Raw genomic sequence first — 288,358 nt, 5'->3', positions numbered from 1 at the left:
TTTAACACCATAATAATAGAAAAAAGATAGGAAAGTTATTTACAATATTATATAACAGGAGAGGGAGCTATAAAATTAAAAAAGAAACAAAAGAGAAACCCTTAAACATAAATGACAAGTCCTACCATGAAAAACATAAAAATGTGCATCCTCACGAAGCTTAGAGAGAATGAATTTTTATATTTCATGTTTTTTATGATTTTGTGATATCATTATTCTTATGCTTCCTTTGTACTTGCTTCACATATGTACATACAAAAGTTGAAATTTTGGAAAAATTATTATATAAGTATTTATATTTTTCAACTTTTAATTTAACATCCATGTTTCGTTCTCTCTGCTAAATCCTTTAACTTAGCTTTATTAGCATTGTTAGCTCTTATAGAGGGGTTAAAGATGCTAATGAAGCTAATTAAATTAGAATGCTAGCAATATTAATAGAGTAAAATTAAAGAAGTAAATTAAAAGAGAAAATAATATATACATATTTAATTAAACGTTAATAATATATAAATGCTTGCAGAGTATTTTTTTTTAACGTATATATGTCCTAATAACTCATATCAATAACCTAGCTGCATTTTGTCATACTTCAACAATCTATTCTCAAGACTCAAATATCCATCATATTTATAGTGTACTCCTCCGGTCTTTAATATAGGACCTAATTGTTGAGTTGGTTTTGGTTCTAAATATAAGACTCATTTTTTATATTTATCAGTTTTCTCTAAATTACCCATATGTATACTTTCTCAACTATAATCAAATAGAGAGGGAGATGGGCATTAAAAAAGATGATTATGGTGTTTTAGAAAAATGTGTCGCATTTCTTATAATTAACTAACTTACCTAACTTTCTTAATCTAATCAAATTAGTTAAATAGATTTTATATTAAGGACCGGAGGAGTATTAACATATCTATTACTCACTTTAAGACTTAATTTGAGAGTTGGTATTGGTACTATATATGTAGATTTATTTCGTTATTTTATTAATTTTTTCAAATTAACCATATTGATATTCCCTTAAAAATAATCAAGTAGGGGAGAAAGAAAAAAAATTAAAAAAGATGATTAAAGTGTTTAAAAAAATATCATATTTAATAATTTAACTGACATCTCTAATATACTCAAATTAGTTAATTAGTTTTACATTAGAATCGAATTAGTAATTAATACTCCTCCCGTTAAGACTGGAGGAGTATATAATAAGGTTCTCAATAAATTATATTACCCATAAGTTATTAATAATGCACTCGTTAGTGTATTAATTTTTCTTTTTTTTTTTCCGGTGAACACTACACTCGTTAGTATATTATGTGCTACTCATAATCTTCATTCATTGCGTATATGTGCATATCAAATTATATATGTAATTATGATATTCAAGTTGATGAATATATACGGACGTGAAATCCCTTTTGAATTTCTCTTCCCTTGGTTTGTATAAATGAAAATATCAAAAAAAATTAAAGATGATACATTAGACTAAAAGAGAATTAAAAAAATAAATCAATGATTTTGTAGTTAATGCGTATTCTTCTCTTAACATAATTTTTTGTTATAGAAAAAATATTTTTTATTAAAAAAGCAACTTATAAAAAATATAAGCCTACATTAATGAATAAAATTGAGTTAGTTTTAGAATTCATTTAATATTTTCCCACTAAACAAAGTCTGTAAAATAAATAATATTATTTATAAACTATGAATAACTAAAATTTCAACCCATGGAAATAAAATTTAGGGTGACTTATATTTTAACATTCAAAAATAAAAAAATTACAAACACCTTATAGATTACAAAACAATAAAACACAAAGTATGATTGTAAGTCAATATCAAAATTATAACACTACTAATTTGTAAGTCAAAAGAATCACAGCATCAATTTTTATTAGATTTATACAAGATAATATATAGAGATGGTTTAGTTTAGATTATGTTTTATATATATATATATATGGGAAATTGCAATTGAGTCCACTCAAGGGAATTAAATACAAAAATATCTCTTGAAATCATAAAATTACTCTGAAGTCCCAAGGGATTTCTTTGCAATAAATTCTATCTGTTAATTACCAAATTACCTTTCTTTTTTTAAAGTTTATATGACAACTAAAAAAGCATTAACAACTTAAAGTGCAAGAATTGACAACTATCGCAGCTGGTATTGACAATTTATGCATTAAATTTGTGATGTGTTGAGAAAATGTGTTGTCAATACCAGTCGTCATAGTTGTCAATCTTGTACCTTAAGTTGTCAATAACTGCCTTTTCAGTTGTCAATGCAAACTTAAAAAAAAAAACAATTTAGAAATTAAACAAATAGAATTTATTACAATAAGATTTCTTAGAACTTCAGAATAATTTTATGATTTTAAGGAATTTTTTTACATTTAATTCTTTTGAGCGTGACCTAATTGCAATTCTCCCATATATATATATATCGATAAAATTTTAATATAAAAATTACAATTATAAATAGAATCTAAAAACGATGAGTTTAGGAGAAGGATATGAGACGCAGGTTTTTGTAGTGGAGATTTACTTCCTCCTCATTGATTCCCGGTCCTCTCACCAGTCTCAATGATGGAGAAAGATTAGAAATTTTAATCATACACCATTATTAGACTTAGCTTCTTGCTAGTCACTACGTATTCATTAATCATTGCCCGAGCCACCCTATTTGTCATCTCATACCGTCTAGCGCATATCTTATCATTTTCACCTTCACATTACTGTGCAAAAAGAAGAAATCAATCAGAGTGCCGACTCTGATTTCCTCTGTTCTTTGTGTAGGCTTTAACACCTATCCTTTCGAAGATGGGCCCTCCTCTGAGGCTGAATTGCATGTAAATCAGTGTTACCTTTATTAGTGTCGTATTTATTTCACCTTTCTTAAACAATATTAGAAAGCCAATGACTTTCGTAATCTAATGGTATGAGAGTGCTCTTGTAAGAAAAGCATCATCTTGCTCATAACTTTTTAATTCAAAAAATAAAACTTGGAATTTATATCCTAGCACCTGTTTCAAAGAATACCATATTACTATTTACTCTCATTTTTTCTCTGTTCTTGATCTCTGGCTTCATAATACTTTGTAATCTGATCAGCTGAGAGGATTTGAATCCAAAAAGCTGATGACCATTTGCATCAAGCCAGTCAAGATGCCTAGTAACAGGGAAAGTCTTGGTTTTTCCAAAGAAATTAAAAAAAAATGAACATGTTCAGTCACTGTCGGGACAAAGTGAGGGACCAATGGTGATTGATGAAATGCCTCAATGGGATATTTTTCATTATTTTGAGACGCTTATGCTCTGAGACTGATTCTCATGTCCTTTCTCATGTAAGCAAAGCACATGCCTCTCGTCTCAATCTCTCTCATCCTCACTCACTTTCAAAATTTAACCTCTACGCACTAATTAGCCTCACTTCTTCTCACGTCTGAGAGATTTGAATTCCAAACCAATTTAACGAACGAAAAATAAGGAGGAGGACATGCATGTGACCCCCAAGGTGGAGCCACGTTTCTGTGCCGACATGGACTCACAGATTACGCTTGAGTCACTGGTGCTTCTCAGTGTACTAAACATCCATGTACGTATTTCTCTTCCCATGTGATTTTAGTTTCACTCTGGGTTAACTCTGTTGAGTTTGCTGTCAAATTGAACAACACAATGTAAACCCAGCACTCATCATATTGTCATTGAATCAGATAGGACTCTTCTAGAAGTATGGTTCTCATTCCTCCAAGTCTCTCTTTCTCCATCCCTTCCTTTGTCGCCAAGCCCTTTTCTCACTGTCCCCTGTTATTTGTACTTGGGAAAAAAAAGAAAAATTAGATATCATTGATGCCGAAATTTTTTTGGCATAAATATAAAAATCAATCTGCAATATTTTTCTCTGATAGCACCATGAGCCGCGTGGTCCTTCTCTTGAGCAGAAGTTTTCAATCCTCAACTATTTCCTTAGGTACATCTGTGTGATGACAATAATTGATGGGCTTTTCTGCCTATAAATTATTGTTCTCCCAATGCTTTAGATTAACTCAATTTCTCACAATAAGCTGAAAGCCCACTTCATATCATTCTTCTTCTCTAGGTGAGTGCTATTAATATCTTCTGCATTTCTCATTAGAATTCCAACCATTCTGCATTTATGTACTTTTCATCTTCTGTATCTATCATTCTTCATTTCTCCATCAGCATATATATAATCTCCTTAAATCTAAAGTTCCTGCAAGAAGCTAAGAATATATGACATGGAAATGTCTTTTTCAGTTTCTAGTGAAAGAAACAAGTATAGTCAGATAAAGGACATCCAAAATAAATAGCATTAAATTCCATGATGTAAACAAGATTGTGTTTATCTATTGGTTTCAAATTTCAGTGAAGCTTTTTATACGCAGGACTGGTGAGTGCACTATGCAGACCATCTGTTCTCAAGTTAAAGGATGCACGACGATGGAGTCTCATAGCTCGTTGAGCAGTTTCAATCCGGTGAGTAATTAAGAAACTACAGTGAGTATATATTGGACACTTAGTTATATTATGCTTCGATTTGTCCCTGTGATGGAATTTTAGAGATCATTAATTAATTATATGTATAAGTCAACAGATCGAGTCAGTAGGTTTGACTATCTGATCTGATTCTAGGGATGTGACCATGTGAATGTCAGTCGCAGATTTATTTATTGTGCGTTTCAAATTTCAGTAATGCTTGCTGCCATATAATAACCCTTCTCAAATTCCAACATACATGTGGTTTCCTACCACATGATCAACCTAGAAAGAGAGAATACTAAACAAATCTTTTGTTTAAGAATCCATATTTTCAACTCTACTATATGATACCATCTGTCTTTTGCTTTGAGAACAGCAGAGTAATTTTTAATTAGACGACCAAGCTAATCATGAATAAATATGTAGATATGTACGCTATTAGATATACTCGTTACTGTCTATATATTTATATCTGGGTCTGGATTGAAATGAGGAGAAGATCCTAGGTTTGCATGTAACATGCCAAAGCTTTAATTTGTTTGAAATCCAGGTGGAGTGAGAAAATAAAATACTAAAAAGGATCAATGATCTAGACTCTTCCGAAACAGTCACAGTTTTTTTTTTCTGGGATGTCAAGATAGAAATGTCCGAATGACTCAGCCTCCAATATCAGCTTTAATGTTACCGTGCCTTGTCGAGGTTTCTTTGTACTGTTTTGCCACAACTTGATGAAGACAAATCTTCTCTCTTCCTTCATATCATCCACCATAGACCATCCTAAGTTGATTCATATCAAAAAGCATAAAGAATACTATCTCTTATAGGACAGTTTCAGATGATTAAGTCATTGAAAGACGTGGGGTTGCTTATGATTTCTGGTAAACTTTGATTTGTCAAAGGAAGTGCGTGTCTTGATCTATATGCACCGACATAACAAGGGGTATATGTATGTAGACTGAAAAGAGTCGCCAGTCTCAAATGGGTATCGTGTTTGAATTAAATAATACTGATGTTGGAATATAATACTAAAAGGGTTCTTTTCTCAGCAAATAATTGAAGTATTCTGCTTCCGTAAGTTTCGATTTTTTTTCCTTTTTCCTATGTACTAGGTCTTGTATGACAAAGAAATGGGCTCCACTTTTTCCCTTTTGTGGAGGTAACCCAACCGAGTTGAATTCCCAGATATCAACTAATCCCCAGAAGCCATATATGCACGATGAAGAAACATTATGCGAGTGTATGTGTTATGTATATAGTTAATTATTTAGATTCTTACTATTTTTTTATAATTATAATAATAAGCGTGTTCTTTTGAAAGTTATGTGATATACATTGAGTTGCAAAAAAAGTTCATACAATTATTATGTTTTTATGAGACAATCTGGAAATAAAGATACAAAAAATAGTTCATTGCTCAAAGATATTAAAAGTAGTTAGATTTGGATTTTTTTTTACTTCTTATTATAAATAATTACTTAAATTTATTTGACGTCGTGTATGTATTTATTTTATTTTCATATATGCTAATTATTTTTAAATAAGAATTCGAATTCAGGCCAAAAAGGAAGAACTTAAAATCAAAATCCTATCAGACACTGTTACCATTAATTTGAAATGAATGTTATTTCACTTTTGTTAGATTTTTTCTACTGGTGCACCCATTTTTAAGTTAGATTTTTCTTTTGGGGAAATACTTAAGTAAAATTTTTATCCATTTATTATAAAAATATCGCATGTGATCACATTTAAAAAACTTCCGCATAGTATATATAGAAAGACCAAATCACGGATCCTCAAGGTCTTAACAGCTTCCTGTATAACTTTTACACCAAATCCTTCGAAATGCGTGTGGATGTTACGCAATGGTGTGTAACTAAAAACAACTAAGCACAGTGCAGAAAAGATAACAGACGAAGAGAATCGATTGTCTCAACATATAAAGACGTGTTTACTGCCTTAGTCTCCAAAGTGTGAAACGTTTTCATCAAGGGCGAAATGAACAGAGGACACAAAGCAACCAAAAGTGCTTGTCCCTGTCTGCTATATTTTCTCTATACATCAATCCCTTGTTCACACTCGTTTATATAATCTCATCACCTTCTTCCCTCTTCTTTTTGCAGCCTCAAGCTAGCATGGAATCTAGTTCAGACCCACCCTTTTACGAGGCCTACAAGGTCCTCCTCGAGAAGAACCAAAGCCTTAATGACAGTTTTATTAGCTGTGCAGCTGAGCTTGGTGGAGGTGTTGTGGTGGAGGAGAGGGAGCTTCCGGTGATCGACCTGAGGCGGTTGGATGGGGAGGACGAGAGGGAGAGGGAGGAGTGCAAGACGGAGATAGCTAGGGCTTCAAAGGAGTGGGGGTTCTTTCAGGTGGTGAATCATGGGGTTTCCAGTGAGATTCTCAAGAAGATTAGGGTTGAGCAGGAGAAGGTGTTCAAGCAGCCATTTGCGCAGAAAGTGAAGGAAGACAAGTTCTTCAACTTCTCAGCGGGTACTTACCGTTGGGGAGCGCCTTCTGCTACCTGCATTCGACAGTTATCTTGGTCTGAAGCCTTTCATATTCCTCTTACTGATATACTGGGTTCAACTGGATCCAACAGTCTCAGGTATAACAACACCATGCTTAGCTCTTTTCCTTTCATTCTGGATATATATAAAAGCATGGCTTCATGATTAAAAATAGTCTCCAGTTTTAATTGCCTCTTTGTATTGTTTACTCAATATATAATATTTGTTTGTGTGTTTGTATGTGTATCACATTTTCAAAGTATAAGGATTTAAGCCAATCCAGTTTCGGTTACATGGTGTTGGTTATAATATTGGTCCCCCCTCTTGATAGGGAGGGGTTAAGATTTTGATATGTCTATTTTTTAAGTGGAAGTGGCCCCGGGAGGACATCAGTATAACAGCAGGAAGAAAAAGTAAAAAAACCTCATTTTCTTATTATGGGTTCTCTGCAAGTCCCATACCCTATGAGAAATGAGGATATACAGAAAGAATTAAAGTAGCTAGGGAATGGAGGTGGTTCGGGTGGCTTCTCCTCTCTTGTTTTCCTTTCTGGTCATCTCTATGTGAGTGACATTTCCCTAGACTCATTTTCTTGTATAGAAGAAAAATTTGGCATGTGGTTTTTCAAAATTCATTTGGCATCCAATGTTTCTAGAATTCTTTGACGGGAGAAAAGTCACTTTTACTCTTCGATGTAGGTTGTTAGATTTAATTACTTTGCTAATGAAATAATTATATTGGCCACAGGCTCTCAACTTGTCTGGGTGGTGTAGTTGGTTATCACGCTAGTCTCACACACTAGAGGTCCCCGGTTCGAACCCGGGCTCAGACATTAGACAAGACATTCCCACTTCAATTGGCTTTTTTGGTTATTTTTAATGTCCAACATTACCATATTTCGTCTTTTGCCATTACATATGGCTCAAGCATTCACACAGGCTAGAATGCAACGTAATCCTGTTCGGTTCAACTTGTTCACATGAATCACATCTGTGCTTTTCTTTCTTTAGACTTGGTTACATTATGCAGCTCAAGTGTGTCAGTCTCAAGACAGGAAAGTATGAGACCCTTTCTGCTTTCACAGGGCACTGTCTGGACTCAGTCTCTAGAAAAGTCGATTCTATGTATAGTCAATTTCTGGTGCCACCGTCAGCACAGCACTCAAGATATGCCATATCAGACTTTTTTGCTTCTGCAACTATTCACACCCACCAACCCCACATGCCACACAGATACTACACGTTTTTTGCTTTCCTCCAAGTCTCCATCCCCCAAAATTTGTTTACACAAATTCAGTATGCACACATGGCCTGCCATTTCCATCATTCCTTTTCGTCTACCCCATATTGTTCCTCACGTGAACGTCTCAAGCTGCTGAAGAACCTGACAGATTAATAGGCTGTAGTCATTCTGATGAATGATTCCCTAGCTTGTTAGTAAAGGACGGCGCTCGCTGATATGAACGGCACCTATTCCAATGATTAAACAAGGGACAATTGCTCATTAACGAAGAGAAAAGCATAGAATGATTACCTAATGTATAAGTTTTCAATTTGGATAATTATAGAGGCCTTTATTTATCAAGGATACTTGGTTTTACTGAGAAAATAACACATGGTTTATGTACATTAGCCTTTGCTACTTTCTTTGAAAGTTGTTGTGTGATGTGTGATCTACTCCAACTTACCCTCAGGCTATAAGTGAACAAAGATTATTTCATGGCAGTCCATTTACAAAATGCTTTTTTAGGTAATATTTGTAAATATGAAGCATAAATATAATATTTTTTGGGTGTATACATGCGCATACAGCTCAGCCATAGAACAGTTTGCTAGCACAGTGTCAAGTCTTGCGCAGAGATTAGCTGAAATTCTGGAAGAGAAGATGGGGCACAAGTCGAACTTCTTCCAGGAAAATTGTTTGCCCAGCACTTGCTATCTTCGATTGAACCGATATCCTCCATGTCCTTTGTTTTCAGAAATTCATGGTCTGATGCCTCACACTGATAGCGATTTCCTCACCATATTGCACCAAGATCAAGTCGGAGGGTTGCAGCTGGTGAAAGATGGCAAATGGATTGCAGTTAAACCAAATCTTGACGCCCTTATCATCAACATTGGTGACTTATTCCAGGTACCTACTTTCTTGGCCCTCACATTTCCAATTTACTTTGATATGAATTCCGTTGTTAGAAAAACTTGATTACTCGAGAGGTCTCTTTTATATAAATATATTTATATTGTGGTGCAGGCATGGAGCAATGGAGTATATAAGAGTGTTGAGCACCGAGTAATGACGAACATGCGAGTGGAGAGGTTCTCTACGGCTTATTTCTTTTGTCCTTCCAACGACACATTGATAGCGAGCTGCACAGAACCCGCTGTGTACAGGAAGTTCAGCTTCATGGAATATAGGCAACAAGTTCGAGAAGATGTTCAAAACTTGGGTTCTAAAATTGGCCTTCCAAGATTTCTCATGCAAACTAGGCATGATACTTAATTAGCTTAGTTAATTAATCATAGCAAATATATTATAGTCTTGTCAAGTTACAATTGGAGTAAAATCTCCATGATGCAATTTAAATATATATTTATATCTTAGTTTGAATATTAGTAGTTACCTAGCATATAGGTGCATATATAGTCGACTATATAGGTTATTTCTAAAAAAGATTGGAGCCAATGAAATCAGAAGGAAGGTATGGAAGCTGATTTCTGTCTGCATTTTTGGTCTGCTGAACATTGCAACAGAGGAGAAGAATTTCTGAAATGTAATTACATCGTCGGTAAAAGGGAAGCATTGTCTGATGCATGGGCCATGAGAATGAAGGGGCAAGAGCACGTGAGTGTTGCATGGGCAAAGAATAATCATCAATGTGTTCTTGGAGCTGATGAGCTATAAATATATGAATATATCTATATGATTGATTTCGTGTCATCGACTATTTATTTCTTAGTAGCTTTCCAGTGAATATATATTATGTTGGAGAAAATTGCTGTGCTATGCATTTGGAGTTTTTCCTAAATTCCAGTAGGAAAAGTGTATACAAAGTTGAAGTCCCTTCCTTTTTTCTTTTAAATTCCTTTGTAATCTCTGTTGTTAGAGGCTTGGAAAATGCATAGTTCCAACTATGATAATGTTTATGAGAAAATTTCTTGTGTGTTGTTGCTTGCAAGCCCGCTGGTTAAATTGCAGATTTTTTTTTTTGAAAAAGGAATTGCATAATGAAGAATACTACATTATTTTATTAGATGGACAAGTTTGTAGCATATATTGGGTAAAAAATAATATTTCTCCATATTATAAAATAAAAAGGCTGTCTGCTCTTCCTGCTATATGTATGTCATCAAAAGATTACAAAAAGATGTTTGCCGTTGAGTTGTATAGCTCAGACCAGTTTCTGGAAAAGTGAATAAAAATGTAGAGTACAGGATTTGTTTGAAATATAGTATGTACTAGCTAGTATTACATTTTGCAGAAGCATGCTTATGTTGGTTAATGATACATTTGAAATCTTTTGAATACAACAAGGTTTGACTAAAGATCTGGGCGAGTGATTTTGCCTGCTCTTAAGAGAAATTTTTTCATTCCGTTTATATTACTCTTCCTAATTTTATATCAGTTCATTATATCGAAATATGTTAAATTAAATTAGCGAAAAAATGTTAATAAGATTAAATGATAAAAGAATAAAAAAAATGAGATAAAAGAATAATAAAAAAAGAAGAATCAACTATACCACTTCTGCTTCCTTTATTTAGGGTGTGTTTGGGTGACACCCCAAACCATGGTTTGGGGAATAATCTACCCAAACACCCCCTCCAAAAACCAAAACCATGGTTTTGGAAAAAGCAAATTTTTTTTGCTTTTGGAGAAAAAAGGGAGAGTGTGAGGGCCTATATGATATGTATCTTGTTATTTTTTTTATAAACATATTTTTTTATAAATATATTTAATCTTATATTTTATAAATATATATACACATTAATTATTTATTAATTATATTATCTTATGTATTATTAATTATGTTGGTAAAAAACATATTATTAACAATTTTATTCCTTCAAATTAAAATATATCATAAAATCTATTTTTTCTGTAATTATCATATTAACTTATGTCTTTTTTTTAGTAATTTGTATATATAAAAAGTGCTTCTGATAACAACTATCCAAACACTCTTACTTCTCAGAATCACTTTTTTACAAAATCTATTCTTCATCCAGAATCTATTCTCCAGAATCACTTTTCCAAACCACGGTTTGGTTTCATCCAAACACACTCTAAAGATTGTTCCTGAAAGTAAATTTCAGAATTTTTTTTTTTGACCAGAGAGAAAAAAATTTCAATCAAGCCAAATTTCTCAAACATATGTTTTTGGATAAAAATTTCTTACAAAGTTAAGAACATACTACCTCCCTCCTTAATATAAGATCCCGTTTAACTTTTATGTTGATCCTAAATATAAAACTCCAATTCATTTTGTCTCTCATATTTATTCAATTTTTTCTAAGATAGTCATTCTAATAATTATAGTTTTAACCAACATTTTTTATTAGTAAGGATATTTTGAGAAATACAACACCTATTTATTATAAATAACTAATTTAACTTCTTTTCTTAATTTTTTTAGGAGGTGTTTGGATGAAACCAAACCATGGTTCGGAGAATAGCTTTTGGAAAATAGATTTCGAGGAGAATAGATTTTGTGAAAAAGTGATTCTGAGAAGTGAAAGTGTTTGGATAGCTGTAATCAGAAGCACTTTTTATATATATAAATTACTAAAAAAAAGCATAAGTTAATATGATAACTACATAAAAGATAGATTTTATGATATATTTTAATTTGAAAGAATAAAATTGTTAATAATATATTTTTAACCAACATAATTAATAATACATAAGATAATGTAATTAATAAATAATTAATATGTATATATATATTTATAAGATATAAGATTAAATATGTTTATAAAAAATAATTGAGGGATGTTAAAGTCATATTATTGTTGAGATCTACTCTGATAGGTACAATCATACTCTCTAATTTGAGCCAGAAGTAGAATGGATTTATTTTTCCTGAAACCATGGTTTCGGATTTCAAAACCATGATTTTAACCCAAACCATAGTTTCAGATTATTGGTCCAAAATTAATACTTTTTGAGTGACATTTCACCCAAACCATGGTTTTGGAAGGCACCCAAATAGGTTCTTAAATTAGATTTATAAAAACTAGTTTGTAAAAGTTAAATTAGATAAAATATTATTTGGATTGTGATTAAATAAAAGTAAGTTTAATTTGTAAAATTATCAGAGGAGCTTTTATCTGCTAATTAAATCCACCAGCGGAGCAGTCTTAGAGGATTACGTGTGTTTTGGGACATTCAATTCTCTGCACAGTACACTTTGCGTTGTTCTGGGGCTGAATGCCCCCAAACACACTCATAGAAATTAAACGGAGTTGTTTGGTGTTATTTAGAAATCGTCAAGTCAACTGAAAATCGTGTTCTTATTAAAGCGATATAAAACTAACTTTATATTGGAAATTACATATAAAGGCTCATGTTTCCAACCTAAAAGCAAATAAGTAGTTAGATAATAGAGACAGACTAATGGGATTTTTTTTTTTTTTCTGTGACCTATAATGAGATGGAAATTTGAACGTGTCATGTAAACTGTAATGGCGATGATGCTGCATTTGATACGCTTGGAAGTGGATTCATCAAAAGGAATATCTGATCTATATTTCAAAGTAGCATGTTGTCTCTCTTTGCGGGAGGAAGGCTTGTCTTCAGCTTTTCCGAAGAAGGAAGGTCTGCCTTTTCTGGCAAACAATACAATTTGAATGTTGTTATTTTGATAAACATTAACCATTTTCTCTTCAATTATGCCACGGCATCATTCTAACGAAGTGCTTTCTGCGTACTCATCTCCGCAAGGTGTTCAACATTTCGGTTTCCCGGTCCGTTATTGTCGTCTCGTGTTACTCTTCCGGTCCTTAATATAGAATCTAATTCTCAAGTTGATTTTGATCATAAATATAAGACCTCTTTCTTATATTTATCAATTTTCTCTAAATTACCCCTATGAATACTCCCTCAACCATAATCAAGTAAAAGAGGGAGATGGGGTATTAAGAAAGATGATTATGGTGTTTTAGGAAAAATGTGTCACTTTTTTTATAATTAACTAACTTACCTAACTTTCTTAATCTAATCAAATTAGTTAAATGGGTCATATATTAAGGACCGGAGGAGTATTTTCGTTTTCAATAACTCGTAAACAGGACGCTCTACTGACATTTCATGTTGCCCGTGTTAAACTCCAGTTGGCAATTGAACTAAGGCCTCTTTGGGGTGAACTAGGCCCGTTTTAAATAAGTCATAAACAGTTTTTTAATTATTATTTATGAAATATAACATAAATATGTGAAATTTTTTTTTATTTCAGCTTATGTAAAATGTGTTTATAGATGTTTTTACGAATGCATATTAAAAATCTCTCTCCATTTGTCGTCTTTCTTCCCCACTTCCTCGGCCATCTTTTGTTAGCTCCTGCTTTGCAACAGCCGGGCAACTCCTCCCTAAACAAACCGTTAGCATCATATCACTCTATCTTGTTTGTTTCTTCCTCTGTTTTTATGGGTCACATTAGAAGTTATTCTCAGAATTACTAAAAAAACGAACGAATGAAAAAGAAGGAATTACATATAGAGACAAGGAGAGCAGAGGAGGGGAGGGTGAAGCCTGCAATTTTGGTCGTGTCGGCACAATTGTGAGCGAGGCCCTTTGTGATGAGGGTGAAGGGAGCAAATGAGCCTGGGTGCGAAGAGTGATTTTGTGCAGGGAGAAGAAGAACAGGTTAGTAATTTTGTGCCAGGGCAAGAAGAGGATCTGAAAAATGTGTTGGGAGTGGCTACCGTGGAGGAGGGAGAGAGAGTTTGAGGAAATTAAAGACAAGGGCGGAAGAAGACTAGTGAGGCGAGAGGAGAGAGTGAAAAAATAGAACTACCTCAAAAAGTAAATGGACATTTGGACCACGTAATGAATGCGAGAAAATTGCACTGCTTTTTTAAAGCTTGTATATGCTTTTGCACCGTTCAAAACTTGATGGCGTAAGATATTATTAGTCTAAAACTTTATTACTCTTCCGGTCTTTAATATAGGACCTAATTATTGAGTTGGTTTTGGTCCTAAATATAAGACCCATTTATCATATTTATCAATTTTTTCTAAATTACCCCTGTAGATACTCCCCCAACCATAACCAAACAAAAAAGGGAGTTGAGGTATTAAAAAAGATGATTATGGTATTTTAGGAAAAATGTATCATATTTCTTATAATTAACTAACTTACCTAACTTCCTTAATTTAATCAAATTAGTTAAATGAGTCTTATATTAAGGACCGGAGGAGTATTAAAATTACATTTTAATCTTTTGTATTTAACACAATAAAATTGTTTCCCCTACTTTTTTCCTTCTCATCTTTATTTTCCCCGTATCAAATGCCACAGGTTAAAGAGCAAGCAATGGTTTAGGATACTTTTTTAGGACACAATTTTTTAACACTTATTATTAGATTTTTTTTTATTAATTGGGTGTCTTTAAAGGGAGAATGTCAATTGGTTCCTTGCAAAGAAAATCATGGACGACGCTTTAATCCTTTGAGCATTTTACTAGTTTAAAATTGACAAGATGATGTGTTGGCCAGAAAAATTAAGCAAATGATGTACTATATTAGTAATTCTTTCAAAAGCAGAGACAAAGTGTCGGTAGTTCTTTTTTTATTATTTAATTATCAATAAAAATTTTTTTATGTCATTTGTTGATCATTCTATTCAGATTGTATGATCAGAATAGTTTATCAATACAATTAAATAGCTACAAAAACTATGTCAATATCAATTATATGAAACAAGTAAACCAAACAATTTTTTCTTCTTCATCTTATAACCTACTATTTTGGGAGTAATTTTTTCAATCTAGTTTTTTTCAGAAAAATTATTCTTTTTTTTAATTTTCACCTAAAACTTGTTTTGTAAAATAAGCTTATAAAATTTGAGTAAAAAAAAAAAAGCTTATAAAATTGCCATTCTGAGAACAAGAAGAAGGACGAAACAAGCTCAGAACTAATGAATTAAGTTACCCCGTATTCAATGTGAGCGTCAGCACTAAGCAACCGCTCCCCGCGACAACAAAGGCAAGTGCCACACAAAGTAACAAAGGAAAAGCGAAACATGATCTGCCAGTGCGAACACTCATCTAAAACGAATTCTTTTAAGAAAAAATTACAAAAAAATCCCACTTAAGAAAACTAAATATCAAAAAACCTATTAAAACCATCAAATTAATATGAAGTCCCAATAAGCCTTATTACAAAAGATTCTACTTATTTATCTTTATCTTTTTTTAATATGGATTGATAACTGAAAGATTAGTCATTAACAATTTAATACATAACGATTAATAACTATTATAACAGGTATTAATAAAATATTTTCTCAATGTATCACAAAAATATAATATATGAGTTGTCAATATCTATTACAGTAATTGTTAATTGTTACTCATTAAATTGTTAACAACTGTGCTTTTAATTATTAATATATATTTAAAAAATAAGGATAATTTAGTAATTAAACCAGTAAAATCTTCTGTAAGGTTTCAGATTAATCTGATAATTTAAAAAAATTGTATTTAATTTTTTAGTAAGATTTATTGCAATTTTTCCTTCTTTTTCAAAGCTTTCTTTTGTTTTCCTACGTACGGTTCCAACAAACGGAAGACTAAAGGGTGTATCATCGAGACGCGAACTGAAGACTGAAGAGCCACATCTAGAATTCTAGATATTATTATCAGCCCAACCAATTGTTTGCCGCCAAATGAAGGACTTGGCAAGCTGCGTCACAATTTCCCTCTCTCTTCTTGTTAAATTAAAGCACCCGTGTTCCTCTGCTTTTCCCATCTTTATATAAACAGCATCGTCGCAGTTCGCTTAGTTTCAGTCACTCGGCAGCGAAGAGTTTGACAGAAGAAGATGGGCGTGCCTGCATTCTACAAATGGCTGGTTAGCAAATATGACAAGGTTATAGTGAAAGCCCGCCAAGACACAGGAGACACTGAAGATGCCACCTTGTCTAATTCCAATGCCCAAGTCTTTGATAACTTGTACCTTGACTTGAATGGAGTCATCCACCCCTGCCTCCGCCCAGATGACGATGATGTAACTCACTGCTCTCTCTTCCCCTCCTTTTTTTGTGTGTGTGAATAATGTATTATGATATTCGGAGCTTGTATAATAAAACCTGTAAGAGTACCGCAAAATTTGATATTATGATACGCAGAGCACTCCGACAACGATCGAAGAAGTATTCCACAATGTATTTGAACACATTGATCGGCTTTTCAACATAGTTAAGCCTCGCAAGCTCGTGTATGTGGCAATAGGTGAGGGACGTAATATTTCATCACCTTAACTAATTAAAAATACTAGCTGGAACAGCTTTGTCTCCTGGTTCTGTTGTCGATCTGTGAATAGTTTGAAAGACTAAAGATACTGTTTGCATGTTTCTCTCACAGACGGAGTAGCCCCTCGGGCCAAAATGAACCAACAGCGATCGAGGCGTTTTCGATCAGCAAAAGACGCGGAAATAAGGGTGAGTTTGAGGAATGTAATTCGAATATTGGCCCATTTCTGTTGATCATGGGGGCTTGATAAATGGTATATTTTCCCTCTTTCGTTTTTCATAGGAATGGGAGGAAAACAGGTTGAGAAGGCAGTTCGAAATGGATGGCAAACAAGTTCTTCCAAAACGAGAACCGGATGTTTCCGACTCCAATGTGATTACACCGGGCACCGAGTTCATGCACAGACTATCAAGAACCCTGCAAGACTATATCTTTGAGAAGATAACCCATGATCCATCTTGGAGGAATATTATGGTGCGTGTAGGGTTTATACACGTGGGCTTGGCATTACTTTTTCACTCATAGCGGCTATACAACACATTTAACTTGTATAATTCATTTGCACCTCAGGTGATTCTCTCTGACGCCAATGTCAGTGGAGAAGGAGAACATAAAATTACGTCTTTCATACGAAGGCAGAGGACTCTGCAAGATTATGATCCAAATACCACACACTGCTTATATGGGCTGGTACCAAAAATCAGTCAGAGCTTGACTAGTATTTTTGTATAGCTTCATTCTGCTGAGAGCTTCGAATACCTTCCTGGTTTATTTATTCATGTTGGAAACTTGTATTTCAGGATGCTGACTTGATAATGCTAGCCCTGGCAACACATGAACCACATTTTTCAATACTACGAGAGGTGGTTTTGAATTTTGATACCTAGAAGTGTATTTATTGATAGATGACTTAAGATCCATTGACGTTTATAGTTGATGTTATTTTCTAACTGGTGTATATGATAAACAGGTTGCGGTCACAGCAGAGCAGCAACCAAAAAGTGCGGCAATACCTTTCGAGGTATCATATATAAGTAATTATTGCTTTCACCAGTTAGTGGATATCGTTACTCTTTATTAGTTTCAACTGTCTATTTTTCCTTTCTGCAGTTTGTGGACATTAGGTTGTTGAGGGAATACCTTCAACATGACTTGAACATACAAGATCCACCCAAAGAATTCAACATCGAATTTGAGAGGATAATTGATGATTTCATCTTCATCTGCTTTTTGGCTGGAAATGATTTCCTGCCTCCCTTGCCTTCTTTGCAAATTCACGAGGTAATTTTACCAAAATTTATTTGCCGTGTATGTTATACGGCTTCAGCCTGCTGCTAATTATTTCTTATTGTCCTGTAGGATGCTGTGGATTTACTAATGACAGTTTACAAGAAAGAGTTCAAGAATATTGGAGGCTATCTTGTTGATATGAGTAAGGTAAACCTCCTCTTGTTCCTTGTATATATAATATAAATTATATTTTCCTGAGTCTGAACTTTCTTTTGCGAGCACTACGCTCTCCCCTATGATACTAACAGGTCGAGGACGGGAAAGCCGCTTTTGTGAAGTTATCAAGAGTTGAAAAATTCATCCTTTTGGTTGGAACATATGAAGAGAAAATTTTCACAAAAAGATCCGAAATAAGAGAGAAAGTATTGAGAAGATGTATGAGAGAATATGAACAGTCTGTAAGTTGAAATACCCGACTTTGAAACATCTATACGTTGACGTTAATCTTAGATCCTCGTAATTCACTCATTCTTGCCCAGAAACAGGAAGATGAGAATGCAAGTTCTGAACAATGCTACGAAAGTACTTCGACATCTGTTTTCCTCTGTGAGAATCCCACTGTTTCTGCTGATTCAGAAGTAAGTTGGCAAGTCCTCCCTGGAAGAACAATTTAGCTTGTATTTACAAATAATGACAAAAATAAATTACTGTGTCTCGTGTGAAATGATATTTTGATCCGTGATATGAAGGAGCAGCAGATTATGCAGAACACAAAGGAGTTAAAAGAACAATTAAATAATTGCATCAAACGCAAATTAGATCTCTATAGAAGTGGAGTGTTTCCAAATGATAAGGTATGGAGTATTGCACTGTGAAGGTTCCTAATTAGTTTCTTTGAATGATTCTTTTATTTACACCAGCATGCATGTTCTAGAAAGTAACGGATATCAATTAGCATGCGCTGTTCCAATTCATTGCAGGTAAAATTAGGAACACAGGGTTGGAAAGAAAGGTATTATAAAGTGAAATTCTCTGTGGAAAGTATCGAATCCAAGAGAAAAGAAATAGTAAGTGTACAATTATTTCTTCTCCAGACCATTGTCTCAAATGGTTGTATTATATTTTTATACTGACGTTGCATAGTGAATGTATTTGACTGATAATATTTTCCTGTAGGTCAATAAGTACACAGAGGGACTGTTATGGGTGCTTAAATACTATTATTTTGGTGTTCCTTCGTGGTCATGGTTAGCCCATCGATTTGGATATATATACTGAATTTTCGGTTTTGTATAATTTCTTTTACTGAATTGTGAATGTGAATTGTAAGACATAAGAACTGGATCATGCAGGTTTTACCCTTACAATTATGCTCCTTTTGCTTCGGATTTTAGGGGCATGACTCAGGTGAGATTAAACTTTCAGAAAGGGGTCCCATTAAAACCTTTTGATCAGCTCCTAGCTGTTCTGCCCCCCAGGAGGTAACCATTCGATATTTCATGTTCATTTTTCTTTCCTACGAAAATGAAACTGATTTTACTTCTGGGGCAGCGCTCATGCACTACCGAAGTCATATTCACAATTGATGGTCGATGAGCAATCAAACATAATTGACTTTTATCCACATAGTAAGTTTTATGTTAAGAATCCAAAGCATTCAAAATGTTAATGCTTTCTATTTTCTTCATCTTATTTATCTTGCTTTGAATTTGTAGATTTTGAAGTTGACACGGATGGAAAGCGGTTCATGTGGCAGGTTTTATTTATCTTTCGACTTTCACTTAATAGAATCATCAAAATCTTTTTTTCCCATGCAGTGCAGTATGCTAACAGAACCATCAATTGTGTCACAGGGCACGTTGAAACTTCCATTTATAGATGAAGCGCGGCTTTTGACTGAATCAAGAAAACTCGAGAAGGAGTTAACTGTATGGTTTACTTATAGGTTTTCAATAACAAGAATTCATTTTTTTTTTCAGATAAAAAAAATTGAACTTTTCTTTCGTAGATGCTAAAGGAATATCCTCGAACCTCGATTCCTCTGTTGTGTCTTTTTCAGGAAGAAGAAGCAATTAGGAATTCAGTAGGTTCAGACCTACTGTTTGTTGCAGGATCTACCAAGCTAGCGGCGAAGATTAGATCTTCCCGGCAAAATGTAGCAAATAAGATTGAAATAAGCATAAGGTTCGTTTGTGGATTGTTGTATTAATGCTATAATTGATGAGATCCCTTGAATCCCATGACTTGACCCTTCTCATCATTCTTGAATAGTGATGGAATCGGGGGTTTCGTAAGACTCTGCACTGAGGATGTTAAGGTAGATTTTGAGTCTCAGGAGGATTGTGCCATGTATGATCTCAAAACATGTCCTATTGTCCATTCCTTTCCTTAATTCAAATTCATGTTTCAACTTTTTCCAACTTGATGTTATTGTATTCTGCAGATGTGCTTATTATGAGCTGCCAGGTGGTGGTAAACGTATTCCTGGTTTACTTCATGGCCTGAACCTACCGGAAAAGGTAAGAAATAGCAGACGTTATCTGGTTTAACAGAAGTTGGCACTTTTGCGATTAATTTTTATGAAATTATGCAGACAATCTCTGGTGATGATATTATGGAAACCGCACTCTGGCATGAACGGTATTACCTCTTCTTTTGCCATCTTCCTCCCTTTCGTTTTAATCCTCTCGGAAGGGTAAGGAAATTAGGAATCGGGTAGGAAATAGTTGTATGTATATAATTTTGAGGAGCTTGAAAATGCAGGTCCCAATATGAAAGCAAGTTTAGAAATGCCAACAATTACCATAATACATGGAAAACTAACGAAGGTGGTAGCAGCAGAAACGCAAACAGCAATTACAATAATACATGGAAAACTAACGAACGAAGTAGAAGCAGCTTTGGATCCTCCTCATATGGTAGCGTCATTTACAAAGGTGGAGGTGTTGGATGGAGTTCAGGTTCAGGTAGGGGCACTCCCAGTGCTGACGTGGGACTTGATCGGAAAATGCAGTCACTGGTAGTATCACATCCCCAATCCAATCAAACCCCCAGTCGTAGTTCTGGAACAGTGTCGTTTCCGGCATCCAGCAGAAACAGTTCCGCGTATCAGTTCAGCAGTAATAGCAGTAATCATGGGTTTCAAGCTGACGCGAAACCTTTTGTTTGGGGTCGAGGCAGAGGCTCTCATGCCTCCGATCGTGTAAATTCCTGGAGGAAATCTTGAAATGGATTTCCTAATCAAACATGAAAATCTCGGGGGTAAAAGTTGAAATGTTGTTTCAGGTTTCTCTACGCAAATGACTGCCTTTTTGACTTAACTGTTGCTCTTATATGAAAACTTTGCTCTTGCTGGACTGAAAGCTGAAAAGAATGGTCCCCGCTTGATTTAAAGAAGCGTTCTGGTATATTTAAAAAGGAAGTTTAAACAAAGTTTAGATAAGACCCAGTTTAGATTCCATAAGTAGAACAAGTAGTTTATTCAGAACCACGAAGATTCATGGCCGATACAGACTTGTTAACTCACATACGAATGCGGGGACGATATGATCATCGAACTTGGCTCGGATTATAGCTATTGCGTCACCGGACTTTTTGGGGATCATGAACATTGTTCCTTCACATATTGATGTGAGTGTGACCTCAGTTTGAGTTCTTTAGTTTAATTCGGGGAAAAAAATCCACGACGGCAATACATGTATGGTATAACATATTAAGAAGCATTAATTAAACCTTAAAACTTAGTTTCTCCTATGAATTTTCTGAAGACCGAAGTTATTACTTCTGGTTTGGATATTTGAATATCTCTCTTAATCCCGACAGGTAAAATTTACATTTTTGAGTGACGTCAAGAAAACATATCAATATTTCGATTGGAGCTTACGTTGAAATGATAAGCGTACACTTGGGGGGGTGGGGAATTGATAATAGACAGGATGAAGACAGCGATTGGCAAAAGAAATAGAAAGAAAATGCATAAAAGGCACCTAGAAAATAATATGTTCCGTGGGTTAAACGTCAACTCTTCCAGGAGTCTTGTGATTGTTTCTATTCATTTAGAAGTTGTTATTCTGTTTTATGATTTAAAAGTCATCTGCACGGCATCCATTCATCCACGGCAGCATGCATTAATCTTTTAAATTTTGTTTATTCTGGGGTTAGGAAGATTTTTTTTAGCCGGTTTACAGAGAGAGATAAGCATTGACTCTAAAAGCCATAAATCATTAAAATATCAAACTCTTCCTTCATATGGGCGTAGGAGGAGGCACTATTACTTGAAATAAAAAAACAACATATCACATTATAATCAAACACTGAAAATCTTATAATACAGAATGCCTTCTCTGGAGGATTGCTCGTATAATGATGAATCCCTTGCGGAGCTTATAAGGTCAACACAAATGGCTTCATAAAACGCTTCCGACGCCTCTCTGAGTCTGCAACTCACAGCTTGCTATGTAAGTTTCATCTCAATTCTCACTCTATCTTCCTGCACACCTTCCCACATGTTAATATATATCTGAGACAAAAACACAAAGCCAGAGTGTCCAGTAATCTCAGTCATCTCAGTTAATGAGTAGGAATAATAAAAGGAACCTGCTGAGAAGCATTTTCAGAGCAAATGGAGGGTGTGGCAATTGTGGCAACCCGAAGCCCTTTGACATATACGACCCTACACCTAAGCCTAAAATCTGCTGCCATCCAAATCCAGATCCTCCGACCACCGTAACTTCATCGGCATCCATTCCCCAGTCGGTCTCGGCGGAGGATTCCATGAGCGGGAAACTGAGCGGCAGCGTCGTGGTGGAGATGAAGTCGGAAAACCCATATAATGACTTCAAGGACACCATCATCCAAATGATGATGGAGAGAGAGATTTACTCAGCGAGTGAGGTGAGAGAGCTTCTCCAGTGGTTTCTTAAGCTCAATTTGCCATGTCATCACCAACTCATCCTCAGGGCTTTCGCCGATATCTGCCAACAGGCTTCGCCTCCCTCATGACTCCGCCATGCTCCTGTCAACCAACAAGCTCCATCAAAACGTTCATCTGTCTCGTGAATCGCCTCCTCCACATCATCATCCCCTCTCCATCGATTATTTCAATATTATGTACTGTTGGATATATGTGTTGGGTGACAAAACAATAAAATCATTTTTACTTCTTTTTTTTCTTTTCCTGGAGATATCTACGCGAGTACCCCTTTTAAACTTTGATCATGCGCTATTCAACACTGACAGAGAAGCCACAACTTGAAATTAGGGCGACAATTAATGGAGTTTGTCTTCGCCAAAAGCAATGGGTGATGTTAAGAGAAATTAAAGAGCTTCCAATTAGTGTAAATAGATTTCTTATCTCAGAGCTTGTATCCTTGTACTTGACTTGTTCCGGCGGTGTGCTATGGATTTACGCCGAACATGGTTTGGTTTGTGCGTAAACCTTCAGCTTGTCAAAATAAATAAATAAATAAATAATCTGCATGACGAAAGATAACAGGAGCATTGCATATATAAAGATTTATAATTAAGCGAATCTGCCAGCTGTCAATATACTACGTCATTGTTGGTACTAAATCGTTTTTCCTACTTTGAATCGCTCACTTTATTTGTGCACACCATGCATTAATTTATTTACACGTCCATCCAATTTTTTATTATTTTTTAAATGAGAAAAAAAATCATTTTTAAGAGAGTTTTTCCTTCCCCATTGATGTTGACAACATTCAAACATAAAAGGGAGGCATGATTTCTCCAAAGTCGTTATTATGAACTTTTTTCGCATTAATTTTTGTTGCGAAACGACCATATGCTACCCTTATGCAAAAGAAGGGGAAAAAAACTGCATCCAAATGAAAATCTACTTGTAGATTATCAAAATCACTTCTCTCTCACTTTTTGGGTGTTTGGAAAATACAAAATTAGTTAAGCTGACACAAAATCATAAAATTCATAAGCCTCCAAGCTCATAAAATCCTGAAATTCTAAAATTTGAGACCTGAAATAATCATGAACCTTAAAATGCATAATCTCTAAAGCCTAGATCCTATAAAACTAAACATTTATTTTGAAAACTACTACCTCCAGTCATAATTATAAGAACTAGTTGACTAATTTGAGGAGATTAAAAAAAAAAGTTAAGTTAGTTATTTGTAATAAATATGTGTTATCTTTCCTAAAATATTCTTACTAATCAAGTATAGTGGCTAGAACTGTCATTGTTAGAAGGATTACGTTAAAAAAATACATAAATATGATAGAAAAAGTGGATTGTGGTCTTATATTTAGGATCAAAATAAAAGTCAAATATGATCTTATATTAAGGATAAAAAGTAGTATAATGATAACCTAATTAGGCCCTAACATGTTCAAATCTAAAAACAGTATGAAATCCTTTTTATCTTATGCCCCTCAGAGAGCAGATTTGTCTTCAAAGATCAGGATGACTGAAAGTTGTCTTCTGCCCTAAAAGGCTAAAACCAAATAAATAGGAAATTAGATATCTCTTCAAAAAGTAGTTGGGACGTCTTCCTCCATTCTCTCTATGCAAAATTCATAGCTTGTGCTGGGAAAATGGCGCTCGTGCTTGCTGGGAAAACACCGTTGATTCCACCGTCTCAGGAAGAGGATGACTTGCTGGTGCGAAGTTCGAAGAAGATCAAGAATGGGCCCAAAGATAGTAGTGACAATATCCTCAGGGGCCACTGGCCAAAGGCAGGGTCGAAGAGTTCTGAATATAATATTGGAGGGCCCTCGTTTGCAGAAAAGCTGAAAGGTGTAGATAGAAACAATGATCATTCTGATGATGACATTGAGAATGCGGACGAGGAAGATTCAGACGATTCTATGTCTGAAGGTTCTCAACAAGCTATGGAACAGGAGAAGGATGAACCATTATGCAGAACAATAGAGGATCCTAACAAGAACTTCCCTATGTTTTCTTTTTCTGGGAAAATGAAGAAAAAGTTGTATAGAGCTTGGAGGAAGGCAGTGATAGTTAAGCTCTTAGACAGGTCTATTGGTTATAAAGCTCTCCAGTCACGTCTGCAATCCTTGTGGGCAAAAAGAGGTGTCATTAACCTCATTAATATTGGTTATGGCTTCTTTGTTGTGAAGTTATCAAATCGAGAAGATTATTTTAATGCACTTACAGGAGGCCCTTGGATGATCTATGATCATTATCTAACTGTGAGACCATGGGAACCAAGGTTCCAACCAGCTAGAGCAACCATAGACAAGGTAGCAGTTTGGGTCAGGATGCCAAGGGTGTTCTTAGAATGCTATGATGAGGAGGCCTTAACAATTATTGGTAATCGAATTGGAGAAACTATTAAAGTGGATATGAATACCTCTTGTCAGCTAAGAGGTCATTATGCTCGTATTTGTGTTCTAGTTGATTTGGGGAAGCAGTTAATGTTGGGATTTTCATTAGATGGAGAGGAGTATTACCTTGAGTATGAGGGGCTCCATATGCTCTGCTCAAATTGTGGTATTTATGGGCATAAAAGTGAAGTTTGTCCAAAAAGAGAGAAAGAACAAAGAGCAGAAGGAAATCCAAATCCAAGGGCAACACAAATGAATCCAAAAGAGCAGGAAGGTGTGGTTATTCATGAAAGCAAAATTACTCAAGACCAGTGGCGGGTGGTTCATAAACCTCGCCGGCAAAGAAGAGTGAAAGAGAACAGGGGAGAAGCTAACCGGTCAGAAAAGGCCGGTTCTCGATTCGGGGTTCTAGCTGACGTGGAAGAGCAATGGCATGAGGCAAAGCATAACGAGAACGTACGGGATGAGGTTGTGTATTCCGTACCTGAGACACAGAAATGGGCACAACACACTAATGCTGTACGAGCTTCAAATGGAAAGAAAAAAAGCACAGGGAGAAGACAGCAGGAAAGAGAAAATGTTGAGGGAGCGGCAACATGGGAAGCAAACGAGAAGTTAAAGGAGCAAGTGATTTCGAGGGAGACAAATGAGAAATTAAAGGAGATGGAGGTAAGTAGAAAGTGTGAGAAGAGGACAAGGGAGATGTTAGGGCATGAAATGAGAAGCAATGAAATTCTGATGATCACTATGGAAGAATGTAACGAAAAGACAAATGAGGGGAAGAATATACCGGAGGGTGAATTAGTGGAACGTGAGGTTGTGAACATGATGGATTTGGGCCCAGGAGACAAAGCCCAACGTCCAAAGTCCTTCACTAATTTGGATGGGATTAGGATTGAGGAGGTGGATCCAGGTGATCCTAGTATTAGGCCTCCTTTTAACAATCCAACGAGCTTGATGCAAGAGGATGACTATGTCGAGAGTACGATGGTACCTGAGACCCAATTCTCTAATGGGTTTTAATTGAGCTGCTCTATTTCAAACTATTCATTTGTTTTATATGGATAGTCTCTTATATTGGAACACAAGGGGAGCCTGTAGTAAGGGGCTTCTCAGAAATCTTAAAGCTGTGTGTGAAGGGCCCAAGCCCATTTTAATAATTTTGGCAGAAACAAGGTGTGAAGATCAAACAAAATTTCGCCCCTTCATGCTCTTGGATTTGATTCGATCAAAGTGATTCCAAGTATTGGAAGATCTGGGGGAATTGTAGCAGCATGGAAGAGTAACAATATTCAGATTAATGTTTTGGTTGAGAATCAACAATTTTTCCATTTGGATTGTGAGATACCAGGTAAATCTTCTTTTTTCCTCACTGCCATCTATGCCATTCCTCATTCAAATAATAGACAGCTACTCTGGAATTCCTTGCGGCATTTTTCTTCGGCAATCTCAAAGCCTTGGGTGGTTTATGGTGACTTTAATGATATTTTGCATGCTTCAGAACGGATTGGAGGGAGTGGGTGCAACTTTAGTCGAATTAATTGGTTTCAAGATAGAGTTCGAGAATGTGGGTTATCTGATTTGGGGTTCAATGGACCGCGTTTTACTTGGAAAGGACTGAAGATTTCTGGGTGTTCTCGTCTATACGAACGTCTAGACAGAGCTTTTGTGAATGATGAGTTTCTGCTTCGAATTCCAGAAGGTAGTTTAAAGGTTCTTCCCAGAACTCTCTTCTCGGATCATAATCCTTTGGTTTTATATCTTCCTACTCAAAGTAATGTTAATAGAGGGATAAAGCCTTTCCGCTTTGAAGCAATGTGGCTTCAACACGAGAACTTTAAAGATTTTCTGTGTGAAGCCTGGAAAAATAATGGCATTATCTCTGAGTCGTTAGCTGATTTAAAGAATGATCTTTTGGATTGGAATAGAAGCACTTTTGGTTTTGTTGAACAGAAGAAGAGAACAATTTTGAGTAGGTTGAAAGGAATCCAGAACTCCTCGGCCTATCCTTTTTCTCTCTTTCTGCGTAACCTGGAAAAAGAGTTACAGTCTGATTTAGAACAATTATTGAAGTGGAAGAGATCAAATGGTTTCAAAAAGCCAGGACTGAGTGGATTACACGAGGTGATAGGAACACTAGATACTACCATCTCAGGACTAAGTTAAGAAGAAGGAGGAACAAGATCATGACATTGAAGGATGACCAGAATCGGTGGATTGAAGATGAAGTTGAAGTTAAGGCTCTGGTTCTTAATTATTTTAAAAATCTTTATATTTGTGAGGAGCAGTCTTCTTGTGTTCTATTTACGAGGACTAGTTTCCCCTTGATAGATAGATCCACCTTGTTTGATATGAGCAGAGCACCTTCCGTTGAGGAAGTCAAAAGTGCGTTATTTTCCATGGGCCCTTATAAAGCACCAGGAGTAGATGGTTTCTCTCCTATCTTTTATCAGTCCAACTGGAGTATTGTAGGAGCAAAGCTATGCGATTTTGTTAGAGAAGCTTTTCTTACCAAAAATGTGGAGGTGGAAGATAACAGAACGCTTATTTCTTTGATTCCTAAGAATGAGAATCCTCAGTTGGTGGGTCATTTCAGACCTATTTCCCTTTGTACGGTGCACTATAAATGCATAACAAAGATTATTGCTATTAGATTAAGGTCTGTCATGGATAACATTATTTCTCCTTATCAAACTAGTTTTATTAAAGGGAGAAATATTCAAGATAACATCATTGTGGGGTAAGAGATTATGCATATCATGAAGAAATCAAAGGGCAAAAAAGGTTTGATGGCTTTGAAGATTGATTTGGAGAAGGCGTATGATAGGATTAGATGGGATTTCTTGCAGCAAGTTTTATTAGAAGTAAGATTTGATGATGGGTTTGTTAATTTAATTAAAGCCTGTGTCTCTTCTATTACTTATAATGTGCTTTGGAATGGATCTCAAACTGAGTATTTTTCTCCAATGAGGGGACTCTGGCAAGGGGACCCTATTTCTCCCTTGCTGTTTGTTTTGTGCATAGATAAGCTCTCGCACTTGATCTGTGATGCAGTTAAAGATGGTAGTTGGAAACCAGTGAGAGTGGCAAAAGAAGGACCGTCTATTTCTCATTTAATGTTCGCCGATGATATTTTGCTTTTTGGAGCTGCAACGGAACAACAAGCTTTATGTATGATGAGTTGTTTGAATAAATTTTGTTTGGCTTATGGGGAGAAAATTAGCAAAAGTAAGTCTACTATTTTCTTCTCGCCAAGAGTTCCAGCTGGGACTAAGCAGAGAATTAAAGAGATTACTGGGATGAATATTTCTACAAAAATTGGAAAATATCTGGGGTTTCCAATCACTAGATTGAGGAAACCGACAGATACTTTTCAGTTTATTATTGATAGAGTGAAGTCAAAACTTGCTGGTTGGAAAGAAAATTGCCTTTCGATGGCTGGACGCATCACTCTTGCCAAGTCGGTACTCAGTGCTATTCCTTTATACCCTATGCAAGTGTCAAAAATTCCTATAGTTGTATGTCATGAAGTGGAAAGATTGCAAAAGAAGTTTATATGGGGACATAGTTAGAGTCTACATGGTTTTCATCCTATTAGATGGGATCAAATGGTGTTGCCAAAACTCTATGGAGGACTGGGTTTCAAGCGATTGACTACTGTTAATCAGGTTTGCGGGGCCAAATTAGCATGGAAGCTGGTGACCGGTGGAAAAGGTCTTTGGGCTGAGGTTTTGCTTCATAAGTACATGTTGCGCAGTGAGGATAATCTCTTAGAGGTTCATCCGAGTGACTCTTGTCTGTGGAAATTTATAGCACAGCAGCGTCATATTGTTGATATGGGTATGAAGTGGAGTATTCGAAATGGCCATTCTGTGAATTTCTTTAATGATTGCTGGCTTTTTCCTGACAGAAAAGTTAAGGATCTGTGCCTTCGTCCTTTAACGGAAGAAGAAAATAATAGCAAAGTTGCAGATTGGGTATCTTATGGAGCCTGGGATTTTCAGAGATTATCAAATCTAGTTCCAAACTGTGTGTTTCAACGCCTTATTACAACGTTACCTCCTTTGGAAGGGGCGGGGGATGATATTCTATCCTGGAATGCTACTGTTGATGGGGCATTTACTCTAAAAAGTGCTTATTACATGGTTGAAAAAAATCCTCCAAATACTTATAGTTCTGTTTACAAGGCTATATGGAAATGGAGGGGAGCTGAGCGCATACGCGTTTTTATGTGGATCGCCTTCAATAATAGACTACCCACAAACGCCTGGCGAAGCAAATGGTCTGCAACACAGGATATTTGTCCTTGCTGTAATTCTGGGTCAGAAGATGTGTTACACATCTTCAGAGATTGTGAATATGCTAGTGGCTTGTGGAAACATTTAGTTCATCCCAAGTATCACTCTGCTTTTTTTGCTGCACACCTGCGTGACTGGTTTGCTCTGAACCTTAAGAGGGACCTCGGTAATATTTCTAATGGTAACTGGAACTTATTATGGGGAGTGAGTATTTGGAAGCTGTGGTTGTGGAGAAACAATAGTATCTTTAATGATGATTTTATAAAACCTTCAAATCCAACAGCTGTAATTATGCAGACTTGGCGACACTTTGTGCAAATACAGGAGATGAATTCGGCCCTAAACCAATCACGGGGACAAGTGCCAGCTTGGCAACCACCTCCTATTGGGTGGTTTAAATTGAATGTAGACGGTGCAATGGCTATGTCAAAGAAAATGGCAGGGTGTGGTGGAGTGGTTAGAGATCACATGGGCAATTGGGTGGTTGGTTTTTCTCATTATCTTGGCACAAGTTCGGCACAAGAGGCTGAGGAGTGGGCTATCTATAGAGGTCTCCAACTTGCTTGGGACTGTGGATTCAAGAAAATAATCATTGAGTCAGATGCTAGAAATATTGTGGATCTCTTAAAGAACAGCACGATTAATTCAAGAGGTAGTCTTCTCACCATGCAGATTTCAAGTCTTATGAGACTGGATTGGAGTTTACAGTTGAAAGCTATTCCAAGGGAGCAAAACCAGCTTGCGGATGCACTTGCCAAAGAGGGTCTCTCTAGATCTTCATTTTTTGGTTCCTGTCCACCGAATTTACTAGATTTAGTGGCTAGCGAAAGAGTGGGATCTGATTCCCCCATGAGTTGATCTTTTTCGGTTTTGGACATTTTGTCATCTCTTGTACAAAAAAAAAAAATTAGTCAACTGGTTTTTATAATTAAGACTGGACGAAGTATAACGAAAACGAAGCAAAAAAAAGGTTTTATGTAAATAATACCCCTCCACATTTGTTATAGAAAATCATACAAACGTCAAAGGAGGATGAGATAATTTTGATATGTGACGCGACTCTCCCACCTTCACCAACATGGGAACGGTTGCGATGGCGGTTTCGCAATTATGGGCAAATGTGGGAGCCGTCGTGCTCGAAATTAGAGGGTGCGGCCACAACAACCAAATCGAACCAGAAGCGGCATCGGAGCCGCCGAGTCGGAAACTAAAAGGAAGCCCTCGGCTGAACCGCTGGTCGAGGGCTCGAGCGCTTCGCTCCGGTCGCAAATTAGACCGCCCTACTCCCCAAATTCAGACCGTCCAATCCGATGCTTCTCTACCTCCCATCACTCTGTCTCCTGATACAGATGCGTCTGATATCGACGTTGTGGAGGGCGTGGAGGTGAGGGTGTCCAAGTCCATTTATATAGTCTCCGACGGAACTGGTTGGACGGCCGAGCACTGCGTTAACGCTGCCTTGGGTCAGTTTGATTACTGCTTGGTCGATCATGGATGCCCTCTCAGTACCCACTTGTGTGCTGGTGCTTGCAAGCCTGCTGGTTAAATTGCTGATTTTTTTTAAAAAAGGAATTGCATAATGAAAGATAATATTTCTCCATATTATAAAATAAAAAGGCTGTAACCCCGAGGGGTTAGGTCAGCTGGCTGGAGCTGTCCTAGCTTAACCACGGGTATTGAGTTCGAGCCGTGAGAACGCAGCACCCTGAGGGGCCAGAGGGCGCCAACCGAAAGGTTCCTTGCAAGCCTTCGATCCGGATTAGTCTGGGACCGCTGTCACGGCTGAAAGATGCCTATTGCCCTGGGATACCGGATGGAAAAATCCAAAAAAAAAAAAAAGGCTGTATGCTCTTCCTGCTATATTTTCTGGAAAAGTGAATAAAAATGTAGAGTACAGGATTTGTTTGAAATATACTTCTTCAGTCCTTAATATAAGACCCATTTAATTAATTTGATTAGATTAAAAAAGTTAGGTAAGTTAGTTAATTATAAGAAATGTGACACATTTTTCTTAAAATAACATAATCATCTTTCTTAATACCCTCTCTCTCTCTTCTACTTAATTATGGTTGAGGGAGTATTTATAAGAGTAATTTAGAAAAAATTGATAAATATGAGAAATGGATATTATATTTAGGACCAAACTTAACTCAACTCAACAATTGGGTCTTACAATAAGGACTGGAGGAGTAGTATATACTAGTGTTACATTTTGCAGAAGCATGATTATGTTGGTTAATGATACATTTGAAATTTTTTGAATACAACAAGGTTTGACTAAAGATAATGGGCGAGTGATTTTGCCTGCTCTTAAGAGAAATTTTTTCATACCGTTTATGTTACTCTTCCTAATTTTATATCAGTTCATTATATCGAAATATGTTAAATTAAATTTGCGAAAAAATGTTAATAAGATTAAATGATAAAAGAATTAAAAAAATGAATCAACTATATCATTTCTGCTTCCTTTATTTAAAGATTGTTCCTCAAAGTAAATTTCAGAAAAAAATTTCAATCAAGCCAAATTTCTCAAACATCAGTTTTTGGATAAAAATTTCTTACAAAGTTATGTTAAGAACATATAACGAAAATGAAGCAAAAAGAGGTTTTATTTAAATAATACTGCTCCACATTTTGTTATCGAAAATCATACAAACGTCAAAGCAGGATGAGATAATTTTGATATATGACGCGGCTCTCCCACCTTCACCAACATGGGAACGGTTGCGATGGCGGTTTCGCAATTACGGGCAAATGCGGGAGCCGTCGTGCTCGAAATCAGAGGGTGCGGCCACAACAACCAAATCGAACCAGAAGCGGCATCGGAGCCGCCGAGTCGGAAACTAAAAGGCAGCCCTCGGCTGAACCGTTGGTCGAGGGCTCGAGCGCTTCGCTCCGGTCGCAAATTAGACCGCCCTACTCCCCAAATTCAGACCGTCCAATCCGGTGCTTCTCTACCTCCCATCACTCTGTCTCCTGATACAGATGCGTCTGATATCGACGTTGTGGAGGGCGTGGAGGTGAGGGTGTCCAAGTCCATTTATATAGTCTCCGACGGAACTGGTTGGACGGCCGAGCACTGCGTTAACGCTGCCTTGGGTCAGTTTGATTACTGCTTGGTCGATCATGGATGCCCTCTCAGTACCCACTTGTTTTCTGGGGTAATTTGTCCTGCACTTCTCCTTTGCTACGTATTTTCTTCAATCTTGAGTTCCAAACACGATTTAATTTCTGTTTGGGGTTTGTGGTAACATTTCATAGGCCGTACTAAATAGTTGGGAGTAAGCTAATTTACCCCCCTTTTGAGTTACGTGTTGCATTTCTAATATCACATTCTGTGAATGCGAAAGTGTGTCATCTAGTCAATGAGCAAGTCTCAAGTAAATCTTTTTGGCTTTGTTTTTTAAGTAGTTTTCTTGGGAGGGTGGGGGTGTGAATTTTGGTTTATAAAATGAAAGTTAGATCCCCCCCCCCCCGGGTCGCCGTCTCGTACGCAATTGCAATTGTTGTCCAACGGGCAACAGTAATGTGATTGGTGGTAGGTTGAGCGTGCCCTGCAAAGTGACAACCAAAAAAACTAGAAGTAAATTGGACACCTTCTAAGTTGGTTCCCTGTACCTTGCATTATATGTCTAACTTAGTGCACACCTAGACAAGAATTTAACTGCTAACGTGAGTTATTCAAGGCAGAGGAAGCGGGGGGAAATGAAAATAATACCATAACTAGGTAATATATGTTGACGCGTTGCGCTGATTTTACTCAATTATTGTCAGATTGATGATGCGGAGAAATTAGTGGAGATCTTAAAGCAGGCAGCCAAGGAAGATGCTTTGGTTGTGTATACTTTAGCTGACCCTTCGATGGCTGCATACGCTAAGCAGGCTTGCAAGTTATGGGGTGTACGATCCACTGACGTATTAGGTCCAATAATTGAGGAAATTTCTTCTCATCTTGGGGTCTCACCATCTGGGCTTCCCCGTGGGGCTTCTGGCCGGAACCTTCCACTTTCTGATGAATACTTTCGCCGTATTGAAGCTGTTGAATTCACCATCAAGCAAGATGATGGGGCATGTCCCCAGAATTTGGCCAAGGCTGACATTATTCTTACTGGTGTTTCGCGGACTGGCAAGACGCCATTATCAATTTATCTAGCACAAAAAGGTTACAAAGTGGCAAATGTACCCATTGTGATGGGTGTGGAAATGCCAAAGACTCTTTTTAAGGTAGATGTAAGCAAGGTTTTTGGCTTAACTATAAACCCCGTAGTCCTGCAGAACATAAGAAAAGCAAGGGCTAGAACTCTGGGATTCAGTCCAGAATCAAGGAGCAATTACTCAGAGATGGATTATGTTAGACAGGAACTGGAATTTGCGGGAAGACTCTTTGCTGAGAACCCTGTCTGGCCAGTGATTGGTAAGAAATCTAGTGCGATCATGTTCCCATTTCTGTGCCTTTTCACTCTTTATATGTTCCTATGAATTTTTATTTGTAAAATATCATAATTACACAATAGTAATTATTGTGATTTTTTTTCTTATTTCTTTCAATTAGCCTCTAACAGAACCGTAATCTGTTGCTCCAACTTCAGATGTGACGGGAAAAGCAATAGAAGAAACTGCAGCGGTTATATTGAGGCTCTACCATGACCGGAGGCAAAAGTTCATGATGCCAAGGATCTCAAAACGCTATTAAAGGTGACAATTTTGTTTGCCTGATGTTAAACCACTAGTTGTAAAGTCTCGAATTGTATATTGTGTAATGTAGTTATATAATGCGAATTTCATTATTCCATATCAGTGTATAGTAGAGGAGGGTAAAATGTTACCATCAATTTTAAAGTTTTGGTCCACAAATGCTTGCTCTTACAAAGAATGCTTATTAATCTGCCACGTCAAAAGTTGAATAGTATCTTAATAGGTCCAGAAACCGAGCATATACCTAAAAGGTGTTTGCTTTGATGACCCTGGTGGGAACTGTGAAACTGCAAATCCATACATTAGTGAATGTTGGTGGCATTTCTTCATCAGCGGAAATTCTCATGGATTTAATCGATAATGGGAAATGCGCTTTTGTTAACCTTCAAGCTGAAGGAAGTGCTATTATATCAAATCAATCAAAGATTTCTCGATGGCTTCATATACTAACTGTTAAAACATCAGCATAAGCAAGCTTCTAAGTGGATGAAATTTTGGACATCGATTGTCTTTATTATGGCCCATCTTATTGGCAGTACCTGTCAAATTATATCGTGAGGTTTTTGAATAACCTCTTACGAATTCTTGATCAGTAGTGTCTAGTGCACGCAGGGTTGGTAGTATTCCGTACCTAACACTTCGCATCTGAAATTGCTCAAAGTAACTCTGATCTTTCATACCTAACCTATGACAGTACTGAAAGCGTCCATAGACAAAAGAACATTGTTTGTCCCGGAAAAGGCAATCGTGGACTGCCCTACTTCTTACAAAAAGTTAATAGCTCTCGAACACGCGCGTTCATGCCTCCTGTCTACGCAAACACCTGATTATGGCTGTCACAAGCATAATTTTGTTCTCAACTTTTGTTTATTTGCTCACATGAAAGTTACAAGCTCAAAATTGCACCTACGATTAGGATTGCATGTAAGAACCAAATACAAAAGAACAGAACAGCATGATCCAAGGAAGGAAAAAGCAAGGCTAAATAAAGTGGCCAGGGAGAGGAGAACAGTGACACTCTAATCCTTCACTGAGCCGTGCAATACTAAAAAACACGACATATTTCTAAGTGGATTCTGTTTCACGTCTTCTGTTGTTTCCCATTCCTCTAAGTGGAAGTGAGTATGACTTTGCAATGACATCATGAATTCGCCAAAGAGTTGAATCCCTAGAGCTGAGTGTTAACTGATTTTGACGTCAAGAAGGTTGTAGAAATTTCATCGGCTTATAAACGCCAGCAGTTTTATCTTCGGTGAACTGATTTCCTCTTCTGCCTTAAGCTGCAATTCTTCTGCAAGAAAATTTTTAGATACACATAATGTATCATTTGGCTGTAGAATGAAGCAACGAAAACCTGTTAAACCGAGTGTTCAGGGAGGCAATGAGTTCCACTATCACTGAAGCACCCGTTTTGATTTGTTTTTATTGGCTCCTAGTACTGGCTGGTTGTTAACTAGGACTTCTGAGAATTTCTGTCCTTCCGTGAAACTTGTATTGTAAATGTTCAATCCTTGGTTTCTAACTTATATATCTTCACTTCAGATGCATGGTCCTCCGGTTATCTCATTGCTGCCAATCAACCCCATTTTCATCACTTTGCTTGCCCATTGCAAGGGTGAAGTATATCAACAACATAGTTCCCATGCTTGACCTGTGTTAAAAGCAGAACCAGACATTAGGAATTGAAGGGAATATAACAGACGAGGCCATGAATGGAGCTGTATCATATATATCTTACAAGGTGGCAAAGAACAGAAGAACCCTCCTAGGATCGAGGATCCGGAAAGAAGGCCTCTTGAAACTGTTTCGCCGGGATACTCCTTTGCTTTCAATGGCCGTGGCGGCTGCGGCGGTGGTACTGATATTGCTGGTTGTGATGGTAATCTGATGATGGACCTGTGAATTGGTGGAGTGATCAGTGGACCCTACGGTCACCATCCCGGGCTTTTCAGGCGTGCAAGACCCCATCAGAGTAGCTGCAGATCAATGATACCGTACCCCAACATTAATACAACAAATTTGTTGGTTCGCAAGCTTGTTCAAGTCTCTGCCATAGCCAATTCTCGTGGCCCCACTCAGGGGTATTATCATGGTACAAATACACCCTTATAATCTGTACCCCTACCAAACTAGGAGGATTTACTTGGTAATATTGGGGAAAAGTCTCCCATTAAAGTGGGAAGAACCTAAATGATACTACATGTATATAAAAGTTGCAAAGTATTAGGTTCTTTTCACCAATAAAATTTGAATCTAGTATAAGAGATTCATCAAGATTACAGCAAGACTCAAAGCGTTTGCAGAAGTATTTCCATATTATTCATTAATAAGATTCTTATTTCCAAAAAAACTTGTATCTTTACCAGACATGGGTCAACTTCTTGTTAACAGATCAGTTTTCAAATATACTTATCAAAGGATTTGTTGGCATTTCCTGTTTTGCTATGAGTGATTTTTCAAATAAATTTATTTATTAGAAAAGGGGTAATAAGATAGTTCCACTGTGAAAGGTAGGTTTCGTGTTAGTTGGACACTTCAACTAATTTTCCCATTACTTGAATACCGAGGTGGTTGGTTTTACATCAAATCAGTTTCTTCCACGCTATGGTAACAAGTAAATCTTACTTAATAAAGTGGTAAAAGGGGTTGATGCACAAATCATCTTTTAAGTACAAACAAGTTAATGAAAATTCTTATTTATGAATAGATGAGTATATGATTACCAACCATGTTTGAATGTCGTTTCCTAGAACCATGGTGGATCTGGGATTATGGCTTATAATAATAATGATTATAAGTATAATAATAAGATCAGAATCATTAACATTAACAACAAGATGAGACCTGACACTAAGGAGACACCACCATGGGCTGACACACAATTACAGGTTGGTGATGGAAAATATTAATATTAATATTTACTAATATTTAATTATTATTATTACACATCACCGTACACGGACCTAAGCTAAGGTATGGTGATATTATAATTTTATGGCCATCTACAAGATGCGATTTCGTCTTTAAAAAAAAAAAAAGGAAGAAAACAATAAATGATTTTGTATATATTTTTGTAAAGGGCAGTGGTACCTTTAGGTGAGCCTGTTGTAGGGACACTATCCCTATCATGAAGGGCAGCACTGCCATTGATCTTCTTGTCGCCCCCACGCTGAGATCCTTTCCTGGAAAGGTTCCTCTGCAACTATTTTTTGCTTTTTTAAAATAAAGACAAATTTTTTCTAAACTAATAGTGGCCCTGGCCAAAAAGATCTAAACTGGAACCAAGTTCAACCTATTAGGTGTCTGGTTAAATTATGAAACTTAAAGTAATTGCCTTTGTTATTTTTTTTTTCCCACAAGAACACAAGAGAATAACAATTAATTGCTTTGGATATTGAAAAATGCTACAGTGGCCGAAAAAGTACAGTAAGGGGCATGTTGGGGAGGGGTTAAGTAGGAGTTACACAAAGTGAAAGACGGTTTAATTAATTAAAAGGCTGCTCTAATTTCAACGTTTCATTAATTTTAAATTGAGAAAAGGGATAGAGTCTGAAGAGAGAGTAATAAAGCTTGAGAAAGACATTCTGTTGCAATGGCCGTAAACTTTAATGGAAGTTGATGGCAAGCTGAAAGCAACGCCGTGTTATCTGAGCCAAGTTTTAATTTCTGGTGAAGAATTAAGAAATTATTTTTTCATTAAAAAAAAAACTTGGGATTGACAGTTTCAAATTATAGATAGTAATGGATAGATTCGAAGGAAAAAGTGGTAAAGTATGAATTAAATTAATCGAAAGAAGAAAAAAGCTTACTGTAATTCTGGAATTGGGATTGTTATCTTTATTGATGGTGGAAGGGAAGGCGTCCATGTCAATCACAAAGTTATCAGATTTCTCGGGTGTGTATTGAAATGCGTCCATGTGATCTGAAACTGAGATTTTCTGGTTCGCCCTGTTCTGTTCTGAGGACGAAGAACCTGAGTCCTGAAAAAAGCAGAGTTATGAAGGATCTGTGAGTGGAAATTATGAGGATGATGAAGAATGACCAGAAATTCAATGGAACAGTTTTGGCGATGAAAATTGAGAGATAACCCAGAAAACGAATACTCACCAACTTTGGAATTTCCGCCATTTCCGTCGCTTTCAAAGGAGGAAACTGAAAAAACCGGAAGTCAGAACGGAGGAACAAATACCAAAAAGGATCAATCACAGACACTGAAAGATAATCCAGAAGATTCTTCCTTCTTCTCGAAAACCCTTCCCCACTTACAGAAGATAAGGTCTTCGTCTTCAAAAGTAGCTGGGTCTCCTCTGCTTTATGTTTAAGAAGCTGGCTTCAACGAGAAACACGGTGTGAAGCTTGTTTGTTTGTCGAGAAAATTGTACGAGTATAATCGAGGGCGAACTGACATATACCTACTCTGTTTCTGGTGGGATTAACCAGGATGATTTTTCTTGGGAGGATGAACCGATACGAAAAGAAATTATGAGCAAGTTGAAGGAGGAACAAGACGAAGAAAGAGCAGGAGTGAGGGTTGGAAATTTCAGCCGGTCGTCATATGGCCTATATATATACGCGCCCACACACATATATATACATACGTACATACTGTGTGTGTGTGCGTGAGAGAGAGAGAGAGAGAGGAAAAAAATTGATATTGATATGGTGGAATTGTTGAGGTTTGTCCCCGTGAAGTTAACGTTTAGCCGATGATCACGTCTCCGGAGTATGTTTTAAGGTGATTGACTGACGAAAGTCACCAGTTAATCCCTTCGTCGTTATCCTTAACCCCTACTTCCACCCGCCGTTTCTTTTTTCACAAATAGAATAAGATATAATAAAGTAATAAAGGAATAAATTAATAAAGTTGAAAAAAATGAAATTCATATTTGCAACTCTTAAATAAATATTTTATTTAATATTTTTTATCTTCTTTAAGAGTAATTTTAAAATTCATTTCTTATTGATGCCACTCTGACTATTTCAAATAACGGGTTCAGGCGTGGGTAAACGTCAATGATTTTGAAAAAAAAAAGAAAAACTAGTAAATTTAATCTAGAAAAATATATTCTTTCATTCCGAAAGCTTTCGGGTCAGCTTGGGTCAGCGTTTTTGTATAATTTTCATTATGAAATTAGTCATTATAATGATTATGAGCTTTGATAAAAATTCTTGACAATATTGTTGTTACTGATGTGATGCAGTAATAGTGTTTGGTAGTGGAAGTAATTTTAATTCAAGATAACCAAAAATTGATTTCTTGATTAAAAAATTACATAAGCTTGAACCAAATTGATAACGATTATGGGGACAAAAAATTATATTTTTCCCTTTAATCTAATTTAACATATTATCACAAAATTTGACAGAACAATAACAGCTATATGATAATTTATATATTATAATATTGAAATTTAGTTTACTTTTTACGCCATTTGATAATGATAATTCGATAACAAAAACAAGAAAAAGCAATTGAAATTTTCAGGAAAAAAATAAATAATACCACAAAGCCTTTTTTTTTTTGGTGATCTAGGGCAGATTGAGGCCTATGCCCTCCGCGATTCTCCCCGATATAGCGCCTTTTCCTGAGTTCCTGGCCTTCTAAACTGGACCATAACCCGGGGCAACTGACTAATCCGGAATGGGGTATTTTTTAGGCACGCCCATGTAAGGTGCTTTACACCAAAGGCAATAAATCCCTCCCAACAAGCACGGCTCCAGGTTCAAACTCTCGTCTGTCTGGGGTGTGTCAGTGACCACTGCACCCAACGCTTGGTAGTAATACCACAAAGCCTTTGCATCAACTGATAAGAAATCATTCCTGCTTAATTAATTAACAAGTAGTTTTGTGTGCAAGTTTTGAGTATGCAGCCACAATAATTATTTAGAGGTAGTAAGGCACCCCATTTGCTCGAATGCCTGATAATGGAATTCAAAATCAATATAATAAAAGTAATAATAACAACAGGTGTTTTTTCGAAAATCAAGTATCCTGATGGAAACATTGCGAATTGATAATATATGTCGTACCTAATAATTCAGCAATAATATAACATCACGCAAGGATGACAAAGAAGCAAGTTTTGGTCAACGATTTGACAGCAAAGGTGGGGATTATCCATTTCCATTAATCCTTTATTATTTTACACTAAATACGCCAATGATGGTGCCCATTAATAATATCAACTTATATAAAAAGCAGAAAATAGGAGAAATTACATATTAAACATCGTCAAAAATGGGAGGTTACATATTTATATGTGACGCCTCCTTTATTTATGGTACGTAAAATGAAATAAATAGCTAAGTATATTTAGTGAAGACGTCAAGTAAGTATCACGAGGAACTACAGACTTTTCCACCCAAATCTTAGTCGTTACTTCTATCCCTATTTTCCCTTTATTTCTGTGTTTTGATATGGAAAATCAGAAAATGACACCGCAATATATATATATATATATATATATATATATAAAACACACTTATGTAGCTTGTTGAATTCCATTTAATTATAAACAATAAATAACATAATTTCTGAATCCTATTATATAACTGCTAATCAAGTTTAAGAGATTATTCTTTTCTTGCCGCTTGCCCCTTAATTAAATCATTTTTTGAAATTATCTATGAGAACGATTCCTGAGAGAACAAAGGCACTCTGAGAATTGCCTATTTTTGGTCAATGCCATCAAAAAGAATTATATATATATATATATATATAATTGATGCACTTTTTGTTGGTATGGTACATAGGATAGCATTTGATAGATGTGCAGATCATAAAGAAATAATAGAAATGCGTAGGCTTAAGCTTTTCAGAAAATAACAGATTCACCAGCTTCTGAAATTTGCATGCTTTTAACAGTGTAAATGTATATAGCCGCGACTTGCAAATACTCCACTCGTTAATTACATTTAAATTGGGCAAAAAAAAAAACTAAATTGGAAAAATAGGAAAATGACAAAAAAATACACTTGTTGAATTTCAAAAAAATAAATAGATTATGCTGATCCTTCTTATAATAATTTTGAGATGTCAAAATCACCTATTTAACATTTTAAAATTTAACAGGTATTTTTTAATTATTTTTCCAAAAAACGTATTGTATAATTTATAATATAAATGAGAACTTTAAAGTTTCACACAGCAAATTATAAACAGCGTGTTTGCTAATAAAGCATAAAAGTTTATATATATATTGTTATTATTCAAGCAATAATAACGTTTCAGGTCTGTTAAATTCTGAATATCTATATATAGTAAGTATCTGTTACCTTAAAAATAGATGGTTATTCAGAAATAATTTCAAATAGATAATATGTTGGTTACACGGTACTCTTCATGATCTATTCAAATATAAGAAAGTAAAGCTTCATGCTTACTCCAAAAACCTGCCATCATTTTTTTTCATCTAACCAAAAGAAATTCAATGTTGACAGTTGAGTGGTCAGAGGAAAGGAAAGGCACAAAGGTTACCTAACTTGAGAAAATTTCAATTATAGAAACCTGAGAGATCAATATGATTCACTTAAAATTTCAAACTGCGAAAAAAAAAAAAAAAACCAAAAAACCTCCAACATCAAAGATTTTTGGCCTAGAAATATTCTTAACTGATGATTGGCTTATTTCCATCGGGACGTGAAACTTTTGGAAGAACCTTTCGCAATAAGGATTTAAATATATATATATATATATATATATATATATATAACACTACTTTTTCAAACTTATTTTACAAATTAAATACCACCTCCATTACTTAATATAAGAGCTAATTGACTAATTTAAGTAAAATAAAAAAATAGTTAAATTAGTTATTTCTAATAAATAAGTGTTGTTTTCCTTAAAATATCTTTACTAATAATATATTAGCTAGAATTACAATTTGATGAAATATTTAATATATGTAACTATTAAGGACTATTGGAAAAAAAAAATAAATATGAGAGACAAAGTGGATTGGGATAATATACTTAGAATCAAACTAAATATTAAACTAGCTCTTATATTAAAAACAGGAGGTAGTATATCATATGAGGATTTAATTCCTGTATGGATTTTGAGCTAGGGACGTGTAATTAAATAAAGAGAAGCACATCCTAGTAATTATGAAAACGTGAGCACGCATATGAGTTGGCGCAAGTGGTTAAAGAATCCGAACCCGGCTGACTCGCTTTGACCACCATTAATTAATTATGATCGATCTACAAATAAAATTATGGTTAATTACAATCATATATAGTTACAGATATATCATTTCTGGCTTGACAATATATATTAAACATATACAACAATCTCAAGTAAAATTAATTAGCCGACCGATGAGTAAAGCTCGTTAAATCATCACTTAGGTAAGCTCTTGAATATGATATGATTATTTGTTTCCCTCGTGAAACAAGGACGATATATTTATCCCAAGTCTCATTATTAAGTCAAAGGATGCTTCAGTAAGCAATCCTTGTGATCTTCAATTACAGCTACTTAAGACCTACTGATCAGGTAATTAATTATATTCAAAACAATAATATAATATAACATAATGTAATATAATATAATACTACCGGTTCTAAATATAAAACCCTTTTTCTAGTGTAAATTACACTCTAAAAAGAGTCTTATATTTAAGATCAGAGGAGTGTAATATAAAGGCGTATCATGCCAAAGCCATATGTGGAGGGACTAAGCTCCTCACTATCATAATTATACCAATTGATATTAAAAGTTCAAGATTTTTTATATCGGTTTACCCCTATTGTAGTGCTTTTTAATTGCTGTAAAGAAATGCTTTTTTTTTTTTGGTGCAGGTGAGCATTCAGTTAATCCCGAAAAAATTATTGAACCAGACAAGTAGAAATGAGAAGGCTCAATCATTTGATGAATTATTATAAATAGTAACTATGAAAGGACACTATATGATGGACACCCATATATAGTAATGCCTAGAATATAAACGCAGAATATAAAACCTAGAAAATTATGACAAATAGCATTACATGAAGGCAGTGTAGCTTTCAGATCTATGTAGAAATACAAGGGCAAGTTGCCAACTAAAGACTCTGAAAGCATATTCAAGGGTGTAGAGTCGTGGAACGAGGAGATATTTTATATATATATATATATATATATATATATATATATATGAAGGAGCTCATGATCTATCCATCACATACATGTGATGATGGTTCTGTGTGTTTTGTATGTTTGCTTCTAATAATATAAGTAAATCCAATGTTCATAGTTCACTTTATTCATCTTTCACATTGCTTTGTCCTTTTGTTCCTCACTTGTCAATTCTCTCTCCTTTTCATCACAACTCATTGTCCCGCGCTTTTAATTCTCACTTCACAACTTCATCATCTCCTCATCTTTCTATATATCTACTTCTTTTTAGTCGGAACGGTTTATTTATGAACTAGTTCGATATAATTGAAAAGTTAACCCGGAAAAATGACCTGATGTGTCTAGAGTATCCTAGAGTTGACTTCAGATGACTCACTGGGTTGAGTGGATTACCCAGATTATTTTTTCAAAAGAAGACTATTATAGGCACAAAATGACTGTTTTTTTTTTTTGGGAGGGGGAGGATGCTGCTTCAGTTCTTTCGTTCTTACTTTCACTCATTATCACTAATTTAATCTTGAGTTAATCCCAATATAACTCACTAACAACCGGTTTGTTGAGTGGTTCCATTTTCAGTACCCTGCAAAAAAGTCATATTAATATGTATTAACGATATTGAAAATTTGATGACCTTCTATTTATTATGATTTATATATACTTAAAATTTGTCACAAAAATTTTCATGTATAATTTAAAAAAAATGACATTTTAGAACGCTACCATAGTGTTTTCAGCTACACTTTGCATTTCAGATGTTACACTAACATAAATTATGTGGTGGCGATAACTTTTAGAATCCAGCTAGCTGATGATAGAGTTACGTGGGGGAGAATGTGGAAGAGTGTGGGTGTGAACACAGTAGCTTTATATGCACAATCTCATATTCCCATATTCCAAAATTTATTATTAGATGGAATATTAAGAAATATTTGTGCTATTTTTAAGATATATATTCAAGTCATGTTGAACTGATACTTCATTCATATTTATTCCCAAATAGAACTTAATAAAAATTAATATATGGCCGTTGAAGAAGGAGTCAAGAATTCACTTCTTTTTTTTCAAAAATTAAAATTCTGTCCATAAATCAAATCTAATTGAGCATAGTTTACCATCCGATATCAAATCAATGCTCGAGATTAATCTTTGCTGTCCACGAAAAATTCTCTTTAGTCATAAAAAAAAATCTTGTATCTTGTCTTAAATTTAGAAGCAAAACGTGTTTGTGGTCTATACATGAGAGAATAAACACACACACACATGTACACCATCCGTGGTTATATATGAAGACTGCCTAGCCCCACTCTTTTAATTGTAATTTTAGTTAGAGTTAATACAAACTTTAGTCCTTCAAATTTACTTTTATTTTGATTTTAGTCCTTAAAGTTTTAAATCATAGGTTTTGATCTATCAAGTTTTTTTTATTTAAAACATTGGTCCCAATAAAAATATGGATTATTTTGCTCTTTTGAGAGACTAAAATCTATAGTTTGAAATTGATGAACTAAAACCAAAATGAGAGCAAACTTGAAGGACCAAAAATTATATTAACCAAAATAAATATAAAAGGACACACCATTCCCCCCCCCCTTTTTTTTTTAAATGAAACACTGCACACTTTATATTAGAGATTAGAGGGGGTCCATACTTTAATAATCTCTGTTTTAGTGCGATCATGTGTATGTAGTTTAATTAATATGCCTTTCAGAAAAGTCCTGCAGGCCGGCCGTAATTATTAATATATAAAATTAGATTTTGTAATGGGAAGAAACAAAAAGAGCGAAGAAAGTACAATTTAATTATAATTAAGGAGGGAGAAGAAATAATGATGGTTCACACAAAATAATCCACTTCCTCTTGTCTTCTACTTCTCTATATTCACACCCACAACCTTCCATATGCATACACACATGCAAAAGTTTTCATCACATCTCAGCCTTATTATATATGCTCATGCATTTTATATATAAACAGTTAATAATTACCCCCTCCAGACGAAGAATTGAATTATATAGATAAAAAAATTGGTTAAAAATAATAAATATGTAAAAATACATTTTATTTTGAAAATTACCCTTATTTTATAGAGAAAGTGAAAAAGGTAGGTAATTAATGCAGTGATATACCATAACCTGTAGCTAATGGAAAATGAAAAAGATTGCTTAAAATTTCTGACATCATTTAAGTGTATCTTATAAATAGGATTGAGCCTATCTCGAAAATTTTATTTTATATATAGAATAAGAAGAAGTATTAAGAACCTAAAAAGGTACATTAATTTGTTCAGACCATCAAAGTATCAAGCATTATGGACAACAATATAAAATAAGATCATGCTTGCCTTATTATTGATTGGCGTGTAATTTGGCCGGTTCAAATTCCACCACAAATCTTCTTGACCACTTTCCGAACAACAAAAAAAAAAAAGAAGAAAGAAAGAAACTATGGCTTCCATTAAAATTCAAATTCCAGTATTACTTCAGTGCCATAGATAAATTTTGGTTAATAGTTATCGTCATGACGTGACCACATTCTTACCACTAAGAGTTTTGTCTCCCAACTTCAACGACACTTGATATAATAACAACCATAAATTATTTCTTAATAAAAGGTATATTATCTCATAACCAATAGCGCAGTAGAATCAACTTTTTTTTTTTTGGCTTTCGTTATTCTTAAATAACCACTTATATATATACCTTGTTAATAAAAAAATTGTCATTGTAAAGTTTTATACCATGAGATAATCTAACTTGTTTGATCTTAACCAATAATAAATATTTTATTCCACTAATAACATTTATTTTGAATGCACGAGAACAAACATACTCATCTGGTCGTATTTATAAGGTAGAAAGAGAAGAAAATTTTTAATCTTAATTTATAATTTTACCTTTCATTTATTATTGTGTTGACTTTATTCTCATATGATATAGTATATATTAAATAGAGACAAAATTAGAAAGTTATTGAATTTTAAATGAAAATTAATAAAGTTAGGAGAATTACAATGAGGTTCCAAAGAAAAAAAATTACAAAATAAGTTTTAGAGATTGACATTCTCTATTTTAGAACTTGTCATTATAGGTTGCTTAGATTGTTATTGGAACATTTTAGTAATTATTTTCCTTTCTTGAAACTTGATTGTAATTCTTCTAATAAAGTTTTAGGTTTTTATTGGTCTATATAAAATATGTTGGAAGTGACTTATAAGTAGCACCAGAAAAGTAATACGTATTGTTAATCACTTTATTAAAATTTGAGAAATTATTAAATTTGTAAATAGATATAAATTAATTGAACTAAACACGCACAATTTCTTTACTTTAATCATCAATTATAACTTACAAACATAAACCTAAAAAAAACACACACAATAACGACGACGCAACAACAACTAATCAAATTGGTGACAACTCAATAGAAAATAAATTAAAGTTATCTAGTTTGTGAAAACAGCTAAAAAAAGATGGTATCAAAACTAAGATACCGACCTAAATCCAGGGAGGTTTTGAGGTTAGGTGCTACTCATCGTCTTTTTATGGCCCTGGTCTTTTTACATTGAGTTAAACAATTTGTAAAAGAAGGTCCCAAGAGCAAGAGAAAACAAAAATGACAACATCTTCAATAGCTTTGGTGAATAGCACACAAAAGATACGCAAACCAAAGGGAAAAAGCGGTTGGTGGGGATGTAATCATAGCAAGCTTGCTTTTCTGCATCATTTAGCTTGCAATAGATTGACCACCACCCCACAAATTGTTGTTCCTATATTAAAATCAAAAGTTATATACATATATATAGCTAATTGTAAAAATATAAGAGGTATGTTTATTTATGTGTTTCTTATATTTTATTGTTCAACACACAGATATATATAAATATATATATATATATATATATATAGTTGAGGTGTCAAACTCTTAGTATATTATATTGAAAGGGCACTGTGCGCCATCATGAGCATGTTAGCCGAATTTAGATACACGCTTTGACGTTATTGGCCATATATATGAGGCCAAACACAAGAGTGCTTTAGAGAATATTCGCCTCATTATTGGGTGGGACGGCTTCAACCCTCAAAATTAAGATTATTACACACACACACACACCCCAACCAAAACCCAAACTTGGAAGCAAAAGCCACTTCATGATTTGTAATTACACTCCACCTTGTTTCATTATTCCTTATTTTATAATATCTTTAGGGTTATAACTAGCTAATTAAACATGCATGGGCCAGTATTAATTTATTGGTATTTTCTTGAAACAAGGAAAACAAAAGATAAATTAAATATCATGGATATTTTGTGTTTGCCACATAAATTCGTTTGCTTTCGTCATATTATAATTTGTCGCCCATATTGTCTTTACACCATACTATAAGAAAGAGCCAAAGCGGTTTTATGCGGCTTACATACGAACCATATCAGTTGGGAATAGAGGTTTCGTCTTTGCATTGTTGCACAGTGAAGTTGGAGCCAACCATTGGGGTTATCCTCATCAAAAACTGGGAACAACATCCTTATCACCCAAACCTTTCGCATTCAGTGTGATAGAGAAAAGAGAAATAAGCATAAATGGGCACTCTGCAATATTTCGTCACGAGCTCCTCACGTAGGGCACTGAAAACTATGTGTTTGGCTTCACCCGCACTTCATTCCAACCAACACGTTTATGGGGGACTATTACTTTTTGTATCCTTCTGCTGCTCATTAGTTAACTATATTTCACCCTCAACTCAGCATACAGGGATTTACATACCTTTCTTGTTATAATGCACTTTGAAGAGACTTCACGGAGTACTTGATGAGATATGACTTAAGTTTTTTTTAATATAATCTATTTTCAAAGTCATTAATTACAAGAGAGAGTGTAATGTAAATTTAAAAATTTTCTATTTAGATATCGGTGGGTAAAATCAAATAAATAATTTATTTCATTTTAAAACAAAGTTAAGAACTCAACCAGATGTTTTTGGTCCCAATAAGGTGATTAGAGATGCTTTATAATGAGGACAAGAAAGAGTATATTTAATTGATGATGCGGACCACGTCTTTCTGATACGTGCTTTCGCTTTCCTGGTGGTAAAGATTTGGGTAATCATCGAAAAAGACTTCATTAGATTCTTGAAATCATGGCTGCTAATTCACGGTGGCCCTATATTAAAAGCTTCAGAGTATAAAAAATATAGCGGACAGTTCCTTGAGCAGTGAGGATAACCGGTAGTAAGCTCAATTTTACACTTAATCTATCAGATAATTCAACTAAAACTGTACTTAATTATAATCAATCATGATCAACGATTTTGTGTGAAGATATGTATTTTCCATAGTCATCTTTTTTTTTTTTTAAACCTTGGTACAATTTCCACAGTCCTCTAACGAGCACTTCCAAAATCGTTTTGCACTGCCTGGAAAGGATACTTATTCCTGCAGCCAATGCCCTTTTCTGGGGCCAATATTCCAATACTCAGAATCTGATTGGGCCCATTTGACTGAGCAGGTAAGCAAAGTTAAGTCAGTAGGCCCAAAATCCAATTTGACGGTGTGGAACTGTGGAATGCGGATAATATGCTATTACAGGGCCTCCAAGTGATTTCATTTCACTAAAAAGAAAGAGCCCATGATCACATTCAGCGGAGCTCAATTGGAAATAATTTTGTCCAAACATTATCAATAAGGGTTAATCCAATTAGTAAGAAGTTGGCTTATAACTCATAATGTAGTGAGTTTGAATCTCACTTCCAATATGAAAATCTTATTGGTAAGTGATTTGTGAGTATTTATGTAAGTTCTTTCTGAGCCTGGTAAACTCCTGAAACCTAAACATTTTCTGTAACAAAAAAAAGTATCAAAACATCTTTTGCATTCAGATTCGAACTCAAAACACCTTTCTCTCTAGGAAATACTGTTGGTTTGAAATGGCCATAATTTTAAACGGAAAGGAAGAAGAAAACGCTGCACATGCAATATTATGAACGTTACGTGCTCTGGCAGCTGTCAATATGAGACAGTGGCTCCATTATTCTTGCTTCACCTACGTTGGCAAGTTTTGTGATGAACCAAAAGCAGTCAGATTAAAAACCATTCACCACACTCAATCAGAAAGCATCTCTCACAACTTGAGAAATTAAAAGGCTTAATTACCAATCTAACCCAACAAGATGAATTTTGGCAAGCATTATTCTTTTCTTTCTCCATCAAACACTCCTACCCTTCTCTTCACAGTTCTCTGCGTCACCCTCACCCATTCATTCTCATTCCATAAAACCCTCTCTTCTTCCCATTCAAATTTCCATAAACCACCATGCAAGGCCGTGACGGCATTCCGATCCGTACCCCACCCCACCCGAAACCCTTCGGTCGCCGCCACACCGCCCGCTACTACGTCCGGCGTGTTCGTGACAGCCTCACCACTCGAGTCTCCAAAGTCATATGCGCCACTTTCTTGAGTTTCCTCGTCGTTATTGCCATCATCACCTTCGTTCTCTGGATAAGCCTTCGCCCTCATCGTCCTAGAGTTCATGTCCATGGGTTTTCCATATCGGGTCTGAACCCAGAATCCAAGTTCAACAATGCTCGGATAAATTTTAATCTCACCACCCGAAACTCCAACCAGAATATAGGGATTTATTACGAGAATATGAACGGGACGGTTTATTATCGGGACCACAACATCGGGTCGACGCCGTTACTTCGTCCGTTCTATCAGCAGCCAAAGAAGACGACGGTGGTTGACGGCGTTCTGAGGGGGCCCACGTTAAAGCTGAGTAGTGAGCGGTGGAAGGAAATGCTGGGCGATAAGAGGGCGAAAGGGACCGTGGTGTTCCGTTTAGATCTGACGGCCAAGATAGCATCCAAAATATCGATGTGGGAAAGCAAGCACCATCGGATGCATGCCAACTGTGACGTGGCTGTGGGCCCCGATGGCTCCCTCTTAGATGCTTACAGGGACAAGAGATGCCCCGTTTACTTCTCTTTCAAGTGACCGGGGAGTGCTCTGATTTATTTTTTCACTCTCGTTTATATTTTTTTAATTAAATTTTTATACAATCCTATAATAAATAATTCAAATAAAATTTAATAAGGTTCGCTTGTTTCCATATTAATCTTATATTTTTATTTATCTCTTTACATTATATGCAATTAATTATGAGCATAGAAAAAATCTAAACTTTGCATTGCAATTCACAATCATTTTTTTGACCAGCCAATTCACAATCATTACTGTAGTATTGTTATTCATTTTGAATATAGTTTTAACATTCGTTCAGTGGGCCAGTTCGATAATATTAACCTAGAGGAAGATTATGAAATAAATTAATTTAAAGCACATATCTATAAAATTAATTAATAAATTAAGTCGAAACGTATGAGAAACAGGACCAATGCGGGATCTTCGTTTTGCGTACACAACTATTTGCTTCGGCATTAACATTCAATATAATAGTAATACAACAAAATGATGTCCTTTAACATATCATCTGATTGAAACTAAAATTTGTTCACATAATATAGTCATAACAAGACCAAAAAGTGGCAAATAATTTGTCATTTTAACAAGAAAAAATTAAACAGAAAAATGTATTTCAGTACCAGATTGGAAAACAAAAGACATCACTATAATTAGAGAGACAAATACTAATAGTCTGAGGTTACTTATAAAATTAAATCCATAAACTCTCGCTCATCAGAAAAAGTTTTAACTTCTATGTCGCCACCTTGGTTGAATTTGGCAACACTCAGCTGCTAACACCGACATTGCAAGGCATATACTACCTTCAGTTCTAATTATAATATTTAGTTTATAGATTTTATAATTAGGACTTGAGGTAGTGATTATGGAGTTAACAAGTAACATGAGAAGCTGAGAGCTGCACTTGACTTGGACTTTGAGATTTTCGGGTTTGGATCTTTTCAGAATCCTTCTTTCGTCTTTTTTTCTTAGTATCTATTCTCCACTATTGGATTAAACAATAAATGGTTTATATTTAATATTTTAAAAAGTAGATATCCACTTTTTCTCTCCTATCTATGTAACGTTATAATAATAGTTTTATAAAATATGAAATCTAAACCATTCACTATTTGATCCAATGGTAGAGATCAGATACTGAGGAAAAAAAAAGAAAAAAAAAGGATTTTAAGAGGATCGAAAACCGAAATTTTCTATGCATATTTTGGTTTACGCGTTTCGAATCAATACGATCGCCTTGGTCACAAGCAAAGGTACAAATTCTTTCCCCACTTGTTGGTAACAAGGCATCGGCGCCAGAGAAATTCCTGCTGCCTCCATGCAGCCATTATTTTGAGAAAGCTAATGAATCCTCTCATATCAGGTTCCACCCCATTGCGCTCCAAATCTTGAGAATTAAATAATGTGCGAACCAAAGAACTTCTACGTTTGGCTGCTTGAATTTATAGGCCTCTTGGGTCTTCTTGCTTTCATCCTATGGCTGGCCCTAAGACCCAAACCTCCCTCCTACTCCATCGACTTCGTCTCCATTCCACAGTCCTCTGATCAGAATGGCACCATCATTTACAACCTCGAGATTGAAAACCCAAACAAGGAGTCTAGCATTTCCTATGATGACATAACTGTGAGTTTCCTGTATGGGCAGGATCAGGTGGCACAATCAACCATAGGTTCTTTTCGTCAACGAGCTGGTAAGAGCAATAGTATGTTTCAGAGTACTAATGCCAACGGTCGAGCTCTGAAGCCTCTGGTCAATGCGATTTCGAACGCCACAGCTGAGTTGAAGGCTGCTCTGAAGACCAGGTTTCGATATAAGACATGGGGAATTAAGAGCAAGTTTCATGGGGTGAACCTCCAAGGTACTCTGCCCATTGGTCCTGGTGGGAAGCTTTCGGGTAAGAAGAAAAAGTATCCCATCAAGAGTCCCTCCAAGAAAACCACAAGGTTCAAAATAAAGCATTGATCACTAGTCCCATCTGTGTCTCTCTGTGTCTGTGTGTAGATTTTTCATTCCTTCCTAATAGCGCATGCACCAATCCATAGTGTGTGTGCACACCCTCTTGGTCATAGTATTTGTGAATTTTTTTTCCGGGTCTGAACTGTATCTGTGGATTGAAAACACAAACTTTGTAATATATTGTGATTAGAATTCTTCTAAGGTTACACAATCATTATGTTTTTCTAAAATCTATATGTGATCAAAGCCACAATTCAACTTTTGCAGATGCCACTTACCAAATTCGGTGTTTTACGTTTCATTTGTTGTTATATATTTGTTGCTGTGTCAACCAGTCATGTTAATAATCTCAAGACTTAGAAATGGAACTTGATAAACCATCAAAGTATCAGGCATTTCAACGGAGAGCCCCAGTGCTTTGAACGTCACATCAAGAACAAGATAATACAGAATGAAAACCAACATCAATTGCACAGAAGGGAGAGATTCACCAATTTTAGATTTTTTTTCTTAAATATTTTTGTGCTGCTAGATGATTTTAAAAAAAAAAATTATGGCACTCAAGTTGGCACATGACACAGATGCTTGAGTTTAACCTACGACTGCACACTGCCTACCGTGATAAATCTAACCGACTTTAAGGACTCCGTTTCCCTGAAGTCCTACAGCTGCTAACGATTTGTCTCCTCCATTTGTGAATGGAAACCTGCAAGGCAACACAAAGGAGGTAGTTTAAGAATTGATCTGACAAAAGACGTGTGAATGTCCAATAATAAAATTAATCATATCTCGGACGAAAATGTCCTAATATTTTGAAAGAAAAGACAAAAGGTAAAAGGACAGAATAAATTCCTTACAGCAGGGAAACCACCATAATCCCCAGGCTCTTGGATGTCCTTGGTGACACAACTAGTAGCTGCAAGCCGAACCTGGAAGTGCCATACGATCGATGATCAGATATATCCTCAACCCCAACTTCCAGTTTTCAGTGTAAAAAAAGTACCATAGCAAAAGATATTTACATTCAAACAGATTCGCTGTTTATCAATAGGTAATACAGCAATTAAATAATTCTAATTTCTAAGTTGTCGTTGTTCTAAGTTGTTCTGGGAACCAGCTATGCTGCAAACAATTTCCCCTTAACTTCCAGAGATAAAATGTATTGAGGGGTTTAAAAACTTCAGATTAACCAATATATCTGTATATTTCCAATGTTTTTCAAGCCTGTTCTTAATTTTGTACCACTGGGAAAAAAAAAAAAATGCAGCCTTTCTAAATCTAGTTCAGTATTATTTATCTCATAAGGCGCACTCAGCGGGTCCGTTTATTATACATTCACTAGCCATTCTGAAGGCACCAAGGCCACACAAAAGGCTAAAACCTTGCAAGATTAGATAAGCTAATAAATACCTTTGATACAATGGAAACATGATCTCGCACAGCTACTCTTCCCCCCATAGTCACATAATCACCTATGCTGAAGGGTAGCATACCAGACAAAGTTGTAACTCTTGAAAAATTCAAAAGCTTCAGCATGAATTATTTTGAATACGAATTTGACCACAAGCATCAATCTGATTTATAAAAAACAATGATCTTTAAGAAAAGGAGTTGTGATAACATACGTTGCTGAACCTGCAATACCTACTTGCCCACAAATCATACAATTCTTCCCAATAACTACATTATGACCAATCTGCAGAAACAATTAGGACAGAGAGAAAAAGAATTCCCAGTAACGGTATACTTAATCATACAAAAGTTAGATGCTAACCTGTACCAAGTTATCCAACTTTGTATGATCCCCAATGGTTGTATCTCTCCAACTGCATAATTGATCAGTCACTAGCATAAATATTGAGTCTTCTAAAGCTCACAAGTCCCAAAAGAAAATCAAACTAGAATATATGTGTGTGTGTGTATATATATATTTATACATATATTTGAAAAGAAAGGTAAGCATGAAGCAATCAAATCCCTACCTGCCCCGATCAATGCATGTATTTGCACCAATTTCCACATGTGCCCCTATTATGACATTCAACATCTACATATTTAAGCAAGAAATGCAATTACGGTTAATCCAAACCAAATGTAACCAATTTAAAATTATATATGCCCATATAACATAAAAAAAAGTACATCACAGAAACATATAAAGATCCCTGAGATTATTTGTGCATTTATAAGCAACTTCTAATGAATCACAGTATTGATATTTTGTGTTTAAACAAGGTCTAGAAGTAAGCAATCTTTATATTAAAAAATTGGTAACATGAGTGTTCAGAAGTGTATGAGGTATTTAAAAATCCTAAGCTCAAAAGCACAAGGCTGATGATATCGGTCATTCTTTACAATCCACCTTTTTAAGGACAGTGCATATGTCAAAGAAGAAAGTTGAAATAAGACAACAAAGAACTAGAATTTGACATCAAAGTAAATGAAGAAAGATTACCAACCTGAGGCTTCTTTATCACATTACCACTACCATCTACATAAAATCCAAACCCTGCAGCACTTACATTAAGCTTATCAGAAAAGAATGAATTCCATAAAATACATTTCTAGTATCAAATTAGTTGATTTAAAGGCGCAAAGATAAGTTATTTAATAATATTCATAATAAGGAGAAAAGGGTGAGGCTCATGGTCTTACTAATATTGTACTTGCTTCAGGCTATATAGTGAGTTAGTGATAGGAATTCTTTTCTTTATCAAAGTATATAAAAGTCTAGAAGACAAGCAAGGGAAGTTGTTCAGCTTTACCGTCTTGACCAATGCAGACTCCATTGTGAAATACACACAAATTACCGACCTGGCAATTACTCAGAGCAACATTATACCTGAAAAAGAACAGCAGTTTAATTAAAACCGCTTGAGCATAAATCCAAAATTCTAGACATTTGGCAGAATTTAATCTGATGAGATGTACATTCAAATTATAAACATAGCATGTAATAGAAAGGATGCACTAGATACCAATAATAAAATGATGAAGACTAACACCAACAACAAGTTAAATTAATTTCTAACCATGTTTCGCAATAACCACAAGGTTAGCCAGTGAGTGCAGACAACTCGTTACTAATCACCACCAAATATTCCAAATACAGAGCAAACTTGACATCAAGTCCCATGCTCTTGAAATCATTGAGGGTCCATCTCTCAAATTTGCATCATAAATAACCCATACCTATATGTTTCAAATTACCAGTGTGTAAATTACAAAATGAGATGTAGCATATGCTCAATACAACATAATATGTGCTTTTGAAAGTCAGTTTCTACTTTCTGAATCAACATATGTTTACTGTCCAAGCCTTGACAGGTAAATCCCCTACAGTAAAAGCTTTTTGCAATTATAATCCTCTACTCTCAGAACAGGCGTCCTGCTTGGTATCAATGATCAGCTAAAAGCATTTACGTATTTAAGCAGAGCACATAAATTTCAGGGTTAGACAGAAATTCGAAACCTTTCGTACATAGAAATGTGTAATACTAACAAACATCGTTAAAGAACGGGAAAAACATGGATCGTACCCTATTTTTGTTGAATGGCCAATTATAACAGAAGGCCCAACAATCGTTCCAGACCCTATATGAACATTTGCTCCAACAACTGCTTTTGGATGAACAACAGCGCCAATCTCTACAACCGCAGATGAGTCTATGGAAGCCGATTCGTGGAAAGTGCCCCCTCCATTGAGCCATTTGTGAAACTTGTCAGAACAAGGTCCAGAACCATCCCCTAATCTTGAAAAGCAAGATAACCGCAAACGGGAATTAATAAAATAGATGCGAAACGAAGTGACGCACATTAAATAAGATGCATACTAAATACTAAATAGAGCTATGTTGGACCACAATTCGCAACTAAGCAGCTTCTTTGACTTCAGCTAGCTTTATCTCCCTCACCCCTAAAACTAAATGAATTGGGTCAGTGAAGATTTACCTGATTGAAAAGGCCCAGATTGTTCGGGCGAAACAACGGAAAAATGACGACGGCTAGCAGAGTGATGCAGAGCGATCGGCGAAGTGACTTGAAATTGAATTTTTTCAATATGATTGAGATAAAGGATTGAAGAGGCGACTAGCCTCCGAGCAGTGGCAGCCATAGCCAATTCAGTTAACGAAATCGAAGCTGGAAAAGTAGGAACGGAAAGCGGAGCTTAATAAACTCAAAAAATGGAGCTTTGTGTTTTGACTTTTGAAGCATCGTTCCAGCCTTACCGGGAAGGGTCGGTCACTACCACCATAATGGTTGAAGTGGGCCTTGGACAAACCACAATCTGCATTTCAGATTTTGGGCCTTGTCCATGCCCTCATCGTTTTAGTATTATAGAACAGAAAAAGCCTGCCCAGTACTCAAGAGCACTCGGAAATCCAAATCCAAAGATCATAGGCAGAATCTATTAAAAGTTAAAACACGACAAAAATAAGCCCAACATTCACCATTTGGTAATGAGTTTTCATTTTAAAAATTTCAAGAAAATATTTCAAAAATATAACAAATATCAAAATATAAAAAAAAAATTGGTACGTCCATTTGTAATTTGATTTTTAAACAAAAAGAAAATGATCAGGGAGTACCTTTAATTCATCTTTTGTTCAAGTAAATATGTTCCAAATGCGTTCAATATTGTTTGCTTGAGGTGTCAAATTTAACAAATATTTTTTCATTACTTTAATTTTGTTTTGGTTTTCATTCGCTAGCGTGTGAAGCTTATGAATTTAACCCCATATTCTCATTTTCTTTGGGTTTTCATTCGCTAGCAACAACAAAGCCTCCATGTCTTCAACCTTTGAGGAGTTTATTTTTACTTTTTCTTAGGAATGATTGTGCCTTTTTCTTCATTGGCATCAAATATGAAGAAGGCAGGAAGAAGGTAAGGAATAGATTTTCATGAGTATTAATCAAATATCATTAAAATTATTAAGGGTTAATATAACTTTTGGTTCCTGAAATTTAGGCATATTTTGGTTTTGGTTCTTCAAATTTTAAACTCATAATTTTAATCTTTGGAATTTAATTCCTCTTACAAGGTCAAAGTGGTGATGTCATTAAATGACATCTAGCTAGATCTTGTATGAATATCAGAGATGGATTTTCCTGAATACCCAACAAGCTTATATGAATGCATTTCACAACTTCATTTCTTGAATAAGCATTCCTCAGACTAGGATCCAGCAATTCGAACGGCTTCACTTCCCTCCAGAGCTTCCAGGCCTGCAGATAACTTGATCCATAGAATGATGTATTCTTCTTGCTACTGATACAATGATCTCTAAAATCAGGACGCCAAAACTATATATATCAAGCTTCACATGTTCTGGAGACATGCAGCGATTACAAAATAGCTTCACACGTTCCTAAACCAAACCAGTCTTAGGAACTGAAACATTCTCGCCTGCTCTCCATCCATATCTAAGGCACAGGAAGCATGGATCGAGACTTGGATCATGAGTATCGCTGTTTGAAATGCTATGGCAATAATTGTCGCAGCCTGAAACCTTGCTTTTATCTGAATAAATAGAGTAAAAAACTAATTAAGTCACAGATGCACACACGCTTCTGATTTTTGTTATAATTAGGGTTGAATAGAATTTGGGAAACGAATCATTTTGTGATGATCAATATGCACTTAATTACTTATCTTTTCTCTATCTTTTCTTCAAGGCTATATGGTTGTATGTCCTGGTAATATAAGAACATGTATATTTCACAATTTAACATGTTTTGTCTAAATAGTTAATTATCTCTAACTATTATTGAACTTCCTAACTGATTAATTGATTATCAAAACTCCTCTAAATAATTAATTTTAACTAAATTTTCTTGATTTATGTAAATTAATTAATTTGAACTTACAAAAAAAATATAAAAAGGAATATAAAAGAAGAAGAATATGACCTGCGAGGAAGATTATCGCAGCAAAGATTTGTTTTATTAATAGTGATCATGCATATCTTCTACGAGATAATCAATGATTGCTAAACCATATTCATTAAAGAGATTATAATCGTATGCAATAACGGAGAGTATATTAGAGGAGCACATGTAGATGTTACTTATTAACGAATATAAAATTGAAGAGGAGCAAAGCCAAGGGGGGCCCTTACTGTTTGATGAAAGCGATCAAGTTGTTAATTCCGGGAAAAAAAAAAGAAGAAAGGACGATAAAATGGTCATCGTACGTACAAATGTTCAGTATGTTCTAACCAGTAGAAATGAGCGAAGAGCTGAAAAGTGAGTCTTCATTAATTGTCGTATATGTGGTTTACAAAGTCAGCCGAGCTTCCAAAACTTTATGAAACTTCACTGCAGGACTAAAAGAGCAAACTGATATTAATTTTATAAAGAAAATGACGTTATTGCCCCTCATAATACTTATTGCAGGGTGACATGTAAAGGGACTAATTTCAGTTGTAAATAAAGATATGTATGTTGCAAATTGACTAGTCCCACTTGCAAATAGGCTCTCTCACACTTATTCACTCACAGACACCTTCTTCAGGTGAAGGAAGTAACATGTAAATAGACAGATTCTAATTATAAATAAATGTATATACGATGCAAATTGACTAGTCTCACTTGTAAATGGGCTTTCTCACATTTATTCACTCACAGAGATCTTCTTTAGGTGAAAGAGGTGACGTGTAAACGGATTAATTCCAATTGTAAATAAATATATGTATGTTGCAAATTGACTAGTCCCACTTGCAAATAGGCTCTCCCACACTTGTTCACTCACGGAGACCTTTTTCAGGTAAAGGAAGTGACATGTAAATAGACTAATTCCAGTTATAAATAAATGTATGTATGTTGCAAATTGTTTAGTTCTACTTGCAAATGGGCTGTCCCACACTTGTTCACTCAAACATATTATTCAGGTGAAGGAAATGACATGTAAATAGATTAATTTCAGTTGTAAATATATATATGCATATTACAAATTGTCTAGTCTCACTTGCAAATGGGCTCTCCCACACTTTTTCACATGAGGGGCAATAGGGTCATTTTCTTTGTAGAGTTAATATCAGTTTGCCTCCTTGATCCTGTAGTGAAATTTCAGAAAGTTTTGAGGGCTCTTTGAAATTAATTTTGTACTGCAGTCCTTGAACGAAATTTTCCCAAAAAAAAAAAACCACGTTTATACTTTTTAATTTGATTTTGATTTTTAATAAATAATTTCTCTTACCTCGAATTCATACTTTTTTAAGAGAGGAATCGGTGTATATATAAATATATATTAAAATATGAACTGTAGTATGATTTGAATAGAATTAATAAAATTTTATGTAATTTCTTTCAAAATTCGTCAGAGGTAGTCATCGACTTTGAAGAAATTAGCTAGTGCGAAACTTCTCTATAATTAATTTCAACTACTATATGACGAGAAATACCTCTCAGGTGGAAAGAGAAATGTCGAATAATGAGCAAGAAAGTTACATAATTAATTTCCTCTATTTTGATTCATTTCATTAGTTTTTCCCTTTTAAATCAAAAGGAATTAAATTTTACCCCTTAGTTTAGAAAATTAACACCATGATTAAGAATAGAAATAGGGAATTGAAACTCAAATTCCAAAACTTTCAAAAATATCACAAACAGTAAATATACCCCACATGCAAAGTGTCAGCAAATTGAGGATATGACAGGGACCTGAAGACGACGTGACATGTCTGCTTCCAATGCAAATGTAAGGTGAACAATGATTGTTTGGGTTCGAAGATTTTGAAATTTGAATACAAACCACACAACATTAATCCTCCTCTTAGAAGGGAAATAACGTGTTAGGTAGTACTAACGAGGATACATGTCAGAAATTGGATCTTCATCCACAGATCTTTGCATAGACCTGCCTGTAGATTGATCCGAGCTGTTCTCAAAGCTTGCCTGATTGTTTGAATCTGTTCTATGGCAATTAAACAAAAAAGCTGGCTGCTGAGGATCTGGCAGGGTGACGGAGTGACTACCTAGCATCACCATAATAAATTGTATCGTTGGTCTCAGAGCTGGATTTTCCTGGATACACAACAAGCTTATATGAATGCATTTAATAACTTCATTTCCTGGACATGAATTTCTTAGACTAGGATCCAGCAATTCCAATGGTGCTCCTTCCCTCCAGAGTTTCCAGGCCTGCAAATGCAATAATATATAATCAATTTGTTTAGATTTTTTATTTCTCTTGCTAGCTACCATTTGAGTTTATTTGCTTTGATAATGTACTTACATAGGTTGCGAGGTTTTCAGCATAATTTGACGCATAGAAAGATGTATTCTTCTTGCCGCTGATGATCTCCAGGATTAGGATGCCAAAACTATATATATCAGATTTGACTGAAATATGACCATGCATTGCATATTCAGGAGCAATGTAACCGCTACAAAATAGCATCTTCACATGATAAATAATCTCTTTTCATGTAGTTCATTATAAATTATGATACAATAAGACATAATATGAAAATGTTGGTTGAAGTGACTTACAATGTACCAACAACTTTACTTGTGTCGGCATGGGTTTGATCAGCTTGGAAAATTCTAGCCATTCCAAAATCAGATATTTTTGGATTCAAATCTTCATCCAACAATACATTACTAGATTTGAGATCGCGGTGTATAATTTTGAGTTGAGAATCTTCATGAAGATAACTTATCCCCCTCGCAATCCCTTCAATAATATTGTATCGATTTGACCAATTCAATTTACCTTTGTTTTCTGCCTCTGTACAGTTAAGAAGCAAATTTAAACAATAAAAGAAAAAGTTAGATTCACATCCCTACTCATATTCAAACAAATTAGTAAACGTTATTTGACTGGATGAGCAATCACATGTGCACCTAAATGCAAAAGCCAATACTGCATAACTTACCAAACAAAAAATTATCCAAGCTTTTGTTGGACAAATATTCATAAACGAGTATCTTTTCTTCCTCTTCTAAACAAAATCCGAGAAACCTGACGAGATTTCTATGTTGAAGCTTTGCCATGGTAACTACTTCATTCTTAAATTCTAGTACACCTTGTTTGGAACTATTTGATAATCTCTTCACAGCTAACTCTTGTCCACCTGGTAAAATGCCCTGCATACATTTAAAATAACAGACCGTTAAAATCTATTTACAAACAAATAATAATTTTATGATTTGGAGAGCGCATGCTTGCGATATCCATCAGGAAAGCAGTATTGTATACCTTGTACACCTCCCCATATCCTCCTTGACCAAGTTTATTGTCGGGGCAGAAGTCGTTTGTTGCTGTTTTGATGCTATCCAAATCAAAATGTAGTGACTCTGAAATCTCAGCTGCATAACCCAACACAAAAAAAATATTGATCAATTGCCCAAGACTTTCTAGCACTCTAGCGATTTGAAGTCCAAACATTATGCCTTTAATCTGAATGCGCAATTAAGAACCATTAGTTCTTTAATTGTTGCAAATTTCTGATATTTTTCATCAAGGGAAAGCTAATCCCATACCAGTTTTAGGAAGTGAAGCATTCTTCCTGGCTCTCCACCATCTAAGGCACAAGAAGCAGAGCGAGACTTGCAATATGAATATCGCCGACTGAACCACTATGGCAATAATTGCCACTGCCGAAATCTTGCTTTTATCTGAATAAATAAGGAAAAAAAAAACTAATTAAGTCCCACACGCACACGCTCTTCTGATTTTTGTTATATTATACAATTTTTAAGAAATAACACTTTTGCTTTTAAATCGACGGTCTTTTCATAACATATACGTTGCGTTCTTGTGTCTGATCTATGGTAAACTAGAAGATATCCATATTGCGATTGCTTACCATTGGAAGCGAAGGCTGACTCTGGCACACGAGGGGAAGGAAGCGACGAAGTCACTCCATAAAAGGGGTACAATTCATACCTTACGTTGCAACTGTAGGCGCGAGCTATGGCCCCTAACCTCCCAAAACAGCAATTCGGATACTCTCCGATTGTTCTTCTCAAACAGTTATAACAGTCATCTCTAGATATATCCGGCGTGCACTGCGCCATAGTATACAGAGTTTGAAAAGAACTGTAGTTTTGTTCTCTCGTCGCATATTTCTTGCTCCCGCTGCCGCCGTACGCCGCTTCTTTCGCCACCACATTCATGGTATCAATCACCAGTTGCATGAAGCTTTTGGGGTCTGCTGCATTGCCGTTGTTGTAGAGGACGCGAGTGGGGTCATCTTGCTCTATGGAGAAGAAATCGGCGTCGGAGTATCGTAACGTGCACTTTTCGTACCAACCCACGGCTCGTGTATAATTGAGGCATTGCCTGATATCTTTGGTTGCCTGGGAAACACATGCTTGACAGGCGGAGACGGCGGTGTCTCCGCGGCAGAGGTAGAGGCCGTAGACAGCGTCGCCATTTTGTCCGACGGTGGTGTTGTAAAAGCCATCGCTACGACTGGCGTTTGAGGAAAGATTTGAGAGTAAGCGATTGAGATTTGAGTGATATGTGCTGTTAGGGGCATAAGTAGGGCCTGAACAATCCACCTGTGGCGTCTGTGCTTTCATTCTAGCAATGAAGAAGAAGACTAGAAGAGCAAGGAGCAGGAAGGCCTTAAGAGAATCCATGAAGTGAATCATCAATTTTCTGGTGATGAAATGTGCGGTTTCACGCTTGGGACATAATACTGGACTCATTTATACACCTTAATGTGAAAGACTTTGAATTTGGAAACCGTTGACTAAGATACATGTGGACGAGGCGGCGCCGCGTCGTAGTCGTGGGTGTCGGCTGCGTGCTTGACTTGTATGTATACCCATCAATTATCCTCCCATCCTCCCAACCAAGTTTTTTTTTGTTTGGACTCACATCCTCCCAACCAATTTAAAGGACTAAAATTTTCATAAAATTAAATTAATTTTTAATATTATCTTTATTAATCACACTCAACCTCATTATATATATTTATCATTCCTTACTACTTCTATATCACAATTTCTAATAATATATATATGTATATATCTAGGGCATATATTGAAAAGGTGTTTAATGCTCCAACAAATTTACAAAATGACTAATAACTATAAGGCACCTTCTAAAAAAATTCCCTAAATGTGGAACTGACGAAGAGAGTAGCTTCCAATTATTATTACTCCTCCTGTCCTTATTATAAGACCCCATTTGACTTTTTATTTGGTCCTAATTATAAGACCCCAATCCATTTTGTCTCTTATATTTATGTATTTTTTTCCAAGATAATCCTTCTAATAATGATAGTTTTAGCCAATATACTTAATTAGCAAGGATATTTTAGGAATGACAACACTTATTTATTATAAATAACCAACTTAACTTACTTCCTTAATCTCCTCAAATAAGTCAATTGGGTCTTATAATTAGGACCGGAGGAGTATTACTATTACCATTAGGACCAACTTTTCTGGGGCCAAAAGTCCAATCAAGTGAAAACCCCTTCTTATAAGGATCGATTTTTTTTTAATTTTCTTTTCTAAACTAAAAGTAGTGGGAATTAATTAATCTTCATTGAATATAAAACCTATTTTATAATATAATTTATAATATAAAATGAGTTTTATATTTAAGACTAGAAGAATACTATGTGATCAAAAATCGAAGTGGATTGATTGGTTCAATTGGCCAACTGGCCAAGTCATCAGTTTGGATATGGGGTTTTACCTAGCGTTGAATTGGTCCAGACTAGTGAACCCGGCGGGTTAACCAAACACACAGAAAATTTAGCTTATGTTTTTTTTTTTGGTTTAAAGTCAAAATATGGTTTATGTTAGACTGCATTTCTTTATTTTAGAGAATGATTTAATTAATAGCCATAAAACTTTTTAAAATTCTGAAGCCCATGCAATATTGCACAGGCAGTTTGCTTTGATCGGTATAGATTAATTAAGATCATATCAGATTAAACATTAAAAAATAAATATTAGCTTAGATGTGAGCCCAACCCATTAGCTCACCAAAAATGACAGGTTTAGATTGACAAAATACCAACTCGTAAAGGTGCGGGCTATTTTAGCCCATACTGCTTTGAGCCCCAACCACGGGCTAACTAGTTGGTTGGTGTGTTAGCCTTTTTTTTTTTTCTCATAAGTTAATTTTCACATCATATTATCTTATTCCAACCCACTGCTCAAGTACCCATATAATATAATAAGCAATTTACTAAAGTTAAAAGGTATTCAATGCGTAGAAGAACAGGATCGTGCCACTGTAAAACACTAAGGAATGGATAGGAAATGGTGGTTAAAGAGCAAAAGAAAAAAGAGATTATATGAATGATTAATGTCGCATAGCTGAGCAGTGACCAATCTTCGTCTTATTTTGCAGAAAATTTCCGATAAGCTAGCACTAGTACATGCAAATATACTCTTCCGGTTCTAAATATAAAACCCTTATACTGATATATATAAGAGTTTTATATTTAAGATTGGAAGAGTAGTTTTTTGTTGTGCTATAATCTTCATCTTTTTGATGTTTTGTTAATTATTTTTTTCAAAATTAGAAAAGAGAGAGAGAATATTACATTTTAAAAAAAAAAACAGACTGGCCAAGGTGTGGGCTATTTCAACCCGCATCGCTGTATTCTGTCCTGTATCTGCACCCCAACCCGTTTTATTAGGTCTACATAACACATATATTGAACATGCGCCAACAAATTTTGATTTATTTAAATTTGGAGCCCACATTATACATATATATATGTTTGTGTATATATTACCCCCATCCTAAATATAAGAGTTAGTTGACTAATTTGAATAGATTAAGAAAATAACTTAAGTTAGTTATTTGTAATAAACAAATGTTGTCTTTTCCAAAATATCCTTGCTAATCAAATGTATTGGCTAAAACGACTATTATTAGGAAGACTATCTTGAAAAAATATATAAATATGAGAGATAAAAAGGATTAGGGTCTTATATTTAAAATCAAAATAAAAGTCAAATATGATTTTATATTAAGGATTAGAGGTATATGTGAAAAATGAAGACCAATTTTTCCGAGTCTTTATTTGTTGGACTCTTCTTTCCGGGTAATCTTTACCCCTTCAAAGGCGCCAAGCCACATACCCATATACTTATTTACTTTTATCCTTGATTGAGGCCGGAAGAAAAATAGAAAGAAAAGTTTTTAGGAGTTTTCTTTCTGAATGTTCTTTTTTCCCCTAACTTTTTTCCTCCATCCAATTCAAACCATATATTTTCGGTAGAAATCTCTTTGTACGGTAATTAAAAAGCTCCGTTAAGTAACAGTTTCCATGAATAAATATCAGTGTCCATGTTTTTGACATCACGGATCTCATCCACTGTCGACTCATACTAGGAATTCAGTACTAAAACAAAGGAACTGAGGAAGACGAAAATTTCACTCTCTTATATAAGAAACTTTTAGAGTATTGTATTTGCGACAGGCATGATAATTAAATTCCTTTGTTTTTTATTTGTCTGTGTTAAATAAGATAAATTATTTTTCTCACGACCACTTCAATTATTACACATTTTGGTTTTAGAGGAAGATCTCGATGTAAGATAATTAACAGATATTTAAAATTGTCATCTGTAAATAACTTATTAATTTGGTCCTAGCTAATTGGGAAGTTAACATTGATCTAATACGTAAAACATATTTCATATATTTATTAATTTTTTTAAATTAAACTTATTATTAATATTCACTCCATCAATAATAATTAAGTAGGAAAGAAAGGGAGGAATAGAATTAAAACGATGCTTATAGTATTTTAAAAAAAATCATATTAACTAATTTAAGTAACATTTTTAATTTATTCTAACTAATTAATTAGGTCTTGAGATTACTATCTATATATAGTCTCTCCCGAAGGTTAATCACGTGGTTAGAATAATTAAGATCGAGTTCATATGGGACAACAAACCATTTCATCCCAGGGAGACAGCGAGGCCTACTTTGCCGACCTCGGGTCCACCTGCTGAAGAAGTCAGGCGCACAGTGAATGTTGAAAATTCATTGCACATACAGTATTAATAATAAAGTTCTTCCAACACGGACACTCATACTTTTTAATTTAGTTTTAATTTTTAATAAATAATTTCTCTGATTTTGAATGCATACTTTTTAGTTCAAATTGAAAAGCTAATCAAGGACATTTGGGATTGCATTTTCTAAAAGAAAGGAACTGATGTAAATATATATGTTAAAATAAGAACCGCCGTGTGATTTAAATAAAAGTCATAAAACCTTATGTAATTTCATTCAAAATTTGTAAGAGGTAGTCATCGACTTCCAAAGAAATTAGCGTAGAACTTTTCTATAATTAATTTATATTATACGGCAGGAGAAATTTCTCTCAAGTACTAACGGGCGTTGCTTCTGGTAAAAAGGGTTTTGGCTGCTTAAACACGAGGACTCAGGTTTCAGTTTGTCAGAATACAAAAAACATCTTTGATAGACCTACCTAGCTCCAGTTAAATCCAACAATGTTCGAATCTGCAGATCCAATCAAATGGTTATATATATATATATATATATATATATATATATAAAGAAAAAAAATCTCTCAAGTGGAAAAAGAAACAACAAATAATGAGTAAGAAGGTAGATAATCTATTTCCTCTGTTTTGATTCACTTCGTTTCTTTGTTTTTCCTTTTAAATCTATTTCAAAAGCAAGTTTTACTTTCCTGGTTTAGAAAATTAACACCTTGAGTAAGAACAACAGAAATAAGGGATTTGAAACTCAAATTTCAAAACCCTAAAAAATATCACAAATATATTCCACATGCATGTGTCAGCAAATTAAGGTGGGGATTGGATGACAGAGACATGAAGACGAGTGAAGTGTCCTTTCAGTGGAGACGTGTGAAGTGTCCAAAGATTTTTTGTTTTTTGGATTTGAAACCCAAACATTAATATTTTGCCATATGAATTTCAGCGTTTATAATACATACGGCTGCTCAAATATTTTTTTTTTTTTGGATTTGAAACCCAAACATTAATATTTTGCCATATGAATTTCAGCGTTTATAATACATACGGCTGCTCAAATATAATCTGTGCCATGAATGCTTTGGCAATCATCCATACAGAAACATCATTGACTACTTACACAAATAACGTGCTTTAATTCATGATGATGCGACACATCTACACCTATTTGACACACTACCAAGTTGAGTACGTAGTTGGGGTGAACAAAGGTACCAACGAGGATGCATGTCAGAAATTGGATCTTCATCCACAGATGGTTGCATAGACTTATTTTTAGATTGATCCGAGCTATCCTCGGAAATTGCTAGACTGTTGTTTGAATCTGTTCTATGGCGGCGATCAAACAAAAATGCTGGCTCCTGAGGATCTGGCAGGGTGACGGAATGACTATTTAGCATCACCATAATAAATTGTGTATCAGGTCTTAGAGCTGGATTTTCTTGGATACACAAAAAGCTTATATGGATGCATTTAATAACTTCATTGCTTGAACAAGATTGTCTTACACTAGGATCCAGCAATTCTAATGGTGTCCCTTCCCTCCAGAGTTTCCAGGCCTGCAAATCCGATAATATATAACCAAGTTTTTAAAATTTTGATCTCTCTAGTTACCATTTGAGTTTAGTTACTTAGCTTTGCTAAGATACTTGCATAGGTTGGCAAGTTTTCAGCATAATTTGTTGCATGGAAAGATGTATTCTTCTTGCCACTGATGATCTCCAGGATTAGGACACCAAAACTGTATATATCAGATTTCACTGAAATATGACCATGCATTGCATATTCAGGAGCGATATAGCCACTACAAAATAGCACACACTACATGGTAAATATTATCTTTTGCCGAATTCATTATAATTATGATACAAAAAATATAATAATACAAAACTGTTTATTTAAGTAACTTACAATGTGCCAACAACTTTACTAGTGCTGGCTTGAGTTTGATCAGTTCCAAAAATTCTAGCCATACCAAAATCAGATATTTTTGGATTTAGACCTTCATCCAACAATATATTGCTAGATTTGAGATCATGATGTATGATTTTCAATTGAGAATCTTCATGAAGATAAAGTATTCCCCTTGCAATGCCTTCAATAATCTTGTATCGATTTGACCAATTCAATTTAGTTTTGTTTTCCAGTCCTATATGGTTAATAAGATGCAAATTTAAATAATAATATAAAAGGTTAAATTCACATCCCTACTCAAGTTCGAACAAATTGTTAATAAAAATTATAAGACCGGATCCATAATTGATTGCAAAAAATAATTCTGCATAACTTACCAAACAAAAAATTATCCAAGCTTTTGTTGGGCAAAAATTCATATATGAGTATCTTTTCTTCTTCATCCAAACAAAATCCAAGAAACGTTACAAGATTTCTATGGTGTAGTTTTGCCATTGTAACTACTTCATTCTTAAATTCTAGTACACCTTGTTTGGAACTACTTGATAATCTCTTCACAGCTAACTCCTGTCCACCAGGTAAAATGCCCTGCATATGAAATAACCAAATATTAAAAATTATTTGTAAAAAAAAATTAGTTTTATGATTTTGAGAGTGCTTGGGATATATACATCAGAAAAATAAAATTTTATACCTTGTACACCTCGCCATACCCACCTTGGCCTAGTTTATTGTCGGGGGAGAGGTCGTTTGTGGCTGATTTGATGGTATCCAAATCAAAATGTAGAGACTCTACACTTGAAGTCTCACCTACATGACCCAACACACAAAAATTGCTCAATTTCCCAGGACTTTCTTGCTCTCTATAGTTATTTGAAGTACAAACATTGTATGTTTAATTTCAATGGTCAATTGAGAAGTGTTAGTTCATTAATTGTAGATCAAAATGTGGGTTAGAATTAATTAAAATCAATAAATACGTAAGAGGTATAATTTTCCTTTCAAATATACCCTCATGATTATGAAGATAGCAAGTGAGAGAGAATGGGTGAGGAAAAAGATGAGAGAGAATGAGTGGAGAGAAAAAAAAAAAAAAGAGACAAGATATATATTTAATTAATTAGGTAAAAATGAAAAAAGTGTATTAAATTTTCAGACAAATACAAAGTTTTGCTCATACACAAAACCAGCCTGATGTAAGAGAATGTTACTTGCATAAAATCGGAAGAAGTGTTATTCGTTAGGAATGGAAACTTTAATTTATTACTTGCATGTAATTAAACTTTAATTAATTAAAATGAAAATTGAACGTTTGTCTAAACATGAAAGCTGATCCCATACTAGTTTTAGGAACTGAAGCATTCTTCCTTGCTCTCCACCACCTAAGGCACAAGAAGCAGAACGAGGCTTGCAATATGGCTATCGCGGTTTGAACCACTATGGCGATAACTGTCCTACCCGAAATCTTGCCCTTATCTGAATAAATAAAAAAACTAAGGGTGTGTTTGGATGAAACCAAACCGTGGTTTGGAAAAGTGATTCTGGAGAATAGATTCTGGAAAGAATAGATTTTATGAAAAAGTGATTTTGAGAAGTGAGAGTGTTTGGATAGTTGTTATCAGAAGCATTTTTTATATATACAAATTACTAAAAAAAAGAAATAAGTTAATATGATAATTACAGAAAAAATAGATTTTATGATATATTTTAATTTAGAGGAATAAAATTGTTAATAATATATTTTTTATTAACATAATTAATAATACATAAGATAATATAATTAATAAATAATTAATATGTATATATATTTATAAAATATAAGATTAAATATGTTTATAAAAAAATATGTTTATAAAAAAAATAACAAGATACATATCCTATAGGCTCTCACACTCTCCCTTTTTTCTCCAAAAGCAAAAATTTTTTGCTTTTTCCAAAACCATGATTTTAGTTTTTGAGGGGGGTGTTTGGATAGCATTTTGTGCAAACCATGGTTTGGGCTTCCAAACCATGGCTTGCAAGTGCATCTAAACGGTGCCTAAGTCACACACATACACACTCTTCTGATTTTTATCTAAATTATATAATTTTTAATTAAAAATATTTTATTAACTTAAACACGTATTCTTTGCGCTTGAGTTTTTAAATCGAGGGTCTTTTCTTAAATTTATAACTAAACTGAAATATAAAGTATTTGTCAATAAGAAATTTTATGTATATTTCAAAGATAAAAATTCCGCGCAATTTACTTGCATGAACTAATTTATGAATCAAACAACACGTCACACCACATCAATCAATTGTAAATCTATCAGAAGTGTTTTATAAGTTTAGTTTGTCTCCACACAAAAAAAAAAACCAGTCTTCTCAAGTCAAACTCTACTCAGATCTTATATTAAGTACATAAAGTAGTATGATCTTTGACAGGAAAAACTCATATACATCGCTATAGGCCAAAAAAAAATTATATTACTTGTACGCTAACACATGCGCAGTTGCAACCTGTGCCATCTAATTGAAAATAGTCAAAGGGGCATGGTCAAAGAGACCCATATAGCAAAAGCAGGTTTATAAGTTCAAGAGGCTAATTTTTTGAGATTAGGCACATACAATTGATTATATTTTCTGGCAATAATTTTTTTTGGGTATAACTCAGAGTATCTTTAAGTCACTTTAAGCCAACAAGTGCGCTTTCCGAGATTCAAACTTGTGTTATCTTCTTCACAGGAGGTGAGACCACCTACTATTTCAAAGCTGTTTATTTTCTAGCAATAATTGAGGGGACATATTTGTGCTGATACTCATCAACTCACTTCTAAATTTTCATAACATCACACACTATGCTCTTGTTTTAGATTTATTATATTTTAAAACAAGAAGATATCCTTACGATTGCTTACCATTGGAAGTGAAGGCTGACTCTGGCACACGAGGGGAAGGAAGCGACGAAATCACTCCATAAAAGGGGTACAATTCATACCTTACGTTGCAACTGAAGGCGCGTGCGATTGCCCCTAGCCTCCCAAAACAGCAATTCGGATACTCTCCGATTGTTCTTCTCAAACAGTTATAACAGTCATCTCTAGATATATCCGGTGTGCACTGCGCCATAGTGTACAGAGTTTGAAAAGAACTGTAGTTTTTTTTCTTTCGTCGCAAATTTCTTGCTCCCCCCGCCGCCGCCGTACGCCGCTTCTCTGGCCACCGCATTCATGGTATCGATCACCAGTTGCATAAAGCTTTTGGGGTCTGATGCGTTGCCGCTGTTGTGGAGGACGAGAGTGGGGTCATCTTGCTCTATGGAGAAGAAATCGGCGTCGGAGTATCGTAACATGCACTTGTCGTACCAACCCACGGCTTGGGTAGAATTGAGGCATTGCCTGATATCTTTGGTTGCCCGGGAAACACATGCTTGACAGGCGGAGACGGTGGTGTCTCCCCGGCAGAGGTAGAGGCCGTAGACGGCGTCGTCGTTTTTTCCGACGGTGGTGTTGTAAAAGCCACCAATGCTATTGGCGTTTGAGGAAAGCGTTGAAAGCAAGCGATTGAGATTTGAGTGATATGTGCTGTTTGGGGCGTAAGTAAGGCCTGAACAATCCACCTGTGGTTCCTGTGCTTTGATTCTTGCTATGAAACAGATTAGAAGAGCAAGGAGCAGGAACGCCTTAGTGGAATCCATGAAGTGAATCTTTAATTTTCTGGTGATAAAATGTGCGGTTTCACAGCATGATGCTCGACCTATTTATACACCCACCTAGAATTTTGATTCGGAACCTCTTCTCTTCCCTTTCCATCCTCTTTCTTCCTCTTCTTTTTTTTTTTAAACGTTAGATTTATATATTTCAATAATTTAGATTTTAATTTTTTATAAACTATTTATAAAAAAATTTAAAAAACATTTAGTGCACTTACAAATCATTAAAATTAAATTTTAATATAGTTTATAATTTATAATTTATTTATTTTTTATAATTTAACATTTTAATAATAGTTTTAAAAAGATTTAAATCTGAACTGTTAAAATATTAATCTAACGGTTAAAAAAAGAAGAGAAGGGAAGAGAATGAAAAGGGAATAGGAGAGGTTCTCGACAGCTAGAATTTAGAAACAGTTCACCAAAAGCTTGTTTGGCATCACGTAAAGTTTTTGAACTTTGTGGGGATAAAAAATTAATAATTAGCATGATTTTGAAGGTAAATTTCTATGCCCAAAAAAATTTAAACGTTAAAGCAACTTTTTTCCCCTGAGTTTTGGCTTTCAAATCTTTTTTTCCCCCTTAGATTTAAATCTTTTGAATATGAATTTTTAATATATTATTCGAATAAGTTTCTATCAAAATAACTCATCTTTGTTAAAATTTATTTAAACATAAATTATATTACCCTAATTAATTTTTATCTCAACTCTTTAATTTGTAAGAGTCATTTTACTTATATTAATCTGAACTAACCTTAAAAGACATGTGAATAGGACTACGTGGTGGCTGCGTTGTGCACCCTCCAACTCTAATCACTCCCGAATAATTTATGTGCTCAATAAAAAAATAATCCAACTTTAAACGTTCCCCCCCCCCTCAACTTCAATATGCAAGAGTCATTTTAAATGTTTATTCTTTATCTCAATTTCAATTTGTAAAAGTGATTTAAAATGAAAGTCACTTTTACCAATAGAAAGAAGTCTTAAAACACATGTGAATGGGACTTGGTGGTGGCTGCGTGACTTGTATACGCTCCAACTCCAACCATTCCGGAATAATTTATATGTGCCATAAAAAATAGTTAAAATATTAAGGTTATCATGAAATTAAATTAATTTTTAATATTATTTTTATCACCCCCAGTCCGCAACCCCATTACTCTGTGCTGCTGGTATTAATTTATATCCGTTCTTACCACCTCTATATCACAATTTCTAATACTCCTCTGGTCCTATTTATAGGACAGAGAAAAAAGATATTTTTTGATCTTATTTATAAGGCACTAAGAGAAATTTTATATAGATATGTAATTTTATCCGTCATTTATTATTATGTTGACTTTGTTTACATGAGGTATGATGTATATTAAATAGGGATAAAGTTGAAATATTATTGAATTTTAAATAAAAATTAATGAAGTTTAAGATTGTTTTTAGTTTGTGCAAAATAGATTGAAAGTGGCTTATAAATAGTATTAGAAGATTACTAATATACTATAATAGGGCATATATCAAAATACATATTTAATGCTCCGACAAATCAGGAAATTAATACCTGTCTATCTGTATTGATATTTTTGAGTGAGGTGACTTTTGTAAGGAAATTAGCAGAGAGGAAATTAATCGATGCATGGCATAATAAATACCTATGCTGATATTATTAACCAAGTTAAGGGATACTCTATCCAAATTTTTGGATTAATCCTGTCCTTTTTATATATGATCTACTGTATTTTGAGGTTGTCTAAGCATTAAATGTATATTTACTAATTGTATCTTTCATCAATTGCATTATCCTTTTTTCCCTACATCCTCTTTTATTTTTTATTTTTAAATTTCTCGCTCTCTCTCGCCTAACTTGTGCTAAACAGGGGTATGTTTGAGAAAAAGAATTCTTTATATATTTATTATTTTTAATTAAAATTAACAGATTTCTTAAACCATGTATTTGATAAAATAAAAAGGATAAGAAGTAAACTTGCCAGAAATAAAACTCTTTCCACTAAATCTGCTATTTAAACTCCCAACCATTTAGATATATTAGGAAAAAAAGAAGAAGCTTATATCGCCTATTTGACCTAAAAAGAAAGTGAGAATTACAATAAAGTCTTAAGGAAGAAAATAATTACATAACAAGTTCTAAAAGTTGTCATTTCTTGTTTTAAAACTTGCTATTATAAACTGTTTAAGTTATTATTGAAATTTTTTAATAATTATTTTATTTTATTGAAATCTTATTGTAATTTCCCCAAAAAGAAAAGATGCTTGTGTCGCTTAAGCTAGCATGAGCTAGTTTTGCATGAATAGTTTCTTTTTCCGAAAAAATAAGCTTAAAGGTTAAATTAAAAAAACAGGTATAAATCATGGGGGAAATGAGGGAGAAACCTCGGCATTCGTACGATAAGAATACACTTTTTTTTTTTAATAATAAAGCAAAAACAAGAACTAAATTTAAAAGTAATATAAATTATTAAAAAGTAATTAATTAATTTTTATTGACCCCAGGTCAATATAATACCATGAAATATAAAATCCGACCGAATTGACAGGCTCAATTGGTGAATTCCAAGTTATTGGTTTGGAAATATGATTAGATTAAAAACTTAATAAAATACTCTAACTATCCCTTTGTTTTATCTTAATTACACAGACTTCTCATATATTTTGAAAATGTACATTCAAGTCCAAACCATGCATAAATAATATTTTGAAAAGATTTTAAAAATATGCTTTTGAATTAAAATTTCTATTGAAACAAAACTGATTTAATAATTTATCCTTATACTACATTCCTAATTTACTTTCGATGGTTTGCAAAATTAGGGGGAAAAAACGGGAGCAGCAAGAACAGCCATAGGGAAGTTAAGTGCAGCAATGGAGAACTGAGGAAGCAAAAAGGATGTATTTTTCCAAATCAAAACTCATATTTGTCCCTCACCCTAGTTCCAAGCTCGTTCTCGTTTTAATTTTCTTTTCTTTCTTTTTTTCCTTTCGTTTTCACGGATACCGTCTTCTTCCCTCATTCTTGTTGGCATCCTATAGAACATGAAAATAGTTTCATAACGGTGAAAATAATTTTTTGAAACTTGCCAAAAGGATTTGCTTGATGAGCCAAACTGTTTTAATTTGGCAAAATAGTTTTAAATAATCATAGTTGTTGGCACTCTCTTTTTATTTTAATTCAGAATGACTCGTGATTCTCCTTGCTCTCTCTATATATATAGTTTAATTTGATGCAAATAATGTGCTATTTCCATAAGTATATACAGCGGTACGGTTGAGGTAGAATGCAAAGAATCTTGGAAATTTAAAAAAAAAATTTAACTGATGTGATAGGGGACAATCGTTATATAATTATGACTTAGTATTACAGTAGTAATTTTGAAGATTATTAAGTCAAGAAGAACTCGTAACAAATTAACCTCCCTTAACTGCTCCAATAATACCTTCTGTTGCTCCTTCATAGTAGGATTTAAGTTTTGTTGTTTTCTTTTGTAATAGGATTTTAGTTTTTTTCCTTTATTTTTATTTTTAAATAATTATTTGCTTAATATTTTGTTATGAGTTTTAGCATTGGCCGTTGAGGTTAAAAGCTTGACTAAAAATTTGATTAATTATTGTAATAAATATATACTTGACTAAATATGTTTATAAATAATAAATGCGAGTACAAAAATATGTTTAATAATTCTAAATTCTAAATTTAAATGTTTTATACAATCTCTCGAACTTGCCATTAAGAAAACAAAATAAATAAGTTTCAATAAATTTGTTGAAAAATTCAAAACATAAAATTTTATAATATAATCAAAATTACTAAATTTTATAACATGTTAGATTGTTGAGGTAAATGGAACTTAACTATATCAGAGGTTGCTGTAAATTATATTTTAATTTTACGGAATGTTTATATATATATATATATATGTATATAGGTTTTAAAAATGTAGGGAAGATATGTGTAATTAAAGCAGGACCGAAGAGTGATTAGAGTATTTCGTTTAGAAAATTTTGATCCGACATAAACTTCTTAATCTAGTGTTAAATGGGTCCAAATTAGCGAATCTCGGTGGGTTAATTAACTAGTTTATCGTGTTGGAAATCAAAAGTTTGCACAATAAGCGGAGAAATTTAGGGGAGGAATGGAAAATCGGGAAAAAGTGGGGACAGCCTTTTTGTAATTTTTCCCAACACAATATGTAATGTTATACCAAAAAAAAAAAGAGAATTAACTTATGTTGGATTGCATCCTCTTATAATTTTAGAGCATAATTTACTTGGCATAAAAATTTGAAGAGTGTGTGTGTGTATGCACACAAGCTACTTCGGTATAGATTAAGATCAGATTAGATCAAAGCATTGAAAAAGAAAATATTAGATTAGATGAGCGCACAAACGTGCACACACCTATATATCAAAATCTGGCTACAAATTTTTGTTTATTTAAATTTGGAGCCCACAGGTGGAATGCATATTAAATATTATACGCGATAGTGAAGATCGACGACTTTCCTTCCTGATGCCCCTTGCCCCACAGGAAGAAAAAATAAAGGGGAAAAATAATAGAAAATTAAAGAAAACTCTCGAAAATATATAGGAATTATTTCTTTTGTTATTTTTAGAAAATTTTCCTCTTAATTTTTTTTCCTCCATCCAAATCAATTTCTCTTTGCTGAATATCATATTGCTCACCAAAAACCTCTTTCTACGATAATTAAAGATAAGAGTCCATGTTTTGACACCACGGATCTCGATCACTGTGCACTCACATTAGGAATTGTTTAGTAATCATTATTCATTGCAATATCGTAATATCAACAATTTCAAATTTAGCATGCCACATAAAAATTAAACAACATTAGTTTTGTACGAACCATGAATTTTCTTCCGTCCCATGGAGGACGCCTTTCTTTTTAACGCGACAATGAAGAGTGACGACCCACTTTTTGGGTCTCCCTTATTGTCTTTTGCTCAAAACATTTAACAATGATCACTTTCCCTTTTGCTCTCTTCACTTATTAAATTCCATTCTAAGATCGACATAGATCCTCTCAAGATTTTCTTTCTTTAATTATTACAATTGTTCAAATATCAACTGTGTAATGAATGGTTTGACAATCATTAACAGAAACATCATTCATTACCGAGAGAAAAAGATGTATGATAAGCTTTCATATCATATACAAATAATTTGTCTTAATTCTTGATGATACACCTATTTAAACTTCCTTTCGCCATAATTTTTACTCCGAAACACTAGTTTCAATCTTAATGAATCGTTGATGTATCTACTGAGTTGAGTACTTAAGTAAACAAGGATATATTGGCGAGGATACAAGTCAGAAATTGGATCTTCATCCACAGACCGTTGCATAGACTTGCTTGTGGATTGATCCGAGCTATTCTCAGCCTGCTAGACTGTTTGACTCTGTTCTATGGCGTTCAAACAAGAATGCTGGGTGATGAGGATCCAGCAATTCTAATGGATTTTCCTGGATGCACAACAAGCTTCTATGAATGCATTTAAGAACCTTATTTCCTGGACATGAATTGCGTAGACGAGGATCCAGCAATTCTAATGGCGATCCTTCTCTCCAGAGTTTCCAGGCCTGCAAATTCAATCATATATAATTATTTTGTCAATATTTTGGTCTCCCTAGCTATCTAACATTTTAGTTTATTCACTTTGATAGTATACTTACATAGGTTTGCAGGTTTTCAGCATAGTTTGATTCATAGAAAGATGTATTCTTCTTGCCACTAATGATCTCCAAGATTAAGGCACCAAAACTATATATATCAGATTTGAAAAAAAATACGAGCATGCATTGGAGCGCCGTAGCCACTACAAAATAGCACATATTAGATGGCAAATAATCTCTCTTGCGTAGTTCATTATAAATTATTATAAAAGGACTAAAATAAAATTGTTGATTCAAGCAATTTACAATGTCCCAACAACTTTATTTGTGCTTGCTAGAGTTCGATCAACTCTGAATATTTTAGCCATACTAAAATTAGAAATATTTGGATTCAAATATTCATCCAACAGTAATTGCTAAATTTTAGATTGCGATGTATAATTTTAAATTGAGAATCTCTATGAAGATAAAGTATTCCCCTTGCAATGCCTTCAATAATCTTGCATCGATTTCTCCAATTCAATTTACCTTTATTTTCAGGTCCTCATAAAGGGTTATATTCACATCTCTACCAAGTTCAAACAAATTACTAAAAAGAATTATTTCGTTTACCTAAATTCAAAAATTAATTCTGCATAACTCACCAAACAAAAAATTATCCAAGCTTTTGTTAGGCACAAATTCATACACAAGTATCTTTTACTTCTTCATCCAAACAAAATCTGAGAAAACCTACAAGATTTCTGTGTTGAAGTTTTGCCATCGTCACTACTTTGCTCTTAAATTCGGGCAAAGCTTTGTTGGAACTGCTTGATAGTCTCTTCACAGCTAACTCTTATCCACCAGGTAAAATGCCCTGCATAGAAGGTAACCAGCTACAAAAATCAATTTATAGACAAAAATAATTTATGTTTCAGAGTGCTTGCGATATCCATCAAGAAAATAGAATTATATACCTTGTACCCCTCGCCATATCCACCTGAAAATAACTTGTCCAAGTTTGTTGTCGGGGGAGAAGTCGTTTGTGGCTGATTTGATGTCATCGAAAATCAAAATGCAGCGACTCTGCACTTGAAATCTCAGCTACGTATAATTAATTTCCCAAGACTTTACAAACATTATATGTTAACTTTGAATGGTCAATTGAAAACTGTTAGGTCATTGCAAATTTCTGATATTATTCATGAATGGAAACATACTAGTTACCGTGTAAAGTGAAAATTGCACGTCTATCTAAACACGAAGGCTAATTCAATGCCCGTTTTAGGAACTGAAACATTCTTGCGTGCTCTCCGTCTAAGGCACAGGATGCAGGGCGAGACTTGCATTATGAATATCGTCGTTTTTGAAGTACTATGGCAAAGAAAACATGTATATTTGACGACTTAGATATTCAGTCTCATATACTTGATATACTTTTCCTGGAAGGAATAATAACTGACCTTTGGAAGGAGGTGGTGGTCGAGGAGGCGCTTCCTGGTAAAAGGGGTACGTTTCGTTCCTTAAGTTTTCCTCCCCCTCCATTTCCATCGCAGCATATATGCAATTTGTCGATACATCTATTGAGACTGTTGTAACAATCAATCTCAGATATAGCCGACGGGCACTGCGCCATATATAGAGGATCAAAACTCAAAAGCACAATAGTCTTCTTTCTTGGCAAATTTCTTCCTTCCGCCTTCAGATGCCTCCTTCACAACCACTCCCAAGGTTTGACCCAAACGCTTCATAAAGCTAGTGGTGTCTGTTGCCTTGGTGTTAATAGTTAAAAATGACCTAGGATCTTCTACCATTTTGTTGAAGAAATTAAATACCAGTCGCCGGAGAAACGTATCCAGCACTCGTCATACCAACCGACAGCTCCTTTATTGTTGGGGCGTTTCTGAAGGATATCTTTGACTCCGCCGGAAACAGATTTTTGACAAGTCTGGACATTGGCATAGCCGAGGCACTAGAAGATGCCATAGAGGGTGTTGTTGTTATTTTTCTACCCCGCGATGGTGTTGTAAAATCCATGACGACTTTGATTGGCGTTGGAGGAAAGGGAAGAACGTACGCCATGAACATTTGTCTGAAATGTGCTGTTCTGTGCGTAAGTAAAATCTGAACAATAGTGATGAAGCTAAGCGAATCATTTTGTGATGATTAATGCCGTTTCATGCGCTGGCGGCGTAATATATATGCATGTACCGTACGCATAAGTCTCTTAAGTCCTTTTGCTTCTCATTTATGCTTATAGTCTTTGTTACTTTGGAACTTTCAACGCGGCAGATTTAGAATTTGTAAACCAGTGACAAGAGATGTGGACTGGACTAAAATCGTACTACTCCTCTCTTTCAATTTGTTGGACAAAATTTTGGAGAACTAACTGCACTTGACCCCCTGACGTGGAATTTCCACCATTAGTTATGGAAGTCGTCTCACGTGGACTGAATTTTCAGCCTTCATTTATCGTATGTCTGACTTTTTGAGCCCCCATACATACGACAATGAAGGCCCTCTTTTTCAAGGCTTCCCTATTATTAATTTACTATTGGATCAAATAAAACGTTTGTATGATAACTTCCTCATAGCTAAATTTCTCCCTTGACGGCAATCGAATTAAACACGATCAATGAGTATGAGATGTACTCTCCTGTAGTCTTATTTATAAGTCATTTTTAATATAGTTTGTCAAAACATATAAGTAGAACTAGAGGAGTATATGATAAACTTTCATCATCATCCATGTCAATGCCGAAATCATCAAATAGGAATAGCATACTGTTAAATAATCAATTAAATTATTTTTTTTCCATACAACACTGAAAATAATAGTCATATAGTAGTATGTTGCTTGTCTCTCCTTCCCTGTAAATACTGGTCTTCTCATCATTAGACGAAATTTTGGTCAGAACACAATTAATAATATTGCTAAAGTGTACGTGAATAACCTTACTCAGTGATTTGGTTACTTAAGTGTACGGTATGGAAAAAATATATGCTAAGAATAATCCTCTCTGGAAATTAGTGGGGGACACATCTAACTACGGACGGTAATCTTATTATTGGCGCTGACGGCCCAGATGTAATGTTTGGAATTGTGGTTACTTCACTGTGAAGATCCTGAGGCATGCATTAAAGTGTGCAGAAGATGTTCACTCTGGAGAGCTTGGAAATAAGGTAACAAGTCTCTTTAAGGAACGCGTAAGTAGGAATAAGTCCTCCATCACTACAATTTATTATACAGTTAGCCTAAATTTTTTTTTTTTGGGTTGCCCGCCCAGTTCACCATTGCTCCGATTACATCTGAATCTGATCTGCATCATGTACCTGGCTGTGGTGGGTGAGTCTCCCAACAGGGATTTCTACATACGCTGAGACTCAAACTCGAGATTTCACTTAAACGGTACCAAGCCGCTTATTACTTAAACCAACCCCCGTTGGTAGTTAGCCTTAAATTTTGTTGCAACTTTTCCTGCTTACAACTCCACATTTTCAATGGTCCACCTTTATTGGGCTCTTCCATCCTTCTTTTAGGTTCAAGACTTCCAGCGTTAGTACAAATTAAACGAGCTGCTTTTTCAGAACACATGGTTTTACTTTTAGAATGATTCAACGCTGGCTAGCTTGCCAAATCTTACGTGTGTCGCAGACAACTTATGGTTGATCAAATTAAAAGTGCATAAATTAACTACCTAGCATTTCGTATTTCGAGCTTAAAAATGGTCACAAAAATTTGCCTCTGTACATGAGTTTTATGTTACGACGTCTACATTATTTCAATGCTCAAAGATGGACACAAAAATTTGCCTCTATATATGAGATTTGCGTTACGATGTCTACATCTCAATTCTTACACAGAAATATATCTAGCTTGAACAATGATATCTTTAACCAGCGTTGTGTTGGATAAAATCTAGAGAGCACCATCTCTTCTTGAGTATTGTTCACCTACACATTAAGTAATGGAAAAAAAAAATCGGGAAGTATAATGATATAATCAAAAATTAATAAATGATTAATGTTTTCATCTATTCTTCTTCGCATCTGCGAAAATGGCCGTGAAGAAATTTTGTTTATTTAAATTTTTAGGCCTTTTTAAACGTGAAAATGTTTTCAAGTCTTCATTAATTGTCATTTATCATTAGACTCTTCTTTCCGCGTCAATGCCGAAAGAAAATAGGAACAACATATTGTTAAATAAATAATTGGATTGTTTTTCCAGACATTACACGGGTTACATAATAATCTAAGAAAAAAGTATTTTACCTAAATGATAGTTGAAAAGGTAGGAAAAAATGAAAAATTTCAGGGTGAGGACATATAGATATAAAAAACTTTTTGCTTAAATAATTTTTTTTTCATTTAGATGAAGAATTCAAAATTTATGTTCAAATGATAAAAAGGTAGAGATAAAAAAATTAAAAAATCTCAAAAAAAAGACAGTTGAATTTCAAAATTTTAAATCAAGAATTACTACAAAAATATATTGTCATTTGCTTTTTGGGTGTATTTATTTTTTATGAGTATAGTAACCAATACTGATTTAAAATTTTGAAATTCAACAGTGTTTTTTTGGGATTTTTCCAAAAATACATACAACTATCTACCTTTATTAGAGTAGTTTTCTGATTACAATACTGTAAGGTGAAAAAACATAAATCCGAAGAATAATATTTGAAAATGAGAGAGGGACATCAAACTGACCGTAATCTTTTGCTTAAAACTTTTGACAATGACAAGTGACAACTTGATCGCTTTCCCTTTTTCTTCTCTTCATTTATTAAAGTCGATTTTAACTAAGATCTACCATGCATATCTACGTACCTCCTCTTATGAATTTTTCTCCATCATTCCAGTTGTTCAAATATCAACTGCGTATAGTGAATGGATTGAGAATCATTAACAGAAACATCATTCATTATTGAGTAAAAGATATGTATGAAAAGCTGTCATGTTATCCTCCCCTCAGAGGGTAAAATTTACAAATACAAGCAACTTATCAGATTTAATTTCTTGATATACTTTGCCTAGTTAAACTTTCTTTCGAAACTAGTTTTGTCTTTGAACACTGGTTTCAAGCTTTCATCAATGTTTGACATATATGCTGCTGAGTTTATGAGCATTTAAGTAATAAACAATGATACTAGCGAGGGTAGAAATCAGTAATCGGATCTTTATCCACAGACCACTGCGCAGACTTGCTGGTAGATTGATCTGAACTATTTTCATAAATGGCTGGATTGTTTGAATCTGATCTATGGCGACCAACAAAGAAGGCTGGCTCCTGAGGATCCGACAATGTGACGGAGTGACTGCTTAGCATCACCATAATAGACTGTATTGTAGGTCTCAGAGCTGGGTTTTCCTGAATACATAACAAACTCATATGGATGCATTTAATAACTTCATTTTTTGAACAAGAATCTCTTAAACTAGGATCCAGCAATTCCAATGGCCTCCCTTCCCTCCACAGCCTCCAGGCCTGCAAAGTGCAATTCCAATCATATATAATTAATGTGTCAACATTTTGACCCTTCTAGCCACCATCTAAGTTTATTTACTTTTGATAAGGGATAATTAATCTCTAACTTCTTATAATTTCAAGTAATTTTGAATCAGGTCCCTATGATGTTTTTTTCTTTTTATCAGGTTCTTATACTTTCACCTGTATTTAATTAGATCCTTGCATTTATTTTTCTTTTTATAAAGTCGTTATAAGTTCACCTTATTTTTAATTAAGTCCCTCAATTTTTTATTCTTTATTTTATAAATTTTAATAGTACTATTCTATAAACATAAAATAGTATATATTATTTAATACTAGTTTATAAACAATAATATTCTAAAAATAATAAATTATTATAATAATTTTATTTTTTTCAGCAAAAAATTAATTGTTCTAAATTTTTTTCCTGAATTAATTAACTATATTACTTATTTTATTATATAATTATTAATTTAATTTAATTATTAATATTTTATATTTCAGCATTAATCCATTTAATTAAGTCTATATTTAATTAATAAATAAAAATTAAAACTACATGGACCTGATTAAAAATTTAGTAAAATTATAAGGACTTAATAAAAAGAAAAATAAATGCAAGGACCTGATTAAAAACAGATGAAAGTATAAGGACTTGATAAAAATAAGTTATAAAGACCTGATTCAAAATTGGTTGAAACTATCAGGACTTGCAAATTAATTAACTCCTTTTGATAGTATTCGTACGTAGCTTTCACTTGACAAAAGATAATATACTCACATAGCTTAGTAGGTCTTCAGCATAGCTTGAAATATAGAAAGATGTATTCTTCTTGCCGCTAATAATCTCCAAAATGAGGACACCAAAACTATATATATCAGATTTGATTGAAATATGACCATGCATTGCATACTCTGGAGCCATGTATCCACTACAAAAAAAGCACACATTACATGATAAATAATTTCTTTTCTCAAGTTTATGATAAAGTATGATGCAAAAAAATTGGCATGAAGAAATTTAACTTACAAGGTGCCGACAACTCTACTTGTGCTTGCTTGCGTTTGATCAACTCCAAAAATTTTAGCCATACCAAAATCAGAGATTTTTGGATTCAAATCCTTATCCAACAATACATTACTAGCTTTGAGATCACGATGTATGATTTTTAGTCGAGAATCTTCATGAAGATAAAGCATCCCTCTTGTAATGCCTTCAATGATCTTGTAACGCGTTGACCAATTCAATTTACCTTGGTTTTCAAGTCCTAGACCCACAATAAGAAGCCAATTCAAATAATAAGATAAAAAATTAGATTCACATCCTCAGCCCAAGTTAGCCAATGCAATTAATAATTATTATTATATAATTTGAAGAGTAAACATATGCATAACTAAATGCAGAGAATAATTTTGCAAAACCTACCGAACAAAAAATTATCCAAACTTCTGTTGGGCAAAAATTCGTATATGAGTATCTTTTCTTCTTCATCCAAGCAAAATCCAAGTAACCTTACGAGATTTCTATGTTGAAGTTTTGCCATCGTAACAACTTCATTCTTAAATTCTCCCACACCTTGTTTTGAACCGCTTGATAGTCTTTTTACGGCTAACTCTTGTCCACTAGGTAGAACACCCTTCATAAGGAATAATCAATCTATTAAAATCCATTTGCACACAAATAGTTATTTATGATTTTAAGAGTAGTGATCCTGATTTTTACGAGTATAATAGATTTGTATACCTTGTAAACCTCACCAAATCCTCCTTGACCAAGTTTATTGTCAGGAGAGAAGTCATTTGTGGCTGTTCTGATGGTATCCAAATCAAATTGCAGGGATTCTACGCTTGAAATGTCAACTACGTAGCCAAAAAAAGAAAAATGTAGGGATGATGATATTAACTATTCATCTAAGGAACTTCCATGTAATAATTAAAGCGAAAATTGCATGTGTATCGAATTAAACATGAGAGCTGATATTTATCATACCACTTTGTTTAGGAACTGAAGCATATTTCCTTGCCCTCCTTTTTAAGCACAAGAAGCAGAGCAATATGAATGTCACCGTTGGAACAGCTATGGCAATAATTATCCCAGCTGAAATCCTTCTTTTTTCTGAATAAAACCAAAAAAAAGAGAAAACTAAGTTACATATATATTCATTATTTTTATTAAAATTATACTATTTTTTCTTTATTTTCAACGTATTCTCTAATTTCTTGAAAAACAATTCCTAAGTTTAAAATTGTTAATTAAACTCGATACCTGTGTTGCATAGTGGTACAAAGCTTGGATCCCACTCGTGACGCTAAATTGTTAGCTCATCCTTTGTAATAAAAAGTTATTTTTAATTAAAACATCATTTATTAATTTAAATTACATATTCTTTACACTTAAACTTTTAAACAGGAGGTCTTCTATTTAGAAGAGTTTTAGTTTTTGAATGAAAATTTTTACGGTAAATTTACAATCTTAACCCTGTAGATTTATCAGAAGAGTTCTAGCTTCGTTTTCAAAGCAATCTTTCAAGCGCAACAAATTTGGGTGAAAAAATTCGTACGATGTTTATTCCTTGAAGCACTAACAACTGACCTTTGGAAGTGGATCCCGGCGAAGGAGCTGGTGGCGGAAGCGCAGGTGGTGGGGCCGGTTCCGGGTAAAAGGGGTACGTTTCATACCTTAAATAGCAACTGGGCGTGAGTGTTACTCCGCCCACTTTTCCATTACAGCAAATAGGCAAATTGCTAATACTATTGCTGAGACACATGAGACAATCGATCTCAGATACATCCGGTGTGCACTGCGCCATAGTATACAGAGTTTGAAAAGCATCATAGTCTACTGTTTTTGTCTTAAATTTCTTGCTTCCGCCTTCCGATGCCTCTTTAGCAATCCCCCTCAAGGTTTCACCCACCAGGTTCATAAATCTGGTCGTGTCTGTTGCATTGTTGACGTTATAATAAACTAACCTGGGGTATTCTTCCGTTTGGGAGAAGAAATACTGGTTGGAGTAACGTAACCAGCACTGATTGCGGTACCAACCAGTGGCTCCAGTATTGTTGGGACATTGCTGAAGGATATATTTGCTTCCGTCAGAAACACATTTTTGACAGGTCTGGACGGTGACATAGCCGAGGCACTGGAACATGCCGTAGGCGGTGGTGTTGGGGTTGTTCTCTTGCCCGGTGACGGTGGTGTTGTAAAATCCATCACTTTGATTGGAGTTGGAGGAAAGGGAAGAAAGTAAGTGATTCACATTTGTCTGAAACGTGCTTTTCTGTGCATAAGTTGTAGGGGAACAAGTGTATTGTCCTTTTATTCTGGCAATCGAAATGATTACAAGACAAAGAAGAAGAAAGAGTTGAGGAGAATTCATGAAACGAATCATATTGCGATGATCAATGCCGTTTCAATTCACACGCTAGCAGTGTAACATGAGTCTGTTAAGTATTAACTCCTTTTACTATTCTCATTTATATTTATCAGTTTTTAGTATTTTGGAATTTTCAACGCGGCAGATTTAGAATTTAGAGAGATGTGGACAGGACTAGCTAGAACCGTAATACTCACTCCCCTCCGGGACCAGTTTCCGTGCTCACAGCTCTGGACCATCCATATCTCATTTCGTCTAGATTTGATTTTTTTTATTTATTCAAAATAATTATTTTAATATATTTATGATCTAAAATAAAGATAATATCTTAACTATCACTTTTTATTAAGAAAAAGGTTTTTAATAAAAACTTAATTAAATATTTTAAATCTGGACCGTTGAAATCAAATATAAACAGTCCAAATCTGATGAGTTTAGGGTGTTCATGAAAGTGATGAGTACTGAAGCTGGTTCCACTCCACTCCATTTCATGTTTATTATATGAAAAATTTGGAGCATTAGTTGTTCTAATTTTCTACATTTTCAACCAACATTAAAAAATATTTTAGATAATTAAAATTTTAAAATTTTTCTAAACACACATGAATTATTTCTTGATTTCCTTGATTATTATTTACCTTTTATGTAATGAAAAACGCTATACAGTACACACTCGATAAATATAAATATACAATAATCAAAGTAATAAATAATTAGTTTATTCTTTTTCTCTTTTCCTTTACATCTGTGAAAAGTACGTGACAAAATTTTATTTATTTAAATTTTAAGCCCCTTTTAAACACGACAACGAAGACCTGATCAACTGAAAGGCTTCGAGTCTTCATAGTCACTTCTTAGACTCTTCCTCTTGCGTGTCCAATAATTCCTCCACCATCCACTTCAAACGACATAATACAGACTGGCAACCCTGGTCAATGCTGAAATCAATGAATATACTGCCCAGTTTTTAATATAAGAGCTAGTTAATTAATTTGAGTAGATTAAGAAAATTAGTTAAGTTGGTTATTTGTAATAAATATGTGTTGTCTTTGTTAAAATATCTTTGTTAATCATTGGCTAGAAATATTATTATTACAACGACTATCTTAAAAAAAATAGATAAATATGAAAGATAAAGTTGATTGATGTCTTATATTAAAAAAAAAGTCAAATAAAGTCTTATATTAAGAACTAGAGGTAATATCGTTTAATTTGGTACCATGAAATTGGAGCCACGTACAGAAATGAGATTGGAACAAGTCATTTCCATGCTTTAATGCTTCGTTTGATAACAAGAAATTGGAGGCTCAGAATTGGAATTGGAAGCGAAAGTGGAACCCATGGGGGGGTGGGATTCATGACCACGAATTTATGAGATTATACGGTTTACGAGGAAGGACCCAGGTTAGGAAGGGACAAAGGAAATGAAACTAACAAAAAAATGCAGTTACGTGATTAATAACACACCTCAATTGTAAATCCTGAAAGTTTAATCACAAATAGTTAAAGTTATAGTCAGTTTAAAATTGTGCACGCTTTGTAAATCATAAAAACTTACTTCTAAAAATTAAGACTTGGTTTTAAGATTTACATAATCATTTACCTATCTTCCCCCAATATTGCATCGTCTGACTAATTCTATACGTGATACAAGAGATCCAATCCTTAATACAAAAGCTCAATAATTAATTTGAAAATATTAAAAAAATAGTTAAACTGGTCATTTATAACAAATACGTGTTAATTTTCCCAAACAATAGTCATTATTAATCTTATACATTAGAATTACTCATTAGTGAGAGGCTCTTAATTAATAGGTACATTTACTAGGCATATTTTTGGAGAAAAATTATAAATTTAGAAGACAAAAAAGATTATGATTTTATATTTAGAACCAGATTCAACCCACAGCTAATTTTTATATTAAAAATCAGATCTAGTACATTATAATAAGTATTATCTTAACTACTTCTCAACACATGAATATGGAGGTATAAAATGTTCATTGTGACTGAGAATTGATGGATGATTCCTTGGGCTCCAATAATCAAAGACAAATGAAATCAGTCACAAAAAGCCAATAATCAATAGTCAGGCTCGACCCACCTCATACGGCGAGGAAACGAAGAGTGAGGCCCCCTTTTGCAAGTCTTCATTTCTCCTTTTTCCCACTTTCCTAATTCCTTCGTAGGCTGACGCAGCTTGCCCGTCAACACCGAAAAAACAATTTTTCCTACTAATTTTATTATTATTTATTTCATTTTATCTGTAATTTGTTGATTTTCATAAAAACAAGAATTCTGTAACTTTTAAATTTGTCTCATACTCGTCTGATACTTAATGTATGGCCTAATTAGAGAGTTAATATTAGTCTTATATATAAGACTTATCTTCTTTAATTCTATATTAAAATAGGAACTGTTATATGATTTGAATAGCATTAACAGAATTTTATGTAATTTCCTTCAAAATTCGTAAGGGGTCGTCACCGAGTTCAAATGATAAAAAGGTAGAGATGAAAGAAAAAAAATATATATACACACAACTATCTACCTTTATTAGAGCAGTCTTCTGATTACGATACTGTAAGGTGAAAAAACATCAATCCGAAGAATAATCTTTGAAAATGAGAGAGGGACATCTAACTGATCGTAATCTTTTGCTTAAAACTTTTAACAATGACAAGTGACAACTTGATCGCTTTTCCTTTTCCTTCATTTGTTAATTTCGATTTTAACTAAGATCTACCATGCATGTCTACGTACATCCTCTTATGAATTTTTCTCTATTATTCCAGTTGTTCAAATATCAACTGCGCATAATGAATGGATTGAGAATCATTAACAGAAACATCATTCGTTATTGAGTAAAAGATATGTATGATAATCTGTCATATTATCCTCCCCTCAGAAGGTAAAATATACAAATGCAAGTAACTTATCTGATTTAGTTTCTTGATACTTTACCTAATCAAAAATTCTTTTGTAACCAGTTTTATTTTTGGACACTGGTTTCAAGCTTTCATCAACGTTCGACATACACATTACTGTGATGAGCATTTAAGTAATAAACAAGGGTACTAGCGAGGGTAGAAACCAGTAATCGGATCTTTATCTACAGACCACTGCGCAGACTTGCTGGTAGATTGATCTGAACTATTTTCATAAATGGCTGGATTGTTTGAATCTGTTCTATGGTGACCAACAAAAAAAGCTGGCTCTCGGGGATCCGACAATGTGACGGAGTGACTGCTCAGCATCACCATAATAGACTGTATTGTAGGTCTCAGAGCTGGGTTTTCCTGAATACATAACAAGCTCATATGGATGCATTTCATAACTTCATTTCTTGAACAAGAATCTCCTAAACTAGGATCCAGCAATTCCTATGGCCTCCCTTCCTTCCACAGCCTCCAGGCCTGCAAATGGCGAGTCCAATCATATATAATTAATGCGTCAAGATTTTGACCCCTCTAGCTCCCATCTAAGTTCGTTTACTTTTGATAATATGCCTACACAGCTTTCACTTGAAAAAAGATAATATTCTCACATAGCTTAGTAGGTCTTCAGCATAGCTTGAAATATAGAAAGATGTATTCTTCTTGCCGCTAATAATCTCCAAAATTAGGACACCAAAGCTATATATATCAGATTTGATTGAAATATGACCATGCATTGCATATTCTGGAGCCATGTATTGGAATGCTTGTATAGAATAATAGGAATGTCGATGAACAAGTATGGAAATATGAATTTATCTATGTTGATATATATGTGTGTGACGTTAGATGTGATAAAGCATCCATATACAAACTGATAATCACAAATAATAGAAAATAGCAGAAAGGAAGAATTCACCAGACTAGGGGTAGAATATTCAGAGGGGACGAAGAGTTACAGGGAAGAGAATCAGAAAATCATTACACCATGCAACTTCTTTATAGGCCAGAAAAATTATTACTTGTACGCTAATACATGCGTAGTTGCAACCTGTGCCATCTAATCGAAAATAGTCAAAGGGGCATGGTCAAATAGACCCATATAGCAAAAGCAGGTTTGTAAATTCAAGTAGCCTAATTTTATGAGATCACGCACATATGATTGATTATATTTTCTAGCAATAATTCTTTGTTTTTTTTTTTTTGGGTATAGCTCAGGGTATTTTCAAGTCACTTTGGACTAGCAAATATACTTTTTAGGATTTAAACTTATGTTCTCTTTCTTATGAGGGTAAGACTACTTACTATCTCAACTAACAGCTTGTTGGTTACTTTCTAGCAATAATTGATGAGGCTCGTTTGTGCTGATACTCATCGACTCACTTCTAAATTTTCATAACATCACACACTATATTCTTGTGTTAGATCTATTATATTGTAAAGCAAGAAGATACCTTACGATTGCTTACCATTGGAAGCGAAGGCTGACTCTGGCACACGAGGGGAAGGAAGCGACGAAATCACTCCATAAAAGGGGTACAATTCATACCTTACGTTGCAACTGAAGGCGCGTGCGATTGCCCCTAACCTCCCAAAACAGCAATTCGGATACTCTCCGATTGTTTTTCTCAAACAGTTATAACAGTCATCTCTAGATATATCCGGTGTGCACTGCCCCATAGTGTACAGAGTTTGAAAAGAACTGTAGTTTTTTTCTTTCGTTGCAAATTTCTTGTCCCCCCTGCCGCCACCATACGCCGCTTCTGGCCGCCGCATTCATGGTATCGATCACCAGTTGCATAAAGCTTTTGGGATCTGTTGCGTTGCCGTTGTTGAAGAGGACGCGAGTGGGATCATCTTGCTCTATGGAGAAGAAATCGGCGTCGGAGTATCGTAACATGCACTTGTCGTACCAACCCACGGCTTGGGTATAATTGAGGCGTTGCCTGATATCTTTGGTTGCCCGGGAAACACATGCTTGACAAGCGGAGACGGTGGTGTCTCCGCCGCAGAGGTAGAGACCGTAGACGGCGTCCTCGTTTTGTCCGACGGTGGTGTTGTAAAAGCCACCAATGCTATTGGCGTTTGAGGAAAGAGTTGAAAGCAGGCGATTGAGATTTGAGTGATATGTGCTGTTTGGGGCATAAGTAGGGCCTGAACAATCCACCTCTGGTTCCTGTGCTTTGATTCTAGCAATGAAAAAGATTAGAAGAGCAAGGAGTAGGAACGCCTTAATAGAATCCATGAAGTGAATATTTAACCTTTTGGTGATGAAATGTGCGGTTTCACAGCATGATGCTCGACCAATTTATACACCCACCTAGAATTTAGAAACAGTTCACTAAAAGCTTGTTTGGCATCACGTAAAATCTTTGAAATTTGTTGGGATAAAAAATTAATATTTAGCATGATTGTGAAGGTAACTTTTTATGCCAAAAAGATTTAAACGTTAAAGAAACTTTTTTTTTCCTTTGAGTTTTGGCTTTGAAATCTTTTTTCCGCTTAGATTTGAATCTTTTGAATATGAACTTTTTAATATATTATTCGAATAATTTTCTATCAAAATAACTTATTTTTGTTAAAATTTATTTAAATATAAATTATATTACCCTAATTAATTTTTATCTCAACTCTTTAATTTGTAAGAGTCATTTTGCTTATATTAATCCGAACTAACCTTTAAAAACATGTGAATAGGACTTCGTGGTGGCTGCGTTGTACAACCTCCCACTCTAATCACTCCCGAATAATTTATGAGTTCAATAAAAAAAAAAAAAAGTCTCAAAAGACATGTGAATGGGACTCGGTGGTGGCCGCGTGACTTGTATACGCTCCAACTCTAACCATTCCCAAATAATTTATGTGTGCCATAAAAAAATAGTTAAAATATTAAGATTATCATGAAATTAAATTAATTTTTAATATTATTTTTATTAACCCCAACCCCATTACTATGTGATGCTGGTATTAATTTATATCCTTTCTTACTACCTCTACATCACAATTTCTAATACACCTTTGATACTATTTATAGGACGGAGAAAGAGAACATTTTTTGGTTATATTTATAAGGCACTGAGAGAAATTTTATATTGATACACAATTTTATCTTTCGTTTCTTATTGCGTTGACTTTGTTTACATGAGGTATAATGTATATTAAATAAGAATAAAGTCAAAAAATTATTGAATTTTAAATGAGAGTTAATGAAGTTTAAGGTTTTTATTGATTTGTATAAAACATATTGAAAGTGACTTATAAATAGGATTAGAAGTGTAGTAATATATTATAATGGGGCATATATCAAAATATATATTTAATGCCCCAACAAGTCAGGAAATTAATGCCTGTCTATCTTTATTGATATTATTGAGTGAGGTGACTTTTGTATGGAAATTAGTAGAGAGGAAATTAGTAGATGCATGGTATAATTAATGCATATGCTGATATTGTTAATCAAGTTAGGGGATACTCTATCCAAATTTTTGGATTAATCCTGTCCTTTTTATATATGATCTACTCTATTTTGAGGTTGTCTATCATTAAATGCATATTTACTAGCTAATTGTATCTTTCATTAATTGTATTATCCTTTTTCCCTACATCCTCTTTTATTTTTCATTTTTAAATTTCTTGCTTTCTCTCACCTAACTTGTGCTAAACAGGGTTATGTTTGAGAAAAAGAATTCTTTATATATTTATTATTTTTAATTGACGTTAACGAATTTCTTAAACCATATATTTGATTAATTTAATATTATAAAAATGATAAGTAAACTTATGAAAAATAAAACTTTTTCCACTAAATCTGCTATTTAAACTCCCAACCATTTAGATATATTAGGTAAAAAAGCCTATGTCGCCTATTTTATCAAAAAAAAAGAGGGAAGAACTACAATAAAGTCTTGAGGAAAAAAATAATTACATAACAAATTTCAAAAGTTGTCATTTTTTACTATAAAACTTGCTATTACAAGCTGCTTAGATTGTTATTAGAATCTTTTAGTAATTATTTTTTTTTATTGAGATCTTATTGTAATTTTTTCAAGAAGAAGAGACGCTATGATCTTATTGTAATTTTTTCAAGAAGAAAAGACGCTATGTCCCTTAAGCTAGCATGAGCTGGTCTTGCATGAACACACACCCCCCCCCCCCCCCCCAAAAAAAAAAAGGGGGAGGGGGGGAGGAGGGCTTAAAGGTTAGATCAACAAACAGGTATAAATCATGGGGGAAATGACGGGGAAGCCTGGTATCCGTACTATAAGAATCGACTTTTTTTAATAATAAAGCAAAAGTAAGCACTAAATTTAAAAGTAATATAAATTATTAAAAAGTACTTAATTAATTTTTATTGACCCCAGGTCAACATAATACCATGAAATATAAAATCCGCCCAAATTGACAGGCTCAATCGGTGAATTGCAAGTTATTGGTTTACAAATATGATTAGATTAGAAACTTAATAAAATACTCTAACCATCCCTTTATTTTATCTTAATTACACAGACTTTTCGTATATTTTGAAAATGTACATTCAAGTCCAAACCATGCACAAATAATATTTGGAAAAGATTTTAAAAATATACTTTTGAATTCAAATTTCTATTAAAATAAATTTGATTTAATAATTTATCCTTATACTACATTCCTAATTTACTTTCGATGGTTTTCAAAATTAAGGGGGAAAAACCCGAGCAGCAAGAACAGCCATAGGGAAGTTAAGTGCAGCAATGGAGAACTGAGGAAGCGAAAAGGATGTATTTTTCCAATCAAAACTCATATTTGTCCCTCACCCTAGTTCCAAGCTTGTTCTCGTTTTAATTTTTTTTTTTTTCGTTTTCATGGATACCGTCTTCTTCCCTCATTCTTGTTGGCATCCTATAGAATATGAAAATAGTTATTTTTTTAATAACGGTGAAAATAATTTTTCGAAACTTACCAAAAGGATTTTCTTGATGAGCCAAACTGTTTTAATTTGGAATAATAGTTTTAAATAATCATAGTTGTTGGCACTCTCTTTTTATTTTAATTCAGAATGACTCGTGATTATCCTTGCTCTCCCTCTATATATAGTTTCATTTGATGCAAATAATGTGCTATTTCCATAAGTATATACAGCGGTACGGTTGAGGTAGAATGTAAAGAATCTTGGAGATTTTTTGAAAAAATTTAAATGACGTGATAGGGGACAATCGTTATATAATTATGACTTCGTATTACAGTAGTAATTTTGAAGGTTATTAAGTCAAGAAGAACTCGTATCAAACCTCACTTAACTGCTTCTCCAATAATACCTTCTGTTGCTCCTTCGTAATAGGATTTAAGTTTTTGGTTTTCTTTTGTAACAGGATTTTAGTTTTTTCCCTTTATTTTTATTTTTATTTTTAAATAATTATTTGCTTAATATTTTATTTTGAGTTTTAGCATTGGCCGTTGAGGTTAAAAGCTTGATTAAAATTTTGATTAATTATTGTAATAAATATGTACTTGACTAAATATATTTATAAATCATAAATGCTAGTACAAAAATATGTTTAATAATTTTAAATTTTAAATTTAAATGTTTTATACAATCTCTCAAACTTGCATTATTTATACAACAAAATCAGGTGTTTAATATATATATTGCTATTAAAAAAATAAATAAGTTTCAATAAATTATTTGAAAAATTCAAAACAAAAAATTTTATAATATGATCAAAATTAATAAATTTTATAACATGTTAGATAGTTGAAGTAAATGGAACTTAACTATATGAGAGGTTGCTGTAAAGCATATTTTAATTTTACGGAATGTTTTTATACGTATGTACATAAGTTTTAAAAATATAGGGGAATATGTGTAATTAAAGCGGAACTGGAGAGTGATTAGAGTATTTTGTTTAAAAAATCTTGAACCGAGATAAACTTCTTAATCTAGTGTTGAATGGGCCCAAATTTGGCAAATCTCGGTGAGTTAATTAACTAGTTTATCGTGCTGGAAATCAAAAGTTTGCGCAATAAGCAGAGAAATTTAGGGGAGGAATGGAAAATTGGGAAAAAGTTGGAACGACATTTTTGTAATTTTTCCCGACACAATATGTAATGTTATACAAAAAAAAGAAAGAATTAACCTTTGTTAGATTGCATTCTCTTATACTTTTAGAGCATAATTTAATAAGCATAAAATTTTGAAGTTTATATATACACACATATATGCACACGCAAGTGACTTCAACATAGTATAGATTAAGATCATACTCTTTCGGTCCTAAATATAAGACTATTATACTAGTTTGATGAGCACACAAACACGCACACACATATATCAAATCTGGCTACAAATTTTTTAGTTATTTAAATTTGGAGCCCACAGGTGGAATACATATTAAATATTATATCGACGACTTTCCTTCCTGATGCCCCTTGCCCCTTCATAGACGCCATGGCATATCCACATACTCACCCCGCAGGAAGAAAAAATAAAGGGGAAAGATAATAGAAAATTAAAGAAAACTCTCGAAAATATATAGCAATGATTTTTTTGTTATTTTTAGAAAATTTTCGTCTTAATATTTCCTCTTATTTTTTTTCCTCCATCCAAAATTTTCCTTTTTGCTGAATGTTATATTGCTCACCAGAAACCGCTTTCTACAGTAATTAAAGATAAGTGTCCATGTTTTGACATCACGGATCTCGATCACTGTGCACTCACATTAGGAATTGCTTAGTAATCATTGCAATATCTTAACATCAACAATTTCAAATTTAGCATGCCAAGATAAAGCAGCTATATATCTTAGTCCCATATAAAAATTTAACAACATTAGTTTTGTACGAACCATGAATTTTCATCGGTCCCATGGAGGACGCCTTTCTTTTTAACGCGACAATGAAGAGTGACGACCCACTTTTTGGGTCTCCCTCATTGTCTTTTGCTTAAAACATCTAACAATGATCACTTTCCTTTTTGCTCTCATCACTTATTAAATTCCGTTTTAACAAAAAAATCGACATATATCCTCTCAAGATTTTCTTTCTTTAATTATTACAATTGTTCAAATATCAACTGCCTAATGAATGGTTTGACAATCATTAACAGAAACATCATTCATTACCGAGAGAAATAGATGTATGATAAGCTTTCATATCATATACAAATAACTTGTCTTAATTCTTGATAATACACCTATTTAACCTTCCTTTCGTCATAAGTTTTATTCCGAAACACTAGTTTCAATCCTAATGAATCGTTGATGTATCCACTGAGTTGAGTATTTAATTAAACAAGGATATATTGGCGAGGATACAAGTCAGAAATTGGATCTTCATCCACAGACCGCTGCATAGACCTGTTTGTAGATTGATCCGAGCTATTCTCAACCTGCTAGACTGTCTGACTCTGTTCTATGGCGTTCAAACAAGAATGCCGGCTGATGAGGATCCAGTGATTCTAATGGATTTTAATGGATGCACAACAAGCTTATATGAATGCATTTAAGAACCTCATTTCCTGGACATGAATTTCTTAGACTAGGATCCAGCAATTCTAATGGCGATCCTTCTCTCCAGAGTTTCCAGGCCTGCAAATCCAATCATATATGATTATTTTGTTAATATTTTGGTCTCCCTAGCTCGCTAACATTTTAGTTTATTTACTTTGATAGTATAATTACATAGGTTAGCAGGTTTTCAGCATAGTTTGATTCATAGAAAGATGTATTCTTCTTGCCACTAATGATCTCCAATATTAAGACACCAAAACTATACATATCAGATTTGAAAAAAAATATGAGCATAGATCGGAGCGCTGTAGCCGCTACAAAATAGCACATATTAGATGGCAAATAATCTCTCTTGCGTAGTTCATTATAAATTATTATAAAAAGACTAAAATAAAATTGTTGATTCAAGCAATTTACAATGTCCCAACAACTTTATTTGTGCTTGCTTGAGTTCGATCAACTCTGAATATTTTAGCCATACTAAAATTAGAAATTTTTGGATTCAAATCTTCATCCAACAGTAATTGCTAAATTTTAGATCGCGATATATAATTTTAAATTGAGAATCTCTATGAAGATAAAGTATTCTCCTTGCAATGCCTTCAATAATCTTGCATCGATTTCTCCAATTCAATTTACCTTTAGTGCCTGTTTGGTTCAATGCATTGCATTAGCATTCCCTGTCTTGATGCAATAGCTTCTTTCAAGCGTTTGGTTGGCACATTTAGGTGGTAAAGGGGATTATAAGATGCATCATGATTACTTGATATAAGGTAATAGGGATTACATCCATAATAATAAAGAATGGAGATTACAACATGTGTGAATCTGAAAAAAGACAGCATTTGCCCTTGCCTTCTTCATCATCTTCGTTGACCGCTACCAACCCTCCTCCACCGGTGGCCTTCCCTATGTTGAGGAGACCCCCCTGTCAACTGAACAACTTCATCTTCCCTATTCAGTTCATCATCGTGAGGATGAAAATGAAAAATGAACCAGTGCTAGCAAAAAGTAAAAACAAAAATATCAAAACAAAGATACAAGCAATGAAAATGTGATTAGAACAATCTTCATTGGAGATGATGAAGATGAAGCAGAGGAGGAAATCCTCGTTGCCAAGAATCATGGGCTATGGCAGAAGTAGAAGAGAGGGATGGAGGTAGGGTGGGAAAAAAAGGCGACGGCATAACAGAGCATTAGGTGTAGTTATGATGAAGGTCAGTGACGAGAATCTAGACGTCTGATGGCGAACATAGATCTAATCTTGTGCAAGGAACATTGGCAGTGAGGAAGGTTGGTGAGACTTTGATCAGCTAACAATAAAACTAATGGGAGAGGGTGGGATGACACACTTGGACGTGAAAGAAGGTAGGGGTGAGGATTTTTTTGGAAGTGGGATGTTTTCTATTTCTAACTTGTGGGAGTGGTGATTCTACTCATGTGACGCACCTGGATTGAAAAGAACATAGGGGATGAAGAATGATCGCTCCGGAGGAGGAACTATAAAGGTGAATGAAGGCCAACAGTGATGGTTAAGTATTGTGTCAATGGATGAGGAAGAGGAAATAAGCAGTAAATCAAACAAAAATTTGTAATTTCAATTTTATTTGTATTTAATTAAATATAAATAACAAATTTAATTTTATCATTCTTAATATTGTACCAAACAACTTTATTGTAATCATAATTACTTACATTACATTCCCAATCATTCCATTCCATTTCATGCCCATTGATCCCATGAACCAAACGGGCCATTATTTTCAAGTCCTGATAAAGGGTTATATTCACATCTCTACCAAGTTCAAACAAATTACTAAAAAGAATTATTTCGTTTACCTAAATTCAAAAATTAATTCTGCATAACTCACCAACAAAAAATTATCCAAGCTTTTGTTAGGCACAAATTCATACACAAGTATCTTTACTTCTTCATCCAAACAAAATCTGAGAAAACCTACAAGATTTCTGTGTTGAAGTTTTGCCATCGTCACTACTTCGTTCTTAAATTCAGGCAAACCTTGGTTGGAACTACTTGATCGTCTCTTCACAGCTAACTCTTATCCATCAGGTAAAATGCCCTGCATAGAAGATAACCAGCTACTAAATTCAATTTATAAACGAAAATAATTTATGTTTGAGAGTGCTCGCGATATCCATCAAGAAAATAGAATTATCTACCTTGTACACCTCGCCATATCCACTTGAAAATAATTTGTCCAAGCTTATTGTCGGGGGAGAAGTCGTTTGTGGCTGATTTGATGTCACCGAAAATCAAAATGCAGCGGCTTCGCACTTGAAATCTCAGCTACGTATAATCAATTTCCCAAGACTTTACAAACATTATATGTTTACTTTGAATGGTCAATTGAAAACTGTTAGGTCATTGTAAATTTCCGATATTATTCATGAATGGAAACATACTAATTACCATGTAAAGTGAAAATCGCACGTCTATCTAAACACGAAGGCTAATTCAACACCCGTTTTTGGGACTGAAACATTCTTGCGTGCTCTCCGTCTAAGGCACGGGATGCAGGGCGAGACTTGCATTATGAGTATCGTCGTTTGAACTACTGTGGCAAAGAAAACATGTATATTTGATGGAAGGAGAAGACTTAGATATTCAGTCTCATATACTTGATATACTTTTCCTGGAAGGAACAATAACTGACCTTTGGAAGGAGCTGGTGGTCGAGGAGGCGCTTCCTGGTAAAAGGGGCACGTTTCGTTCCTTTAGTTTTCCTCCCCCTCCATTTCCATCACAGCATATATGCAATATGTCGATACATTTATTGAGACTGTAGTAACAATCAATCTCAGATATAGCCGACGTGCACTGCGCCATATATAGAGGATCAAAAGCACTATAGTCTTCTTTCTTGGCAAGTTTCTTGCTTCCGCCTTCGGATGCCTCCTTCACAACCACTCCCAAGGTTTGACCCAACCGCTTCATAAAGCCAGTGGTGTCTGTTGCCTTGGTGTTGTTAGTTAAAAATGACCTAGGATCTTCTTCCATTTTGTTGAAGAAATTAAATACCAGTCGCCGGAGAAACGTATCCAGCACTCGTCGTACCAACCGACGGCTCCTTTATTGTTGGGGCATTTGTGAAGGATATCTTTGACTCCGCCGGAAACACATTTTTGACAAGTCTGGACATTGGCATAGCCGAGGCACTGGAAGATACCATAGAGGGTGTTGTTGTTTTGTGATGATTAATGCCGCTTCATGTGTTGGCAGCGTAATGTCACATCCTGAGAAATTTTACTTAGACATAAGGAATCAAAAATTAGAATGAGGACCAATGTAAAAACTAGACAGGGAGACGAACCAACTTTTGATGTGAAACATCGATAAGATCCGGCTGGCATTTTCGTAATTATCAATCTAGGAAGGGCCAAATGGAAAAATTTGAGAAAAATTCTAGAAAATTTCTGAAAAATAGGAATAGTATAAATTAGAAGTTTTGGAGACTCGGTTGATACCTGAAAGGTGAAATTATGGTGAAAGCAAATTATTACGGAATTTCTCGTAAACAGAGGTTTTTCAGAAAAATATTAGAAAATCAGATAAAAATAATTATTTTAATTAGTTAGAGGCCTCAATAAATTTGGAAAAATGATGGATAATTCATCTAAATATTTATTTAAATTTATAAAATTAGTTTTAGACATTGAAAGTTCAGGAATTAATTTTAGGGAATTTATTTTCCCACAGTGACACTGATAAAAGCCTAATCAGAGAAAATTCAAAATAAATACCTAGAGGTGGCAAGAAATTCTCAAAATTTTCAGATCATGTTATCATATTAAAAGGTGAATTATCATGAAGAGAAATAAATTTTTGGAGGTCTGAAAAAATTATAGAATGTTGCTAGTGAATAGTAACCGATAAAGTTTCAAATAGGTTTGGGATTTTGATTTGGATTGTGGACCATCTTTTTGGACCATCCCAAACCATTTTTGGGGCCCACATTGAGCCCAATAAGAACCTAATTTTGTGCAGCTTCCAGGTCCCTCTATTTTTATTAAATAAAATGTGAAATTCATGGATAAATGCTTGGAAAAATCTGGAAATTGGTCACTTGTTCAAATCTGACTTCTTCTAGCATTTGATGACTGCCACATAACCCCCATGAGGTGGCAAATTTCGTGCAAATAGAGAGAGGGAAGGCAGATCAGATTTTTCTATATATATCCCTTTAGAAAATACAAATAAATGTTAGAAAATTGGAAAAATAAGGAGAGACTCTGTCACTGTAGCTCCAGCCCTATTTGTTTGAAAATTTCAACTGTTTTAGGCAAGGAATCATTCAAATTACATCAAGGAAACACCAAGGTATGCTTAAGCCTTCCTATCCCTAAGCTTTAAAGTAGTTTTGGTTGAGTTTTCAGTTGAAAAACTAAGTGTAAATGCTGTCAAATTTTTGGTCTGTCCATGGAAGGTTTAGGGAAGGATAGAAACCTAAAATACCAAGTGAAATAAGCAAGATTAAGTGGTGTATGGATTGGTTTTTGGAAGAAAATCCACCTAGGGTTTAAGAGCAAGATTTCGGCCTAGCACTGTTCATGCAGAAGCAAATTTTTTTGGCTTGATTTGATGATTCTAATGGGTTTCAAACATGTTTTTGTGTAGGGATATGTTGTTGGAAAGTGTTTAAAATTATTGGAATCAAAAATGAAATTTTTGAAAGATTACACCCCCTTTTCGGCCAAGGTGAATTCATGGGGAAGGAGTTTGATTTTCAAAAAATCTGATTCCATATTTGAATTTCTCATGAAAAATCATATAGGAATGAGTTATGAGGTTATTGATTCTAAAGGAGAAATCATTTTAGTAAAAATCAAAGAAAGGGGGAGAAAATGTTAAGTTAAAGTTTAAGGATTATGTTTAAGTTGTTTGGTTATATAGCCTATATTTATGCTTGATTTAATAGGCTTTGTGAGGAGGAATCAAGGAAGATCATTGTTCCTTGAGGTAACTGAATTGGACAAGTGATAAAAGGCAGCTTTGAATTATAATTTGATTGTATATCTTGCTTGTTTAATATGATTTGTTGCTTACTTGGATTGAGGATCTTGTATTGTGATTTTGGTTGGTTGAATAACCTCAGTTTATGCTTTGGCCAAGTGCATTTCATTGTGTTAACATGGAAGTGTTAATGTTCCTCTTCTAGCATGAGATTAAGTATGAATTTATGTAACTTGAGGATGTCTTAAAGTTCTATAACATGTCACATGTAACTTGCTTGATTTGCATGATAATTGTAATTCAAATGCTACTAAAATTTCTATGCAATCTCATTCCCCCTATGTCAATTTATTTATTATTTAGGAAATGGCTCATCCATGGATTAAGGCAAGGAGTTGGTATTGGGATAGAGAAGCTTGATGATCATTATGTTATTTTGAAATGTCATATGATGTGTTACTAAACTTTATGCAAAGTTTGTAATGGATTATGAATGGTAATATGTTGTAAATTATATTGGTATGATATGCCCAAGTGTTGAAATATTGAGTGGTAGAATGCCTAGAGGGTATAGAAAAGGAAAAAGGAATATAAAATTCAAGAAAGAAGTGATTAGGGGATAAAATTGCCTAAATTAGGACAAAATGGTGACACATAAAATAATAAGCAAATGATGGAATTTGGACCTGAGATTGCCCTTCCAAAATTGGGCTAAAATCCTGAAAATTTGAAAATTGACCATATGAATAGTACATCTTGTTGAATTTTCTGATGTTGTTCTGAATGGAATTGAGTCTAATGAATATTTTTTTTCTATAGAAATATTAGCAAGCTTCATGTGAAAATTAGAACCATCTCGTTTTGATTTTTCTAGAATTAGTTATGAATTTTCAAACTTGACACAAATTCGAATGAACAGTTTACTGACAGAATTAAATGTGAAATTTTGAAACTGAAATTTTTCGCTTGGAAACATGGAAAATACGTTATAATGGTTTCAATTAACGTATAATAGGATAATAAAAGAGATGTTGCACGTAATATATATGCATGTACCGTACGTATAAGTCTCTTAGGTACTTTTGCCTCTCATTTATGCTTATAGTTTTTATTACCTTGGAAATTTCAACGCCGCAGATTTAGAATTTGTAAACCAGTTACAAGAGATGTGGACTGGACTAAAATCGTACTACTCCTCTCTTCCAATTTGTTGGACAAAATTTTGGAGAATTAAATGCACTTGACCTCCTGACGTGGAATTTCCACCATTGGTTATGGAAGTTGTCTCGCGTGGACTGAATTTTCAGCCTTCATTTATCGTGCGTCTGACTTTTTGAGCCCCCATGCATACGACAATGAAGGCCCTCATTTTCAAGGCTTCTCTGTTATTAATTTACTATTGGTTCAAGTAAAACGTGTGTATGATAACTTCCTCACAGCTAAATTTCTCCCTTGACAGCAATCAAATTAAACACGATTAATGAGTATGAGATGTACTCTCCTATAATCTTATTTATAAGTCATTTTAATATAGTTTGTCAAAACATATAAGTAGAATTAGAGGAGTATATGATAAACTTTCATCATCATCCGTGTCAATACCGAAATCATCAAATAGGAATAGCATACCGTTAAATAATCAATTAAATTATTTTTTTCCATACAACACTGAAAATAATAGTCATATAGTAGTATGTTTGCTTGTCTCTCCTGCCCTGTAAACACTGGTCTTCTCATCAGCAGATGAAATTTGGGTCAGAGCACAATTAATAATATTACTAAAGTGTACGTGAATAACCTTACTCAGAGAGAGTCATTTGGTTACTCAAGTGTACGGTATGGAAAAAATATATGCTAAGAATAATCCTCTCTGAAAATTAGTAAGGGACACATCGAACTACCGATGGTAATCTTATTATTGGCGCTGACAGGCCCGATGTAATGTTTGGAATTGTGGTCACTTCACTGTGAAGATCCTGAGGCATGCATTAAAGTGTGCAGAAGATGTTCACTCTCGATAGCTTGGAAATAAGGGAACAAGTCTCTTTAAGCAACGCGTAAGTAGGAATAAGTCCTCCATCACTACAATTTATTATGCAGTTAGCCTTAAATTTTGTTGCGACTTTTCCTGCTTACAACTCCGCATTTTCAATGGTCCACCCTTATTGGGCTCTTCCATCCTTCTTTTAGGTTCAAGACTTCCAGCTTCAGTACAAATTAAAGGAACTGCTTTTTCAGAACACATGGTTTTACTTTTACAATGATTCAACGCTGGCTAGCTTGCCAAATCTTACATGTGTCGGAGACAACTTATGGTTGATAAAATTAAAAGTGCATAAATTACCTACCTAGCATTTCGTATTTCTAGCTAAAAATATGGTCGCAAAAATTTGCCTCTACATATGAGATTTACGTTACGACGTCTACATTTCAGTTCTTATACACAAATAGATCTAGCTTGAACAATGATATCTTTAAATTTCTAGCTGAAAGATGGACACAAAAATTTGCCTCTAGATATGAGATTTACGTTACGACGTCTACATCTCAATTCTTATACAGAAATATATCTAACTTAGACAATGATATCTTTAACCAGAGTTTTGTTGGATAAAATCTAGAAAGCGCCATCTCTTCTTGAGTATTGTTCACCTATACATTAAGTAATGAAAAAAAAAACTCAAGAAGTATAATGATATAATAAAAAATTAACAAATATTAATGTTTTCATCTATTCTTCTTCGTATCTGCGAAAAGGCCATGAAAAAATTTTGGTTATTTAAATTTTTAGGCCTTTTTAAACGTGAAAATGTTTTCATGTCTTCATTAATGGTCATTTATCATTAGACTCTTCTTTCCGCGTCAATGCCGAAAGAAAATAGGAGTAACAATACATATTGTTAAATAAATAATTAGATTATTTTTCCAGACATTACACGGGTTACACAATAATCTAAGAAGAAGGTATTTTACCTAAACGATAGTTGAAAAGGTAGGAAAAAATGAAAATTTTCTGGGTGAGGACATATAGATATCAAAAACTTTTTGCTTAAATAAAAAAATTTTCATTTAGATGAAGAATTCAAAATTTATGTTCAAATGATAAAAAGGTAGAGATAAAAAACACTAAAAAAATCTTTAAAAAAGACCATTGAATTTTAAAATTCTAAATCAGGAATTACTACAAAAATATATTGTAATTTGCTTTTTGAGTGTACTCATTTTTTTTATGAGTGTAGTAAGCAATACTGATTTAAAATTTTGACATTTAACAATCTTTTTTTTTTTTGGATTGTTTCAAAAATATATAAAACTATCTACCTTTATAAGAGTAGTCTTCCGATTACGATACTGTAAGGTGAAAAAACATAAATCCGAAGAATAATCTTTGAAAATGAGAGAGGAACATCTAACTGATCGTAATCTTTTGCTTAAAACTTTTGACAATGACAAGTGACAACTTGATCACTTTACCTTTTCCTTCTCTTCATTTATTAAATTCGATTTTAACTAAGATCTACCATGCATATCTAGGTACATCCTCTTATGAGTTGTTCTCCATCATTCCAGTTGTTCAAATATCAACTTCGCATAATGAATGGATTGAGAATCATTAACAGAAACATCATTCATTATTGAGTAAAAGATATGTATGAAAAGCTGTCATATTATCCTCCCCCAGAAGGTAAAATAATATACAAATACAAGTAACTTATCTGATTTAATTTCTTGATACTTTGCCTAATTAAACTTTCTTTCGAAACCAGTTTTATCTTCGAACACTGGTTTCAAGCTTTCACCAATGTTTGACATATACGCTACTGAGTTGATGAGCATTTAAGCAATAAACGAGGATATTAGCGAGGGTACAAATCAGTAATAGGATCTTTATCCACAGACCACTGCGCAGACTTGCTGGTAGATTGATCTGAACTATTTTCATAAATGACTGGATTTGAATCTGTTCTATGGCGGCCAACAAAAAAGGCTGGCTCCCGAGGATCCGACAATGTGACGGAGTGACTGCTTAGCATCACCATAATAGACTGTACTGTAGGTCTCAGAGCTGGGTTTTCCTGAATACATAACAAGCTCATATGGATGCATTTGATAACTTCATTTCTTGAACAAGAATCTCTTAAACTAGGATCCAGCAATTCCAATGGCCTCCCTTCCCTCCACAGCCTCCAGGCCTGCAAAGTGCAATTCCAACAATATATAATTAATGTGTCAAGATTTTGACCCCTCTAGCTACCATCTAGGTTTATCTACTTTTGATAATATACCTACGTAGCTTTCACTCGAAAAAAGATAATATACTCACATAGGTTACTAGGTCTTCAGCATAGCTTGAAATACAGAAAGATGTATTCTTCTTGCTGCTAATAATCTCCAAAATTAGGACAACAAAACTATATATATCAGATTTGATTGAAATATGATCATGTATTGCATATTCTAGAGCTATGTATCCACTAAAAAAGAAAAGCACACATTACGTGATAAATAATTTCTTTTCTCAAGTTTATTATAAGTATGATGCAAAACAATTGGCATGAAGAAATTTAACTTACAAGGTGCTGACAACTCTGCTTGTGCTTGCGTGCGTTTGATCAACTCCAAATATTTTAGCCATACCAAAATCAGAGATTTTTGGATTCAAATCTTCATCCAACAATACATTACTAGCTTTAAGATCACGATGTATGATTTTTAGTTGAGAATCTTCATGAAGATAAAGCATCCCTCTTGTAATGCCTTCTATAAACTTGTAACGTCTTGACCAATTCAATTTACCTTGGTTTTCAAGTCCTGGACGCCCAATAAGAAGCCAATTCAAATGATAAGATAAAAAATTAGATTCACATCCTCACCCCCAAGTAAGCCAATGCAATTAATAATAATTATTATATAATTTGAAGAGCGAGCATATGCACAACTAAACGCAGAAAATAATTTTGCAAAACCTACCAAATAAAAAATTATCCAAGCTTCTGTTGGGCAAAAATTCGTATACGGGTATCTTTTCTTCTTCATCCAAATAAAATCCAAGTAACCTTACGAGATTTCTATGTTGAAGTTTTGCCATCATAACAACTTCCTTCTTAAATTCTCCCACACCTTGTTTTGAACCGCTTGATAGTCTTTTTACGGCTAACTCTTGTCCATCAGGTAGAACAATACTCATAAGGAATAATCAATCTATTAAAATCCATTTGCAAACAAATAGCTATTTATGATTTTAAGAGCAGTGATCCCGATTTTTACAAGTATAATAGATTTATATACCTTGTAAACCTAACCAAATCCTCCTTGACCAAGTTTATTGTCAGGAGAGAAGTCATTTGTGGCTGTTCTGATGGTATCCAAATCAAATTGTAGGGATTCTGCGCTTGAAATATCAACTACATAACCAAAAAAAAAAAAGTAGGGATCATGATATTAATTAGTCATCTAAGGAACTTCCATGTAATAATTAAAGCGAAAATTGCGTGTATCAAATTAAACATGAGAGCTGATATTTATCATACCACTTTGTTTAGGAGCTGAAGCATCTTTTCTTGCCCTCCTTTTTAAGCACAAGAAGCAGAGCAATATGAATGTCACCGTTGGAACAGCTATGGCAATAATCATCCCACGTGAAATCCTGCTTTTATCTGAATAAAACCCAAAAAAAAAAGGAAAAAGAAAACTAAGTTACATATATATTCACTATTTTTGTTAAAATTATACTATTTTTTAAATTTCTTGTGAAACAATTCCTAAGTTTAAAATTGTTAATTAACTCGATGCCCGTGTTGCATAGTGGTACAAAGCTTTGATCCCAGTCGTAACACTAAATTGTTAGCTCACCCTTTGTAATGAAAAAGTATTATTAATTAAAACATCATTTATTAGTTTAAATTACATCTTCATTACACTTTAACTTTTAAACAGAAGGTCTTCTATTTAGAAGAGTTCTAGTTTTTGAATGAAAGCTTTTAGAATAAATTTACACTCTTAACCCTGTGGATTTGTCAGCAGAGTTCTAGCTTCGTTGTCAAAACAATCTTTCAAGCGCAACAAATTTGGGTGAAAAAATTCATAAAATATTTATTCCTTGAAGCTGTAACAACTGACATTTGGAAGTGGATGCCGGCGAAGGAGCTGGTGGCGGAAGCGCAGATGGCGGGCCCGGTTCCTGGTAAAAGGCGTACATTTCATACCTTAAATAGCAAATGGGCTTGACGGTTATTCCGCCTATTTTTCCAGTACAGCAAATAGGCAAATTGCTAATACTGTTGCGGAGACACATGAGACAATCAATCTCAAATATATCCGGCGTACGGTTAACTCCTTTTGCTATTCTCATTTATCTTCGTAGTTTTTATTATTTTGGAATTTTCAACGCGGCAGATTTAGATTTTTTTTTTTTTTGGGACCTGAGGCAGATTTAGAACTTGAGAACCAGTGGTTAAGAAGATAGATGTTGACTGGACTAGCTAGAACCGTAATACTCACTCCACTCAGTTTCATATTAATTACATGACACATTTTGGAGGATTAGCTGTTCTGATGTTCTACATATTCAATTGGAAGACATGAATTAAATAGCTAAAATTATTACATTTTTCGTTAATAATTTCTTGATTTCCTTGATGATCATTTACGTTTGAAGTAATGAAAAACACTGCACAGTATGTCGGTATAAACCCGGGAAATATAAATATACTACCTCCGGTGCTTAACATAAGAGTTAGTTGACTAATTTAAGTAGATTAAAAAAATTAGTTAAGTTAGTTATTTGTAATAAATAGATGTTGCCTTTCATAAAATAACTTTACTAATCAAGTATATTAGGTAAAACTATTATTACTATAAGGATTACCTTTAGAAAACAATAAATAAATATGAGACAAAGTGGATTGGAATCTTATATTTAGAATCAAATTTTAAATTCAAACTAGCTTTTATATTAAAAACCGGAGGTAGTATAACAGTCAAATTAATAAATAATTAGCTTTTCCTTTTTTGCCTCTTTTTCTTTATATCCGTGAAAAGGTCGCGACACAATTTGAAGCCCCTTTTGAACACGACAATGAAGACCTGATCAACCAAACTTTTTCGAGTGTTCATACTTCATAGTCATTTCTCAGGCTCTTCCATTGCGCGTCCAATAATTCCTCCACCATCTACTTCCAATGACAAAATAGACTGGCACCCCGCGTCAATGCCCAAGTCAACTAATGTCTCGTTTAATTTGGTACAATGAAATTGGAGGCATACGAATGAGATTGGAATTCATTTACATACTTTAATGCCCCGTTTGATAACAAGAAATTGGAAGCTGAGAATTGGAATTGGAAGTGAAAGTGGAACATAAAAGAAAAAAAAATTCAATGACCATGCTTTGAGATGATATACGGTTTTTGAAGAAGGGCCAAGATTGGAAGGGGGAAAAAAATGAAACCAACAAAAAATGCGGTTATGTAATTAACAACGTATCTCAATTGTAAATCCTGAAAGCTTAATTATAAATGTTTAAAAGTTATAAGAGAAAATCCCAGAAAAAGCCCTTGGAATATACCAAATCTCAGATTGGGTCCTTAAATTTCGAAAATAACAGAATGGGTCATTGACCCAATCTGTCATTTGTGAAATTCAGGCGAATTGACAATTTTGCCCCTAAGCAAAAGTGAGTAGTTATTCTCTAAACAAATCTAGATAACACTTACACTGTTCTAGTGATTACAAGATTCGTTGTAGTTAATAATAAGGTACCTGACAATAATAAAATACTTGACTATGAAAAAATGAGTAGTTATTCTCTACACAAATCTAGGTAATGCTTACATTGTTCTAGTGATTACAGAATTAGTTGTAGTTAATAACAACACACCTGAGTATGAAAAAGTGAGTAGTTATTCGCTACACGAATCTAGGTAACACCTAAACTCTTATAGTGATTCCTTGAATCATTGTAGTGAATGAATAAATGAGGGCAAAATTGTTAATTCGCCTGAATTTCACAAATGACAGATTGGGTCAATGACCCATTCTGTCATTTTTGAAATTTAAGGACCCAATCTGGCATTTCCCATATTCCAAGGACCTTTTTTGGGATTTTCCCAAGTTATAATCAGTTTAAAATTGATCATAAAACTTTACTGGTAAAAAATTAAGACTTGGTTTTAAAATTTAGAAGAGGTTTGGATGGAAACTAAATTATGATTTTAAAAGTGATTTTATGACAAGTAAAATAAATATGTGAAAGGAGTTTTATCTCAACTTATGTAAAAATACTTTTTTAACACCCTTTATGTAATCATTTATCTATCTTCCCCTGATATTGCATTGTGGCTAATTCTATGTGTTACAACCACTGTGATTAAACTCGCGAGTTGACTCTTTAAGTTTAACGTTTTTACGTTTTCAACTAACAAAATCGTGTCAACTCTTTTTTAAACTCGTGATAACTGTAAACTTGGTTAAACTTACGAGTTTATTTATCAAGTTTACCGTCTTTACGTTTTTAGCTTACAAAATCGTGTCAATTCGCTCTTAAACTCGTGGTGAATTTTTGGATTTGATTATGTTTAGTGATTTTATATGTGAATTTTATAGAAATTTCTTTTTTGAATATGATAAATTATAAATATTGATGGATATAATTTTAATTATTTAAATTTAATATATTTAAACGAAATTATTATTTTATATATATTAATTATTTGATTCTATACTTTTAATATTAGTTTATTAATAAAAGTAAACTCTTACGAGTTCACGATTTGAGTTTACGATCCAAGTTTATATCATCATCACGAGTTTAATTAAATTCGTGAGTTTGACAACCTTGGTTACAACTTATGATTCAATCCTCAATATAAAAACTCAATAGTTAATTTAAAAAATTAAGAAAATTAGTTAAACTGGTTATTTATAACAAATATGTGTTAACTTTCTTAAATTACATTCCTTAGTTATGTGCACTAGAACTACTCTTTAATCGGAATCTCTTAATATGTACAATTAATAGGCATATTCTAAAAAAAAAATCAAAAAATAAAGTAGATTGAGATTTTATATTAAAAACCAGATTTATTCCCAACTAATTCTTACGGTTATAGTAAAATATTATCTTAACTAAACTGTTCTTAACTACTTCTCAACACATGAATATGAAAGGATAAATTGTTCATTGTGACTTGGAACTGGCGGATGATTCCTTGGGTTCAAATAATCAGATACACATCAGTCACAAAAAATCAATATCATTAGTCAATGGAATGATTCTAAAAAAAATCTCTAAAACTTTAAAATTTTAAATTAAAAATGATTATAAAAATATGTTAATATTTGTTTTTTAAATATTATCAATTATGTTTAAAATATAATAAGTAAGAAAGATTTGAAATTTTAAAATTAAAAGGAATCTTCTGACGTGTTTGATCAGTAATCAACCAACAGCAAACGTATAACTCAGACCCGACCCACGCCGTACGGGATGGAAACGAGTGGGGAGGCTCCGTTTTCCAGGTCTTCGTTTCCCATTTTTCCCACGACTGAAGCCGTGTGCCCGTCAACGCCCTAAAACCAATTTCCCACCTACTAAAATTCTATTATGCAATCTTTGGTGTTCTTTACTTTTATTTATTTCATAACAAAAATTCTTTAACTTTTAAATTTATCTCATACTTCACTCCTATATCTTAATCTCAGCTGGTTGTAATCTGATCATTTAAATTTTCCTCAAACTTAATTTTACTCGTCTTTCAATTTATTTTTTTGTCTACTTTATTCCTAGCTGACATTATTCTTACCTATTTAGCACCGGTACAGATATGCATACAAGGATATTTTCATATATATCTAATAAACCAACACTTCAAAACTGTATTTTAAAACAAGTAATCAATATGATATTTTAACTTAATTTAGAATATTATATAAATTTTGTAAAAGTTCTTTCTTCTTTCTCGTGACGTGATATTCTTTAACAGTGCATTTTTCTGGTCTATTACAAAATTGACTTTCTGAACGGTAAGCAATGAAGGAATAAGCTCCGTCCTAGCTTGCAATTCCAAGCGATAAGGGTATAATTTGAGCAAGCGAGAGACAGAGATCTTCCCCAACAAACGAAATGAAGCTCTACAAAATTGATCCTCCTCCTCTCTCTGTTCTCATGCTCTTCATGGCGATCCTGACAGTGATAGTAACCAGTTATAGAGCATCCGCCCAAACAGAGGAATATTACAACTGTCGAAACACTACATTTTTCTCTTCCAATAGTTCCTATCAAACCAATCTCGACCATCTCCTTTCATGGCTTTCCACAAATTCCACCCACCAAAACGGTTTCCATTATGCCTCCGCCGGTAAGTCCGACAACACAGTCTACGGCGCCTTCCTCTGCCGTGGAGATCTCACCCCCGACGCCTGCCATGACTGCGCTTCCGTAGCAGCCAAACAAATACTCCGAAGGTGTCCGTTAGATAAAAAGTCAGTAATCTGGTTCAACGAGTGTATGTTACGTTACTCAGATGAGCCTTTCTTCTCCATCAGTGAAGTAGCCCCCAGGCTTATTTTGGTGAATACCGCGCCAAGCTTAAACCAGAGTAGCTTCATGTCGCTGTTGGCGGAGACTATCAACGCGGCGGAGGCCCAAGCGGTGAAGGGCGGAGCCGACAAGAAATTTGCTACAAAAGAAGCCAAATTTTCTACTTTTCAAACGCTGTATGCGCTAGCACAGTGCACGCCGGACTTAACAGAAACTACCTGCGAAACATGCTTAAAACGAGCAAGTTCGACCTTACCCAGTTGCTGCGATGGAAAAATTGGGGCCAGAGTCCTGCAAAGTAGTTGTATTGTCCGATACGAAACGTACCCGTTCTACCAATCATCGCCGGTGATCACCCCACCAGAACCAACGCCAAAAGGTACTTGTGGAGAGTCCTGTGCATTGCTTTTTGACTTCTCCCACTAATTGGTTTCGTCGACTTTAAGTGGTAATATACCGGAAACTGATCGACCAATTAATTTGAGCAGGAAAAACCCGGATCTCTGTAGCCGTAGTCCTCGCGATTGTGGCTCCAATTATGACCGTTTTGCTGCTTTTCCTCCTTCTCTGCTGTTTAGTAGCTAGAAGGGCAAGCAAGAAGCACATATTAGTGCCGCCAGCTGAAGAAAACGATGGTATGATTCCCAAAAAAAATAGCGTTTTATTTGTGATTCTATCGGTACTTCCACATTTTGCTAGCTTAGCTGCTGTAAAACTTTTTATATATGCCAGTGGCATCGATGATTGAATCTATTATAAAATCCTTGACCCAACAATGTGAAACTTGGAAGGCCTTCAGCTTTAAGTTTACTCTGGCTGCTAATGTGCAGTTAAAATTTCCAGTGTGGAGCACGTGCAGTTTGATCTGGAAACAGTCAGATTGGCCACAAACAACTTCTCCCATGAAAATAAACTAGGCGAAGGAGGATTTGGTGAGGTTTTCAAGGTATTTTATTTGTTACCTGCAAAAATTTGAGACAATTTGGTTTTGGGTTCAGAGCATCTCAAAGGATGTACGGTATTTTCAGGGATCTCTTCCTAATGGGCAAGATATTGCAGTGAAGAGGCTTTCATTAAGCTCTAGGCAAGGTGCAGAAGAATTCAGGAATGAGGTGGTCTTAGTGGCCAACCTTCAACATAGAAACCTCGTTAGGCTATTGGGGTTTTGCTTGGATGAAGAAGAGAAGATCCTCATATATGAGTTCATTCCCAACAAGAGCTTGGATCATTTTCTTTTCAGTATGTCATTCATAAATAAGCTTCTTTAATTTGAATTTCTTTCACCATTTGATACTGCATATTAATCTCTTCATTTCTTTTGATGTTGCAGATGATGAAAGAAAAAGTATGCTCAATTGGTCAAAACGATACAAGATTATACAAGGAATTGCTCGTGGAATACTTTATCTTCATGAAGACTCTCAACTTAGAATCATACACCGTGATCTTAAAGCTAGTAATATATTATTAGACGAGAATTTGAATGCAAAAATTGCAGATTTTGGTATGGCAAAAATTTTTGGTGCTGATCAAACTCAAGGAAATACAAATAGAATTGTGGGAACATTGTGAGTTCGATCTCCCTTTTTTTATTACTTTGTGCCAATATCCTTTGTTCAATTTAAACACATAATATTTTGATAGTAAATGTTTGTGAAATATTCATCATGTCAAGTTTTATGTTTTGAATTTGACTTTGTTTATAGTGGTTATATGCCTCCGGAGTATGCAATGCATGGGAATCTGTCTGTAAAAGTGGATGTATATAGCTTTGGCGTGTTGATTTTGGAAATAATAAGCGGACAAAAGAGCACATCCTTTCAAGAATCCAACTACGATGAACATCTCCTGAACTATGTGAGTTTGGAGGATCTTTGTGTTTGTTCTCTGTCGCTTGCTCTGTTTCTGGTTTGACTTTCATACTGTACTTCTTTTGCAGGCCTGGAGGAAATGGAAAGATGGGACGCCGTTGGAAGTGTTAGACGTGAGTTTGAGAGATTCTTATAATAGAGAGGAAGTGAGAAGATGCATCCAGATTGCATTAACATGTGTACAAGAAGATCCAGCTCAAAGGCCAACAATGCAGACAATAGTTCTGATGCTCAATAGTTACTCAGTTAGCGTAGCAATACCTGAGAGACCTCCATTTTTGGTTCAAAGCAGAACTGTTGAGCTCAGCCTTCCATCGAACTCCACAGATAAGTCTTCTCAAAGCAGATCAGCCCCATACTCTGTTGACGAAGCTTCCATCACTCAAGTGTACCCTCGATAGCTTATCTGTTGTTCTGTTTACCAACATGTGGATTGTGGAGATTCGTTTGGATTCCTATGTAAGATCAGAATATTAATAGCGAAAAAAGCATCTGTCCACTTCTTAGCAGAATAAAAGAGATCCGAATTTATTAGCTGATATAAAAAAGAATTAATACATACAAATATATATCTATATCTATATATATATATGAGATTATTCATGTCAATCTTGTGTGTCTGATACAAATATGTAAATAAAACACCATTATTAAACGTACATAGGCAAGATGCAAACGTACGTAAAACCCCATGTAGTTGATCATTGCTGACCATCGTCGTCAAATCCCATCCAACCTACCGAATTCTGAATCATGCGTGTTATTAGTGTAATAATAAAGTTACTTCTTTTACATTATTATATATCAAGTGCATAGGAGAAAGATACGTAGTTTCTCTGGCATATCAAGAAACAGATTGATTTTCCATTCAAAAAGAAACAGATTGATTTGAGACCCATCTTGCAATATTTTAGAATTACGTCCAAGGCACATTGGTTGTATCAGATTTGACAAATTATAAGCAAAATATTATAGTTGGCCAGAAAGGAACCAACATTGGGGTTGATCATAGGGTGCTAGATGATGGTAAAAGAAAGAACCATTAAAAAACACCCCACTAGATAATCATTAAAGCCTTTTGTCGGCCAAATTTTCTTCTGATTCAGAGCATACATCCCCAGTTGTTCATTCAAATATCAATTAATCATCAAGCATTAGCTATTCCAAATGACTGTACCTAACCTCCATCTCATATTCTTCCTCAGCTTGCTTCAATATTTCGCCATAGCCAGGGCTGAAGCAGATGGCTCTGTTTATATAGGCAATAAAGATCCTGTTTATATCCACCATAGTTGCTCCGCCAGTAAAACCTTCGCTTTCAATGGTCCTTACCATGTCAACCTCAACACTCTCCTTTCCTCTTTATCTTCTCACGCCACTGGCGTCGTGGAATTCTACAACACCACCGTCACCGGAGGCGGTGTAAACGCCAGCGAGGCCATCTACGGCCTCTTCTTGTGTCACGGTGATGTCACGGGTCAGATGTGCCAAAAGTGCGTTCAGTTGGCGATCCAGAAAATCGCGTCGCGTTGTTTGTACTCCAAGGAAGCCATCATCTGGTATCACGAGTGCTTAGTTCGGTATTCGAGCCGTTCCATCTTCTCCAACTTGGAGGAATGGCCCAGGATTAAGCTCGGGAATTTCAGCACGATTCCGGACACGTCGAATCAAGGTGGCGTCGGGCGGGTGCTGGCGAACACGCTGAACGAGGCGATAACGGAGGCGGCGGACGGTGTGGCAGCTGGAGAAAAGAAATTTGCGACGAGGACGGGGAAAGTGAGGGATCAGAAGGTGTGCACTCTGGTTCAATGCTCGCACGATTTGACAAGCGGAGATTGCTGGGGATGTCTGAGGGATATAATGGCGGATATTCCGTTGTGTTGCCTTGGAAGATACGCCGGAATGGTTCTGTATCCATGCTGCAGCCTCATGTTTGGGTTGCGACTCTTTTACTGAGAGGTTGAAGCTGTTCGCGCGCGTTCGCCTGAGCGCGTCTCACATGATTCTGTTTCTGTTGATGGCGGCAAAGGGGGCTCAGCGTCCGAAGGTAAAGCTCCCCTTCTAAATGGCTAATTATTTATCTATACGCCGCCGATTTTGAGATTTATATTACTACTAGTTTTTAATGAAACCTTAATCAAGGTCAAAAAAAAAAAAAAACCTTATGGGTCAAGTTCACAATTTTGTCACATGTTCAACGAATGAAGGCTGTCTGGCTCAAATGACCGTATGACAGGCCTTCTTTGAGTGGGCCAACTTTGTCCATTTTGACCTAATAAATTATTTTTTGGATAATAAAAAAGAAATTATTTCATTGTACCTTAAGGGAAAATTTACGGGGGAAAAGATAACATTTCTTTATTACTACTTCCGGTCCTTAATATAAAAGCTCATTTAATTTTTATTTGATTTTAAATATCAAATCTCAATTCATTTTGTCTTCGATGGTTATCTACTTTTTTTCTAGGTAATCCTCGTAATAATAATAATTCTAACTAATACACTTAATTAAAAAGGATATTTTAGGTAAAAAAACACGTATTTATTATAAATAATTAACTTAACTAATTTTTTTAATCTATTTAAATTAATCAACTAACTTTTATATTAACTGTGCAATTATTTTATTGCGCAGGAGGCAGAAAAGTCCGGTCACGGATCATTATCGCGGTGGTCATCCCAGTCGTTATTACAGCCCTGCTGTCCTATTTCGTCATCTATTTGCTGCGAAGGAAGGCAAGGAGGAGATATGCCATTCTCAAAGAAAACTGTACGTTTTATGAAATAGAAAATAGAAAATCAAACCAACCATGCTCTTCCTATGTATATGCTCCTCTGGTCCTGTCTATAAAACAGGAAGAAAAGACATTTTTTTAGTCCTATTTATAGGATACTAAGAGAAATTTTTTGTATGGATGTACAATTTTACACTTTATTTATTAAATAGAGATAAAATAAGAAAGTTCTTGAATTTTAAATAAAAATTAATGAAGTTTAATTTTATTTTTTTTATCTGTGTATAATATGTTAGAAGTGACTTATAAATAGAACCAGAAAAGTGTATATATATGTATGTATGTATGTATGTATGTATTATGCCTAGAATGGATGTGCTTATTTGAAAAGTACATATATACATTCGTTTAGTTGGAACTGAATGTACTACTCTGGAGTCACTGCGATTCGATTTCGCTACAATTGAAGCTGCAACAAACAGGTTTTCAGTTCAGAACGGGATAGGTCAAGGAGGATTTGGAGAAGTTTACGAGGTGAGAAATTATTTTATGTCCATAATGCAAATGTTAACATCTTTTTAACAATTACCTATAGTACCCAGTCCTAATGACTAGTCCATATTTGAGTATCGTTGCAAATGCTAATTTTTACTTATGCATGATCTCAGGGTACTCTTTCTAATGGACAGAAAATTGCTGTGAAGAGACTCTCCACGAGCTCCGAACAAGGCACCCCGGAATTTAAGAATGAGATTTTACTAACAGCTAAACTTCAACATAGAAATCTAGTGACATTGTTGGGATTTTGCTTACAAGAGCATGAGAAGATACTCGTCTACAAATTTGCACCCAACAAAAGCCTCGACTACTTTCTCTTTGGTTTGGCATTTACGTTTGCCCTGAAGGTTTTCTTATCTTTATTTTTTACCAGCACATTTACTGTTGAAGTCTAACACCTTTATATTGTTATTGTTGATTATACAGATTCTCAAGATCAGCTCTTGTCAAATTGGTCCAGGTGCTTTAAAATCATTGAAGGGGTTGCTCGAGCAATTCTTTATCTTCATGAGCATTCACGTCTTAAAATTATACATCGTGATCTTAAACCTAGCAATATCTTATGAGATGAAAACATGAATCCAAAGCTTTCCGATTTTGGAATGGCAAAAACGGTGGCAATAGATCAACACCAAGAAAGAACAAGAAGAATAGTTGGGACATAGTGAGTTAGTGAATGCTGAATCCCTTACCACACTTCATTACTTTGTTTTTCTATTTGTTCCAACAAGTAAAGTGTTGTTTCTCGTTGGCTTATATTGTTTGGATTTTTTTTTTTTGGCAGCGGCTATATACCTCCTGAATATGTGAATTTTGGAAGATACTCAGAAAAATCAGATGTCTTTAGTTTTGGAGTATGTGGGCGGAAAAATTCTTGTTCTTATGAATTACCCAGCATTAATGGCCTCCCAGCTAGCTTACGTAAGTCGTTACTTGCAATGACTTTTAACTCTGAAACATATCACTTGATGAATTGTACGTATTCATTTTTGTCAAATTTCAATAGATAAATGTTGATATAAATAAGCTGAAGCAGGTGTGATGCCATCGTGCCTCAATAATTATATGATCGCCTGATGCATCGAAAGTTATAAGAAGAAAGGGCAAATATTAATATTGAGTATTGACATGTGTGTACTGTGAAAACTTTGCAGGCTTGGAACCAGTGGAGGGGAGGTGAGACGCCATTAGAAATAATGGATCCGAAGTTGAAAGAAAGTAGTTGTGAAGCAGAAGTGATGAAGTGCATCCAGATTGGATTATTGTGTGTTCAAGAGAAAGCAGAGGTATAGGCCTCCCATGTCAAGAGTTGTTTCGTATTTAAGTAATCTTTCTGTGGAATTACCATTTCCTCGCAAACCCGCATTTTATGTTCATGGTAGGATGGACCCAAATTCGGGTCATCCTTCTGCTTCTGCCAACAATTCCATTCCATCTTCTGTCAATGAAATGTCTATAACTTCATCTTTTCCTCGTTAGTACATATGAAGCTTTATACTTCGAAATCATCGTCAAATTTCCTTCTTACTCCCTTTTTTGGCCAAAAAGACTGAATATTCTGGGTCGATCTTCATGTTTTGGATCGCAAAAGGATATGAACTTATAAAAAAAGCACTAATTAATTACGTAGATGTTATCTTTATGTGAATATATATTCTTGCTGTACATTTTACTTTATTATTTAAATGCTAAAATTAATGTATAATTATTACAGTATTTTCATATGTCTTTTTTTTTAACCGTGTCTTTTCCCCCGCGAAAAGAAAAGTAGTTATGGGAAATGGTAATCCTGATTCCTAATGAAAAATAAAATGACTTAGATCTTCAAAAAGGTATAAGCAAGTTTTTTGGGTCCCCAAGGATTTATGTCTTCCTCGTAAAGCCCACCCATATTGAACCACAAGTATCAGCCCGTTTTGAAAAACGCTAGGGGCCAACCTGGAAACCTACAACATTAGGAAGAGGGGAACCATTCTGGCTTTAGCTATGCCAATCACATTATGACTGCATCATTAGTACTACGCACCAGCCTAATAATCTCAATATTATGACTGCACATATCATTATCTGTTATTGAAAACAACACCTTCATTTAATTTTTTTAAAATTTTTTTTGAAAAAAACTGAGGATGGACTATAATTTCATGTTACATTATTTCAATTTTTAGAGCATTCTTCTCCAAAAGAATTTTGAAGTCAACTGCGGTCTATGTACGCTTTAATTAATAAAGTTGTGTTGATAAGACATATAGTTGGCAAAGTCAGAATCGTTCCGTAAAATCCCTCATCTTACTCCCTCTCATCTCCATTAAACCAGACTGTATCTTGGTGGTCCACAGCCAATACACATATTCACACTGGTTTTCTACCATCTCACTGGTTCTATTTAATTTCTTGTCGTTCTCATGGGGCCTGCCATTTATGACTTTTTTGGACAAGACTTCACATATATCTTCGTCAATTTTTTTCGATGACAATAAGCTAATAGCATAATATTTGGAATCCATTATAATTGTTCGTAATTTCCACGCTCCTCACGATTCACGACCCCATCTGGGGCGATAATTCAGGTCTGCTGCTTTATTCTTCGCAGAAAAAAGAAATACTTATATCAAATTTATTATATTTATTATGTCAAATTTTCTAATCACACAGTTATATGTCAGATTTTTTTATGTGAATTTATAATTAAATAATATTATCTCTGGTCTCTAATATAAGACTGAACTGACTAATTTGGAGAGATTAAGAAAATTATTAAATTACTGAAAGTATTTATATTTGTTGTTTTTATCCAAATTAATTTGCCTCACTTATAAATTGATGATCCATAATCTAATGATATATATAAATATTTTAGAGAATGTTATAATTAAATAACTTAGTAACTTTCTTAATTTCTCTCAATTAGTTTTTAGTCAAATTAGTGAAGAACGTCCTGATTTAATATCAATGGGCCTTTTAGTCATTCTCAGCGTGTCTTCCTCATTACAAGTTCTTGTCTCCATCATGTGGAAAATTATTGCAACAGACCAAGATGGATATCCATTTAATGTGTACTCCCCGGTTAAAGTCTTATTTATGCTAGAGCCCTTAAAAACAAAACGAAAATTATCCAAACGCCCATCGTTGCCCCCTTTCATGCTTAATCGTCAGATGTGCGCAGCAATTCTCGTGAGCTTCCGCTTTGGAAATTTGATCTGATTGAGAGACTGGGAGCCCAAAGGGATACACTGTACTGACTTCAGGCTTCAAGCTTCACGTTTGACTTCAAGGTCCATCTTCTTTTTATTTGCATTCTTAGTTAGTGCTGGTTTGAAGTCACTTAAATAAATATATTTTATCTAAGTCAAAATAAACTTTTTCTCATATACTTACTTTATATTTCGTAAATTATGATTAAAAAACTATTTATAAGACATTCCAAACGGGCTTTTAGTCCTCCAAAAAAAATAACATTAGGTTAATATAAACTTTTATCCCTCAAGTTTGTTCTAGTTTTAGTTTTAGTTTTTCAAATTTCAAACCATAGATTTTGGTTTCTCAAATTTCTTTGTATTTAAAATATTAGTTTCTACAATTCAATAAAAATCTAGGTCATTTTGTCCTTTTAAGGGACGAAAACCTATTATTTGAAACTTGAGGGACCAAAATCAAAATAGAGTAAATTCGAGGGAATAAAGATTATATTAACTCAATAACATTTTTAAGGGTCTTGGGATTAAATATCCTTCCATTTTGTCATTATACATTTATTTTGTGAAAGGAATCGTTTAAGCAAGTTTAGTAAGATCTTCTTTTGCATTTTTCTTTCTATTGGTTTAAATCATGACCTCTAACCAATTCCTCCGATCGATGAGATGCTCCCCAGCTTGCCAGTGAAAGACACCCCCCCGAACACCGACCATATAGCTATTACCTTACCTTAAACACCTCGAATAATACACCCGACCGTCGTCACAGTTATCATGTTCGTCATTAACATGCCTTCCCACAAAATTATGTTACTCTTTTTCTTTATTAGCTTTCTCCATTCTGCTACTACTCAAGCACAACCCGTCTATACTAACAGCAGCTGTTCTGGCGGCGCCTTCGCTGCCAATAGTTCCTTCCAATCCGACCTCACCAACCTGCTCTCTTCCTTAGCTTCCAACAAAACCGCCAACAACGATTTCTACAACACCACCGTGCACCGCGGTCGCAACACCGTATACGGCCTCTTCATGTGCCGGGGTGACGTCACCCTCCAGTTGTGCCACCAGTGCGTCGTTGACGCAACCAACAACATACGTTCCCTGTGCAACGTCTCTAAGGAGGCCGTGATATGGTACGAGGAGTGTATGGTTCGCTATTCCGACCGCTACTTCTTTTCCTCCGTCAACACGCGTCCTAGTCAGTGCGGGGCCAACACCAACAACGTCGCCAACAACCAAACAGGATTCATTAATGTATTGAACGCAACAATGAACAAGGCTGCGGACGAGGCGGCGAAACCTGGTATGGGGAAGAATTTTGCGACAGAAGAAGCGAGTTTACAGTTTCAAACTTTGTATTGTCTGGTTCAGTGCACGCCGGACCTTTCTCCCCAAGGTTGCAGAACATGTCTGAGAGACGCGATTGGGGACCTTTTCAACTGTAGTGACAGGAAGATAGGAGGAAGAGTTCTATATCCCAGCTGTAACGTTCGTTATGAATTGTTCATCTTTTATAATTCTAGTGGTAAGCCAGCACCGCCGCCTCTTCCTGCACCTTTTCCGGCAACTCATATAGGTAAAGTTAAACTTATATGTACGCTTCTTTTTCTTAATCGTTTGTTTGTATTTTTAATATTTTTCAAAAATTAAACCTGCTAATACAATTCTCAACTCGTACAACGCCTAAAATTGACTTGCTTGATTGAAGTCTTCTCAGACGTGAAAGTATCTTATATCTATACAGGAAAAACGAGGAACATTGTAATAGCTGTTGCTTCTGTTGCTTGTGCGGGGTTACTTTTTTGTTTGGTGTACTATTTCTTAAGGAGTTTAATAAGGAAGAGACGCAGGGCTGAACTCAGACAAAAATACTGTAAGTAAATTTTCATTCTATCTCCTAATATATTCATGCAGTTGACTTGATCGGAAGTGTTGGGGTGATGCTTTTAAATAATATACACTGATTTTTTTTTTATTTGCCTAGTTGGAGAAGAAAGCAACACTTTAGAGCCTCTGCAATTTAGTTTGGCTACTATTGAAGCTGCAACAAATAGGTTTTCAGAGGAAAATTGTCTAGGCCAAGGTGGATTTGGACAGGTTTACAAGGTGATCTATGTCATATATCGATATTAATTTTGAGTGTGTCCCCCTCTCTAAATATACATGTGCGTGCGCGCACCCCGCAAATGCAATTCATTTTTAATAATCAACTATGATTTTAGGGTATTCTTTCAAATGGTCAAGAAATAGCTGTAAAGAGACTTTCAAAAGGTTCAGGCCAAGGTGCAGCAGAATTTAAAAATGAAGTATTATTAATAGCCAGACTGCAGCACAGAAATTTGGTGACCTTACTGGGATTTTGCGTAGAAGATCAAGAGAAAATTCTCATTTATGAATATGTTCCCAATAAAAGCCTTGACTACTTCCTATTTGGTTTGCTTCTTCTAAACTTTTTCATAATTTTTTTTATTGAAATTTAAGATTATCTTTATTTGTATGGGCACTTCCATCGTCACTCACAAAAAATATATATGTGTGTGTGTTCGCGCATAGGTTCCCAGGAAAATAGAAGACTGACTTGGGAGGAACGTTACGAAATCATAAGAGGAGTTGCTCGTGGAATTTTATATCTTCATGAATATTCTCGTCTTAAAATTATACATCGTGATCTTAAACCTAGTAATATTTTGTTGGACAATGAAATGAATCCAAAAATTTCAGATTTTGGCCTAGCTAGGATGGTTGCTATCAATGAAAATGAGGGAAATACACGGAGGATTGTCGGAACATAGTAAGTTGTATCTTCTCTCTCTTCAACATTTACATTTATCTTGATATTGTTGAATAAGGAAAAATAAGTTTTTCTTAGGTGACACCAGAAGGTTTGCCTTCAATGCATCACTTTAAGCGTCAAAATTAATCTTATCTTCTAATGGATTAAATTTCATTATTGATATATTATTTTCTTTTTTAGTGGTTACATGCCTCCAGAATATGCGATGTTTGGGCTATATTCTGAAAAATCAGATGTTTTTAGCTTTGGAGTTATAGTTTTAGAAATTATCAGTGGAAAGAAGAATGCAAGTTGTCATGATGAATCGCAGTATGCTGATAGCCTCTTGAGCTATGTAAGTTATGATGATACGTTTATTTCATTAATATTTCTTATGCAGTCATCCTCATTTGATGAATTATTGAAATCGTGAGTTTTACTTAATTGTTGCAGACGTGGAATCAATGGAGTAATGAAAAGTTGTTCGAGATGTTGGATTCAAATCTAAAAGAAATGGAATGTTATAATGAAGTAAGCCGGTGCATCCAAATTGGATTGTTATGTGTTCAAAGGCATCCAGATTCAAGACCTTCCATGGCTACAATTGTTTCATATCTGGGCAATGATTCAATTCAATTGCCACATCCACAGCAACCTGCTTTCTTTTTGCGTGCTCGAAGGGTAATCACTTCTGCAAGTAGAGAATATAGCTCGATTAATGAAATGTCTATGAGTGATTTCTTTCCTCGCTAGTTCCCAACTATACAAGCCTGTTGTATATTATTTCATCTTCATCTTGGACACCAAGCTCCATTGCGGGTAACATTTAAATAACATAATAAGAGTTTTTATTAGATGTGTATATTTTAATTACTTCTGTTTAATTTCATTGTGCATAATATATACGTGATCTTTTTTTTTTTTAAGACAACAATAGATGTTGCTACTAGTTTATAAGCACATTCTGAAAGAGAAGTGCGGGTCACATGATAATAGGGACGACCAGGAAAAGTTGTCATCAACAGGAGAAAATAATGAGAATATAACACCCAACAAGAGCAAAACCAACGTTGGTTTAGACTCAAGGAAAAAGCTCATTGTTTTGTGTGAAAATATATATTACAAATTTCCATCAATGGCGAGCTACCTGACTACTCTAACTTATTGGCTTAAAGCTACGCCATGTATCATTAGGAGCATCATCTACTTCTAAACCCAATCCCAAGCTCATAACGTTGTCTCTGCAACCATTTTTAACCCTTCTTCTTCTGCAAATGCTGGCATCAACAAAACTAGCAAGGCCTCGAACATCAATATGGGTCTCATCTCATGATCGGGACTATAGATAATATTATAAATTTTTCAGATATATCTTTTTACTGTTCTTTTTCCCATTTTGTGGAGCCTAGCTAGGTCCACACCTTCATAATTAGATCCATTCAAACACGGCTTCTAATCTTCGGCACCACTAGGGAGCAACAGATATATGCAGTGGAGCCACAATCATAACAATCGCTTGTGATTGACGACCTTTCGCCCTTGGATGAAGGTAAAACGTCAACAAAAATAATTCAACAATTATTAGCTTGTTTGACCAAGTCCATTAGAATCCATTTTCATACTTGTTTCTTCGTCTTTTTGTCGATAATACTACTGGGTCATGTGCCGCCATCTTCATATCATGATTGCGTCACTGGTTTTTTTTTTTTGGGGAACGTTTACCCAACGCGTCCGTATCTGATTAGTTCTTTGACTAAGAATTAATATCTTTAATTAGATGGGATAATTAATCTCCGGGTCTTTATAGTTTCATCTTATTTTTAATTAGGTCACTATAAAGTTTCTCCTTTTTATCATGTTCTTTTACTTTCACGTGTTTTTAATTAGGCCCCTTCATTTTTTCCCTTTTATTAGGTTCTTATAGTTTCACTTATTTTTTAATAAGGTCTGTTGTAGTTTTAAAAAACTGTTTATTAACTTTGTTCCTTAAAGTTAATTTCATTTTTAAATTAATAATTATATAATTGGATAAAATAATTAATATAATCATTTTGTAATTAATAATTAATCAGAATAATCAATTATACTTAACTATAAATTATTTATACTTATATTCTAATTTTAGAAAATTTTATTATTACAATTTGAATTTTATAATTATAAAAATTAGAATTGAAAAATAAATAATATATATGTTTAACTAAAAATTTAAAAGAATATTAACATAAGATTGTTATAATAATTTATTATTTATAGAATAAAGAATAAAAACTACAAAGGTTTGATTAAAAATAAAGTAAAACAATAAGGACCTAATAAAAAAAAAAGGTATAAGGACCTTATTAAAAACATATGAAAATAAAAGGACCTGATAAAAGAAAAACAATTATAAGAACTTGATTAAAAATCGGTTGAAACGATAAGGTCTTGCATATTAATTATCTCTAATTAGATTATTGCTTATATATAATTCAGCAGACAGTATCAAGAAAGTTACTCTTAATAAGTTTATAATTAATGTATAGTTTGTTTAATCAACGCACTAGTTGCCAAGGATACCTGTGCACTGTGTAAACTAGTACCGAATTTTGACCCCCAAAAAAAAAAAAACATACTAGTACCGGATGACACCTTTTGGAGCCTTCTTCTTGGATGACACATTAGGATGCGCCATAAACTAACATTACTCATTATTTGTTATCAAAAACCACACTTTCATTTAATTAATTTCTGAAAATTTAAAAGAAAAACTGAGGATGGACTATAATATTATGCTATATTATTTAATTTCAATTGCGTGTGTAGCTGAATTGGTTTTATTTGGAGCCTTCTTGTCAAAATATCTTTTAGGCAAATGCGTACGATGTATGTGTGCTTCAATATAATTAATAATGTCGTGTAGATGACAAGTCTTGGAGTTTTCTCTTAGGATGATACCTTATGATGTGCCACTAGCTAATTAATATTGCTCATTTATATGTCATTGAAAACAACATTTTCATTTTAATTTTATTTCTGAAAATAAAAAATTTGAGGATGGACTATCGGATCAAGTTGGATAGGCTTTGGAGCTTTCTTTTTGGATGACACCTAATTCGGATGTGCCATTAACTAATATTCAAAACAACATTTTCTTTTAGTTTCCCAAAATAAAAAAAATTAAAGATGGACTATATAATTCCGCACTAGCTATATTATTTCATTTGCTGGTCAAGCTGAATTGGCTTTGGAGCATTCTCAGAAGATTTTTGAGGTCAACTGCTGTGTATGTACGCTTTAATTAAGAAAGTTGTGTGATAAATAGTTGGGAAAATAAGAATTTTTCTAATTATCAGATGAAAATGAACACATATTAATGTAACTATTTCAATATTATGAATGAATATTGGGTATTATGTTTGGAAAATCAACAAAAAAAGGGTATCATTAAAAGATAGAGAATAGAATGAATTACATCTTTATAATATCAATTAATTAAATACGTACGAAGACAATATCAATTTGTAATAAATCATTAATGAGATGGTAAAAACTGGGTATGATAGGATGTTTTTCCTGTATTTTTCTATGATATAATATAATGTATAAACAGTTAAAGGAAAAATAACTAGGTGAAAAAAATCGCTTTTGGTTTATTATGAGTTTTTATTGAAATAAAAGTTTTGAATGGCGGTATTTTATTGATCTTTTGGTTTATTTGGATCGGCAGAATGACACGAGCAAGTGATGTTGCTAGTTTAAAAAAAAAGAAGAAGAAGATGTTGGCTGTATTTTATTGATCTTTGGGAGTATTAATTTAAAAATTTCTGTGTGCTTGGCTGAAATTGATAGCTATAGATGATCTAAAAAAATCTTTCTAGATCTTAAGTTAAAAACACAAACTGTAGAAAATTTTGGAACACTCATTTTTCCTTCCGAGATGATTGAAAGAAACCTGATAAGAAAGCAAAGCTTGACTTGGCCTTTGAGTTGCGTCAACCTTGTCTGTATCATCATCGGATAAACTGACCCCCTTTCGCTGCCATTACGATGCCCCTGTTCCTCCGGCGGCCCACTTGCCATCAAAATTCACTTAATCATAAAATTAAACTCAAACTATAAAGCATTATCTTCTTCTCAAACGCCATCAATAACATACCCTTCACCCTTAATTGCCATGACCTTCAACATTATAATTTTGTCACTCTTCTTCATTGGCTTCCTCTTCAATTCTTCTTCTGCTCAAGTCATTGGTCGTAATGATCTTTATCCTCAGTGCTCCACCCGCAGTAATTTCACTGCCAATAGTACCTTCGACTCTAACCTCAAAACTCTCTTTTCTTCCTTAACTTCCAACAAAACCGCCAACCTCGACTTCTACAACACCACCGTTGGCCGCGGCGGCGGGACCATATACGGCCTCTTCATGTGCGTGGGTGACGTCAAGCAAGACATATGCCGCCAGTGCGTAGCTAACTCAACCCTACAGGCAGGTTCCGTATGCCCATTTTTGAAGGAGGCCGTAAACTGGCGCGATCCGTGCTTGGTTCGCTATTCCGACCGCAACTTCTTCTCCACCGTCAATACAAGGCCTAGACTTCGAATGTTGAACCCTAACAATGTCTCGAATCAGGCAGGGTTCATGAATGTATTGACGATTATTATGAACCAGACGGCGATAAAACAAATGAGACGGAGAATAACGAACAATGAAACTGATGATATCTTATGGGAATATTTTATGAATTTCTGTATATCTCAATCGATTTACAGCATGGTCCATATATAGCACTGAGCCACGAACTAGATTCCCATATTTTTCTCTAACTACTTAGATATCCTGATAGTGCTCCCCTTATTTAGCAACAACTAATCCTAGATAATCGCAAGCCAACGTGAACAAGTCTCACATCTTTTGACTTGATAAACCAGAAAAAGAACAAACAAATAAAACAAATAAGAGGGTAAATGGAGAGGACTCGAACTTTGCATGTCACGTGCTTTCAGGTTTGTGCTAATTTTTAACACTCCCCCTTAGTGCAAACCTCCGATCAACAACGCCGAGAGCACTTCGAAGACCTTGGACCTTTGGCTTCACTAATGCTTTGGTGAATATGTCTGCTACTTGAGCATTGGTGCCTACACCTATCAGCTTAACTTCTTCACTCAGGACCTTCTCACGTATGAAATGATGGCGCACCTCTATGTGTTTTGTTCTTGCATGGAAAACAGGATTCAACGCAAGTTTGACTGCACTTTCATTGTCACATCCTATTTGCATAGCATAATCAATTTCATGTAGGACATCCATGATTAACCTCTTCATCCAAACACACTCCTGTGCTGCCATTGTTGCTGCCGCATATTCGGCCTTAGTGCTAGACAAAGCCACTATATCTTGCTTCTTGCTACACCAAGAAACTACAGCTGATCCAGTGCTAAAACAGTAGCCTGATGTTGAATGTCTGTCATTTATATCCCCAGCCCAATCTGCATCCGTGAATCCACTTAATAAAAAGCTGTCACACTTTTTATATAAGAGCCCATATCCAACGGTTCCCTTCACGTAACGCAGGACCCTCTTGGCTGCTTCCAAGTGGGGAGTTCTCGGTTCTTGCATAAATTGAGAAATGACTCCTACCGCGTATGAAATCTCTGGCCTTGTGATGGTCAAGTAAATTAAACTTCCAACAAGTTGTCTGAACTTTCTTGGATCCTTTAACAGCTTCCCTTCTTCTTTCTTCAATTTCAAATTGGGTTCCATCGGAGTGGCTTTCTCTCTTGACTCCCCGATGCAAAAACGTTCCAGGAGGCTTCTTGCATAGGCTTGTTGAGAAACAAAATACCCCTGGTTTAATTTTTCCACTTCTAGGCCGAGGAAGCAACCGACCTCCCCCAGATTTTTCATGTCGAAGCGGACGGACAAGTTGTCCCTTAAGTTTGAAATCCCTGACTCATTATTCCCGGTTATTATCATGTCATCAACGTACAGCAGCACAAGCAGATGTACGTTTGACTCTGATTTTATAAACAAACTGGAGTCTGAATTTGAAATTCTAAATCCACAAAAGTAGAGGTATTGAGCTACTTTACCATACCAAGCTCGTGGAGCTTGTTTTAGACCGTAAAGTGCCTTCTTTAAACGACACACATGATCTGGGAATTTCTTTGAAACAAAGCCAGGGGGTTGCTGCATAAATACTTCTCGATCCAATTCTCCATACAGGAACGCATTCTTGACGTCAAGCTGCCACAGCTTCCACGCTTTAAAAGCAGCAAGTGAGATAATGGTTCTCATTGTCACCATTTTTGCAACTGGACTGAATGTCCCTTCATAGTCTAGTCCATAACTTTGAGAGAAACCATGAGCAACCAGGTGAGCTTTAAATCTGTCAATGGTGCCGTCGGACTTTTTCTTCAACCGAAACACCCACTTGCACGTGACTGGTTCACAGTCTTCTGGTTTGGGCACTAAGTCCCATGTTTCATTTTTGTCCAAAGCATCAATTTCTTCTTGCATTGCACGTTCCCAATCTGGATTTCCCTTTGCTTCCTCATAGTTTGTTGGTTCTTCTGTAGTTAGGCCTCCTGTAAAGAAACATGCAATCACATAACAGTTATTAACTTCATAATCCTTTAGGTAACGTGGTTGCCTCTTCTCTCTTGTCGATTTTCTGACGACTTGTTCACTGTGCTCTGTATTTTCGGTTTGTGACTCATTTTCTGCCTCTTCACCATTCTGTGTTTGCAAACTTTGTTCAGGGAATAGAAGCTCTAGACCGTCTTCGTCATCACCAAGAGCCACGAGTTTTGGAGCAGAGAAAGGTGCTGTCACTTCATCAAACACCACATCTCTAGAAATGGTGAATTTCTTGGTCTTCGAATCCATGCATCTCCAGCCTTTCCTACAAGAATCATAACCAACAAAAACACACTTCCTTGCTTTTGGGTCAAGTTTGGTTCTATTGCCTTTGGGAACATGAACATAGCATATAGAACCAAAGACTCTAAAGTAGTTTACATTTGGTTTTTCACCGTATAGGACCTCAAAAGGAGATTTCTGTGTACCTGGCCAAGGGGGCAATCCATTTGTCACATGGCATGCACTCTGAACTGCTTCTGCCTAAAGTGCCCGAGGAAGATTCTTATCATGTAGCCAAGAAAGACAAACCGAAGTAAGATGCCCAAGCTTCCTTTCTGCGACTCCGTTTTGCTGCGGAGTGTCCAGGCAAGTCATTTGACGAAGAATGCCATTATCATCACAATATTTGAAGAAGTCCTCAGACATATATTCTTCACCATTGTCACTTCGAAGACATTTTATCTTCTTCTCGAATTCCCTTTCAATGGCCTCTTTGAACTCTCTGAACTTTGGCAACGCTTCACTCTTCTCCTTCAAAAACTTCACCCATGTGAATCTCGAATAATCATCAATCAACACCATGACATATCGCTGCCCACTACCACTCAGAGTTTTTGTTGGTCCCATTAAATCTGTGTGGACCAGATCAAACATCGTAGTACGTCTATTTGATGATCTTTTGAAAGGAAGACGATGAGATTTGCCAAACTGACAACCTTGACAAATTATATCTTCACGAACATTCTTTAAAATGGGTATTCCATCTACCAGCCGCTTTGATGAGATTTGCTGCAACAATTGGTAACCCACATGACCCAGTCGAGCATGCGAAATTGCTGCATTGTCAACCTGGCTTGTCTTTTTCACGTATGCTTCTCCTGCTGGAACATGATAAACATCATCTAACTTAAAGCCCTTTAAGTGTGCATCATTGGCTACATTGATTATCACAACACCTTCTTTTGTTACTGGGTGTGTGGAGTTGTCAGCAGTAACAATGACCCGATCTCCATGATGTTCATGCACTTCTGAGAGCAAATTTTCGTTTTTGGTCACGTGGTGAGAGCAACCTGAGTCGACGATCCATTCTCTGTCTTTATTGTATACATAGTTTGCAAACGCTTGAGTTGACTTCTATTCAATGGCCTCAACCGTAAAACAATGGTCCCACTTGAGTTGATCATCCTCTTCACTGGTGCATGCAACGTTGGCCTTAGAGATCTTTACTCGACAATACTTCTTTATGTGTCCAGTCCTTCCACACCGAAAGCATGTAATGGGCTTCTTAACATACGTGTCACCATCTTCTTCTACACCGGAGTCTTCTTCTTTGTTCTTACTACCTGATACACTCCTTGTGCTAGATTTCCCTTTGGAGAAGAGAACGGCATTAGTCTCAAGGTTCTTTGCCATTTGCTTCGCTAGAGCTTCTTGGTTAGAGAGCAGATTCTCTAACTCTTCAACAGAGGGTTGTGTTGGCCACCCTTGTATGGAGGTGACGAAGGGCCTGTACTCTTTCTTCAAACCACGTATGAGATAGCGACATTAATGTGATTCGCTTATTTTCTCATTTGCATCAATCTCTGAAATCTCAGCACAAATGTTTTTAACTCTTAAAAAAAATTCCGAAATAGACATGACTTCCTGAGTCAGCATTGCTAATTCATTCTCCAACAACTGTAACCTTGCTGTGTTCTTTTTGGTGAATAACCTTTCAAGTGTCTGCCAGACTTCCTTAAGAGAGGTGATGTCACGGACATGATCAATGAACTCTTTGCTGATGGATGTCCTCAAAGCAAAGAACTCTTTGCTGATGGATGTCCTCAAAGCAAAGAGAGCCTTCCCACACTTGATCTTCCACTTGCGTCGTGACTCGGCATTCTCAGGTACGTCAGATGGAATTGTATTAGCACCGACCACCAACTCCTAAAGGTCCTGACCCTGAAGATATGCCTCCATGCACATTCTCCAGTACTTGTAGTTGTTGCCTACAAGCTTCTTCATACCGTTCTGAACACTTCCTCCATTTGAAACTTCCATGACAGCAGGCAACGAGAAAACTTGACTCACGACCAGGCTCTGATACCATAAAACAAATAAGACAAAGAATAACGAACAATGAAACTGATGATATCTTATGAGAATATTTTATGAATTTCTGTATATCTCAATCGATTTACAGCATGGTCCATATATAGCACTGAGCCATGAACTAGATTCCCATATTTTTCTCTAACTACTTAGATATCTTGATAGTGCTCCCCTTATTTAGCAACAACTAATCCTAGATAATCGCAAACCAACGTGAACAAGTCTCATGTCTTTTGACTTGGTAAACCAGAAAAAGAACAAACAAATAAAACAAATAAGAGGGTAAATGGAGAGGACTCGAACTTTGCATGTCACGTGCTTTGAGGTTTGTGCTAATTTTTAAGAGGATGGGGCGTCCAAGTCTGCTGTGATGAAGAAGAAGTTCAAGACGAATGCGGTGGCGGTAGAGTTTCAAACTCCATACGTTCTGGTTCAGTGCACGCCGGACCTTTGGTCGGCGGATTGCAGAAGGTGTCTGAGCGGAGTGACTGGGGACTTTAGATGGTGTTGTGATGGGAAGATCGGAGGAAGAGTGCTATATCCAAGTTGCCTCGCTCGTTATGAATTGTATCAGTTCTTTAATTCTTCTACGCCTCTTCGGCCGGTAACGCTGTCGCCTCCTCCGGCTCCACTTTCTCCTCCAGATCCTGGTAAGCTTCACAATTATATGCTTTTCTGATTTCTTTTTTTTTCCTAATTAAGTAAATTAGAGTAAATCCATTCATGAAAAAGATTAATTATATATGCTGATTTTGGGACCAAAATAGTTATTTCAAAACATGACATCAAAGTAGAGCAACCGTGAGCCGGCATTAGATGCTCATCGACGCGATGAGCTCCTGGCGCCGAGATGCGAAACGGTGTCGCATCATCAAAGCAGTGAAATGCTGAAAGGATTTCTCTCTCCATCCACGTGAAAATTGATGCCCGTCTCTCCTTTTCTCGTCTTAGGCTATAGTCACTGCCTTTTTTCTTCTTCTTGTTTTTTTTTTTCAAAGTCACTCACTTTTTTTTTATTTAAATATCTTTATAATTAAAAAATTCAAACATAGTACTCCTCCGATCTTTAATATAGGATCCAATTCTTGATTTGGTTTTGGTCCTAAATATAAGACTCATTTCTCATATTTATCAATTTTCTCTAAATTACCCCTATAGATACTCCCTCAACCATAATCAAGTAGAAGAGGAAGATGTGGTATTAAAAGAGATGATTATGTTATTTTAAGAAAAACATGTCACATTTCTTATAATTAACTAACTTATCTAATTTTTTTAATCTAATCAAATTAGTTAAATGGGTCTTACATTAAAGATCGGAGGAGCAATTATTTTTTAAAATTAACACACACACATACTATGTGTACTATAAAATTATATTTAGATTAAACTTTAACCTTCTACAATATCTTACAAAAAATGTTAACTAACACAGCTATAGTTCTTACACAAGTTAAGATGCATCCTGAAATACTTGTTAATTAGCAATATTTTAAATTAATTTGCAGTTCACCTAACAACTTAAAATATCTTTTAGTGGTAATTATAACTTAGATCAAACAAAATATTTCAAGTAAAATCAAATATCCAGGTGTATTAAATAAAAGAAAAAAAACTTATATCAAGTTTCTCATATCTATTATTCCAAGATTTTCAATCATATATAGCTACGTGTTTTTTTTAATATAAATTTATAATTAAATGTTAATATTTTAATAATACGATATATGATTATGTGTGATTCGAAAACTTCAAATAATAAATATAAAAAACTCGATTTAAGTATTGTCCTAAATAAAAATAAAAAATTTAGCCTTCTCAAAATTCTTAATACATTTGAAAAAATATTTTAGAATATTAAATAGATCACAAATTACTTAGAAATACGAATGCTACATAAAAAATATTTCAAAAAAATGGATGTTACTTAGAAAATGCTTTAGAGTAATACTAAATGCAACTTAGAAAATATTTTAACATGCGTCTTGACCCATGTAAGAATTATGGTGAATCAAACTGTATTGTTCATGTTTTTTTAAAAATATTTTGAAGGACTAATTTTGGTCTATAATTTTGAATTTAAAATTAAAAAATAATAATAAAAAGAAAGAGTGATTACCGCTGGGGGGATTGGGGACGCGGGGCATCGGTCATCACGTGGGATGGAGAGGGAAATCATTTCAACGTGTCACTACGCCTATGATACGACACCGTTCGACTGCTGAGCACCAGGTGTTCATCCATTCGATGAGCGCCTAATGCGGCGGACTCGAGGAACTGTAAATCTCTTCACCCTCATCAATGCACGCACACGGTGACTCGTATGGTACCAAAAAAAAATTATTATTATTATTTTTAAAATTTCTGGGAAGTAGGGAGGTGGGAGGAGACTATTCGTCTATGAGATTACTATAAATAACAACAAAAACTAAATCACTACAAATATTATTTACAAATAAAATATTGTTTTCAAAAGTCTCATGCTCATGACCAATTAATGATTTAGTTTCTTATAGATTGTTTTTTGGTATATGAAAGATACGTATATATAGATTGAGCACACAGTCAAAGAAGCAAAAGAACTAATTTTAATTTTTGATGGAAGTAAAAGGTAGAAATCAAATAGTATATCATTTTTTTCATAAAATAAAGACCCCGAAACTTACTAAGTTTAGAAGTATTTTTTCTGAAAAATATGCATTTGAGATATTTTAAAATATCAAGGGAGGAAGACGAGAATTTATAGGGGAAGCATTTTTTCGCTGAAAGTAATAATCTTATTTTAAATATTTTAAAATTTAAATTACTTAATAAATTTTATATCCGCGAAAAGCCGGTCCCTGCAACTCAATTTGGAGTCATGTGTGAAGAGAACCATATGCCAATGCGAAACGCAGAAACAACTTCGCTTTTGCCGATTTTGCGTCTTGGTGTTCCGCCGACACCAGTTTGGGGTACTTCAAATGATTCATATTGAATTCGGTTCACACATGACTCAAAAAATTGACTTGCTTGGAGGTTAATAAAGACTCAAATGGCTTTTAGCTCTAGCTTCAATATATACGCTAATTATTTAGAGACATGGTGATAAGGAGTGACATTGAGACGTGGAAATATTCTATATACAGTAAAAAGGAAAAGGCGATTGAGGACTATTTTGATAGCTGTGGCTTCTCCTGTTGGTGCTATGATACTTTTATGCTTCGCCTACTATTTATCAAAGAATCAGATAAAGAAGATACGTATGGCTTTTCTCATGCGAAGGTACTGTAAGTAATTTTCATTCCATCTCTTCACTACTCACACAGTTTGGCTAGCTAGTTGGAGAGTGGCGATACTTCTCGTATGCTTTAATATCTTGGTTGATTTGTCTAGTTGGAAGCGAAAGCAACACTTTAGAGCCTCTGCAATTCAGTTTGGCTACGATTGAAGCAGCGACAAATAAGTTTTCGAAGGGAACCAGTTTAGGTCGGGGTGGATTTGGACAAGTTTACTAGGTGAGAAATGCCGTCGATGTGTAAATATCATGATATTTATAGTACAGTATTGGTTATATTGTTTTTCCTCTTTAATTTAATCAACTATGACTTCAGGGCATTCTTTCAAATGGTCAAGAGATAGCTGTAAAAAGACTTTCGAAAAGCTCTCGCCAAGGAGCAGAAGAATTTAAGAATGAAGTTTTGCTAATAGTCAGGCTCCAGCATAGAAATTTGGTGGCCTTGCTAGGATTTTGCATAGAAGAGCAAGAGGAAATTCTCATTTATGAATATGTTCCCAACAGAAGTCTTGATTACTTCCTGTTTGGTTAGACTCTTCTAAACTCATTTTAACTCAATCGAAATTTAGATACATGCTTGTTATTAACATTTGACATTCGCTATCTCATATATGCTAAAGTTAATTACTTGTTTTCAATTATCTTTCTTTAATTTGTCAGTCTAGTCATTAACGATAGCTTTATATATGTATAGGTTCTCAAGAAAGCAAAGTGTTAAATTGGGAGGGACGTCACAAAATTATTGGAGGAGCTGCTAGAGGAACTCTTTACCTTCATGACTATTCTCGAGTCAAAATTATACATCGTAATCTCAAACCTAGTAGTATTTTGTTAGATGATGAAACAAATCCAAAAATTTCAGATTTTGGGTTGGCTAGGATGATTGGATTCAATGAAATTGAGGGAAATACCAAAAAAATTGTTGGAACATAATAAGTTATAAGATTTTTCCTTCAAACTCTTTTACCTCTATCATGGTATGGCTGAATAAACAAGAATAAGCTTTTATGATAAGCCGACATAAAAGTTCATCTTTCATTTTTTTCCCCCCATTTGAAATGTCCAAATGTGTTGCTTGTTAGCCATCAGAAAAAGACTTATCATTGACATTTTGATTTTTCAGTGGTTATATGTCTCCAGAATATGTAATGTTTAGACAATATTCTGAAAAATCAAATACTTTTAGTTTTGGAGTGATAGTATTAGAAATTATTAGTGGAAAGGAGATCACAAGTTCTCCTGATCAATCTCATGGCCTCCTAAACTATGCAAGTTAATATTGTAATGTGTTTATTACACTAATATTTCTCATACAATTGTCTCAAATTTGAGAGAGATTATTTTAACAATATTGCGTGAGATATTTAAAATAGCTAAGTTTACTGAATTGTTGCAGGCTTGGAATCAATGGAAGGAAGAAAAGATATTAGAGATTTTGGATTCAAATCTAATTGAATGTGAATCGTTGAATGAAGTGAACAAGTGTAACCAGAAAATCCAGAAGCAAGGCCTTCTATGGCTACAGTTATTTCATATCTTAGCCATGATTCAATTCGATTGCCATTTCCAAAAGAACCTGTGTTAAAGCATAACATGTTATATCATATTTTGTATTAAGAGTCCGATATTGTATCAGCTATAGGTTGTCTAGAATATTCTCACCTTTACACGTGTCTAGTTTCAATAGGCTCTCAATTATTTCTGCTGATTCTTTGTAATGCGTTTTGTCCTCTAGCTATTGTATTCTTGTCTATATATTCAATAAAGGAACGCAGAGCACTGTGCTTCGGATTATTCAATTCCTTTTACCCTAGCTTTTCTATCTTGGTACCAGAGCCATGGCGGCGGCTGACTCTACCTCCTCTGCTTAAAAAACCTATAGCCTTTTTAGCTCTTCAAGCCAAACGTCTGCGATTAAGCTGGATTGTAGCAATTACCTTGTGTGGGAGTCCGTTGTCTTGCCGCTGATTGAAGGGAACCGCTTAGAAGGACACCTCAATGCCTCTGCCAGGATCCCGCCTCGCTTGCTCCCTGAAGCTGAAGGGACGAAGGTGAATCCAGAATACGAGGAATGGTTTGCGGTAGATCGAATGCTGGTAGGATGGTTAAGAAACACTATGACTCAAGATGTTGGAGCACAGCTTCTTCACTGCAAAACCGCTTCAGAGCTGTGGAGTGGTGCTCGTGGACTAACTTGTGCATCGACTAAGGCAAGGATAATGGTGTACAAGACTGAGCTGCATCACACCAGGAAAAATGGAATGAAGATGGAAGAGTTCCTGAGCAAAATGAAAAATATTGCAGATAAGCTTGCTCTTGCTGGAGCACCTGTCAGTGATGAGGAATTACTTCTCCATACGTTAAATGGTCTAGACGCAGAATACAACGCGATCGTTGTCAAGCTTGCTGATCAAACTGGGCTCACTTGGATTGATGCACAAGCCTCCCTTCTTTCTTTTGAAGGTCGCTTGGAACAACTTAGCCATTTTGCTTCCCTCACTATTCAGCCGAGTGCTAATGTAGCTCAACGTCAAGATACTCCGACTGGTGCCTCACCTGATTGTCGTTTTTCCGACTCTGGTTCTGGACGCAATGGTTGGCGTGGAGGTCGTGGTGCACGTGGTAGATCACGTGGTCATCGAGGAGGGGGTAACAATGGCAGAACCTACTGCTTCTACTGTTAGCGACCAGGACATATCATGGCGAACTGCTACTATAGAAATGATCGAAACTTTATGCCCACATCAGACTATGGTCGACCTGTTGATCCTCATGCCTACTATGCTTCCCCTTACTCTGTTTCAGATCCAAATTGGTACATGGATAGCGGAGCTAATTACCATGTGACTCCTAATTCAGACAACCTTGATCAAGTAGCTCCGGTTGGTAAGTCTCATCTTTCTACTTGTACTGGTGAAAAGAGTCGGATCTTGGGTATTGGCTCAAAATTCATACCCTGCCCTACCTCTAACACTAAACTGCTTCTCAAGGATGTCTTATTAGTTCCTAATGCCACTAAAAATCTCATGAGTGTGAATAGACTTATAGAAGATAATTTTGTTGATGTGAACTTCACTAATTCTGGGTGTACTGTGAAGGACAAAGTGACAGGGGAATTGCTGATGCAAGGAACGCCCAGGGACGGAATGTATCCAATGGGTAGTAAGGCTAAGTTTCAACCTCAAGTGCACGTTGCTCGTTTTACCGGAGATGAAGATGAAGTTAGAAATTGGCACCACAAATTAGGACATCCTAGCTTTAGAATTTTGAAAGAAATTTTGAACAGGTGTAATATGAAAATTCCTGTGAATGAAAAATACTTTTGTGAAGCCTGTCAACTTGGGAAATCAAAACATTTACCGTTTACTCATTCTGTCTCTCATGCTTCTGAGCCTTTAGATTTAATTCACTCTGACTTGTGGGGACCTTCTTCAGTGCAATCTGTTCATGGACACAGGTTTTATATTCATTTTGTCGATGATTTTAGTCGCTATACTTGGATTTATCCACTAAAACACAAAGGGGAAGCTATACATGCCTTTAATCATTTCAAGGCTTTCGTTGAAAATCAATTCAACAAGAAAATTAAAGCTCTGCAGTGTGATAATGGTTCAGAGTACAAGCCTTTTGTCCCTATAGCTCAGTCTGCTGGCATCAATTTAAGATTTACTTGTCCATATACATCTCCTCAAAACGGTCGCGCAGAGAGAAAGCACTGTCACATAGTTGAGATGGGACTGACTTTACTAGCTCAAGCACATATGCCACTCACATATTGGGTGGATGCTTTCCAAGTGGCTGTCTACTTGATAAACAGATTGCCTACACCAGTATTAGAAGGCAAAACTCCTCTGTTTGAATTGTTTAAAACAGAGCCAGATTACAAATCTTTACAACCCTTTGGGTGTGCTTGTTATCCTTGCTTGAAACCTTATAATGAGCACAAATTTCAATTTCATAGTCAAAGGTGTGTCTATTTGGGTGTAGCAAATCAACAAAAAGGGTATAAATGTTTGAGCTCCACTGGGAAAATATTTGTGTCCAGACATGTGGTTTTTAATCCATCTTCCTTCCCTTTTGTCACAGGATTTTTAAATAAAAGAGCAGGTGCAAGAGAATCAGATGATGCAACGATGATAATGCCTCCACTTGTGCACTCTGTGAATCTATTAACACAAAATCAGCAACCTGAAGCAAATATTGAAGTCTCCACGAGCTCTTCTTCAAATAGTACTGATTCACTCTCAAGGACTGACAGTGTATTACAAAATGGCTCTCCACCTCAAAGCCCATATGATGAAGTACCCTCTGCAAATCAGTCTATGAGTAACAGGCCCAATATTGAGGTTGAAGCCCAAAATCCACCACAAGATCCATTAAATAGACATCATATGGTTACCCGAGCCAAGGACGGAATTTACAAGCCCAAGCATCCATTTATTGGGCTTATGCAAGCGGAAGACCCAAAATCCTTGTCAAAGGCATCTGAACCCGCTTCAATCCCTATGGCTCTTTCTCTTCCTCAATGGCGGCAAGCAATGGTGGATGAGTTCAACGCCTTGCAGAAAAATTAAACCTGGGTCCTAGTGCCATACGATGGTTCACAGAAGCTTGTTGATTGTAAATGGGTCTTTAAGACCAAGTTTTGTGCAGACGGTTCTATACTGAAGCACAAAGCACGACTGGTTGCGAAAGGTTTCCAACAAGCTGCCGAAATTGACTATGGAGAAACCTTCAGCCCAGTAATCAAACCTTCGACGGTCTGAGTAGTACTTACCATTGCTGTAAGTTTTAACTGGGAAATTAGGCAGTTAGATGTAAATAATGCTTTCTTAAATGGTTTTCTCCAAGAGAGTGTATACATGAAGCAACCAGAGGGTTTTGTAGATCAGAGTCGTCCCAATCATGTCTGCCGGTTAATCAAAGCCATTTATGGGTTGAAGCAAGCACCAAGAGCATGGTATGATCGTTTGAGACTTATTTTGCAGCAGTGGGGATTCTATAATGCAAGAAGTGACACATCTCTATTTCTGCTTCGAAAGGGTAACATCACTGTCTTTGTTTTGATTTATGTGGATGACATTTTGATCACTGGAAACAATTCAGATTATCTGAGAAGTTTTGTGCAAAAACTGAATTCTATGTTCTCCTTGAAAGACCTTGGACCGCTATACTATTTTCTGGGTCTTGAAGTCTTTAGAGACAGTTCTGGAATTTTTCTGAATCAAGGGAAATATGTATTGGACCTGTTAAAGAAATTTAATATGCTAGATTGTGCCCCTGTCCCAACACCTATGGTTACAGGTAGACATTTTTCATTCGATGATGGTGAATTGATGAAAGATCCCACTCTGTACAGAAGAGCCATAGGATCTTTACAGTATTTAACAACTACTCGGCCGGATATTGCTTTTTCTGTAAATAAGCTAAGTCAATTTTTATCAAATCCAACAGTGAATCATTTTCAAGCTGTCAAGCGTATACTGAGATATTTGAAAGGAACATACAGTTATAGCTTGCACATAAAACCTTTATCATCTCTACAAATTATGGCATATACTGATGCTGATTGGGCTACTGATCTTGATGACCGAAAATCCATGGGGGGTTTTTGTATTTATCTGGGTAATACGTTAGTTTCCTGGTCTTCTTGCAAACAGAGGGTGGTCTCTAGATCCAGCACTGAGTCTGAATATCGAGCATTAGCTGATGGAGCTGCTGAGGTAAAATGGATCACATCTTTATTATTTGAATTAGGCTTGTTTTTAAAACAACCTGCTGTGCTGTGGTGTGACAACATTAGTGCACAAGCTCTAGCTTCAAATCCAGTTCAACATAGTCGGAGCAAGCATATAGAGATTGATATTCATTTTGTTAGAGACCTGCTGGCTTCTCGATGTATTGACATCAGATATATACCTTCAAGTCATCAGGTAGCAGACTGCCTAACAAAGTCTCTTGCTCACTCTCAGTTCTCCCACTTCAGGCGCAAACTCGGGCTGTCTATCACACCCTCTCGTTTGAGGGGGAATGTTAAAGCATAACATGTTATATCATATTTTGTATTAAGAGTCCGATATTGTATCAGCTATAGGTTGTCTAGAATATTCTCACCTTTACACGTGTCTAGTTTCAATAGGCTCTCAATTATTTCTGCTGATTCTTTGTAATGCGTTTTGTCCTCTAGCTATTGTATTCTTGTCTATATATTCAATAAAGGAACGCAGAGCACTGTGCTTCGGATTATTCAATTCCTTTTACCCTAGCTTTTCTATCTACCTGCTTTCTTTCTGTAGGGCCAAATGGAGCTTATTAATACCGAAAGTAAAGATTCTATTAATGAAATGTCTACAAGTGAATTCTATCCTAGGTAGGACGAGGCTTTTATTTCATCTTGTCCTTTGCCATCAAGACTCAATTTGCTACCTTGTTAATCAGAGAACAAGTATTTTTATGTTATTGTACCCAAATGATGAGATTCAACATAAATGGTAATGTTGATATTATTATTCAATAATACATTTTCCAATAAAAGGATGATGATTAAAATAATTAGCTAGACTTAATGGTTACAAGTTTGTAATCGGTGGGGGGATGAAAAGTTGTCAGAGATATAGGATTCAAGGATAAATATTGAATTCAGATCATATAATGAAGTGATTAGTACATCGTCGGGTTGTTTTGTATTCAAGAAAATCCAAACGCAAAGCCACAATTGTAATATCACAGCAATTATTTAACTCAGCCGTCACTTCCAGAGCAACTTTTTTTTTTTTTTTGCATTGTCAAATGGAGCTCACTAATTGATTTGTAAGTAAAGAATCATGCTCTACAAATGAAGTCTCGTTGAGCCAACTTTTCCTCACCAGTAAAATCCTTTTATTTCTGCTTTTTCTTAAATGCAGATGCTCTGTTTGGTATCTACGAGATAAAAGTATTGCACAAATTAAATACAAAGACAGAGCCTCTTAATGGACGGCAGAAGAAAAAAGGGGCCAAAAACAAATCCAAATCTGAAATGATCAATTTTATATTGTTATTGCACGCGTATTTTAAAAATAAAATACAAACCATCAGTTCCCAGAGTAGAGAAAAACAAAAGTTGAAGTCTGATCTACTCCGATCTAACGAGGAAATAGTGTACTATTCGACATTTCACTGATGGAATATTGATTGTGGTTGGCAAGCTGACCCTCCATTTCTCTGGTGGTTGCTACTGGTTCCATTTGACTATGTATGAAGAATGCTGGTTCTTGAGGAATTGGTAATTCAATTGAATCATTACTTAGATATTGAACAACTTCATTCATGGAAGGCCTAACTTCTGGATTTCCTTGAACACACAACAAGCCGACATGGATGCATTTGATTATTTCACTGTGTGACTCAACTTCTGTCAGATTTGGATCCACCATCGCTATCAATTTTTCGTCCCTCCAATGCTTCCAAGCCTACCATTATGTCAAACCGTTAATTCAAAATAGGGCCCTGCTATTAATTTGATTATAGAATATTGTTAACATCAGCTCCAATGACTGCTTTGATGCTTATAAAGATGACCATGATGAAAGGTATGAGATGATTATTTGAGAAATATTGAAAGTTTTATACTCACATTACTCAATAGTCCATCAGCATATTGAGATTCAGGATATTCACGATGAGAATTTATATTCTTCTTTCCACTAATAATTTCTAAAACCATCACCCCAAAGCTGAAAACATCTGATTTCTCAGAAAATAGTCCAAATTTAATATATTCTGGAGACATATAACCCCTGTAATAAATATATATATAAAATAACAAATAAATATATCAATATATGTTAGAATATTAGCACAATCTTGTGCCAATTTTTGAGCAAAATCTTGTGCCAATATTTAAATTCAATAGCAAAGTACATGTGCAAGATACACACATACCTCTAGAGAAAGACAAAGATAGAAAAAAGAGAGAGAAAGAACTTACAATGTTCCAACAATTCTATTTGTGTTCCCCCTGGTTTCATTAATGCCAACCATTCTTGCCAAGCCGAAATCAGAAATTTTTGGATTCATCTCATCATCTAACAATATATTGCTAGGTTTGAGATCTCGATGTATTACTTTAAGGCGTGAATGTTCATGGAGATAAAGAATTCCTCCAGCAATGCCTCCTATAATTTTGTGGCGCTCAAGCCAATTTAACATTCTTGGCTTTTGTGAACCTATTCATAATTAGATTACTTTGTGAGTATTAAATTGAATGACAGATATGTTCACCTCCAAGACTAACAAAAGAATGGACAGTACATGAATAAGAAAATTGAAAAAATGGTAAGATGAGTTTGGTTAGAAGAAACAAACCAAATAAAAAGTAATCCAGACTCATGTTGGGAACATATTCATAAACAAGTATTTTTTCTTCGTCTTTCAGGCAAAATCCTAATAGTGCCACCAGGTTTCTATGTTGAAGTTTGGCAATTAATAGAACCTCATTCTTGAATTCTAATAAGCCCTGACTAGAATTTTCTGACAATCTCTTTACAGCTATTTTGCTGCCATCGGGAAGAATGCCCTGAAATCATAAATAGTCAGACAATGAGGGGGTGGGAAATACTTGCAATTAATGATATACACAAGCACACACGTGGATTTGATCGCATAATTAAGTTACCTCGAAGACTTCTCCAAATCCACCTTTGCCTATTCTATTTTCAGTTGAGAACTTATCTGTTGCAGCTTCAATTGTTGCCAAATTGAACTGCAATGACTCTAACATGGCTCCTTCACTTCCAACTATAGATATAGGTACATTTCAAGGTAAGTACACTACAACAACATAGTTTTTCTCACAGTTGACTGAGTTTTCTTTCTTGTTTTTTCAAGGGAAGAAAAAAAAGCATACATACAGTTTTTCTTCAGAATCTCCTTATAGCTCTTGCTCCTTTTTCTCTGCCAGTAATAGTAGCCGAAACAAAGGAGCATGATTGAGCCAATAGTGACAGACACCACCGCTATTATAATTGTTCGTGAGTGGTCGTTATCTTCTCCTGAGTAAATTAAATGGGATTGTACATTCCACAGACAAGAAATGGAGAAGATTTGTGAGCACAAAATTGAGAGCGAATTAAGAATATCAATTTGCATTTAGTTAACTATATCTCTGTAAGAAAAATGATTAGATCGCAATTACTTTACCTGGATTTCCTGGGGGACCTGTCTCATCTGGGGGATACGCAGGTGGCACCGAAACAACATTTTTACTGTCATTATAAAATATGTACGATTCAAACCTCAAGTTGCAGCTAGGATTCATGACCTGTCCTCCTTTCTTTGCAGAACAACATGACATGATATTTTGCAAAGCACCTTGTAGACATTTTCTGCAGTCTTGGCTGGACAGGTTTGGAGTACATTGTGCAAGAGTATACAACGTTTTCAACTCTAAATCGCTGGATTTTGTGTTTGTCTCAAAATTTTTCACTCCTACACTCTCTGATGAGTTCGTCGTTGCCGCCACTAGATCATTCAATGTATTCCCTAACAGCCGATTGAAGGTCTTTGTTTCGTTTTCAAGCATATCCCCACCGGGTTTTGTATATACAGGCAGTGTGTCCAGGGTAGAGAAGAAAAAGCGATTGGAATAGCGAAGCATACACAATCATACCATATGATAGCCTCCTTTGAATTGGGACACGAAAAGTTTAGTTGCTCGATTCCCTCATTGACGCATTCATGGCAGAGCTCAAGGGGCACATCTCCCCGACACATGAAGAGGCCGTTGATGGTGTCCGGCTTGTTTCCGACGCTGGTGCTGTAGAATCCTTTGTTTTTGGTGTCGTTGGATGCCTTGGAGAGTTGTTGAGTGAGATTTCTGAGGTTGTTTAGGTACTGATGGTCATTGGCTTCGGTGGTCGAGCAGTTGCTGCCTGTAAGATCAGGACGTCCAAGCGCTGTTTAACAACAGAAGCAAAATGTTCAGGATTAAGTCATTTTATTGGGTACAGAAAGGGGCCGAAGCCCAAAACATCAAATAAAAACCAAGACCCAAAGAAAACTCAAAAGCTCATCCCGCCTCTTTCCAGGTCCATGCGTGTTTGACAACCTCAAAAGCTTCTGCAATTTCTGTGGCGATGTCTTCAAACACGCGTCGGGTCTCCCTCCAGTAAAAATGACCAAAATTAACTAAATAGATAAATTCGCAAAAATGTATCTCTCCTTTGACTTTAATCCTTAGTTTGTAAAATGGAAATCAGTAACAATAATTCAAAGCTTGCATTTATATAAATTTAATACTCCTCTTATCCTTAATATGAGATATAATTAACTAATTTTAATAGATTAAAAATATTGATTAAATTAATTAATATGATTTTTTAAAACATCTTCCTTAATTTTCTCCCTCCCTCTTCTACTTAATTATTATTAGGAGAATATCAATACAGTTAATTTGAAAAAAATTGATAAGATCTTATATATAAAATCAACGTTAACTCTTTAATTAGGTCCTATATTAGGGATTCAAGGAGTACTGAGCAAACATATAATCAATCCCACAAAAACACCAAATTATCGTGAGTAACAAATTATGCAATTTTTATGAAAATTAAAATTGATTGCTTTAATGTTGAAATGTGAGATTGAGAACAACGCGTGACACGGTGACAGAAAAAAACATATGGAAAAGCTTTTCATATCCTTTCATGGAGTCTCAATGATAATAGTTACCATGCATTCCCTAAAAGAGAAAAGGAAAACCGTATTGATATTTATTTTATTTTTTTAATTTTTAATTTCGTATATATATTTTTCCTCTTAATTAAATCATTTAATTTTATTTCTTTAGTAATATTAGTTCTTATAACTTTATTCTATTAGGATTTTTAGTTTTTATACAAGGGTTAACTAATAAAGCAAATTAAGTTAAAGTCTTAATTAAAAGAAAAACACATAAATAATAAGTTGAAAATTGAAAAACGCAAAGAAAAGGAAAGAAAGAAAATAGTGACATCACCTTCAGATGCAGTGGAGGGAGGCTGGTCGCCCTTGTAATAAAATCGGTCTTCTCCGAATCTCAAATTGCAGCTCGGATTCTGAATTCTTCCTTCGCGTGTAGTATTTTCTTTCGGAAGAAGATTCATGATGCCATATAGACACTTGCTACAGAATTGTTGGGACAGATTCGGCGTGCACTGTACAAGAGTGTACAGCGATCCCCCTCTAAAGTTTGCATCTTTTGCTGCAAATTTCTTGGCACCTGACTTCGCTGCCTCCACCACCGCATCACTCAACGTCTTATTTAATTCTGCGTATGCATCTGGGTTTGAAATATTCCTTTCTTGACGATATCGACGTCTATGGTATGAAATCATGGAGCACGGATCTGGTGTGCCAGGAAGACACGTGTCTGTTTCCCAGGTCACGTCCATGGCCACCAACTGGCTGCTAACTCTAGGCAGTTGATCGAGGGTGGAGAAGAAAGAACGATCGGAATAGCGGAGGGAGCACTGGTCGTACCAGATGACTGCCTCTTTGTTGTAGGGACACTCTGAGGCTATTCGATTTATGGCGTCCTGAACGCAATCTCGACAGACCTGAATGGGGACGTCGCCTCGACACATGAACTCTCCATAGACGACGTCCTCATAGCTGGTGTTGAAAAATTCGGGAGTCTCACCGCCCGTGGCCTTGTCATACAAGATACCGAAGAGACTGTTAAGGTTGGACGGGTAGGAGCTATCGGAAGTGAAGTTTTTATTGATTGTGCAGTTGTGGTCAAAGTAAGCCGGGATGTCAACTTCAGAAGAAGCCAGATCGAAGGAGGAGAGAAGCAGAAAATAGGATAGCAGTTTCAGAAATGGCATATCCATCTTCCTGCCCAATGCTTCTGCAGGCGTCTTCACGGAATCTGCTAAATAAAGTGAAGCAAAGCTTTCACACGGTTGGACCTCTAACGCTACAACCGCATCTTTCCATATTCTTCCCTTCTCATTCTTGTTATTATTGTTTTCCTTTTGATTCTTAAGTTTTAAATGGAACGAGAAGTATTTTCTATTGTTCATATATAATGTCCCCCCCCCCCCCCCAAAAAAAAAACCCAATTTATATTCTTTGTAAAATATTAAAAATACAAGACTAAAACATTTCATGAGTAGTCATATATCATAATGTCTTTCATTTCACATGCAGAATAAAGCTGATGATAAAAAGCAAAAGGGGAGAAAAGCAAAATTAGAAAGGGGTGTTAAAGGGTTGGGCCACCAGAGGCCAACAACCCAACATTATTCACGGAAGAGGAATTTCCGTATGATTTTCATTTGTCAATGTGAAAAGGTTCATCATGCCAAGACTTTGCTTGAAAGAGCCTGCTGTACGTTTACACTCAATACCCTGTTTCATTTGCTTCTGCCACACCTCTCACCTTTTCAATCTTAGAGAAAGTTACAATTAATTTCCCCATCCTTTCATATCTACCCCTTCTATTTTTTTAAGGGTAAAGACACATTCAGCACTATGATCTTATTTTTTAGGTATATTCAAAATCTTGATCTTTTATATGATATATTCAGTAACCCTATATTATTTCTTTCTAGTTACGTACATCCAACATTCTAATTTTTAAAGTACTGAAAATGTATTAAAAATAAGACTAAGGTGTTGGATGTACCTTTATTCTTTTTTTTTTTAATTCTATATCTCCTTCTAAATAAAAATGATATGAGTAGATTTTGGATATATTAAAATTTTTGTCCACGCACAAAATCATGAAAAGATAATTTAATTTATTTATTTATTTCCTATAAGTTAAAGATTTGGATATATTACAGTTCAAAAAACATCTATAAATATTTTATATCTATTTAATTTATTTATTTCCTGTAAATTTAAGTATCAAGATAAAAAGTAATTTTTTTACAAGATCTACTCATATCATTTTCATTTAGAAGGAGATGTAGAATAAATCAAAGAGTAAATATGCATCTAGCACTTAAAAATCAAAATATTAGATTTAACTTAAAAAATAATATTGGGGTACTGGATATATCATATAAAAGATCAAGATTTTGAATGTACCTAAAAAATAAGATAGTGCTCAATGTACCTTTACCCTGAAAAAAAATGAAAAGGTAGATATGAAAGGATGGGAAAATTAATTGTAATTTTTTCTAAGATTCAAAAGGTAGGCCGCAGAAGCAAATAAAATTGGGTGTTTACTTAAGTACTCAACTCAGTAGATACCTCAACGATTCATTAAGATTGAAACTAGTGTTTCGGAATAAAAATTATGGCGAAAGGAAGTTTAAATAGGTGTATTATCAAGAATTAAGACAAATTATTTGTATATGATATGAAAGCTTATCATACATCTTTTTCTCTCAGTGATGAATGTTGTTTCTGTTAATGATTGTCAAACCATTCATAACTGACCTTTGGAAGGAACTGGTGGAGGAAGAGGCGCTTCCTGGTAAAAGGGGTACGTTTCGTTCCTTAGATAGCAACTAGGCTTCAGCACCCCCCCCCCCCCAAAAAAAAAATCACAGCATATATGCAAATTGTCGATACATCTATTGAGACTGTTGTAACAATCAATCTCAGATATAGCCGACGTGCACTGCGCCATATATAGAGGATGAGAATCACTATAGTCTTCTTTCTTGGCAAGTTTCTTGCTTCGGCCTTCAGATGCCTCCTTCACAACCACTCCCAAGGTTTGACCCAACCGCTTCATAAAGCTAGTGGTGTCTGTTGCCTTGGTGTTGTACGTTAGTTAAAAATGACCTAGGATCTTCTTCCATTTTGTTGAAGAAATTAAATACCAGTCGCCGGAGAAACGTATCCAGCACTCGTCGTACCAACCGACGGCTCCTTTATTGTTGGGGCGTTTCTGAACGATATCTTTGACTCCGCCGGAAACACATTTGTGACAAGTCTGGACGATGGCATAGCCGAGGCACTGGAAGATGCCATAGAGGGTGTTGTTGTTTTGTGATTATTAATGCCGTTTCATGCGCTGGCAGCGTAATGTCACATCCTGAGAAATTTTACTTAGACATAGGGAATCAAACATTAGAATGGGGTAACCGAATTGGCCGTTGAGGTTAAAAGCTTGATTAAAAATTTGATTAATTATTGTAATAAATATATACTTGACTAAATATGTTTATAAATCATAAATGCTAGCACAAAAATATGTTTAATAATTTTAAATGTTTTATACAATCTCTCAAATTTGTATTATTTATACAACAAAATCAGACGTTTAATATATATATTTTTTCCATTATAAAAGCAAAATAAATGAGTTTCAACAAATTTGTGGAAAAATTCAAAACATAAAATTTCATAATATAATCAAAATTAATAAATTTTATAATATGTTAGATAGTTGAGGAAAATGGAACTTAACTAGTATATTCTAATTTTACGGAATATTTTTATGTATGTGTCTGTGAGTTTAAAAATATAGGGAACATGTGTGTAATTAAAGCAAAGCCGAAGAGTATTGGAGTATTTTGTTAAAAAATTTTGAGCCGACATAAACTTCTCAATCTAGTGTTGAATGGGCCCAAATTAGCGAATCTCGGTGGGTTAATTAACTAGTTTATCGTGTTGGAAATCAAAAGTTTGCGCAATAAGCGGAGAATTTAGGGGAGGAATGGAAAATTGGGAAAAAGTAGGGACGGCCTTTGTGTAATTTTCCGAACACAATATGTAATGTTATACAAAAAAAAAAAAAAGAATTAACTTATGTTAGATTGCATTCTCTTATAATTTTAGAGCATAATTTAATAGGCACAAACACACACGCGCGCACACATACCTATATATCAAAATCTGGCTACATATTAAATATTTATATGCGACATTGAAGATCGACGACTTTCCTTCCTGATGCCCCTTGGCCCTTCATAGACGCCATGGCATATCTACCTACTCACCCCACAGGAAGAAAAAATAAAGGGGAAAAATAATAGGAAATTCAAGAAAACTCTCGAAAATACATAGCAATCATTTTTTTTTTTTGTTATTTTTAGAAAAATTTCCTCTTATTTTTTTCCTCCATCCAAATCAATTTCTTTTTGCTGAATATTATATTGCTCACCAGAAACCTCTTTCTACGGTAATTAAAGATAAGTGTTCATGTTTGGCATCACGGATCTCGATCACTGTGCACTCACATTAGGAATTGTTTAGTAATCATCGCAGTATGCCAGTATCCTTTTTTTTGATTAAGTCCATCATCGCAATATCTTAATATCAACAATTTCGAATTTAGCATACCAAGATAAAGCAGCTATCTTAGTCCCACATAAAAATTAAACAACATTAGTTTTGTACGAACCATGAATTTTCTTCGGTCCCATGGAGGACGCCTTTCTCTTTAAGCCATGAGCGACAATGAAGAGGGAAGACCCACTTTTTGGGTCTCTCTTATTGTCTTTTGCCTAAAACTTTTAACAATTATCACTTTCCCTTTTGCTCTCTTCCCTCATTAAATTCCGTTTTAACTAAGATCGACATAGATCCTCTCAAGATTTTCTTTCTTTAATTATTACAATTGTTCAAAATATCAACTGTGTAATGAATGGTTTGACAATCATTAACAGAAACAACATTCATCACTGAGAGAAAAAGATGTATGATATGCTTTCATATCATATACAAATAATTTGTCTTAATTCTTGATAATACACCTATTTAAACTTCCTTTCGCCATAATTTTTATTCCGAAACACTAGTTTCAATCTTAATGAATCGTTGAGGTATCTACTGAGTTGAGTACTTAAGTAAACAAGGATATATTGGCGAGGATACAAGTCAGAAATTGGATCTTCATCCACAGGCTGTTGCATAGACTTGCTTGTAGATTGATCCGAGCTATTCTCAACGTGCTAGACTGTTTGACTCTGTTCTATGGCGTTGAAACAAGAATGCTGGCTGATGAGGATCCAGCAATTCAAGTGGATTTTCCTGGATGCACAACAAGGTTATATGAATGCGTTTAAGAACCTCATTTCCTGGACATGAATTTCTTAGACTAGGATCCGGCAATTCTAATGGCGATCCTTCTCTCCAGAGTTTCCAGGCCTGCAAATCCAATCATATATAATTATTTTGGTCTCCCTAGCTGGCTAACATTTTAGTTTATTTACTTTGATAGTATAATTACATAGGTTAGCAGGTTTTCAGCATAGCTTGATTCATAGAAAGATGTATTCTTCTTGCCACTAATGATCTCCAAGATTAAGACACCAAAACTATACATATCAGATTTGAAAAAAAATATGAGCATGGATCGGAGCGCTGTAGCCGCTACAAAATAGCACATATTAGATGGCAAATAATCTCTCTTGCGTAGTTCATTATAAATTATTATAAAAAGACTAAAATAAAATTGTTGATTCAAGCAATTTACAATGTCCCAACAACTTTATTTGTGCTTGCTTGAGTTCGATCAACTCTGAATATTTTAGCCATACTAAAATTAGAAATTTTTGGATTCAAATCTTCATCCAACAGTAATTGCTAAATTTTAGATTGCGATATATAATTTTAAATTGAGAATCTCTATGAAGATAAAGTATTCTCCTTGCAATGCCTTCAATAATCTTGCATCGATTTCTCCAATTCAATTTACCTTTAGTGCCTGTTTGGTTCAATGCATTGCATTAGCATTCCCTGTAATCTTGATGCAATAGCTTCTTTCAAGCGTTTGGTTGGCACATTTAGGTGGTAAAGGGGATTATAAAATGCATCATGATTACTTGATATAAGGTAATAGGGATTACATCCATAATAGTAAAGAATGGAGATTACAACATGTGTGAATCTGAAAAAAGACAGCATTTGCCCTTGCCTTCTTCATCATCTTCGTTGACCACTACCAACCCTCCTCCATCGGTGGCCTTCCCTATGTTGAGGAGACCCCCCCGTCAACTGAACAACTTCATCTTCCCTATTCAGTTCATCATCATGAGGATGAAAATGAAAAATGAACCAGTGCTAGCAAAAAGTAAAAACAAAAATATCAAAACAAAGATACAAGCAATGAAAATGTGATTAGAACAATCTTCATTGGAGATGATGAAGATGAAGCAGAGGAGGAAATCCTCGTTGCCAAGAATCATGGGCTATGGCAGAAGTAGAAGAGAGGGATGGAGGTAGGGTTGGAAAAAAAAGGCGACGGCATAACAGAGCATTAGTTGTAGTTATGATGAAGGTCAGTGACGAGAATCTAGATGTCTGATGGCAAACATAGATCTAATCTTGTGCAAGGAACATTGGCAGTGAGGAAGGTTGGTGAGACTTTGATCAGCTAATAATAAAACTAATGGGAGAGGGTGGGATGACACACTTGGACGTGAAAGAAGGTAGGGGGGAGGATTTTTTGGAAGTGGGATGTTTTCTATTTCTAACTTGTGGGAGTGGTGATTCTACTCATGTGACGCACCTGGATCGAAAAGAACCTAGGGGATGAAGAATGATCGCTCCGAAGGAGGCACTATAAAGGTGAATGAAGGCCAACAGTGATGGTTAAGTATTGTGTCAATGGATGAGGAAGAGGAAATAAGCAGTAAATCAAACAAAAATTTGTAATTTCAATTTTATTTGTATTTAATTAAATATAAATAACAGATTTAATTTTATCATTCTTAATATTGTACCAAACAACTTTATTATAATCATAATTATATTACATTACACTCCCAATCATTCCATTCCATTTCATGCCCATTGATCCCATGAACCAAACGGGCCATTATTTTCAAGTCCTGATAAAGGGTTATATTCACATCTCAACCAAGTTCAAACAAATTACTAAAAAGAATTATTTCGTTTACCTAAATTCAAAAATTAATTCTGCATAACTCACCAAACAAAAAATTATCCAAGCTTTTGTTAGGCACAAATTCATACACAAGTATCTTTACTTCTTCATCCAAACAAAATCCGAGAAAACCTACAAGATTTCTGTGTTGAAGTTTTGCCATCGTCACTACTTCGTTCTTAAATTCAGGCAAACCTTGGTTGGAACTACTTGATCGTCTCTTCACAGCTAACTCTTATCCATAAGGTAAAATGCCCTGCATAGAAGATAACCAGCTACTAAATTCAATTTATAAACGAAAATAATTTATGTTTGAGAGTGCTCGCGATATCTATCAAGAAAATAGAATTATCTACCTTGTACACCTCGCCATATCCACTTGAAAATAATTTTTCCAAGTTTATTGTCGGGGGAGAAGTCGTTTGTGGCTGATTTGATGTCACCGAAAATCAAAATGTAGCGGCTTCGCACTTGAAATCTCAGCTACATATAATCAATTTCCCAAGACTTTACAAACATTATATGTTTACTTTGAATGGTCAATTGAAAACTGTTGTTATGATCCAAAACCAAATGGGCCAGGAGCACTTGGTTTCAGTGACAGATGGAAGCCCCATTGTCCATGATGGGCCACGTAGAAGCCAACGGATCAGGAAGAAATCATGGAAACTTCGGAATTAGACAGCTCATATAATAGGACAAAGGCCGTTGGGGAGTGTGTGCTAGATTTTGGAACAATTTCCTTTCTGGATAGATTCCCTCCCCTATCTTCTGTACCTCCCCTGCTGCTTCCCTTCCTTTTTGCTATTTCATTACGTTTTGCTGTACAGTTTTGTTATGTTCTGCAATATTTCCATTTGGATGTATTGAGATTTATGATAAGCAATATATATAGCCAGTGGCAAAGCGTTTTCATCATATATATATATACACGTTCATTCGAAATTCTATCATTGCAATTGGTGCTTTCATTGAGAGGTGCTATGGCAGAAAACACAAGACTCAAGGAGCTCCAAAGATATGAAAAAGGCCAATGACTTTATGGAGGAAGCCAAGGGACGTTTCTCACATATGGAAAGTCTACTGGAGGCATTGACCAAGGCTGTGGACAATATTAATAGCAAGGTGGAACCATCGCGAGACAATCCGAAGACAACATTTCATTCTCATGGTGAACCGGAGACGCTATCATCCAACTCCATTCTATATATGGGGAAACAGATCAAGCTGGATTTTCCCCGTTTCGATGGGACAGATGCGTTAGACTGGATTTTTAAAGCTGAACAGTATTTCAAATATTATGGAGTTGAGGATCCACAGAGGATGGTTATTGCGTCAGTGCATTTTGATGGCGATGTACTACCTTGGTTCCAGATGCTTGAGAAAGCGCAGAGAATACCATCATGGCAAGCTCTTGCTCATGCTGTAGAGGAACAATATGGCCCTACACAGTTTGATTGTGCATGCGCGTGGCTATTCAAGCTGACCCAATAGGGGTAGTTAGATGAGTATAATACGACATTCTTGTCGCTAGCCAATCGCACTAAGGATGTCCCAGAACTTGCCTTGCTTGATTGCTATCTAGGGGGCTTGAAACCTGATCTACGCCGAGATGTGATGGTGCAGCAACCGACTACCGTCATAAAAGTGATGGCATTAGCCCGACTATTTTCAAACACCACGACCTATATCGTCAATATGCGGAAGAGTAGATCCTCATACGGGTCTTCATCATAGGGAAATGGTAGTGGTCTGAAAGCAAATACTGGGGCTACAGGAACATCTAGCTTGACGACGGGAGGGAAAGCTAACCTACCTCCACTACTTCCGATGCCCAACATGCCTCCGATAAAAAAGATGACTCCAGCTGAAATGCAAGTTAGGAGAGAGAAGGGTTTGTGCTATACATGTGACGCCAAGTTCACACCCACCCACAGATGTCCGAACAAGCAACTCATGATGCTTCAGGCAGAAGATGAGGTCGAAGAAGAAATAGCGTTAGAAGAGACGGAAACACGCGAAGCTGACGCTACATTACATCACTTATTAGTACACGCTCTTCGTGGGACTCAGGGTCCGATGACTATCAAATTTAATGGCTCTGTTCACGGTCTTGATGTACAAATATTATTGGATGGAGGCAGTTTGGACACTTTTATTCACCCTCGTATTGTACATCACCTCCAACTGCCTATTGTTTTAGCAAAGGAACTCAGGGTATTAGGCGGCTTCGGAAAGATTTTGAGGAGCAATGAAACAGTGGTGGATCTTCCTGTGCAGATTCAGGGGCATACTCTGATCATGACCTTATACTTACTACCGGTAGCAGGATATGATATAGTCATTGGTGCTGACTGGCTCGAGACTCTAGGTCCGCATGTGGCCGATTACAGTACGTCGACTATCAAATTCTTGGAGGACGAGAAATTCATAACACTAAAGGGATTTAGAGGACCACCTATTTTGCAGGCTCAGTTTAACCATTTAGTAAGGATACAACAAACAGAGGCTATGGCGGAATTATATACAGTTGAACGAATAGAAGACAGTGGGGACGGTTTGGAATTTCCGGAAGGCACATAGACGATATGCTTCAGCTTCTTATAAAATATCGATCGGTATTTGATAAACCACATGGTTTACTACCATCTAGAAGCCATGAACACCGCATCGAATTATTGCCAGGAACCAGTTCGGTTAAGGTGCGTCCTTATTGATATCCGGTTAGCCAGAAAGATGAAATAGAGAAGATCGTTTCTGAGCTCCTGATGAAGGGTTGATACAGCCCAGTTCAAGTCCATTTTCAGCTCCAGTTATTTTGGTCTAAAAAAAAGATGGGACATAGAGGTTTTGCGTTGACTATAGAGCCTTAAATGCAGTAACCGTAAAAGATTCATTTCCGATGCCAACTGTGGATGAGCTAATCGATGAACTTCATGGCTCGGTGTTTTATTCCAAACTGGATCTTCGATCAGGATATCATCAAATCTTGATGCGGGAAGCTGACAGAGAGAAGACCGCTTTCCGTACTCATCTGGGATTATATGAATGGTTGGTAATGCCGTTCGGATTGTCAAATGCACCGGTGACCTTTCAGTCACTTATGAACTCCATTTTTCGACCTTTCCTACGTCACTTCATCCTCATATTTTTTGATGATATTGTGATTTACAGTAGCACGTGGGAGGCACATTTATAGCATTTGGATATGGTTCTGACTCAATTGCACAACCATCAGCTTTTTGCAAAAATGTCCAAGTGTTCTTTTGGACAGAGAAAGATTGAATATCTGGGCCACATAGTCTCGGAAAAAGGAGTAGAGATGGATGGAAGGAAGATTCAGGCTATACGACAATGGCCCAGTCCAAAAAACGTGACACAACTAAAGGGATTCCTGGGATTGAGTGGATATTATAGAAGATTCATAAAAGGGTATGCCAATATAGCCGACCCATTAACTCGTTTGTTAGCCAAAGATGCTTTCAAGTGGGATGATCAAGCTCAATCTGCCTTTGAGAGGCTCAAAGATGTTTTGACTGAGGCTCCAATTTTGACTCTACAGGATTTCTCAAAATCCTTTATACTCGAAACTGATGCCTTTGGAGTGGGTATAGGAGCCGTGCTTAGCTAAGATAACCATCCCATTGCTTATTTCTCTAAGAAGTTATCACCGAGAATGTAGTCTCAATCTGCGTACATACGAGAATTATATGCTATCACCGAGGCCGTCACTAAGTTCCACCATTATCTCATCGGTCATCCATTTGTTATAAGGACTGACCATGCAAGCCCCAAACACTTGCAAGATCAGGTGATCCATACACCGGAGCAAGAATCATGCCTTCCCAAGCTGCTCGGGTATCAGTTTTGAATCGAATATAAACCAGGGGTGAATAATCAAGTCACTGATGCTCTGTCACGGGCAACCTGTATGGCCATTTCTTCAATGGGGGATTCATTTATGGAATTCGTTTATAACCAGGTGCATGCTTCAGATTTAATTCAGCAGTTGAAACAAGAGTTTCCTTCGGACTTAACAGATACAGAAAAATTTCAGATAAAAAGAGGGGAATTATACTGGAAGAACAAACTGGTATTACCACACAATGATCCTCATCTTATCCGTCGAGTGTTGGAAGAATTTCACTCTTTGGTAATTGGTGGGCATTCTGGGTTTCTGCGCACATTTCAAAGGATAGAAAGGATCTTTTATTGGCCTCGAATGCGTGATGATATTCGTATTTTTGTACGTAACTACATGGTTTGCCAAGAGGCCAAAACCAGTCAACTATGTCCCGTGGGGCTCCTCAATCCCCTGCCTATTCCAGAGAGAATTTGGGAAGACATAGCCATGGATTTCATAACGGGACTCCCACCAGTCAGAGGATATGCTACGATCTTTGTAGTAGTAGACAAGTTGTCGAAATATGGCCACTTCATGGCATTATCTCCGAATTTTAATGCTGCGCAAGTAGCAAAGGTTTTTTTAAACAATGTGGTTAAGTCACATGATGTGCCCAAGACCATTGTTTCAGACAGAGACTGTACTTTTACTAGTAGCTTTTGGAGACATTTGATGAAATTACAGGGAACGTCACTCTGTTTTAGCTTTGCATACCACCTCAGACCGATGGATAATCAGAAGCTGTTAATAAATGTGTCGAAATGTATCTGAGATGCATGGTTCATGAATACCCACGTAAATGGCTTTCGTTCCTCCCATGGGCTGAATTCTAGTACAATACTTCATTTCACACATCTATCGGCATGGTACCCTTTAAGATAGTTTATGGCAGAGACCCACCTCCTTTGCTTCGCCGTTCTTCATCTAAAGATACTCCACTGGATGTCCATTAACACTTAATGCAACGAGATGAGCTGTTAGAAATTTTGAAAGGTAATATTCAGCAAGCTCAGACGAGGATGAAGCACTTCGCAGATAAAAAGCGGACTGAACTTAAATTTCAAATTCATGATTGGGTGCTCGTCAAACTTCAACCTTACCGCTAGCATTTGGTCCAACTATGGAAATATCAAAAACTATTAATGCGCTACTTCGGACCTTTTCAGGTGATTAAATGAATTGGTCAAGTCACTTATCGACTCCAACTACCAGAACAGGCAAAGATACATCCAGTTTTTCATGTCTTCCTGCTCAAGAAATTTGTTGGGGATGAGCCTGGCAACCCTTATTTTCCTCTACCATTATTGACGATGCCTGAGGGACCCATTTCGTAGCCAGTGGATCTGTTAGACACTCTTACGGTTCAAGTCGGTAACCAATGGGTTCGACAATATCTGGTTAAGTGGGATGCTTCCAATGACCGCACTTGGGAAGATGCCGATACATTACGCAAATTATATCCGTCTTTTGGCCTTAAGGATAAGGTCTGATTTAAAGAGGGAGGTAATGTTATGATCCAAAACTAAATGGGCTAAGAGCACTCGGTTTCAGTGACAGATGGAAGCTCCATTATCCATGATAGGCCACATAGAAGCCAATGGATCAGGAAGAAATCATGGAAACTTCAGGAATTAGACAACTCAATATAATAGGACAAAGGCTGTTGGGGAGTGTGTGCTAGATTTTGGAACGATTTCCTTTTTGGATAGATTCCCTCTGCTATCTTCTGTACCTCCCCTGTTGCTTCCCTTCCTTTCTGCTATTTCATTACGTTTTGCTGTACGGTTCTGTTATGTTCTGCAATATTTCCATTTGGATGTATTGAGATTTCTGATAAGCAATATATATAGCCAGTGGCAAAGTGTTTTCATCATATATATATACACGTTCATTTGAAATTCTATCATTGCAACTGTTAGGTCATTGTAAATTTCTAATATTATTCATGAATGAAAACATACTAATTACCATGTAAAGTGAAAATTGCACGTCTATCTAAACATGAAGGCTAATTCAATACCCGTTTTTGGGACTGAAACATTCTTGCATGCTCTCCGTCTAAGGCACAGGATGCAGGGTGAGACTTGCATTATGAGTATCGTCGTTTGAACTACTGTGGCAAAGAAAACATGTATATGTGATGGAAGGAGAAGACTTAGATATTCAGTCTCATATATATACTTTTCCTGGAAGGAATGATAATTGACCTTTGGAAGGAGCTGGTGGTCGAGGAGGCGCTTCCTGGTAAAAAGGGCACGTTTCATTCCTTTAGTTTTCCTCCCCCTCCATTTCCATCACAGCATATATGCAATTTGTCGATACATTTATTGAGACTGTTGTAACAATCAATCTCAAATATAGCCGACGTGCATTGCGCCATATATAGAGGATCAAAAGCATTATAGTCTTCTTTCTTGGCAAGTTTCTTGCTTCGGCCTTCAGATGCCTCCTTCACAACCACTCCCAAGGTTTGACCCAACCACTTCATAAAGCCAGTGGTGTCTGTTGCCTTGGTGTTGTTAGTTAAAAATGACCTAGGATCTTCTTCCATTTTGTTGAAGAAATTAAATACCAGTCGCAGGAGAAACGTATCCAGCACTCGTCGTACCAACCGACGGCTCCTTTATTGTTGGGGCATTTCTGAAGGATATCTTTGACTCCGCCGGAAACACATTTTTGACAAGTCTGGACATTGGCATAGCCGAGGCACTGGAAGATACCATAGAGGGTGTTGTTGTTTTGTGATTATTAATGCCGTTTCATGCGCTGGGAGCGTAATGTCACATCCTGAGAAATTTTACTTAGACATAGGGAATCAAAAATTAGAATGGGGACCAATGTAAAAACTAGACAGGGAGACGAACCAACTTTTGATGTGAAACCCCAATAAGATCCGGGCTAGCATTTTCGTAATTATCAATCTAGGAAGGGCAAAATGGAAAAATTTGAGAAAAATTCTAGAAAATTTCTGAAAAATGGGAATAGTATAAATTAGAAGTTTTGGAAACTCGATTGATACCCGAAAGGTGAAATTATGGTGAAAGCAGATTATTACGGAATTTCTCGTAAACAGAGGTTTTTCAGAAAAATATTAGAAAATCAGAGGAAAATAATTATTTTAATTAGTTAGAGGCCTCAATAAATTTGGAAAAAGGATGGATAATTCATCTAAATATTTATTTAAATTTATAAAATTAGTTTTAGGCCTTGAAAATTCAGGAATTAATCTTAGAGAATTTATTTTCCCACAGTGACACTAATAAAAGCCTAATTAGAGAAAATTCAAAATAAATACCTAGAGGTGGCAAGAAATTCTCAAAATTTTCAGATCATGTTATCACATTAAAAGGTGAATTATCATGAAGAGAAATAAATTTTTGGAGGTCTGAAAAAATTATGGAATGTTACTAGTAAATAGTAACCGATAAAGTTTCAAATAGGTTTGGGATTTTGATTTGGATTGTGGACCATCTTTTTGGACCATCCAAAACCATTTTTGGGGCCCAAATTGAGCCCAATAAGGACCTAATTTTGTGCAGCTTCCAGGTCCCTCTATTTTTATTAAATAAAATGTGAAAGTCATGGATAAATGCTTGGAAAAATCTGGAAATTGGCCACTTGTTCAAATCTGACTTCTTCTAGCATTTGATGACTGCCACATAACCCCCATGAGGTGGCAAATTTCATGCAAATAGAGAGAGGGAAGGCAAATCAGATTTTTCTATATATATCCCTTTAGAAAATACAAATAAATGTTGGAAAATTGGAAAAATAAGGGGAGACTCTGTCACTGTAGCTCCAGCCCTATTTGTTTGAAAATTTCAAGTGTTTAAGGCAAGGAATCATTCAAATTACATCAAGGAAACACCAAGGTATGCTTAAGCCTTCCTATCCCTAAGCTTTAAGGTAGTTTTGGTTGAGTTTTCAGTTGAAAAACTAAGTGTAAATGCTGTCAAATTTTTGGTCTGTCTATGGAAGGTTTAGGGAAGGATAGAAACCTTAAATACCAAGTGAAATAAGCAAGATTAAGTGGTGTATGGATTGGTTTTTGGAAGAAAATCCACCTAGGGTTTAAGAGCAAGATTTCGGCCTAGCGCTGTTCATGCAGAAGCAAATTGTTTTGGCTTGATTTGATGATTCTAATGGGTTTCAAACATGTTTTTGTGTAGGGATATGCTGTTGGAAAGTGTTTAAAATTATTGGAATAAAAAATGAAATTTTTGGAAGATTACACCCCCTTTTCGGCCAAGGTGAATTCATGGGGAAGGAGTTTGATTTTCAAAAAATTTGATTCCATATTTGAATTTCTCATGAAAAATCGTGTAGGAATGAGTCGTGAGGTTATTGATTCTAAAGGAGGAATCGTTTTAGTAAAAATCAAAGAAAGGGGGAGAAAATGTTAAGTTAAAGTTTAAGGATTATGTTTAAGTTGTTTGGTTATATGGCCTATATTTATGCTTGATTTAATAGGCTTTGTGAGGAGGAATCAAGGAAGATCATTGTTCCTTGAGGTAACCGAATTGGACAAGTGATAAAAGGCAGCTTTGAATTATAATTTGATTGTATATCTTGCTTGTTTAATATGATTTGTTGTTTATTTGGATTGAGGATATTGTATTGTGATTTTGGTTGGTTGAATAACCTCAGTTTATGCTTTGGCCAAGTGCATTGCATTGTGTTAACATGGAAGTGTTAATGTTCCTCTTCTAGCATGAGATTAAGTATGAATTTATGTAACTTGAGGATGTCTTAAAGTTCTATAACATGTCACATGTAACTTGCTTGATTTGCATGATAATTGTAATTCAAATGCTACTAAGATTTCGATGCAATCTCATTCCCCCATGTCAATTTATTTATTATTTAGGAAGTGGCTTATCCATGGATTAAGGCAAGGAGTTGGTATTGGGATAGAGAAGCTTGATGATCATTATGTTATTTTGAAATGTCATATGATGTGTTATTAAACTTTATGCAAAGTTTGTAATGGATTATGAATGGTAATATGTTGTAAATTATATTGGTATGACATGCCCAAGTGTTGAAATATTGAGTGGTAGAATGCTTAAAGGGTATGGAAAAGGAAAAAGGAATATAAAATTCAAGAAAGAGGTGATTAGGCGATAAAATTGCCTAAATTAGGACAAAATGGTGACACATAAAATAATAAGCAAATGATGGAATTTGGACCTGAGATTGCCCTTCCAAAATTGGGCTAAAATCCTGAAAATTTGAAAATTGACCATACGAATAGTACATCTTGTTGAATTTTTTGATGTTGTTCTGAATGGAATTAAGTCTAATGAATATTTTTTCTCTATAGAAATATTAGCAAGCTTCATGTGAAAATTAGAACCATCTCGTTTTGATTTTTCTAGAACTAGCTATGAATTTTCAAACTTCACCCAAATTCGAATGAACAGTTTACTGACAGAATTAAATGTGAAATTTTGAAACTGAAATTTTTCACCCGGGAACACGGGAAAATACGTTATAATGGTTTTAATTGACATATAATAAGGTAATAAAAGAGATGTTACACGTAAGATATATGCATGTACCGTACGTATACGTCTCTTAGGTCCTTTTGCTTCTCATTTATGCTTATAGTTTTTATTACCTTGGAAATTTCAACGCCGCAGATTTAGAATTTGTAAACCAGTGACAAGAGATGTGGACTGGACTAAAATCGTACTACTCCTCTCTTCCAATTTGTTGGACAAAATTTTGGAGAATTAAATGCACTTGACCTCCTGACGTGGAATTTCCACCATTGGTTATGGAAGTTGTCTCACGTGGACTGAATTTTCAGCCTTCATTTATCGTGAGTCTGACTTTTTGAGCCCCCATGCATACGACAATGAAGGCCCTCATTTTCAAGGCTTCTCTGTTATTAATTTACTATTGGTTCAAGTAAAACGTTTGTATGATAACTTCCTCACAGCTAAATTTCTCCCTTGACGGCAATCGAATTAAACACGATTAATGAGTATGAGATGTACTCTCCTATAATCTTATTTATAAGTCATTTTTAATATAATTTGTCAAAACATATAAGTAGAATTAGAGGAGTATATGATAAACTTTCATCATCATCCGTGTCAACACCGAAATCATCAAATAGGAATAGCATACCGTTAAATAATCAATTAAATTATTTTTTTCCATACAACACTGAAAATAATAGTCATATAGTAGTATGTTTGCTTGTCTCTCCTTCCCTGTAAATACTGGCCTTCTCATCAGCAGATGAAATTTTGGTCAGAACACAATTAATAATATTACTAAAGTGTACGTGAATAACCTTAGTCAGAGAGAGTCATTTGGTTACTCAAGTGTACGGTATGGAAAAAATATATGCTAAGAATAATCCTCTCTGAAAATTAGTAAGGGACACATCTAACTACCGATGGTAACCTTATTATTCCCGATGTAATGTTTGGAATTGTGGTTACTTCACTGTGAAGATCCTGAGGCATGCATTAAAGTGTGCAGAAGATGTTCACTCTCGATAGCTTGGAAACAAGGGAACAAGTCTCTTTAAGCAACGCGTAAGTAGGAATAAGTCCTCCATCACTACAATTTATTATGCAGTTAGCCTTAAATTTTGTTGCGACTTTTCCTGCTTACAACTCCGCATTTTCAATGGTCCACCCTTATTGGGCTCTTCCATCCTTCTTTTAGGTTCAAGACTTCCAGCATCAGTACAAATGAAAGGAACTGCTTTTTCAGAACACATGGTTTTACTTTTACAATGATTCAACGCTGGCTAGCTTGCCAAATCTTACATGTGTCGGAGACAACTTATGGTTGATCAAATTAAAAGTGCATAAATTACCTACCTAGCATTTCGTATTTCTAGCTAAAAAAATGGTCACAAAAATTTGCCTCTATATATGAGATTTATGTTACGACGTCTACATTTCAGTTCTTATACAGAAATAGATCTAGCTTGAACAATGATATCTTTAAGTTTCTAGCTGAAAGATGGACACAAAAATTTGCCTCTATATATGAGATTTACGTTACGACGTCTACATCTCAATTCTTATACAGAAATATATCTAGCTTAAACAATGATATCTTTAACCAGAGTTTTGTTGGATAAAATCTAGAAAGCACCATCTCTTCTTGAGTATTGTTCAACTATACATTAAGTAATGAAAAAAAAAACTCGAGAAATATAATGATATAATAAAAAATTAACAAATATTAATATTTTCATCTATTCTTTTTCGTATCTGCGACAAGGCCGTGAAAAAATTTTGGTTATTTAAATTTTTAGGCCTTTTTAAACGTGAAAATGTTTTCACGTCTTCATTAACGGTCATTTATCATTAGACTCTTCTTTCCGCGTCATTGCCGAAAGAAAATAGGAGTAACATATTGTTAAATAAATAATTGGATTATTTTTCCAGACATTACACGGGTTACATAATAATCTAAGAAGAAAGCATTTTACCTAAAAGATAGTTGAAAAGGTAGGAAAAAATGAAAAATTTCTGGGCGAGGACATATAGATATCAAAAACTTTTTGCTTAAATAAAAAAAATTTCATTTAGATGAAGAATTCAAAATTTATGTTCAAATGATAAAAAGGTAGAGATAAAAAACATTAAAAAAATATTAAAAAAAGACCATTGAATTTAAAATTCTAAATCAGGAATTACTACAAAAGTATATTGCAATTTGCTTTTTGAGTGTAGTCATTTTTTTTTATGAGTGTAGTAACCAATACTGATTTAAAATTTTGACATTCAACAATCTTTTTTTTTTTTTTGGATTTTTTCAAAAATATATACAACTATCTACCTTTATCAGAGTAGTCTTCCGATTACAATACTGTAAGGTGAAAAAACATAAATCCGAAGAATAATCTTTGCAAATGAGAGAGGAACATCTAACTGATCGTAATCTTTTGCTTAAAACTTTTGACAATGACAAGTGACAACTTGATCACTTTCCCTTTTCCTTCTCTTCATTTATTAAATTCGATTTTAACTAAGATCTACCACGCATATCTAGGTACATCCTCTTATGAATTGTTCTCCATCATTCCAGTTGTTCAAATATCAACTGCGTATAATGAATGGATTGAGAATCATTAACAGAAACATCATTCATTATTGAGTAAAAGATATGTATGAAAAGCTGTCATATTATCCTCCCCCAGAAGGTAAAATAATATACAAATACAAGTAACTTATCTGATTAAATTTCTTGATACTTTGCCTAATTAAACTTTCTATCGAAACCAGTTTTATCTTTGAACACTGGTGTCAAGCTTTCACCGATGTTTGACATATACGCTACTGAGTTGATGAGCATTTAAGCAATAAACGAGGATATTAGCGAGGGTACAAATCAGTAATAGGATCTTTATCCACAGATCACTGCGCAGACTTGCTGGTAGATTGATCTGAACTATTTTCATAAATGGCTGGATTGTTTGAATATGTTCTATGGCGGCCAACAAAAAAGACTGGCTCCCGAGGATCCGACAATGTGACGGAGTGACTGCTTAGCATCACCATAATAGACTGTACTGTAGGTCTCAGAGCTGGGTTTTCCTGAACAAGCTCATATGGATGCATTTGATAACTTCATTTCTTGAACAAGAATCTCTTAAACTAGGATCCAGCAATTCCAATGGCCTCCCTTCCCTCCACAGCCTCCAGGCCTGCAAAGTGCAATTCCAATAATATATAATTAATGTGTCAAGATTTTGACCCCTCTAGCTACCATCTAAGTTTATTTACTTTTGATAGTATACCTACGTAGCTTTCACTCGAAAAAAGATAATATACTCACATAGGTTACTAGGTCTTCAGCATAGCTTGAAATATAGAAAGATGTATTCTTCTTGCTGCTAATAATCTCCAAAATTAGGACAACAAAACTATATATATCAGATTTGATTGAAATATGATCATGTATTGCATATTCTAGAGCCATGTATCCACTAAAAAAAAAAAGCACACATTACGTGATAAATAATTTCTTTTCTCAAGTTTATTATAAAGTATGATGCAAAACAATTGGCATGAAGAAATTTAACTTACAAGGTGCTGACAACTCTGCTTGTGCTTGCGTGCGTTTGATCAACTCCAAATATTTTAGCCATACCAAAATCAGAGATTTTTGGATTCAAATCTTCATCCAACAATACATTACTAGCTTTAAGATCATGATGTATGATTTTTAGTTGAGAATCTTCATGAAGATAAAGCATCCCTCTTGTAATGCCTTCTATAATCTTGTAACATCTTGACCAATTCAATTTACCTTGGTTTTCAAGTCCTGGACGCCCAATAAGAAGCCAATTCAAATGATAAGATAAAAAATTAGATTCACATCCTCACCCCAAGTTAGCCAATGCAATTAACAATAATTATTATATAATTTGAAGAGTGAGCATATGCACAACTAAACGCAGAAAATAATTTTGCAAAACCTACCAAACAAAAAATTATCCAAGCTTCTGTTGGGCAAAAATTTGTATACGGGCATCTTTTCTTCTTCATCCAAATAAAATCCAAGTAACCTTACGAGATTTCTATGTTGAAGTTTTGCCATCATAACAACTTCATTCTTAAATTCTCCCACACCTTGTTTTGAACCGCTTGATACTCTTTTTACGGCTAACTCTTGTCCATCAGGTAGAACACTCTTCATAAGGAATAATCAATCTATTAAAATCCATTTGCAAACAAATAGTTATTTATGATTTTGAGAGCAGTGATCCCGACTTTTACAAGTATAATAGATTTATATACCTTGTAAACCTCATCAAATCCTCCTTGACCAAGTTTATTGTCAGGAGAGAAGTCATTTGTGGCTGTTCTGATGGTATCCAAAAAAAAAGTAGGGATCATGATATTAATTAGTCATCTAAGGAACTTCCATGTAATAATTAAAGCGACAATTGCGTGTATCAAATTAAACATGAGAGCTGATATGTATCATACCACTTGGTTTAGGAGCTGAAGCATCTTTTCTTGCCCTCCTTTTTAAGCACAAGAAGCAGAGCAATATGAATGTCACCGTTGGAACAGCTATGGCAATATTTATCCCACGTGAAATCCTGCTTTTATCTGAATAAAACCAAAAAGAAAAAGAAAAAGAAAAACTAAGTTACATATATATTCACTATTTTTGTTAAAATTATACTATTTTTTAAATTTCTTGTGAAACAATTCCCGAGTTTAAAATTGTTAATTAAACTCGATACCTGTGCTGCATAGTGGTACAAAGCTTTGATCCCACTCGTAACACTAAATTGTCAGCTCACCCTTTGTAATGAAAAAGTATTATTAATTAAAACATCATTTATTAGTTTAAATTACATATTCTTTACACTTAAACTTTTAAACAGAAGGTCTTCTATTTAGAAGAGTTCTAGTTTTTGAATGAAAGCTTTTAGAATAAATTTACACTCTTAACCCTGTAGATTTGTCAGCAGAGTTCTAGCTTCGTTGTCAAAATAATCTTTCAAGCGCAGCAAATTTGGGTGAAAAAATTCGTAAAATATTTATTCCTTGAAGCTGTAACAACTGACCTTCGGAAGTGGATGCCGGCGAAGGAGCTGGTGGCGGAAGCGCAGATGGCGGGGCCAGTTCCTGGTAAAAGGCGTACATTTCATACCTTAAATAGCAAATGGGCTTGACGGTTATTCCGCCTATTTTTCTATTACAGCAAATAGGCAAATTGCTAATCCTGTTGCGGAGACACGAGACAATCAATCTCAAATATATCCGGCGTACGGTTAACTCCTTTTGCTATTCTCATTTATCTTCGTAGTTTTTATTATTTTGGAATTTTCAACACGGCAGATTTAGATTTTTTTTTTAAGAAAAATTTCACTGTAGGACCGCAGAAGACAATTAATCTCAAAGAGCCCCCAAAACTTTCTGAAACCTCACTGCAGGACCAAGGGGCCAATCTGATATTAATTCCACAAACAAAATGATGCCACTGCCCCTAGTAGAAACTTATTTCCTCGAGGGAACAAGTGCTGGAGAGCGCATTTGCAAGGGGAACTAGCCAATTTGCAGAATAAATACATATATTCACACGTGGAATCAGTCCGTTCACATGTGGACTGGTTCAGCTGAAGCATGCGTCCGTGAGGGAACAAGTGTGGGAGAGCGCATTTGCAAGGGGAACTAGCCAATTTGCAGAAGAAATACATATATTCACACGTGGAATCAGTCCGTTCACATGTGGACTGGTTCACCTGATGCATGCGTCCGTGAGGGAACAAGTGTGGGAGAGCGCATTTGCAAGGGGAACTAGCCAATTTGCAGAAGAAATACATATATTCACACGTGGAATCAGTCCGTTCACATGTGGACTGGTTCACCTGATGCATGCGTTCGTGAGGGAACAAATGCAGGAGAGCGCGTTTGCAAGGGGAACTAGCCAATTTGCAGAATAAATACATATATTCACACGTGGAATCAGTCTGTTCACATGTGAACTGGTTCACCTGAAGCATGTGTCCGTGAGGGAACAAGTGCGGGAGATCGCATTTGCAAGAGGAACTAGCCAATTTGCAGAAGAAATATATATATTCACACGTGGAATCAGTCCGTTCACATGTGGACTGGTTCACCTGATGCTAAGGGTAGTGGCGTCATTTCGTTTGTGGAATTAATATCAGATTGGCCCCTTGGTCCTGCAGTGAGGTTTCAGAAAGTTTTGGAGACTCTTTGAGATTAATTGTCTTATGCGGTCCTACAGTGAAATTTTCCCTTCTTTTTTTTTCGGGGGCCTGAGGGAGATTTGGAACTTGAGAACCGGTGTTTAAGAGGATAGATGTTGACTGGACTAGCTAGAACCGTAATACTCACTCCACTCAGTTTCATATTAATTACATGACACATTTTTGAGGATTAGCTGTTCTGATGTTCTACATATTCAATTGGAAGACATGAATTAAATAGCTAAAATTATTAAATTTTTCATTAATAATTTCTTGATTTCCTTGATTATCATTTACGTTTGAAGTAGTGAAAAACACTGCACAGTATGTCGGTATAAACCTGAGAAATATAAATATACTACCTCCGGTGCTTAACATAAGAGTTAGTTGACTAATTTAAGTAGATTAAGAAAATTAGTTAAGTTAGTTATTTGTAATAAATAGATGTTGTCTTTTATAAAATATCCTTACTAATCAAGTGTATTAGATAAAACTATCATTACTATAAGGATTACCTTTAGAAAACAATAAATAAATATGAGAAACAAAGTGGATTGGAGTCTTATATTTAGAATCAAATCTTAAATTCAAACTAGCTTTTATATTAAAAACCGGAGGTAGTATAACAGTCAAATTAATAAATAATTAGCTTTTTGTGATAAAACTACAAGAAGTAAGGAGAATGAAGGGTAGAAAAGAAAGCAAGAGATAGAGAAGACAATGGCCTTTTCTCATTCACTTTGGTTCAAGGTACAAATGCCTCATGTATGCCCTCTATTTATAGGCCTCCAAGCATTGAAGTCCTATACTAAGGTTACAAAGGAATAAAGAACATCATAATAGCATTAACAATGAGAAACTCCTCCAAGTCATTCATTAGGAGGTTATGTAGTTTATGACACTTGAAGGTAAGGAATCCTATAAGAATTCTAAGGGTTAGGGGTTATGGACATCCACTCATGCAATATTCATAACACTCCCCCTTGGATGTCCATAATGAGTATTGTGCCTCATTAAAACCTTACTAGGAAAAACCCATTGGGACAAAAACCCAGTGAAGGAAAAAGAGTACACAATATTTACTCCCCCTAATGATAACATCATTTTAAGTCTTTAAGTCTGCGCATTCCAATACCATACACTAACTTCTCAAATGTTCTAGTCGGCAGTGTCTTGGTAAACAAATCAGCAAGGTTGTCACATGAGCGAATTTGTTGAACATCTATATCACCACTTTTCAAAAGATCATGAGTGAAAAAGAACTTTGGAGAAATATGTTTTGTTCTGTCTCCTTTGATATATCCTCCATTTAATTGAGCTATGCATGCTGTATTGTCTTCATATAATACTGTTGGAATCTTCTGTTCAAGGGAAAAACCACACATTTTTTGAATATGTTGAGTCACTGACCTCAGCCAAACGCATTCTCGACTTGCCTCATGAATTGCAATTATTTCCGCATGATTTGATGAGGTAGCTGATAAAGTTTGTTTTGTTGAACGCCATGAGATCGCTGTACCTCCACAAATAAATAAATATCCTGTTTGAGACTTGCCTTTATGTGGATCTGATAGAAATCCTGCATCTGCATAGCCAATTAATTGTGATTCTGATTCATTAGAGTAAAATAATCCCATATCAATTGTCCCTCGAAGATATCGAAATATATGCTTAATTCCATTCCAATGCCTTCTTGTTGGGAAAGAACTAAATCTTGCCAATAAACTAACAGCAAATGCAATATCAGGTCGTGTTGAATTAGCAAGATACATTAATGCACCTATGGCACTGAGATATGGTACTTCAGGACCAAGAAGTTCTTCCTCATCTTCTTGAGGACGAAAAGGATCTTTATCCTTATCCAGTGATCTTACAACCATAGGAGTAGATAACGGATGTGCCTTATCCATGTAAAATCGCTTTAATACTTTTTCAATATAAGTTGATTGATGGAGGAAAATTCCATTTGCCAAGTGCTCAATTTGCAAGCCAAGGCAAAACTTTGTTCTTCCAAGATCTTTCATTTCAAATTCTTTCTTTAAACAATCAACTGCTTTTTGAAGCTCTTCAGGAGTTCCAATTATATTTAAATCATCCACATAGACAGCAATTATAACAAACTCTGATCCATTTCTTTTTATAAAAACACATGGGCAAATTGGATCATTTTTATAACCTTCTCTCAACAAATATTCACTAAGTCGGTTATACCACATTCTTCCAGATTGTTTTAATCCATATAAGGATTTATGCAAACGAATTGCATAATTTTCTCGAGAATTCTTACATGTCTCTGGCAATTTAAATCCTTCAGGGATTTTCATATAAATCTCAGTATCTAAAGAACCATATAAATATGCCGTAACAACATCCATTAAACGCATTTCAAGTTTTCTATGGACTGCCAAACTAATTATATATCTTAAAGTGATTGCATCCACCACAGGAGAATATGTCTCTTCATAATCAATACCAGGTCTTTGTGAAAATCCTTGTGCTACAAGCCGTGCTTTATATCTAACAATCTCATTTTTCTCATTTCGTTTGCGCACGAAGACCCATCTGTATCCAACTGGTTTCACACCATTTGGTATATGGACTACAGGTCCAAAAACTTCACGCTTTGAAAGTGAATTTAACTCTGCTTGAATTGCATCTTTCCATTTTGGCCAATCATCTCTATGTCTACATTCTTCAACTGATGTAGGTTCAAGATCCTCATGTTGATTAATTATTTCAACAGCAACATTATATGAAAAAATATTGTCAACAACTGTGTTCTCTCGGTTCCATCTTTTTCCTGTAGTAACATAACTTATTGAGATCTCTTCATTATTTTCAGGTACCTGAGCCTCCTCTGAGGTCTTTTGATTAGTTATGTTTCGGTCCCCTCCTATAGGACTTGCCTCCTCAATTTGACTATCATGACCATCATGATTATTTGCTTCTTTTTTCTTTCTAGGAGTTTTATCTTTGGAACCGATTGGTCTACCCCGCTTCAGGCGTGGTTTGGTTTCACTTGCGCTTTCTAGTTGTCTTGCTGGGACATCAATTCTAATTGGAGCATTTTCAGCTGGAATGTGAGATTTAGTAATTCTCTTAGGATCAGTGAATGCATTTGGCAGTTGATTTGCAATATTTTGCAAATGAATTATTCTTTGAACTTCAAGTTCACATTGTTGCGTACGAGGATCTAGATGAGATAATGATAATGCTTTCCATATGATTTCTTTATCCAGCTGCTTATTATCTCCCCCTAATATTGGAAAATTCGTCTCATCAAAATGACAATCGTCAAAACGTGCTGTAAACAAATCTCCTGTTAATGGTTCTAAATACTTAATTATAAAGGAGATTCATAGTCAACATATATCCCTAACCTTCTTTGAGGTCCCATCTTTGTGCGTTGTGGTGGAGCAATAGGGACAAATACCGCACATCCAAAAATTCTAAGATGGGAAATATTTGGCTCTCGACCAAAAGTCAATTGTAATGGGGAGAATTCATGATAACTTGTTGGCCTGATGCGTATAATTGCTGCTGCATGCAGAATTGCATGTCCCCAAGCTGAAATAAGAAGTTTTGTTCTCAAGAGCATTGGTCTAGCAATCAATTGGAGGCGTTTAATAAATGACTCTGCTAGGCCATTTTGAGTGTGGACATAAGCAACAGATTTTTCTACTGTTATTCCAGTTGCCATGCAATAATCATTAAAAACTTGAGATGAAAACTCACTAGCGTTATCAAGACGAATTGTCTTAATTGCATGGTCTGGAAACTGTGCTCTTAATCGAATTATTTGAGCAAGTAATCTAGCAAATGCTAAATTACGTGTTGATAACAAACACACATGGGACCATCTTGTAGATGCATCTATTAAAACCATAAAATATTTGAATGGTCCACATGGTGGATGGATAGGTCCACATATATCTCCTTGGATACGCTCTAGAAATGCAGGAGATTCAACTCCTATTTTTGTCAATGAAGGCCTTATAATTAATTTGCCTTGAGAACAAGCAGCACATGAAAATTCTTTAAATTGAAGAATCTTCTGGCTCTTCAATGGGTGTCCATGTGAATTTTTAATAATTCTTCGCATCATAGTTGATCCGGGATGGCCTAACCGATCATGCCAAACAATAAACGTATCTTTATCAGTAAACTTCTGGTTTACCGTAGCATTTGTTTCAATTGTACTAATATTTGTATAGTACAAACCAAAGATAATGTCGGTAATTCTTCCATGACATATTTTTCTCCATTTCTTACCATTGTAACATGCAAATATTCAATGTTCTTCTCATTTATAGTCTCAACATGATATCCATTTTGGCGAATATCTTTAAAACTTAATAAATTTCTTTGAGACTTTGAGGAATATAAAGCATCATTAATAACAAATTTTGTTCCTCTGGGTAATATTATAATTGCTCTTTCGGAGCCTTCAATTAGTTTTGTATTACCCGCTATAGTATTGACGCTTGCACTATTTATCGTAAGATGAGAAAAATATTTTCTATCTTTGAGTATGGTGTGTGTTGTAACACTATCTATCAGGCATATATCTTCATTCTTGTGCCCAACAAAAGGAAGAGAAACATCCATATTCTTCACCGAAAAAAAAAAATTCATTAATATAAATTCGAAGTACATCATGATTAATAATACTCTTAAAAAAAGAGAAATAAATAAACATAAACTAAATTAAAAAGCATAAATAAAGCAAACTAAAATTATCCAAATTCTTCTAATCATGATTCTCAAAGAAATCAGCCACATCCAAATGTGCCATAGCATCAAGGCCATTAACATCATCTAGCTCATTGATATTATCATTTTTGTATGCAAAATTTGCCTCCACATCATCACTTTGAAAAGTCAAATTTGCTTCCACATTATTTGAACTTCTTTTTATAGAGGCCTGATAAAGTTTTGCTAGATGCTCAGGCGTACGACAGGTACGTGACCAATGTCCTTTCATGCCACACCGGTAACATTGATTTTCAACAACTCTTGAAGGGCCATTCTTATCTTTTTTCTGCCCATCCCCAAGTTTCTTCTTTTGGTGGGTATTTGGGTTATAATTGTTGCTTCCCCCACCATAATGACGGTAATTTGTGCGTCCCCTACCACGACCACGGTCTCGGCCACGACCACGACCACGACCGCGTCCACGTGTATGATGATTATTGCGTACAGTCACATTCGCTTCAGGGAATGGAGCTGATCCAGTGGGACGGATCTCATGATTTTTCATTAATAGCTCGTTATTTTGTTCAGCCACAAGAAGACATGAGATCAATTCAGAATATTTCTTAAAACCCTTTTCACGATATTGCTGCTGCAGGAGCACATTTGAAGCATGAAAAGTTGAAAATGTTTTTTCTAATAAGTCCTCATCTGTTATTTTCTCACCACATAATTTCAATTGAGAACTTATTTTGAAAACTGCTGAATTATATTCAGTCACAGATTTAAAATCTTGGAGCCTCAAATGCATCCATTCATAATGAGCTTTAGGCAAAATTACCGTTTTTTGATGATCATACCTTTCTTTTAAATTATTCCACAATTCTAACGGGTCTTTTACCGTCAGGTATTCAGCTTTCAACCCTTCATGCAAATGGTGGCGTAGGAAAATCATAGCCTTAGCCTTGTCTTGGCTAGTTGCTTCATTTCCAGGTAAAATAGTACTTCCTAGACCTTTGGCATCTAGGTGGATTTCAGCATCTAAGACCCAAGACAAATAGTTTTTTCCAGTGATATCAAGAGCCGTAAACTCGAGTTTGGTAAGATTGGCCATGGATCAAACTAAAATGATAATAACAAAAATTAGAATTATAATAAAATTGATGCACACTGAAACACAATAAATAAAATATTAGGATTCAAAAGTCACCCATAAATAAACTATTCTTTAAAATTATAAACAAAATAAATGAATAAATAAACAATGACAAATAAACATATATGAGGAAAAAAAAAATAAACAACACAAATAATTAGTTACAATAATAATATAGAGACAATGTATATATAAATATATATAGGGGGAAGGGGGAAAGCGGTAATGTAAATGCGGTAATATAAATAAATATATAAATATTACAATAGACTAACTAATATATAATAAAAATTAAACTAAAAATAAAAATAAAAATAATGCTCCAGTCAGATAAACGAAATAAATATAAATTGATAAATAATGAATAAACAACATATATAAACAACATAAATAAATACAAACAAATAGAATGATAGGAAAAAAAAATATAAACAGTGTAAATTATATATATATATATATATATATGAGAGTTAGTACAATATAGATAAAACAACAGTAAATTATATATATATGTATATATGTATATGAGGGTTAGTACAATATAGATAAAACAACATGGGACACTGTAAATTATATGTATATGAGAGTTAGTACAACACAGATAAAATAATGTAAAATACCATAGATGCCAAATGGAGATGATACATAAATTACATCAATTATTTGAAACAAACATAATATTTTACAATGTGACAACAAAAATAAAATGACTTAAAATAAAACAGAATGTTAACATAAAATAAATATATATATAACATAATGAAAAAAAAAATTAAAATGTAAAGAAAAGAACAATAGAGTAACATTATATAATATAAAACATGATAATTAAGAAAGGAGATAATATAAAGTTAATATGTAGTCAATACATAGATATATATTGTGATGATTGAGTAAGGAGATAATTAGACAATGAGAAGAGTGCATCATCTTACGAAGGGTTTATACCTCAAATTTTCAGAGCAAGGTCGTGCTGATAACGTGTGATAAAACTACAAGAAGTAAGGAGAATGAAGAGTAGAAAAGAAAGCAAGAGATAGAGAAGACAATGGCCTTTTCTCATTCACTTTGGTTCAAGGTACAAATGCCTCATGTATGCCCTCTATTTATAGGCCTCCAAGCATTGAAGTCCTATACTAAGGTTACAAAGGAATAAAGAACATCATAATAGCATTAACAATGAGAAACTCCTTCCAAGTCATTCATTAGGGAGGTTATGTAGTTTATGACACTTGAAGGTAAAGAATCCTATGAGAATTCTAAGGGTTAGGGGTTATGGACATCCACTCATGCAATATTCATAACACTTTTCCTTTTTTGCCTCTTTTTCTTTATATCCGTGAAAAGGTAGCGACAAAATTTGAAGCCCCTTTTGAACACGACAATGAAGACCTGATCAACCAAACTTTTTCGAGTGTTCATACTTCATAGTCATTTCTCAGACTCTTCCCGTTGCGCGTCCAATAATTCCTCCACCATCTACTTCCAATGACAAAATAGACTGGCACCCCGCGTCAATGCCCAAGTCAACTAATGTCTCGTTTAATTTTGTACAAAGAAATTGGAGGCATGCGAATGAGATTGAAATTCATTTACATACTTTAATGCCCCGTTTGATAACAAGAAATTGGAAGCTGAGAATTGGAATTGGAAGTGAAAGTGGAACATAAAAGAAAAAAAAATTCAATGACCATGTTTTATGAGATGATATACGGTTTACGAAGAAGGACCAAGGTTGGAAAGGGGGAAAAAAATGAAACCAACAAAAAATGCGGTTATGTAATTAACAACGTATCTCAATTGTAAATCCTGAAAGCTTAATTATAAATGTTTAAAAGTTACAATCAGTTTAAAATTGATCATAAAACTTTACTGGTAAAAAATTAAGACTTGGTTTTAAGATTTAGAAGGGGTTTGGATCAATGTTTTAAAAGCCAGACCGGAAGTCGAACCGGAAAGATCAACGGGTCATGGTTCAATCAGTCGGACCGTTCGGTCAGACTAGTGACGCAATAATTAATTTAAAACAATATTATATACATGTAATTAATATATATGAAAAATATCAAATTATTAAATAATTTAGAAATGTATTTAAATAATCTAAAATTATAATGAAATCATTGAAAATGGACTAAAACCTTATATATTTAAATTTATGTATGTTTAAAATATTTAATGATATTAAAAATTATCAATTCATTCAAATCAAAACATTGTTTTAAAAGATAGACCTGATATCAAAACAAAAAAGCTAGTGACTCATGATTTTAACACCACAATATATGAAATTTTTAATGAAATAATACTATATGATTATAAATAGTCTAAAAATATATTAGAATATTTAAGGGGGTCAATTTTTTATTTTTCTTCTGTTTTTTTTTAATTTTTTAGTATTTTTCCAATCAAGCTAAAAAACAGTCCGGTTTTCTGAAAACCACTCCGGTTCCTGGTCCAACTTCGGTTTCCGGCTTACTGACGGCTCAACTCCGGTCCAATCCAACTCAACCCATGTGAACAGTTTTTTGATCCAAACTGAGCCATTAACGAGTCCGGCTGACGGTTCAACCAGTCCGACCGTCCGGTCCGGTTCTTTAATCATTGGTTTGGATGGAAATTAAATCATAATTTTAAAAGTGATTTTATGGCATGTAAAGTAAATATGTGAGAGGAGTTTTATCTCGACTTATGTAAAAGCTTTGTTAATACCCTTTATGTAATCATTTATCTATCTTCCCCTGATATTGCATTGTGGCTAATTCTATATGTGTTACAAGAGATTCAATCCTTAAAGTAAAAACTCAATAGTTAATTTAAAAATATTAAGGAAATTAGTTAAACTGGTTATTTATAACAAATATGTGTTAACTTTCTTAAATCACATTCTTTAATTACGTGCACTAGAACTACTCTTTAATCGGAATCTCTTAATATGTACAATTAATAGGCATATTCTCAAAAAAAAAATATAAATTTAAAAAATAAAATAGATTGAGATTTTATATTAAAAACCATATTTATTCCCAACTAATTCTTACGGTTATAGTAAAATATTATCTTAACTAAACTGTTCCTAACTACTTCTCAACACATGAATATGAAAGGATAAATTGTTCATTGTGACTTGGAACTGGTGGATGATTCTTTGGATTCAAATAATCAGATGCACATCAGTCACAAAAAATCAATATCATTAGTCAATGGAATAATTCTAAAAAAATCTCTAAAACTTAAAAATTTTAAATTAAAAATGATTATAAAAATATGTTAATATTTATTTTTTAATAAGAAAGGCTTGAAATTTTAAAATTAAAAAGAATCTTCCTAGGTGTTTAATCAGTAATCAACCAACAGTGACCGTATGACTCAGACCCGACCCACCCCGTACGGGATGGAAACGAGTGGTGAGACTCCGTTTTCCAAGTCTTCGTTTCCCATTTTTCCCACGACTGACGCTGTGTGCCCGTGAACGCCCTAAAACCAATTTCCCACCTACTAAAATTCTATCATGCAATCTTTGGTGTTCTTTACTTTTATTTATTTCATAACAAAAATTCTTTAACTTTTAAATTTATCTCACACTTCACTCCTATATATTAATTTCAGTTGGTTGTAATCTGATCATTTAAATTTTCCTCAAAGTTAATTTTACTCGTCTTCCAATTTATTTTTGTCTACTTTATTCCTAGCTGACATTATTCTTACCCATTTAGCACCGGTACAGATATGCATACAAGGATATTTTCATATATATCTAATAAATCAACACTTCAAAACTGTATTTTAAAACAAGTAATCAATAAATAAAAATATATAACTATTAGTGGTAGAAAAAAAACTCCTGATATTTTAACTTAATTTAGAATATTATATAAATTTTGTAAAAGTTCTTTCTTCTTCCTCGTGACGTGATATTCTTTAACATGCATTTTTCTGGTCTATTACAAAATTGACTTTCTGAAACGTAAGCAGTGAAGCAATAAGCTCCGTCCTGGCTTGCAATTCCAAGCGGTAAGAGTATAATTTGAGCAAGCGAGAGACAGAGCTCTTCATCAGCAAACGAAATGAAGCTCTACAAAATTGATCCTCCTCCTCTCTCTGTTCTCATGATCTTCATGGCGATCCTTACAGTGATAGTAACCAGTTATAGAGCATCCACCCAAACAGAGGAATATTACAACTGTCGAAACACTACATTTTTCTCTTCCAATAGTTCCTATCAAACCAATCTCGACCATCTCCTTTCATGGCTTTCCACAAATTCCACCCACCAAAACGGTTTCTACTATGCTGCCGCCGGCAACTCCGATAGCACTGTCTACGGCGCCTTCCTCTGCCGTGGCGATCTCATCCCCGACGCCTGCCATGACTGCGCTTCCGTAGCGGCCAAACAAATACTCCGAAGGTGTTCGTTAGATAAAAAGTCAGTGATCTGGTTCAACGAGTGTATGTTACGTTACTCAGATGAGCCTTTCTCCTCCGTCAGTGAAGAAGCCCCCAGGCTTATTTTGATGAATACTGCGGCAAGCTTAAACCAGAGTAGCTTCATGTCACTGTTGGCTGCCAAAAGGTTAGACATAAAAATAGAGATAATTCTGTTTCTTGTATTCTTGATCAATCGGACTGAGTACAGGACACGATTATATATAGACTTGACTAGTTCAAGACTTAGGGGACACGTGTACAATGAGCTGTCATTAGCTGGATCCGTTAACTATCTGTAACAAACTTAACTCTAAGAGGTTAGAGATATATCTCACATTCCCCCTACCAATGGAGACCCATGCTTAAGAAAGAACCAGAAAAAAAAAATTTCAAATGTCCTTGTCATCATTGATGGCAGCAGTTGTGTGAGGCCCAGTGACAACATCTGATGTTTCCAAAGAGATAATGTTGAGTTTGTTTCTGCAGTAGAAAAATAAAGCACTAGCCTGTGCTTTTGTCAGGACATCCGCTACTTGGTCAAACGATGGTACATAGCCCACTTGAACAATGCCTGCAGCAACCTTCTCTCTAATGAAGTGAAGATCAAGCTCCACATGTTTGGATTTATTGTGAAGTACTGGATTGGCAGAGAGTGCCACAGTTCCAGAGTTGTCACACCAGATGGTAGGCTTATTTACAACAGTAATGTTCATGTCTTTAAGTCAAGCCATTACCCAGATAACATCAGCTACAGCATCAGCGACACTTCGATATTCAGATTCAGTGGCCGAACGAGATACCACTGATTGTTTGCGAGACGTCCAAGTAATTGGATTTGGACTAAGGTATGTAAAGAAGCCACTAGTAGACCTTCTATCTGAGCAATTTCCACCCCAATCTGCATCTGCAAAGGCTTGAACTTGCAGATCGTGAGCTGGCTTGATGAGTAGCCCATGGGCATGTGTTCCTTTGAGATACCTGAGTAACCTCTCAACACACTGCCACTGCTTGACAATTGGTTCGTGCATGAATTGACTCAGTTTATTGACAGTGAAGGCTATATCTGGTCTGGTATAACAGACATATTGAAGTGTACCAAGAACACTTCTGTATAGTGATGGATCAGAAAATAATGCACTGTCACACGGTTTTAAGTGCATGTTTATTGCCATTGGAGTGGAGTAGGAAGTAGTAAGCCACAGATTTGTCTTTTGTAATAGTTGATCAATGTATTTTCGTTGAGTGAGCAATAGGCCAGACGGAGTACGTGTAAACTCAATCCCAAGAAAAAAGGACAATTCACCAAGATCCTTGAGAGAGAAAATATCACTCATTTGAACAATTAATTTTTGCACTGCTGCCTCTGAACTTCCAGAGAGAACTAAATCATCAACATAAGCAAGTAGATATATAATGTCATTACCATCATGTTTAACGAAGAGGCATGAATTTGCCTTAGAGGCATGAAATCCAAGTGACTCAAGGGCAGAGTGAAGTTTCTGAAACCAGGCACGAGGGGCTTGTTTGAGTCCATATATAGCCTTCTTCAGCTTGCATACCATTGGTTGGCCGCATGGACCAGTTCTTTCAAATCCTGGAGGTTGTTCCATGAAGACCTCCTCCTGCAAATCACCGTTCAAAAATGCATTGTTGAAGTCTACTTGATGAAGTTTCCAACCATTTGTAATAGCTATAGTGAGTATAATTCTGACTATGATGGCTTTAACCACAGGACTAAAAGTTTCTGTGTAATCTATCCCAGCTTCTTGCACATATCCTTTGGCAACTAGTCTGCCTTTCCTTTTTGCGAGCGTCCCATCAGCATGCATTTTGGTTTTGAACAGCCATTTACACCCAATAGGCTTTCGTTCAGGTGGCAGCTCAGTAAGTTCCCATGTGCCAAATTTAAGCAAAGCATTGAATTCCTCCTCAGCAGCTTGCTTCCAGAGAGGATCATTTAGGGCCTCTTGAATGGAATTTGGAGGAGCTAGATCATCTATAGCCAGAAACACCTTGGGTTTGAAAATTCCATCTTTTCCTCTAGTGACCATGGGATGAGTGTTATTTGGTATGTAGTTAAGAGAAGGTGGAGGGGATTGGTCTAAGGCAGAAATAGGAGTGGGTGGGGCTGATGAAGAGAGGTTTGATGGTGTGGTTGGGTTAGAGGTCGGGAGTGGTGAATTTGTTGATGTGGGTGATGGAGAAGAGGTCAAAAGTGGTGAGGTAGTCAATGAAGTTGATTGAGATGAAGTGGGCACTAAGGTGGGTATCAGTTGTAGTGCTGTGATTTTGGGTATAGGACAGAGGGAAGAGATGAGCTCATCTGCACAATTATTTGCAGCCAATCGCTTAACATTCACCTGCGAAATTTTTGGAAAAACAGTCTCATTGAATTGAACATGTCGAGAGACAAATATACGTCCAGTTTGAACATCTAGACAATTGTATCCTTTGTGCTGAGGGCTATATCCTAGAAAAATGCATTGAGCTGAGCGAAAATCTAGTTTGTGTTTGTTGTAAGGTCTCAACAGAGGGAAGCATTCACAACCAAAGACCCGCAAGATAGAGTAATCTGGCTTAGACTTATATATCTTCTCAAATGGTGTGAGCCCATTGATGGCAGTACTAGGTAAGCGATTAAGTAGGAATACTGCTGTACAAAAGGCATCTGACCAATAAAAAATTGGTAAGGCTGCATGAGCCAACATTGATAATCCAGTTTCAACAATCAACCTGTGCCTCCTCTCAACTAAGCCGTTCTGTTCTGAAGTGTATGGGCATGTAAATCGATGTTCTATCCCACAAGCAGTGACAAACTGTTTAAAACTCAGAAATTCACCCCCATTGTCTGACTGTATAACTTTGATTTTGGTATTCCATCTGTTTTCAACTTGTGTCTTAAACTCTTTAAATTTTTGTAATGCTTCTGATTTTTTATGCATTGGAAAAATCCAAGTAAATCTGCTATAAGCATCAACAACAGCAAGATAGTAATTAAAACCATGAGAGGGAACAGGGGCTAGTCCCCAAAGGTCTAGTGTTATTAATTCCAAAGGCTTCTCATATACAGTTGTAGAAGCAGAAAAAGGAAGCTTATGAGCTTTCCCAAGTTGACAAGCAGAGCACAATGGAATTGATGTATTACTATTAAAGGGAATAGAGGCATTCTTCAGAATAGTCTTAACAGTGTCTATGGCCGGGTGTCCAAGACGATGGTGCCACACAGTCAGAGAATCAGAAGTCATCACATTGTTGCACATAGGAGATTCATCAGCAGATGCAGATAACTGGCGTACAAGGGGTGCAGCTCCTATTTTGTACATGCGATTGATTTCAATACCATCCATCAGTATTCTTTTTGTCCTCAGGTCCTTGACAAAACAAGCATGAGGAAAAAATTCAATTGAGACCCCATTCTCCTGTGCCGTTTGAGCAACAGATAGTAAATTCTTCTTCATTGCAGGAACACACAAGACATTATGCATATATAACCGAGAATTAGATGATGTAAGTTGCATATGTCCTTTGTGAGTAATATCCAAACCAAAACCATTTCCTACCATGACCTTACCATTATTGCCAGAGATTGTTTGTTGTAGTCCATTCGTGTTTTTGGCAACATGTTGAGTTGCTCCCGAATCAGCATACCAGGCATCATCAGTAATCATATTTGGTGTTGCAATAAAAGCTTGAGCAGATGCAGGGGAAGGTGAACTAGCAGATTCGGAGGACTGACTTGGTGGAACAGTAGGAACAGTAGATACAGGAGTATGCATTGAAGTAGTGTTTGAATACTCATGGCCATTGGAATGATTAGTTACAGGAACAGAGTAATAGGCAATATCATCAAAGTTTTGTGTTCCATAATCAGCATGATAGGCCGTAGTAGAATGTCCTTGAGAATGATTTTGAGAGAAATCATACCTATAGTAGCATCGGTCAGCTGTATGCCCTGTGCGATTGCAGATTTGGCAGGACACTCGAATCGGCTGAAAAGTTCTTCCGCGACCACGTCCTCATCCAAAAAATGAATTTGGTGGAAACGGAGCTCGAGGCGGACCACGACTGCCGTTGCTATGAGACGTGTAAGGAGCTTATGATGCGTATAATTGAGGTTGCTCATCGACTCCAGAATCCCAAGGTAGTTTTGTGGTGTAGTTGGCGTGAGCAATCGTGTTATGAACGAAAGCCTTTTGACGAGCTTCAGAATCAATCAGCAATGAATGAACAGTGTCTAAGTCAAAGTTGCTAGGAGATGCATTTATAACAGCGATTACTGGTTCGAACTCAGCTGTTAATCCATTAAGGATATAGGAAATCTGAGACGAGTGTGGAATTGGTTCTCCTAACATGGCAAGATGATCGCACGTAGATTTAACAAAGGCCAAATAGTCTCTCATTGACATTTCCCCTTTCTTGAGATTCGAAAGTAAGTTCTTGTAGTCAAGAACCTTTGAAGCAGATTTACTGGAGTAGATGCGATTAAGTTTTGACCAAATCTCAGAGGATGACTCCAGACCGACAAGCTCAGGTAGAATCGATTGACTTACAGAGGAGAGGAGCCACGAAGCCAAGGCGGAATCCAGTGCTTCATATGCCTCGAACTCAGGATTATCAATTTCTGAGCCGTCTGAATCTCGAACCTTCGGCGGCGGAATCTTTGCTGTCCCCATAAGATAGTTCTTGAGACGATGTTGCTTAACCATGAAAGCCACCTGTTGCTTCCATAAAAGGTAGTTAGATTCATCCAATTTCACGCTGATCTTCTTGTTGGTGAAGTTGGGAATGGTCGATCCCATCACGGAATCCGCCATAGTGACCATTGCACCAGATTGTGAACCAGAGGAGTGTGCCATCGTTTTGTCGATCAATCGATCCAAAAAAGGCTGGAGATCAATCAACGGTGATGGCTGTACTGTGGCTTTGTGATCGGAGCACTGTCAACGACAGCAGCTCTGATACCATGCCAAAAGGTTAGACATAAAAATAGAGATAATTCTGGTTCTTGTATTCTTGATCAATCGGACTGAGTACAAGACACGATTATATATAGACTTGACTAGTTCAAGACTTAGGGGACACGTGTACAATGAGCTGTCATTAGCTGGATCCGTTAACTATCTGTAACAAACTTAACTCTAAGAGGTTAGAGATATATCTCACATTGGCTGAGACTATCAACGCGGCGGAGACGCAAGCCGTAAAGGGCGGGGCTGACAAGAAGTTTGCTACAAAAGAAGCCAAATTTTCTACTTTTCAAACGGTGTATACACTAGCACAGTGCACGCCGGACTTAACAGAAACTACCTGCGAAACATGCTTAAAACGAGCAAGTTCGACCTTACCCAGTTGCTGCAATGGAAAAATAGGGGCCAGAGTCCTGCAAACTAGTTGTATTGTCCGATATGAAACGTACCCGTTCTACCAATCATCGCCGGTGATCACCCCGCGAGAACCAACGCCAAAAGGTATTTGTGGAGAGTCCTGTGCATTGCTTTTTGACTTCTCCCACTTATTAGTTTTGTCGACTTTAAGTGGTAATATAGTGGAAAGTTCCTTCCTCCTATGCACTTTTCATTTCAATTATAAGATTGATTAAAATTTAAACAGTTCAAATTTCACATTTTATAAAATTATCAATAAAATATTAATTTTTTTAAAATACATATATAAAGTTAAAATACTAAATTTTAGTTATGATAACTTAAAATATTTAATAAAATTATTTTATGAAATATAACATAAATCATTTAAATTTTAATTTTAATAGTTGAGATAGGATGGAGGTGGAGGGAAATCCACTTCCCATCTTACAGGATATAGTCAATTACTATATGATGTCATTACATTGAGACGCGGGAGTCGATGTTTATTGTGCAGGAAAAGCGAAGGTTCAGTCAACAAGGACTGTTGTGATAGTTGTGGTTTCTTCTGTTGGTGTTTTGGGGATAATTATTTGTCTCGCCTACTATCTCTTAAATAATCTAATAAAGAAGAGACACAACGCCGTTCTCAGACAAAAATACTGTGAGTAATTTTCATTCTCAGACAAAGTTTAACTCATTCATATGATTTGGCTTGTCCAACTTGTTGTGGCGATGCTTTTATTACCTTTAGTGTATCCTTTAATATTTTGTATTTGTGTAGTTGGAAATGAAAGCAACAACTTAGAACCTCTGCAATTTAGTTTGGTCACTATTGAAGCTGCAACAAATAATTTTTCAGATGACAAGTGTTTATTAGGACGAGGTGGATTTGGAAGAGTTTACAAGGTAACATCAATATAAATGTTAATAGAGACAGGCAAACACATGCATGCGTGTTTCTTAATTTTTAATCTAATCATCCATGATTTTAGGGCATTCTTTCAAACGGCCAAGAAATAGCTGTCAAGAGACTTTCAAAATGTTCAGGTCAAGGCGCAGAAGAATTTAAGAACGAGATTTTATTAATTGCCAAACTCCAGCACAGAAATTTGGTAGCTTTACTTGGATTTTGCATAGAAGAACAAGAGAAAATTATTATCTATGAATATGTTCCGAACAAAAGCCTTGATTACTTTCTATTTGGTTTGACTCTTCTCAACCCACTTTAGCTATTAATTGAAATTCATAATACATATGTTACGTGCAAGTTATCAATTATCTGTTTCATGCTATTTGGTGTATGTTAAGAGTTGTAATTGTCCATACCTATATTATCTTTATTTTGTCTCTATAGTCACTTACAACAAATTTATGTACAGGTTCCATAGAAGGAAAAGTATTAAGTTGGATGGAGCGTTGTAAAATCATTGGAGGAGTAGCTCGAGGAATTCATCATCTCCATGAGTATTCCCGTCTTAAAATTATACATCGTGATTTAAAGCCAAGCAATATTTTATTAGATGATGAAATGAATCCAAAAATTTCTGATTTTGGATTAGCTAAAATGGTTGCCATCAACTCACAAGAGGGAAGTACAAATAGAATTGTTGGAACGTAGTAAGTTTTACGTTTCTGCTTGTAAAGCTTTGCAGCTATCTTGATATGGTTGAATGAAGAGAAATAAGTGTACCTAAGTTGACATTGAAAAGTCTACTCAACTATATAATATGCCCCCATTATAATGTTCTTACTATTGATATTTTTCTTTTTCAGTGGTTATATGTCTCCAGAATATGCGATGTACGGACAATATTCTGAAAAATCAGATGTTTTCAGTTTTGGAGTTATAATTTTAGAAATCATTAGTGGAAAGAAGAACACAAGTCGTCAAAATGAATCACAATATGTTGATGGCCTATTGAGCTATGTAAGTTATGATAATATGTTTCTCTCGTGTTGTTATTTCTTGTGCAATTACTTCAACATCATTCAAGTTAGAGAAATAATTATTTCAACAATATTCTATAAGTTTATAAAAGGGTGTTAATTAGTGTTATTTAATTGTCATAGGCTTGGAAGCAGTGGAAAGAGGAAAAGTTGCTGGAGATATTAGATTTAAATATAAAAGAATTTGGGTCATATAATGAAGTGATCAGATGCATCCATATTGGTTTGCTATGTGTTCAAGAAAATCCAGATTCAAGACCCACAATGGCAACGGTTGTTTCATATCTTAGTAATGATTCCATTCAGCTGCCATTGCCACGGGAACCTGCATTCTTTCTGCACGATGGAATGGAGCCCCGTACCAGTGCAAGTAAGGAATCAGCCTCAACTGTTCAAGTGTCTATGAGTGAATTCTTTCCTCGTTAGTACCATGCTTTATTTATTCTATTTCTTGGACCCCCTGTAAGAGACAAGCGTTCTTATTTAACTGTACAAAAATTGAGATACACAATTACGCTGCACTCTTATTAATATTATTTGATCGTAATTATTTAAAGGGACAGATGATATTTTCCAAGCCCGACATTAATATTTATAGCGTTATTCTATTCATTTTTTTTATTCGGGTTTTACTACACAATAACAAAGAGAATGGAATGTACCAACGATTCCTTGTTGAAGAATGTTTGGTAGACCTGAATTAAATTCTCTAGAGAATCAGATTTCAGCTAGAAGGCTTGAACCCGATTCTTCCTTGCCTACGATGGAATCAAGACCTAAATGTCCAGAACTCCAGATGTTCTTGTTATATATCTATTGGATAAAATTTTATTAATATTTTTCAGCGGTTACAATTTAGAGTACATATGCAATGTTCGAATTCTGAAAATTCACAATATGGCCTTTTGAGCTGTGTAAGTTGTAACAAAAAGTATTTCTTTCATGTTAGTATTTCTTATGCAATCGATCATCATTGTATCCCAGCCTTCAGATACGAGAAAAGAATATTTACAATTATCGCAGGTTAATAAAGGGATGACAACTGATGATTCAAGCATATTGTTCTGAAGGCTTGGAACTGGACTCAAATAAAAAAAGGAGTTGGATCATATAATGAAGTGATTAAATGCATCCAAATTGGTTTTGTTGGGTTTAAGAAAATCCAGATGCAAAGCCTTGCGACGTAAGCTAGTGGGGACTTTCGGGTTGGTTTCTTAGAGACTAGCTTTTAGGGGGCCTTGTTTCTTTCTCGAAAACGATGATATATAACCATTCAATGCAAAATTGAGAAAGCGGGCAAAAGGACATTAAACATATAGGTGTCGTAAATGACTTGTGATCGCGAGCTGGGAACTTCCCCACTACTGGGTCCCTATTCCTGTCAAAGCTAAGAAAATATCTGAGTCTCAAAGCAGTTACTTATAAGTCAATTAGTTTTGCAGTTAGCAGAGTCCATTTTGATGGCTGAAGAGGAATGTCAGTACTTGGGGTTGCGTTTGTTAATTGATCTTTGAAAGTTCTTCATCTTATCGTCAAGGGACGTCGGGGCACCAACGTAAGACAAAATCCCTTCTTTCTTTTTTTCGTTCCTTTCCAAATTTATATGGATGTAACAATTAATGGTAAGACAAAATCCTTTTTTTTTCTTTTCCAAATTCGTATGGATGTAACAATTAATGGTTGAAAATATAAGTTGTTAAGTGGGATAAATGGAAAATATAAATGTGAGATTAATTTTAAGGGAAAATGTAACATTTAATCTCTAAATAGGGAAACTTTCTCTTAATTATTGATCAAGTCTATGGACTTTGACTCGAAACAGCTCTCCATTTTTGTAGTTTATTAAGTGGCAGAATTATGAAGATTTGAGTTCGTTCGAATTAATAAAATAGAAGGACTAAATTTTTATTATAAAAATGTGATATTTCAGTTATTCCTAATTTTTTTCTTGAAAAAATTGTGAAGTTTAGGTACCAAACTTGATTTTGATTAGTAAATTTGAAAGTGGGAGTTAAAAATTTTGCATGGGAGACTTCTAATTCTTTGAACAAAATTTAAGGATCTCTTTTTCTATTTAAAATGGGGTTAAGGTGCGCCCAACACCCTGAATTATTTTTCCAAGTGCATCCAGTGTCCTAAAATAATTTTCAGTGCATCCAGTGTCCCAAACTAATTAAAACAGTGCATCCATATCCTGGGCTAATAGAAAAGTTAAGTTTGACCGTTAACTTGCTGACTCAGCCGAAGGTTGACATAAAAATCCCACGTGGCGGACACGCAAACGTCTGATGTGTATTATTTTGATGGGTTAAGGTGCGTCCATTTGTAATTTGATTTAAAAAAATAAAAAGAAAATGACCAGGGAGTACCTTTAATTCATCTTTTGTTCAAGTAAATATGTTCCAAATGCGTTCAATATTGTGTGCTTGAGGTGTCAAATTTAACAAATATTTTTTCATTACTTTAATTTTCTTTTGGTTTTCATTCGCTAGCGTATGATGCTCATGAATTTAACCCCAAATTCTCATTTTCTTTGGGTTTTCATTCGCCAGCAACAGCAAAGCCTCTATGTCTTCAACCTTTGAGGAGTTTATTTTTACTTTTTCTTAGTAATGATTGTGCCTTTTTCATCATTCGCATCAAATATGAAGAAGAAGGTAAGGAATAGATTTCCACGAGTATTAATAGAATATTTTAAAATTATTAAGGGTTAATATAACTTTTGGTCCCTGAAATTTGTGCATATTTTGGTTTTAGTTTTTCAAATTTTAAATTCATGATTTTAGTCTCTGAAATTTAATTCCTCTTAACCTAGCTAGATCTTGTATAGATATCAGAGCTAGATTTTCCTGAATACCCAACAAGCTTATATGAACGCATTTCATAACCTCATTTCTTGAATAAGAATTCCTCAGACTAGGATCCAGCAATTCGAATGGCTTCCCTTCCCTCCGGAGCTTCCAGGCCTGCAGAACTTGATCCATAGAATGATGTATTCTTCTTGCTGCTGATACAATGATCTCTAAAATCAGGACGCCAAAACTATATATATCAAGTTTCACATATTCTGCAGACATGTAGCGATTACAAAATAGCTTCACACATTCCTAAACCATACCAGTCTTAGGAACTGAAACATTCTTGCCTGCTCTTCATCCATATCTAAGGCACAGGAAGCATGGAGCGAGACATGGATCATGAGTATCGCTGTTTGAAATGCTATGGCAATAATTGTCGCAGCCGAAACCTTGCTTTTATCTGAATAAATGAAGTGAAAAACTAATTAAGTCACACATGCACACACGCTTCTGATTTTTGTTATAATTAGGGTTGAATAGAATTTGGGAAACGAATCATTTTGTGATGATCAATATGCACTTATTATCTTTTCTCTATCTTTTCTTCAAGGCTATATGGTTGTATGTCCTAGTAATATAAGAACATGTATATTTTACAATATAACATGTTTTGCCTAAATAGTTAACTATCTCTAACTAATTATTGAACTTCCTAACTGATTAATTGATTATCGAAACTCCTCTAAATAATTAATTTTAACTAACTTTTCTTGATTTATGTAAATTAATTAATTTGAACTTATCAAAAAATATAAAAAGGAATATAAAAGAAGAATCTGACCTGCGAGAAAGATTATCGTAGCGAAGATTTGTTTTATTGATAGCGATCATGCATATCTTCTACCAAGTAATCAATGACTGCCAAACCATATTCAATAAACAGATGAGAATCGTATGCAATAATGGAGAGTATATTAGAGGAGCACATGTAGATGTTACTTATTAACGAATATAAAATTGAAGAAGAGGAGCAAAGCCCAAGGGGGGCCCTTACTGTTTGATGAAAGCGATCAAGTTGTTAATTCCGGGGGGTTAAAAAAAGAAAGGACGATAAAATGGTCATCGTACGTACAAATGTTCAGTATGCTCTGACCAGTAGAAATGAGCGAAGACAGTGAGTCTTCATTAATTATTATATGCGGTTTACACAGTCAGCCGCCCTGTACTGTTACAACTGTACAAGATGCATGCTGCGTGGTTTCTGTTCAAATTCTTGGAAGAAAAAAAAACCACGTTTATACTTTTTAATTTAATTTTTATTTTTAATAAATAATTTCTCTTACCTCGAATTCATACTTTTTGAAGACCTGTTGGTGTATATATAAATATATATTAAAATAGGAACTGTAGTATGATTTGAATAGAATTAATAAAATTTTATGTAATTTCTTTCAAAATTCGTCAGAGGTAGTCACCGACTCTGAAGAAATTAGAAACTTCTCTATAATTAATTTAAAGTACTATATGACAAGAGAAATACCTCTCAAGTGGAAAGAGAAATATCGAATAATGAGCAAAAAAGTTACATAATCAATTTCCTCCATTTTGATTCATTTCATTAGTTTTTTCCCTTTTAAATCAAAAGGAATTAAATTTTGCTCCTTAGTTTAGAAAATTAACACCTTGATTAAGAATAGAAATAGGGAATTGAAACTCAAATTCAAAAACTTTCAAAAATATCACAAACAGTAAATATACCCCACATGCAAAGTGTCAGCAAATTGAGGATATGACAGGGACCTGAAGACGACGTGACATGTCTGCTTCCAATGGAAATGTAAAGTGAACAATGATTGTTTGGGTTCGAAGATTTTGAAATTTGAATACAAACCACACAACATTAATCCTCGTCTTAGAAGGGAAAAATACACAAATAACGTGCTTTAATTCTTGATACAACATCAACAAAATACTACTTAAGTTGAGTAGTTAGGTAGTACTAACGAGGATACATGTCAGAAATTGGATCTTCATCCACAGATCGTTGCATAGACGTGCTTGTAGATTGATCCGAGCTGTTCTCAAAACTTGCCTCATTGTTTGAATCTGTTCTATGGCGACTAAACAAAAAAGCTGGCTGCTGAGGATCTGGCAGGGTGACGGAGTGACTACCTAGCATCACCATAATAAACTGTATCGTTGGTTGAAGAGCTGGATTTTCCTGGATACACAACAAGCTTATATGAATGCATTTAATAACTACATTTCCCGGACAGGAATTTCTTAGACTAGGATCCAGCAATTCCAATGGTGATCCTTCCCTCCAGAGTTTCCAGGCCTGCAAATGCAATAATATATAGGTTGCGAGGTTTTTTTTTTTTTTTGACCGGAAAAGCTAATATCATTAAGGAAGATCAAATTACAGACACTGAAACATAAAGCAGAAACGAAAGAACAACACCAACAAACACTACGAGGCAACAGGAACAAACAAAAAACAAGAAGACACCCGGCCTAAAACTTGCAGGAAGAAACTTGAAAGTGAGGAGGCTAACCATTACTCCACCATGATCAAAGAAAAGAGCAATAGAGGGTGGTTGTCCAAGGACTTGCTCTCCCGAGCCCACCCCCTTTGATGCCAATGCTGCAAAAACAGAAGCAGCTACAAAGACCCATTCTATGAAAGAAGGGCGAAAAGCTATCTGGAATTTGAGAACAAAAACCAGAGAACCAGTGATCATGGCACAAGTAAACCAGCATTCATCACTAACAAATTTAACCCACAGAAGGAAAAGATCACAAAGCCAACAAGACACCCAAAAAGAAAGACAAAAGCAAGAAAAAGAACAGAATCCTAAAAACTGAACTTGGGGGCCTAAACTCCAAATGCTCCCTCAGAGATCCCCCAAATCCCTGGTAGCACCATAGGATCCTCCTCATGGTACTTGGGTGGCTGTAGGCCAGCCACCAAGCATCAGAGAAAAAGCCATCGGAGGACTGACTTGACCAGCGAACCAGCTTTGAGCACCTTCTTTCTTCCCTCTACTCAGATCAACCCAACGCTTCAGCTCATTAGTCTTGACATTCTGCAGAGATGAAAGCCCAACCATCCTTTTATTTCCAATCAATAGCTCGCAACATTGATTCCCGATACACATTGGGATTGCATTTCTCAGCCCCTGTTTCATCTCAACAAGAGAACTTCCCAAATCTCCCATTCCACCTATGCCGCTCACTAGCAGTCCTTGATCTAACAGAACCTTTTGCAGAGCACGGTGAAAGCCCTCTCCCACCATCGCAAGATGACTTGCCATGGAGGAGAACCAAAACGAAGACGCCGCTTCGACTAACCCTAGGAGAGAACCCTAGACTTCAAAGCGCACAGGAGGCGCTAATTTGGTACCGAGCTAGACGCTTAGGTTGCGAGGTTTTCAGCATTTGAGTTTATTTGCTTTGATAATGTGCTTACATAGGTTGCGAGGCTTTCAGCATAATTTTGATTTATTTAAATTTGGAGCCCACATTCTATGTGTGTATAAGGAAAAATTACAATGAGGTTCTAAAAGAAATAATTAGAAAACAAATATCAAAAGTTGTTATTTTTTATTATGAAACTTATTATTCTAACTTGTCATTACATATTGCTTAAAATGTTGCTGAGATTTTTTAGTAATTATTTTTTTTCCTTATAACCTTATTGTAATTCTCCACCTACGTACACACACACATATATTTATAATATGTATGTGACAAATGAAGACGGATTTTTCCGAGTCTTATTTGTTGGACTCTTCTTTCCCGTGCTCCTTACCCCTTCATCGGCGCCATGCGATGTACCCGTATACTTATTTACTTTTATCCTTGATTTAGACCGGAAGAAAAATAGAAAGAAAAGTTTTTAGGAGTTTTCTTTCTTAATATTCTTTTTCCCCCTAATTTTTTTCTCTTTTTTTCTCCATCGAATTCAAACCATATTTTTTCGGTAGAAACCTCTTTGTACGGTAATTAAAAAGCTCCATTAAGTAACAGTTTCCATGAATAAATATCAGTGTCCATGTTTTGACATCACGGATCTCATCACCTGTCGAATCATACTAGGAATTCAGCACTAAAACAAAGGAACTGAGGAAAAAGAAAATTTCACTTTCTTATATAAGAAACTTTTATTGTGTTTGCCACATGCATGATAATTAAATTCCTTTGTTTTATATTTGACTGTGTTAAATAAGATAAATTATTTTTCTCATGACCACTTCAATTATTACACGTTTTGGTTTTAGAGGAAGATCTCGATGTAAGATAATTAACAGATATTTAAAATTGTCATATGTAAATAACTTATTAATTTGGCCCTTTTCTAATACTCCTCTAGTCCTAAATGTAGGATTTAATTAGAAAGTTAATGTTGATCTAATATGTAAGACCTATTTCACATGTTTATTAATTTTTTTCAAATTAAACTTATTATTAATATTCATTCTATCAATAATAATTAAGTAGGAGAGAAAGGGAGGAATAGAATTAAAGAAGATGCTTATAGTTTTTAAAAAAAATATATTATATTAACTAATTTAATTAACATCTTTAATTTATTCTAACTAATTAATTAGGTCTTGAGATTACTATCTATAGTCTCTCCCGAAGGTTAATCACGTGGTTAGAACAATTCAGATCGAGTTCATATATATTGAAGCCCAACACTCAAACAGGCCCAGTATAAATCCATAACGTAGCCTTTAGTTTCTATAGCCTTTTTCTCTTTACACGTGTATCTCTTGTACTGGTTATCATCCTCTATATATTGAGCCAACTACTGTACACAATGAGACATCAATAGACAATATATTCTGAGATGAGTCCTCTAGCATTTTCTCTCTTGTCGCTCTATTTACATTTTTGCTCCATTATGGTATCAGAGCTGAAATAGCTCTAGCAGCCCTACAGCATGTCTGGTTCACCCTCACCAAATATGTCGTCCACTACCACTCCACCTCTCACACCCTCGTCCTCCACCATCACTCACCCAACCCCTCCATCCACAATCTCTCACTACATTACCTCCAAACTTACTCAGGACAACTATTTGATCTGGAAAGCTCAGATCACCTCCTACCTCTATGGTCAGCAACTCTTTGGTTATATTGATGGCTCCATCCCTTCACCACCAAAATTATCTGCTGGTCTGCCCAATAAAGATTACATCGCTTGGTTCCAACAAGACCAACTTGTTCTTTCCATTCTGCTTGCCTCCTTATCAGAAAAAATTATCCCTCAGTTTATCAGACACAGAACCTCTCGTGCAATGTGGGTAGCATTAGAAACATCCTTTTCACAACAAACCCAAGCTCGTCTTATCTATCTGCACCAGCAGATCACCAATATAAAAAAAGGAGGAGAATCAGTCAATAAGTACTACAAACGAGCCACTATCCTTGCTGACTCCCTAGCTGCAGCTGGAAAACCCGTTGCAGACGACGATTTCATCACTTATCTCCTAGCTGGACTAGGATCAGAGTTTGATGTTATAGTGACTGTTCTAGCCACTCAACGCTCCTCTCTCACTGTTGAAGGAATATTGAGTCACCTTTTGACTTTTGAAGAGCGTCTAAATCAACAAAACTCTGTTTTACTTTCGATTGAAATTACTGCTAATGCTGTTGGGAGATTTCCTAGTGCGCTCTCTTTTCGTGGAGGCAGAGGCGGTCGCTCATTCAGCTCTGGACGTGGTTTCACTAATTTTGGCCGTGGTCCCTTCTTTAACAACCGAGGCCGTATGCGTGGTGGTCCATACCGGGGACGTGGTTCTAGACGTGCATATCGTGGAAGAGGACGTTACTCCACTTTTCAGCCTCCTTTTTCCACATTTCAGCCTGACAAAGAGATTCCCTGTCAACTGTGTGACAGTTTTGGCCACACTGCTCTGACCTTCGTCCAAAGGAACAATAATGCTTTGCAGGCACCTCCTCCTCCTTCTCTTGCAGCGCACTACTCAGAATACTCCAATATGGACAACTCTCTTTGGTTTCCCGATACAGGAGCTACTCATCACATGACCAATGATCTCTCCAAACTAAATCTCAACTCAGCTCCTTATCATGGCACTGATTCTGTTCTTATGAGCAATGGTTCTCCAATGCCCATTCATCACCAAGGCTCTGGAACTCTTAACACTTCTTCTGGCAAATATCTTCTCTCTAATCTCTTACATGTTCCTAGTATTTCAAAAAATTTAATGTCTGTTTATCAATTCTGTGATGACAATAACGTCTTTTTTGAGTTTCACTCTGGTTACTTTTGTGTGAAGGACGAGGAAACCAGGAAGCCTCTTCTTCAAGGTCCAAGTCTTAAGCGCATGTATCCTCTTTCTCCACAAGCTAACTATGGTGTCCGTGCTTCTGCTCTTCACTGGCACCAACGTCTTGGTCACCTGGCCTTCCGTGTAGTCCAGCAAGTTCTTCGCTCAAACAAGCTTCCTGTCACCAGAGTCAATAGTCATCATCACCACTGTCCAGCATGTAGGACCTCCAAAAGTCATCGTCTTCCATCTCCTGTCTCCCCTCACCATTCCACTTTTCCTTTTCAATTAGTATTTTGTGATGTATGGGGTCCTTCTCCTATTGTGTCTGTAAACGGTTTTAGATATTATGCTTCTTTTGTTGATGACTTCTCCCGTTATATATGGTTTTATCCTCTTTGTGCCAAAAGTGAGCTCCGCATAGTCTTTCATCAATTTCGGTCTCTTGTTGAAAACTTTTATTACTCTAAAATTTGTTCATTCCAATCAGATTGGGGAGGCGAATTTCGCTCACTGCACAAAGATTTAATTTCACTTGGCATTTTTCACAGAATCACATGCCCCCACACTCACACTCAAAATGGCACTGTAGAAAGAAGACATCGAACAATTGTTGAAACCGGACTTGCACTAATGCATCACGCCTTTGTACCTCAAGCATACTGGTCTTTTGCTTTTTCCATGTCATCCTTCCTTTTAAACCGTTTACCAAGTCCAGTGTTAAGAGGAAAGAGCCCTTTTGAAATTCTCCATAAACAAAAACCTGATTATTCCTTCTTAAAGGTTTTCGGCTCTGGCTGCTGTGTAACATCCTAAGTTTTATCGGGTTTTAATAGCCTCTTTTGGGTTGATTTTGAGGATAGATTAGCAATTTAATCTTGATCTTAGTGTTTGGGTTGGATTTGAGGTTTGTTGGAGGAATAGGTGAACGTACCCCTCTCAGGGTATGTTCGCCGCGGCGAAGTTTACTTCGCCGTGGCGTACCGGGAGTTTCAGAGGGGAGTGTCTTCTCGGGAAGGTTTGGCCGCGGAGAAGTCTTGGGGACGCCGCAGCGAAGTTACTCTGGTGAGCGAGGCTTCCCTTTCGGGAAGGTTTCGCCGCGGCGAAGGTAGGGGTATGCCGCGGCGAATGTTTTCTGGGTGAGCGAGAGTTTCCTCTCGGGAAGCTTTCGCCGCGGCGAAGTCAGGTTTTCAGGCGAGTAATCCCTCTCGGGATTAGTTCGCCGCGGCGAAGATGGAGTTCGCCACGGCGAAAGGTCCCAAATCTATATAGTCGCGGGAGGGTTCAGCGTGCGAAAATAAGAAAAATCTGAAGGAGGAGAGAGGAGCTCTGCTAGGGTTTCGGTTTTGAGGCTTGGGAAAGACATTTCTAAGGATCCATTACCTCAAGTAAGTGATTTTAACCTCTAATCTATCTTCTTGATTGGACTTTATAAGGATTTATGGTGAAACCCTAGGATTTTTCTAGGTTGTGTTGGAATTGAGGTTTTTGACCAATTGTTTTGGGTTTAATTGATTGCATTGGGTTAGTTTAAGTATTTAATCGGTGTAGTTTTTTTGGATTTAAAGAATCTTGAGTTTTTGGAGTTAGGGTTTATGGAATTGGATGATTTGGGATTGAGGATGATAATGTAGAGATTGATTTTGAGTTTTGTGAATTGGGTTATGTTAAGGAGGGTTAAATTAGAGGTTTAATCGGTTTAGAATTGTTGTTGGAACCTTAATTGCTCAAATGGGATGTTTGGGTGTAGAACTCCATAGTGGGTCCTTGAGGTTGTGAATCTTAATTGATGTTTGGAAAGGAATTAAGGTGTTAATGGATTGGTATGACTTTGGAATGTTGTCTTGATAGATATACCCTTTGAGTTGGGTAGAGTTTTGATGGGAGATAGGAATTTTGTGTCCCCAAGTGTTGTTTTTGGCCACATTATTAGTTTGAAAGCTAATATATGATGGTTGTGTGTTTGTGTGCTTGTGTAGACCGGTTGTGAGTCGTGGTGGTGCACGGGACCACATTGTCGGTTTGTTATTCCTTGCTCAGGCGAGAGGTAACCACTTTCCAATCCTTAGTACTTGCTTCTGTGGTATTGTGAGTAGATTTATGTTTTGTGCTCTAAGTAGTGATTATGTTTAAACTGTATGTTGTGTATAAAACGAAAAACCGTCTTGTGGGGTTTTGACTAATGATGAATGAATTTTGGAATTGTGAAAGTTATACCACTGAATGAGGTTAATTGTGAAATGATTATTACTCTTTGATTATGATTTGAGCATGATGCATTGATTGGGAATTTGGTGAGAGTTTTATCTGTTACTACCACGTGGTAAGGCCTCCATTAATGCATGATGGTTGGCTTAGTACGTCCCCCATAGTGAGGGATAGGCCTTTTGGCTCCCTACGTCCCCCAGAGTGAGGGATAGGCCTTTTATGGCTCCTTACGTCCCCCATAGTGAGAGATAGGCCGGCTTCGGCTCCTGAAAATCCCCCAAAGTGAGGGATTTGGTTGATGGGATTGCATCATTGCACTTACATGAATTGTTGTGGCTATCAATATATATTATTTGTGAACTGCCCCACTTGACACCTCACGAGCACCTATTTAGTAGTACCTAGTATTGGAAAGGCTGGTTACTGGGACTTTGTCTCACCCCGTGGTTTACAATGTTTTCAGGTGAAAGTTCTAGGCGTGCGCCTTCGGGAAGAGACGCAGAGGCTTGAGCTTGGTTAGCTCTAGGCCTCTAGCCTTTATTTATATATGATCGGTTGTATATTGCCACAGTTAGGGTCTTTTGTGATATTTTGATTGTTGATCTATTGTAAATTGGAAGATGCGTTATCTCCTTATTTTAGTTGGCCGGAGGCCATTGCTATTGTTTTATGGAACTTTGTTATATGGTTGAAAACGATTTGGATGGGCTGATTTTTGATGTGTGTGTTACCCGGGCCGGAGGCTCGGAGGCTCAGTGGATATGAATGGATTATTTTAGTTGCATGCAACTTCTTACGGGTTGACCCGAGTTTGAAAGTCAATTTCTAAAAATATGAAATTTTCCTTCTACTATGGTAGCTCGTTTTAACAACTTTCCTTTTCTACCATAGTAGTGGTCTTATGAAGAGTATTGATGTTTAAGGTTAAGGGTTTTACATGCTGGCCCAACCTACGGCCCTATGCCCCTCACAAACTTGCCCCACGATCTCTTTATTGTGTTTTCATTGGTTATGCTCCTAATCATTTGGGTTACCTATGTTTGCATCTTCCTTCAGGCCGCACATATATCTCTCGAGATGTGATTTTTGATGAATTCATCTTTCCCTTCCAAGCCCAACATGATAACCGTGAGCCCAATCCTCCCACCCCTCTCCCTCCCTTCTCTACTCGGCCCACTCCTCCCATAAACCAACCCATTACCGACAGCCCCTGTCCCTTTCCTTCTTCTCCCAATACCCCGTCCTCTGTCTCTTCTGACTCCACGCCGACCTCTCTCTCTCCCTCCCCTGTTTTTTCGCCTGCACCACGTTCCTTTGCTCCACCACCGCCTGCTACCGTGCTGTCCCCTCATCGTTCTTCCCACCCCATGATCACTCGCTCCAAAGTAAATACCTTTAAACCCAAAGCTCTACCACCTGACTTTCTCTCTCATATACCCCCTCACGCTCACCTGTCCTCGGTCTCTGCCCTCTCTGTCCCATCTTCTGTCTCTCAAGCGTTCAGAGTACCCGAATGGCGACAGGCCTTGCAAGATGAATACCAAGCTCTTCTTTCTACCAACACATGGGATCTGGTTCCCTATTCCCCTTCTATGAACATCGTCGGCTGCAAGTGGGTCTTCCGGACAAAGTTTCTTCCCAATGGTTCTCTTGACAAGTTCAAAGCGAGACTTGTTGCTAAGGGGTTTCACCAACAACCTGGTGTTGATTTTGCTGATACTTTCTCTCCGGTGATTAAACCAGTGACCGTCCACCTTATTTTATCAATCACCGTTTCAAACGGTTGGCCAATCAATCAGATCGATGTTCAAAATGCCTTCCTCCATGGCTTTCTCACTGAGGATGTCTACATGCACCAACCACCTGGATTTGTCCATCCTGATTTCCCTTCCCATGTCTGCAAATTGCGCCGAGCAATATATGGCCTCAAACAGGCACCCTGCGCTTGGTACGCTCGACTCAGTGCTCGTCTTTTTGAACTCGGCTTTTCTTCCTCCCGGTCAGACTCTTCCCTATTTATTTGTCACAACTCAAAATGCACCGTTTATGTTCTAATTTATGTTGATGACATCATTGTTACTGGATCATCTGCTGTTGTGGTTCAAGAACTTATTACTGCCCTTGGACTCTCATTTCCTGTCAAAGACCTTGGTAAATTACACTATTTCTTAGGTGTTGAGGTTCTTCAGTCTTCCTCTGGCCTAATTCTCTCTCAACGCAAATATATCCTGGATCTCCTTGAGAAAGCTCACATGTCCAAGGCACGTCCGGTCTCTCTACTCCTATGGCATCTGGCTCTGTTCTCACTGCCTCCCTTGGTCCTGATTTTACCGATCCTCATCACTACAGAAGCATTGTCGGTAGTCTTCAATATCTCAGCTTTACTCGTCCTGATATTACCTTCGCTGTCAATCGTGTTTGTCAGTATATGCATAATCCAAAAGACCACCATTGGACTGCTGTCAAACGTATTCTCCGTTACCTAAGAGGCACCTCACATCTTGCTCTTCACATTACGCCCTCTTCATCACTTACCCTCTCTGTCTTCTCTGATGCTGACTGGGGGGGAAACCCGGATGATTTCAGATCTACCGGTGCCTTTGCTATTTACCTTGGTCCTAATCTCATTGCCTGGAGTTCAAAAAAACAAGCCACGGTGGCTCGATCCAGCCCTGAGGCCGAATACAAGGCTATTGCCACCAGTGCAAGTGAGGTTATTTGGGTGCAAAATTTGGTACATGAGCTTGGTATATTTCTGCAAGAGGCCCCCTTTCTTTACTGTGATAATTTAGGCGCTACCTATCTCGTCGCCAATCCAGTTTTTCACTCTAAGGCCAAACACATTTCCCTTGATTATCATTTTGTTCGCGAAAGACTTGCAGCTGGCCTCTTACACATTCTTCATGTCTCCTCCAGGGATCAAATTGCTGATATTCTCACCAAACCTCTATCCACTTCTCGGTTTGTCACCTTGCGATCGAGTCTCACTGTGCTTCCAGCTCAGTTCAACTCGCGGGGGAGTATTGAAGCCCAACACTCAAACAGGCCCAGTATAAATCCATAACGTAGCCTTTAGTTTCTATAGCCTTTTTCTCTTTACACGTGTATCTCTTGTACTGGTTATCATCCTCTATATATTGAGCCAACTACTGTACACAATGAGACATCAATAGACAATATATTCTGAGATGAGTCCTCTAGCATTTTCTCTCTTGTCGCTCTATTTACATTTCTGCTCCATTAATATAGGACAACAAGCCATTTCGTCCCGAGAGACAGTGAAGTCTATTTTGCCGACCTCGTGTCCACCTGCTAAAGACGTCAGGCGCACAATGAATGCTGAAAATTCATTGCACATACAATATTAATATTAAAGTTCTTCCAACCCGAAAACTGATACTTTTAATTTAGTTTTAATTTTTAATAAATAATTTCTCTGATTTTGAATGCATACTTTTTAGTTCAAATTGAAAAGCTAATCAACGACATTGGGATTGCATTTTCTGGAAGAAAGGAATTGATGTGTGTGTGTATATATAGTTTAAAATAAGAACTGCCGTGTGATTTAAATAAAATTCATAAAATCTTATGTAATTTCTTTCAAACTTTGTAAGAGGTAGTCATCGACTTCCAAAGAAATTAGCATAGAACTTTTCTATAATTAATTTATATTATACGGCAAGAGAAATTTCTCTCAAGTACTAAGAGGCATTTCTTCTAGTAAAAAGGGTTTTGACTGCTTAAACACGAGGACTCAGTTTTCAGTTTGTCAGAATACAAAAAACATCTTTGATAGACCTACTTAGCTCCAGTTAAATCCAACAATGTTCGAATCTGCAGATCCAATCAAATGGTTATATATATATATATATATATATATATATATAAATATCTCTCAAGCGGAAAAAGAAACAACAAATAATGAGTAAGAAGGCAGATAATCTATTTCCTCTGTTTTGATTCACTTCATTTGTTTGCTTTTCCTTTTAAATCTATTTCAAAAGCAAGTTTTACTTCTTGGCTTAGAAATTAACACCTTGGGTAAGAAAAACAGAAATAAGGGATTTGAAACTCAAATTTCAAAACTTCTAAAAAAAATCACGAATATATTCCACATGCATGTGTTAGCAAATTCAGGTGGGGATTGGATGACAGAGACATGAAGACGACGTCGTGTGTCCTTTCAACGGAAATGTGTGAAGCGTTCAGGGATTTTTTTTTTTTTTTTGGAAACCCAAACATTAATATTTTGCTATAAGAATTTCAGCGTTTGTAATACATTCGAGTGCCCAAATATAATCTGTGCCATGAATGGTTTGGCAATCATCGATACAGAAACATCATTGAATACTTACAGAAATAACGTGATTTAATTCTTGATAATGCGACACGTCTACACCTATTTGACTGAATACTAAGTTGAGTACGTAATTGGGGTGAACAAAGGACTAACGAGGATACATGTCTGAAATTGGATCTTCATCCACAGACCGTTGCAAAGACTTATTTTTAGATTGATCCGAGCTATCCTCGGAAATTGCTAGACTGTTGTTTGAATCTGTTCTATGGCGATCAAACAAAAATGCTGGCTCTTGAGGATCTGGCAGGGTGACGGAATGACTGTTTAGCATCACCATAATAAAATCGCAGGTCTTAGAGCTGGATTTTCCTGGATGCACAAAAAGCTTATATGGATGCATTTAATAACTTCATTGCTTGAACAAGAATGTCTTACACTAGGGTCCAGCAATTCTAATGGTGTCCCTTCCATCAAGAGTTTCCAGGCCTGCAAATCCGAAAATATATAATCAGGTTGTTAAGATTTTGTTCTCTCTGGTTACCATTTGAGTTTATTTACTTAGCTTTGCTAATATATATACTTACATAGGTTGGCAAGTTTTCAGCATAATTTGATGCATGGAAAGATGTATTCTTCTTGCCACTAATGATCTCCAGAATTAGGATGCCAAAACTATATATATCACATTTGACTGAAATATGACCATGCATTGCGTATTCAGGAGCAATGTAGCCACTATAAAATAGCACGCACATTACATGGTAAATAATCTCTTTTGCCTAATTCATTATAAATACAAAAAATAATACTAAACTGTTTATTTAAGCAACTTACAATGTGCCGACAACTTTACTTGTGCTGGCTTGAGTTTGATTAGTTCCAAAAATTTGAGCCATACCGAAATCAGATATTTTTGGATTCAAATCCTCATCCAACAATATATTGCTAAATTTGAGATCACGATGTATAATTTTCAATTGAGAATCTTCGTGAAGATAAAGTATTCCCCTTGCAATGCCTTCAATAATCTTGTATTGATTTGACCAATTCAATTTAGTTTTGTTTTCAAGTCCTATATGGTTAATAAGATGCAAGTTTGAACAATAATATAAACGGTTAAATTCATATCCCTGCTCAAGTTCAAACAAATTGTTAATAAAAAATTATACGACCGGATCCATAATTGATTGCAAAAAATAATTCTGCATAACTTACCAAACAAAAAATTATCCAAGCTTTTGTTGGGCAAAAATTCATATATGAGTATCTTTTCTTCTTCATCCAAACAAAATCCGAGAAACCTCACAAGATTTCTATGGTGTAGTTTTGCCATTGTAACTACTTCATGCTTAAATTCTAGTACACCTTGTTTGGAACTACTTGATAATCTCTTCACAGCTAACTCTTGTCCACCGGGTAAAATGCCCTGCATATGAAATAACCAACTATTAAAAATTATTTATAAAAAATATTAGTTTTGTGATTTCGAGAGTGCTTGAGATATATACATCAGAAAAATAAAATTATATACCTTGTACACCTCGCCATACCCACCTTGGCCTAGTTTATTGTCGGGGGAGAAGTCGTCTGTGGCTGATTTGATGGTATCCAAATCAAACTTTAGAGACTCTACACTTGAAGTCTCACCTACATGACCCAACACAAAAAATTGATCAATTCCCAAGACTTTCTTGCACTTTATAGCTATCTAAAGTACAAACATTGTATGTTTAATTTCAATGGTCAATTGAGAAGTGTTAGTTCATTAATGGTAGATCAAAGTGCTGGTTAGAATTAATTAAAATCAATAAGTATGTAAGAGATATAATTTTCCTTTCAAATATACCTCCATTCATGAAGATAACAAGTGAGAGAGAATGGGGGAGGAAAAAGATGAGAGAGAACGAGTGGATCAAAAGAATTAAAGACAAGATATATATTTAATTAATTAGCTAAAAATGAAAAAAATGCATTAAATTTTTAGACAAATACAAATTTTTGCCCATATACAAAACCAGGCTTATGTAATAAGAGAATGTTACTTGTACATAAAATCGGAAAAAGTATTATTCATCAGGAATGGAAACTTTAATTTATGACTCGCATGTAATTGAACTTTAATAAAATGAAAATTGCACGTCTTTCTAAACATGAAAGCCGATGCCATACCTGTTTTAGGAACTGAAGCATTCTTACTTGCTCTCCGCCACCGAAGGCACAAGAAGCAGAACGAGGCTTGCAATATGACTATCGCTGTTTGAACTACTATGGCGATAATTGTCCTAGCCGAAAGCTTGCCGTTATCTGAATAAATAAAAAAAACTAAGTCACACACACACACGCGCACACACACACGTACACATTTCTGATTTTTATCCAAATTATATAAATTTTAATTAAAAATATTTTATTAACTTAAACACGTATTCTTTGCGCTTGAGTTTTTAAATCGAGGGTCTTTTCTTAAATTTATAACCAAAACTGAAATATAAAGTATTTGTCAATAAGAAATTTTATGTCTATTTCAAAGATAAAAATTCAGCATAATTTACTATGAACTAATTTATGAATCAAACAACACGTCGCACCACATCAATCAACTGTAAATTTATCAGAAGTGTTTTATAAGTTTAGTCTGTCTCTACAAAAAAAAAAAAGTCGTCTCAAGTCAAGCTCTACTCATATCTTATATTAAGTACATAAAATAGTATGATTTTTGACAGGAAAAACTCATATACATCTTCTTTATAGGCCAAAAAAAAGTATTACTTGTACGCTAACACATGCGTAGTTGCAACCTGTGCCATGTAATCGAAAATAGTCAAAGGGGCATGGTCAAATAGACCCATGTAGCAAGAGCAGGTTTATAAGATTAAGAGGCTAATTTTTTGAGATTAGGTACATATAAATTGATTATATTTTCTAGGAATAATTTTTTTTTAGTATAGTTCTGAGTATTTTTAAGTTATTTTGGACTAACAAATACGCTTTTTAAGATTCGAACTTGTGTTCTCTTTGAGAGTGAGATCACTTAGTATTTCAAAGCTGTTTATTTTCTAGCAATAATTGAGGGGACATATTTGTGCTGATACTCATCAACTAACTTCTAAATTTTCATAACATCACACACTGTTCTTGTTTTAGATCTATTATATTGTAAAACAAGAAGATATCCTTACGATTGCTTACCATTGGAAGTGAAGGCTGACTCTGGCACACGAGGGGAAGGAAGCGACGAAATCACTCCATAAAAGGGGTACAATTCGTACCTTACGTTGCAACTGAAGGCGCGTGCGATTGCCCCTAACCTCCCAAAACAGCAATTCGGATACTCTCGGATTGTTCTTCTCAGACAGTTATAACAGTCATCTCTAGATATATCCGGTGTGCACTGCGCCATAGTGTACAGAGTTTGAAAAGAACTGTAGTTTTTTTCTTTCGTCGCAAATTTCTTGCTACCCCCGCCGCCGCGGTACGCCGCTTCTCTGGCCACCGCATTCATGGTATCGATCACCAGTTGCATAAAGCTTTTGGGATCTGTTGCGTTGCCGTTGTTGAAGAGGACGCGAGTGGGATCATCTTGCTCTATGGAGAAGAAATCGGCGTCGGAGTATCGTAACATGCACTTGTCGTACCAACCCAGGGCTTGGGTATAATTGAGGCATTGCTTGATATCTTTGGTTGCCCGGGAAACACATGCTTGACAGGCGGAGACGGTGGTGTCTCGGCGGCAGAGGTAGAGACTGTGAACGGCGTCGTCGTTTTGTCCGACGGTGGTGTTGTAAAAGCTACCAATGCTATTGGCGTTGGAGAAAAGAGTTGAAAGCAGGCGATTGAGATTTGAGTGATATGTGCTGTTTGGGGCACAAGTAGGGCCTGAACAATCCACCTCTGGTTCCTGTGCATTGATTCTAGCAATGAAAAAGATTAGAAGAGCAAGGAGCAGGAACGCCTTAATAGAATCCATGAAGTGAATCTTTAATCTTTTGGTGATGAAATGTGCGGTTTCACAGGATGATGCTCGACCAATTTATGCACCCACCTAGAATTTAGAAACAGTTCACTAAAAGCTTGTTTGCATCACGTAAAGTCTTTGAAATTTGTTGGGATAAAAAATTAATATTTAGCATGATTTTGAAGGTAAATTTTTATGCCAAAAAGATTTAAACGTTAGAGAAATTTTTTTCCCCCGAGTTTTGGCTTTGAAATCTTTTTTCCCCTTAGATTTAAATCTTTTGAATATGAATTTTCAATATATTATTCGAATAGGTTTCTATCAAAATAACTTATTTTTGTTAAAATTTATTTAAACATAAATTATTGGGAAAATTTCACTGTAGGACCGCAGAAGACAATTAATTTCAAAGAGCCTCCAAAACTTTCTGAAATTTCACTGCAGGACCAAGGGGGCAAACTGATATTAATTCCACACAAAAAAATGATCCTATTGCCCCTCATGTGAACAAGTATGGGAGAACCCATTTGCAAGTGAGGTTAGATAATTTACAACATGCATAGATATATTTACAATTAAAATTAGTCCATTTACATATTACCTTCTTCACCTGAAAAATGTGTCTGGGTGAACAAGTGTGGGACAGCCCATTTGCAAGTGGGACTAGACAATTTAAAACATACATATATTTATTTACAACTGAAATTAGTCCATTTACATGTCACTTCCTTTACCTGAAAAAGGTCTCCGTGAGTGAACAAGTGTGGGAGCACCCATTTGCAAGTGGAATTAGTCAATTTGCAACATATATACATTTATTTACAATTAGAATTAGTCCATTTACATATCACCTCATTCACCTGAAAAAGGTGCCTGTGAGTGAATAAGTGCGAGAGAGCCCATTTGCAAGTGGGACTAGTCAATTTGCAACATACATACCTTTATTTACAACTGAAATTAGTCCATTTACATGTCACCCTGCAATAAGTATTATGAGGGGCAATAACGTCATTTTCTTTGTGGAATTAATATCAATTTGCCCCTTGGTCCTGCAGTGAAGTTTCAGAAAGTTTTGGGGGCTCTTTGAAATTAATTGTCTTTTGCGGTCCTACAGTGAAATTTTCCCTAAATTATTTTACCCTAATTAATTTTTATCTCAACTCTTTAATTTGAAAGAGTCATTTTGCTTATATTAATCAGAACTAACCTTTAAAGATATGTCAATAGGACTTCATGGTGGCTGCGTTGTACAACCTCCCACTCTAATCACTCGCGAATAATTTATGTGTTCAATTAAAAATAAAATAAAAAGTCTTAAAAGACGTGTGAATGGGGCTCGGTGGTGGCCGCGTGACCGGTATACGCTCCAACTCCAACCATTCCCGAATAATTTATGTGCGCCATGAAAAATAGTTAAAATATTAAGATTATCATGAAATTAAATTAATTTTTAATATTATTTTTATCACCCCCAGCCCCATTACTATGTGCTGCTGGTATTAATTTATATCCTTTCTTACTACCTCTATATCACAATTTCTAATACTCCATACTATTTATAGGATAGAGAGAGAATATTTTTTGGTTATATTTATAAGGCACTCTATAGAAATTTTATATAGATATACAATTTTATCTTTCGTTTATTATTACGTTGACTTTGTTTACATGAGATATAATGTATATTAAATAAAAATAAAGTTAAAAAATTATTGAATTTTAAATGAGAATTAATGAAATTTAAAGTTTTTCTTAATTTGTGTAAAACATATTGGAAGTGACTTATAAATAGGATTAGAAAAATAATAATATATTATAATGGGATATATATCAAAATATATATTTAATGCTCCAACAAATCAGGAAATTAATGCCTGTCTATGTGTATTGATATTAGTGAGTGAGGTGACTTTTGTATGGAAATTAGTACAGAGGAAATTAGTAGATGCATGGCATAATTAATGCATATGCTGGTATTACTCTCTCCGTTCTTTATTATAAGAGACATTTGATGCTTATAACATGTTCCTAAATATAAGAGACACTTAAAAGTTGTCTTTACTTTTTTGTGTTGATTTCCTATTTTACCCATATTTATTGCCTCCAACTCACACTCTCTCTCCTTCCCACTTCTCTTTCTTTTAAGAATTAACTATTGTTCTCTCTCATGCTCTCTCTCCTTATTAATGAGGGCATTTTTAGAAAAAAAAAATTATACTTTTTACACATTAATTGTTCTTAACTAATTTTAACTGTGTTTTTATCAACGTAATTCGATTATTCGTCTCTTATAATAAGAAACGGAGGGAGTATTAATAAGGGAGGGGATACTCTATCCAAATTTTTGGATTAATCCTGTCCTTTTTATGTATGATCAACTGTATTTTGAGGTTGTCTATGCATTAAATGCATACTTACTACTCCCTCCGTTCCTTATTATAAGAGACGAATAACCGAATTACGTTGATCAAAAAAATAGTTAAAATTAGTTAAGAACAATCAATGTGTAAAAAGTATAATTTCTTTTCCAAAAATACCCTCATTAATAAGGAGAGAGAACATGAGAGAGAATAATAGTAAATTATTAAAAGAAAGAGAAGTGGGAAGGAGAGAGAGTGTGAGTTAGAGACAATAAATATGGGTAAAATAGGAAATCAACACAAAAAAGTAGAGACAACTTTTAAGTGTCTCTTATATATAGGAACATGCCATAAGCATCAAATGTCTCTTATAATAAGGAACGGAGGGAGTAGCTAATTGTTTCTTTCATTAATTGCATTATCCTTTTTTTCCCTACATCCTCTTTTATTTTTTGTTTTTAAATTTCTCGCTCTCTCTCACCTTTTTTCTCTCTCTCACCTAACTTGTGCTAAACAGCGGTATGTTTGAGAAAAGGAATTCTTTATATATTTATTATTTTAATTGACGTTAACGAATTCTTAAACCATGTATTTAATTAGTTTAATATTATAAAAAGGATAAGTAAACTTGTGAAAAATAAAACTCTTTCCACTAAATCTGCTATTTAAACTCCCAACCATTTAGATATATTAGGATAAAAAAACTCATGTCGCCTGTTTTATCAAAAAAAGGAGAGAACTACAATAAAGTCTTCAAGGAAAAAAATAATTACATAACAAATTTCAAAAGTTGTCATTTCTTATTGTAAAACTTGCTATTACAAACTGTTTAGATTGTTATTAGAATATTTTAGTAATTATTTTTTTATTGAGATCTTATTGTAATTTTTTCAAGAAGAAAGGACGCCATGATCTTATTGTAATTTTTTCAAGAAGAAAAGACGCTATGTCCCTTAAGCAAGCATGAGCTGGTTTTGCATGAATAGCCAAACCCCCCCCCCCCCAAAAAATAAAAAACAAAAAAAAGGGGGCTTAAATGTTAAATCAAAAAACTGGTATAAATCATGGGGGAAACGACGGGGAAGCCTGGTATCCGTACTAGAATCGACTTTTTTTTAATAATAAAGCAAAAGAACGGACTAGATTTAAAAGTAATATAAATTATTAAAAAGCACTTAATTAATTTTTATTGACCCCAGGTCAACATAATACCATGAAATATAAAATCCGGCCAAATTGACAGGCTCAATCGGTGAATTCCAAGTTATTGGTTTAGAAATATGATTAGATTAAAAACTTAATAAAATACTCTAACTATCCCTTTTTTTATCTTAATTACACAGACTTCTCTTTATTTTATCTTAATTACACAGACTTCTTATATATTTTGAAATTGTATATTCAACTTCAAACCATGCATAAATAATATTTTGAAAAGATTTTTAAAATATCCTTTTGAATTAAAATTTCTATTAAAATAAATTTGATTTAATAATTTCTCCTTATCCTACATTCCTAATTTACTTTCGATGGTTTGCAAAATTAGGGAAAAAAACCCGGGCAGCAAGAACAGCCATAGGGAAGTTAAGTGCAGCAATGGAGAACTAAGGAAGCGAAAAGAATGTATTTTTCCAAATCAAAACTCATATTTGTCCCTCACTCTAGTTCCAAGCTTGTTCTCGTTTTAAATTTTTTTTTTTTTCCGTTTTCATGGATACCGTCTTCTTCCCTCATTCTTGTTGGCATCCTATAGAATATGAAAATAGTTTTTTTTTTATAACGGTGAAAATAATTTTTCGAAATTTACCAAAAGGATTTGCTTGATGAGCCAAATTGTTTTAATTTGGAATAATAGTTTTAAATAATCGTAGTTGAAAAATTCAAAACATAAAATTTCATAATATAATCAAAATTAATAAATTTTATAACATGTTAGATAGTTGAGGTAAATGGAACTGACTATATGAGAGGTTGCTGTAAAGTTTATTTTAATTTTATGGAATATTTTTATATATGTGTGTGTGAGTTTTAAAAATATAGGGAAGATGTGTGTAATTAAAGCAAGGCCGAAGAGTATTGGAGTATTTTGTTTAAAAATTTTTGAACCGACATAAACTTCTCAATCTAGCGTTGAATGGGTCCAAATTAGCGAATCTCGGTGGGTTAATTAACTAGTTTATCGTGTTGGAAATCAAAAGTTTGCGCAATAAGCGGAGAATTTAGGGGAGGAATGGAAAATTGGGAAAAAGTAGGGACGGCCTTTGTGTAATTTTCCCAACACAATATGTAATGTCATACCCAAAAAAAAAAAAAAAGAATTAACTTATGTTAGATTGCATTCTCTTATAATTTTAGAGCATAATTTAATAGGCATAAAATTTTGAAGTTTATACACACACATGTATATGCACACACACAAGCTACTTCGCGGTATAGATTAAGATCAGACTAAATCAAAGCATTGAAAATGGGAAATATTAGATTAGATGAGCGCACAAACACGCGCGCGCGCGCACACATATATATAAATCTGGCTACAAATTTTTATTTATTTAAATTTGGAGCCCACAGGTAGAATACATATTAAATATTTATATGCGATATTGAAGATCGACGACTTTCCTTCCTGATGCCCCTGGCCCCTTCATAGACGCCATGGCATATCCCCCTACTCACCCCACAGGAAGAAAAAACAAAAGGGGAAAAATAATACGAAATTCAAGAAAACTCTCGAAAATACATAGCAATCATTTTTTTTGTTATTTTTAGAAAATTTTCCTCTTATTTTTTTCCTCCATCCAAATCAATTTCTTTTTGCCGAATATTATATTGCTCACCAGAAACCTCTTTCTATGGTAATTAAAGACAAGTGTCCATGTTTTGGCATCACGGATCTCGATCACTGTGCACTCACATTAGGAATTGTTTAGTAATCATCGCAGTACTTCTTAGAAAGATGATAAACATGTGAAATAGTTTGATTCATAGAAAGATGTATTCTTCTTGCCACTAATGATCTCCAAGATCAAGACACCAAAACTATATACATCAGATTTGAAAAAAATATGAGCATGCATTGGAGCGCTGTAGCCGCTACAAAATAGCACATATTAGTGGCAAATAATCTCCTCTTGCGTAGTTCATTGTAAATTATTATGAAAAGACTAAAATAAAGTTGTTGATTCAAGCAATTTACAATGTCCCAACAACTTTATTTGTGCTTGCTTGAGTTTGACCAACTCTGAATATTTTAGTCATACTAAAATTAAAAATTTTTAGATTCAAATCTTCATCCAATTGTATATTGCTAAATTTTAGGTTGCAATGTATAATTTTAAGTTGAGAATCTTCATAAAGATAAAGTATTCCCCTTGCAATGCCTTCAATAATCTTGCATTGATTTCACCAATTCAATTTACCTGTACATGCAGGTCCTGATAAAATGTTATATTCACATCTCTACCAAGTTCAAACAAATTACTAAAAAGAATTATTTCGTTTACCTAAATTCAAAAAATAATTCTGCATAACTTACCAAACCAAAAAATTATCCAAGCTTTTGTTAGGCACAAATTCATACACAAGTATCTTTACTTCTTCATCCAAACAAAATCCGAGAAAACCTACAAGATTTCTGTGTTGACGTTTTGCCATCGCAGCTACTTTGTTCTTAAATTTGGGCAAACCTTGGTTGGAACTACTTGATTGTCTCTTCACAGCTAACTCTTATCCACCAGGTAAAATACCCTGCATAGAAGGTAACCAGCTACTTAAATCACTTTATAAGCAAACATAATTTATGTTTGAGAGTGCTTGCGATATCCATCAAGAAAATAGAATTATATACCTTGTACACCTCGCCATATCCACCTGAAAATAATTTGTCCAAGTTTGTTGTCGGGGGAGAAGTCGTTTGTGGCTGATTTGATGTCATCGAAAATCAAAATGCAGCGACTCTGCACTTGAAATCTCGGCTAAATTTCCCAAGACTTTACAAACATTATATGTTTACTTTGCATGGTCAATTGAAAACTGTTAGGTCATTGTAAATTTCTGATATTATTCATGAATGGAAACATACTAATTACCAGGTAAAGTGAAAATTGCGCGTCTATCTAAACATGAAGGCTAATTCAATCCCCCTTTTAGGAACTGAAACATTCTTGCGTGCTCTCCGTCTAAGGCACAGGATGCAGGGCGAGACTTGCATTATGAATATCGTCGTTTGAATTACTGTGGCAAAGAAAACATGTGTTTTTGACCGAAGGAGACGACTTAGATTTTCAGTCTCATGTATTTGATATACTTTTCCTGGAAGGAATAATAACTGACCTTTGGAAGGAACTGGTGGTCCAGGAGGCGCTTCCTGGTAAAAGGGTACGTTTCGTTCCTTAAATAGCAACTGGGCTTAAGTTTTCTTCCCCCTCCATTTCCATCACAGCATACATGCAAATAGTCGATACCTCTATTGAGACAATTGTAACAATCAGTCTCAGATATAGCCGACGTGCACTGCGCCATATAGTTAAAGTGTGCAGAAGATGGTCCGTCTCGAGAGCTTAGAAATAAGGGAACAAATCTCTTTAAGGAACGCGTAAGTAGGAATAAGTACTCCTTCACTACAATTCATTATATAGTTAGGCGTTAACACAAAATTTAGTCCCTCAAATTTAAGTCAATTTTAGTATTACTCCCTGAAATTTTAAACAAATGATATTGGTCCCTAAAATTTTAACCGTTACAAAATGTTGGTCCCTGTATCTTCACACTGCTAATTTTATATGAGATGGCACTAAAGCCGTTAACCTAATGAGGAGGAACATGCTGATGTGGCAATCAACAACGACCTAAGTTATTTCATGGCTCACTTTGGGCTAAACTGCAGCAACTATGGCTCTTTACAAGTGGTCCCTTCATGGCACAATGCTAGGTCCCTTTGTTTCAATAACTTCATCATCTTAGCTTCCTCATCATGATCCCTTGTTAATCAGACGGTCTTGATGGGTGCAAGAATCTTTGACATTCTGCTCAAACTATATGTCACAGTGATCGAGTCTCTTCTTTGATGCAAACGACAGGTAAAGAGGATCCAGCAATATTTTGCGGTTGCATAAATAAAGCTGATGGTGATTCCCCTCACTACCCTTGCATCATCTTCGTTGCACGTGTTGGGCATTGAAGTCGTCAAACACAGACTAGTGATTGCCAGCAGAGGAAATGACATGTGGTACGGGAGTAATTAAGCATTACTAGCTAAAAACCGATCCACATGTTGAAGCATGACCACGAGTTGACCAAGGTACTTAACTAATACAATATTCAAAAGAATAAGAGTAAAAGAACAGACCTTGCAATGAGTTAACAATTTGGAATCAAGAGACTAGTTCAAGCTGCAAATGCCGAGGGTGTCAAGACGTCCTTTGCCTTCCCATTTAAGTGCTTGGACTTAAATGGGTTGATCTTATCCTGAAGACCATGTCACCACATTATTTTATTAGCTCTGTTTTCAATCTGAAAAATAGAGACTAACAGAGATGCAATTTAAATTGTAACTTGGCATTATTTTAGTTGCATATCATGAATTTTAATGACATCATAATACTATCATAGTTGGATATGATGACTTTTAGTTGAATATAATCGTAGTTAACAAGGCATCATCAATGAGTTACACATTATAAGGTGGAATCAGCACCTACCAACAAGAGTTTCTTTTCATGACACTATATAAGCTGCAAAATAGGGGAAAAAACATTAATTTAGTTATTTTGTTCCAAGATCTAATAACCAAAGCATTTGACATACCCTGGAGATGTATCCATCATAAGCAAGCTTGTACTTGCTGTCAACCAAAGCACCATTTTGTTGTTCACACATAAAATATGCCTCTTGGACCATGGAATTGCCTTTTTCTTTTCCCAGCGGAAAGAGGAGTATTATTGCAAAGTTGCTGTCTCGAGTGAATTAGTGGGAGAGATGAACAACGTCTTTGCTGCCTCCATTTCTATTGTTCTGTCATGAGTGTGAGCTTTTTTTTTATGAGTTGTGTTCTTTTTCCCCTTTATGTCCAGGTCATCAAGCCACATATGTGTGCTATTTATATACCCATCTCATCAAGTTAAACAGTGTTAGTGCCATCTCAGATGAAGTTAACAGTGCAAAGGTACCAAGGATCAATGTTTTGTAACAGCCGAAATTTTAGGGACTAATACCATGGATTTGAAATTTCAAGGACCAATACCAAAACTGACTCAAATTTGAAGGAAAAAAATTTGTATTAACCCTTAAATTTTGTTGCGACTTTTCCTGCTTACAACTCCACATGGTTTTCCATCCTTTATTGGGCTCTTCCATCCTTGTTTTAGGTTCAAGACTTCCAGCGTCAGTACAATTTAAAGGAGCTGCTTTTCAGAACACATGGTTTTACTTTTACAATGATTCAACGCTGGCTAGCTTGCCAAATCTTATGTGTCGGAGACAACTTATGGTTGATCAAATTAAAAGCGCGTAAATTACCTACGTAGCATTTCGTATTTCTAGCTAAAAAATGGTCACAAAAATTTGCCTCTATATATGAGATTTATGTTACGACTTCTACATTATTTCAATGCTGAAAGATGGACACAAAAATTTGCCCCTATATATGAGATTTGCGTTACGACATCTACATCTCAATTCTTACACAGAAATATATCTAGCTTGAACAATGATATCTCTAACCAGCGTTGTGTTGGATAAAATCTAGAAAGCACCATCTCTTCTTGAGTATTGTTCACCTATACATTAAATAATGAAAAAAAGAATCGAGAAATATAATTATATAATCAAAAATTAATAAATGATTAATGTTTTCATCTATTCTTCTTCGTATCCGCCCAAAGGCCGTGAAGAAATTTTGTTTATTTAAATTTTTAGGTCTTTTTAAAAGTGAAAATGTTTTCAAGTCTTCGTTGATTGTCATTTAATTTATCGTTAGACTCTTCTTTCCGCGTCAATGCCGAAAGAAAATAGGAATACCATATCGTTAAATAAATAAGTGGATTATTTTTCCGGACGTCACACGGGTTACATAATAATCTAAGAAAAAAGTATTTTACCTAAATGATATATCAAAAGGTAGGAAAAAATGAAAATTTTCAGGGTGAGGACATATAGATATCAAAAACTTTTTGCTTAACTAAGAAAATTTTCATTTAGATGAAGAAATCAAAATTTATGTTCAAATGATAAAAAGGTAGAGATAAAAAACTATTAAAAAAATCTCAAAAAAAGACTCTTAAATTTCAAAATTCCAAATGAGAAATTATTAAAAAAATACGTGTTTTTCTAGTGTATTCAATTTTTTTGAGCATAGTAACTAATACTGGTTTAAAATTTTAAAATTCAACTATCATTTTTTTCGACATTTTTCCAAAAATATATACTTGTACAACTATCTACCTTTATCAGAGTAGTCTTCTGATTAGGATCGTGTAAGGTGAAAAAACATAAATCCGAAGAATAATCTTTGAAAATGAGAGAGGGACATCTAACTGATCGTAATCTTTTGCTTAAAACCTTTGACAATGACAAGTGACAACTTGATCGCTTTCCCTTTTTCTTCTCTTCATTTATTAAACTCGATTTTAACTAAGATCTACCATGCATATCTACGTCCATCCTCTTATGAATTTCTCTCCATCATTCCAGTTGTTCAAATATCAACTGCGTATAATGAATGGATTGAGAATCATTAACAGAAACATCATTCATTATTGAGTAAAAGATACGTATGAAAAGCTGTCATATTATCCTTAAGTAATAAACAAGGATACTAGCGAGGGTGCAAATCACTAATCGGATCTTTATCCACAGACCACTGCGCAGACTTGCTGGTAGATTGATCTGAACTATTTTCATAGATGTCTGGATTGTTTGAATCAGTTCTATGGCGACCAACAAAAAAGGCTGGCTCCCGAGGATCCGACAATGTGACGGAGTGACTGCTTAGCATCACCATAATAGACTGTATTGTAGGTCTCAGAGCTGGGTTTTCCTGAATACATAACAAGCTCATATGGATGCATTTAATAACTTCATTTCTTGAACAAGAATCTCTTAAACTAGGATCCACCAATTCCAATGGCCTCCCTTCCCTCCACAGCCTCCAGGCCTGCAAAGTGCAATTCCAACATATACAATTAACGTGTCAAGGTTTTGACCCCTCTAGGTACCATCTAAGTTTATTTACTTTTGATAATATACCTACGTGGCTTTCGCCCGAAAAAAGATAATATACTCACATAGCTTAGTTGGTGGTCAGCACAGCTTGAAATATAGAAAGATGTATTCTTCTTGCCGCTACTAATCTCCAAAATTAGGACACCAAAACTATATATATTAGATTTGATTGAAATATGACCATGCATTGCATACTCTGGAGCCATATATCCACTACAAAAGAAAAAAAGCACACATTACATGATAAATAATTTCTTTTCTCTAAAGTATGATGCAAAACAATTGGCATGAAGAGATTTAACTTACAAGGTGCCAACAACTCTGCTTGTGCTTGTTTGCCTTTGATCAACTCCAAAAATTTTAGCCATACCAAAATCAGAGATTTTTGGATTCAAATCTTCATCCAACGATACATTACTGGCTTTGAGATCACGATGTATGATTTTTAGTTGAGAATCTTCATGAAGATAAAGCATCCCTCTTGTGATGGCTTCAATGATCTTGTAACTCGTTGACCAATTCAATTTACCTTGGTTTTCAAGTCCTACACCCACAATAAGAAGCCAATTCAAATAATAAGATAAAAAATTAGATTCACATTCTCACCCCAAGTTAGCCAATGGAATCAATAATTATTATTACATAATTTGAAGAGTGAGCATATGCATAACTAAACTAAACGCAGCAAATAATTTTGCAAAACCTACCGAACAAAAAATTATCCAAGCTTCTGTTGGGGAAAAATTCGTATGATTATCTTTTCTTCTTCATGCAAACAAAATCCAAGTAACCTCACGAGATTTCTATGTTGAAGTTTTGCCATCGTAACAACTTCATTCTTGAATTCTCCCACACCTTGTTTTGAACCGCTTGATAGTCTTTTTACGGCTAACTCTTGTCCACCAGGTAGAACACCCTTCATAAGGAATAATCAATCTATTAAAATCCATTTGCAATCAACTAGTTATTTATTATTTTAAGAGTAGTGATTCCGATTTTTACAAGTATAACAGATTTATATACCTTGTAAACCTCACCAAATCCTCCTTGACCAAGTTTGTTGTCAGGAGAGAAGTCATTTGTGGCTGTTCTGATGGTATCCAAATCAAATTGCAGGGATTCTACGCTTGAAATATCAACTTCATAACCAAAAACGAAAAAGAAAAAAAATGTAGGGATTATGATATCTAAGGAACTTCCATGTAATAATTAAAGTGAAAATTGCATGTGTATCAGATTAAACACGAGAGCTGCTATTTATCATACCACTTTGTTTAGGAACTGAAGCATCTTTCCTTGCCCTCCTCTTTAAGCACAAGAAGCAGAGCAATATGAATGTCACCGCTGGAACAGCTATGGCAATAATTATCCCAGCTGAAATCCTGCTTCTATCTGAATAAAACAAAACGACTATGTTACATTTTTTTTTTCACTATTTTTATTAAAGTTATACAGTTTTTTTCCCCTTTATCCTGAACATATTCTCTAACTTCTTATAAAACAATTTCTAAGTTTAAAATTGTTAGTTAAAGTCGATACCCGTGTTGGCACAAAGGTTTGATCCCACACGCTAAGCCAAATTGTTAGCTCACCCTTTTATAATAAAAAAATATATTGTCAATTAAAATATCATTTATCAGTTTAAGTTACATATTCTTTACACTTAAACTTTTAAATAGAACGTCTTCTATTCAATTTGAAATTAAACTGAAATATAAAACATATATTTGTTTCGGAGAAATTATATCTATACTTGGCAAATACAAAATTCATATAATTTAACATTTGCTAATTTAATTATGAATCAAACCACGTCGTATAATATGCCCATAATATAACTAGTAAATTAAATTTATCAGAATAGTTTTATAAACAATCTTTCAAGTGCAACTTAACCCATAGATTAATTTTGGGTAAAAAAACTCGTAGTGTTTTTTCCTTCAAGCAATATATAACAACTGACCTTTGGAAGTGGATTCCGGCGAAGGAGCAGGCGGCGGAGGCGCTTCCGGGTAAAAGGCGTACGTTTCATACCTTAAATAGCAACTGGGCTTGAGGATTTTTGCGCCGACCAGTCCATTACAGCAATAAGGCAAATAGCTAATACTGTTACTGAGACAGCTGAGACAATCAATCTCAGATATATCCGGCGTGCACTGCGCCATAGCGTGCAGAGTTTCAAAAGAACTAATGTTTGCTTCTTTCGTCGCATTTTTTTTTTTTTTGCTTCCGCCTTCCGACGCTTTTTTGGCAACCGCTGTCAAGGTTTCTCCCAACAGATTCTTAAAGTTATCCGTGTCCGTTGCATAGCGGTTGTTAAGAACAACCGTGTTGGGTTCTTCTTCCAATTTGGAGAGGAAAAACTGGTCGGTGTAATTTAACCAGCGGTCGGAGTAATGTAACCAGCACTTGTCGTACCACCCGACGGCTCCTGTGTTGATGGGGCATCTCTGGAGGATGTCTTTGATTCCATGAGAAACACATTTTTGACAGGTCTGGACGGTGGCATAGCCGTGAAGGGAATTGAAAAACGCGCAGCGGAAAACAAACTTCAAAGATTTCAATCCCTTGCCCGGATTTACCGATCGTGTTTAAGTCAAGTAGTAAGAAGCATTACCTTTCGATGTCCAATTTCTTGGTGGCTTGGTGATTCCGCCGTTCAGGATGCCTCTGCTCGCCTCCTTTTTTGTTCGAAGTCGACAACTCCGGTCGGCCTCCTCTACCGGTATCCACACGAATAGCTCTCCAGTCACGAGCGACGTGCTAGCGCCCTTTTGTCCGTCTAGGGTTTTTTTGAGAGAATCCGTCCACTCTTATCTGTTTTAGGCCGTCTCTTATCTGCAAGTGTTTTCACTCTCACACGTGCCAAAACCCTAGCTCCCAATATCATATATATAGGATGCTATAGGTATTATGAATGATATTTAATTTCGAAATTAATCCTAAATTAATTCCGAAATTAATACAATATCAAATATTGCCTAATCAGATAAGAGAACAATTAAATAAATATGGTTTATATTAAATCCGTCTCACAGATTTAATTCACCTATTTATTTAATTCAAAATAAAGATATGACGGAATTAATTTACATAGATCTAATTTATCCTTATAAATTAAATCTAACAATTAATATCTCTTATATTTATGTAATATATATATATATATACGAATTTATATATATATATACACGTCCACCCTATATTGTTCATTGAATCTGGACATATCTTAGATTCAATGAATCTGGACATCATAACTCGCGTTGAGCTATTTTGTGTGCGACCCTGTAGGCCCATATGAAGTTGGCAGTGGGCCATTAATTATAATGACTCACAAGTCGTAAGCAGTCTCTAGCAAGACATCACGACTACCCAAATCATATGAGGATCGTTGAACGATGTAACCTTTCATACAACCATATCACGTCCCTTTTGTCACACGACATTTTGGTCATGGATGAGGCATGGAGAACGTCATCCTCCTATTCATGACCGTTACTTTCTCGATCTCTGAATAGTCTGAGTATAGAAATGGAACTACCTTTCCATTATAGTATGGCCATACATTTCTCAGACTCACTCATCGAGGGGCCCAGTAATGTCTCTCTATGAATGTGAGGGACAAATTCCATCTTGACCATTCACATTCCTCCGCATGAAAAACCACTAAGTCTGAACATAGTCTTTATGATCACTTGGTCAAAAGTGACTTTTGACTAGGTCAAAGCTGAGCATTTCTCATGTAGGAATCCATGATGATCTCAAGTCAAAGGGTACAGTGACATGGTTTGTATATGAGAGAAGCTTATGACTTAACCCATGCAGCTCTCTCATAGCGGGTCGGTCCAACACCTTGTACTCTTACATGTGCCTATGACTTTAATTTATATCTCTATACATCTTTAAAGTCATACTAGTCTTATTTCATCTTTGCTCCCACATAGATGACCTACCAGGGACATTTAGGATAAATCATGAGTTATCCAAGGATAGTCATCACAGTAAACATGCAAACAATATGATAACGTAATCAATAAATTCATAAATCAACAATGTTCATAACATAATGATTGGCCCCTAGGGCACAATTTCCAACAAGCCGAGGCACTGGAACATTCCGCAGACGGTGTCGTCGAAGTTGTTTCCTTGACCGGAGACGGTGGTGCCGTAAAATCGATCACTTTGATTGGTGTTGGAGGAAAGGGAAGAAAGCAAGTGGTTCAAATTTTTCTGAAACGTGCTTTTCTGGGCATAAGTATCAGGGGAACAGAAGTTATTCTGTCCTTTGATTCCTGCAATCGAAAGGATTACAAGGCAAAGAAGAAGATAGAGCTGAGGAGAATTCATGAGACGAATCATTTTGTGATGATCAATTTTTTTTTTGAATGAAAAACTGAATATTATACCTCAAGAACAAGGGAATACAAGAGCTCAAACTTACACTAAGAGGGGGAGGTGTGGTGATCAATTTCAATCCACATGTCGACAGACTGTTGACTCCTTTTACTATTCTCATCTATATTTATCAGTTTTTAGTACTTATTCAGGTCCTTAATATAGGATTTAATTATTGAGTTTGATTTTGATCCTAAATGTGAGACCTATTTCTCATATTTATCAGTTTTTCCTAAATTGCCCCTATGTATCTCCCTCAACCATAATTAGGTAGAAGAGGGAATGAGGATATTATGAAAGATAATTATGGTTTTTTAAGAAAAACATGTCATATTTTTTACTACCTTACATAACTTCTTTAATTAATCTAATCAAATTAGTTAAATAGGTCTTGTATTAAAAATAGGAGGAATATTTGGAATTTTCAACGTGGCAGATTTAGAATTTGAGGACCAGTGATCAAGAAGAGAGATGTGGACAGACGAGCTAGAACCGTGATACTTACTCCCCTCCGTTTCATATTTATTACTGCCTCCGGTCCTTAATAGAAGATCTCGTTTAATTTTTATTTTGGTCTCAAATATAAGACCTTAATCCACATTGTCTCTAATAATTATGTATTTTTTAAAGTAGTCCTTCTAATTATGGTAGTTCTAGCTAACACACTTGATTAGCAAGAATATTTTAGGAAAAATAATACCTATTTATTACAAATAACTAACTTAACTCATTTCCTTAATCTTCTCAAATTAATCAACTAGCTCTTATAATTAGGACCGGAGGTCGTATATGACAAATTTTGGAGGATTAGCTGTTCTAATTTTCAACATTTTCAACCAACATTAAAAAAAATGTTTTAGACAATTAAAATTTTAAATTTTTTCTAAACACACATGAATTATTTCGTGATTTCCTTGATTATTGTTTCCCTTTTATGTAATGATATAAATATATAATAATCAAAGGAATAAATAATTAGTTTATTCTTTTTCTCTTTTCCTTTACATCTGTGAAAGGTTTGCGACGAAATTTTATTTATTTAAATTTTAAGCCCTTTTTAAACACGACAATGATGACCTGATCAACTGAAAGGTTTCCAGTCTTCATAGTCACTTCTCAGACTCTTCCCCCTGCGTGTCCAATAATTCCTCCACCATCCACTTCAAATGACATGTGGACTGGCGACTCCCCCGGTCAATGCTGAAATCAACTAATGTACTATCCCGGTCTTTAATATAAGAATTAGTTAACTAATTTAAATATATTGAGAAAATTAGTTAAATTAGTTATTTGTAATAAATAAGTATTGTCTTTATTAAAATATTTTTGCTAATCAAATGTATTGGCTAGAAATATCACTATTACAATGACTATCTTTAAAAAAAAAAGATAAATATGAGAGACAAAATGGATTGATGTATTATATTTAAAACAAAAAAAAAAGTTAAATTAATTCTTATATTAAGCACCAAAAGCAATATTGTTTAATTTGATACCATGAAATTGGAGGCATAGAAATGAGATTCGAACAAGTCAATTCGATGCTTTAATAGCCTCGTTTGATAACAAGAAATTGGAGGCTCAAAATTGGAATTGGAAGCGGAAGCGGACCCATGAAGAAAAAGAAAATTCACTGACCACGAATTTATGAGATTATACGGTTTATGAAGAAGGACCCGGGTTGGGAAGGGAAAAAGAAAATGAAACTAACAAAAAAATGCAGTGATTAACAACACGTTTCAATTGTAAATCCTGAAAGTTTAATGACAAACAGTTAAAGTTCTAATCAGTTTAAAATTGTGCACGCTTTGCAAATCATAAAAATTTACTTGTAAAAATTAAGACTTGGTTTTAAGATTTACATAATCAGTTACGTATCTATCTTCCCCTGATATTGCCTTATCCGACTAATTCTATACGTGGTACAAGAGATCCAATCCTTAATACAAAAGCCCAATAATTAATTTGAAAATATTAAAAAAATTAGTTAAACTGGTTATTTATAATAAATGTGTATTGACTTTTCTAAATTGTGCTTTAGAATTACACTTTAATGAGAACCCCTTAATTAATATGTACAATTAATAGGCATATACTTGGAGAAAAATTACAAATTTGGAAGACAAAGTAGATTGTAATTTTATATTCTGAACCAAATCCAATCTATAACTAATTTTTATATTAAAGATCAAATCTAGTATATTATAATACTACCTTCGATCCTTAATATAAGACCTTGTCGTGCTCGGATCATGGTCATCCTGTAAAAGGAAAAGAAAGAGGACTCGCTGCCAAAATTTTAAAAAGGTTAATTTTGACAACCTAAAAAGTGTAATCTACGAAACCCAAAGAGTTCAGGAGTCGATTGTGTGTAGGGAAGGTGTTAGGCACCCCACAACATACGTTTAAGAAAATGGTTACTCTAAGTTAACTACTCAAAATTAATATGGCCTTTTTAATCATATTTTAATTACCCTAAAAAAATATAGAAACACAAAAAAATTTTATTTAAAAAAATAAAAAAAATATTTATAATGTTGGATTTGACCTAGGATAAAAACCTAGAGCCTATGTACCCTTTATAGGGATCAAAGTCCACTTAGTTCAGGGGTAAAAATGTGCGTCACTGGGTTAGTATTTTTTAGAAAAGGTTTATTCAATAAAAAAAGGTGTTTTTGGTGGATTTGTATTTTTTTAATATATGAAAACAAGTTTTTTTTTCATTTTAAAATTATTTTTTGAAGGAAATTTTGGATTCTCCTCTCTGCAGAGTTTCCCATAACCTCACATGAGAGAATAATCGTTTGAGTTTGTGGAGGTTCTAAAAACCTCATATGGCTCTAAAAAAAAATATTTTGAGATTACTTGTACATATTAAAAAAAAATTTCTATTATATTATTTATTTATTTATAAGGATGGTGCCAAACTTATTTTCTTTCTTTTTATTTCAAAAGGAAAATTTGCATAACCACATTGGTATTTGTTAGATTTTGGGCTTGGGATCCGCCCTTGATGGGTCGGATTATTTGACCGGGTATAAAGAGAATATATCAGTCAAATATCCAAGCGATATTGTGATATGTTTGACTTGGTCAAACACCTTGAATCATATCCAATAGGTTACGATATAAATCTAATTAATTTATATTAAATTAATTAGTTTATATTGTGTAGATTAAATATATATTAAGTATATATATTTAGAATTAATTGTGATTGATTCTGGATTTAAATTCAAATATCATGATATTATGAGATAAGAATATATTATATCTTATCTCAGATTTTATCTGATGGGCTCAGTGGATATTTTTATGCTACCCAAAATATCCCTGACAAAAGCTATAAATAGAGGCTTCCCCCCATCAGTTCAAATCACTCCAGTAGTAGAGTTTTCCTACTATATCTCTCTCTCTTATTTTCTTTCTTGCAAAAAGTGGTGCTCTGCTGTGCACTTAAAAGCTTAGACTTTTATAGTCTAGCTTAAGCGTGAGCTAAGAAGATCCGACCGACCCGACCCGAGATCCGACCCGGTATGTTTTCGATCCATTCTCTAATTTATCTTTCATTGGCATCAAAGCCGAGATGTTCTTGAGGCTCTCAATATATGTGTGCATATATTATACACGCTCATTTTTTTTCGCTGCATCATGAATATGCCGTATGCAATTCGAACTCTATATGCTTGTGTTTTAAACTCAAATACACACTCCATTTATATAAGTGAAGTTCGAAAACATTACCTGTTATTCCGTAAGGTTCAAAAACGTGACCGAAATCTTCTTTCTAAAGCCTCCTACATCGGCCGTTCGAACTTTTTTTTTTTGGGTCTTTAAAAATGATTTTTTTTTAAAAGAAAATGAACCCATAGAGTTGTAGAGCACGAAAATACGAATTCATAGACACCTAAAATGTATAAAACGGAGCTCGGAGGAGGAAGAAATCACTGTTCGATCGCGACGGACCCGCTAGAGTTCCAGTCAGATCTGGAGCGACCCGGCTGGAGGTCAAGGACGACCTGACCAGCCCAAAACGGCATCGTTTTGGGCTGGCCAGGACGCAGCGTTTCACTTTAAGTGAAACACTGCGTTTCGGGTCTGTGGACCCGGATCCTCCCTGGAAGTCGGGTCAGTAGACCGACCCGACCAAAAAATAATAATAAAATTTTTTAAAAAATTTTAAATTAAAAAAAATTGAATTTTTTTTTGGATGCACCATGTGGGCGTGTGGGGTCCACCTAGGGACCCTTTGGTCATAAAAAACACATATATAGACTCCTTGAGACGCGAGGAATCAGATGGAATAGGTTGGGTAACGGCGAGAAGTCGGAAAGGCGGCTCGTGTATGACACGCGCCGGTCCCGAGAGTGGGCGAACCTACCCCTCATTTAAAAAAAAAAAGGGGAATGATTATTGGGGCGCGTGAGGGCATGTGAGAGGCTATTTTTGAGCCCTGTTTGACCTGAAATATTTCTAAAATCATGAGCTATAAATTAATATATTATGTGCTGATTTTTTATGACTTTTTGGGTACGAAAAATAGCAAATAAATGTTTTGAATATTTATTTTATTTTTCCTTAACTTGTTCTTTTGGATTTTAGGAAATGGCCAACTCAAACTCAAATTCTAACTCTTCTTTTGGAAAATATCCAACTTATTCTCCTCTTTCTGATGCTTCGAAATCTTCAAATTATTATGCTACCGAAAGTACAAATAAAAGAAAAGCGCCTCAATCACAAGTAAACTCTAATGTACCTGAGGGGAGCAGTGGTAAAAGGAAATGTGTTCCTGACCAACAAGAGGAAGAAGTCTGCAGACCCAAGGACATAAATTTAATAGAACAGATAGCAGAAAAGCATGCTGATGAATACAAGCATCAAAAGTGCCTATATTCAAAATTGAGTTATTATGCTAAACAAATTGTTAATGAGCAAGACGCACTTTTTTTCTCAAATATTGCAATCCAATACAGAGAGGAACTGGCGAGGAGGGGACACATATTTAGTGAAGCATTTTTTAAACAAAGTCTTTGTAGATGCTGGAAAGATGTTAAAGAGAGTTTGAGAGAACCCATGATAAAATATATCATGAACAAATGAGTTTTTTGTTCACATTTATTTTTCCTTTTCATTTAATGTTTACTCTTGAGACTTTATTTTTGGGATTATCCAAATTTTTTGTAAACACTTATGCTTCGATAAATAAAGTTTTTTTTTATTTCAAATGCTTTATTTGAGTGGGAGTTTCATGAGGAAAACTCCAATTGGGGATATGTTCGAGGAAAGTCAGAGATAAGAAAGGTAAGAGACTAACCAAGAGTAATGGGATGGGAGCCAACCTAGTTGTCTCCTGATTACGAAAATGGTAAGACTCTTACTCGGACGACTTGTGACCTACTTGAATAAAGTGTGTGTGTTGCATACCGTACTAAAATGCATTGTTGTCTATGTGATAGCACGATGTCTCAAAGAGGAATCAAGTCCATTATAGCTGACCTCGTAGGAGGTGACAAGCTGAACGGAGACAATTACAGCATGTGGCGTCGTAAGATATCATATGTCCTCGAAGAACAAGAAGTCACTGATGTGTTGACTACTTTTCTTCCAGAGCCTGAGTCGAATGCATCGCGAAGGGACCAGGACGGCTACGCGGCCTGGAAAAGAAGGGACACTATCGCCAGAATTACCATGCTGAGTGCCATGACTGACAATGTGTTGGTGCAATTCGAAACACACCCTTCAGCCTCTGCCATGTGGGCGGCACTGAAATCCAAATTTGACGGTACCTCTGCTGCGAGGCTTAGGAGACTCATCGTCAAACTTGATAATTTCAAGCTGGGTCCTAACACTCCCATAAGGCATCACCTAAGGGCAATGTAGAACTTAATCAGAGAGCTTAAGGAAGCCGGAGGTGCTTTATCTGATGAGCAACAGATTCAAGCTGTCATGAGATCTCTCCCAGCAAGTTGGGATACCATGAAGCACACCATTACTCATAACGAGAGTATAAAAACCTTTGCTGATGTAGCTCGCCACCTCCAACTGGAGGATGATCGGATGGAAACTGTGAAGCCTATCAGTAAGGCATATTTAACTGAAAGAAAGGGAGGGGCAACCTCCCAAAACCAGTCCAAGAGAAGCAAAGGCTCTCAAAATAAGAAAGGCGGCCCTAAAGTAAAGAAGGGAAAGAGTTCCTTCAAGAAAGGCAAGAAACCTGCAAAGAAGCGGAACATAGCAACCATCAAATGCTATGCTTGCCAACAAAAGGGACATTATGCCAAGGACTACCCTGAGCAGAAAAAGGTATTGGATTCAGATTCAATACATTTCTCTTATGTTTCTAGCACTGCGTTTATTGCTAAAACTAATCCTGTTTGGGTTATAGACTCAGGGGCCACAGACCACGTGAGCAAAGATCGTGGGAACTTCACAGAATTTCGTCGGTTACCAGCAAGAAGCAGATGGCTTTATGTTGGGAACAACGCGAGAGTAGAAGTGAAAGGGATCGGTACTTGTGAGCTGACCCTGCATGGAGGAAAGACCCTAGTCCTGCAAAATGTCCTCTACGCTCCGGAAATCCGACGAAATCTTGTGTCTGTTATTTCCTTAATTAAATTTCGTTTTAATATCTTTTTTCATGATTTCACAGTAGACATTTCGTATGGGACCAACTTTTTAGTTTCTGGTTATGTTTCGGATGGTTTCTTTGTTTTAGAAGATTTCAATGATAATTTTTCCAGTTCTTGCTATGCACTTTCTTCTGATGTCAATTACGATATATGGCATGCGAGATTAGGACATATTGGTCAAGAACGCATGACCAAACTAGCAAAAGAGGGTTTGCTGGGAAACGTGTCCAAAAAGAAAATGTCTCTGTGTGAACATTGCCTTGCTGGCAAGAGCACAAGGAAGCCTTTCGGAAAGGCAACCAGGGCTAACCATCCTCTTGAATTGGTACACTCTGATATTTGCGGACCAATAAGTGTTAGGGCACGTCACGGAGCATGGTATTTTATTACCTTCATCGATGATTCTTCCCGATATGGCTATACTTGCCTGATTTCCCACAAATCTGAGGCATTAGAGTGCTTTAGAAAATATCTCAATCTAGTGGAAAATCAGCTAAGTTCAAGAATCAAAGCCTTAAGAACTGACCGAGGCCGAGAATACCTCTCTGATCAGTTCAAGGAGCTCTGTGAAGAAAGGGGTATTGTTAGGCAACTAACAATCCCTGGCACTCCTCAACAGAACGGAGTTGCTGAAAGGAGAAATAGAACTCTCCTCGATATGGTTAGATCAATGATGGCACAAGCTGAGCTTCCAACCTCATATTGGGGAGATGCCCTTTTAACTGCCACATTCATACTTAACCGAGTGCCTTCTAAATCAGTCACCACAACCCCTTATGAATCATGGACAAACCGTAAACTGGATCTAAGCATCCTAAGACCATGGGGGTCAGTGGCCTATATTCGTGATTCTTCCCATAAATATGACAAGCTAGAACTGAGGGGAAAGAAGTGTATCTTCATAAGATACTCTGAGAACTCTAAGGGGTATGTCTTCATTGGTGAAAATGATGACGACTCAGTGACTGAGATAGAGTCAAGGGACGCAACATTTATAGAAACCGAATATCCTAGAAGAGGGAGTATTGATCGAACAAGCCGTCTTTATGAGGATGATGGCAATGAGGTACAACAAAGTGTTCCTCAATCTACTGATCTGAGTGGGAGGGTTGAACCATTTTCACAACAAGGTTTAACCAGTCACAGGAAGAAAGTCCTACAGCGACCCCACTTAAGAGAAGTAACAGAGACAAAACTCCTAGGAGAAGCTTCTCAATTGAAGGAGCAACCTTCATCGTTAGTCCAGAAAACGATGAAGAAGACCCCGTAAATGTTAAAGAAGCACTAACAGGACCTGCTAAAGAAAAATGGCAGAAGGCCTTACAAGAGGAAATGGATTCCATGGAATCCAACCAAGTATGGGAATTAGTTGATCTACTACCTGGCCAAAAGGCAATTGGGAGCAAGTGGGTTCTCAAGTACAAACGTAAGGCTGATGGATTAATTGATAAACCCAAAGCAAGGTTAGTTGCCAAAGGGTATACACAACGGGAAGGAGTGGATTACGCAGACACCTTCTCACCTGTTGTACGTTTCTGATATTGGCTTTAGTAGCAAGTCTAGACTTAGAGTTACATCAGATAGATGTAAAAACCGCCTTCTTGAATGGAGAACTAGATGAGGAAATCTATATGGAACAGCCTGAGGGCTTTATACAAAAAGGGAACGAACAAAAGGTTTGTAAACTATTGAGATCCATTTATGGACTCAAGCAATCATCTAGGCAGTGGTACTTAAGGTTCCACAAAGCTATAAGCTCCTATGACTTTGAAATGATCGAGGAAGATCACTGTGTTTATATCAAGCGGTTTGGAGACAACTTTGTCATTCTATCCCTCTATGTCGACGACATACTACTGGCTGGTACCAATCTTAAACTAATAAAGATGATCAAAGAGTGGTTATCCTTGAACTTCGAGATGAAAGACATGGGCGAAGCAAAATATATCTTAGGCGTTAAGATAAAAAGAGATCGTTCTAGAAAATTGCTGTCATTGTCACAAAAGGCATACATAGCAAAGATTCTTGAGCGTTTCAAGATGAGAGACTGCAAGCCTATGGATACCCCTGTGGTTAAGGGACATAACCTAAGCGAGGAAATGCACCCTACAAAATAATGCGATATAGAACGCATGAAGAGAGTCCCATACTCAAGTGCCATTGGCAGCCTAATGTACGCCATGTTATGTACCAAGCCAGACATATGCTTCGCAGTTGGACTTGTGAGTCGATTCCAATCCAATCCAGGAGTCAAACACTGGGAAGCTGTAAAGAGGATTATGAGATATCTAAAAGGAACCATGGACTATGAGCTATGCTATCAAGGAAATGGCCTTCGTGCAGAGGGTTATTCTGATACTGATTGGGCAGGAGACCTGGACGAGCGACACTCGATGTCAGGCTATGCTTTCCTACTGAATAACAGAGCAATCTCCTGGAGTAGCAAGAAACAAACGTGCGTGTCTCTTTCATCCATGGAAGCAGAATATGTAGCTTGTTCTGCAGCTGTCCAAGAAGCAGTGTGGCTCAAAAGATTCTTAGTATGAGATATGATCGCTAAGAAACAAGTGACAGTTCAATACTTGTCTACTCATAAGATGTTGGCAGATCCCCTAACCAAGCCTATAGCTAGAGATCCTTTCGTTAAGCATGTAAAGGCCTTAGGCATGCGTAGAGCATGATGTATTGAACTCCTTTTTCCTTTTGATCCCTTTTTTGTTCAAATATGCAGGCACAAGGCATGTTGTACTGAACCTTTTCCTCTTACTTAGTAATTCAATGCATTTTATCCAGTTCAAAGAAATTTTTCTTGTATATTTGTGTATTTATACATGCATAGGCACAAGGTATGCAATACAAATATGTCATACAGGTCACAAGGTTGGCTCACTCACACGAGCAACTGCCTCGCTATGTTCTCATAGGATATAGAAGGTTTGACAGCAGATGATCACCATGAGATAGTAGAGAAGAATCACTGCACAAATGTCACCTCAGTTAGACTGAGATGAGACCCATAAAAGTTTGGGCCGAATCATGGATAATGTGTCATCTAGGAGACCTGTAGCCAGACAAGGAACTCTTCACTAGTAAGACATCATATATAGTTGTGATGAAAGAGCTCATGGTTCAAATGTTGGAGTGCATTTGGAACTTAAGTCTGTACGGTGCTATTAAAACCAAAAGCGACATACTCCACTTGGTGGATTGAGCACCGTAGCATGCAATTCATACTGCATGAGCTCACTCAAATCCGCAACAAGGGACGTAGATGGAAGATCCCTGATCCATTACGGTGTGAGTCCCCAAAAGAAAATAAACCTTTCATAATGCCCTTAAGACTTAGACAACATCACAAGGTTTCGGTTTAGTGGCAGCTACTCTAGCCTAAACCCCATGGTCAAGAATGATGCGATCTAACGGGTCAAGACTGAGAAAGCGACTATGCCAAATCTAAATGATGAATAGTCAGAAGGAAGATTTATCCTGAAATATAGATCTACATTGGTGTCTGTGACATGTCCCTTGCAGGTTGAACAGAACAACTAAGCAAGTGTGGATACCATACGTTTGAGAAGGCGATCTGAGTAAACAAAATAACTTGAGAGGAATTAGATATGCCACAAGTAAAGTGTATGGATAAAACTAGGGCATTCGAGGCAACAAGCATATAATTTGCAGGTACACCAAGGGTGTTCTTATGTACTAGTCCTGCATAAAGGATTCCTAGTACACAAGCACCCGAATCGATGACGTCATGCCCACTCGCTCACAGCAAACACCTAGTATGAAGCAATGAAAGATTTAGCTATCGTACAATGGGCAGCCCATCAAGTGCGAGTGGGAGATGTTAGATTTTGGGCTTGGGATCCGCCCTTGATGGGCCGGATTATTTGATTGGGTATAAAGAGAATATATTAGTCAAATATCCAAGCGATATTGTGATATGTTTGACTTGGTCAAACACCCTGAATCATATCCAATCGGTTACGATATAAATCTAATTAATTTATATTAAATTAATTAGTTTATATTGTGTAGATTAAATATATATTAAGTATATATATTTAGAATTAATTGTGATTGATTCTGGATTTAAATTCAAATATCATGATATTATGAGATAAGGATATATTATATCTTATCTCAGATTTATCTGATGGGCTCAGTGGATATTTTTATGCTACCCAAAATATCCCTAACAAAAGCTATAAATAGAGGTTTCCCCCCATCAGTTCAAATCACTCCAGTAGTAGAGTTTTCCTACTATATATATATCTCTCTCTCTCTCTTTCTTTCTTGCAAAAAGTGGTGCTCTGCTGTGCACTTAAAAGCTTAGACTTTTATAGTCTAGCTTAAGCGTGAGCTAAGAAGATCCGACCGACCCGACCCGAGATCCGACCCGGTATGTTTTCGATCCATTCTCTAATTTATCTTTCAGTATTCCTGCGGAAGCTCCCATAGTCTCACACGGTTTACCGGTGAATCTAGATACCTGCAGAGATTCTAAAAACCTCACACAGTAAAGCTTTTAAAAAGAGGAGCACTTTTGAAAATAAAAAGAACACCAAAAAAATAAGTGAACATGAAACTCAGGTTAAGAATAATAGATGGGAACAAAAAATCATACTTGATGTTCCACTCATCAGTTGGCTATATTAAAAAAAAATACATTGCATAATAAGCCAATAAATAAAAACCATATACACATATTGGTAAAAAGATATGAACCAAAAATAGAATAAATGAAAATAAAACAAAGAAGGAAGTGGATATTGAAATGAGTAAATGTGAGGATAAATAGATAAAGGCATATTTCGAATAAATCAAAAAGAAAATGGAGTAGTGAGGATTAACTAAAATCATGTTAGATCCACCCCTTTAGCCATCACTACTCTAACTTATAATGTGATAACAATCACAAGAGCATAGGCTTTCCTTAGGTAGAAGAAAAAAGAAGATTGGAAAAAAGGATTTTTTTCCTTGTTAGGCCTTTTCTCTCTTTTCCCAAAACAACTTATCGCAATAAAATAAGATGATAGAAGAGCTCCCTACCTTGCCTCCTTTTTTCAAAGTGAAATTCTGACCGAGTTCCTCTAACCTTTGCTCTCTTATTTATAGGCTCCACCTAGTTTTTTTTTCTAATTTTCTCGAATTTTTGTTTTTTTTAAAAATTTCCTTATTATAACTCATAATACGACTTCCTATTCAAGTACCAAATCATCATCAAATTGTGATTTTTTATTTTTATTTTCACTTTTTTATTTTTTCTTAATTATGACTTATAATGTAACTTCCTATTTGAGCACCAAATCATCATTAAATTATGATTTCTTATTTTAATTTTCATTTTTTATTTTTTTTTTACTATCATAACTTCAAAATATGTTTCTAAATTGGGAGGCTAAACATCTTAAATGAGAAATCTTTATTTTTATTTTCTGATTTTTCTTATTTTCCTTCTTAATGTGTTTACCTGACATTTCCTAAATTGGCTTTTAATTCTTATCTTTTATTTTATTGCCATTTATTGTAAGAGTGATATTTTCCTTTTTGGATTTGCCATATGGTGGGGTTCTCATACTTAGCCTCTAAGAAAGGATCAAGGAGGATATCAATTTTTTCTTTTTTTTCTTTTTCTTTAATTACGTAATTTTGTGGGGCCCAGACAAAATTAGGTGTTCACAGATCTCGTTTGACTTTTATTTTGGTCCTAAATATAAGACTCAAATCCACTTTGTCTCTAATTTGTATATTTTTTTTTCTAAGATAGTCCTTCTAACAATGATAATTCCAGCCAATACACCTGATTAGTAAGGATATTTTAAGAAAAACAACAACTATTTATGATAAATAACTAACTTAACTTATTTTCTTAATCTCCTCAAATTAATCAACTAGCTCTTATAATTAGGACCAAAGATAGTAAGTATTATCTTAACTACTTCTCAGACATGAATATGAAAGTATAAATTGTTCATTATGATTGAGAACTGATGGTTTATCCTTTGGGTTCAAATAATCAGAGATGCATGAAACCAGCCACAAAAAGTCAATAATCAGCACTGATAGTATGACTCAGGCCCGAGCCACCTCATACGGCGAGGAAACGAAGAGTGAGACTCCCTTTTCAAGTCTTCCTTTCTCCTTTTTCCCACTTTCCTGATTCCTTCGTAGGCTGACACAGCCTGCACGCCCAAAAAGTAATTCTTTCCTACTAATTTTGTTTCATACTGGTCGTCGCTTAACATAGCACACAATTAGAAAGTTAATATTAATCTTATATATAATATTTATTTCACATGTTTATTATTTTTTTAAATTAAGATTATCGATATTCTCTTAATAATAATCAAACAGGAGAGAATGAGATAGAATTAAAGAAGATGTTTGGAATTTTTTTTTAAAAAAATCATATTAACTGATTTAACTAATATTCTTAATTTATCCAAATTGGTTAATTAGGTCCTTATATTAAGGAAGAATAGTTTACTTGCAACTCTTAATTTCGGTTGGTTCTAATATGATTATTTAAATTTTCCTCAAAGTTAATTTTACTCGTCTTTTGATTTATTTTGGTCTACTTTGTTCCTATTCACTATTCTTCTTTACTACCTTTGATTTTTAATTAAAAAATTAGTTTGATATATAATTTGATCTTCAATATGAAACCCAATCTATTTTGTATCTCATATTTATCCATTTTTGTTAAAAATAGTCCTTGAAGTAGTTGCAAATGTTAAATATTCCATTAAATGGTATTAAGCTAATACACATAATTAGCAAGGGTATTCTAGAAAAGATAACACCTATTTATTACAAATAAGTAACTCAACAAACTTCTTTAATATACTCAAATTAGTCAACTAACTCTTATCTATAACAAATATGTGTTGACTTTCCTAAACAATATTCATTATTAATGTTGTGCATTGGAATTACTCTTTAATAAGAACCCCTTAATTAATAAGTACAATTAATAGGCATATGCTTGGAGAAATATTATAAATTTGGAATACAAAATAGATCGTAATTTTATATTCCGAATCAGATTCAATCTACAACTAATTTTTATATTAAAGATTGGATCTAGTATATTATAATAAGTATTATCTTATCTACTTCTCAACACATGAATATGAGAGTATAAATTGTTCATTGTGACTGAGAACCGATGGTTGATCTCAAATAATCAGAGACATATATGACACCAGTCACAAAAAGTCAATAATCAATAGTGATAGTATAACTCAGGCCTGCCCCACCTCATGCGGCGAGGAAACGAAGAGTGAGACACGTTTTTGCAAGTCTTCTTTTCTCCTTTTTCCCACTTTCCTAATTCCTTCACAGGCTGACGTGGCCTGCCCGTCAATGCCCAAAAAATAACTTTCCCTACTAATTTTATTACTCTTCTGGTTTTTAATATAGAACCTAATTATTAAGTTAATTTTGATTCTAAATATAAGACATATTTTTCATATTTATCAATTTTTTCAAAACTAACCCTATGGATACTCTCTCAACTATAATAAGTAGAAGAGGGAGAGAAGATATTCAAATAATAATTATGGTGTTTTAAGAAAAACATGTTATATTTCTTATAATTAACTAACTTACCTAACTTTCTTAATCTAATCAAATTAGTCAAATAGGTTTTAGATTAAAGATCGTAGGAATATTATTTATTTCATTTTATCTGTAATTTGTTGATTTTCATAAAAAAACAAGAATTATGTAACTTTTGAATTTGTCTCCTACTCGTTTGATACTTAATGTAGGACCTAACTAGGAAGTTAATATTAGTCTTATATGTAAGGATTCTATATTAAAATAGGAACTGTCATATGATTTGAATAGAATCAATAAAATTTTATGTAATTTCCTTCAAAATTCGCAAGAGGCAGTGACCAACTTCGAAGAAATTAGCGTTAAATTTTGTAAACCAGTGAATAGTGACAAGAGATGTGGACTGGACTAAAATCGTACTACTCCTCTCTTTCTGTTTGCTGGACAAAATTTTGGAGAATTAACTGCACTTGACCTCCTGACGTGGAATTTCCACCATTCGTTATGGAAGTCGTCTCACGTGGACTGAATTTTCAGCCTTCATTTATCATGAGTCTGACTTTTTGAGCCCCCATACATACGACAATGAAGGCCCTCTTTTTCAAGGCTTCTCTGTTATTAATTTACTATTGGTTCAAATAAAACGTTTGTATGATAAATTCCTCATAGCTAAATTTCTCCCTTGACGGCAATCGAATTAAACACGATTAATGAGTATGAGATGTACTCTCCTATAGTCTTATTTATAAGTCATTTTTAATATAGTTTGTCAAAACATATAAGTAGAACTAGAGGAGTATGTCATAAACTTTCATCGTCATCCATGTCAATACCGAAATCATCAAATAGGAATAGCATACCGTTAAATAATCAATTAAATTATTTTTTTCTCCATACAACACTGAAAATAATAGTCATATAGTAGTATGTTGCTTGTCTCTCCTTCCCTGTAAATACTGGTCTGCTCATCAGCGGATGAAATTTTGGTCAGAACACAATTAATGATATTACTAAAGTGTACGTGAATAACCTTAGTCAGAGAGAGTCATTTGGTTACTCAAGTGTACGGTATGGAAAAAATATATGCTAAGAATAATCCTCTCTGAAAATTAGTAAGGGACACATCTAACTACCGATGGTAATCTTATTATTGGCGCTGACGGGCCAGATGTAATGTTTGGAATTGTGGTTACTTCACTGTGAAGATCCTGAGGCATGCATTAAAGTGTGCAGAAGATGTTCACTCTCGAGAGCTTGGAAATAAGGGAACAAGTCTCTTTAAGGAACGCGTAAGTAGGAATAAGTCCTCCATCACTACAATTTATTATACAGTTAGCCTTAAATTTTGTTGCGACTTTACCTGCTTACAACTCCGCATTTTCAATGGTCCACCCTTATTGGGCTCTTCCATCATTCTTTTAGGTTCAAGACTTCCCGCTTCAGTACAAATTATAGGAGCTGCTTTTTCATAACACATGGTTTTACTTTTACAATGATTCATCGCTGGCTAGCTTGCCAAATCTTAAATGTGTCGGGGACAACTTATGGTTGATCAAATTAAAAGTGCATAAATTACCTACCTAGCATTTCGTATTTCTAGCTAAAAAATGGTCACAAAAATTTGCCTCTATATATAAGATTTATGTTACGACATCTACATTTCAATTCTTATACGGAAATTAATAGATCTAGGTTGAACAATGATATCTTTAAATTTCTAGCTGAAAGATGGACACAAAAATTTGCCTCTATATATGAGATTTACGTTACGACGTCCACATCTCAATTCTTGTACAGAAATATATCTAGCTTAAACAATGATATCTTTAACCAGCGTTGTGTTGGATAAAATCTAGAAAGCACCATCTCTCCTTGAGTATTGTTCACCTATACATTAAGCAATAAAAAAAACTCGAGAAATATAATGATATAATCAAAAATTAATAAATGATTAATGTTTTCATCTATTCTTCTTCGTATCTGCGAAAAAGCCGTGAAAAAATCTTGTTTATTTAAATTTTTAGGCCTTTTTAAACGTGAACGTGTTTTCAAGTCTTCACTAATTGTCATTTATCATTAGACTCTTCTTTCCGCGTCAATGCCGAAAGAAAATAGGAATATCATATTGTTAAAGAAATAGTTGGATTATTTTTGCAGACATTACACGGGTTACATAATAATCTAAGAAAAAAGTATTTTACCTAAATGGTAGTTGAAAAGGTAGGAAAAAATGAAAAATTTCAGGGTGAGGACATATCGATGTCAAAAACTTTTTGCTTAAATAAAAAAAAATTTCATTTAGATGAAGAACTCAAAATTTATGTTCAAATGATAAAAAGGTAGAGATAAACAAATATTAAAAGAATATAAAAAAAAACACTGTTGAATTTCAAAATTCCAAATCAAGAATTACTGCAAAAATATGTTGTCATTTGCTTTTTTAGTGTAGTCAATTTTTTTTATGAATGTAGTAATCAATACTGATTTAAAATATTAAAATCCAATAGTAATTTTTTTAAAAGGATTTTTCCAAAAATATATACAACCATTTACCTTTATCAGAGTTGTCTTCTGATGACGATACAATAAGGTGAAAAAACGTAAATCCGAAGAATATCTTTGAAAATGAGAGAGGGACATCTAACTGATCGTAATCTTTTGCTTAAAACTTTTAACAGTGACAAGGGACAACTTGATCGCTTTCCCTTTTCCTTCGTTTATTAATTTCGATTTTAATTAAGATGTACCATGCACATCTACGTACATCCTCTTATGAATTTTTCTCTATTATTCCAGTTCTTCAAATATCAACTGCGTATAATGAATGGATTGAGAATCATTAACAGAAACATCATTCGTTATTGAGTAAAAGATATGTATGATAAACTGTCATATTATCCTCCCCTCAGAAGGTAAAATATACAAATGCAAGTAGCTTATCTGATTTAGTTTCTTGATATTTTACCTGATCAAAAATTCTTTTGTAAACAGTTTTATTTTTGAACACTGGTTTCAAGCTTTCATCGATGTTTGACATATACATTACTGAGTTGATGAGCATTTAAGTAATAAACAAGGGTACTAGCGAGGGTCGAAATCAGTAATTGGATCTTTATCTACAGACCACTGCGCAGACTTGCTGGTAGATTGATCTGAACTATTTTCATAAATGGCTGGATTGTTTGAATCAGTTGTATGGCGACCAACAAAAAAGGCTGGCTCCCGAGGATCCGACAATGTGACGGAGTGACTGCTTAGCATCACCATAATAGACTGTATTGTAGGTCTCAGAGCTGGGTTTTCCTGAATACATAACAAGCTCACATTGATGCATTTAATAACTTCATTTCTTGAACAAGAATCTCTTAAACTAGGATCCACCAATTCCAATGGCCTCCCTTCCCTCCACAGCCTCCAGGCCTGCAAAGTGCAATTCCCACATATTTAATTAATGTGTCAAGGTTTTGACCCCTCTAGGTACCATCTAAGTTTATTTACTTTTGATAATATACCTACGTGGCTTTCACCCGAAAAAAGATAATATACTCACATAGCTTAGTAGGTGGTCAGCATAGCTTGAAATATAGAAAGATGTATTCTTCTTGCCGCTAATAATCTCCAAAATTAGGACACCAAAACTATATATATCAGATTTGATTGAAATATGACCATGCATTGCATACTCTGGAGCCATGTATCCACTACAAAAAAAAAAGCGCACATTACATGCAAAATAATTTCTTTTCTCTAAAGTATGATGCAAAACAATTGGCATGAAGACATTTAACTTACAAGGTTCCGACAACTTTGCTTGTGCTTGTTTGCGTTTGATCAACTTCAAAAATTTTAGCCATACCAAAATCAGAGATTTTTGGATTCAAATCTTCATCCAATAATACATTACTAGCTTTGAGATCACGATGTATGATTTTTAGTTGAGAATCTTCATGAAGATAAAGCATCCCTCTTGTAATGCCTTCAATGATCTTGTAACGCGTTGACCAATTCAATTTACCTTGGTTTTCAAGTCCTACACCCACAATAAGAAGCCAATTCAAATAATAGGATAAAAAATTAGATTCACATTCTCACCCCAAGTTAGCCAATGGAATTAATAATTATTATTACATAATTTGAAGAGTGAGCATATGCATAACTAAACTAAATGCAGCAAATAATTTTGCAAAACCTACCGAACAAAAAATTATCCAAGCTTCTGTTGGGCAAAAATTCGTATATGAGTATCTTTTCTTCTTCATCCAAACAAAATCCAAGTAACCTCACGAGATTTCTATGTTGAAGTTTTGCCATCGTAACAACTTCATTCTTAAATTCTCCCACACCTTGTTTTGAACCGCTTGATAGTCTTTTTACGGCTAACTCTTGTCCACCAGGTAGAACACCCTTCATAAGGAATAATCAATCTATTAAAATCCATTTGTAATCAAATAGTTATTTATGATTTTAAGAGTAGTGATCCCGATTTTTACAAGTATAACAGATTTATATACCTTGAAAACCTCACCAAATCCTCCTTGACCAAGTTTGTTGTCAGGAGAGAAGTCATTTGTGGCTGTTCTGATGGTATCCAAATCAAATTGCAGGGATTCTACGCTTGAAATATCAACTTCATAACCAAAAACGAAAAAGAAAAAATGCAGGGATTATGATATCTAAGGAACTTCCATGTAATAATTAAAGTGAAAATTGCATGTGTATGAGATTAAACACGAGAGCTGATATTTATCATACCACTTTGTTTAGGAACTGAAGCATCTTTCCTTGCCCTCCTTTTTAAGCACAAGAAGCAGAGCAATATGAATGTCACCGCTGGAACAGCTATGGCAATAATTATCCCAGCTGAAATCCTGCTTCTATCTGAATAAAACAAAACGACTACTTTACATATATTTTTTTTCACTATTTTTATTAAAGTTATACAGTTTTTTTTTCCTTTATCCTGAACATCTTCTCTAACTTCTTATAAAACAATTTCTAAGTTTAAAACTAGAGATTTCTTCGTCGTGTAATGCACGGATTAAAATATTTGATTAAATTTTAAATGATAATAAATCGTATTATCTAAGGCAGCTCAAATTTATATTCACTTTGTATAGAAGTGTAATTTTTTTATTTATTCAAATGAGATTTGAATTAGAAATTCAAAAATTAACAAGACAATATAAAAATTTAAAATTATTTGTTTATTTCTCTATTTAAGCCCAATTGACGTACTATTTAATTATAATATTTCTTATTTAATTCAATATATTCAAATCCCAACTAAGATATCGTTCAAACTCAAAATTAATTATTAATTCCTTTATTTGACTCTCAAATTGAAATCCCATTTAATAATAATACTCCTCATTTAATTCAATATACATAAATCCCAATTAAAATATTATTCAAATCTCATCAATTAAATATACTTGGATGTTTTAATGTTATACCCGACCCGTTTTTAAAACGAACCGGTATTATAAGTTTTTAAGAATATAATTGATGATTGATTGATTGTTATTTAAAGGCGATACCCGTGTTGGCACGAAGGTTTGATCCCACACGCTAAGCCAAATTATTACCTCACCCTTTTATAATAATAAAAAAATATATTGTCAATTAAAATATCATTTATCAGTTTAAGTTACATATTATTTACACTTTAACTTTTAAATAGAAGGTCTTCTACTACCTGCGCTCCTTAATATAAGACCTTGTTTGCCTTTTATTTTGGTCCTAAATAGAAGATCCCAACCCACTTTGTCTCTCATATTTATGCATTTTTCTCCAAGATAGTCATTTTCATAATTATAGTTCTAGCCAATATAGTTGATTAGTAAGGATATTTTAAGAAAGACAACACTTGTTTATTACAAATAACTAACTTAACTTCTTTTCCTAATCTCCTTAAATTAGTCAATTAGGTCTTATAATTAGGACCGGAGTTAGTATTCAATTTGAAATTAAACTGAAATATAAAACATATATTTGTTTCGGAGAAATTATATCTATACTTGGCAAATACAAAATTCATATAATTTACCATTTGCTAATTTAATTATGAATCAAACCACCTCGTATAATATGCCCATAATATAACTAGTAAATTAAATTTATCAGAATAGTTTTATAAACAATGTTTCAAGTGCAACTTAACCCATAGATTAATCTTGGGTAAAAAAACTCGTCCAGTGTTTTTTCCTTCAAGCAATATATAACAACTGACCTTTGGAAGTGGATTCCGGCGAAGGAGCAGGCGGCGGAGGCGCTTCCGGGTAAAAGGCGTACGTTTCATACCTTAAATAGCAACTGGGCTTGAGGATTGTTGCGCCGACCAGTCCATTACAGCAATAAGGCAAATAGCTAATACTGTTACTGAGACAGCTGAGACAATCAATCTCAGATATATCCGGCGTGCACTGCGCCATAGCGTGCAGAGTTTCAAAAGAACTAATGTTTGCTTCTTTCGTCGCATATTTTTTTTTGCTTCCGCCTTCCGACGCTTTTTTGGCAACCGCTGTCAAGGTTTCTCCCAACAGATTCTTAAAGTTATCCGTGTCCGTTGCATAGCGTTTGTTAAGAACAACCGCGTTGGGTTCTTCTTCCAATTTGGAGAGGAAACACTGGTCGGTGTAATTTAACCAGCGGTCGGAGTAATGTAACCAGCACTTGTCGTACCACGCGACGGCTCCTGTTTTGTTGGGGCATCTCCGGAGGATGTCTTTGATTCCCTCGGAAACACATTTTTGACAGGCCTGGACGGTGGCATAGCCGAGGCACTGGAACAATCCGCAGACGGTGTCGTCGGAGTTGTTTCCTTGACTGGAGACGGTGGTGCCGTAAAATCCATCACTTTGATTGGTGTTGGAGGAAAGGGAAGAAAGCAAGTGGTTCAAATTTTTCTGAAACGTGCTTTTCTGGGCATAAGTATCAGGGGAACAGACGTTATTCTGTCCTTTGATTCTGGCAATCGAAAGGATTACAAGGCAAAGAAGAAGACAGAGCTTAGGAGAATTCATGAGACGAATCATTTTCTGATGATCAATTTTTTTTTTTGAATGAAAAACTGAATATTATTCCTCAAGAAAAAGGGAATACAAGAGCTCAAACTTATACTAAGAGGGGGAGGTGTCGTGATCAATTTCAATCCCCACGCCGGCAGTTTGTTGACTCCTTTTAGTATTCTCATCTATATTTATCAGTTTTTAGTACTTTTCTCCGGTACTTAATATATTACCTAATCATAAAGTTAGTTTTGGTTCTAAATATAAGATCTATTTCTCATATTTATCAATTTTTTCTAAATTACTCATATGTATCTCCCTCAACCATAATTAGGTAGAAGAGAGAATAAGGATATTATGAAAGATAATTATGGTGTTTTAGGAAAAACATGTCATATTTTTTACTACCTTACATAACTTCCTTAATTAATCTAATCAAATTAGTTAAATAGGTCTTGCATTAAGAACAGAAGGAATATTTGGAATTTGCAATGTGACAGATTTGGAATTTGAGAACCAGTGATCAAGAAGAGAGATGTAGACAGGACGAGCTATAACATCAATACTTACTCCCCTCCGTTTCATATTTATTACTGTGATTTTGTCTTTAATATTTATATATATTTTTTAAAGTAGTCCTTCTAATAATGATAGTTCTAACCAACACACTTGATTAGCAAGAATATTTTAGAAAAAAAACAATATATATTTATTACAAATAACTAATTTAACTCGTTTTCTTAATCTTCTCAAATTAGTCAACTAGCTCTTATAATTAGGATCAGAGGTAGTATATGACAAATTTTGGAGGATTATTTGTTCTAATTTTCTACATTTTCAACCAACATTAAAAAAATATTTTAGACAATTACAATTTTAAATTTTTTCTAAACACACATGAATTATTTATTGATTTCCTTGATTATTGTTTACCTTTTATGTAATGAAAAAACGCTATACAGCACAGACTCGATAAATATAGATATATAATAATCAAATTAATAAATAATTAGTTTACTCTTTTTCTCTTTTCCGTTACATCTGTGAAAAGTTCGTGACGAAATTTTATTTATTTAAATTTTAAGCCCTTTTTAAACACGACAATGGAGACCTGATCAGCTGAAAGGTTTCCAGTCTTCGTTGTCACTTCCCAGACTCTTTCCCTTGCGTGTCTAATAATTCCTCCGCCGTCCACTTCAAACGACATCTAGACTGGCACACCCGTCAATGCTGAAATCAACTAATGTACTATCCGGATCTTTAATATAAGAACTAGTTAACAACTCTAAATGTATTAAGAAAATTAGTTATATTAGTTATTTATAATAAATAAGTATTGTTTTTATTAAAATATTTTTTGCTAATCAAATATATTGGTTAGAAATATTACTATTACAATGACTATTTAAAATAAATAAATAAATATAAAAGACAAATTGGATTGATATCTTATATTTAAAACAAAAAAAAAGGTCAAATGAATTCTTATACTACCTTCAGTCCTAATTATAAGAGTCAGTTGACTAATTTAAAAAGATTAAAGAAGTAAGTTGAGTTAGTTATTTGTCATAAATATGTATTTTTTCTAAAATATTCTTGCTAATCAAGTGTATTGACTAGAATTATAATTACTAGAAAGACTATCTTGGAAAAAATTGAGTAAATATCAGGACAAAGTAGATTGGGGTCTTATATTTAAAACCAAAATAAAAATCAAACAGGATCTTATATTAAAGACCGGAAGTAGTATTAAGGACCAGAAGCAATATCATTTAATTTGATACCATGAAATTGGAGGCATAGGAATGAGATTTGAACAAGTCAATTCGATGCTTTAATAGCCTCGTTTGATAACAAGAAATTGGAGGCTCAGAACTGGAATTGGAAGCGAAAGTGGGACCCGTAAAGGAAAAAGAAATTCATTGACCATGAATTTATGAGATTATACGGAAGGGGAAAAAAAATGAAACCAACAAAAAACGCGGCTGTGTGATTAATAACATATCTCAATTGTAAATCCCGAAAGTTTAATTATAAATATCTAAAAGTTATAATCAGTTTAAAATTGATCATAAAACTTTACTGGTAAAAATTTAAGACTTGGTTTAAAGATTTAGAAAGGATTTGGATAGAAATCAAATCATGATTTTAAAAGTGATTTTATAATATGTAAAATAAATATATGAGAAAAATTTTATCTTGTTTATGTAAAAGTACTTTTTTAATGCCCCTTACATAACTATTTATCTATCTTCCCCTAATATTGCGTTATATGGCTAATTCTATATGTGCTACAAAAGATTCAATCCTTAATATAAAAACTTAATAGTTAATTTAAAAATATTAAGAAAATTGGTTAAACTATTTATTTATAACAAATAAGTGTTAACTTTCTTAAATTACATTCTGTAGTCATGTGTATTAGAACTACTCCTTAATTGGAATCCCTTGTTATGTACAGTTAATAGGCATATTCTAGGAAAAAAATTATAAATTTAAAAAACAAGTTAGATTGATATTTTGTATTAAAAACTAGATTTATTCCCAACTAGTTCTTACGGTTATAGTAAATATTATCTTAACTAAACTATTCTTAACTGCTTCTCAACACATGAATATGAAAGTATAAATTGTTCATCGTGACTTGGAACTGATGGATGATTCTTTGGGTTCAAATAATCAGATACAAATCAGTTAAAAAAAAATCAATATCATTAATCAATGCAAAATTTTCAAAAAAAATATCTGTAAAATTTTAAAATTATAAATAAAAATAAATACAAAAATATATTGTCATTTGCTCTTTAAATGTTATTAATTATTATTGAAATATAGTAAACAAAAATGATTTGAAATTTTAAAATTTAAAAGTATCTTTTTTAAGTTTTCTAAGTGTTTGATCAATAATTAATAGTGACCAACTAAGTCAGGCACGCCCCGGCCCGTGCGGGAAGGAAACGCGTAGTGAGACCCCCCTTTTCAAGTCTTCCTCTCCCGTTTTTGCCACGACTGACGCTGTCTGCCTGTCAACGCCCAAAAACCAGCCCCCGCTGCTAATTTTATTATGCAATCTTTGGTGTTCTTTACTTTTATTTATTTCATTTTATCCATATTTTGTTTGATTTTCATAAAAGATAAAAATCTTTAACTTCTAAATTTATCTCATACTTCACTTCCATATGTTAATTTCAGTTGGTTGTAATCTGATCATTTAAATTTTCTTCAAATTTTACTCGTCTTTTAATTTATTTTTGTCGACTTTATTTCTGTCTGAGATTATTCTCACCTATTTAGCACCGGTATTGATACGTATACAAGCATATTTTCATATGTAACTAATCATCCAACACTTCAAAACTGTATTTTAAAACAAGTAATAAATAAATAAAAATACAATACTATTAGTGGTAGAAAAAACTCCTGATATTTTAATTTGATTTAGAATATTATATAAATTTTGTAAAAGTTCTTTCTTCTTTCTCGTGACGTGGTATATTTTAGCAGGGCATTTTTCTGGTCTATTACAAAATTGACGTTCTGAACCGTGAGCAATGAAGCAATGACGCCGCATGCGCTCCGCACTGGCTTGCAAATCCAAGAGACACGAGTATAATTTGAGCAAGCGAGTGACGGAGATCTTCATCAACAATGCTGAAATACTTATTTGTAAGTAATATTTCTGCTTTGTAATTCGTAGGCCCAAATTAAGAGATATGGGCCCAAGATTGCACAGCCCTGTAGTTTAGCTTCCGGTTGCGTCTCTGATTGTATTTGGTTAGTTTCAGAGACTAGTATATGTACTGGGTCCAAATGGGCCCAAAGTGTGTGATGCATTTTTCTCAATTATTGGAATATTCAGATTGTTGAGTCGTGCTGTGCGTTTAGGCGTGTAGAGGCAGGGTGCATCGTTCAACAAACAAACGAAATGAAGCTCTTCAAAGTTGATCCTCCTCCTCTCTCTGTTCTCATGATCTTCATGGCGATCCTTACAGTGATGGTAACCAGTTATAGAGCTTCCGCCCAAACAGAGAAATATTACAAGTGTCGAGGCACAACGTTTTTCTCTTCCAATAGTTCCCATCAAACCAATCTAGACCATCTCCTTTCATGGCTTTCCACAAATTCCACCCACCAAAACGGTTTCTACTATGCCGCCGCCAGCAACTCCGACGGCACTGTTTATGGCGCCTTCCTCTGCCATGGAGATCTCACCCCTGACGCCTGCCATGACTGCGCCTCTGTGGCAGCCAAACGAATACTCCGAAGGTATCCGTTAGATAAAAAGTCAATGATCTGGTTCAACGAGTGTATGTTACGTTACTCAGATGAGCCTTTCTTCTCCATCAGTGAAGAAGCTCCCAGGCTTATTTTGATGAATACTGCGGCAAGCTTAAACCAAAGTGGCTTCATGTCGCTGTTGGCTGAGACTATCAACGCGGTGAAAACGCAAGCAGTGAAGGGCAGAGCCGACAAGAAGTTTGCTACAAAAGAAGCCAAATTTTCTACTTTTCAAACGCTATATACGCTAGCAGATAAATAAACTAGGTTTCTGTATAATAGTGGTGCACAGAGCCAGAGGATTACTATTCATTTAAATAGAGGGTTAGAAACCCTAGAATGTACAAAGGTGTGACATGTATACAGGACTGAACAGTGTAAAAATATCTCTATACAAAGAATAATAACTAGACTCTATAACAATTGGGCTCTGGACTCTTTTTGTGTATTGGGCTCTATACTCTTTGTCTTAACAGGCCCTCTCAAACTAGGGATGGGTAACTTGGAGATCCCTAGTTTGTCTCTTAAGGCCCAAAACTGTGAATGAGACAAAGGTTTAGTGAAGAGATCTGCCACTTGCTCAGAGGAAGGTACATAGCGCATAGAGAGTTTGTGATCAAGAACCCGATCCCTGACATAATGCACATCTAGCTCTATGTGCTTTGACCGAGTGTGGAAGACCGGATTTGAGGCGATAGCAGCGGCGCTGAGGTTGTCGCACCAGGCAATCGGAGGCTCCCTCAGATGAAGTCCGATTTCTTGCACAAAAGCTTGAATCTAAGCTAGCTCCGTCACGAGATCTGTAAGAGCTCTGTATTCGGACTCCATACTGGATAGAGCGACCACCTTTTGCTTCTTCGCTGACCACCAAATCAGAGAGTCGCCGAAGTATACGCAGTAGCCACCCATGGATCGTCGGTCATCGGGACACTCAGCCCAGTCAGCGTCAGAAAATCCTTGCAAGGTGAGATGATTGCTCGGTTTAATATGTAAAGCCATATCCTTTGTTCCCTTTAGATACCTGAGTACTCGCTTTAAGGCTTGCCGGTGAGTGCTTGTGGGTGAACTCAGAAACTGACTTAGTTTATTCACTGCGAACATGATATCTGGTCTAGTGTTGACAAGATATTGTAGAGCTCCAATCAGTTGTCTATATAGAGTAGGATTTCTGAGTGCGATTCCGTCATCTTTGGTGAGATGTCGGTTCACTACCATAGGTGTAGGAACCGTTGAGGAATTCTGCATGCCACTCTTAGTCAGTAAACTTGCAATATACCTTTCTTGTTTGAGATACAGACCGATATAGTCTCTATAAGCTTCTATTCCCAAAAAATGATGAAGTTGGCTGAGATCTTTCAAGGCAAAGTATTTGTTCAAATGCTTGACAAATAGATTAATTAGCTTGCATGAGTTTCCTGTGACAATAATGTCATCTACATACACGAGCACAAACATCACATTTCTTTCATGCTTCAGGAAGAACAATGAAGAATCACATTTAGAGTGTAAGAAACCCCAGCCAACCAAGATAGATTTAAGTTTCTCAAACCAAGCTGTGGGAGCTTGTTTAAGACCATACAGGGCCTTATTCAGTAAGCAGACGTGATTTGGGAATTTTGCATCGATGAAGCCTTCAGGTTGCTTCATAAGTACCATCTCCTGTAGGTCACCATTTAGAAAGGCATTATTTATGTCAATCTACCTGATCTACCAATTAAAGGCGATTGCTATTGTGAGAACAAATATGAGCGTGGGAGCCTTTAGGACAGGACTGAAAGTTTCATCAAAGTCAATACTAGGATTCTGTTGAAATCCTTTTGCAACTAATCTGGCTTTGTGTTTTTGAAATGAACCATCTGCATTAAACTTATTTTTGAAGACCCACTTGCAGTCGACTAGATTCCCTTGACCTGAATATGGAACAAGCTTCCATGTTTTATTTTTTATCAAGGCATGAAATTCTTCTTGCATAGCTTTTTTCCATTTCCTATTCTTTAGAGCTTCTTATACACTACATGGAGTGATGTCCTCTACTTGTTCTGTCATGACAGCACCTATATATGGCATTTTTAGCTTTGATATTCTAGCTTTGCTTCTAGTGATCATAGAGTGTTGATTTCTGATCATTTGTTGCTGATTGTTCGAACCTAATTCACATGAATGTTCATCATTGTTTCCATGGCTTATGGAAGAGCTGGCTTGTGTTGATGAATTTTTTGCCATATTTTCAGGTGTGATGCCAGTGCAAGAATATTGAGAGTTGTTGTCAGTGGTGGGCTGCAAGTTAGGAGGAGAAGCAACAGCTGGGAGCTGGCTATCTTTAATGCCCTGACTTTGGATTTGCACTAGTTGTGGAGCAGGATTCGTGGCTGGACAAACAATAGGGACTCCAGAAAGCAGAGGTTTAAAGAAACTCTGTGGATGAATTTCCTCTACAGGTAACACCTTCTTGTTTATGAAACCTGATGCAAAAGGAAAGTCAGTTTCATTAAAAACTATATGTCTGGATAAGTAAATCTTTCCTGTAGGACTTAAACATTTGAAGCCTTTATGATCATTGCTGTAGCCAAGAAATACACATTTTGTCGTTCTGAATTGAAGTTTATGTTGATTATAGGGCCTTAAGCAAGGACAGCATGCTGAACCAAAGACTTTGAGTCTATCATAATCTGGATGCTTGCCAAACAGCCGAAAGTGAGGTGAGATTCCACCCAAAACAGCAGAAGGTAGTTGATTTATTAATCTTGTAGCAGTGTGAAATGCTTCCCACCACCAGTAAAATAGTGGCATTTTAGCCTGTGCAAGTAGGGTTAGGCCCATTTCTACTATGTGTCTGTGTTTTCTTTCTGCTCTTCCATTTTGAGGGGAGGTATGAGGACAAGAATGTCTGAAATGAATTCCTGCATTTTGCAAAAACTTAGAAAAACTTCTGTATTCTCCACCCCAGTCACTTTGTACAACTTTGATTTTGCTGTCAAATTGATTTTCTACAAAGGTTTTGAATTGAATAAACATGCTCAATGCTTCATCTTTAGTTTTCAATGGAAAAATCCATGAGTGTGTATTGTAATCATCCAAAAATAGCACATAATATTTGAAGCCATTCAACGATGTGATAGGTGCAGGACCCCATAAATCAGTGTGTATCAGTTTAAGGGGTTTAGAAGCATGAGATAGAGAAATTTTAAATGGTAATGATGGAGACTTTCCATATCTGCATGGTTCACAAAACATTCTTTCATTCTTGCTGATGTTCAAATTACAATCACTAATAATCTGATTCAACACCCTATCGCTAGGATGTCCAAGTCTACAGTGCCACAAAATTCTATTTGAACTAGGATTCCTAAGTGCTGAAATATCAGCTTCTTCTTGTTCAGCCACAAACACTACATCTACGCTTCCATCCTTCCTATGCTTTGAAACTTTAAACATTCCACTATCACTTGGCAGTCCTTTCAGCATTGTTTCCCCCGTTTCCTGTTCCTTCACAGAAAATCCAAGTTTATTAAAGACAACATCTGCATCATTATCACAGGCTATTTTGTAGACACTCAATAGATTCTTCTTAATTCCTGGTGAATAAAGAATATTGTTCACCTTTACTGTTTTGCCTGGAATATTAGAGATTGTAGAGGAACCTTTTTTTTCAACATTAAGTTTATCACCATTTCCAACAATAATTCGCATCTTACCATTTGGAGCAGTAGGATTATCAATTTAAGTAATATCACTGGTAACATGGCTTGTTGCTCTACTGTCCAGGTACCATGCATCATCATTCACACTTTCAGGAGTGGCCCAGTACGCAGAATGGTCAGAGTTTGAAGCAGAACCACCACTTGAGGAGTGGTATTTTTTCTCATCACTGGTCACAAAGGTCCTGTCAAATATGTAGAAACATTTCTCAGCTTTATGGCCAGGGCGACGACAGAGCTGACACCTAACCGGTTCACTGTTGTTGTTGTGATCCCAGCTGTTGCCACGTCTGCCTCTTCCTCTGTTTCTATAGTTCCCACGGCTTCCACGCCAGTTGCCTTGTGGGGTAAATCTTTCTGACTTAGCATAGTTTGCAAAATTTGTGGAGATATTCATTTGAGAGAACTGCTGTAGCTAATCCATTTTGCTTTCATAGGTGAGTAGAGATGATTGAAACTCAATCCAAGTGAGCTCATCTACTTCCTTGCTTAGTTGGACTACTATGGGGTTGTAGTCTGCATCAAGTCCAGCAAGAACTTGGATGATCAAGTCAGGAAGTGTAACAGGGCACCCAGTTATTGCAAATTGCTCAGAGATATTCTTCATTTTTGCCAAATAATCTGCCATCTTCATCGTACCCTTCCTGGTACGCTGGAAATCAGATTTCAACATAAGAACTCTTGACTTAGTTGTTGCTCCAGCAAGTTGTTTGGCTGTATTCCAAAGCCTAGCAGCTGTGGAGACTGAGACTATCTGCGAGGATACCTCAAGTGTCATTGTGTTAAGCAGCCAGCCAAAAATCAACTGGTCAGCAGCCACCCAGTCTTCAAATTCTGGGTTCAGAACCTGTTTGTCATCAACAGTGACAAACTGGGGTGGACAGACTTTGGAGCTAGTAATAAAACCTTCTAACTTGTGACCCTTGATGATGGGTAGCACGTGAGTCTGCCACACTGTGTAGTTAGTCCCATCCAGCTTGACGGAACACACTTGGCTGAGAGTTGGACCGGTGGACCCCTTGGGAAGAGTAGAGGCATTTGCCAGAGAGGTTGCTTCAACTGTCTTGTCAGAGGAGGAAGCCATGACAGCTAGCCCAAAGGCTCTAGTACCAAGATAAATAAACTAGGTTTCTGTATAATAGTGGCACATAGAGCCAGTGGATTACTATTCATTTAAATAGAGGGTTAGAAACCCTAGAATGCACAAAGGTGTGACACGTATACAGGACTGAACAATGTAAAAATATCTCTGTACAAAGAATAATAACTAGACTCTATAACAATTGGGCTCTGGACTCTTTTTGTGCATTGGGCTCTATACTCTTTGTCTTAACACTAGCACAGTGCACGCCGGACTTAACAGAAACTACCTACGAAACATGCTTAAAACGAGCAAGTTCGACCTTACCCAGTTGTTGCAATGGAAAAATTGGGGCTAGAGTCCTGCAAACTATTTGTATTGTCCGATATGAAACGTTCCTGTTCTACCAATCATCGCCGGTGATCACCCCACAAGAACCAACGCCAAAAGATATTTGTGGAGAGTCCTGTGCATTGCTTTTTGACTTCTCCCACTTATTAGTTTTGTCAACTTCAAGTGGTAATATGCCGGAAACTAATCAACCAATTAATTTAAGCCGAAAAAACCCGAATCTCCGTAGCCGTAGTCCTCGCGATTGTGGCTCCAATTAGGACTGTTTTGCTGGCTTTCCTCCTTCTCTACTGGTTAGTAACTAGAAGGGCAAGCAAGAAGCACATATAAGTGCTGCCAGCTAAAGAAAACAATGGTATGATTTAGAGAAAAAAAAAAGCATTTTATCTTTTGATTCTCTCAGTACTTCCACATTTTGCTAGCTTAGCTACCGTGGAACTTTTTATATCTGCTAGTGGCATCAATGATTCAATCTATTATAAAATCCTTACCCCAACAATGTGAAACTCAGAAGGCCTTCAGCTTTAAGTTTACTCTGGCTACTTATGTGCGGTTGAAATTTCTAGTGTGAAGTACTTGCGGTTTGATCTGGAAATAGTCAGATTGGCCACAAACAACTTCTCCCATGAAAATAAACTAGGCGAAGGAGGATTTGGTGAGGTTTTCAAGGTATTTTATTTGGTCCCTGTAAAAATTGAGACACTTTGGTTTTGGGTTCAGAGCTTCTCAAAGAATGTATAGTATTTTCAGGGATCTCTTCCTAGCGGGCAAGATATTGCACTGAAGAGGCTTTCATTAAGCTCTAGGCAAGGTGTAGAAGAATTCAAGAATTAGGTGGTTTTAGTGGCCAAACTTCAACACAGAAACCTTGTTAGGCTATTGGGGTTTTGCTTGGATGGAGAAGAGAAGATCCTCATATATGAGTTCATCCCCAACAAGAGCTTGGATCACTTTCTTTTCAATATATCATTCATACATAAGCTTCTTTAATTTGAATTTCTTTGCCTCTTTGATACTGCATATTAATTTCATCATTTCTTCTGATGTTGATTAGATGATGGAAAAAAAAGTATATTCAATTGGCCAAAATGATAAATTATACAAGAAATTGCTCACAAAATACTTTATTTTTATGAAAACTCTCATCTTAGAATCGTACATCGTGATTTTAAAGTTAGTAATACTCTATTCGGTTATTCGGTTATCACCGATAACCGAACCAAAAAACCGAATACTTACCCCTACAAAAAATTACAAATTTTGTTATGGCAAAAATTTTCGGTGTTGATCAAACTCAAGGAAATACAAATAGCATTGTGGGAACATTGTGAGTTTGGTCACTTCTTTTTTTTTTTTTAATTACTTTGTCCAGTTGTCCTCTGTTCAATTTAAACACATAATAGTTTGATAGTAAATGTTCATGAAATATTCATGGATCCACATTTGGTGCTCATCAAGTGATGAGCAATCTGGATTGTCCAGATTAGATCTGGACGATCCAGATTTAATATTTTTAAATAATTATTTTAAAATAGAAAAAATTATTTTTTTAAAGTATGATAGTTAAGATATTATTTTTACTTTTATTCTATACATATTAAAATAATTATTTTTAAAAAATAATAATAAATATAAAATTAAATCTGGACCGTCCAGATCCAAATCCTGAGTTTGATCAACACTGTCCAGATAGAAAAAATTATTTTTTTAAAGTATGATAGTTAAGATATTATTTTTATTTTTATTCTATACATATTAAAATAATTATTTTTAAAAAAATAATAATAAATATAAAATTAAATCTGGACCGTCCAGATCCAGATCCTGATGAGTACTGGGTGCTTATCAAGCTGATGAGCACCCAATGCAAATCCAATATTCATCATGTCAAGTTTTACGTTTTGAATTTGATTTTGTTTATAGCGGTTATAACCTCCGGAATATGCAATGCATGAGAATCTGTCTGTAAAAGTGGATGCATATAGCTTTGGCGTGTTGGTTTTGGAAATAATAAGCACAACATTTCAAGAATCCAACTATGATGAACATCTCCTGAACTATGTGAGTTTGGAGTATCTTTGTATTTGTTCTCTGTCTCTCGGTCTGTTTCTGGTCTGACTTTCATACTGTACTTTTGCAGGCCTGGAGGAAATGGAAAGATGGGATACCGTTGGAAGTGTTAGACGTGAGTTTGAGAGATTATTATAATAGAGAGGAAGTGAGAAGATGCATCCAGATTGCGTTGTCATGTGTACAAGAAGATCCAGCACAAAGGCCAACAATGCAGACAATAGTTCTGATGTTCAATAGTTACTCAGTTAGCTTAGCAATACCTGAGAGGCCTCCATTTCTGGTTCAAAGTACAACTGTTGAGCCCAGCCTTCCATTGAGCTCCACAAATAAGTTTTCTCAAAGCAAATCAGTCTCACACTCTGTTGACGAAGCTTCCATCACTCAAGTGTACCCTCGATAGCTTATCTGTTGTTCTGTTTACCAACATGTGGATTGTGGAGGTTCATTTGGATTCCTATGTGAGATCAGAAGAATATTAGTAGCGAAAGAAGCATCTGTCCACTTCTTAACCAAAAAAAAAAAAAGAGATTTGAAATTATAAGATGATATAAAAAAGAATTAATTTATACATGCATATATATATATATATATATATGGGATTACTCATGTCAATCTTGTCTATCTGATGCAAACATGTAAATAAAACACCATTATTAAACGTACATAGGCAAGAAGCAAGCGCACGTAAAACCCCATGTAGTTGATCATTGCTGACCATTGTCGTGAAATCCCATCCCAACTATCGAATTCTGAATCATGCGTGTTAGTGTAATCATAAAGTTACTTCTTTTACATTATTATATATCAAGTGCATTGGAGAAAGATATGTAATTTCTCTGGTATATCAAGAAACAGATTGATTTGAGACCCATCTTGCAATATTTTAGAATTACGTCCAAGGCACAGTGGTCGTATCAGATTTGACAAATCATAAGCAAAATATTATAGTTGGCCAGAAAAGAATCAACACTGGGTTATCATAGGGCGCTAGATGATGGCAATAGGAAAGAACCATTAAAAAACACCCCACTAGATAGATCATTAAAGCCCTTTGTCGGCTAAATTTTCTTTTGATTCAGAGTAGAATGTCAAGGTCACAAAAAGAATTGGGCCAGGACAGGGGGCCAATGAGGAGCCCAGGAAGGAAGACCCAGTGCTAAGAGAAAAAGACAGTAAAAAGGTGTTGAGATGTCGTATAAGAAGACGAGATGTTATGAGGGGAAGGTGCGGAATGAATCATGTGGAGTCTCTCTTGACGTCTCTCTTCTCGCTGGCAGTGTCACGCGTCAGATGTGCCAAAACTGCATTCAGTTGGCGATCTAGAAAATCGCGTCGCGCTGTGTCTACTCCAAGGAAGCCATCGTTTGGTATCACGAGTGCTTAGTTCGGTATTCGAATCGCTTAATCTTCTCCAACTTGGAGGAATGGCCGAGGATTAAGCTCGAGAATTTCAGCACGATTCCGGACTCGTCGAATCAAGGTGGCGTCGGGTGGGTGCTGGCGAACACGCTGAATGAGGCGATAACGGGGGCAGCGGAGGGTCTGGCAGCTGGAGAAAAGAAATTTGTGATGAGGACGGGGAAACTGGGGGATCAGAAGGTGTACGACGAGCGGAGATTACCGGAGATGTCTGAGGGATATGATGGTGGATATTCCGTTGTGTTGCCTTAGAAGAGACGGTGGAATGCTTCTGTATCCAAGCTTCAGCCTCATGTTTGGGTTGCGACTCTTTTACAGAAAGGTTGAAGTTGTTCACGCACGTTCGCCTGAGCTTGTCTCCCATGATTCTGTTCCTGTTGATGGCGGCAGAGGGGGCTCGGCGGCAGAAGGTAAAGTGAAACCCTAATGGGGTCAAGTTCACATGTTTGTGTAAATAAATCGGTGAACTTGACTTCTAAATGGCTAATTATTTATCTACACATAACCGATTTTGAGATTTATATTACTACTAGTTTTTAATGAAACCTTAATTGGGTCAAGTTCACAATTTTGTCGCATGTTCAACGAATGAAGGCTGTCTGGCTCAAATGACCTTATCATAGGCTCTATTTGTGCGGGCCAACTTTGTCCATTTTGATGTCATTAGAATAAAAAATAAATTATTTCATTTTACTTTAAAGGAAAATTTTGTTTTTTTTGGGGTTTAACATTTGTCTATTACTCCCTCCGTTCCTTATTATAAGAGACAAATAACCGAAATACGTTGATCAAAAAAATAGTTAAAATTAATTAAGAACAATTAATGTGTAAAAAGTATAATTTGTTTTCCAAAAATGCCTTCATTAATAAGGAAAGAGAGCATGAGAGAGAATAATTAAAATATTAAAAGAAAGAGAAGTGGGAGGGAGAGAGAGTGTGAGTTGAAGATAATAAATATGGGTAAAATAGGAAATCAACACAAAAAAATAGAGACAACTTTTAAGTGTCTCTTATATATAAGAACATACCATAAGCATCAAATGTCTCTTATAATAAGGAACGGAGGGAGTATTACCTATTATTACCTCCGATCTTTAAAAACTCATTTAATTTTTATTTTATTTTAAATATAAGATTTTGAATCACTTTATCTCTCATATTTATTTATTTTTCTTAAAATAGTTTTTGTAATAATAATAATTCTAGTCGATGTACTTAATTAGTAAGGATAATTCAAAATGATAATACTTATTTATTATAAATAATTTATTATAAATAATTAATTTAATTAATTTTTTTACTTTATTAAATAATTGTTATATTAAAGATTAAGCTGGTATTATCAATGTTATGGGAAATATTTTATTGCGCAGGAGTGAGAAAAGTCGGGTCACGAATCATTATCGCGGTGGTCATCCCAGTGGTTATTACAGTCCTGCTGTTCTGTCTCATCATCTATTTGCTGCGAAGGAAGGCAAGGAGAAGATATACCATTCTCTAAGAAAACTGTACGTTTTGTGAAATAGAAAATAGAAAATCAGACCAACCCTGCTCTTCCTACATATATATATATATATATATATATATATTTATATTTATATTCCTTTGATATAGAACCTAATTATTAGAATGTTGATCTTGGTTCTAGGACCTGTTTCTCATATTTATCAATAATTTTCTAAATTACTCCTATTAAATAATTAAATATCACATTAATACTTATTACTCATTAATAATACACCTATACATTGTATAAAGTGAGTGAGTACTTAATTCCACACATACATCAATTCTATCGTTTCATATTTTTAATAAAATAATTTAAAATATTTTTTGAAATGTCAGTTTTTTCAAGAAGTTTTAACTGTATTTTGGGAAACATATGACATATTTATGATTATTATCTAACTTAGTTAACTTTTTAAATTTAATCAAAGTAGTTAATTAAGTCCCATATTAAGGATGGGAAGAATATGTATTATGCCTAGGATGGGTATGCTTATTTGAAAAATATATAGGTACACTGGTTTTGTCGGAACTGAATGTGCTACTCTGGAGTCATTGCAATTTGATTTCGCTACAATTGAAGCTGCAACAAATAGGTTTTTAGTTCAGAACAGGATAGATCAAGGAGGATTTGGAGAAGTTTACAAGATGAGCAATTGTTTTAGATCCATAATGCAAATGTTAACATCTTTTTAACAATTATATATCTATAGTACCCCATACTATGACCAATCCATATTTGAGTATCTTTGCAAATGCTAACTTTTACTTATGCATGGTCTTAGGGTCCTCTTTCTAATGGACAGAAAATAGCTGTGAAGAGACTCTCCGCGAGCTCCGAGCAAGGCACCGTGGAATTTAAGAATGAGATTTTACTAAGAGCTAAACTTCAACATAGAAATCTAGTGACATCGTTGGGATTTTGCTTACAAGAGCATGAGAAGATACTTGTTTACGAATTTGCACCCAAAAAGCCTCGACTCCTTTCTCTTTAGTTTGGCATTTACCTTTGCTCTGAAGTTTTTTTTTTTAAAAAAAAATTTTCACCAACACATTTACTGTTGAAGTCTAGCACCTTTATGTTGTTATTGGTGATGTTTACAGATTCTCAGGATCAACCCTTGTTAAATTGGTCCAAGTGCTTTAAAATCATTGAAGGGGTTGCTCGAGCAATTCTTTATCTTCATGAGTATTCGCATCTTAAAATTATACATCGTGATTTTAAGCCTAGTAATATTCTAGTAGATGAGAACATGAATCCAAAGCTTTCCGATTTTGGAATAGCAAGAATGGTGGCAATAGATCAATACCAAGAAAGAACAAGAAGAATAGTTGGGACATAGTTAGTGAATGCTGAATCCCTTATCCCACTTCATGACTTTGTTTTTCTATTTGTTCCAACGTGTAAAATGTTGTTTCTCATTGGCTTATATTGTCGTTTGGATTTTTATTTTTTTTTGCAACGTGGTGAATTGTACGTATTCATTATATTTTTATCAAATTTCAATAGATAAATGTTGATATAAATAAGTTGAAGCAGGAATGCCATCGTGTCTCAATAATTATAGCATCGCCTGATGCATAGAAAGTTGTAAGAAGAAAGGGCAGATGCTAATTGACGTACGTGTACTGTGAAAACTTTGCAGGCTTGGAACCAGTGGAGGGGAGGCGAGACGCCATTAGAAATAATGGATCCGAAGTTGAAAGTGTTGTGAAGCAGAAGTGATGAAGTGCATCCAGATTGGGTTACTGTGTGTTCAAGAGAAAGCAGAGGTATAGGCCTCCCATGTCAAGAGTTGTTTCGTATTTAAGTAATCTTTCTGTGGAATTACCATTTCCTCGCGAGCCCGCATTTTATGTTCATGGTAGGAGCGACCCAAATTCGGGTCATCCTTCTGCTTCTGCCGACAATTCCATTCCATCTTCTGTCAATGAAATGTCTATAACCTCATCTTTTCCTCGTCAGTAAATGTGAAGCTTTATACTTCGGAATCATTGTCAAATTTCCTTCTTACTTCTTTTGTTTTGGCCAAAAAGACGAAATATTCTGGGTCGATCTTCAAGTGTTGGATCGCAAAAGGATATGAACTTAAAATAATTAAAAAAAGTCATTAATTACGGAGATGTTATCTGTATGTGAATATATATATATATATATATATATATATTCTTGCTGTACATTTTACCTTATTTTTTAAATGCTAAAATTAATGTATAATTATTACAGTATTTTCATCTGTTCTTTTTTTAACTGTGTTTTTTCCCCCACAAAAAAAAAAGCAGTTATGGGAAATGGTAATCCTGATTCCTAAGAAAAATAAAATGACTTAGCTAGATCTTAAAAAAGGTTTAAGGTCCCGTTTGGGTGACACCCCAAACCATGGTTTGGGTGATAAGTCACCCAAACACCCACTAGTTTTGGGCAAACCGTGATTTTGGAAAAAGCAAAAATTTTTTGCTTTTGAAAATAAAAGGGAGAGTGTGAGAACCTATAGGATATGTATCTTGTTATTTTTTGTATAAACATATTTTTTTATGAACATATTTAATCTTATATTTTAAAAATATATATACATATTAATTATTTATTAATTATATTATCTTATGTATTATTAATTATGTTAATAAAAAATATATTATTAACAATTTTATTCCTTCAAATTAAAATATATCATAAAATTTATTTTTTCTGTAATTATCATATTAACTTATGTCTTTTTTTTAGTAATTTGTATATATAAAAAGTGCTTCTGATACAAACACTCTCACTTCTCAAAATTACTTTTTCATAATATTTATTCTTTCCAGAATCTATTCTCCAGAATCACTTTTCTAAACCACGGTTTGGTTTCATCCAAACACACCCTTAACAAACTTTGGGTCCCCAAGAATTCATGTATTATTGACAAAGCCCAACTATATAGAACCCCAAGAATCAGCCGTCTTGAAAAATGCTACGGCCCAGCCCGGAAACCTCCAACAATAGAAAGAGAGGAACCATTCTGGCTTTAGCAATGCCTATCACATTATGACTGCATCATTACTATTACGCGCCAGCCTAATCATCTCAATGTTATGAACGTATCATTATCTGTTATTTAAAACAACACCCTCATTTAATTTTTTAAAATTTTTTTTTTAAAAAAACTGAGGATGGACTACAATTTCATGTTACATTATTTCAATTTTTAGAGCATTCTTCTCGAAAGAATTTTTAAGTCAACTGCGGTCTATGTACGCTTTAATGAATAAAGTAGTGTTGATAATAAATATAGTTGGCAGAGTCAGAATCATTCCGTAAAATCCCTCATCTTACTCCCTCTCATCTCCATTAAACCAGACTGTATCTTGGTGGTCCACAGCCAATACACATATTCACACTAGTTTTTCTTTTTTTTTACCAGCACATATTCACAGTAGTTTTCTACCATCTCACTGGTTCTATTTAATTTCTTGTCGTTCTCATGGAGCCTGACATTTATGACTTTTTTGGACAAGTTTTCACATATATCTTCGTCAATTTTTATCGATGACAATAAGCTAAGAGCATAATATTTGGAATCCATTATAATTGTTCGTAATTTCCACGCTCCTCACGATTCACGATCCCATCTGGGGCGATAATTCAGGTCTGCTACTTTATTCTTCGCAGAAAAAAGAAATACTCATATCAAATTTATTATATTTATTATGTCAAATTTTCTAATCAAACAGTTTCAGATTGTTTTATGTGAATTTATAATTAAATAATACTATCTCTAGTCTTTAATATAAGACTTAACTGACTAATTTGGATAGATTAAGAAAATTGTTAAATTACTAAAAGTATTTATATTTGTTGTTTTTATCCAAATTAATTTGCCTCACTTATAAATTGATGATACATAATCTAATGATATATATAAATATTTTAGACAGTGTTATAATTAAATAATTTAGTAACTTTCTTAATTTCTCTCCATTAGTTTTTAGTCAAATTAGTGAAGAACGTCCTGATTTAATATCAATGGGCCTTTTAGTCATTCTCAGCGTGTCTTCCTCATTGCAAGTTCTTGCCTCCATCATGTGGAAAATTATTGTAACAGACCAAGATGGATATCCATTTAATGTAGACTCCTCAGTTAAAGTCTCATTTATGCTAGAGCCCTTGAAAAAAAAAGAAAATGATCCAAATGCCCATCAGATGTGCGCAGCGATTCTCGTGAGCTTCCGCTTTGGAAATTTGATCTGATTGAGAGACTGAGAGCCCAGAGTGGATACACTGTACTGACTTCAGGCTTCAGGCTTCACGTTTGACTTCAAGGTCCATCTTCTTTTTATTTGTATTCTTAGTTAGCGTTGGTTTGAAGTGACTTGAATAAATATATTTTATGTAAGTCGAAATAAACTTTTTTTTATATACTTACCTCATATTTTATAAATTATAATTAAAAAAAACTACTTATAAGGCATTCCAAACGAACCTTTAGTCCTCCAAGAAAAATAACATTGGGTTAATATAAACTTCTATCCTTTAAGTTTGTCCTAGTTTTAGTTTTAGTTTTTCAAATTTCAAATTATAGATTTTGGTTCCTCAAATTTTTTTATATTTAAAATATTAGTTTTTATAATTTAATAAAAATCTAAGTCATTTTGCTCTTTAAGGGACCAAAACTTATGATTTGAAATTTAAGGAACCAAAATCAAAATAGAACAAATTTGAAGGAACAAAGATTATATTAACTCAATAACATTTTTAGGGGTCCTGGGATTAAATATCCTTCCATTTTGTCATTATAAATTTATTTTGTGAAAGGAATCGTTTGAGCAAGTTTAATAAGATCTTCTTTTGCTTTTTTCTTTCTATTGGTTAAAATCATGACCTCTAACCAATTCCTCCAATCGATGAGATGCTCCCCAGCTTGCTTTTACACCCCCGAACACCGACCATATAGCTATTACCTTAAACACCTCGAATAATACACCCGACCGTTGTCGCAGTTATCATGTTCGCCATTAACATGCCTTCCCACAAAATTATGTTACTCTTTTTCTTTATTTGCTTTCTCTATTCTGCTACTACTCAAGCACAACCCGTCTATACTAACAGCAGCTGTTCTGGCCGCACCTTCGCTGCCAATAGTTCCTTCCAATCCGACCTCACCAACCTCCTCTCTTCCTTAGCTTCCAACAAAACCGCCAACACCGATTTCTACCACACCGCCGTCCACGGCGGTCGCAACACCGTATACGGCCTCTTCATGTGCCGGGGTGACGTCGCCCTCCAGTTGTGCCACCAGTGCGTCGTTGAAGCAACCAAAAAGATACGCTCCCTGTGCAACGTCTCATGGGAGGCCGTGATACGGTACGAGGAGTGTATGGTTCGCTATTCGTACCGCTACTTCTTTTCCTCCGTCGACACGAGTCCTAGTAGCTGCGGGGCCAACACCAACAACGTCGCCAACAACCAAACAGGATTCATGAATTTATTGTCGACAACTATGTTCAAGGCGGCCGACGAGGCGGCCAAAACTGGTATGGGGAAGAAGAAGTTTGCGACAGAAGAAGCGAGTTTACAGTTTCAAACTATGTATTGTCTGGTTCAGTGCTCGCCGGACCTTTCTCCCGGAGGTTGCATAGCATGTCTGAGAGATGCGATTGTGTATCTTTACAAGTGTAGTTTCAAGAAGATAGGAGGAAGGGTTTTATATCCCAGTGGTAACGTTCGCTATGAATTGTTCGTCTTCCATAATTCTAGTGGTAAGCCAGCATCGCCGCCTCTTCCTGCAATTTTTCCTGCAACTCATCAAGGTAAATTTAAACTTGCATATCTGCTTCTCTTTCTTAATTGTTTGTTTGTATTTTTAATATTTTTCGAAAGTAAAACTTTGATTTTTTTTTTTTGGGGTTTATTTGTCTAGTTGGAGATGCAAGCAACACTTTGGAGCCTCTGCAATTTAGTTTGGCTACTATTGAAGCTGCAACAAATAAGTTTTCACAGGAAAATTGTTTAGGCCAAGGTGGATTTGGACAGGTTTACAAGGTGATCCATGTCATATATCGATATTAATTTTGAGTGTGTGTCCCTCTCTAAATATATAAGTGTGTGTGCGCGCACCCCGCAAATGCAAGGGAAAATCCCAGAAAAGCCCTTGGAATATACCAAATCCCAAATTGGGTCTTTAAATTTCGAAAATGACAGAATGGGTCATTGACCCAATCTGTCATTTGTGAAATTCAGGCGAATTGATATTTTTGCCCCTGACCAAAAGTGAGTAGTTATTCTCTAAACAAATCTAGGTAACGCTTATACTGTTCTAGTGATTACAAGATTCGTTGTAGTTAATAATAAGGTACCTGACAATGATAAGATACCTGACTAAGAAAAAATGAGTAGTTATTCTCTACACAAATATAGGTAATGCTTACATTGTTCTAGTGATTACAGAATTAGTTGTAGTTAATAACAAGACACTTGACTATGAAAAAATGAGTAGTTATTTGCTACACGAATCTAGATAACACCTAAACTCTTATAGTGATTTCTTGAATCATTGTAGTGAATGAATAAATGAGGGTAAAATTGTCAATTCGCCTGAATTTCACAAATGACAGATTGGGTCAATGACCCATTCTGTCATTTTTAAAATTTAAGGACCCAATCTGGCATTTCTCATATTCCAAGGACTTTTTTTGGGATTTTCCCCAAATGCAATCCATTTTTAATAATCAACTATGATTTTAGGGTATTCTTTCAAATGGTCAAGAAATAGCTGTAAAGAGACTTTCAAAAAGTTCAGGCCAAGGTGCAGCAGAATTTAAAAATGAAGTGTTATTAATAGCCAGACTGCAGCACAGAAATTTGGTGACCTTAATGGGATTTTGCGTAGAAGATCAAGAGAAAATTCTCATTTATGAATATGTTCCCAATAAAAGCCTTGACTACTTCCTATTTGGTTTGCTTCTTCTAAACCTTTTTATCATTTTTTATTGAAATTTAAGATTATCTTTATTTGCATGGGCACTTCCATCGTCACTCACCAAAAAAAAAAAGTGTGCATAGGTTCCCAGGAAAATAGAAGACTCACTTGGGAGGAACGTTATGAAATCATAAGAGGAGTTGCTCGCAGAATTTTATATCTTTATATATTCTCGTCTTAAAATTATTTTCATGGCAGCAAAATAGCTGTAAAGAGATTGTCAGAAAATTCTTGTCATGGCTTATTAGAATTCAAGAATGAGGTTCTATTAATTGCCAAACTTCAACATAGAAACCTGGTGGCACTACTAGGATTTTGCCTAAAAGACAAAGAAAAAAATACTTGTTTATGAATATGTTCCCAACAAGAGTCTAGATTACTTTATTCGGCTTGTTTCTTCTAACCAAACTCATCTTACCATTTTTTCAATTTTTTTTAGTCATGTACCATCCATTCTTTCATTACTCTTAGAGGTGAACATATTTGTCATTCAATTTAATACTATCAAAGTAATTTAATTATGAATAGGTTCACAAAAGTCAAGAATGTTAAATTGGCTTGAGTGCCATAAAATTATAGAAGGAATTGCTTGAGGAATTCTTTATCTTCATGAGCATTCACGGCTTAAAGTAATACATCGAGATCGCAAACCTAGCAACATATTGTTAGATGATGAGATGAATGCAAAAATTTCTGATTTTGGCCTGGCAAGGATGGTTGGTATTAATGAAATTGGGGGAAGCACAAATAGAATTGTTGGAACATTGTAAGTTTTTTCTCTCTCTTTTTTCTATATTTGTCTTTCTCTAGAGGTACCTGTGAATTTTGCTCGTGTACTTTGCTATTGAACTTAAATATTGGCACAAGATTTTGCTCAAATCGATTGGTGCTAATATTCTAACATATATTTTATTGCAGGGGTTATATGTCTCCAGAATATATTAAGTTTGGACTATTTTCTGAAAAATCAAATGTTTTCAGTTTTGGGGTGATAGTTTTAGAAAGGGAAAACTAATCTGGCAGTCCTTACTAGGGGTGTTCAAGAATGACCCGTCCCGGTCGGCCCGTTCCGGTCCCGGTCTTATTGGAACGGGACGGATCCGTCCCGAAATTTTTCGGGACGGGACAAACCGGGACGGGACAAATAATGGACCGGGACGGGACGGGACGGGACACGGGACGGGGTCGTCCCGTCCCGGTCCCGTCCCGGTCCTTTTTTTATTTTTTTTAATTTTTTTAATTTTTTATCCCATTTATATAATATTATTTTTTTCATATTTTTTTAAGATTTGAGGCTATTGTATGGAACTATAGATATATTTATTTAGAGTTTTTATATTTGTTAATGATTTGAGATTATTGATGATTAGAATTTTTAGCAAGTTTTTATTGTGTTAAAAGCTTTTGTTTAGAGTTTTTAATAATTATTATATGTAATATTTCAATTTTTTATTTAAGAGTGTCCAAACAAATAAATAAAAAATAAAAAGATGTTTTTATAAGGTTTAAGCCCAAAAAAACATAATTAAAAAAATCAGATTTTATTTAAAAAAAATTAAAAAAATTAAAAAAAATTAAAAAATTAAAAAAAAAAAAAAAAAAAAGGGGTTCGGGACGTCCCGGTCCCGTCCCGGATCCGTCCCGTCCCGACCGGGACACGGGACAACCCCGGGACGGGCCGGGACACGGGACAGAAAATCTGTCCCGTTACTGTTCACCGGGACGGAACCGGGACGGGCCTGTCCCGGTCCCGATCCGTCCCGTGAACAGCCTTAGTCCTTACACTTCTATGAAATTTGGAATCAGGTCCCTCTAGTTTTTTTTCATTTTATTAGATCCTTGTTATTTGCTCAGTTAGTAACTAAGGTCCTTCTGTTTATAATTGCCGTTACCTTAAGTTAACAGCGGTGATGTGGCATGACTAAGCACCATCTTTCTTACCTCACCCGCAACACCTCCTCCCTCATTTTCTCTCCTCCTCCACTTGGTTTCCCTTTTAGAGCAAAAAGCTTCATTCAGTTTCCTTCCAAACCAACACCATCATCTCTCTCTCACTTCATGCACTCTCTCTCCCCACCACCAGAAGCTTCATCCTGTTTCAAATCCCTTCTCAGACGGTGATGCGGATCTAGGTGATGATAGCTGACTAAGAAGAGGACCACGATGTCGTGAGATTCATCGGATTCATCGTCTTCATCCTTAAATTTTTTTCCTGAAAAATTAGCCCATTTGAATAGACGATTAAGTCCAATAGTGAAATATGGAAGAGGTTCTACTACTCTCTGGCCCAAAAAAAATACATTAACAAATAGAGAGAGAATCTGATGATTTTGAAACATGGAGTGAAACTTTTACAAGAAGGGATAAAGAGAAGGTAATGGTAGTGGTAGGGAGAGAGAGAATATGAAGTGTGTGAGAGAGATGATGATGTTAGTTTGGAAGAGAACTAAGTGGAGGCGGGGGAGAGAAAAGATGAAGGCGTAAGTGTTCCAGGTGAAATGAAGAAGATGATGCTAGTGAGATGTTGAACAGTGGTCCGGTTTTTTTTTTAAAAAAAAAGATGTTGAACAGTGCCCCGTCAGTGTTGTCACCTTAAAGTAACGACAATCATAACGGAAGGACTTTCGTTACTAACTGAGCAAAGAATAAGGATCTAATAAAATGAAAAAAAGTTATAAGGACCTGATTCCAAATCTGATAAAAGTATGAGGACTGTCAAATTAATTTTCCCTTTTAGAAATTGTTAGTGGAAAGAAGAATGTAAATTCTCATTGTGAATATCCTGAATCTCAATATACTGATGGACTATTAAGTAATGTGAGTCTGAAACTTTCAATATTTCTCAAATAATCATCTCATACCTTTCATCGTGGTCATTTTATAAGCATCAAAGCAGTCATTGGAGCTTATGTTAACAATATTCTATGATCAAATTAATAGCAGGGGCTCTTTTGATTTAATGATTTGAGATAATGGCAGGCTTGGAAGCATTGGAGGGACAAAAAATTGATAGCGATGTTGGATCCAAATCTAATAGAAGCAGGGTCACATAGGGAAATGATCAAATGCATCCATGTCAGCTTGTTTTGTGTTCAAGGAAACCCAAAAGTTAGACCTTCCATGAATGAAGTTGTTCAATATCCAAGTAATGATTCAATTCAATTACCAATTCCTCAAGAACCAACATTCTTCATACATAGTCAAATGGAACCAGTGGCAACCACTACAGAAATGGAGAGTCAGCTTGCCAACCGCAATCAATATTCCATCAATGAAATGTCGAAGAGTACACTATTTCCTCGTTAGATCAGAGTAGATCAGACTTCAACTTTTGTTTTTCTCTACTCTGGGAACTGATGGTTTGTATTTTATTTTTAAAATATGTGTGCAATAACAATATAAATTTGATCATTTCAGATTTGGATTTGTTTTTGGCCCCTTTTTTCTTCTGCCTCCCATTAAGAGGCTGTATCGTTGTATTTAATTTGTGCAATACTTTTATCTGTAGATACCCAACAGAGCATCTGTGTTTCAGAAAAAGCAGAAACAAAAGGATTGTACTGGTGAGGAAAAAATTCAGTCAACGAGACTTCATTTGTAAGCAAGGTTCTTTACTTACAAATCAATTGGTAAGAAAAAAAGTTTGCTCTGGAAGTGACTCCTGAGTTAAATAATTGCTGTGATATAAAACAATTGTAGCCGGGCACAAAGGCTTTGCATTTGGATTTTCTTGGATACAAAACAACCTGACGATGTACTAATGACTTCTCCCACTTATTAGTTTTGTCGACTTTAAGTGGTAATATACCGGAAACTGATCGACCAATTAATTTGAGCAGGAAAAACCCGGATCTCTGTAGCCGTAGTCCTCGCGATTGTGGCTCCAATTATGACTGTTATGCTGCTTTTCCTCCTTCTCTGCTGGTTACGAACTAGAAGGGCAAGCAAGAAGCACATATTAGTGCCGCCGGCTAAAGAAAACGATGGAATGATTCAGAAAAAAATGGCGTTTTATCTGTGATTCTCTCAGTACTTCCACATTTTGCTAGCTTAGCGGCTGTGGAACTTTTTATATCTGCTAGTGGCATCGATGGTTCAATCTATTATAAAATCCTTGACCCAACAATGTGAAACTCAGAAGGCCTTCCGCTTTAAGTTTACTCTGGCTGCTTATGTGCGGTTGAAATTTCCAGTGTGGAGCACGTGCAGTTTGATCTGGAAACAGTCAGATTGGCCACAAACAACTTCTCCCATGAAAATAAACTAGGCGAAGGAGGATTTGGTGAGGTTCTCAAGGTATTTTATTTGCTCCCTGTAAAAATTTGAGACAATTTGGTTTTGGGTTCAGAGCTTCTCAAAGAATTACAGTATTTTCAGGGATCTCTTCCTAATGGGCAAGATATTGCAGTGAAGAGGCTTAAAGATCATGATGTATGATTTTTAGTTGAGAATCTTCATGAAGATAAAGCATCTCTCTTGTAATGCCTTCTATAATCTTGTAACGTCTTGACCAATTCAATTTAATTTACCTTGGTTTTCAAGTCCTGGACGCCCAATAACAAGCCAATTCAAATGATAAGATAAAAAATTAGATTCACATCCTCACACCAAGTTAGCCAATGCAGTTAATAATAATTATTATATAATTTGAAGAGTGAGCATATGCATAACTAAACGCAGAAAATAATTTTGCAAAACCTACCAAACAAAAAATTATCCAAGCTTCTGTTGGGCAAAAATTCGTATACGAGTATCTTTTCTTCTTCATCCAAATAAAATCCAAGTAACCCTACGAGATTTCCACGTTGAAGTTTTGCCATCGTAACAACTCCATTCTTAAATTCTCCCACACCTTGTTTTGAACCACTTGATAGTCTTTTTGCGGCTAACTCTTGTCCACCAGGTAGAACACTCTTCATAAGGAATAATCAATCTATTAAAATCCATTTGCAAACAAATAGTTATTTATGATTTTAAGAGCAGTGATCCCGATTTATATACCTTGGAAACCTCACCAAATCCTCCTTAACCAAGTTTATTGTCAGGAGAGAAGTCATTTGTGGCTGTTCTAATGGTATCCAAATCAAATTGTTGGGATTCTACGCTTGAAATATCAACTACATAACCCAAAAAAAAAAGTAGGGATCATGATATTAATTAGTCATCTAAGGAACTTCCATGTAATAATTAAAGCGAAACTTGCGTGTATCAAATTAAACATTAGAGCTGATATTTATCATACCACTTTGTTCAGGAGCTGAAGCATCTTTCCTTGCCCTCCTTTTTAAGCACAAGAAGCAGAGCAATATGAATGTCACCGTTGGAACAGCTATGGCAATAATTATCCCACGTGAAATCCTGCTTTTATCTGAATAAAACCAAAAAAAAAAAACAACAAAAAAACTAAGTTATACCTGTGTTGCATAGTGGTACAAAGCTTTGATCCCGCTCGCAACACTAAATTGTTAGCTCACCCTTCGTAATGAAAAAGTATTATTAATTAAAACATCATTTATTAGTTTAAATTACATATTCTTTACACTTAAACTTTTAAACAGAAGGTCTTCCATTTAGAAGAGTTTTAGTTTTTGAATGAAAGCTTTTAGAATAAATTTACAATCTTAACCCTGTAGATTTATCAGCAGAGTTCTAGCTTCGTTGTCAAAACAATCTTTCAAGCGCAACAAATTTGGGTGAAAAAATTCGTAAAATAATTTTTCTTTGAAGCTGTAACAACTGACCTTTGGAAGTGGATGCCGGCGAAGGGGCTGGTGGCGGAAGCGCAGATGGCGGGGCCGGTTCCTGGTAAAAGGCGTACGTTTCATACCTTAAATAGCAAATGGGCTTGACGGTTATTCCGCCTATTTTTCCATTACAGCAAATAGGCAAATTGCTAATGCTGTTGCGGAGACACATGAGACAATCAATCTCAAATATGTCCGGCATGCACTGCGCCATAGTATACATAGTTTGAGAAACATCATAGTCTACTGTTTTTGTCGCAAATTTCTTGCTTCCGCCTTGCGATGCCTCTTTCGCCATCTCCCTCAAGGTTTCACCCACCAGCTTCTCTGTTGCATTGCCGGTGTTATAATAAACTAACATGGGCTTTTCTTCCGTTTTGGAGAAGAAATACTGGTCGGAGTAACGTAACCAGCACTTGTCGTAACAACCGGTGGCTCCAGTATTGTTGGGGCATCTCTGAAGGATATCTTTGATTCCGTAAGAAACGCATTTTTGACAGGTCTGGACGGTGATATCACCGAGGCACTGGAACATGCCGTAGACGGTGGCGTTGGGATTGTTTTCTTGCCCGGCGACGGAGGTGCAGTAAAATCCTGCATCTTGATTGGTGTTAGAGTAGGAAAGGAAGAAAGTAAGAGATCCCCATTTGTCCGAAACGTGCTATTCTGGGCATAAGTTGTAGGGGAACACCAGTAAATTTGTCCTTTGATTCTGGCAATCGCAAGGATCACAAGGCAAAGAAGAAGAAAGAGTTTAGCAGAATTCATGAAATGAATCATTTTGTGATCATTAACGCCGTTTCAATTCATACGCCGGCGGTGTAATGCGAGTTTGCTAACTCCTTTTGCCATTCTCATTTATCTTCGTAGTTTTTATTATTTTGGAATTTCCAACGCGGCAGATTTAGATTTTTTTTTTTTTTGGGGACATGAGGCAGATTTAGAACTTGAGAACCAGCGGTTAAGAAGAAAGATGTTGACTGGACTAGCTAGAACCGTAATACTCACTCCACTCAGTCTCATATTAATTACGACACATTTTGGAAGATTAGCTGTGCTGATTTTCTACATATTCAGTTGGAATTTGGAAGACATGAATTAAATAGCTAAAATTATTAAATTTTTCATTAATAATTTCTTGATTTCCTTGATTATCATTTACGTTTGAAGTAATGAAAAAAGCTGTACAGTATGTCAGTATAAACCCAAGAAATATAAATATACTACCTCTGGTGCTTAACATAAGAGTTAGTTGATTAATTTAAGTAAATTAAAAAATTAGTTAAGTTAGCTATTTGTAATAAATAAATGTTGTCTTTCATAAAATATACTTACTAATCAAGGGTATTAGGTAAAACTATCATTACTATAAGGATTACCTTTAGAAAACAATAAATAAATATGAGAGACAAAGTGTATTAGAATCTTATATTTAGAATCAAATTTTAAATTCAAACCAGCTTTTATATTAATGACCGAGGTAGTATAACAGTCAAATCAATAAATAATTAGCTTTTCCTTTTTTTGCCTCTTTTTCTTTATATCCGTGAAAAGGTCGTGACAAGATTTGAAGCCCCTCTTGAACACGACAATGAAGACCTGATCAACCAAACTTTTTCGAGTGTTCATACTTCATTGTCATTTCTCAGACTCTTCCCATTGCGCGTCCAATAATTCCTCCACCATCTACTTCCAATGACAAAATAGACTGGCACCCCGCGTCAATGCCCAAGTCAACTAATGTCTCGTTTAATTTGGTACAATGAAATTGGAGGCATACGAATGAGATTGGAATTCGTTTACATACTTTAATGCCCCGTTTGATAACAAGAAATTGGAAGCTGAGAATTGGAATTGGAAGTGAAAGTGGAACATAAAAGAAAAAAAATTCGATGACCATGGTTTATGAGATGATACAGTTTATGAAGAAGGACCAAGGTTGGAAAGGGGGAAAAAAATGAAACAAACAAAAAATGCGGTTATGTAATTAACAACGTATCCCAATAGTAAATCCTGAAAGCTTTATTATAAATGTTTAAAAGTTATAATCAGTTTAAAATTGATCATAAAACTTTACTGGTAAAAAATTAAGACTTGGTTTTAAGATTTAGAAGAGGTTTGGGTGGAAACTAAATCATAATTTTAAAAGTAATGTTATGGCATGTAAAATAAATATGTGAGAAGAGTTTTATCTCAACTTATGTAAAAGTACTTTTTTAACACCCTTTATGTAATCATTTATCTATCTTCCCCTGACATTGCGTTGTGGCTAATTCTATGTGTTACAAGAGATTCAATCCTTAATATAAAAACTCAATAGTTAATTTAAAAATATTAAAAAAATTAGTTAAACTGGTTATTTATAACAAATGTGTTAACTTTTTAAAATTACATTCCTTAATTATGCGCACTAGAACTACTCTTTAATTGGAATATCTAATATGTACAATTAATAGGCATACTCTCAAAAAAATTATATAAATTCAAAAAATAAAGTACATTGAGATTTTATATTAAAAACCAGATATATTCCCTGCTAATTCTTACGGTCATAGTAAAATATTATCTTAACTAAACTGTTCTTAACTACTTCTCAACACATGAATATGAAAGGATAAACTGTTCATTGTGACTTGGAACTGGTGGATGATTCTTTGGGTTCAAATAATCAGATACAAATCAGTCACAAAAAATCAATATCATTAGTCAATGAAATAATTCTAAAAAAATCTCTAAAACTTTAAGATTTTAAATTAAAAATGATTATAAAAATATGTTAATATTTATTTTTTAAATATTATCAATTATTATTAAAATATAATAAGTAAGAAAGATTTGAAATTTTAAAATTAAAAGGAATCTTCTTACGCGTTTGATCAGCAATCAACCAACAGTGACCGTATAACTCAGACCCGACACTCGCCGTACCGGATGGAAACGAGTGGGGAGGCTCCGTTTTCCAAGTCTTCGTTTCCCATTTTTCCCACGACTGACGCTGTGTGCCCGTCAACGCCCTAAAACCAATTTCCCACCTACTAAAATTCTATTATGCAATCTTTGGTGTTCTTTACTTTTATTTATTTCACAACAAAAATTCTTTAACTTTTAAATTTATCTCATACTTCACTCCTATATATTAATTTCAGTTGGTTGTAATCTGATCATTTAAATTTTCCTCAAAGTTAATTTTACTCGTCTTTCAATTTATTTTTGTCTACTTTATTCCTAGCTGACATTATTCTTAACCATTTAGCACGGGTACAGATATGCATACAAGGATATTTTCATATATATCAAATAAATCAACACTTCAAAACTGTATTTTAAAACAAGTAATCAATATGATATTTTAACTTAATTTAGAATATTATATAAATTTTGTAAAAGTTCTTTCTTCTTTCTCGTGACGTGATATTCTTTAACAGTGCATTTTTCTGGTCTATTACAAAATTGACTTTCTGAACCGTAAGCAATGAAGCAATAAGCTCCGTCCTAGCTTGCAATTCCAAGCGATAAGGGTATAATTTGAGCAAGCGAGGGACAGAGATCTTCACCAACAAACGAAATGAAGCTCTACAAAATTGATCCTCCTCCTCTCTCTGTTCTCATGATCTTCATGGCGATCCTTACAGTGATAGTAACCAGTTATAGAGCATCCGCCCAAACAGAGGAATATTACAACTGTCGAAACACTACATTTTTCTCTTCCAATAGTTCCTATCAAACCAATCTCGACCATCTCCTTTCATGGCTTTCCACAAATTCCACCCGCCAAAACGGTTTCTACTATGCCGCCGCCGGAAACTCCGATAGCACTGTCTACGGCGCCTTCCTCTGCCGTGGCGATCTCACCCCCGATGCCTGCCATGACTGCGCTTCCGTAGCGGCCAAACAAATACTCCGAAGGTGTCCTTTAGATAAAAAGTCAGTGATCTGGTTCAACGAGTGTATGTTACGTTACTCAGATGAGCCTTTCTCCTCCGTCAGTGAAGAAGCCCCCAGGCTTATTTTGATGAATACTGCGGCAAGCTTAAACCAGAGTAGCTTCATGTCACTGTTGGCTGAGACTATCAACGCGGCGGAGACGCAAGCCGTAAAGGGCGGGGCTGACAAGAAGTTTGCTACAAAAGAAGCCAAATTTTCTACTTTTCAAACGCTGTATACGCTAGCACAGTGCACGCCGGACTTAACAGAAACTACCTGCGAAACATGCTTAAAACGAGCAAGTTCGACCTTACCCAGTTGCTGCAATGGAAAAATAGGGGCCAGAGTCCTGCAAACTAGTTGTATTGTCCGATATGAAACGTACCCGTTCTACCAATCATCGCCGGTGATCACCCCGCGAGAACCAACGCCAAAAGGTATTTGTGGAGAGTCCTGTGCATTGCTTTTTGACTTCTCCCACTTATTAGTTTTGTCGACTTTAAGTGGTAATATACTGGAAACTGATCGACCAATTAATTTGAGCAGGAAAAACCCGGATCTCTGTAGCCGTAGTCCTCGCGATTGTGGCTCCAATTACGACTGTTTTGCTGCTTTTCCTCCTTCTCTGCTGGTTAGGAACTAGAAGGGCAAGCAAGAAGCACATATTAGTGCCGCCAGCTGAAGAAAACGATGGTATGATTCAAGAAAAAATAGCGTTTTATTTGTGATTCTATTGGTACTTCCACATTTTGCTAGCTTAGCAGCCGTGAAACTTTTTATATATGCTAGTGGCATCGATGATTCAATCTATTATAAAATCCTTGACCCAACAATGTGAAACTCGGAAGGCCTTCAGCTTTAAGTTTACTCTGGCTGCTAATGTGCAGTTGAAATTTCCAGTGTGGAGCACGTGCAGTTTGATCTGGAAACAGTCAGATTGGCCACAAACAACTTCTCCCATGAAAATAAACTAGGCGAAGGAGGATTTGGTGAGGTTTTCAAGGTATTTTATTTGTTCCCTGTAAAAATTTGAGACAATTTGGTTTTGGGTTCAGAGCTTCTCAAAGAAGGTACGGTATTTTCAGGGATCTCTTCCTAATGGGCAAGATATTGCAGTGAAGAGGCTTTCATTAAGCTCCAGGCAAGGTGCAGAAGAATTCAAGAATGAGGTGGTCTTAGTGGCCAACCTTCAACACAGAAACCTTGTTAGGCTATTGGGGTTTTGCTTGGATGGAGAAGAGAAGATCCTCATATATGAGTTCATTCCCAACAAGAGCTTGGATCATTTTCTTTTCAGTATGCCATTCATAAATAAGCTTCTTTAATTTGAATTTCTTTCCCCCTTTGATACTGCACATTAATCTCTTCATTTCTTTTGATGTTGATCAGATGATGAAAGAAAAATTATGCTCAATTGGCCAAAACGATACAAGATCATACAAGGAATTGCTCGCGGAATACTTTACCTTCATGAAGACTCTCGGCTTAGAATCATACACCGTGATCTTAAAGCTAGTAATATATTATTAGATGAGAATTTGAATGCAAAAATTGCAGATTTTGGTATGGCAAAAATTTTTGGTGCTGATCAAACTCAAGGAAATACAAATAGAATTGTGGGAACCTTGTGAGTTCGATCTCCCTTTTTTTATTACTTTGTGCCAATGTCCTTTGTTCAATTTAAACACATAATATTTTGATAGTAAATGTTTGTGAAATATTCATCATGTCAAGTTTTATGTTTTGAATTTGACTTTGTTTATAGTGGTTATATGCCTCCGGAGTATGCAATGCATGGGAATCTGTCTGTCAAAGTGGATGTATATAGCTTTGGCGTGTTGATTTTGGAAATAATAAGCGGACAAAAGAGCACATCCTTTCAAGAACCCAACTACGATGAACATCTCCTGAACTATGTGAGTTTGGAGGATCTTTGTGTTTGTTCTCTGTCGCTTGCTCTGTTTCTGGTTTGACTTTCATACTGTACTTCTTTTGCAGGCCTGGAGGAAATGGAAAGATGGGACGCCGTTGGAAGTGTTAGACGTGAGTTTGAGAGATTCTTATAATAGAGAGGAAGTGAGAAGATGCATCCAGATTGCATTAACATGTGTACAAGAAGATCCAGCTCAAAGGCCAACAATGCAGACAATAGTTCTGATGCTCAATAGTTACTCAGTTAGCGTAGCAATACCTGAGAGACCTCCATTTTTGGTTCACAGCAGAACTGTTGAGATCAGCCTTCCATCGAACTCCACAGATAAGTCTTCTCAAAGCAGATCAGCCCCATACTCTGTTGACGAAGCTTCCATCACTCAAGTGTACCCTCGATAGCTTATCTGTTGTTCTGTTTACCAACATGTGGATTGTGGAGATTCGTTTGGATTCCTATGTAAGATCAGAATATTAATAGCGAAAAAAGCATCTGTCCACTTCTTAGCAGAATAAAAGAGATCCGAATTTATTAGCTGATATAAAAAAGAATTAATACATACAAATATATATCTATATCTATATATATATATATATATATGGGATTATTCATGTCAATCTTGTGTGTCTGATACAAATATGTAAATAAAACACCATTATTAAACGTACATAGGCAAGATGCAAACGTACGTAAAACCCCATGTAGTTGATCATTGCTGACCATCGTCGTCAAATCCCATCCAACCTACCGAATTCTGAATCATGCGTGTTATTAGTGTAATAATAAAGTTACTTCTTTTACATTATTATATATCAAGTGCATAGGAGAAAGATACGTAGTTTCTCTGGCATATCAAGAAACAGATTGATTTTCCATTCAAAAAGAAACAGATTGATTTGAGACCCATCTTGCAATATTTTAGAATTACGTCCAAGGCACATTGGTTGTATCAGATTTGACAAATTATAAGCAAAATATTATAGTTGGCCAAAAAGGAACCAACATTGGGGTTGATCATAGGGTGCTAGATGATGGTAAAAGAAAGAACCATTAAAAAACACCCCACTCGATAATCATTAAAGCCTTTTGTCGGCCAAATTTTCTTCTGATTCAGAGCATACATCCCCAGTTGTTCATTCAAATATCAATTAATCATCAAGCATTAGCTATACCAAATGACTGTACCTAACCTCCATCTCATATTCTTCCTCAGCTTGCTTCAATATTTCGCCATAGCCAGGGCTGAAGCAGATGGCTCTGTTTATATAGGCAATAAAGATCCTGTTTATATCCACCATAGTTGCTCCGCCAGTAAAACCTTCGCTTTCAATGGTCCTTACCATGTCAACCTCAACACTCTCCTTTCCTCTTTATCTTCTCCGCCACTGGCGTCGTGGAATTCTACAACACCACCGTCACCGGAGGCGGTGTAAACGCCAGCGAGGCCATCTACGGCCTCTTCTTGTGTCACGGTGATGTCACGGGTCAGATGTGCCAAAAGTGCGTTCAGTTGGCGATCCAGAAAATCGCGTCGCGCTGTTTGTACTCCAAGGAAGCCATCATCTGGTATCACGAGTGCTTAGTTCGGTATTCGAGCCGTTCCATCTTCTCCAACTTGGAGGAATGGCCCAGGATTAAGCTCGGGAATTTCAGCACGATTCCGGACACGTCGAATCAAGGTGGCGTCGGGTGGGTGCTGGCGAACACGCTGAACGAGGCGATAACGGAGGCGGCGGACGGTGTGGCAGCTGGAGAAAAGAAATTTGCGACGAGGACGGGGAAAGTGAGGGATCAGAAGGTGTGCACTCTGGTTCAATGCTCGCACGATTTGACAAGCGGAGATTGCTGGGGATGTCTGAGGGATATAATGGCGGATATTCCGTTGTGTTGCCTTGGAAGATACGCCGGAATGGTTCTGTATCCATGCTGCAGCCTCATGTTTGGGTTGCGACTCTTTTGCTGAGAGGTTGAAGCTGTTCGCGCGCGTTCGCCTGAGCGCGTCTCACATGATTCTGTTTCTGTTGATGGCGGCAAAGGGGGCTCAGCGTCCGAAGGTAAAGCTCCCCTTCTAAATGGCTAATTATTTATCTATACGCCGCCGATTTTGAGATTTATATTACTACTAGTTTTTAATGAAACCTTAATCAAGGTCGAAAAAAAAAAAAAACCTTATGGGTCAAGTTCACAATTTTGTCACATGTTCAACGAATGAAGGCTGTCTGGCTCAAATGACCGTATGACAGGCCTTCTTTGAGTGGGCCAACTTTGTCCATTTTGACCTAATAAATTATTTTTTGGATAATAAAAAAGAAATTATTTCATTGTACCTTAAGGGAAAATTTACGGGGGAAAAGATAACATTTCTTTATTACTACTTCCGATCCTTAATATAAAAGCTCATTTAATTTTTATTTTGATTTTAAATATCAAATCTCAATTCATTTTGTCTTCGATGGTTATCTACTTTTTTTCTAGGTAATCCTCGTAATAATAATAATTCTAACCAATACACTTAATTAAAAAGGATATTTTAGGTAAAAAAACACGTATTTATTATAAATAATTAACTTAACTAATTTTTTTAATCTATTTAAATTAATCAACTAACTTTTATATTAACTGTCAATGTTATAGCAATTATTTTATTGCGCAGGAGGCAGAAAAGTCCGGTCACGGATCATTATCGCGGTGGTCATCCCAGTCGTTATTACAGCCCTGCTGTCCTATTTCGTCATCTATTTGCTGCGAAGGAAGGCAAGGAGGAGATATGCCATTCTCAAAGAAAACTGTACGTTTTATGAAATAGAAAATAGAAAATCAAACCAACCATGCTCTTCCTATGTATATGCTCCTCTGGTCCTGTCTATAAAACAGGAAGAAAAGACATTTTTTTAGTCCTATTTATAGGATACTAAGAAAAAATTTTTGTATGGATGTACAATTTTACACTTTATTTATTAAATAGAGATAAAATAAGAAAGTTCTTGAATTTTAAATAAAAATTAATGAAGTTTAATTTTATTTTTTTTTATCTGTGTATAATATGTTAGAAGTGACTTATAAATAGAACCAGAAAAGTGTATATGTATGTATGTATGTATGTATTATGCCTAGAATGGATGTGCTTATTTGAAAAGTACATATATACATTCGTTTAGTTGGAACTGAATGTACTACTCTGGAGTCACTGCGATTCGATTTCGCTACAATTGAAGCTGCAACAAACAGGTTTTCAGTTCAGAACGGGATAGGTCAAGGAGGATGTGGAGAAGTTTACGAGGTGAGAAATTATTTTATGTCCATAATGCAAATGTTAACATCTTTTTAACAATTACCTATAGTACCCAGTCCTAATGACTAGTCCATATTTGAGTATCGTTGCAAATGCTAATTTTTACTTATGCATGATCTCAGGGTACTCTTTCTAATGGACAGAAAATTGCTGTGAAGAGACTCTCCACGAGCTCCGAACAAGGCACCCTGGAATTTAAGAATGAGATTTTACTAACAGCTAAACTTCAACATAGAAATCTAGTGACATTGTTGGGATTTTGCTTACAAGAGCATGAGAAGATACTCGTCTACAAATTTGCACCCAACAAAAGCCTCGACTACTTTCTCTTTGGTTTGGCATTTACGTTTGCCCTGAAGGTTTTCTTATCTTTATTTTTTACCAGCACATTTACTGTTGAAGTCTAACACCTTTATATTGTTATTGTTGATTGTACAGATTCTCAAGATCAACTCTTGTCAAATTGGTCCAGGTGCTTTAAAATCATTGAAAGGGTTGCTCGAGCAATTCTTTATCTTCATGAGCATTCACGTCTTAAAATTATACATCGTGATCTTAAACCTAGCAATATCTTATGAGATGAAAACATGAATCCAAAGCTTTCCGATTTTGGAATGGCAAAAACGTTGGCAATAGATCAACACCAAGAAAGAACAAGAAGAATAGTTGGGACATAGTGAGTTAGTGAATGCTGAATCCCTTACCACACTTCGTTACTTTGTTTTTCTATTTGTTCCAACAAGTAAAATGTTGTTTCTGGTTGGCTTATATTGTTTGGATTTTTTTTTTGGCAGCGGCTATATACCTCCTGAATATGTGAATTTTGGAAGATACTCAGAAAAATCAGATATCTTTAGTTTTGGAGTATGTGGGAGGAAAAATTCTTGTTCTTATGAATTACCCAGCATTAATGGCCTCCCAGCTAGCTTACGTAAGTCGTTACTTGCAATGACTTTTAACTCTGAAACATATCACTTGATGAATTGTACGTATTCATTTTTGTCAAATTTCAATAGATAAGTGTTGATATAAATAAGCTGAAGCCGGTGTGATGCCATCGTGCCTCAATAATTATATGATCGCCTGATGCATCGAAAGTTATAAGAAGAAAGGGCAAATATTAATATTGAGTATTGACATGTGTGTACTGTGAAAACTTTGCAGGCTTGGAACCAGTGGAGGGGAGGTGAGACGCCATTAGAAATAATGGACCCGAAGTTGAAAGAAAGTAGTTGTGAAGCAGAAGTGATGAAGTGCATCCAGATTGGATTATTGTGTGTTCAAGAGAAAGCAGAGGTATAGGCCTCCCATGTCAAGAGTTGTTTCGTATTTAAGTAATCTTTCTGTGGAATTACCATTTCCTCGCAAACCCGCATTTTATGTTCATGGGGGGATGGACCCAAATTCGGGTCATCCTTCTGCTTCTGCCAACAATTCCATTCCATCTTCTGTCAATGAAATGTCTATAACTTCATCTTTTCCTCGTTAGTATATACGGAGCTTTATACTTCGGAATCATCGTCAAATTTCCTTCTTACTCCCTTTTTGGGCCAAAAAGACTGAATATTCTGGGTCGATCTTCAAGTTTTGGATCGCAAAAGGATATGAACTTAAAAAAAAAAAAAGCACTAATTAATTACGCGGATGTTATCTGTATGTGAATATATATTCTTGCTGTACATTTTACTTTATTGTTTAAATGCTAAAATTAATGTATCATTATTACAGTATTTTCATATGTCTTTTTTTTAACCGTGTCTTTTCCCCCACAAAAAAAAGGAGTTATGGGAAATGGTAATCCTGATTCCTAATGAAAAATGAAATGACTGAGATCTTAAAAAAGATATAAGCAACTTTTTTGGGTCCCCAAGGATTTATGTCTTGCTCGTAAAGCCCACCTATATAGAACCACAAGAATCAGCCCGTTTTGAAAAACGCTACGGGCCAGCCTGGAAACCTACAACATTAGGAAAAGGGGAGCCATTCCGGCTTTAGCTATGCCTATCACATTATGACTGCATCATTACTATTACGCACCAGCCTAATAATCTCAATATTATGACTGAACATATCATTATCTGTTATTGAAAACAACACCTTCATTTAATTTTTTTTGAAAAAAACTGAGGATGGCCTATAATTTCATGTTACATTATTTCAATTTTTAGAGCATTCTTCTCGAAAGAATTTTGAAGTCAACTGCGGTCTATGTACGCTTTAATTAATAAAGTAGTGTTGATAATACATATAGTTGGCAAAGTCAGAATCATTCCGTAAAATCTCTCATCTTATTCCCTCTCGTCTCCATTAAACCAGACTGTACCTTGGTGGTCCACAGCCAATACACATATTCACACTATTTTTCTACCATCTCACTGGTTCTATTTAATTTCTTGTCGTTCTCATGGGGCCTGCCATTTATGACTTTTTTGGACAAGTCTTCACAAATATCTTCGTCAGTTTTTTTCGATGACAATAAGCTAAGAGCATAATATTTGGAATCCATATAATTGTTCGTAATTTCCACGCTCCTCACGATTCACGACCCCATCTGGGGCGATAATTCAGGTCTGCTACTTTATTCTTCGCAGAAAAAAGAAATACTCGTATCAAATTTATCATATTTATTATGTCAAATTTTCTAATCATACAGTTATATGTCAGATTTTTTTATGTGAATTAATAATTAAATAATACTATCTCTGATATTTAATATAAGACTCAGCTGGCTAATTTAAAGAGATTAAGGAAATTGTTAAATTACTGAAAGTATTTATATTTGTTGTTTTTATCCAAATTAATTTGCCTCACTTATAAATTGATGATACATAATCTAATGATATATATAAATATTTTAGAGAATGTTATAATTAAATAACTTAGTAACTTTCTTAATTTCTCTCAATTAGTTTTTAGTCAAATTAGTGAAGAACGTCCTGATTTAATATCAATGGGCCTTTTAGTCATTCTCAGCGTGTCTTCCTCATTACAAGTTCTTGTCTCCATCATGTGGAAAGTTATTGCAACAGACCAACATGGATATCCATTTAATGTAGACTCCCCAGTTAAAGTCTTATTTATGCTAGAGCCCTTAAAAACAAAACGAAAATGATCCAAATGCCCATCGTTGGCCCCTTTTATGCTTAATCGTCAGATGTGCGTAGCGATTCTCATGAGCTTCCGCTTTGGAAATTTGATCTGATTGAGAGACTGAGAGCCCAGAGTGGATACACTGTACTGACTTTAGGCTTCAAGCTTCACGTTTGACTTCAAGGTCCATCTTCTTTTTATTTGTATTCTTAGTTAGTGCTGGTTTGAAGTCACTTAAATAACTATATTTTATGTAAGTCGAAATAAACTTTTTCTCATATACTTCCCTCATATTTTGCAAATTATAATTAAAAAATTACTTATAAGACATTCTAAACAGGCCTTTAGTCCTCCAAAAAAAAATATTGGGTTAATATAAACTTTTATCCCTCAAGTTTGTTCTAGTTTTAGTTTTTCAAATTTCAAACCATAGATTTTGGTTTCTCAAATTTCTTTGTAGTTAAAACATTAGTTTCTATAATTCAATAAAAATCTAAGTTATTTTGCTCTTTAAGGGACCAAAACTTATGATTTGAAACTTGAGGGATTCAAATCAAAATAGAGTAAATTTGAGGGAACAAAGATTATATTAACTCAATAACATTTTTAAGGGTCTTGTGATTAAATATCCTTCCATTTTGTCATTATACATTTATTTTGTGAAAGGAATCGTTTAAGCAAGTTTAATAAGATCTTCTTTTGCTTTTTTCTTTCTATTGGTTTAAATCATGACCTCTAACCAATTCCTCCGATCAATGATATGCTCCCCGACTTGCCAGTAAAAGACACACCCCCGAACGCCGACCATATAGCTATTACCTTGCCTTAAACACCTCGAATAATACATCCGACCGTCGTCACAGTTATCATGTTCGTCATTAACATGCCTTCCCACAAAATTATCTTACTCTTTTTCTTTATTAGCTTTCTTAATTCTGCTACTACTCAAGCACAACCCGTCTATACTAACAGCAGCTGTTCTGGCCGCACCTTCGCTGCCAGTAGTTCCTTCCAATCCGACCTCACCAACCTCCTCTCTTCCTTAGCCTCCAACAAAACCGCCAACACCTATTTCTACAACACCACCGTCCACGGCGATCTCAACACCGTATACGGCCTCTTCATGTGCCGGGGTGACGTCACCCTCCAGTTGTGCCACCAGTGCGTCGTTGACGCAACGAAAAATATACGCTCCCAGTGCAACGTCTCGAGGGAGGCCGTGATATGGTACGAGGAGTGTATGGTTCGCTATTCCGACCGCTACTTCTTTTCCTCCGTCAACACGAATGCTAGTAGCTGCGGGGCCAACAACAACAACGTCGCCAACAACCAAACAGGATTCATGAATTTATTGTCGACAACTATGAACAAGGCGGCCGACGAGGCGGCCAAACCTGGTATGGGGAAGAAGTTTTTTGCGACAGAAGAAGCGAGTTTACAGTTTCAAACTATATATTGTCTGGTTCAGTGCACGCCGGACCTTTCTCCCCAAGGTTGCAGAACATGTCTGAGAGATGGGATTAGGGACCTTTTCAAGTGTAGTGACAAGAAGATAGGAGGAAGAGTTTTGTATCCCAGTTGTAACGTTCGCTATGAATTGTTCATCTTCTATAATTCTAGTCGTAAGCCGGCATCGCCGCCTCTTCCTGCAATTTTTCCTGCAACTTATCAAGGTAAATTTAAACTTGCATATATGCTTCTCTTTCTTAATTGTTTGTTTGTATTTTTTAATATTTTTCGAAAGTAAAACTTGCTAATTCTCTACACACACATTACCCCAAAAATTGACTTGGTTGAAAGTGGACAAATCTTCTTACGAGTTACGACTCGCTATTGAGACATGAAAGTGTCTGATGTTTATACAGGAAAAGCAAAGACCATTGTGATAGTTGTGGTTTCTGTTGGTGGTGCGGGGATACTTTTTTCTTTGGTGTACTATCTCTTAAGGAGTTTAATAAGGAAGAGACGGAGGGCTGAACTCAGACAAAAATACTGTGAGTAAATTTTCATTCTATCTCTTTATTCCTGCAGTCTACTTGATAGGAAGTGTTGTGGTGATGTTTTTAATTAATATACATTGATTTGTTTCTTTATTTTTTGTTTATTTGTCTAGTTGGAGATGAAAGCAACACTTTAGAGCCTCTGCAATTCAGTTTGGCCACTATTGAAGCCGCAACAAATAAGTTTTCACAGGAAAATTGTTTAGGCCAAGGTGGATTTGGACAGGTTTACAAGGTGATCCATGCCATATATCGATATAAATTTTGATTATGTCCCTCTCTAACTATATTTAAATATATATATTTATATCTGTGCGCCCGTGCAAATACAATTCATTTTTAATTTAATCAACTATGATTTTAGGGTATTCTTTCACATGGTCAAGAAATAGCTGTAAAGAGACTTTCAAAAGGTTCAGGCCAAGGGGCAGCAGAATTTAAAAATGAAGTATTATTAATAGCCAGACTGCAGCACAGAAATTTGGTGACCTTGCTGGGATTTTGCATAGAAGATCAAGAGAAAATTCTCATTTATGAATATGTTCCCAATAAAAGCCTTGACTACTTCCTATTTGGTTTGGTTCTTCTAAACTTTTTCATAATTTTTTTTATTGAAATTTAAGGTTATCTTTATTTGTATGGGCATTTCCATCGTCACTCACAAAAAAAAAAAAATTATGTGTGCACAGGTTCGCAGGAAAATAGAAGACTAACTTGGGAGGAGCGTTATGAAATCATAAGAGGAGTTGCTCGAGGAATTCTATATCTTCATGAATATTCTCGTCTTAAAATTATACATCGTGATCTTAAACCTAGCAATATTTTGTTAGACAATGAAATGAATCCAAAAATTTCAGATTTTGGTCTCGCTAGGATGGTTGCTATCAATGAAAATGAAGGAAATACAAGGAGAATTGTCGGAACATAGTAAGTTATATTTTCTCTCTCCTCGACATTTACATTTATCTTGCTATAGTTGAATAAGGAAAAATAAGTTTTAGGTGACACCAAAAGGTTGCCTTCAATGTATCACTTAAGTGTCAAAATTAGTCTTATCTTCTAATGGATTAAGTTTCATTATTGATATTATTTTTTTTTAGTGGTTATATGCCTCCAGAATATGCGATGTTCGGGCTATATTCTGAAAAATCAGATGTTTTTAGTTTTGGAGTTATAGTTTTAGAAATTATCAGTGGAAAGAAGAATGCAAGTTGTCATGATGAATCGCAGTATGCTGATAGCCTCTTAAGCTATGTAAGTTATGATAATATGTTGATTTCATTAATATTTCTTATGCAGTCATCTTCATTTGATGAATGGTTGAAATAATGAGTTTTACTTAATTGTTGCAGACGTGGAATCAATGGAGTAATGAAAAGTTGTTCGAGATGTTGGATTCAAATCTAAAAGAAATGGAATCTTATAATGAAGTGAGCCGGTGCATCCAAATTGGATTGTTGTGTGTTCAAAGGCATCCAGATTCAAGACCTTCCATGGCTACAATTGTTTCATATCTGAGCAATGATTCAATTCAGTTGCCACATCCACAGCAACCTGCTTTCTTTTTGCGTGCTCGAAGGGTAATCACTTCTGCGAGTAGAGAATATAGCTCGATTAATGAAATGTCTCTGAGTGATTTCTTTCCTCGCTAGTTCCCAACTATACAAGCCTGTTGTATGTTATTTCATCTTCATCTTGGACACCAAGCTCCATTGCGGGTAACATTTAAATAACATAATAAGAGTTTTTATTAGATGTGTATATTTTAATTACTTTTGTTTAATTTCATTGTGCATAATATATACGTGACCTTTTTTTTTTTAAGACAACAATAGATGTTGCTACTAGTTTATGAGCACATTCTGAAAGAGAAGTACGGGTCACATGATAATAGGGACGACCAGGAAAAGTTGTCATCAACAGGAGAAAATAATGAGAATAACACCCAACAAGAGCAAAACCAACGTTGGTTTAAGCTCAACGAAAAAGCTCATTTGTTTTGTGTGAAAATATATATTACAAATTTCCATCAATGGCGAGCTACCTGACTACTCTAACTTATTGGCTTAAAGCTACGCCATGTATCATTAGGAGCATCATCTACTTCTAAACCCAATCCCAAGCTCACAACGTTGTCTCTGCAACCATTTTTAACCCTTCTTCTTCTGTAAATGCTGGCATCAACAAAACTAAAGCAAGGCCTCGATCATCAATATGGGTCTCATCTCATGATCGGGACTACAGATAATATTATAAAATTTTCAGATATATCTTTTTACTGTTCTTTTTCCCATTTTGTGGAGCCTAGCTAGATCAACACCTTCATAATTTGATCCATTCAAACATGGCTTCTAGTCTTCGGCACCACTAGGAGGCAACAGATATATGCAGTGGAGCCACAATCATAACAATCGCTTGTGATTGACGACCTTTCGCCCTGGGATGAAGGTAAAACGTCAATAAAAATAATTCAACAATTATTAGCTTGTTTGACCAAGTCCATTAGAATCCATTTTCATACTTGTTTCTTCGTCTTTTTGTCGATAATACTACTGGGTCATGTGCCGGCATCTTAATATCATGATTGCGTCACTGGTTTTTTTTTTTGGGGAATGTTTATCCAGCGCGTCCGTATCTGATTAGTTCTTTGACTAAGAATTAATATCCTTAGTTAGATGGGATAATTAATCTCGAGTCTCTATAGTTTCATATTATTTTTAATTAGGTCACTATAAAGTTTTTTTCTTTTATGATGTTTTTTTACTTTCACGTGTTTTTAATTAGGCCCCTTCATTTTTTCTTTTTATTAAATCCTTATAATTTCACTTATTTTTTAATAAGATCCGTTGTAGTTTTAAAAAACTGTTTATTAACTTTATTCCTTAATTAATTTTATTTTTAAATTAATAATTATATAATTTGATAAAATAATTAATATAATCATTTTGTAATTAATAATTAATCAGAATAATCAATTATACTTAACTATAAATTATTTATACTTATATTCTAATTTTAGAAAATTTTATTATTACAATTTGAATTTTATAATTATAAAAATTAGAATTGAAAAATAAATAATATATATGTTTAACTAAAAATTTAAAAGAATATTAACATAATTGTTATAATAATTTATTATTTATAGAATAAAGAATAAAAACTACAAAGACCTAATTAAAAATAAAATAAAACAATAAGGACTTGATATAAAAAAAGTATAAGGACTATATTAAAAACATATGAAAATATAAGGAGCTGATAAAAGAAAAACAATTATAAGAATTTGATTAAAAATCGGTTGAAACGATAAGGTCTCATCTCATGATCGGGACTATAAATAATACTATAAATTTTTCAGATATATCTTTTTACTGTTCTTTTTCCCATTTTGTGGAGCCTAGCTAGGTCCACACCTTCATAATTTGATCCATTCAAACACGGCTTCTAGTCTTCGGCACCACTAGGAGATAACAGAGACATGCAGTGGGGCCACAATCATAATAATCGCTTGTGATTGACGACCTTTCGCCCTGGGATGAAGGTAAAACGTCAATAAAAATAATTCAACAATTATTAGCTTGTTTGACCCAGTCCATTAGAATCCATTTTTATACTTGTTTCTTCGTCTTTTTGCCGATAATACTAGGGGTGAGTATTTGGTTTTTTGGTTCAGTTATCGGTGATAACCGAATAACCGAATAGAGTAAATTTTAAACACCGAACCGAAACCGAATAACCGAACTAACCGAAACTGAATTAACCAAAAATTTCGGTTCAGTTAACCAATTAACCGAAATATATAAATATGAAAAATAATTTTAAATTAAAAATAATAATAAAACACAATTATAACCATTAATTAATAAATATTTCATCATTCAATGTGATTTATTATAATAATATTTATTATAATCATATTTATTGAAAATAAGTATATTTAAAAAGTTCACATATATCCACATATATATTTATTATAATAATATTTATTAAATATAAATATATAATATATTTATTTCGGTTATTTGGTTATAACCGAATTTTTTTCTACTAACCGAAATCGAATTGTTTTAAAAATAAAAACCGAATATATAACCGAACCGAAAAACCAAAATTAAATTTGGTTCGGTTTGGTTTTCGGTTACGGTTCGGTTTTGCTCACCCTTAGATAATACTGCTGGGTCATGGGCGGCATCTTAATAGCATGATTGCGTCACTTTTTTTTTGGGAACATTTATCCAACGCGTCTGTACCTGATTAGTTCTTTGACTGAGAATTAATATCTTTAATTAGATGGGATAATTAATCTCCAAATCCTTATAGTTTCATCTTATTTTTAATTAGGTCACTATAAATTTTTTTTAATCATATTCTTTTACTTTCGTGTTTTTTAATTAGGCCCCTTCATTCTTTTCATTTTATTAGGTTCTTATAGTTTCACTTATTTTTTAATTTATAGTTTTTTTAAAAATTATTTATTAACTTTATTCTTTAAAATTAATTTCATTTTTAAATTAATAATTATATAATTGGACAAATAATTAATATAATCATTTAATAATTAATCAGAATAATCAATTATACTTAACTATACATTATTTATAATTGTATTCTAATTTTAGAAAATTTTATCATCATAATTTGAATTTTATAATTATAAAAATTAGAATTGAAAAATAAATAATATATATTTAACTAAAAATTTAAAAGAATATTAACATAAGATTGTTATAATAATTTATTATTTATAGAATATTATTATTTATATAATAAAGAATAAAAACTAAAAATACCTAATTAAAAATAATGTAAAACAATAAGGACCTGATAAAAAGGAAAAAAAAGTATAAAGACCTAATTAAAAACAT

General features: G+C 35.2%; 21 protein-coding genes, 1 non-coding gene and 7 pseudogenes across 27 annotated transcripts; 17 read left to right on the top strand and 12 right to left on the bottom strand.

Annotated features, from left to right (window-relative positions):
• Positions 1-3,580: 3,580 nt before the first annotated feature.
• Positions 3,581-10,169, top strand: LOC114744546 (gibberellin 2-beta-dioxygenase 8-like). Of its 3 annotated transcripts, none has more exons than XM_028932717.1 (5): positions 3,581-3,601; positions 4,413-4,503; positions 6,627-7,111; positions 8,825-9,146; positions 9,264-10,169. In XM_028932717.1, coding segments are annotated over exons 1-5 (1,149 nt in total). In that variant the 5' UTR covers positions 3,581-3,599; the 3' UTR covers positions 9,513-10,169. The 3 variants fall into 3 exon arrangements, with proteins under 3 accessions (XP_028788550.1, XP_028788551.1, XP_028788552.1); XM_028932718.1 differs by lacking the exon at positions 3,581-3,601 and adding an exon at positions 4,048-4,105; XM_028932719.1 differs by lacking the exons at positions 3,581-3,601; positions 4,413-4,503 and adding an exon at positions 6,305-6,529.
• Positions 7,772-7,845, top strand: TRNAV-CAC (transfer RNA valine (anticodon CAC)). Its single transcript has one exon. It is a non-coding gene; the product is annotated as a tRNA-Val (tRNA).
• Positions 10,170-16,052: 5,883 nt separating the features above from the next.
• LOC114744534 (5'-3' exoribonuclease 3) lies at positions 16,053-21,033 on the top strand. Its single transcript, XM_028932700.1, has 23 exons — positions 16,053-16,238; positions 16,360-16,462; positions 16,595-16,671; positions 16,766-16,957; positions 17,054-17,173; positions 17,284-17,346; positions 17,454-17,504; positions 17,594-17,764; positions 17,843-17,920; positions 18,022-18,171; positions 18,253-18,351; positions 18,463-18,567; positions 18,694-18,780; positions 18,890-18,960; positions 19,066-19,194; positions 19,265-19,341; positions 19,429-19,469; positions 19,567-19,641; positions 19,773-19,897; positions 19,985-20,062; positions 20,157-20,232; positions 20,307-20,353; positions 20,477-21,033. Exons 1-23 carry the CDS (start codon positions 16,053-16,055, stop codon positions 20,937-20,939), a joined length of 2,664 nt encoding a protein of 887 aa, XP_028788533.1. The 3' UTR covers positions 20,940-21,033.
• Positions 21,034-24,280: 3,247 nt separating this feature from the next.
• LOC114744533 (uncharacterized) lies at positions 24,281-27,196 on the top strand. The gene is made up of 3 exons (XM_028932699.1): positions 24,281-26,012; positions 26,099-26,159; positions 26,275-27,196. Exons 1-3 carry the CDS (start codon positions 24,281-24,283, stop codon positions 27,194-27,196), a joined length of 2,715 nt encoding a protein of 904 aa, XP_028788532.1.
• A 2,928-nt stretch (positions 27,197-30,124) lies between these two features.
• On the top strand, positions 30,125-34,194 carry LOC114744545 (pyruvate, phosphate dikinase regulatory protein 2-like). The gene is made up of 4 exons (XM_028932716.1): positions 30,125-30,694; positions 32,340-32,489; positions 33,103-33,742; positions 33,918-34,194. The coding sequence occupies exons 1-4, from the start codon at positions 30,407-30,409 to the stop codon at positions 34,019-34,021; spliced, it is 1,182 nt and encodes a 393-aa protein (XP_028788549.1). The 5' UTR covers positions 30,125-30,406; the 3' UTR covers positions 34,022-34,194.
• Positions 34,195-34,909: 715 nt separating this feature from the next.
• Positions 34,910-38,398, bottom strand: LOC114744544 (uncharacterized). 2 transcript variants are annotated; one of them, XM_028932714.1, is made up of 6 exons: positions 38,290-38,398; positions 38,131-38,175; positions 37,833-38,003; positions 37,114-37,225; positions 35,762-35,999; positions 34,910-35,674 (listed from the first exon to the last, which is right to left on the bottom strand). In XM_028932714.1, exons 2-6 carry the CDS (start codon positions 38,149-38,151, stop codon positions 35,587-35,589), a joined length of 630 nt encoding a protein of 209 aa, XP_028788547.1. In that variant the 5' UTR covers positions 38,152-38,175; positions 38,290-38,398; the 3' UTR covers positions 34,910-35,586. The 2 variants fall into 2 exon arrangements, with proteins under 2 accessions (XP_028788547.1, XP_028788548.1); XM_028932715.1 differs by having other exon boundaries at positions 37,114-37,219.
• Positions 38,399-49,787: 11,389 nt separating this feature from the next.
• Positions 49,788-50,132, top strand: LOC114744531 (uncharacterized). The gene has a single exon (XM_028932698.1). It carries the CDS (start codon positions 49,788-49,790, stop codon positions 50,130-50,132), a length of 345 nt encoding a protein of 114 aa, XP_028788531.1.
• A 1,164-nt stretch (positions 50,133-51,296) lies between these two features.
• On the bottom strand, positions 51,297-56,250 carry LOC114744536 (probable UDP-3-O-acylglucosamine N-acyltransferase 2, mitochondrial). Of its 3 annotated transcripts, none has more exons than XM_028932703.1 (11): positions 56,029-56,250; positions 55,617-55,824; positions 54,843-54,919; positions 54,537-54,586; positions 54,060-54,124; positions 53,852-53,903; positions 53,703-53,773; positions 53,488-53,554; positions 52,935-53,006; positions 52,695-52,783; positions 51,297-52,225 (listed from the first exon to the last, which is right to left on the bottom strand). In XM_028932703.1, the coding sequence occupies exons 1-10, from the start codon at positions 56,189-56,191 to the stop codon at positions 52,715-52,717; spliced, it is 894 nt and encodes a 297-aa protein (XP_028788536.1). In that variant the 5' UTR covers positions 56,192-56,250; the 3' UTR covers positions 51,297-52,225; positions 52,695-52,714. The 3 variants fall into 3 exon arrangements, 2 of the variants coding, with proteins under 2 accessions (XP_028788536.1, XP_028788537.1); XM_028932704.1 differs by having other exon boundaries at positions 51,297-52,008; XR_003740109.1 differs by having other exon boundaries at positions 51,577-52,225; positions 52,356-52,783.
• LOC114744537 (NDR1/HIN1-like protein 2) lies at positions 51,504-52,283 on the top strand. Its single transcript, XM_028932705.1, has one exon. The coding sequence runs from the start codon at positions 51,523-51,525 to the stop codon at positions 52,081-52,083; it is 561 nt and encodes a 186-aa protein (XP_028788538.1). The 5' UTR covers positions 51,504-51,522; the 3' UTR covers positions 52,084-52,283.
• Positions 56,251-59,639: 3,389 nt separating the features above from the next.
• LOC114744530 (cysteine-rich receptor-like protein kinase 7) lies at positions 59,640-71,626 on the bottom strand. The gene is made up of 15 exons (XM_028932697.1): positions 71,174-71,626; positions 70,848-71,049; positions 68,642-68,757; positions 68,325-68,535; positions 67,945-68,182; positions 67,687-67,837; positions 67,253-67,592; positions 61,890-62,726; positions 61,564-61,698; positions 61,280-61,389; positions 60,957-61,167; positions 60,571-60,808; positions 60,314-60,464; positions 59,894-60,219; positions 59,640-59,759 (listed from the first exon to the last, which is right to left on the bottom strand). Exons 1-15 carry the CDS (start codon positions 71,624-71,626, stop codon positions 59,654-59,656), a joined length of 3,825 nt encoding a protein of 1,274 aa, XP_028788530.1. The 3' UTR covers positions 59,640-59,653.
• Positions 71,627-82,361: 10,735 nt separating this feature from the next.
• LOC114744535 (cysteine-rich receptor-like protein kinase 10) lies at positions 82,362-86,133 on the bottom strand. The gene is made up of 7 exons (XM_028932701.1): positions 85,349-86,133; positions 84,746-84,871; positions 84,500-84,615; positions 84,182-84,392; positions 83,786-84,023; positions 83,537-83,687; positions 82,362-82,752 (listed from the first exon to the last, which is right to left on the bottom strand). The coding sequence occupies exons 1-7, from the start codon at positions 86,130-86,132 to the stop codon at positions 82,414-82,416; spliced, it is 1,965 nt and encodes a 654-aa protein (XP_028788534.1). The 5' UTR covers position 86,133; the 3' UTR covers positions 82,362-82,413.
• Positions 86,134-105,380: 19,247 nt separating this feature from the next.
• LOC114744529 (cysteine-rich receptor-like protein kinase 10) lies at positions 105,381-107,875 on the bottom strand (annotated as a pseudogene).
• A 3,766-nt stretch (positions 107,876-111,641) lies between these two features.
• On the top strand, positions 111,642-118,697 carry LOC114744528 (cysteine-rich receptor-like protein kinase 25; annotated as a pseudogene).
• A 2,300-nt stretch (positions 118,698-120,997) lies between these two features.
• On the top strand, positions 120,998-124,064 carry LOC114744541 (putative receptor-like protein kinase At4g00960). Its single transcript, XM_028932712.1, has 7 exons — positions 120,998-121,997; positions 122,166-122,294; positions 122,406-122,527; positions 122,644-122,854; positions 122,975-123,212; positions 123,396-123,549; positions 123,648-124,064. Exons 1-7 carry the CDS (start codon positions 121,196-121,198, stop codon positions 123,945-123,947), a joined length of 1,956 nt encoding a protein of 651 aa, XP_028788545.1. The 5' UTR covers positions 120,998-121,195; the 3' UTR covers positions 123,948-124,064.
• An 8,432-nt stretch (positions 124,065-132,496) lies between these two features.
• On the top strand, positions 132,497-138,087 carry LOC114744527 (cysteine-rich receptor-like protein kinase 10; annotated as a pseudogene).
• A 4,440-nt stretch (positions 138,088-142,527) lies between these two features.
• Positions 142,528-145,275, bottom strand: LOC114744526 (putative receptor-like protein kinase At4g00960). Its single transcript, XM_028932694.1, has 7 exons — positions 144,584-145,275; positions 144,295-144,435; positions 144,060-144,181; positions 143,750-143,960; positions 143,373-143,610; positions 143,019-143,181; positions 142,528-142,854 (listed from the first exon to the last, which is right to left on the bottom strand). Exons 1-7 carry the CDS (start codon positions 145,038-145,040, stop codon positions 142,528-142,530), a joined length of 1,659 nt encoding a protein of 552 aa, XP_028788527.1. The 5' UTR covers positions 145,041-145,275.
• A 1,330-nt stretch (positions 145,276-146,605) lies between these two features.
• LOC114744524 (cysteine-rich repeat secretory protein 1-like) lies at positions 146,606-149,353 on the bottom strand. The gene is made up of 3 exons (XM_028932693.1): positions 149,203-149,353; positions 146,765-147,293; positions 146,606-146,651 (listed from the first exon to the last, which is right to left on the bottom strand). Exons 1-3 carry the CDS (start codon positions 149,351-149,353, stop codon positions 146,606-146,608), a joined length of 726 nt encoding a protein of 241 aa, XP_028788526.1.
• Positions 149,354-156,465: 7,112 nt separating this feature from the next.
• Positions 156,466-156,846, top strand: LOC114744523 (uncharacterized mitochondrial protein AtMg00860-like). The gene has a single exon (XM_028932692.1). It carries the CDS (start codon positions 156,466-156,468, stop codon positions 156,844-156,846), a length of 381 nt encoding a protein of 126 aa, XP_028788525.1.
• Positions 156,847-173,573: 16,727 nt separating this feature from the next.
• Positions 173,574-174,629, bottom strand: LOC114744522 (uncharacterized). Its single transcript, XM_028932691.1, has one exon. It carries the CDS (start codon positions 174,627-174,629, stop codon positions 173,574-173,576), a length of 1,056 nt encoding a protein of 351 aa, XP_028788524.1.
• Positions 174,630-184,005: 9,376 nt separating this feature from the next.
• On the top strand, positions 184,006-186,979 carry LOC114744521 (cysteine-rich receptor-like protein kinase 10). Its single transcript, XM_028932690.1, has 6 exons — positions 184,006-184,072; positions 185,247-185,371; positions 185,458-185,668; positions 185,845-186,082; positions 186,239-186,392; positions 186,536-186,979. The coding sequence occupies exons 1-6, from the start codon at positions 184,006-184,008 to the stop codon at positions 186,836-186,838; spliced, it is 1,098 nt and encodes a 365-aa protein (XP_028788523.1). The 3' UTR covers positions 186,839-186,979.
• A 2,349-nt stretch (positions 186,980-189,328) lies between these two features.
• LOC114744520 (cysteine-rich receptor-like protein kinase 10) lies at positions 189,329-205,980 on the bottom strand. Its single transcript, XM_028932689.1, has 10 exons — positions 205,203-205,980; positions 204,183-204,317; positions 203,545-203,660; positions 203,229-203,439; positions 202,848-203,085; positions 202,598-202,748; positions 191,223-191,548; positions 190,969-191,030; positions 189,531-189,670; positions 189,329-189,454 (listed from the first exon to the last, which is right to left on the bottom strand). The coding sequence occupies exons 1-10, from the start codon at positions 205,978-205,980 to the stop codon at positions 189,329-189,331; spliced, it is 2,283 nt and encodes a 760-aa protein (XP_028788522.1).
• Positions 205,981-216,141: 10,161 nt separating this feature from the next.
• Positions 216,142-218,713, bottom strand: LOC114744519 (cysteine-rich receptor-like protein kinase 10; annotated as a pseudogene).
• Positions 218,714-238,219: 19,506 nt separating this feature from the next.
• Positions 238,220-242,172, bottom strand: LOC114744518 (putative receptor-like protein kinase At4g00960). The gene is made up of 7 exons (XM_028932688.1): positions 241,361-242,172; positions 239,891-240,012; positions 239,650-239,765; positions 239,332-239,542; positions 238,931-239,168; positions 238,689-238,839; positions 238,220-238,558 (listed from the first exon to the last, which is right to left on the bottom strand). The coding sequence occupies exons 1-7, from the start codon at positions 242,170-242,172 to the stop codon at positions 238,220-238,222; spliced, it is 1,989 nt and encodes a 662-aa protein (XP_028788521.1).
• Positions 242,173-245,704: 3,532 nt separating this feature from the next.
• Positions 245,705-257,894, top strand: LOC114744517 (cysteine-rich receptor-like protein kinase 25; annotated as a pseudogene).
• Positions 257,895-261,551: 3,657 nt separating this feature from the next.
• On the top strand, positions 261,552-266,817 carry LOC114744516 (cysteine-rich receptor-like protein kinase 8; annotated as a pseudogene).
• Positions 266,818-268,535: 1,718 nt separating this feature from the next.
• LOC114744514 (cysteine-rich receptor-like protein kinase 25) lies at positions 268,536-272,232 on the bottom strand. The gene is made up of 4 exons (XM_028932687.1): positions 272,167-272,232; positions 269,252-269,915; positions 268,753-268,878; positions 268,536-268,627 (listed from the first exon to the last, which is right to left on the bottom strand). The coding sequence occupies exons 1-4, from the start codon at positions 272,230-272,232 to the stop codon at positions 268,536-268,538; spliced, it is 948 nt and encodes a 315-aa protein (XP_028788520.1).
• Positions 272,233-272,659: 427 nt separating this feature from the next.
• LOC114744539 (cysteine-rich receptor-like protein kinase 25) lies at positions 272,660-275,649 on the top strand. The gene is made up of 7 exons (XM_028932710.1): positions 272,660-273,615; positions 273,725-273,871; positions 274,066-274,181; positions 274,264-274,474; positions 274,568-274,805; positions 274,944-275,094; positions 275,177-275,649. The coding sequence occupies exons 1-7, from the start codon at positions 272,820-272,822 to the stop codon at positions 275,507-275,509; spliced, it is 1,992 nt and encodes a 663-aa protein (XP_028788543.1). The 5' UTR covers positions 272,660-272,819; the 3' UTR covers positions 275,510-275,649.
• A 634-nt stretch (positions 275,650-276,283) lies between these two features.
• On the top strand, positions 276,284-279,619 carry LOC114744513 (cysteine-rich receptor-like protein kinase 10; annotated as a pseudogene).
• Positions 279,620-282,373: 2,754 nt separating this feature from the next.
• On the top strand, positions 282,374-285,259 carry LOC114744512 (putative receptor-like protein kinase At4g00960). The gene is made up of 7 exons (XM_028932686.1): positions 282,374-283,109; positions 283,329-283,484; positions 283,604-283,725; positions 283,855-284,065; positions 284,180-284,417; positions 284,591-284,744; positions 284,843-285,259. Exons 1-7 carry the CDS (start codon positions 282,374-282,376, stop codon positions 285,140-285,142), a joined length of 1,917 nt encoding a protein of 638 aa, XP_028788519.1. The 3' UTR covers positions 285,143-285,259.
• The last annotated feature ends 3,099 nt before the right edge of the window (positions 285,260-288,358 follow it).

This window comes from Neltuma alba, unplaced genomic scaffold (assembly GCF_004799145.2).
Source record: "Neltuma alba isolate B1F8T4 unplaced genomic scaffold, ASM479914v2 tig00004377_pilon, whole genome shotgun sequence".
NCBI lineage: Eukaryota > Viridiplantae > Streptophyta > Magnoliopsida > Fabales > Fabaceae > Neltuma > Neltuma alba.
Note: the sequence above shows the minus strand (reverse complement) of the source record. Positions and strands in the feature narration are given on the sequence as shown.

What these genes read in the sequence shown, in the direction of transcription:
- LOC114744546 (XM_028932717.1), top strand. An exon ending in CGTTGAGCAGTTTCAATCCG is followed by an intron (nt 4,504 to 6,626) that starts GTGAGTAATTAA and finishes TTCTTTTTGCAG; the next exon opens with CCTCAAGCTAGCATGGAATC. An exon ending in ACTGGATCCAACAGTCTCAG is followed by an intron (nt 7,112 to 8,824) that starts GTATAACAACAC and finishes ATGCGCATACAG; the next exon opens with CTCAGCCATAGAACAGTTTG.
- LOC114744534 (XM_028932700.1), top strand. Translation starts at nt 16,053, where the DNA reads ATGGGCGTGCCTGCATTCTACAAATGGCTGGTTAGCAAATATGACAAG. An exon ending in GAAAGCGGTTCATGTGGCAG is followed by an intron (nt 19,470 to 19,566) that starts GTTTTATTTATC and finishes ATTGTGTCACAG; the next exon opens with GGCACGTTGAAACTTCCATT. An exon ending in GCCTGAACCTACCGGAAAAG is followed by an intron (nt 20,233 to 20,306) that starts GTAAGAAATAGC and finishes GAAATTATGCAG; the next exon opens with ACAATCTCTGGTGATGATAT.
- LOC114744533 (XM_028932699.1), top strand. Translation starts at nt 24,281, where the DNA reads ATGGCGCTCGTGCTTGCTGGGAAAACACCGTTGATTCCACCGTCTCAG. An exon ending in AGAGGATGACTATGTCGAGA is followed by an intron (nt 26,013 to 26,098) that starts GTACGATGGTAC and finishes TTATATGGATAG; the next exon opens with TCTCTTATATTGGAACACAA. An exon ending in TTCTCAGAAATCTTAAAGCT is followed by an intron (nt 26,160 to 26,274) that starts GTGTGTGAAGGG and finishes AGTGATTCCAAG; the next exon opens with TATTGGAAGATCTGGGGGAA.
- LOC114744545 (XM_028932716.1), top strand. Translation starts at nt 30,407, where the DNA reads ATGGGAACGGTTGCGATGGCGGTTTCGCAATTATGGGCAAATGTGGGA. An exon ending in CAGATGCGTCTGATATCGAC is followed by an intron (nt 30,695 to 32,339) that starts GTTGTGGAGGGC and finishes GACGTTGTGGAG; the next exon opens with GGCGTGGAGGTGAGGGTGTC. An exon ending in CCCTGTCTGGCCAGTGATTG is followed by an intron (nt 33,743 to 33,917) that starts GTAAGAAATCTA and finishes CTCCAACTTCAG; the next exon opens with ATGTGACGGGAAAAGCAATA.
- LOC114744544 (XM_028932714.1), bottom strand. Translation starts at nt 38,151, where the DNA reads ATGGCGGAAATTCCAAAGTTG. An exon ending in ATCCCAATTCCAGAATTACA is followed by an intron (nt 37,226 to 37,832) that starts GTAAGCTTTTTT and finishes AGCAAAAAATAG; the next exon opens with TTGCAGAGGAACCTTTCCAG. An exon ending in TACAACAGGCTCACCTAAAG is followed by an intron (nt 36,000 to 37,113) that starts GTACCACTGCCC and finishes ATTGATCTGCAG; the next exon opens with CTACTCTGATGGGGTCTTGC.
- LOC114744531 (XM_028932698.1), top strand. Translation starts at nt 49,788, where the DNA reads ATGAACGGGACGGTTTATTATCGGGACCACAACATCGGGTCGACGCCG.
- LOC114744537 (XM_028932705.1), top strand. Translation starts at nt 51,523, where the DNA reads ATGTGCGAACCAAAGAACTTCTACGTTTGGCTGCTTGAATTTATAGGC.
- LOC114744536 (XM_028932703.1), bottom strand. Translation starts at nt 56,191, where the DNA reads ATGGCTGCCACTGCTCGGAGGCTAGTCGCCTCTTCAATCCTTTATCTC. An exon ending in ATGTGATAAAGAAGCCTCAG is followed by an intron (nt 54,125 to 54,536) that starts GTTGGTAATCTT and finishes TTAAATATGTAG; the next exon opens with ATGTTGAATGTCATAATAGG. An exon ending in ACATGCATTGATCGGGGCAG is followed by an intron (nt 53,904 to 54,059) that starts GTAGGGATTTGA and finishes TCAATTATGCAG; the next exon opens with TTGGAGAGATACAACCATTG.
- LOC114744530 (XM_028932697.1), bottom strand. Translation starts at nt 71,626, where the DNA reads ATGGATTCCACTAAGGCGTTCCTGCTCCTTGCTCTTCTAATCTGTTTC. An exon ending in AGTAAAGTTGTTGGCACATT is followed by an intron (nt 67,838 to 67,944) that starts GTAAGTTACTTA and finishes GCTATTTTGTAG; the next exon opens with TGGCTATATCGCTCCTGAAT. An exon ending in GAAGATCCAATTTCTGACAT is followed by an intron (nt 59,760 to 59,893) that starts GTATCCTCGTTA and finishes CATTGGAAGCAG; the next exon opens with ACATGTCACGTCGTCTTCAG.
- LOC114744535 (XM_028932701.1), bottom strand. Translation starts at nt 86,132, where the DNA reads ATGAATTCTCCTCAACTCTTTCTTCTTCTTTGTCTTGTAATCATTTCG. An exon ending in GCCGGGATCCACTTCCAAAG is followed by an intron (nt 84,872 to 85,348) that starts GTCAGTTGTTAG and finishes GGTTTTATTCAG; the next exon opens with AAAAAAGAAGGATTTCAGCT. An exon ending in CTGAAGACCTACTAAGCTAT is followed by an intron (nt 82,753 to 83,536) that starts GTGAGTATATTA and finishes TGCACTTTGCAG; the next exon opens with GCCTGGAGGCTGTGGAGGGA.
- LOC114744541 (XM_028932712.1), top strand. Translation starts at nt 121,196, where the DNA reads ATGTTCGTCATTAACATGCCTTCCCACAAAATTATGTTACTCTTTTTC. An exon ending in TGAACTCAGACAAAAATACT is followed by an intron (nt 122,295 to 122,405) that starts GTAAGTAAATTT and finishes TTATTTGCCTAG; the next exon opens with TTGGAGAAGAAAGCAACACT. An exon ending in GATTTGGACAGGTTTACAAG is followed by an intron (nt 122,528 to 122,643) that starts GTGATCTATGTC and finishes CTATGATTTTAG; the next exon opens with GGTATTCTTTCAAATGGTCA.
- LOC114744526 (XM_028932694.1), bottom strand. Translation starts at nt 145,040, where the DNA reads ATGCTTCGCTATTCCAATCGCTTTTTCTTCTCTACCCTGGACACACTG. An exon ending in AGGTCCCCCAGGAAATCCAG is followed by an intron (nt 144,436 to 144,583) that starts GTAAAGTAATTG and finishes TAATTTACTCAG; the next exon opens with GAGAAGATAACGACCACTCA. An exon ending in GGAGATTCTGAAGAAAAACT is followed by an intron (nt 144,182 to 144,294) that starts GTATGTATGCTT and finishes CTATATCTATAG; the next exon opens with TTGGAAGTGAAGGAGCCATG.
- LOC114744524 (XM_028932693.1), bottom strand. Translation starts at nt 149,353, where the DNA reads ATGGCATCTTCCAGTGCCTCGGCTATGCCATCGTCCAGACTTGTCACA. An exon ending in ATACGTTTCTCCGGCGACTG is followed by an intron (nt 147,294 to 149,202) that starts GTATTTAATTTC and finishes TTTATTTAGCAG; the next exon opens with ATTCCGTGAAGACGCCTGCA. An exon ending in CTTCCTGGCACACCAGATCC is followed by an intron (nt 146,652 to 146,764) that starts GTGCTCCATGAT and finishes TGGTGGAGGCAG; the next exon opens with CGAAGTCAGGTGCCAAGAAA.
- LOC114744523 (XM_028932692.1), top strand. Translation starts at nt 156,466, where the DNA reads ATGTCCAAGTGTTCTTTTGGACAGAGAAAGATTGAATATCTGGGCCAC.
- LOC114744522 (XM_028932691.1), bottom strand. Translation starts at nt 174,629, where the DNA reads ATGGCCAATCTTACCAAACTCGAGTTTACGGCTCTTGATATCACTGGA.
- LOC114744521 (XM_028932690.1), top strand. Translation starts at nt 184,006, where the DNA reads ATGGCTGTACTGTGGCTTTGTGATCGGAGCACTGTCAACGACAGCAGC. An exon ending in AATAGAATTGTTGGAACGTA is followed by an intron (nt 186,083 to 186,238) that starts GTAAGTTTTACG and finishes TTTCTTTTTCAG; the next exon opens with TGGTTATATGTCTCCAGAAT. An exon ending in TTGATGGCCTATTGAGCTAT is followed by an intron (nt 186,393 to 186,535) that starts GTAAGTTATGAT and finishes TAATTGTCATAG; the next exon opens with GCTTGGAAGCAGTGGAAAGA.
- LOC114744520 (XM_028932689.1), bottom strand. Translation starts at nt 205,980, where the DNA reads ATGGATTCTATTAAGGCGTTCCTGCTCCTTGCTCTTCTAATCTTTTTC. An exon ending in GAAGATCCAATTTCTGACAT is followed by an intron (nt 191,031 to 191,222) that starts GTATCCTCGTTA and finishes CATTGGAAGCAG; the next exon opens with ACATGTCACGTCGTCTTCAG. An exon ending in GCTGACACTTTGCATGTGGG is followed by an intron (nt 189,671 to 190,968) that starts GTATATTTACTG and finishes TCATTTATTCAG; the next exon opens with ATAAAAGCAAGGTTTCGGCT.
- LOC114744518 (XM_028932688.1), bottom strand. Translation starts at nt 242,172, where the DNA reads ATGATTCGTCTCATGAATTCTCCTAAGCTCTGTCTTCTTCTTTGCCTT. An exon ending in CTTGGATAATTTTTTGTTCG is followed by an intron (nt 239,169 to 239,331) that starts GTAGGTTTTGCA and finishes TTGTGGGTGTAG; the next exon opens with GACTTGAAAACCAAGGTAAA. An exon ending in AGCAAAGTTGTCGGAACCTT is followed by an intron (nt 238,840 to 238,930) that starts GTAAGTTAAATG and finishes TTTTTTTTGTAG; the next exon opens with TGGATACATGGCTCCAGAGT.
- LOC114744514 (XM_028932687.1), bottom strand. Translation starts at nt 272,232, where the DNA reads ATGGGAAACGAAGACTTGGAAAACGGAGCCTCCCCACTCGTTTCCATC. An exon ending in GCCGGCATCCACTTCCAAAG is followed by an intron (nt 268,879 to 269,251) that starts GTCAGTTGTTAC and finishes GGTTTTATTCAG; the next exon opens with ATAAAAGCAGGATTTCACGT. An exon ending in TTCAGCTCCTGAACAAAGTG is followed by an intron (nt 268,628 to 268,752) that starts GTATGATAAATA and finishes TGGGTTATGTAG; the next exon opens with TTGATATTTCAAGCGTAGAA.
- LOC114744539 (XM_028932710.1), top strand. Translation starts at nt 272,820, where the DNA reads ATGAAGCTCTACAAAATTGATCCTCCTCCTCTCTCTGTTCTCATGATC. An exon ending in CTTGGATCATTTTCTTTTCA is followed by an intron (nt 274,475 to 274,567) that starts GTATGCCATTCA and finishes GATGTTGATCAG; the next exon opens with ATGATGAAAGAAAAATTATG. An exon ending in ATGAACATCTCCTGAACTAT is followed by an intron (nt 275,095 to 275,176) that starts GTGAGTTTGGAG and finishes CTTCTTTTGCAG; the next exon opens with GCCTGGAGGAAATGGAAAGA.
- LOC114744512 (XM_028932686.1), top strand. Translation starts at nt 282,374, where the DNA reads ATGCCTTCCCACAAAATTATCTTACTCTTTTTCTTTATTAGCTTTCTT. An exon ending in GTTCATCTTCTATAATTCTA is followed by an intron (nt 283,110 to 283,328) that starts GTCGTAAGCCGG and finishes CTCGCTATTGAG; the next exon opens with ACATGAAAGTGTCTGATGTT. An exon ending in CTGATAGCCTCTTAAGCTAT is followed by an intron (nt 284,745 to 284,842) that starts GTAAGTTATGAT and finishes TAATTGTTGCAG; the next exon opens with ACGTGGAATCAATGGAGTAA.